Source organism: Acipenser ruthenus, chromosome 1 (genome assembly GCF_902713425.1).
Source record: "Acipenser ruthenus chromosome 1, fAciRut3.2 maternal haplotype, whole genome shotgun sequence".
Lineage (NCBI taxonomy): Eukaryota > Metazoa > Chordata > Actinopteri > Acipenseriformes > Acipenseridae > Acipenser > Acipenser ruthenus.
The window spans coordinates 77147853-77436210 of NC_081189.1; the positions used below are offsets into that span (position 1 = coordinate 77147853).

Genomic DNA, 288358 nt, shown 5'->3' on the forward strand with positions numbered 1-288358 from the left:
AGGTTGTACAGAATTATCTCCTTGTCTTCAAAAATATTAAACAAGTGACAAAGCTACATTCATTTAAAACATTAGAATTCAGCCTGGGTTTAGTCTGTTGTAAATCTGTAAACACTCAAATGTCATAAACATGGCTGGGTATTGTTCATGAACGACAGTATTGCTTCCAGAGCAAAATAAATACATATTAATGCCACCTTCCTGTATTTTTAAATGTTTTAAATGTATCACTAATTGGAAGTCTGAAAACAGTCGTACAATAATGGAAATCAGACTACATAGCTACAAACATGAATAACAGTGCTGTGCTATAAAATATGTGCTTTTTATTTGTTAATTAACAAAAGACAGTCACTCCTTCCTGCAGCTAATCCTCGAACACAATTTCCATAGATTGCCTTTTAAAAGGAGTAAAAACCAAAACAAACAGCAATTATGATGCAGCAGATAACTTATGGTTTTGGCATGTAATGTAGTGTTATATAATAAAGGAGTGTAAAAGATAGCGTTTTTTTAACTTTCATGCTGTTTGTTGGAATTTACACTGAACAGTATCCAATAGTCTGTAGACAACAGGGGCTTTTTTAACTCTAAACAATGGCATATTCTGTATATCACCGTACACACATTGTATTTAGTTATATTAATAAACCACTCTTGAGGGTCACCAGCCACATTATTTTAAAGTTAAAGGGCATCATTGTATTAAGATGTGCTGCTTTTTTTGTTTAGATAGACCCCAACATATCAGCACTGAAATACACAACCTGGTATTCTTTGGGATATTGGAAGATAATTTGTGACATTCTATTAAAAAAGTCACAAGAGATAAAACATCAGGGGCAGGATTTTCAAAAAACAGTGTTTTTGTATCGAACTCGTGCTATAGTAACGAGAGCTTTAGTCACAAGTGATTTTCAAACGAAATGTGTTAATTAAATCAATCCGTTAATGTTTTCAAATGGAGATGATGAGGCAGTTAATGAACGCATTTTTCGTTAAAAAGCTTAATTGTCGCAGGTCACATACATCACTTCCTGTCTCAACGACTTGATAAGGGGAGCTCGTTAATCAAAATGTATGTTAACAAGATCAAGACAAATGAATGGAAGCATAATTTGCTGTTATGGAAACTACTAGCGAGGGAGACGGCACTCCCACCAGAGCAGCCAAATAGAAATAAAAATAATGGGGATATCTATTTTGTGTATAATTTCTAAACTTAATTAAAATTGTGCATTTTGTCAGCAGAATGTACATTTATTTAGAACACTTCATCTATAAAATGCTGATCTACGTTTATCTGGTGTGTGGGTAAAAATTGGACAGCATGGATTAAAAATAAAATCAAATGAACCCCATTTGTCATTTATCTTCATTCAGGGGGATATTTTGCACAACTTACTATATACAACTCTTCTAATGTGTATTTTGCAATCTTTTTTTGGTTAAAAAGAAAACAGTACCATAAGCCATCTGTGTATATTGGTTGGAATTCATTTTCTTATGATGACGTCTACTTTTGTATGAATTTTAGTATGTACGACTGTAGGCTATATATAAATACACACATTTCAAGCGCCATTGGTATTTGTAGTTGTTAGTTATTATACATGTATACCATGTATGTAACACTTCATTATATATATATATATATATAAGTGGGTTCTACAGTTCCACAATTTAGTGTGTGTTTTGTTTATTTAAACTCGATGTTTATTGCTTAATGTATGTGGTAAGTTTTTTTTTTTTTAACAAATCATGTTGAAATCATGTTTTTAAAAAGTAATAGAAAGATATTTTGGCTGCTGTAAGATAAGTTGCTATTTTTTTATTAGGTCATCTGCATATCATCTGAGCCAGTGGCTTCATAGCAGGCCTTATTGACAAACACACTGAAACATCTGTGCTCAGTTTTGAAAGACATAAAATGTGCTAACAATACAGATTTGGGCCAAGTTAGTCCCTGGGACCCTGGCTTCTGTAATACCACATTCTGGAAAGAACATTGGCCAAAAACAGCCACTATTCCACTGAGCAAAAACATCCAAGGAAATGAGAAACTCCCGAGATGCTGGAGGTTCTGCTATATTAATAATGTTTTTCAGGAGATATTTACCATAAGCTGGTGAACACAGAGTAGATGCTTAATTTGTTTGATACTTTACCTGTTCCAGCTGTAACAAAGCACCTAAACCTAATGTGATGAATGAATGAAAACTGAAAACCTTGCAGAACATTTAAAATTGTATTTACTATTTAGAAAACATACACTGGATATAAAATAAGTACATAATGTTCTCTTTTCTATTTATTCAACCTCAAGACACTTTTTTTGTTGTTTTGCTTTCTAAATTCTGTGATCCAATTGTGAGATGGTACTATGTTTTGGGGTCAAGATTAATATTGTGAAGAAAAAATCTTAAAACTGTCCGTAATGCCGTTATTATGCATTGAATTCGATCAACAAGCTTGCAGGCTTTCTTGTTCTTTGTTTCAGGACGTACCCTTATTGCTTGGGAGTCTGGCTTACCTAACCTTGATTTAGTACCTCACTGTTGCTGGTAGAAATTAAGTTTACTCCAGTGATTTGTAGTAATGATTTCCTTTCATGGCATCAACATCAGGGCTTCAGACTGTCATGGTAAATAGAAGGAGCTGCTTCACTAGTTGACCTGATTAGGGGGTTTGCCGCTGCTGTACAGCCCAGTATTAATGTTGCCTCAGAAACTGACTGAAAAAAAAAAAAAAGTTGAAAAAAATGTAGTAGTTAGCACAAACCTGTGACAAACTAACTGTTCCCTAAGTTTTATTTACAGTGTATTCTTCACTGCAATTATTAAAAAAACACTATATATATATATATATATATATATATATATATATATATATATATATATATATATATATATATATAATTAAAATAATTCCTGAATGCAATTACTCTTCTTAAAAATATAGTAAAATATTTGCTGAAACAGGGACATCCTTAGTTTAACCCATTAAGTACCAAATACATTTGTTTTAAAAAACTATTTTGAGTTTCAACGTGCCTGTAATCAGACCAGTGAAATTCCACGTCAGCTAGGCTTCGGTTTATATTTTATATTAAGGTGACATAAAAGCATCTGAAGGTCTCTATCTGCAGAATTAACAGCTACATTTAGACTTGAGGACAATGGCACGTAATGGGTTAATGTGCATCCCAATAATACCTTTATTAGCTGGAATAAAAGAAACATTTCAGAAAATACAAAAAAAAGAATAATAGATAGTAATTTAGCTGAGATGGACACATTTTTAATGCCTGATGCCAAATTGTATCTTTAAAGTGGGGTTATGAATCTTAAAATGGACAGTAGAAGCTTATCGAGTTATGCTTCTTAAGAATATCTATCCTGGAAATTGTATTTAAAAACCAAACAGCCATAAACATGATGTATAGTTACAGTATATTCAAAGCAATAAAGAGAGAGAGATAACTAACATAGCAGAATTGTCCCTCATTGTACTTTCCAAAAGGAGGACAAGAGAGATTTGCAGCCGTACAAAATATGAGTCTCATGAATTATCAGATTATCTCCACATGAATCCAGCGGTGCATTTTATGTTAGTTACACAGTTCTGTCGTGTTTGCTTTCAGTTTGCACAGACTTATTTTTTGGTGTTGTTTTTTGACTCCGAAGAGTTAAACTGTTTCCATATGAGAGTTGGAGATGTAGCCTTTGGCAAGCTCTGGCGGGCCAGCTGCAGCAGCTAGCTACCTGTGTGTTCCAGTCCTTGTATATACTCGGTGACATCTGAACCATGCCCGATTGTGCCGATGAGACTCTTATGTCTTTGTTTGGGATATTAATTCCTGGCTTTTTGGGCCTCCCTTCATCTACACGGAGAGAGAGAGAGAGAGAGAAAGAGAGAGAGAAAGAGAGAGAGAGAGAGAGAGAGAGAGAGAGAGAGAGAGAGGACCACAGATTGAGTTGAACAATATACAACAGAAAAGAATGCAAATAAACCTTAGCCGGCATTGCCTTGCAAAGCAGTTAGACACCCACTTGCTGGACTTTTAAACTCTTGAGCACACAAAAGAACGATGTTGCCGTTTTCAACTATTCCCTAAAGTAAAGGAGAAAAAAAAGCTGATCCTTGTCATTATAGCTGTGAGGTTGGAATCATTGGTAGTACGAGAGCTGTTCCCATGATGCAGTCTGATAAGGATTGGCCTACATGTAGCACAGCATGCCACAGCTGATGTTTCCTTGATTAGGTGTCTTATCTTCCATTGAGCTGCATCTGATGAAGGCTGCTGACAGAGTAATGGCTGGGAAAGCATCGGACGGCTCCATAAAATGGCAGCTATGTTATGACATGTCAGCCAGAACCTGGTGGATGGTAAGTTGGCGTGAGAATTTATTTTTTTCTATTTTTTTCTTTTTCTTTTTTTTTTGGTATAAACTAACTCCTCCTTGGTTGCCGCAATGCATGTGTTATAAAGTTCAAGGGCAATCACTTTGTACAACTTCTCCTTACTCCGTTACCCCCCCCCCCCCCCTTCCCTGTATTAGAATGGGCTTTTGTTTTTTGAGACAGGACCCGGACCCTTCGTTTTGGGAGCCAGCGTGTTTATTGTCACTTCAGCTTTCACAACAAAATGCAAATGTTACAATGTGCCCCCCAAACTTGGCTTGTGTGAGAATATTCATAGGGTGGAAGCAATTTGAAAAAAGGAAAAGGGGGGCCAATGTGTGACTGTTGTGCCGGCTAATTGTGGCTGACTTAGTTTAAATAGTTTGCTAGAGTGATCCACTTCTTAATTTTACCAGTGAATAATTATTTTGCAAGTGTATTGTGACAGTTGGTTGCTACTTCTTAATTACGCACTTGTCCACCATGCTGGAATTAATTTCATGTTGTCTTCCGATAATGAATACAGTAAGTCAAGCAATCACTGATGAGTATGCTGCTTGACATGCTTAAATATAGTTAATGAGGCTATGCATATTCAGACTGTATTTCTTTGTTTAAACAACCAGGGCTTTTAATTCCACACTTATTGCTACAGTTGAATTTGAAAAAAAGTGTTTCCCTCAAAACAACTTTGTTTCTGTACCAGACAGCAACAGCAACCCTTTAAACTCAAGAGAAGCAAGTGCACTGGGAAATCATAACTACTGCAGCACTCACAAGTGATAGTTGAACATTTTCTGTGTATGCTAATTGTTGTTGTGTAGACAATGGCCTCTTGTTATGCTTTGCCTTGTCATGAATGAGGACCTTCTGCTGGCTGACATTCCATTATGAATATTAATTTAGTTCTTGGGTTTTTCAGTCTGGCAGTAGTTTTTTTTTCCATATCTTGCTCACTGTCTTTGCTTATTTGTCTGGATAATTATTATGCTTACTGCATGGTCTGTTTTTTTCACAATTAGCACAGTGTTTAGACAATAGGCACTTTATTCCTAGACAGTGAATTCAGAGAAACATCGGTGGACAGCGTGTCCTCTTACTCGGGCATTAGGCATCTTTTTGGTAACTGGTAAATGCCTTCCTACTTTATTTTTATTTATTTATTTCCCAAGAGCTGCAACAGTTTAAGGACTATTCTGAGGTATAGTTCAATTGAATTTCAGTGACACTGCACCTCATTGCAAATTTTATTTTATTCAACAATGTGTCTTTTTAAACGGGTTGAAGAGTTGTGATGGTCCTTTTTTTACCATGTAAGAAATAAAATTCTCATCAGGAATTCGTTTTAACTACTTATCTGTTGTTTGTCATCATAATACATTGTGAGATGGAAAAAAAAAAAAAGATTTTATGCTGGCTTGACATTATTGTATGTTTGCATTGATCTAAAAGAACACTTGCGAAGAAGTGCTTTATAATCTGGCGTTTCATAAATGTTCTCATTAATGTAAGGGTGCTTTTACATGTGGTTTACAAGTTATATTTGTTGTGTGTTTTGTTATATAATAATAGTAACCACCTGGATACTTTGAAAGGTAAGTCAAAGTTAAAAAGCTTAGTTTTAAAAATAAAAAAAGGACAGTTGTATTGATTTAGAAACTTCCAATTCATTCTCAGTTTTTTTAATGATATTTTTTATTTAGGCTTACCTTTTAAAATAATTTGTGGACAACATTGCACTTTTAAAAGTGTAAACTACGTAATACTGAACAGTGCGTTTTAGCAGTAAAATTAGATGTTTGTTATCAATCAACCACAAATTAAAATAATTATCCCAAACTCTGTACGTGTTAGCTACAGTAGCTGAATTAAATTAAAGTGTATCTTTAGAATATGGACTGAACTTTTCCCCAAAATGTCTTTAACATTTTGAGCAAAGTATTTGTTTTTCAGTGGCTTAACAGTCTGAGATAAATAGTTTGCTTATAATTTGACCCCTATGAAGGCTCTAGTGTATTTTAACTACAGTCAACATAAAATAAGTAAATGTACAATGAGTTTTCTTGTTTTTTTTAATCTGTAGTCTTTTTCTGTAATACCTTAAAATTAAAAATGTATTTTTAGTAAATCAAACAACATATTGCATGCAAATATACTCTGCATACTTGTGGGGACCCATTACCTTTCAGTTAAAGAGAAATGTATGAAGGGAAACATTAACCTTCAGCAAGTTATTTTAAAAGGAATCAAACAAATACATTGTCATCTGTTTCAAGTAAAAGTATAGTGAGAAACACATATGCCTTAATCGTGTGACTGAAAGCAAGATGTTAAACTGCATAAACTGTAAAATATTGATCCGCTACAGAGGGCTGTAATCTAGCCACTTTTTAATATATGCTGTAAGCTTCTATTGTAGCTCTGCTCTTGTGAGTGAAGGGAATCATCCAAGGTTTCTTATGTGTACGGTGTATTTGTTGTATAAAACATGTATTTTTTCTAGTAAAAACAATTGATAACTAACCAGTAGCATTTTTATAATCTGATACTGTAGCTAAAACAAAAAAATTAACTCAAGGTGTAATCAAGACTTTTGTTTCAGTTCAAGTAAATCTTTGACCTAAAAGATAGCTTGTGCGGTTAATTTCAAATGTAACTCAAATTTAGAAAATGTAAGTAACATTAATTGCTGCTTCGATTGATATTGAAGTTTGTTAGGGACTTCTCAAATCATAATTCCCCTGCATAATTACTGTGCTTTTTATAACAGTTGTCCAAGTATTATTATTATTATTATTATTATTATTATTATTATTATTATTATTGAAGTAAATACATAAGGTTATAAAAAAAAAATCCTATAGCTAATAATCTTTACAGTCTTTGTAAAAAATAAGTACTGTTATCTTTTGAATCCATGTCTTGTTTAGCCTGCAAGCTTAGCCTGTTAATGATCTTGATCCAAAATGTTTTTTTTCACTGCAGTGTTCTGTTTTGCAAAATATATTTGCAATTCTGCAGAGAGGATTAGGAGAAATACATACAACTGGTGAGATTTTTTTGGCAGCAACAGGAAGCTGCATGAAACAAGCGTATCTGGCTTTAACAGAAGCCCCCAGAAATGGTCTGCTTCAATAAACATGATTTTTTAACCATCAAATGAGACAAATTCCAAGTCAGCCTATAAACTTTTAAGATTTAAAAACGTTATACTGGTGCTAAAAAAATACATGTACTGTGTATATTGACAATAGAAACAAACCTATGTATAATCGTGACAATTTGGAGCTGAACTCTTAGCTAAACAAAAAAAAAACAACAACACATGTTTAGTATAAAACCACCATAGATGAGCTACAACACAGTGCTCCTCTGTCACTAGGTGACAGTCACACCCCTGTCAACTGGAAACACTGAAATCAGAGGTGATTTAACTATTTTTTGATGCTCTAAACTCTAAAATGTATTGCTCCACACAGTTAACCATGGAAGAATGGCACTATGAGGTGTTTGATATTGAATAATACAAGTGTCATTATGAAAAAAAACTAAAAACTGTAAGCCTTTTCAGGCAATACAAAGTGCTACTACCAAAATGCGGAGTACCTGCCCATTTCATGCATTAGATATGCTGTGATATGAACCTAAAAAACCTGAAACAGCTAGAATCTGTTGTTGGAATAAAAATACACCATACCAGTACCCTCTTACCAGTAACTTCCTTGCCAAACCTTTACACAAGCTCCTGTCATGTGCAATGATGAACCCCACAAATTGATTTACAATGAGCTTATTAATCCAAACCAAACATGTGGCTGAAGTGACAGATGTATCAATGCACTTATTGTAGTTTTATCCTTGCCCTACATTTTTTACAGACTAGATTAGTTCATGTAAGATTAAGTAAAACGATGCAAAATGATACCAAACCATTCAGGCAGAAAATGACAATGAAGGATAATTGCACTATTTTTACATTCTGTACCAGGAATTTGTGTTACAGTTACATTTGAAATGTGTTTTACATGGTTTATAGTTGTAGTACTTCATAACATATATATATATATATATATATGTGTGTGTGTTTTGAGTTTCTTTGTATTCAGAGCAAAATACAGGACCTGTATCTGAAAAGAAAATGCATACCAAAAAAGCTTTTTTTTAAAAAAATATTATGCACAGTTTCATGGTTTTTATTTTCATTTATTTTTGTCGGCTTTCGATGTTGAATAACACAACTGCTGATGCATGTACAGTTCTTGTTAATTGTTATTAGGAAGTTAATCTTTTTTGGTTTAAACAATTAAAAAAGTGTAGTATTTGATTAAATAATTAATATTTATAATTATTTTGGGGGGGTCTGTGCAATACTTACCTTAGAATGCATAATAAGGAGCATAGTGCATGTTACACTTTTTTAATTGAATATATTTTGTATTATAAAGGTACCAAATCTTTTCGAGTTGTCCATTGTGATCAGACACTTTGACCGATGATAAGTGCCACTGATGAAATAGCTCTTACCAAGAGGCCTGTCTAATTGCTGTCTTACATTTGCATGAAGGGGTTAAAGGAATTGGGACTCTTAAATGATGAGTACTTTGAAAAGGAACTAATTAAATTACTTGAAACATTAGACTTCAGCCTGACTGCCCAGCCCTCCTCAGTCTATTAAAGGGTATTCATGAAAAATGAAACCCCCTCAACGATGCTGGACTGCCTGGTCAGAGAGGGGAAACCATAATTTGTCTATAATCCCTGAAGCAAACAGTTGTTCATTAAGAAACAACTCTAATGCAATCTTGATTGTCAGGATTTTTCTTCTGTCTCAATTGTTAAGTACAGCTGGGAAGCTAATGTCAGTTTATGTACAAACCCCAAGCAATCTGGTGCTCAGACAACGTCATGCAGATTTAAATACATTTCAGTCTTAGATTAGCATAATGCTAACTAATTGTGAATAACATTAGCATTAAGTATGGCACTAATTCAGAGATTAATGGTTTTAAATTGTAAGAAATTAAGGTCAGACTGTGGTTGATGTTTAAAATCAGAAGGCATGTATTAACTTGTTTTTTATCAACATGTTACCATTCCCCCTAATAAAATGAGAAGCCAATTAGTGGTGGAGCAGCAGGATCAGAACATGTAATGACATTGATTTTTAATAAATACAATCCTATTTGCTAGCTACTGGATTTAAAAAAAAGTCTATAATTGTGTCCCATAAACAACAGAATAAAGCAATTATTTAAATAACTACTGCTAACTCAGTTTTGTTATGTATTCAGTTTAAAGATATTATTATCAGCAGTGGTATTTTTTATTAATAACAATAATTATAATGTTAAAATATATATATATATATATATATATTATTCTAACGTAAGCATGATATGTCATAAGGGATATAAAAGGGAAAGTATGACTTGTAATACTGATTTTTGAATTAGGTCAGTCATTGCATATGTCTCCTAGGTTTCAGCTTAATTTAAAAGATACTTAAATTAAATCTAAAACCAAAGCTATAATAACATAAGGTGAATTGAATTCACGACCAACTAAAGATCTGTCCTTGTAGTATTTTGTTAACTGTAAGAAAAACAAAGTCTGATAGACGTCTAATGACAGTGCTAGAAAAATACATCTGTTTTGGATTCTGTTATTGATGTATTATTAGCTAACTTTAATACCAGCAGTTTAACAAGCTATTTTTTTAAACTACCATCATGCTCATGTTTGTTACTGCATCTTATTGTTCTGGAATTGTGTTACAAACATAACTCCAATTTGTATAACTTTGCAGGATCCTGCAGAACATGTGGCAGATTAAATCTAAATTATGTGGTCGCTTTAGCTAAGGTGGGATAAATGTTGGTATTAAAACAAAAATTCAAAGTGCTTCTCTAACGCATTGCCTTGTAGGGGTTGTGTCAAATTAACGCAATATAAAAACACAAACATGCAAGCGTTTTTAAAGACAACTTTAAAGTTGCTCTTACGCAGCTCGCTTGAAGATTCACATTTAAAAAACAATTCAAAAATATATATATTAAATATAAAATGGGCACATTACATCATACCAAAGTACACCAAACTATAGACTATACAAGTGTAAAAATAAAGATTGATTTTTCTACTTTTTTATGGTCTGTAAGCAAGTTCCGTGATTTTTATTTCGTTTATAATCAAGTCTATTACGTAAATACATCCATGTCCAGTGGGTATTGTACATCTGCAGTAAATTACTGGTTTACATAATGGAGAATAAAATTGTAGTTAATACAATCCTTGAATTACAGGGTATAACTGGACAGACAGTAGTCCTAATTCACTCATATTGTAATATCATTTTTCAAAGAGTTAAAATAGTTTGTCATTTGTACCTTTTTTCTAGGTACAGTATTCGATTTAACAGTTTCTACTTCTATAAACCAGCACACTGTATTATCCGGCACATTTTTCTTGTCCCACGCGAGGCCAGGTTAAACAGGTTTTACTCTACACTATTGGATGCTGTAATTCGATAATTCTACACATGCTCCGCTGTTGAGTGACTGCGAGTAACATATTTTACAGTTTATAGGCTTCATACAGACATAATTAGCTGAGGTAGTATTTGTTAGTGTTTAGAGTTTATTTATTTCAAAATTTGAATGTTTTGACTACAGGCTATATTCTCATCTTCAGCCATTGTTTGAGTGCAGCAATAAAAAAAAGAATACTCTTTTCACACAAAACTTAACATAATATAGGAAAACTTTTTTTATTTTTATTTTGTGACTTTTTATGTTGCCTTTATGTTGCATTTAATACCTGGGTCTGCAACACAAACATAATGTTGCCTATGATATAATAGAATGTAATAGGAAAAAAAAAAACACATTACAACCTGCATAGCTCATTTCTTGGCATACATACATATTTTTTTTTATTAAAATCATGTATTACATTTTCGCTACCCTTCTTGTGACTACCAATTATTATGAATTCTAAAAGCAATCTAGCTTATAGCCCACCCACAACTGCAAAAAGGATTTGTATACTTCCACATGCGTCTAAATATGTAAATATCTAGGCGAGATGCATCAATTATTAAAATAGAAAATACATGTTTTTCCTTTCTGTTGTTTTCATGCTCTAACATGGGTGGTTGCGTGGTTCCAGACCCTTCTTTGTTTTGTCTGAGATTTGGTCTGATTCATGGAAATGGTAACTTCAATTCCCTCACGAAAGGTAAAACACCCCTGCATTATTTCTCTCCTCCACTTCAATTTCAGGATTTTTGCAGCTTCTCAGAATGTACATCGACCTTAGTTTTAGATTTCATCTACCACAAAGTTAACTAGCAACATATTATTTTTCAGAACCGGAAGTGGCATCTGTGTTCGTTTTCAAATGAAACTATGTTTTTAAAGATCACGTTGCCATTTAATATAATTTATAATCTGTTTTAAGTAGCCTAAAAAAAAAGAAAAATCTACAGTATACTTCTACTTAATTATTTATTTTTTCTTTCTTGAACTGTGCTTTGTCAGCATAGATGAATGAGGGGGCAATTAAATTAAACACTATAAAAAAAATACATAATTAAGCTACAAGAGATTTATACTGCATAAAATACATTTAAAATAAATACAATTCTGTGTAATGGTCTGCATATGAGTGCTAGAGATCATTGGGTACATTGCATTACATACAAATTCATGATTGATCCAGGATTGTAGAAATATTATTTAGAGACTGTTCACTGAAATGAAATTATTTACATACATTTTTTTTCTTATGAAATATGTTTTTTCTAATAAATATGGTAATAAGGTTTTGCGTTTTATCTAGTAATCAAATCGGAATTTGGTCTTTCGATTCATGAGTCTAAGATTCTTATCTTTGGGAGTCTGTACCTTCTACAGGTGCCATCAGATCATTGTTTGATTGGTTTATAACGGCCCTTTCATAGTTCTAAAAGAATAAATACACTTAAGCATTTCTGTTATGTAAAAACTAGTATCCACAATTTTTCTGTCTCAGGTGTTCTTCATAATTCAGAAATGAAAGGATTTACCTACAGGATTTTAGCAAATGTGAAGTCAGTAAAGTTCTATTCAGCTTGGTTGTTGAGGGCAGAGGGTCAACTCATTTCTTTAGCAGTGGAGCTTAGAAAATATCTGTGCTCAATAACTGTTTCACAATGCTTACCATTGTTTATTTGGGTCTTCAGAAAAAATGGGTGGTGGGGGTGGGGTGTTGGATACTCAGTCAAAAAGTATTTGAATGCAATGGGTAACTGTAAAATACAAAGCTCAGCAGTTTTAATAGCATTGCAGCATTGCCAAGCAGTAGAGGCGTAATCTATGTGTGTCTGACAATAAATACGTTTGTCATCATTTAGTATGCAGCAACTGTATTATTTAACTGAATCCATTTAGTTACTTCTTATTAGCTTTACATTATTACTGACCCCCCTTTTATTGGGCTGAGAATCTTTTGGTTTCTTACTTTTTTTTTTTTTTTTTTTACATTAATTCAGGATATAAATGCAAAAGTCTCAGATACAGTCCTGTACATAAAGTGAGGATTCCTGGTGCCATTTGGGTAGGTCACATGGTCTGATTGCTACTACATCACTGGTGTGCAACGCATGAAGCGATAAAGCCCTACAAGTTAGCCGGTTTAAAAGATTACAATGTGCACAGTAATCCATCCCTCTCTGTTCTTTACAATGCTTTCCTATGCTTTACATGCTTTCACTATGCGTTATTGCACTTTGCTATGCTGTTACTATGGTGCACTTTTCTAAGGGAGCTCCAGGAAGCAGCAGAAACTTTGCATTATGTAGTATTTGTAAAATGTGCAGATTTCCAACTAATGTATGATAATACAAGCAAAAAAACTAAAAATCTTCAACACAAGAAAAGAAAGACCAGTGATAATAGTCCTAATGCTAATAATATGTAATTGCTTTTAAAACTTTGCTTAGCGCTCCTCAAAGGATCTATATTTTATATATGTATAAACACTAATATATCTCCCTCAGCCCTGGGGCCACTGATGTGATCTTGACATTCATGATTCACTCCTGGATTTTCTCTGCATACAGACTGACTGTCTTAAATTAAAGTTAATAATTGGCCCTATTATGAAGCAAGTGCAAAGGCAAGCTAATATTTTCAGAGGGGGACAAAAACTATTGTAACATAAAGTAGCAACAATATATTGTGTTCCTACCTGTATCTAAAATGTTTTTTGCTTGTTTTTATACCGTAACATACTTGAATGATACAGGACAAATATAAATCACTTGGGCATTTCTTTCTGCTGTTTAGGAAAAACTTTCACTTATGAGTAATGAAACATTAGAGGCACCAAACGATGGGCAGCATGATTTTATGACTACACCCACACAGGGTCATGGAAGGTGCTATAGCTGACAACGCCTAAATGTGTCACTGCATGAGCTGGATGTAGGATTCAGTTGTAAAGACAACAATAAACAGGAAATGTTACATTTTCACATGGACATCTTTGAACCATGTCAAGTTGATTTGTATCCCTGTGGCAGGGCGGAAGCCTTGCCGGTAGAAGGTGTATGGGTGTGTGTGAAGAAAACATGTGGGAATGTGGCTGGGGCCATAATTTAATGATTAATGGTTAATGAAGTTCCAGCCACAGGTGTATAAGAGGTGTATAAGAGGTGGAATCACAAGTGTTAGTGAGGTTAATGTCGCTGTTGGTGAAAGTACGTGTTGCTGTGTTGCTGTTGCTAGACCTTGGCCCTTGTGCCTTTTGTTTTGTTAATGTGTTTTTGCTTGTTAACTGTATTGTTATTAAACGTGTGCAATAGCGCTTAAGCTGCAGCTTTCTTGTCTCTGAGCGGCCTGCCAGAGGGCCCAAGAAGGGGGAGCTGTCTCCAGCTACACATCGGGAGGGCAGCTGGGACACCTACCTCAGAGCCTGTGGGGGTGGGGGCTCTTCACGTTCAACTGCCCTCTCCAAGAGGAGGAGGAGGAGGTGCCAGCGTTGCTGCCAGCATTGCCACTGTCAGCATTGCCACTGCCGGAGTACCCTGCACCACTGCCAGCTGCACGTCTGGAGGGGCCAGCGTTGAGGCCAGCATTGCTGCTGTCAGCGTTGCCACTGCTGGAGTGGCCTGCACTGCCGACAGCATTGTCGCTGCCAGAGGGGCCAGCATTGCCCATGCCAGCATTGCCACTGCCAGTGTGGTCACTGCTGGAGTGCCTGCACCACTGCCAGCATGGCCACAGCAAGAGTGCCCTGCGCCACTTCCAGCATTGCCGCTGCTGCAGTGCCCCGCACCACTGCCAGCTACACATTTCGGAAGGGCTTGCGTTGCTGCTGCCAGAGTGCAAAGCGCCGCTGGCAGCATTTCCACTGCCAGCGGTACCACTGCCAGCATTGCCGCTAGCGGTATTTATGCTGCCAGCTTTGCCACTGCTGAAAGAGGGGCGAGGAGACTACCTCCACCGCCCAAAAGAATCCACATTGAGAAGGATGTACATGAGGGGAGGGGGTTGGTGTTTCAGGGGGAGGTGGCCGTTTGCGGCCAGGTGTACTGTGCACGGGGGTGGGTATGTGGCAGGCCCTGCCGGTATGAGGTGTGTGTGTGTGTGTGTGTGTGTGAGGAGAAAACACGTGGGAATGTGGCTGGGACATTAATTGAATGATTAATGGTTAATGAGGCTCCAGCCACAGGTGTATAAGAAGGAGAATCACGGGTGTTAGTGAGGTTAATGCAACACAACCCACGCCCTGTCATGTGTTATCCCCTACTTATAACATGTTCTAACCATGAATTGGCCAACATTTTGAATTCAGAAATACTAACATAATGAGGAGCACTGTAATTTTACAGCAAAACTGAAACAAGGAAAGCAGTGATGTTTGATGGGAAAAAAGCTTTTTGTGCAACACCAAAGAGGTAACAAAGGGTTTATTGACTAATAAAGTTAAGGCATGTGACCAGAGATCAGGTATCTGAGATTTTCTGTGCCTTTAGTAGGCAATGTACACTGATTTTATCAGGGAATTTTTGTTTAGACCAAATACTTTTGTCAGTGTACTACACAGGATGTAATTATCTTATCTTATATTTAGTAAAAATAGGGAGCAAATGCACTGTGTACAGTGCATGCTTATCTGTGTGTTTTTCATTATGAGCAGCTCCACAATCGGAATACGTTTCTTAATCATGAAATGAAAGACATGGCCAAGCAGATTGGATGTAAATAATATATGTTATGTGTAAACAGTCTATTTACAGCGCAAACAGCATAAGGAGTTGAAGAACAAGTACCAAAGAAATAATGGTTAAACTGACATCATTGTAAAAGAATAGGAAAAAAATATTTACAGAGCATTTACCACTTGGCTCAGTTAATATCACTGTTTTGTTTGAAAAGGAAAAGAAAATGTTGATGCTAAAAATCATGGAATAAATAATTTGTGAGGTTAATTTATTAAAGATTTTTTTCATTCACCAGAGTTCCTTGCTAATTCTGTTACAGTTGTTTTGTTTTTCAGACTTAGGATGATGGCTAATACAGTACTTTGTGAAAATGGCCTGTATCCCCTATTGTCTCTTAGGTGGTTAGGACTAAGTGAGACCTTATTATACAATATTAAAAAATGGATCAGAGATTTCCTTACCTGAATGGTCAATACAAGGTCTTTAAACTCTGCTAAAGGACCGCAAATGTTATCGTTCAAACTATGCTTAATTGCTGTTGCAAATCAATCTGCCGGAAAATACATAAATAAAGTATTCATGTATTTTACTTTTTTTTTTTTGCTTGATGAAAGAAAATCTCTGTTTTAGTACATAACACACCCTCTGAATGCTGTCTGTCAATGTAGACTGGACTGAAGTCTGCTTCCTCGCTATATCATTTAAATTTCAATCTATTTAAATTTAGTATAGCAAAGTTAAAAAATAAATAAATAAAATGAAAACGTGTTTGCTGTCAGTGGCAATACAGTAATTACAACAGAAACTTGTCTGTGGTTTGAATGACAAAGTGAATAATTCAAACAACTGGATGCAGTCTGATTGCTTTCAGCAATGTTATTTCAGCATATCACAGTAACAACACAGAACAGTGCTCTTTTCTCTAACAAAGCCAAGAAGGAGAACTTTGAATAAAGACTGCTTTGAATAAAGTTACTGAATAAATAGCATGATCAGCATTAACACATGTAGACCAGTAGATATTTTTAATTACAGTTTTTTTTTTTTGTATTATTATTATTTTTAAATACATTATAGGACTAAAATCAAATACTAAAATGTATAAAACGACATGAACCTGCACTCAAATACTAATTAAAATATAAAAAGTTACCTGGGCTTTTATCTATTTACATATTTTGCAAACGTTCACAAACCATGTTTGCTTTTTTATTTATGCTATTGGACATACTAAGGATGCGACATAGACCACCACTGAGATATTAAAGCCTGAAGCTACCAGAGTACACATGGAATTCTGAAAAAAACGCATATTGTGGAAAACATTTGTATTCATTAGCAACAAAAACTAGTGCTGCATAAAACAAACAAAAATAACTAACAGAAACACTGTAAATGTATTTTTTTTTAACATATCCATTTTCTAATAGCAATAGAACCCTCAGAGAGGGCTTTACCATCTGGTAAGGCCCTTCAAGTTATGTTAAATGCCCTCACCTTTGGCTTGGGACATTTAACAAAAGCATTTAAACTAGAAAGGAAGGGGGGAGAAATCAACAAAAAAACAGAAAGGAGACTACATCAAAACAAGGGCAACAACTCAGGTAAGACAGCCATTAAATGTATATATTTAAATGCTAGAAGTCTCAGAAACATAATGTTAGAACTTGAAGCTACTGCACTAACAAGTAACTACGATGTGATAGGTGTTCCAGAAACTTGGTTAATCCGAGAGTGATGGAGTATAATATAATATTAGTGGGTATACACTGTATAGGAAAGACAGGCAGGACAAAAGAGGCGGAGGGGTAGCGCTATACATCAAAAATAGTCTTGAAGCCCAGGTGTTAAATCTGGAAGAAAAAAAGAATGCAGAATCAATATGGGTCAGAATAATGGACAGAAATTCAAAGAGCATAATAATAGGGGCATGCTATAGACCGCCAAATTCAGACACTGAGCAAAATAATCTGTTATACAATGACATTAGAAATGCGTGCAGCAAAGGAGAAGCCATATTAATGGGGGATTTCAACTTCCCCCATATAAAATGAAAAAACCTGGTGGGGAGCACGACAGACGAAATTGAAATGGTGGAAATGACAAATGACTGCTTCCTAACGCAATTTATCAAGGCACCAACTAGAGGGGAGGCTTGCCGTGATTTAGTGTTTTCAAATAACGAAGACAGAATAGCTAAAACAGAGGTCAGAGAACCATTGGCAAACTCAGACCACAACATGGTCTCATTTGAAGTGCTTTTTAAAACCCAAAAGTAATGACTAAAGCTAAGGTTTACAATTTTAGAAAGGCAAACTATGAAGGTATGAAACAGGGACTAACAGAAGTAGATTGGAGTAAAATAGAGAAAACATCCATGGAAAAAGGATGGCTGTTTTATAAAAATTTAGTACTAGAGGCACAAAACAATTACATCCCAAAAGTAGACAAATCTAAATCTAAAACAAAATTGCCAAAATGGTTTAAATAACTTTAGCATAACAGAGGCAGAAGTGTAAAAGGGACTAGGAGCTCTTAAAATAAACAAATCCCCTGGGCCGGATGAGATCCTCTCAATAGCACTTAAAGAAATGAAAGAAGTTATTTACAAACCGCTAACCAAGATCATGCAACAGTCTCTTGTCACAGGGATTGTACCGACAAACTGGAAAATTGCAAGCATAATACCGATCCACAAAAAGGGAGACAAAACTAAACCAGGTAACTACAGACCATTAAGCCTGACTTCTCTTATATGTAAACTTATGGAAACTATAGTAAGAAAATTATTATATCTCAAACTCCAAAATGGAAAATTATGGTAACAGTATCCTGGGAGACAGTAAGCATGGTTTTAGGAAAGGGAGATCATGTCAAACTAACCTGCCTGATTTTTTTGAGGATGCAACATCGACAATGGGTAACTGCAAAGCATATGACATGTTTTATTTAGATTTCCAGAAAGCTTTTGACAAAGATCTGCATAAAATATTAATTTTCAAACTGAACGCAGTAGTGATTCAAGGAAATGCATGCACATGGATTAGGGAGTGGTTAACATGTAGAAAACAGAGAGTACTGATTAGACGATAAACCTCAAAATGGAGCGAGGTAACCAGGTGTACCACAGGGATCAGTATTAGGTCCTCTGCTCTTCCTAATCTACATTAATTACTTAGATTCTGGTATAGTAAGCAAACTTGTTAAATTTGCAGATGACACAAAAATAGGAGTGACAAATACGGTTGCAGTAGCAAAGGTCATTCAAAATGATCTAGACAGTATTCAGAACTGGGCAGACACATGGCAAATTACATTTAATATAGAAAAGTGTAAGGTACTGCAAGCAGGCAATAAAAATGTGCATTATAAATACCATATGGTAGATACTGAAATTGAAGAAGGAATCTATGAGGAGTTTATTTTGACTCAGAAATGTCTTCATCTGGACAATATGGGGAAGCTATAAAAAAGGCCAACAAGATGCTAGGATATATAGTGAAAAGTGTTGAATTTAAATCAAGGAAACTAATATTAAAACTTTACAATGCATTAGTAAGACCTCATCTAGAATATTGTGTTCAGTTCTGGTCACCTTGCTACAAAAAGGATATTGCTGCTCTAGAAAGAGTGCAAAGAAGAGCGACCAGAATTATTCCTGGTTTAAAAGGCATGTCATATGTGGACAGGTTTAAAGAATTGAATCTATTCAGTCTTGAACAAAGAAGACTATGTGACGATCTGATTCAAGCATTCAAAGGTATTGACAATGTCGATCCAAGGGACTTTTTTGACCTAAAAAAGAAACAAGGACCAGGGGTCACAAATGGAGATTGGATAAAGGGGCATTCAGAACAGAAAATAGGAGGCAACTCTTTATGCAGATAATTGTGAGGGTCTGGAACCAACTCCTCATTAATGTTGTTGAAGCTGACACCCGGGGATCCTTCAAGAAGCTGCTTGATGAGATCAATAAGCTACTAACAACCAAACGAGCAAGATGCACCAAATGGCTTCCTCTTGTTTGTAAACTCTTTAGGTTATATTGCTTTAGAATAGTAGTGCATTGCGAAAGGTAAGAAGAAGGATAGTAAATCAAGGTAAAAAACATGGTAAAGCCTAGTAAAGGTATAGCATCAGCACCATTGTTTTCCACATCAGCAAGAGTTTATTGTGAGGCTTTGATTTAACACAGCAAACCAGGAGAATGAATTTACAATAAAACTGACATTTTGGAGCAACTCAGGTAGTAAGAGGATGTGGTATGTAGGTTATATATTTTTTGTTGTTTTTATGTTTTTAAATACACACCTTTATGGCTTAACAGCCAATGTTATGACCTAAAAGTCAACTTTATGACTTAACATCCAAAGTTATGACCTATGAGCCAGAGAAGGTTGTAGGGAGTGTGGTATTATTCACTTATTTATATATATATATATACCGGTATTGGTTACATTGTATCAGGGCCAAAGCTGCCCTGTAACTAAGCAGTTGCTATAACCTAGTTTCCCCAATAACCTAGTTTCATACCCTCAGAACCATTATTTCCATTGCATCAACGAGTTTATAAGCTAAACTTATGTTGTTTACAACAAAATGTAGCGATAACAGGATGTTCTAATTCTATATTGAAAAGCACTTTTTTAAAACTCACCTCATTAGTGCCTGATTATAGATAAGTGAGCACAAACATACTTTGTTCTGTGAAGGGATTTTGGTACGGTATCATGCATGCCCAGCATTTATATCTTTAGTACTTTTTAAATTTTAGTTACAGCACACAAAAAACGATTTGAGACTCCAGTCTCTTTATTGTGTAAAGGCAGTCGAGATATTCTAATTACTCAGGGTGTGCCCATACTTTTAGTAAGAAATTTGAAGTTAGGTATCAATTAAATTGAATAATATGTGCTAATTACTTAACACAAAACAATACCACCCCTCGGCTTCCACAGTGTTATCTTGTGTTAGGGTTAAGGAAAGGTCACATTTACATGATGAATCAGTTGCATTTCCTACTTTTGCAACATATTTATATTGTCAGTTTGTGGCCTCCGTATGGCAGTACAGCTGTAAAAATGTAATTGCCCCGGATGAGAGGAAAATTCTCTTCAAGTTGACTTTTAATACACACTGCAGAAGTTATTGATTGGTACTCAATTGTTGAGGGAAGGGCACATTTCTTGTTTTTAAATCAACACATTAATAACTAGGTGTGTTTTGATCTATTTAATAGCTGCCGACAAATACTTCTTAAAGGTAACTACTCAGAAAATAACAGTATCAGCGCAACCCTGATAATTGCACATGGATGTTAGAGGTTAGAAATGCTTTTCAGTGCAGTTATTTTTATATAATGAAACACTTCAGTCTCATATGCAAATATTATATCATGAATGAACATTTTTCAAAATGACTGCAAGTACAAGAGGAGCAAATCTTGGGGAGGTGTTTTTGTAACCTTGGGGTGTGGGACTCCTCCCCCCTGTTCTGGACCCGTCAACTGGCTGCCAAACTCCCTATTTAAAACCTAGATCATACCCTTTTTCTCTCTCGCATGTCGTTTCCTCCTTCTTCCATTCCTCCTCCACTATGCTGCAATGGTCTCCCTCTGGGTGCAAGTGAAGCTCCACGAGGCAAAGGGGACCCTGGCCATTTCCTTTTCCATGCTCACTCTCTCCTTTTCACCCTTGCCAGTCTCCCCCTCCAGAGAAACCAAGCCTGTTTCCCAGCCGCGGAGCCAGCCACAGGGGCCTCTACTCCACCAAGGCAGCTCTCAGAGAGCCAGGGGGAGAACTCCATTTGTGATTGATGATACATGAACCATGTGGGATTGAGACAATTCTATCAAGGCAGATGTGTGTGCATGCAGAAGAAGCTGTGTCCAGTGCTGCCCACAGAATTTTTTATTTTGAGACAGGTGCACATGTTAGTGTTTCATAGAATTTTGTCCATGTGATTACTTACTGTGACAGAGATCGAATGATTTTTGGTGTTAGATCACCATGGTACTGAAGAAAGCAGTTTCTATTTTTACTGAGACAAAGATGGACTTCACATGACTTCACATGAGAGAATCCATCTGGACAAAGCTTACATCGCTACCTCTCTCCTTGCCATGTGAAGTGGTTACACCCAACCTTGCGCACATCTTCAGTGGGGGTGTAGCGTTGTCCCCTTTTTGGTTTTCCTTTTCCAGCACTTGTCAGTCTTGTAGCTACCTGTGCTTGAAAACATTCCAGGGGCATGCCTTTCCCTTGGCCCAGCTGCTGCTTCTGCCTCTGATACAGAAGCCCTGCGTTAACGACTGCCATGGTAATGCTTTGCTACCAAATGTACAAATACCACCTGCGGGACATGAGGGAGAATTTATACAGGGAGCAGAGCATGTCTAGCAGGTCAGTACCTCCCATGAATTTGTTTCACTATTGCTTGATTTTTCTCCAGGTGTAAACTTCCTGTGTAAGCCACGAGAAACTGATTCCCATAGCAACATATGAAAAGTCAGTCTAATTTCCCGCCATGTGGCAGCAGAGATGTTGCTAATAGTATACAATGGTTGTTTGAAGTTAAAAACGCTAAATAAAATTATGTTAGGAGTCTGTGAAATTGATGTAGCATATTTGCTATGCAGGGCATTATAATATGAAGCACATTTTTTGACAAACAATTGTCTATTAAGTTTCTTTTTAGCTATGGAAGAATATAACTTCATTAGTTGTCAGATTGGAAGATGTTCTGTCAAAGGAGCAGTAGAGGGTCAAACTAACAATTTTGCAAAAATAATGTATTTTTATGATTTAAATACATTGTGATATTCATGAAAGTGTTCTAGTCTGTCATTGGTTTCTTTAAACTAATTCAATAATTGTTGCCTGTTCTCCTTTGCTGCACGCATTTCTAATGTCATTGTATATCAGAGGGCTAAAAAGACGATAAAACAGCTGTTTAAATATATTGTGTATTTTAATTTTTCCTGCCGTTATGATTATTATATGAGTATTTTTTTTATTTCTGGTCACTTTTCTTCAGAAAATTGGATACGAAACCGAATGATGCAATTTCCGTTATTCAACAGTTCACTCATAATTGCGCATACTCAGTACAGCAATGTTTCAGCCGGGGTCAGGAGGGTGTGAATGGCAATTAAAAGCAGGGATCAGTCCACATCATCTGCCATTGCTAGTAGTATGGTTATAGCAGATAGGAGTTTATAACAGAGGCTTGCCTCTGAGGAAAAAAAAAACATCCTTGCCTCCTCTAAGGATCCTTCACTGGTATATAGCATGTATTGTGAGCAGGTATTGTAGCCCCGCTTCTGAGCGGGAAGGTGCAAAAGACCTACTTTGACCTTGAACTTGAGGCCGCCGGGGACTACAGCCTGCTGAAGGCAGATATACAGGCCAGGGCCAGAGTAACTTCAGCTGAACGAACATAACAATTCCGTAAGTGGAAATTCAAGGAAAGAAAAGCTCTGAGGTCACAGCTTTTTGAACTTATTCACAGCAAGATGATGGCTTCAACCAGAACAGAATAGTCCTACCTGAGTGGTAGTAATATTGGCAATGGATTACTTTCTGTGAAAGTTGCCCTCAAATTTGAGGAAATGGGTAGCCCAAGGCAATCCCAACAATGCTGATGAACTTATTGCTCTGGTGAAGAGACAGCTTATGGCAGTTGAGATTGTAAATGCATAATACTTTTCCCCTGCCCAGAATCCTTGGCGACCCCAGAGCCCGAAATGACTGAAACTACAGCAGTAACAATAAGACTGTGATGGGGCAAGGGGGCGTTGAAGTGGTTGGACCGTGAAGGGACCTTGGGTTAGGAAAGAAAAGGGGACCTTGATAATAAGGGTGTGAAAAACTGGTGGAATGTAAATAGACACTAGAATTTTGAAAAAAAGGCAGACATATTAGAATTTATCGCAATAAACATGACTGACAAGATTTATGTAAATGTTGACCTTTCGGGAAACCGAAGTGCACATGAGATATTGAATGAGTCTGAATCGGACACCACTTCTTCCTCAGCAACATACGCAGAATTCACCCCTTCCTCACCGACTACTCCACACAGCTCCTAGTTCAGGCCCTGGTACTGTCCTGACTTGACTACTGCAACTCCCTTCTGGCCGGCCTCCCTGCCTCTGCTATCCATCTGCTCCAGCTCATCCAAAACTCTGCTGCTCGCCTTCTCTTTTCCCTTCCTTGTTTCTCCCACGCTATACCGCTGCTCCGCTGTCTGCACTGGCTCCATATCGCTGCTCGCATCCAATAAAAACTCTTGTACTTGCCTATATGCTGTCTCAACTTTTCTGCTCCCTCCTATCTCCAGACCATCAGTTCTTCCTACACTCCCTCTTGCCCCTCTGTTCCTCCACCACAGGCAGATTAGCTGTACTTAAAGTAGTGAAAAAAAGCAAAAGTAAGTATTCAAATCAATTCAAAACTCGCCATCCTGATTGCTCTATTCCTTCTCCTTGAACTACAGCGTTTCCATATCCCATTTTGAGAATAAATAGTTAAAAAAAATATCTTAAACTTTCAGCTTTTTACGAAAGATTTGGGTCACTCTTAAAAGAGACTGGTGGTTAAATGGATGTTTTGTTGCCGTTGCTCCCGGTCTCTCCGTTCTTCTCCTCTGGTCGGTCTGCCTGCCTGCCTGCTGCCACTGGACCCACCCCCTACACAGCTGTGTGATCTGATGCAGAATATTTATAAATTCATCTTGACAATTCCTGCCTTTTTGAATGTGTCCAGGTATGATGGTATCATCTCCTCTGCTCTGAAGCTGTAGCACAAATCTGATATGGATGCCTCCTGTTACCACCCCGGATAACAAAGGACAATTAAAAAAAAAAAAAAAAAAGCCGTGTAGTGTTGCAGTTCTTGTGAGGAAGGGTCTGCATGAAGGCAGACTCATTTGTGCTGTGTCATGATGAAAATGGGCAGTAATATTTTAGTTTAAAATTTAATGAACAAACCAAGAATTACAAGAAGTTTAACAAATCAAATACATAACAACTGCACATTCAATGGCAATGTTCAATTCAACATCTATAAATTGCTTTTTTTTAATTCATGCGTTTTTTTTGTGTTTTTTTTTAAGTTACTGTAAATGGAACTATTTTTTTCTTAGCACACATGCACACCCTGTCGTGCCTTATTGCTTACTCAACCAGCTGCTGTACAACTAGTGAAATTACTTGACACTGAACACAATACTAAAGTAATATCAGATATGAAGTGCAAGTGTAACAGGCTGAAAAGTAAATCATTTAAATTAAATGATTTCTATCTTTAACCTGGTATGGTAGCAGAATGTGTTCTGTACATATGAGAACAGATGTGCACAACAGGTAAGAATGATATAATTGTTTAATTGTTTAATGGCCCCTTTAACAACCATTAATATCAAACTTTATTACGTTATTCATAAAAAAACTGGCTTTGGAAAAAAGCATTCTTAATAAAAGTTGTTTGTTCAAGCTTTTCAGTATTTGTAAACATTTGAATGTACATTATTTAAATGGTGTGGTACCATTGTTTGGATGATAAAGTTGCATAATGCTTGGTACAGTCACCTAATGAAAAACACCTCCTACGTTCATGCTCTGTACTGCTTCTCACAAGCTCTTTAGGGCATATTAGTAAGAAAAAGAAAGACTGGCGTTGTATAGGTTGTTGGAAGAACAATCATGCATTTGTACTGCAGAACAACTAATCCACTATATTGTTATTGGGATTTCACAACCCACACACTGGATACTTGAAAAGCCATGTCACATAAACTTCCTGAGATTTAGTTCATAAAATAAAAGCAAGTAGCTAGAAATATGTAAAAAGGCACTTTCACCAGGTTTTACCATGTTGACTGTTATTTAGAAAAACAGGTCTCATACGTTTTAGAAATCCAGGATCCAGAATTCCTGCTTGGGGAAAACTGGGAATTAATTTGAGAATAAACAACATTTAGTTTCAAGCTATTTAGAAAGAGCTGCTTACATTGTTGGATAGTTTAGGTTTCCAGAGGACTTTGGTAGTTTAAAGTTGTCTTTTTTTTTTTTTAACTTGGCCTGGATTTGTGTGTACACCATACAGTAGTTGAGGTTATTCTATAATAAACTAAGGCTTGAATTACATTTCCATTTTGGTATCTCTGTAAATATATCCAGATTTATAGTCCTACCAAATAACAGTTTCAGTGATGAATTGCATATTATAAAATACACTATTTTGAAGCTGTGCAATGCCTTTATCGCTGGGAAGGTGTGTCTAGATTTTGCTGTGCCATGTACCTATAATTTAAGCAAATAATGACTACCTAGTTAATATTGGTAAGAAGGAACTGCATCAATATTTACATAGTACTGTACATATGGTTGCCAGTCCCAGCTCAGCCACTGACTGCAAGCTGTGAACCGGTTTTGTATCAGATTGTCAAGTGATCCAGACTGGAGCACTTTAAAGGTACCACTGGCATCTTCCAGAGGAAAAGCAATCCAGGATAGACCCATAAACAAGACATTTAGAATGTACAAAAAGACAAGACTATGTATGGTTAAGTTACCCTGCTTATGATAACAACACATTTACTGTTATAGAGCACCCTTCATACAAGGACATACTAAAGCATTGTACAGTTTAACCCTAACTCCAAAACAGCTCTACAGTTTGAAAGGTTTAAAGTAGGTTTAAAGATTATTTTGGGCATAGATCAAACCCTCTTGCACCACTATACAATATACAATGAAGCCCGTTAAGTAAAGTCATTTTATTTGTACCATCCAGATCTTTGTTGCATGAAACGTAACACAACCAGTATGCAAGCACAAACCGATCTATTCACGCGCAGACATTGCTCCTGTCCAGTGAATTATAAATAACCATACTCTTTGAAAAAAGTTTTGAACTTAACAGTATAGTGTGTTGTTGTAGTGATGTTTGAACGGTAATAAAATGTGATCTTTCAAACAATGTTAACACTCCCTCTAGTGGCACGCTTCAATAGTGCGGTAGAGTGTGCAGCCAGTTTCACACAAGTTACTTAACTCAACAGTAAATAGCAGTAAGGCCTGGAAGCAGTACCGTATTATTTAAAACACTTTTTTTTCTTACTTATTTCTCTTAATTAGATATAGAAATCATGTTTTTCATGTGATGTCAGAGTGTCTAAGTACTAGTGTTTAGTACTACCATATACTGTACTACCAGCATTTATTTGTGTACCACAACGTTGACTTTTTGCATCTGTTCAAACACAAATGCAATATAACCCTCACCACCACTTGTGATCTAAGCTAGATTGGAGCCTATTCTGTGTTACAATTTAATAGGAAAGTATAATAACCTAAATGATATCTCTTTAATGTCAGCTAAGGGATTTAAAGCGTGTTAAGAATTAGTGCATTCACTCACTGTTTGCATGACATTTTTGTAAATTAAGGCCCTACAATTTTAGATTACACAACAATTTAGAGGGTGCCAAAACAACTTTTAAAAAATAATGTAGCAAACTCCAAATATTTAAAAATAAGATGATTTGTGTGGATTGGAGCTAAGTGGAGAACAATATCAACTTTATGGTCGAGCCTTGAGTCTTCCTGTTGAAGGTAGCATATGTCAGGAGTTGGTTGTCAGGTGGTTTATATCAGTCCCACAGAAGAAGGATTAGCCACAGGCAGTAATGAAACTACTGCCTTCTAGTGGAGGATTTAGGGCCATTACAGTGCAAAGAAAGAAAGGTGTATCTGATGCAATTCAATTCAAAACAATAGAAAGTTGGTGCAAATCTTTTTATCTATTATAAAAAAAAAGAAAAAAGAAAAAAGAACAAATCTGGTTGATTAGTTTGTCCTGGTATACATCCAGTGAATTCAGCATTCAACAATGTTAGTGCAAATCTGTTTATCTATTATAATAAAGACATGGTTGATTGGTTTGTCCTATTTCAAGTTTAATATATTTTTTTTTCACCAGTGGCAGTTTGATTGTTATAGTAAAAATGATATGATGCAATTTAAGTAAAAGCATTTGGAAAATATAGTCACTGCAGAATGTAGAATGCATGTAGTAAAAACGTTGACACCTCAGTCTCAAGTGTTATCACTAAAAATACAGTAGCCATGGTATAAATGTATGTGACGGATTGATGAGAAATAATTTATTACTGCAATGCCTGTAGTGTGATCTTTGTATGGCAGTAATTTTGATTTTGTGGCCACAGAGTTGCAGAATATTGAATATTAACTGGATTAAAATGAACAAATAAATACATTGTGGTGGATATCCTTCTTGTGTTTTATATAGAGCAATGTTTATTATTATTATTATTATTATTATTATTATTATTATTATTATTATTATTATTATTATTATTATTATTAATAAGGGGTTTTGGTGTCATTGTAAAATTATACGACAATGTGATTTCAGTGACATGCTTTGCCTGTCCTTTTCCATCTGCTTTAGTGCCAGTGGTCGGCATAACTTTTTGGGGTGTGGTGCATGTTAGCTTTAAGCAATTTAGAACTAACCAGGTAAGGGTAGGTTTATTTGAAGCATTGGTGCAGCTGATCCCATTACGAAAAGGGAACATCGATTAGCAAGTGGTGAAGGATTTTTTTTTTTTATATAATTATTATTATTTTATTATTTATTTCTTAACAGACAACCTTATCCAGGGCAACTTACAATTGTTACAAGATATCACATTATTTTTACATACAATTACCCATATATACAGTTGGATTTTTACTGGAGCAATCTTAGGTCAAGTATCTTGCTCAAGAGTACAGCAGCAGTGTCCCCCACCGGGGATTAAACCCTCAACCCTCCGGTCAAGAGTCCAGAGCCCTAACCACTACTCCACACTGCTGCCATGAAAATAAACATTAAACAAAAATATACAGATTTATAGAATATTTCATACAAATCTATTTTTCACAGCAGCAATACATTTCCAATATAAATCGTAAATAAGCTCCATATTGCAAATGGCTGAAGTATGTGTTCGAGAACTATTTCATGTTTATGAATATAACGAAACAGTGCAATCTCATATGCAAAAATATGTTCAATTGATGTAAATACTGCATTAACAAATGGTGCTACTGCAGTAAGAGCATTTTTTTTTCTTTTTCAGGATCCTTATTTGCGAGCAGCTTTTGTCTCTCACTTTTTCTTCTTTGGCAAGTGATAATAGAATTCCGTCAGTGTCAGCTCAAACTCCCTTTAAAATCACAACATGTTTGCATTTTATCGCATTTCCTCAAAATCGGGCCCATTGTGTTACTAATGAGTGTAATACTGTATAAATTCTAGTGACCTCATTTACATACTGCACTGTTAGGATAATATAATTTGAATACAATTTATAGACATTGCACACAGCACAGGTAAATGCAAATGTGTTTCACTAAATAAACAAACTCGTATGATAAGTATTAGAGCTTTTTAACAAAAAAAAATTCAAATATTTTCCTTACAAAAAATATCAAGAGAATTCAGGAGCATCACAGTCCATATCGATACAAGAAGAACAATTACAGTGTATTGCAAGCCCCAGTATATAGTAACTAAGTCTCAGTGAACTGTGTTCTTGGCTTTGTTTGGTGCCACACAAATTACATGTTGTTTTCAGGGCAGGGGAAAGCAGGGCCTGTATTGTTTCAGTCCCCCTATTGAAATAAGAGAATGTATGGTTAATAAATCCACAAATGTTCATACAATATCTACTGTACCTAATTTTGTCCGGCAACAGCAGCCCCAGTAACCTCCATGCAGTCTCTCTCCTAATCAGCCTTCCAGTGGTGTTGGCAATGGTAAGTGCTATGCAGTTTTAATTCAGAGAACTTTGCTGTTTTTGTCATGGTTTGACCAGCTTGCATTCTGATTCCTCCAAATACATCCTTTCATGTTTCCTTATATTGGTCAGTGAGTGTTAGTGATCATCAAATCTTTTAAATTGAGTATGGTAGGCTTTTATTTTTATTTTTCAGAAAATTATTATTTAAAAGAAAAAATGTATTTGCTCAGTTCCATGATATTGCCACCAGACATCACTTTGCAACACTATTCATGTGAGGTTTTATTAGTTTTTTCCATGAATGTGGTCTGGAGTTGGTTAAGACATAACTTACAATACCTTTTGGTTAAAAAAATAAATAAAATGCATAAATAGTACATGTAATGTTATAGTAAAAGGGCATTATTTTATAAGCATTTAACAAAAGAGGAGCAAAACTGAGACAAGAAAAACTATATATATATATATATATATATATATATATATATATATATATATATATATATATATATATATATATATATATATATACGTTTTCTGAGAAAAAAAAAAGTGCCATTTAATTGCCACTATTCATTTTAACCAAAGCATACAGACACATTTGTGCCTTGTTCACTGTCACCCAGTAGAGGGCATGCAATTTCACTCCATGGTCTACTCTACAATGAAGCAAAATCTTGTCTTTGGATTTTTTTCCAGTACAGTAGATCAGGCAGATATCACAAATTACTTTCTTTGCAAACAAGCACTTTACAGTTCAATGATAAGAACAAAATATGATACAAAAAAGTGATCAAATCCATTCACCAAGTTATTTGTGTTATACGTGAAAGTGCCAGAGTACACATGGATTGCATTTTCTGCTTATTTTCCACATTCCAAACCCTGCAGACCCACCGAGCTCTTACTTGCAACAGGCACAATCTTATCTGAAATATATTTTGTGGTTTGTGAACAGTTGATTAGTTTGCCTTTATCTCGATTTTGCTAATTGTTTGTAGAAAGCTTATAAAAGAAATATGAAATTTGCCTTTATTTTCTCAAATCACAGTAGTATGTATGCATATCAATAGTTAGTGTCACAATTGTATGTCTTTTAAAATGTTTGCTGATTGCTAACCTTGATGTGAATTTACAGTGTTTAAGGAAGATAAGTTATCTCTGTATACAGTTTAATGATGCCACAAGGTGCTACACCTGCAATAAAGAAAGCAACATTTGAATGTATTTAAATTTATTATACATGGGGAAATAGCTAGCTGATAATAACGAGTATGACCTCCTTGAGTTTGCATAACAGCTCAGCTCAACGATGGTAAGCTCCTGATGAGATGGTGTATGGTTTTCTGGTGAATGCATAGCCGGATGAGTTCTTCGGCTGTCTCAAGTTCTTCGTTTTTTGCTGGAACCTTAGATCATCAGCAATTCAGTAGATCTCAAGACTGGTCTCAGCTGGCATTGCTCATACTAGTTCACAATATAGTAAATGCAATACTTCATGTTCTGTAAACAAATATTGGCTCTCCGTTGATATACTGTAATGTTTACTAACAAGGAAGCGCAAGTCTGTATCCCAATTTTTTTCCATGACTATAACAAAAATATTGTTAAAACCGTTAAATAAGATCTAGCACCATGTTTTTTCTTCTTCTTCATCATACAGGAAAGCTATTGTGTGACGCTGAATGTTCCAAAACCCATTAAGCTGTTTTGTCAAACTGAAGTGTGTGAATTACAGAGGCACCCGGGCATTACTATTCGTTTTCGGCTGACGTTCCTTGAGAACTTGTCAGGGAGAACCAGACATGGTGATATACATATGTAGAGAAAGATGATTGCACTTCTGATTAAAATTGTTAAATGATTAGCAATTATTTGTGTGACTTGAAATACCAGGTGGGGGACACTGCTGCTGTACCCTTGAGCAAGGTACTTTACCTAGATTGCTCCAGTAAAAAACCCAGCTGTATAAATGGGTAATTGTATGTAAAGAAAATAATGTTATATCTGTATAATGTGTATAATGTGATATCTTCTAACAATTGTAAGTCGCCCTGGATAAGGGCGTCTGCTAAGAAATAATAATAATAATAATAATAATAATAATAATAATAATAATAATAATAATAATAATAATATTGTGAGTGGGAGGAGCCCGAACGTCCTACGCCTGAGTGGGAGGAGCCCGAACGTCCACAGCCCAAGAGGGGGGAGTCGGTGCGTCCACAGCCCAAAAGGGAGGAGTCGGTGCATCCACAGCCCAAAAGGGAGGAGTCGGTGCGTCCACAGCCCAAAAGGGAGGAGTCGGTGCGTCCACAGCCCAAAGGGAGGCAAGTCGGGGCTTCCACAGCTCTGGGACCCAAGCCACCAGCAGAGGGAAAATGCCTGCTGGTTCAGCCCCAAGAGCCGGAAGGGGAGGAGTTACAGGCCCAACCCCCTGAACATTTTTGGGGGAGAGAGGGGCAGGAGGCTGGTGTCCCCCAGCAGCCTCTATTCATGCTGCTGAAGGCAGCACGGCGTGCACCAGCCCAGCCGCCACAGCGGAGGGAGCCAGTGCCGCCAGGAGCAGAGGAGCTGCCTCTGCCTCCGCCACCTCCACCGGCAGGAACAGAGCAGCAGGAGCTGCCTCTGTCTCCGCCACCTCCACCGGAAGGAGCAGAGGAGCAGGAGCTGCCTCTGCCTCCGCCACCTCCACCGCTTCCTCCACTAGGAGCAGAGGAGCTGGAGCTGCCTCTGCCTCCACCACCACCAGGAGCAGAGGAGCTGGAGCTGCCTCTGCTTCCGCCACCGCCCGGAGCAGAGGAGCAGGAGCTGCCTCTGCTGCCCGTACCTCCACAGGGAGTACGGTGGCCGGAGCCCCAGAAAGGGGAGCTGCCGGCCACGAAGAACGGGGAGGTGGGGGGACCACCTGCCCCCGCAGCTTTTTCGCTGCAGGACGGGACCAGCATGCTGTCAGCCGTGCCACTACCGGCAGGGGAGCTGACAGCATTTCCAGACATGGGCCCACTGAAGCCTCCCTTCCCAGCCCGAGACTTTGGCCTGGACTGCTGGGTATTTAAGGGGGGAGGTGGCCGTTGAGGCCATGTGTGCTTTGCACAGGGGGGGGGGGGGGGTATATGTGGCAAAGTGCCCGCCCCTGTGTGCATTTGTGTGTTATGTGTTGTATGTTGCGTGTGTTAATATTGGTGTATAGTCATTGGTACACGGGATATAAACGGGTCTGTGTTTCACGTGTATTTAAAAAGTGTAGATTTGTATGTAGGCACGAGGAGGGCACAAATCACTTCACGTGCTGGTTAAATGTAATATGTGAGCACAGGGTTGCACAGAATTAATTCACTTGCTGGGATTCAAGTGAATAATTAATTAGTAATTGAATCCCAGCACAACAGTATAAATAGGCACATTTTTAGTCACTCGTGGTTGGGTGTTCGGAAGAGGAGAACGGGTGAGAGAGAGAGGAGTAAAGTAAATATAAAAGATCGTAAAGATAAGTGTTTGTTCTCACCGTGTTTGTTTGTCTGTCCGTGCACCGTTTGTTTAGTGTCAGTCGTTTTGTCTGTCTGTTTATTTTGGCGTCAAGTGCCGTGTCCTGTTTTGTATTCCGTTGTTTAAACCTTTTATTTTGTTATTAAACGCTGAGTGCAGCCATTGCACTCGGCTCATCATCACAACCACCGTGTCTGTGTTTGAATTCCTTTCTGGTCTGACGCAACCCACTCTGGCCGTCTTTGTGACAGGACCTAAATTGAATAATTTACTGATTAAGGAGAATGGGAAATGTCAATCAGCTGGGTTATTTGGGTGGAAGTTTAGCGAGAGACAGGAAGCGTATTATGAAGTGAAACAAAGAACAAATAAAGTATTTTGGATTACTGGTATACAGACTAGCCACCAGGTTATAGTTAGTTTCTTGCAAAGGGATAGTTAGTACTCCGAAGGAAGTTAGGTTTTTGTTTTGTTTATTTTTGTGAAGAAAAAAAATATACAGGCACTGTCCTGTTTTCATTTCAAGAGTTGTTGGAGTGCTTTATTTCTCACATATGACAAGGTTGGTGAAACCGTCCACATAAAACATTACAGACCAGTGTCCACTTCATCACAATATATATATATATATATATATATATATATATATATATATATATATCATCATCTTCAACCTTTTTCAATCCAATGCTGGATGAAGGTCTCCCCAAGATTCTTCCACAAAAGCCTGTCTGCTGCGTCCCTCATCCATGTTGCTCCGGCGTGTTTCCTAATTTCATCTTGCCATCTTCCTGGAGGTCTTCTTCTTGGTCGCTTTATATCTCTTGGGATCCAGTCTACTATCTCCTTGGTCCAGCGATGGTCTGTTCTTCTTGCTACATGTCCGGCCCACTGCCATTTAGGTTTTTTCGCTCGTATAATAACATTGCATACTTTTGTTTGTGCTCTTATCCATTCCTTCCTTTTCGTGTCTCTTCTTGTTATTCCCAGCACGCATCTTTCTATACTCCGTTGAGTCATTTGTAATTTTTGAGTCATTTTCACATCACTAAGTTTGCACTGGCAGCACACACTGGTCGAAAGCTTTCCTCTTGAGTCATAAGGGCAGTTTCCCTTTTAGAACCATGCTTAATCTTCCAAAAGCACTCCAGCCCATTTTTGCTCTTCTGTTGATTTCGCACATTTGGTTCTCCATTGCCGAAACTAACTGTCCAAAGTATACGTAGTTATTGACTTCTTCAATTGCCTGTGGAGTGGTATATTTATTGAACATGACTTAAGTCTTCTTCAGGTTCATTTTCAAACCCACTTTGATGCTAGCCTCGTGTAGTTCTTGTCTTCTTGTTTGTAATTCTTCTGGGCAGGTTGTAAATATGAGGATGTCGTCAGCTCATTGATCTTCAGCCCCTTATTTTCCCAATCCTGTGTTTGGAAAATGTCTTCTAAGGTATATTTATATACTATATCGATATTTGTGTCAACGGAATTGCTGCTCATTCACCTAACTGTACATTTGCTGGACTGGAAGTAAAGGATTTTACTACTTAAAAGAGAGACAGAAAGAGAAAAAAATGTTTTAAGGAAGAAACAAGACTTACCTTACAGTATGTGGGTCAAGTAAAACTAATGCTAAATTCTTCACCCCCACCAAACAATCATGCTGCCTTCAATTTTTTGCTGTAATACCAGTGAACTGGGCAGCCTTTAAGATGTTGTTGTTTTAATACCACATTCATTCTGCTTTAGCTAAACAGTGAACATTATTTAGATTTAATTCATCATACAAATGATTTAAGAATCTTTATTTATTTTTATTTATTTATTTATTTTTTAAAATGTAGTCGTCGTCAATTATTTTTATTATTTTTCTCCCAATTTAGAATGTCCAATTATTTTCAGGCTCAGCTCACTGCTACCACCCCTGCGCTGACTAGGGAGGGGCGAAGATGAACACACACTGTCCTCCGAAGCGTGTGCCGTCAGCCGACTGCTTCTTTTCACTCTGCAGGCTTACCATGCAGCCACCTCAGAGCTACAGTGTTGGAAGACAACGCAGCTCTGGGCAGCTTACAGGCAAGCCTGCAGGTGCCCGGCCAGACCACAGGGGATGCTGGTGCACGGTGAGCTGAGGACACCCTCGCCCGACCTAAGCCACCCCCACCCCCAGGGCGATGTTCAGCCAATTGTGTGCCGCCCCCTGGGAGCTCCCGTCCACAGTCGGCAATGGACTAGCCTGGACTCGAACTGACGACATCGAGGCTATTGGGCGCATCCTGCACTCCACGCAGAGTGCCTTTATTGGATGCGTCATTTGGGAGCCCCTTAACAATCTTTATGTTTAATAGTTTTTTTTTTTATTTTAAAGGTGATTTCACACATTATTGAGGATTTTAATGACCAATCTCAGATTAAGAATGGGTAGACTGATAATATTGTAACGGCGGGTCTCGAGGCGGGCTAGTGAGATGGGCGGGGCCGACACGCTGACTGCTTGTTAACAACCCAGAAGAGCGCACCCTGCGGGTCAGGGGGTGGTCAGCACGCTGGAGTGAACGGGAGAACTCAGCCTGTACTTTTCCATCCAACAAGGTTACCCGCGGTCAGGCTGGGGCCCCGCCCCTTTCATCTAGAGTATTCCGATCTGCAGACTGAGGCACCTGGCCTGGGGGAGTTCCATACAGCTGTCATTCTGGAACCTTGCAGCAGGGTGAGGTGTCCATTCTGGATTGGCTGGAACAGGCACCGCCTCCCTCCAGCTCTTCTATAAAAGAGCTGTATCCCGAGGGTCGAACTGAGAGGAGAACAGGGTGAAGAGAGAAAGAGCTAGAGAGAGAAAGAGCTAAAGAGAAGAGAAAGCCAACTTGTAGAAGCGTGAGCTGTGGCTGACAGCAGCTTTGTTAAAGCGATTATTAAGGCTAAAACAAATAAAAAGTTCAGCCTTGAAACCTTGTCTTGTCTGTATTTTATCAAACACCGCCACTATATGTTTGATAAAATACAGAAATTGCATGCAGTCATTCCTTATAATCCTTTTACAACATTAAGAAATACATTCAACAGTATACATCTTTATGAAACAATGTAATAACAATTACAGCTATCCTTTACAAAAACCTGCCATTTAATACTCGTCGGCTCTGTACCCAAAGGTAAAAGATCTTATATTGCTGCCTGTAATAAACATTTTGCTGTCTGGATGTACATGTGCACAATCTAATTTAACCTGGTTGCAAATAACCCTGGTTTTAGTTTATGGTGTGTGTATGGAGGTGCTTTAAGTGACACAAATAATAGCTAATCATTTCATGATTTTAATAATAATTGCAATCGTCTTTCTCCTCATACGTATATGACCATGTCTGGTTCTCCTTAAACGTCAGCCGAAAACAAATGGTAATGCCCGGGTACCTCTGTAACTCACACACTTCAGTTTGACAAAACAGATTAATGGGATTTGGAACATTCAGCGTCACACAATAGCTTTCCTGTATGATGATGAAGAAGAAAGAAACATGGTTCTAAATCTTATTTAATGGTTTTAACGACTTTGTTTATAGTCAACGAAAAACTGGGATATATGATGTGTACAATAATTTATTAACGAATTAATGTATATTAACCAATCATATAAAACCTTGGTACAGACACAGACACTGAACAAAACGATGTTTTAATTTGACTGCATTTGTTTAATAGCCCAATTCAGTTTTAGTAGAATTAAGCCAATGCCGGAAATTCCTTTAAGGATATGTTAAAATAACGTACCAACGCCCAGATTGGGAATGCTTCACCCTTGAATTTGAAATTGTAAAATGTTTCGCACTGGCACCAAAATCATGATTCCAAAACGTAAGGCTAAAACGAAAACATAATCTTTTATACAACAAGAAGAAACCTAGTCGATTTTAGTTTATTTTTCTACACACCCATTGCATAATCCACTCCGTTTCACCAGACTGCAGAATACGTGCTGTCTCAGCGTCTTGTATGGAAAAATTCATTTCAATAAACTTTTATTTTCCAAAGTTGATGCTGTTACTCTTTTGTTCGGCACTAGCAAGCACAAAAGCATCAACTAATCTCAGTGTTGTTATTTAAAAATAATACCAGCAATGTGGGCTTAGTTTTGTTATATTTGCTAAACGCACGGATTTATTTTCCCCGCATTAAGTTGCTTAAGGCAGAATGTATTTGAGGGTTTAATCAATATCAAAATCTAGGTAATGCCTAAATAAGCATTATACGGGTACTTTTTTTACTAGACATATAGGCGTCTCAAACATGTGCAAGAAACGTACTACCTTAAAATACAGCAGGTCTAGATGTAATTTTAATACACATTTAAAATGCATTTGTTTACCGCATACTGCGCATTTTGATGCACATTTTCAAAGGGATACGATCATAATAGCAAAATAATAATAAAAAAATCTGGCAGAATTCAAATCAGTTGAATAAGAAATAAATAAACACGCATCATACAGATAACTTACAATCAAAATAGTGTAACATCTCAGGCAACATTTAAGAAACGTACATCCGAATAATGCATTTTGCTAATGCGAATAGGTATAACAAATAGTCTACAACCCAAAATTAAATGTTAACTTGATATTGCTAGTTTTGAAAAGTTCCTATAAAACATAAATATGGGAATTCAGTGCTCGAATACAATAACACATAATTATACATTGTACACTAATCGTTGTTAAAGACAGCATGTCTTTCATGTTGATTTCTTTTAGAATAACGATTGTGTGGATATAGTTGGTGAAAGTGTTAACAGCTGGTAAATAGGGATGCAAGTAATAAATGCGTTTAACAATGAAATGTGTTGTATTTACAGCGAGAATATTGCGTTTGTTGTCGGCGTCTGAAGACTATAGGTGCAGCAAGTCATAGAATCTGTTTATGCTTGTGCTATTTTAAGCACAGTCGGTTGCACTCCTCTTAGGCGATGCATGTTAGTTAGAAACAAGGTTAACAGTGGCACGGAAGTTATATAGACAGTTGCAGCATCACACTTAGGAAAACGTTTCTTTTTTTTAATTATTATTATTATTATTATTATTATTATTATTATTATTATTATTATTATTATTAGTAGGCCTACAGATATTTGCCTATATAGCTAATTATTTGAATAACTGTAGAAACTGACAATGATACAAAAAAGGTAAATATCGTATTTAACACTATTCATAAACTGTGGCATATAATTGTAACATATAATATTGGAAACTTGTAAAAGGCCGACATCGAGCAAAGTAGGCTACTACAACCACTGAAATATATAAGTAACAATAGGTCTGTCCATTGATTGAGATTAAAGTAGTAGACAACATTACACATCATTTATTTTCAAAATACTGCTGTTTTTGTATCACTAATCAGGGTTTATTTTATTTGTGTGTTTTTAAACTTTAGCATTTCTAAGCATAGGCCTACTCAAAGTTTTAAAATAATATGGGAACATTTGCACTGTGGACCAACCAAGCACTGTTAATATTGCGATGATGATGATGATGATGATGATGATGATGATGATGATGATGATGATGATGATGATGATGATGATGATGATGATGATGATGATGATGATGATGATGATGATGATGATGATGATGATGATGATGATGATGATGATGATGATGAGGCTGTGTGGTCCAGTGGTTAAAGAAAAGGGCTTGTAACCAGGAGGTCCCTGGTTCAAATCCCACCTCAGCCACTGACTCATTGTGTGACCCTGAGCAAGTCACTTAACCTCCTTGTGCTCCGTCTTTCGGGTGAGACGTAATTGTAAGTGACTCTGCAGCTGATGCATAGTTCACACACTCTAGTCTCTGTAAGTCACCTTGGATAAAATAGTCTGCTAAATAAACAAATAATAATAATAATGTTCCTATAATAATAATAACATATATGTATAAAATGTCCAGAACAGTAGGCTTGCGCATTGAATTGCTGTTCTGGTCATTTTTGCGCATATTGTCATATAATTTATATATTTTTTATAGGTTTTAAATTACACGCCATGTCACCAAATTGTAAAACGGATCGCATTGTTAAAGGGTTAGGTAATTATCATGTAATTTTATTTTATAAAATAAAATAAAAAAAGAAAAGCTTATTATCCATGCAACGTGTATCGTTTCAAACACTACAGTATTTAAATTGTGTACAATGTATTTGTGTTACTCATTTGATAATGTGTCGCTCACAAAAAATATATATTAAATTAATGAAAGTAGGATTGTTGAATAAACAGGTGAACAATTAAGAATACTTCATAATTCTACTTTCATAACATCAACTATCAACCAAAGCTCGTTTGTATGACCCTACATGTGCAATTTTGCTAACTAGTAAACTGATTCTTTATTCACTATAGCCTGCATACATCTGCATTTAATTTACAGTTATGCTATGTACCATAGTATATATATTTTTTGTTCAATTAATTTTTCTGGGAATATTTTATACAGTAGGAGCACTTGAGTATAATTGATACAGCAAAACTCTCAAGTACTTGATCCTAAATAATAAATAGGGCGTATTAGTGTTTTATTTAAATCAGGTTTTAGTTGATTTTAAAGTAAGCAAATACAAAACTTACACATCCTGCAAATAAACAGAAACATGCTGTGGATATTACGTGTCAGTGATATCCTCACAGAGCGTTGGAATCCCTCAGCAAACCATTCCTGCACTGTGTCCTCGCGCTGGCCTTTTCGTGCCAGTCAGCTCTCTGGCAGTTCTACTGATAATGGAGAGAGTTCTGCCAGTGCCTCAGTAACTTAGTGCTGTTCAGACGTGGCTTCCAGACCATTCAAAAGATTTCCCCACATTACTCAGCAACACTGGCATTTACGTTCCTCCAATTTTACATTCCAAAAGTAGCAAGGTGTTTATAACTGCAGGAGACAATTGATATTATCTGAATTATTATCAAAACAGTATGATATAATTCAATTGTATGGGTTGTTTGTGGTGTACCTATTTCACTGTTTTTTTTTTTGTTTTTTTTTTATGCGTACCGTAATGCAGTGGCCTACTTTGAAGACAGCGAAACGTGTAAAGGTTAAAAATAAGAGCTGCAAATAAGTAATTATAAAATATAGGAATACAATGTTGTGGATAACACTGTCATATTGTTAAAAAAACAAAAAAGTGTGGTATTTGGTTATCTAATTTCAAGAGCTACAAATATACAAACAAAAATAGATAAATATAATTTAGATGTAATTGTCACATTGTTAAATGCAGTGCAAAAAAAAAATGACTTCAGACCTGTCTGGCGCTGCATGTTTCAACTGCACTTTTGATTGGCTAAGATGTTAATAAAATATGCCAATACACAACTGCGCCCACCAAACGGAAGTCAGAAGCTGCAGCACGGAGTGTTTATGGTCGCTTCAGCTCCATCCAATAGGAAAAGAGAGATTGAGTCCAAGTGCGCAGCTGTGTCTCCTGCAGGAGGGAGGGAGGAGAGAGAGAGAGAGAGAGAGAGAGAGAGAGAGAGAGAGAGAGAGAGAGAGAGAGAGAGAGAGAGAGAGAGAGAGAGAGAGAGAGAGAGAGAGAGAGAGAGAGAGAGAGAACAAACCAACCCTGTTCATAAACTCAGCCTCTTCTGGATCGCGTTCAACTGAACAGCCTAAACCTTCTCCAAAACTGTAACCGAAAGAGGAAGCAAGATTTAAAAAGAAGTGCTCGCTGCCTAGACTTTCACTTTGCCGCCTTTCTGCCAAGAATTCTCTTCCGGTGTTTGAAAAAAAAAAAAAAGACCACTTCTGGGAAAAAAGCCCTGAGAAAGCACAATTTGAACTTGAGAAATGTGAAGGCATCGGCTCTGTGTCTCAGATTCCAGGATCCCACTTTAATTCATGCAGTACAGTGCAATGGTATGTGACTATGGGATATAATGTACTACTAAAGCTTAAAATTGTGTTTAATTTATTTATATAATTTTTTTTCGACCCTGGTGTTGACGTGTTCAAAATTAGAATTTGTGATTGTTATAATTATTACTACACACTTGAAAGTGGTGTACATGGTGGATTGCTTATGATTGCTATTGGCAGTATTTCTGTGGTCACAGTAATAATATGTCACGAATCGGCGGTGGAGCTTCCATCCAAAAAAGTGCTGAACTTGGCACATTTCCTGCGTTAACTTTTTTTTTTTTTTTTTTTTTTTTTTTTTTTTTTTTGGCAAAGTCGCAATTCTGTAGCGAGGGCATGAATACACTTGCAAGTCATAGCCCTACTGTTTCCATTTTGTTCATTTCTCAGTTATTTTTCAACAGCATTGTACTGTCTTTAAAAAAAAAAATGTTTTCACCACCATTACCACTCATTTTTGATGGTCCATGTATTACCCACTATTTTTCATTTTGCCTAAAAAAACAAGTATATTAAATTATATTATTTAATATACATAATTCCACAGACATATGTTAATTGACTTTTCTATTTGTATCTTTATTGTAGTCAGGTTATGTTCACATTTATTTCATTATATTTTCTTGCTGCTATTTTCCAATGTCTTGTTTTGGACCATTCAAATGCAGAACAGATCCCATCCATAAAGTTGCGTTTCAGCGACGTCAGTGTGTGAACACTTGGCAACTTTCTCAGGTTGAGGGGGTGGGGAAGCCAGATTCGACTGACACGAGAAGCCGATGTGGCGTGATATGAATTATTATTAGTACAGTGAACAGGGTCATCTTCTCGTCCTCCTTTCAGGCCTGCCATTGAACTTTAGACGAGACAGGACCCATCTCCAAGTTTTACAGTACTGGAAGCAGTTTTTAAAAAGGCGCCAAAAATAACATAATTTCTGAGTTCAGACGTTTAAAAAAGAATCTCCAAAACAAAAAGCAATGTGTCCCCCATATTACGTGTTTCATAGATGACATACAGTACCACCGCTGCGTGAAAACATTGCATGCACCAAACAGCACGTTTTGAAATACCGGCAAGGATTTATTTATTTATTTTTTTTATTTATTAAATTTTATTGTGTATCCAGTCTGTGCAATTCTTGGCAACGAAACAGTGTTGGCAGTTTAGCAGATATTGTATGTCCTGTAAAAACTGTAATACCCGTCTCTATAAAACAAAGTGCATCCTTTGTATAAATCAGTGATTTAAAAGCTGTGGTTTGCAACACATTATCGTTTTTTTCACTCTTACTTTCAGCCTTGATGTGTTCCATCATAAAACTTCTAAATTTGTAGCAGAGGCATCTGTGTCATTTAAGAAGTCTAGAACAGTGCGTTTGCATGTGCTCTGTCCAGAAGGTATCAATTTCATCGGTTTTTTAAATGTTATTTTAAATGTAATTATATATGGGAAGCAGTAGCTTTAGACGCGGAAGCCTCGTTATATCTGGAACACTTTCGCTTGGAAATGATGTATGGTTTGTTTCTGTAACGGTAATGTTTATGAATGTATTTCAGGTAAAAAAGAAAAAGTAAAACATGTTTTTAATCAGTTTCTTAAAATGTTGTTTTTTTCTAGTAAAATTGGTTTAGTAACACTTTTTGTCGAGCCTTTATATTTTTTAATTGAACAAAAAGGTTTAGTGCCATACAGTTATTACGAAGTGTGTTATTCAACCAGTACTCCTCATATGTTGCTGTGTTGTGTGCTATATTTTCTTTTGCCCAGGCAACACCCCTCATCAATATATTTTAACGTTGGGTAATTTAGATCATCATTATAAATGCATTTTTTTTTTTAAAAAAGGCGACAGCAGTATTTTGTAGTTGCCGATTTTGAATGTGAACAACATCGTCACTAACCCACTAATGCCATTCATAGTTTTCTTCAATGTTGAAATTTGGTGATATTGTAGAATGTAACAACATTTGTGAACACATTTCGTTTTTAGAAACGAGCATCACAGTGAAACGTCAAATATTTTCACAAGTTTACTTCTGTTGTTAATGGTCTCTCAAGTTACCAAGTCAGAACTGTGTGTAGTCAACCAGAAGCTCGTTTAACATCATGCTTTTTTTTTTGCACCCGTTAAAATGTGATCACAACCATTTCAGTCATCAGCCTGCATCAATGTTTTTTTTTTTTTAAATCCAGAGTGAATACTGTTTTCAAATGTTATAAAGCTTCTTTAAACGTGTAAGAAATGTTAGGTTGCCATTGACTTAAGACCCAGCCAGAATCAGTTCGTGAATGCAGCCGACGTCAGAACGATAAAGAAAGAGCTGTAATTAGTTTTTCAAATGATACTGAGACGTGATGCGACAAGACTTTTTATGTAAAACTAATTATGCTTGCCCGTACCTCGGAAAAATAGAAGTAGGGTATTATAAAATGAGCGCTAGTTACGGTTCTATAAACGCTAATTCAGTCTTTCACGGTCATTGTGTGTATGTACACGTATGTAGGTATGTATGTATACATGTATGTATCCTGGTATGTGCGATATTACCATTACTTAATCTCCGGTTGTAAAAAGTAAGGTCCGAAGCCATCATGGTTACATTGAATCATCGTTCACCAAGTTTTGACTGCATACTGTATCATACCTGTTCAATTTGTGGCACCAGTTTGCACAACCGTAAATCAAGTCGTTTGAATAGGCATGCACATTTTGCACAGTATAGCCTACATCCCACGACCAGTAGTAGTTTATTATATTTGTGTAGGTTGGTTTAGTACTGCAATTAATTGTTACACATTCAGTTAAAAATAAATATGTACAGCAAGAACACGTTGAGCTAAACTACGTATATATATATATATATATATATATATATATATATATATATATATATATATACATACCGATATCAGTACTATATATATATATATATATATATATATATATATATATATATATATATATATATATATATATCTATCTATAGTAGCGATAGGTTAATGCAGGCAGGCGCATCACACCGGGCGAGGCAATCCACACACAGGTGGAGGGCCGGCGCGAACCCGTGACCTCTCACACTAAAACATAGCGCTGGTACCTCTGTACAAAGAAGCCGGCTCCTTTGCAAGGAGCGTATATCGGGCTTATGTCTTTCTGTGTGAGATTACATCACCTACCAGCCTTGCTGCTGCCTTCCCCCGTGCACGCTACACTCCCCCCTGATAGCCTCAAGTCTGCCCCGGACTTTCTCACCAGGCTACAGTCCGACGAGTGCGCACCGGTGTATCTTCATCCACTTCTGACACAAATGTAGTGAAACAGGTTAACGCAGGTAGGCGAGGCAATCCACACACAGGCGGAGGGCGGGCACGAACCCGGGACCTCTCAGACTAAAGCATAGTGCCGATACTGCTGTACAAAAGAGCCAAATAGCGAGTTTGCTTGCGCGTATGGAGGAGCGACACTTTTTGAGTTTTAACTTTTTGGGAGAGAGAGAGAATAAAAAGAACCTCTATTAAAACCAGCCCTGGTGTCCTGCCTTTTCAGCATCGCCGCTGGAAACCCAGCACACCGTCACTGTATTGTTGTCAGAAGTGGAGGCGAGGAAGGTACCCCGACATGTACTTGGAAGCTGGCAGGGGAGAGTGTAGAAATGCAAAACTAGACTCGCCCAAATAATTGGCATAGGCAAAACTAGATTGGCCCAGCATCGATGTTGAAGCTTTGGATGAAACTAGACTCAGCCAAATTAATGGTATGGGCGAACCAGATTCACCCAGCATCAATGTTGAAGTGTTTGGCAAAACTAGACTCGCCCAAATTAATGGCATGGGCGGACCAGATTCACCCAGCATCGATTTTGAAGCATTGGATGAAGCTAGACTCATCCAGGCTAGCCCTGAAATTCAGTGAAAACTGTTGAAAAAATGGGTTTCGCCCAGTCATCTTTTTCAAGTTCTGGGCCAATCTAGATTCGCCTGATTGCACACGGGCGAGTGCCAAAAAAAATGGTAACTTCGGGATTCGCCCAGAAGCCCTTGGCGAAACTAGATTCGCCAAACCAAAGGGTTTTGCCCTTAACATTATATATTTGTTACAATCGTGGTTTTAAATTAATAAAGATAAATTTTATTAAGAAAATAAGTGAGCAGGAGTAATCCTTTTGAAGAAAAATGACGAGAGTGCGACCATGAATGTCTCTACGAAAACTTTTTGGTAAGCCGTTTAAACTGGTAGTCTGGCTGAAAGAATTCTGAACTTTTGTTTTTCAGTAGAGACTTCACTTCTTGTTGCATATATATATATATATATTGGTCGCGCAAGGTACCAGCTGTCTGTATATTGGATGGATACGGACAGTTGGAGCCTTTTCACATATTCTAAATCACTGCGATGCCTCACACAATTTAAAGTATCGGACGGTAGCCATCTTGCTTTTACAGTTACAGATGTACAGCTATAACTATGAAACTGAGTGACCAATTACCTGCAAAAAATCCCAAAGTAGTAAGTTGACATGCCGATTAGGATGAAGAACAAGTAAATTAACTGTCACCCTAAAGTAATGTATTTTTAGTGGTTTGTAAACTCTACAGAAAAACACAAAAAGACACATCTGCACATTATCCACTCCTCTCAGACACATACCTTGGAAAATTACTGAAATCCGAGACTTTGTTGTATTTATTTGTATTCCTCCCGTCTGTTCAAATCTTCTGAAAGTCGCCAAAAGGCTTCTACAATCACAGTGTTTTAATGTGCCCCAAACAGGGCGAAACATGTCTGCAGTTGCTGTACTCTGACTTTTAAAATGCTGTGAATGTAGAATCCTTTTGGTGACTTTTACGCAATTTGATTTGCTCTTTTAATGCTTACATTTGCATATCCCAATTACCCATAATGAGAGAGATACTAGCTTTCGAGACCACACATGTTCCTTCATCTTATGGACCAGGGGCCTGTTTCCCAAAAGCCACCTTAACCGAAACCAGCATCGTGAAACCAACGTAAGTGCAACGTTGGCAAACTGTAGTGTTTCCCGAACACCAGCGTAACTCGAGTGATCTGCTGTGATCTTGACATGTTCGTGGAGGTTGTAATATGAAAGACCATCCAAGTCAAAACTGTTATTTAATACACATTCTCATCTGACTTTAGCACGTGTTGTAAGTTGTAACTCTAATTACTACGCATACTAATTTGGCCAATCAGATCGCTGAAAATGAAATGAGAACCAATGCATTAAAAGAAAATAGTATGTGTATAAATAATCCAATTAAAAGTCACCTTACATCTGCCATTCCCACCCTCCGTGGCTGTATATGGACTTGGCATTGGGCAATGTCTTCTCAAAGATGGATAGACCCGGACCCTCATTATCCGGCAGTTTCTGTGCCTTAGAGATCACTTTAATTCAGTGGTAACCCCACTGTAACTAATATGTCATTTTAAACAAGTGTTGAAAGATCTGATATTGCATCCGATATTAGCTATATTAACTCAATTTTTGAGTGTAAAACTGAAATACATATAATGATTGTGTACATTATTAATACAAACGGAACCGTGTCATGGTCAACATCTGTCTCAAGAAGTTGGCAGCACTCAGCAAATCTATATTGAGAAAATCTCTCGCCACCATGATTTGCAATGTTCTTTTTTCTTGATTTTTTAAAGGGTATTTCATGTCTGAAAGTAAAAAGATGTTATCCTGAAGGTGATTGGCTACTCTTGTAATTATCTGCATGACTGAAAATGACCAGCCCCTACATAGAAAATGCGTATTTAATTTACATGTATTTAGAAAGCATTTTTTTATGTATTCTGATTGGTCCAAATCAATACCTGTACTAAATATTTTAACGCGTACTAAATAACGCGTTTTTGACCTGGATGGCCTTCATTATTGTAATGCCCTTTGGGAATGTAAAAAGACAGAACTTAGAAAATGGTGCTTGTTGCTGTGAATGGTCAGCAATACCGCAGACGCCATCGTAGTCGGCTCCTTGGAATAAACTTTCACATTTGCGAAATCCTGTCAGGGGACCAGTGTTTGAAACATTTACTTTCATTGTAATTTCTTACCACTTGTTCTTTTTTTGTTTGATCCGTTACATTATTTTTATTTTACCGAATAATATATCCTTGTTTATTTGTACTTCATTAATTTAATATTTTGACCTCATTTTGTGTAACTCTGTTTTTTTTTTTTTTTTAACTTATTTTGCCTGCATTTTCAACCAGTCATGTATTTTTTGATTTACAAGAAAGCTATCATTTATATATAGTCTACTCCATAAACTAGTTTCAAATGTGTTTGCCAACAAAGCCCCGACGAACCTATTCAAAGCCTAACGATGCACCGAACATCACAAGCTGCACTTTCACGTGGGGTTTTGGGAATAGCCCGCCAAGAGGGAGTGGAAGCAGCCGCGCGTTCATCGTGACCACGATCGTGAGCTCCAAGCACTTCTGTTATTGGGAAACGATCCCCTGGACTATGGAAGGCCATCTGTGTCAAAAATGTGTGTGTTAGTACACGTTTCAAATACATTACTACGTGTAATACTGCAATACACTACGCGTTCTATTTTGCTGCCGTAGTACCTTAATGACAAGTTCTGGAAAGATAATCCCCTGTTTATAAGGAAAACACGTATTAATTTATTACAGGTCCTTAAGAAGTAGTGCTACTGAAGCAAGTTGTAGCGCTAGGGATTGATATAACGTTTTTATTTTAAGTTAGCTGATTGAAGGGTTAATGTGTTACTTGGTTTTTGTATTGGAATGTGCCTGGTGTGCTGTAGCCTACTACTGTACTTTGAAACCCAATATTTAACGAAGAGAAAAAAGACAAAAAAAAGTATATCAGATGCATTATACAATACAAAACTACACTTGTCTTGAGCTTGTAAAATTGCGACACTGTAAACTTAAGCAGTGTCAGGGCATTTTCCATTTCGTTTCCATACGAACCGGGGGTTGGGCTGAAGCTTTCCGCTCATAAAAATCATAACTAAAAAAAAAAAAAAAAAGAACCTGTTTTTTTTTTCTTTTAGCCTGTGGTTTCTGTAACAGCAGAGAAAGTGGGTTGGTGAACACTGAATGCGTTTGCAGCAGTAGGAGGAGTATGACTGTAATTAAATGGAAAAAAAAGAAATCTTGAGACCGAGTTGTAGGGAACGAGCAGTCTAAAGGTTGCAGCTGGTCGATTTCAAGTTTGGAAAGTAAATACAGTACTAGAACATTGGCGCCTTCTGCTTTTTTTTTCTTAACAGGTTTACAAAATCTTTTTGAATTTAAGACTGCTGCTATTTTATTTTCATATTTAGTATATTTCAAAGTATATCAGCTGAATCTTTTTGGATTTAACCATTTTGGGGACTTGTGTGAACTTCATTCAGCAGAGCGATCCTTAAACATTCAATTTAAATTTAAATGAGAAAGCAAGCTTCTCCCAACTTTTCTCTCGCTCTGAGATAAGATTTTTAATTTGAGTTTTTATGCGGCTGTAACCTCGATTGATCCAAGCGCTTTTGAACGTGAGGTGGAAAATGAATCGATAAAGTCACCCACCTGATGTTTTGACGGGGTGTTTTTTTGCAACCAGCCAGTTGTTGTTAAGCAACGACATGATGTATTCTCCTATTTGTCTAACGCAGGTATACATTTTACTGTATTCTTTTATTTATACATTTACTGATTGTAATGTATAACCACAGACATATTGCATGTTTGAAATGTGTCAATGTGAATTATATGCACAGTTTATATCAATATTACCTCTGACCATCTAATATGAGAAATGCAACTTAAGTTTTATGTCAGAGCATGTGTTTGTGTATGGTTTAAAATAGTCTAGGATTCTTTAGAGGCATGTATCATTTACCAGTAAGTGTGTACAACGATTATTTGAAAGGGGTATCATGGATTTCCACTTTTAAACATGTTTAAGTAGCATACTATCATTTCCCTCTGTATACAAACGTTTTAACGATTTAAAGACACACATTGGGTTTAACATTTGTATTCGTTTCCCTTACTTGTCAAAGTGTTCAATTTCCTTACATTTGTTAAACCAATGTTTTGTTCAAGTGATTGTATTAATGGATTACTAATGCTTTGCATTAATTTACTTAAATACATATGATGCAGGGGTTTATTGTAAAAAGGAATCCTAAAAATCTATTCAAATTACCATGAATGATTTTATTAGGAGTTTGATGTATTTGATGTGGTTGGTAAATATGGTTTGTCAAATTAATTCTACTGTAGTCCACAGTTTTGATGTTGTGCAATTCATAACTTTTGCTTTATGTGCATTATTTATAAAATTAGTAAATGTTATTAGGGCATACATGTTGACTTTATTAATAAACAGACTGGTCAGAAATATAATAGATAATTTTCATTTAAATTAAAAAAGCAATGTTTTCTTTTAAATTGAAAGGCTGTTGTTTAAAAGTACTCTTGTACTCAGGTTTTATCATTAACTAATCTTTCCAGACATTGTACCTTAATGAACCCGATATATAGTGCACATACACACAATGATGAAACAAAGGAAAATAGCTTTCAGAACAGTAAAGTCAAGTTTTGTGCACAGTGCATCGGAGGCGTCTTGTTTTTTATTTATTTATTTATTTTTAAATCCAAAGGACTACAATGAAACCACTGGAATGTTAAATGCTAAAGGGGAGGCATTCATAAATTGTGAATGAAGATGAAAACAATGATAAGCTTAAATCAGTGGTTGGACAGAGTCCTCTAGCTTTTTGGCTGACACATTTTTACTGTTTATATTTTGTTTGGCATGAGAAAGTGATTGACTGAGATATAGTTTATTTTGTGTTTAAGCAAAGCTTATGGCAGAAGACACACTGGTAAAAATAGGTTATCTAGAATCGTGCATTTTACTTTAGATTTACAAACATGTTGTTAATAAAATATTTACTTTGTGCTGGTGTGTTCACTTGCATAGGTATATGAGATATTAATTAAAGCTATGAGATATTAATAGTATTGGTATTGTTGAAAAAAACATTTAACAACTGTATTTCAAATCTAAAACATGAATCCTTATTTCACATTGCTTAGGAAGTACTGAGTCATTTACCGCCCCAATTGCAGTGGCTTTAAGAAGTTTAGCTTTACATAAATACACCAACAAAAAGAAAAAAAAAAAAAAACACTGTGATTTTTCAACAGGTAATTATAAAAGAATGCGACACTGAACTATTTAAAGCTTATTTTAAAATAAAAACATATCTCATTGCGTTCGTTAATTAGAAAGACTAAACTTGTGACATTTTTACTTATGAAGTTCTAACTGAAGCATGAGCCATAAGTTTGAACATTATTTTAAAGTTTAAATGATTTTGCCTAACCCTGGAATTTGCAAATGACTTTGAAAACACAGCTTTATTATTTCACTTTCGTATAGCAGTCATGGGCAAAAATAAAATGAAACCTGTGTTTCTATTTACACTGCAAAATAATGCTTTTATTATTCCTCCTGCTTGTAACATACAGTAGTTTATTTTAGACTTTATCATATTTGATCAGGGGGTTGTCTACATGGTAATGGAATTGTAAGCAATTATCTTTTGCTTTTCCTGTGTGCGGAAAATGGTCTCTTTCTGCAGCCTTATTCACTGGATTGCCGTTTTGTAAACAAAACCAAGTTAAAATATGTATGATTTCTTATATTAAAGTTTTTTGTTCTTTGTTATTACTGTTTATATTTCAAAAAATATCTTAAGCATAATACAAGTACTCAAAATCTAAAAGATAGAATAAAAACATGTATTTGTCTTTAACTAGCAATTTGAATCCCTTTGCCCTGTGTTGAGTTTTAATAAAACCTTACATGCCCGTAAGTAACACAGTTAGCTGTTAATAAATCTAACAATTTATTTTTTAAAAGTAAAAAAAAAAAAAAAAAAATCAGCATTCCAGTTCACTAATTTAGAAATGTTTGGATTATTTTTATTATTTATATATATATATATATATATATATATATATATATATATATATATATATATATATATATATATATATATATATTAGCTCAAAGAGCCAGCTATATATATATATATATATATATATATATATATATATATATATATATATATATATATATATATATATATATTAATAATTTTAGACTTTAGTACACATCACCAATTTAACACTGTTAAAAATGACTTATTTCATTTATATATTAACAGGAAGGGTGCACTTATTTAGTATTTTTTTTTTGTTAAGAAAAACAAATCTTAGGGAACATATCATAGGCTGTAGTTGCCCAATTTAGCAATGCCTACCTACACAAAGAACAAAAAGTGGTGTAACCCTTACAGTGGCCTACTTTATTTATCACTTATGTGACCCATAGTTTGTGATGAATTTTATATTTTTACAATTTCAAGGTTTGTGTTGCAAATGCACAAAACAAGGGCAAATGATTAAAGTGGAAAAGGAAATGTGTAAAATGTTAAGCATGCTTCAGTTTTAATACAGTAGTGTGCCGATATTGAGGGTTTCACTACCGGGACCCAACATGTAGGCTCTTGTCCCTGCAATTTATATACTACAATAAGATAAGCTAAGTAATAATAAATGGTGTGAACTCAGTTGAAACACTAACCCACAAATGGTTAAAATTAGACATCTTAGGGCGAAAAGCTAAATTGCACATACCACACTGGTGTTTTTAAGCTACTTATATCTTTCAGAAATTGGGATGTTACTGGACCTGGATAGTAAAAAGAATACGGCCATTAAACATGAAAGATTCAGTTACTGGAAAGCTGAAAAAATGCATGTTTTATACTGCAACAAGTCTAGTGGATTGTACAAGCCAATGTTTGGCGATGTACTTTTTAATGTCACCCCTACCACAGCATGCAAGACCACAAAGAATGCAAGATCTGCGCTAAGCTGCCATTTTCATTGTCCATCTTAGATTGATTTCAAGGGGGTTAGAATAATTGCCATGTTCTTGTGATCAGTTAACAAATTAACTGACACTATGTAACCTCAACTCCCAACTTAAACCTATAGGAAGAACTTATTTGTTTGTTAAGTCTAAACTTATATTCGCTTTTTACATTTTGTTTTTGTTATATTTAAAATTGCAGGAAAGGAAAGGTAGGTGCCATACTTATTGTGTTCCAAACCCTGTGCATTTTCTTTGCCCACACTCCCTTGCTAGACCCACGTTTCTCTAGTTACCAGAATAGTGCTGTTACTGTGCAGGAATGTAGGACGGTGTGATAACAGAAATGGATGAAGGTAGCTGGCGCATGCTCCATGTCCCACCAGCAATCTCTTGCTGAGAGCATGCTCCAAAAGCGGGAACTGTGTGGTATGACATAATGTGTATGCTTTGTGCGTCTGTGGCACTGACAGAAGAAATAAACTGTGGCATTCAATTGCTGTGTTGTTTAAAAGCATTTAAAACCGAATTTGCCCGGTTTTAACATCCTTTTTTGCGATGGTATAACAGAGCTGGCATCTGCAGTTTGGCTATATTATTATTATTGTATTATTATTGTGTTTAGTGTTAAAAAAGGGGATGCAGATTAGCAATAGTTTTTAAGGCTGCAGGAGCACTTGAAATAGAATGGTTTTAAATGGCAGTGCAATGTTATTACTGTGTTACCCTACAGGTTGAAGTCACTAATTTTACATTTTAAAATGTTACACATACGATTAACATCCCTTAACTATTTAAATATATGCAATTTGCTGCAGGACTTTGAGTTCCCTTTAGTAAAGGTGACGATGGGTTAATTACATAAGGGATCACTTCTGCTGAATGGCTGTTCCTGTTATTACCTTTTTTTATCTTGATATTTCTTCTTCCCAACTGCAGGATGAATTTCATCCGTTCATCGAGGCACTTCTTCCACACGTCCGTGCAATCGCCTACACTTGGTTTAACCTCCAGGCCCGAAAGCGCAAGTACTTCAAGAAGCACGAGAAGCGGATGTCAAAGGATGAGGAGAGAGCGGTCAAGGATGAGCTGCTCGGTGAAAAGCCTGAGATCAAACAGAAGTGGGCATCCAGGCTGCTCGCCAAGCTCCGCAAAGACATCCGCCAAGAGTACCGGGAGGATTTTGTGCTCAGTGTTACAGGGAAGAAGCATCCTTGCTGCGTGCTGTCCAACCCAGACCAGAAGGGAAAGATCAGGAGGATCGACTGTCTCAGACAGGCCGACAAAGTCTGGCGCCTTGATCTGGTCATGGTGATCCTTTTCAAGGGCATCCCTTTGGAAAGTACGGATGGAGAGAGGCTTGTGAAATCCCCACATTGTACCAATCCAGCACTTTGTGTCCAGCCACATCATATAACAGTATCGGTCAAGGAGCTGGACTTGTTTCTGGCATACTATGTCCAGGACCAAGGTAGGTGCACCAAGTAGACAGTGTAACTATGTGTACATGTATAACATGCATTTCTAGGCTCTGTACTGGACTCACCCCTGCACAGCCCCCTAGCGAGCCAATATTTTACAGTTGTTATTTAGTACATAGCAGGGATTCCCGTAAAAGCAAACTAGATTAATGGAGCCGGCGAAATCTGCCACTTCCTACTGGATGAACCGTTTTCTTCCAAATGTATTAATAACAGGTATGAGGCCAAAGTAAGACCTTGTGCAACAGAAGGGATCGTTTTATAGCTGAAGGCATTCTCATTTTGTACTTGCTGTAACAGGACATTTCATATAAACTGTACTCTTTAAAGTTTAAGAACTAGAACCAGTACTACAGTCGACAGGACACAATGCCAGCCCTGCAAAAAGGTTCGTTTTAAGATTTGAAATCCTCAGGGATTAAAAAAATTACACATGACAACAACGACAAAAATGCAAATTTAAATCCAGTGAATTTAATTAGTTTCATACATGTTCCCTAAATCTGAAAGACTTGTATTTGTTATTATTTTAGGGGACTGATTTATTTATTATTTTTGTTATTTATCTTTTTTTAAATGTATTTCTAGGACTGTTACATGCATTGACCTGAGCAGTTTCTACTAAGCTACTTTAGTTTTCATGTTCTCTGGAAACAAAGCGGAGTTCATCAAACTGCTCCTTTGTTCTTTTTAACTGTATCAAAAAGGAAAAGAGTAAAGGCCATGTCACATCTTGGCTTGCATCCCACTATTAAACTTTAATTTACTTTTACTTTCATTTATTTTTTATAATTTTTACCAAACCAAATAGTACATTATTTGATGTCTCCACACAGTTAAAGTTTATAAGGTTTAAATGGGTAAAGCATTATTAATGTATGCATATATATATCTTAAAAAGTGTACTGTTAAATTATAAACGGGGTACTGTTCCTCAGACTAACCCTAGGGTTCACATTTACTTGTCTATATCCTTGTCGTAGCTTCTAAAAAGTACCAAAATAAATAAAGATAATGATAAATTATGTTTTTCAATTATTCATCAAAAACTTCAAAAACACAATCTTAGGTTAGAAGATATAACTGCGAAGAAAGTACAATTTTTAATTTGGTGCCTCCATTAGTGTAATGAAATTAAACAATAGCATAGAATTATAGCTTTTGTTATTTGGTACTTTTTAAAAGCTATGATAGAGGCACCATTAATCCATTTTTAATCATAGGGTGAGCTGTTACCTTAAAATTGAACTGATTAAATCATAACAAAACACATCAGTGCGGAGTATGACAGGTAATATTTTTGCTTTTATGAAGAGTTAAATATTAATAATGAATTTAAGTTTGCATTACAGTCTATCCACTAAGTTTACTTTTAATGTAGTTATTCATCGGTTGATAAAGCTATATTTAAATAAAGCATGCCTTTTTATAAAAATCTGAACCACAGCTGTGTAAAGAGAACTGGACATCTTTAATTAACTGCTAAACAATGTGTGTTTTGTTCATGAAATTTAAAAGAAGTCAATCGAAAGACTAGACAGACAAATTGTTCAAAAGCAGGCCGCTTAATTAGTAAAATGGAGAGGCTGGCATTAATTAGTAGAATGGTTAGTTTGGCATTACTGTTTACTTTGAAGAATTGTGATCCTAGATTTGATCAGAAAGAAGACAATCTATTCAGTTTTTAATACTTGTTTTTAAATTTCTATTGAAAGATTCTGGAGGGACACCTTTTGCTTCAAAATTGAATGTGGTTGTCCCTTCAAATTTAGCAGATTTTAGTTTGTTTTATTAAAAATGCAGAAATATTGCACATTTTATAAAATGGTGAATAATGTCAATCACATTATGCTGTTTTGGTAAAATGTTTATTCCTTGTACAGTTTCACACAGAAGGTGAAATGCAGCATCATTTGATTTAGAGAAATATAATAAGCAGTCTATTAATAAAATGCAAGTATCTGTTCTATATATTAGATTATATTTCTAAAACTGATCTATTCTCTCTTTGAAAATTGTTCCCTATACTACTGGTGGGACTACTGGTGGGATAGTTTAGGACCTGATAATTGGTGAAAAACAAATTGTAATTTAAAACAATAATAATAATAATAATAATAATAATAATAATAATAATAATAATAAAAACATTGTGTAAGCAGGATTTCTATAGTAACTGTTATAACTTGTTTCAAAACCATTCTGCAGTTACAGACTGAATCGTGAACAATCTAACTAAAAAGGAAAGGCTGTGATCAGTACAGTGTGAGCCACCATTTTGGTATGTCAAGTGCCAGGAGAAAGCAGAAGGGATTGCAAAATGACAATAATGGTTGCCACTGGCACCAAGGTTGGCATCAGACCCTCTTTGTTTCATTGTAGGATGGTGCTGATTCGTTGGTTGGCATCCGCATTGCAGTCTGAATCTGTTTGATATATATATATATATATATATATATATATATATATATATATATATATATATATATATATATATCTTTGTACATGGAGCAATATCTTTCTGCTGGTCTTTAAAAATAAAAACACAGTGGGATGTTAATGTATTTAAATAGTGATCTGAAATTAAGGTAAGCGTAGACTGATTTTTTTTTTCCAGTATGTAGATGTGCTCATATGGACTGTGGAAACAGAGGGCCCCATTTTTTCTAATGAAACCTGACAGTGCTGCTGTTGTATATCCAAAAGGAATCTTTATTAACCCTTTTCAACTCAGAACTATGAAGTATTTAAAACGTGTATCCTAGTTCTCTTTTTTTTGTTCCATTCAAATTTTTTTTTTCCCAATTGTAATGTAAAACCATTCTCTTAAAAAAAATACTACTGTATATCCAAAGTTCCTGATGTTAACACAAGCTAATCTTCTGTTAACCCTGATAAGACATGGCTTACTGAGAAATGACATACTGTACTTGGCTTATGTACAATATAATAGGTATACAGTAGGTATTGCTGACAATTATAGTATCAGAACATATCAAAGCATGACTGCAAACGCCACATATTGTACATCCCCTTGCCTAATGTTAAAAATACAGCTTTGGTTTCTAACTGTGCAGCTAGATGTCATGTTGAGTCATTTTCATCCTATATAATTGTATACCGAGTGTATATAAAACATTGAAGTAGCAGCTTTATAGCTTAAATAGTGGCCTATTTTAATGTAGAAAAAAAATTCTACACTAAAATGACCACTTCACTGTGGGGGAGGGATGGGGGTCCCGAAAAAAAAGGAAAAAAAAAAAAAAGCTTGGCATTTGTGTGCTTGTGCCCGTCTCCTGACAAAGCAGGCACGCTGTGTAAACTCACTGAGTACCGCCATTTTGTTTGTCAAGTGCCAGGAGAGAAGCAGGGAAACCGCTTGATGCCAGTTATGGTTGTTAGTGGTACTGAGGTTGGCATCAGACCCTCTTTGTCTACTTGCAGCATGCCTTTGATTCGTTGGTTGGCATCCGCATTGCAGTGGGCACACAGGAATGTTTTTGACAGTCGCAGAAAGGGAGTTGCTGCACTTTGTTTGCTGCAGTAACAGAAAAATGCAAAAAACACTTCAGTTTTCTCGTTTTATTTTTCCCCCTTTTATATTATTATTTTTGAAACTGAAAATAAAAACTATTACTGGTATTGTGAGTTATGAATTAAAAAATAGTATATGTGTGTGTGTGTATATATATATATATATATATATATATATATATATATATATATATATATTATTTTAAAGAAAGACACTTAAACAAGACCAACACCCTTTATTTGATCTATTTGGAATTTACATCAGAAAAATAATACAGTGATCTGCCTATATATGTGTGTGTGTGTGTGCGTGTATGTGTGTGTGTATATATCTATATATTAACCAGTTTATACAAGCAAAAGGTTTAAAAAAATAAATACAAAGCTTTGTTAAAAAATATATCTTAAACATTTTTTCAATTACATCAAAACCTTTTATTATTTCCAGTTGGTACAATGGTTTCATTCTCTTAGCTTAGGCTTGCTGCCAGTGTTGAGATCCTATGGTGAAGTTTGAACAGCAGTGGTAACCCAGCTTGCAGGTTCTCTTAAATGTCGTGACTTAAAGATTCGAGCAGGAGGCTGGGAGGCAGGAGATACAGATCTGGAATCCCTGTTGAGCTCTACTTTGCATCTCCTTGGCATATCCCTTCACCTCTTTTTTGTGACCAGGCCCAATCCAGCTGTGAGGCCTGGTGCCTAAAAGCAGGACCCCACTGTTCCAGTCGGGTTGCTGGCAGGGTCTTGTTTTTGTGATTCACTGTCTAGGACAGAGGGCCTTGTTTTGGTATTTGTTCATATGATTATGGTGAATGTGCTCTACCAAAAAAATATTTTCTAATAATTATAATTAAGTATTTTTACATGCACCACACCCCACCAAAACACATTTGTCATTAAATATAGACTTATATGCATACACAAATTAAGTATTTTTTGTGTTTTTGAAGCCCTGGAAGGGGCCTGAGTGTAAAGCTTGAAGTGATAGTATGTTTTACCAAACTTCTCTGCCGGTTGATTGTACATTAAGTAATTAACAAAAACATTTTTTTTGTCTGCAGGGATTAAGCCTTCTATTAATTTCTACCTACACTATATCCTAGACTTTCTGCTTGTCAGCATGGTGATTTTATTTCACTTTTGTATCCCTTGCTGCTGCCAATGTCAGGTTAGAACCTGCAGAAAATGGTCACCCAAGACTTGGAGTCATTCGTTTTATACAAGGGCTGAATCTACCAGTAATTTTCAGCGCAGAAGCGTAAAAGGGATCCATGTCATTTGAAATGGGACTATTTTTAATCTTCAGGAAGTAAGAATTTCCTGGAAACAAATTTAAACTCTCAATTACTTAATTGATACACAGGCCAGGTAATGACCAATAGATGAACTCAATAGTTTAGCTTTTGAACCTGTTACCTAGATTATTGCTAAAATGAAAGCACACTTTTTAAAAGAATTATAAATCTCTGAAAAATATCTAACACATTTTTTTATACAAAAATAGTAGGAATTGAGATATAAAAAACAGTTCTAGACAGACAGTTCCGATGTGAACACACAAACACGGTGTGTTTACATTAAACCAGCTTTAATTTCTGAAAGAGCCAGGTGATTCAAGTCACTCACAGTCTGATCGAGTATCAACAATAACTCAGCATAGAGTTAGAATAACTCAAAATATAATAATAACAGTAATGAATCTCAATTATCATAAATAAAACATACAAATAAAATCAATAAATAATGAAAATATGCATAAAATACATGATAATGATTGACTGCATATACACAGCTGAAGTAACACTTAAGTCATGTTTTGTGAAATTAAATCGCTTCTCAAACTATAAGGATATTTGAAAAAAAAAAAAAAAAAACATTTTATAAGCACTACCGTTTCATACCCTATTGTTATTGTGTATGTCATATGGGCAGGAAATATAGCTGAACTTCTACACCAAAGTAATTAAGCCAACAAACCAGGGGAAATGAAATGTGTGCATAATAAAGCATTTATACTAGTCAACTTAATTATACATTCATGTTTATACAACGATAGAAGTAATTATTGATTAGTGCATAGACTGCTTAGTAAAAAGCAAAAACATTTCAGCGCTGTTCAGTTCGCAAAATGAAGCATTAAGAAGATTTTGTCTATTTCATCAGTAAGGTACTTTTGAATGTGCAGGACTGCCAAGTGATTCAGTCCTTCTTGGCTCATACGGTTTACAAGTAATTTTGAGGTCTGGTAGGCAGACTAATACCACACTACCATAATATTGAATACAAAAATAAAATACACAAACATAATATTGAATGCAAAGAAAGAGGACTCTGACACAATCGGTCCCTTTCTGGTTTCTGAGGTCTGTGAAAGGCTTACGCCAATGACTAGGGCCCAGAACTTTCACTTCTAACGAAGGTAAAATAACGCTGATTTTCCTGTTAAACTCATCTGATGTGAAGTGTTATTTGATAGGTACGCTGTTTCTTGCTTATTTTACTATTTTGAGGTGGAATTAAAAAAAAACAAAACATATTGTGCATAAAGATATTGTTCCCATCAAAAGATACATACAGTTCAGTGGCGGCTCATCATAAGAGGCCATGGAAGCTAAGCCTATGTGTAATTTTGTAAAAGTATAAAAAGTATATAATAATTTTATGCAGTTAACACATTTTTTTAAACAATCTTATTTTACAGCTTTACTTAAAATCAAAGGAAATACCATTTCTGCCATGGCAAATGTCTGACAAATAATATTTATTTTCTTCTTCCCACAGTATAGGCTGCCTCAGAGATTTTTAGAGCACACTAGTGCGGTAATTGAACAATGCTCCAAATGGCTGCAATGGTATAAATAGAACTTGCGTAAGTCATGAAATCTTGACAAAAAAAAAAAAAAAAAATATATATATATATATATATATATATATATATATATATATATATATATATATATATATATTTATTTATCAAGTGGGATAATTGGAATGCAGATTTTTTTTTTCTACAGGTCAGGACTCTGAATCAAATTTTATTGACCTGACATCTCAGGGACTCGGATGGATTACCTCTAATTTGTTCTGCCATGTTAAGAGCTGTGTTTTACGAGACCAGACTTAGCTTCTGGCCTTGGAGTCAGGACCCCTGCAAAGTGATGTGGTTTCTGTGTCGTGTGAAGTTTAATTGACCAAAGCTGATTTGTGAAAACACATCGATCGCTGGCCATACGCCGGCCGGGGCCTGGCTGGCTACCTGATGCCCCTTGACCCCCAGCTGTCTAGGTCAGGGAAACGACTGCCAGCCGCTTGACCTTTTCATTGTTAACTGTTGTCACAGTTTCCGCCAATTCTTCTGCGGTGATAGCTAAGAGGGTGGCCAATGTCTTGACTTTCTACCCCAGTGGAGTGCAAACGTCCCTCGGGAGCAATTGTGGCTTCTGTTTGATATGGTCTGGCTGGTGTCATTACTTTCTTTTGTTTGCTGACAGTAATGTGGACAAATTAGCGGGCCTCCCTGGAGTCGGGAGTGTTGGACGAGAATCCTCCTTAGGATTCATTTGCACTCTCTGCTCCTTTTGTAAAGTATCCAAAAATACTTCCAGCAAATTCACCATGCCTCCAGAGGCCTCTATTTTCTGATCCTTACACTTATTATCCTAATTGCATTTTGTTTACCATCGAAACGCCAAACTACTTGCATACACTTGAAAGCTGCACAACCCCCTTTACCCATTTGTTAGTTTTTGTGGATGCAAACTATAATTTTCAAGTGAAATTCAAACTTAAAAGCTATGAAAGTCATTTATGTCTAGGTGTGGTATTCCCCACATATTCTTTGTTGGTTCAGTATCTATGATCTAGCAATTATAAATGTAACTTCTGTGTAGATCTAAACAAGTCTTCGTGTTAACCCTAGTGATAACTTAATTAAGGACTACAGTACAAGCACAGTGATATAACATTTGTTTAATAAATTAGGACAAACTAAAATAATGTATGCACCTTGATTTTTCTTTTGTTATTATTATTATTATTTCATAAAATTAACATCATTGTAATACTATTATAACAGAAGTTGATTTGTTGATAGTGACCTACAATTGTTGTAAACTGTAAGTCGAATTGACTATCAAAAAGGACAGACCCTAGTGAAATGCCTGGGGCTTTGTGCACCTAGTTTTCCAGCTGGCTGCAACTGAGGCACAAGGAGGGGAAGTTACATGACCTCTAGGTCACACTAGAGGCCAGTAGCTAAGAAGGGATTCCATACCAGCCCGTATGAAGGCATGCTGTAGTTTTCAATAGTACTGGGAAAAATACTATAATATTGCTAATTAAAAAATATGATTTATCCAAAAAAAAAAGTTGGTCTAATGGTTGTTGTGTAATTTTCAGTGTTATCGTCAAGGTATCCAAGTTCCAAGATCTTTTATAAAACAGAACAGAACATTTCTGTGTTTTGACAATGGAAATAAACAATGAGCTGGTCAAGAAATACAGAGGTTTGTTCTGGCACCAAGTCACCATGCTGATGTTTGCTAGCTGGTTGAAGAATAACTGTGTACCGCAAGACCACATGCAAAGCAGAAATCGAAAAAATAGATTGGGTCAGCTGAATGCAGAGACATGTAAATTAACGCAATCTATATCAGTTTTTTTTTTTTCCAATTTGATTTCCTTTAACACTCCGGAGTTGGTTTACAGTGGTATGGCTTCTTATAAAGAGATGTATTGTGTCGAAGGCCATACAGCAGACATGGACATACACATTTGAAAACATTTACTAGAGTGCAGAACATTTTTATGTAATTGCTCAAAAGCTCAAGTTACAGCTCAAAAAACTTTGTATATTCAAATTGAGACCAGGTTCAGGGTTAAAGCCTCAGAGCAGGGTTGTATTTTGTATACAGTATTTTACAGAAATGCAGAATGTTACTGTATGCCCATAATTATTCATAGTCAAATACTGTATTTGAGAATGAAGTTTAGAGGTCCATAAACAACTGCTGATTCTTAATGCCAGGAATTTTGCAGAAAGATTTATTAAACAGATATGTGTTTGTATAGCCATATTTGTCTTTGGTGCAGTTTATAAAATACAGTTTATTTTATTTTATTTTTTCGGGTCAGAATGTATTATACAGTTCACCTACTTGTAGAAACCCAGTATTGTGTATTGCTGGTCATTAGTAAAGTAACTTGGTTGTGGTTAAACTAACATGGATTTTGAATTCTTGTTCCTAGTCCTCAGCTTTAACATACATCTTGCATTACTCTTGCAGTGTTCTCAACAGTTTAATGTATTTTCTTTCATGTACACTTTTGGGTTTTGAGCATTGGGTTTAATGTGTACAGTGGTGACAGGGTTTATTCTACCCCAGGGCACAGTAGTTGCATTCTGTATTGTGAACCAAACTGTCAGAGTTGTGCAAAATAGATCACTGCCTCCTTTCAGCTGTATTTGAGCATAAAAAAAAAAAAAAAAATCAGGGATCATCACAGGGTTCAAATAGGGAAGGGGATCCCACAGTTGACATACAAAAATGAAGTATATATATATATATATATCGGGATATTTTAATATTCAAATAGTTTTCCAGTGATTTTTTTTTTTTCTTTTTTTTTTTTATTGTAAAATCATATGGTTTCATTTTCCTAACTGATTGCTCAGTGTGCAAACTTCGGAAGTAAGTGCAGACTTATATGAACAAAAAAACAGAGTGAGTTATTTCTTGGTTCTGTGTGGTTATAATGCTTTTAATATTTTAACAGCAGGAAGTAGCAATTGTAAAGATTTCTGCCAGATATTCACATTTTGTTGTAAACATACAAATGTTGTACTATGCTGTAAATACAGAGAGTAAGACAGTTGAACAGTGCTTAAGTTAAAATATTGACTATGAATAGAACATTTAATGAATGAGTTACACTTTTTTGGTAGAATGTTGCTTTAAGAAATAATCTACTGTAAAGATCCTCGTTTATCAGTAAGCTTGGTACCTGGTAGTTGCATAACACTGTTCACAGTGAGGGTTGAACTACATGTCATTAGCAATGTATTTTGCAAAAGCAAATACCTTAAGGCTTAACGAGTCTGGTAACCTCTTTCCAGAGTTTGTCTGTCACATTAATCTCCATGAAAACCCTTCAGTTTTTGGACCTAAACTTGAGCATAGGCCACAGATAGTTGCAAAGCCTTAAAGCTGTTTTAGTCAGTTTTGCTCTAAAAAGTCTGCTTTGGCCAAGAACAGCAGTATAATAACAGTATTTTTTATGTGTTTTGTTTTTCAGAATGTTACACTTTGCTAAAACATATCTTTAAATTCAAACTTGATTCAAAGTATTCTGATATTGTTATCACAGCTAAAACATGTTCCTTGTGTACAGTACCTGTATACAAGTAATTGGAAACTTCAGTACAGCCCCACTGGATTATTGGATGTTGGAATCAAGTCTAGCAAGACCAAACTAACAGCTGTATATATAAGGCAAAGCTAAGAAAGAGAAGCATTTTTGCAGCCATGTTTGTACTGTAAAAGTGAAAAAGAGTAACACAAGAGTTCATCACTGGACACATGAATGTCTGCTGATGAGGAGAAGGTCCTGGCTGTTGCTGGGGAGACTCTGTCTAGGGCTCCCTCCCCCTGCAGGTATCACCCAAGTGTGGATCTCTTACTGAACAAGAGCCCATTTTGTTTCTCTTACAGCTTCTCCTGACCTGTGCAATAAATTCCCAGACAAGTGGAGAAAAAAAAAAAAAAAAAAACACCAGCTAGATCAGCTGCTTAAACTCTCTCTTAATTGTTTTAACTGTGGAGTACTACTATATACTGTTTTAATTGTGTGAGCGGCAAAGCAGTTCTGAAACTAGATTTTAAAGATGGAGATGGCTTTGTTTGCTGCATGGACTTTCCTGAAAACAAGGCTCCTCATTGTGTCTGTCCTGGTACTGTATGTGTGGTGACTTGTAAAACAATCTCTGTACCTCCTTCTTGCATAGTGCAATAAACATACAGTATGACAAAATTCAGATTCATAGGGCAGCCTTTATATATATATATATATATATATATATATATATATATATATATATATATATATATATATATATATATTAATTGTTTCTTTACACAGGCTGGTCGGGGCTACTGCCCGTCAACATTTTATTAATGGAGTCAGAGAACATGTTTGACATAATAGCTAAATTTGGTGTTTAATATTTCAGAACCTTTACTACCATGACTCGAAGTAATTTATGAATAGAAAAGGCACATTATATTTATTCATTGTGAGCCTCTGCACAGCTCTTTATAACATGTTTAACTTACCTAGTATCACAATTGATGATAAAATGCAAAGGAAACAATGGTAGGCCTGAGACTGTTCTGCCATGCTCCACACAATATGCATTATGTGCTCCTGTGCATTCAAGCAGAGAAAAGGTCATAAAGAAATTCCATGGTTTTATAGGCATGCAAATAAACTGCATTCCTTACGTAGCTGATGTCTGATCTACAACACTAATAGGTATTGTAGGTGGTGCATAAAAGCAGCCAGAATCTAATTCTTAATCAGACAGAAAACAGATCACTTTTATACTTAAATATTTTTTACTTCTTAACTTTATTTAAGAATATTACAGAATACATGTGAGTGTTTTTTTTTTAGGGCAATAGGTAATTTCATTCACATGAAGTGGAAGTGGACAGTTTTCTATAATAAATGTTTGAAATAATTCATGAAACAGAACAGAACAACAGTATGAAGAGGAGTCATTATACTGCAGTTAGTGCACTGAGTTTTCATCTCGGGAGGAGCACTATTACTTTTTATAAACTTTTCCACAATACTGATGCATATAACAGTAATCAAATCCATATTAATAATTTAGTGATATAAAAATAGTTTATAAAATACTTTTTTTTTTAAATATAGAAATAACTTAAGAAGAGTATTATCATTAGAAACAAAGTAGCCTTTTCAGCATGCATGAATGTGCCCTGTTGCTAGAGTGGGAAAGTGAAGCTTGTTGGAAAGGAATTTGCCCAGGGCACTGGGTCAGTGCCTCTCTTCTTCAACAAACGTTATTTAATTTCTCACAGCAGATGATGTATGTGGGCAACTAAGAAACCAGAAAAATGTTGATGTTATTCTAAAATGCACACTCAACTGGATGAATTACTGATCCCTTACAACATATAAGTGATTGTGGCAGCTACTGTACCTTATAGTTTCTTCTTGCTTTAAGAGTTAAGCCTTTAAGAGTTAAGCCTTGAAAAACCCAGAGCATGAGTAAAAATGGACATCCATTTTTAATTTGAAGTGCTTGTACATTAACTGAGCCAAATAAGTATAAACTTTATTCAGTCAATGACAGATGCATCATTTTAAAGCATGTTCATACTGCTAAGAGCACTCATTTTGGTTTCAAGGCCTGCCCAACTTTTAAATAACCTCATTATGAAAGCCTGGTGTTAAGGTCGTTTAGAAACACACATCACTTTAGGCTGTTATTTTCTGGTACTTGATATACTGTATATTACAGGTCTTACATTCATGCTGTTTCTCAACAGTATTTAACATAATGGTGTTCTGTTTTTTACCTGCCTTCTACACTTAGATCTTGATTTGGGACAGGTGAAGAAATAAGTAACCACATTGCTAATTGTAGGATCTGTCTCTTAAGTAGAATGCTGAAAGATTAAAAAACAGAAGGCTGGGTCCCTTGGGTGCCAGTGAAAGGGCCTTTAGAAAGACACACTGCTGTGCCTATACAAATATTCTCCTTTGGGACCTCTTCTTAATACAGAATCTGCTTGTGCAGGTGGCTCAGAGAGGAAAGGATTCACTGTCTTTATTCACCCACTCTGCTTTACATTAGTTTTGTAAAACACAAGTTATGTTACATATTGAAATACACCTGCGCTTAAAAATAAAAATAAATACACATGAAAAACCTAAAATAACATACAAATCAGGGATGTTTGATATGACAAATATGTGTTCTTGGAACATAACAAAAAAATCCTATAGGATTTTATTTTTTTCTGTATGCTGTTAGTTTTGGCTTTGTTTTAATGAAATAGACATACAGTATTAGTATTAAAAAGTATAACCAACTACCCAAATGTCTGTCTGTTTGTCTGTCTTTCCAATGTAAAACAAAAACTGCATCCTAAAGCATGTAGACCTATCATATGCCCTATACCCTAAAGCATACACAATATAAAGGACATTCCCACGCTTTCACTTTGCAGAACAGTCATTTGTAATAATGTTGATTAAAGACAATGAAAGGAAATGCTCTCATGAAATAAAATAAAGGGCTGGTTAATGAAATGCCTACTTATAAGTGTTCCCAGCCCTCATTATATAATTTGCAGTGCACGTTCTAACATGGAAATTGCTTGGTTTCCAAAGAGTAGTGTTGTGCTGATTGTACAACACACATGCATGCCTGCACTGTCCAGAACCGTGCAGTCTTCCTGAACACGTAGTCATAAACTGTCTGGAATTTATTTTGAGTTAAGATGAATTGAGCCTAATACTTGGTCTACCAATTTTAAGACTGTAAATGGGACTATTCCATATCTTTAGGACTTTAACCTACACGTACGTTATGTATTTTCTTAAGATCACTAATCTAACAATACAGATACAATGAATTGCTTTTCAGGTTTTGTGCCATATATTATTATTATTATTTATTTATTTATTTATTTATTTATTTATTTATTTCTTAGCAGATGCCCTTATCCAGGACGACTTACAGTCGTAAACAAAATATATATCTTGTTTTTAAGCCAGCATCACAGAAAAATAGAAGCATACATTGATCTTTGAAAAATATTGATCTTTGAAAAATAGAAGCATACATTGATATCCTGAGTGAATATATTGCCATGCATTTGTTTGGTTTGACGGTAATTGATTTTAAAGCATGGATATTTTGGATTTAATGAATGTCTGGTGTCTGTATTTAACTTCAGCAATAGTTGTTTATTACAGTGCATTCTACATTTTTCTCTTCTTTCGATGGCATAGTAACATCAGCAAAACCATGTCACCATGCCATAAGCAGGAAGACTCATTGTAAAAACTCACACTCAAGATAGAGAATAATTTCATTTAGCTCTCTGAAAAGAAGAACCAGAACAAAAACACCCATTGCAAACAAAATGTATGTTAAATGCAATATAATATGATTAAAGAGTTTGAGACACTTTTGAGTCATTTCTTTAACATTCTGATATAGATTTCTAAACGGTTTTACTTTCTTTGACAAAAAAAAAGGCAAAATTGACCTTACTCTGGCAAATTGAACTGTAAATAATGTAATATTTTTTTGTATGGCAAATGGTGTTGTTAAACATAGGCAGAGGTATATGTTAAAACAGTGGATAATGCAATGCCAGCTAATTCTAATGAGAAGAGAGAGTTGACCTGGTTTTACAGCTCTGATTGAAACCTCACATCTTAAATGCAGCAGGGGTTGTGTTTGTGGTATCTCCTCAGTACATGTATCAGCAATCAGCTCCAGGGCTGGAAACTTCTGTAGCTGTACAAAGAGTTAGTACAAAGAGTGGCTTTTCTGTTCCTTTCAGTCATGGTTTTGACATCTGACAGCTGCTGTAATGTTCTGATGAGCCAGCATGCCTGGAAATGTAATTACTTTTATTATTTTATTGTATTTGGGTTTCAAAGCTAGCTGTGATAAAATTGACATTTTCTCTGTGTGCTGAATAGCATTAGCAGGCCCAGCCTCTATGCCTGCTAACGTTACAGTGCACATGCACAACTGTGTATTCCTATAGAAATGTATAGTATGTGTGGAAGCATCTACGTGTGAGTAAAGTTTAAAACGGAAACCCCTTATCCAGATCTGAACTTTTCTGCATGGCACTGAAACATTTACAGTAAAGATAATGAGGACAGATCTTGAGACTTGATACAGTATGAGTGCATGTATACCTTATCAGTGTGATAGAAGCAGATCGGGGTCTATGAAAGTTTAGTATGTATTCTACAAATGTCTTTGTTACAGTTATACAACTGTACATGACAGCTACAGTAACAAAAAAAAATAAAAGGAATAGCTGCAATAAATGGCTTACCTTAAAAGAACAGTTTTTCAGATTAATAACATAGTCTTCTTGAGCAATAAAAGTTCTAACAGCATTCATATTTAAGTGTGTTCCTATGAAAGCTTAAACTGTTAGTCGTCCAACTTTTGTAGCAGAGAGGAATTTAGAGTAACATGTGTATCTTGTTAAAGGGTAGTTATGACAAATTGCAGCAGCTGTATAAACGAATCTTTCTAACTTTCACACATGGCACCCAATTAACAATGGACCACTGTCAGTAGTTAATCCACTTCTAACCACCCTTTCCTTCTAAAGGGGCCTGTAAGGTTTTTTTGAGATACATTTTGTTGGTAATTGCAGACTGTGAAGGAAACTTGAAAGCATGTATAGTTTTGTATTTATATTTCAGAAAAAAATAGAAGTTTTACAGATTTAAACTTCAAATGTGTTGTTTGTGCAAAGGGTTTTTAAAACTAATTGAATGTCTATGATTTTTGGCTGGTGAAACTGTTGCTCATTTGACTAATGCTGAACCAACTGCTGTCCAAAAGACTGAGAGCCCTTGTGCGATGTTTTTTGTTTAATTTATATTTAATTTTTTGTATACATTTAAATGTAGGTACCTTTCCCATCACCTCTTAGACTCCTTACTATACATTCAGCTGTCCAGGCAGATAGATTGGCCAAATGGGGTTAAACTTGCTCACAGTCGTGGGAAGTTGCTTGTCATTCCCAGTAGGCCCCCGATGATGAACTGCCATTTTCTCAGTATTCTGGGAACAACTGGTTTGGAAAAGTCATATGTTATAAAGTAATCCGTCGCACATCCGACTGCGATGGGCCCAGAGTAAGGGCGGATATGTTAAAAGGCAGATAAATGAATTCTGTTTTAAATACCATTATACACAGCTTTACACAATTATTGTTTTGAGATTCAGCTTTCATTAAGGAGCTCCCCTAAATCCCTTGTTTAGAAAGATGCACGGTATTAATGGTTGTGACAGAGTAGTCGTCTGCCATGTGGGTGCATGCATTCGCTGCTGAGTGACAGGCAGGAGATCGAGATGGAGGTTGAAGTTGATACACTCCGCAGGCGAACAGGATTGACACCAGCTGCAATGGTAGCGCATGGAGCACATACAGTTAGTGAACAAAAAAATGGAAACACCAATGTAAAGTCACTTAATTGGATGTTGGGCCACTATGATATCCCGCTCTGTGGAGTTCTCGGCGGACCGTTTTTGATGAAACTGGCTGCTTGCGCACCAGGTTGAAATTTGCAGTCAATTGATCTGCAGTTGCTTGCCTGTTTTGCCTTGCACTTTGAATTAATGCACGGATATCATGATCCTGGAGTATGCGCTTCCACCCACTGTTACCTTTGCTGATGATGTCTTTCCCTCGGAGTTCCATGCCGACATCACCTTAGACACCGTTGCTTGTGAAACATCAGCAAGTTGAGCTGTCTTGGTCACTGAAGCTCCTGCCAAACGTGCCCCAACAATCACCCGTCTTTCAAAGTCACTGAGGTCCCCTCTTGCAGCCATGCTAGCAGTTTGGAGTAGTAGGGCAGCAGTGTGGAATAGTGGTTAGGGCTCTGAACTCTTGACTGGAGGGTTGTGGGTTCAATCCCTGGTAGGGGACACTGCTGTTGTACCCTCGAGAAAGGTACTTTACCTAGATTGCTCCAGTAAAAACCCAACTGTATAAATGGGTAATTGTATGTAAAAAAAAAAATAATTGTATGTAAAAATAATGTGATATCTTGTAACAATTGTAAGTTGCCCTGGATAAGGGCATCTGCTAAGAAATAAATAATAATAATTATAGGCAACCAGGCCTGTCCAGCATTTTTATACATGACCCTAAGCATGCTGGGATGTTATTTGCTTAATTAACGCATGAGCCACACCGGTGTGGAAGCCCTTGCTTTCAATATACTTGGTGTCCCTTAATTACCTAGGTGTTTCCATTTTTTTGTTCACCACCTGTACAACAGAGTGTACGAAAACTTTGGTGGATCTACAATCTCTGAACTTATCGTCTCAGTTCAATAATAAACTAACGTTGCTGAAGAGACTGATCGTGGCGGATAAACGGTTAGGGCGGATACGTGATGGATTACTGTATTTCTCTTTAGCATGAGTGTACTACATCATTTTGTTGAATTCAGATTGATGAAAAATACTGTAGTCATTGCAGTACTGCACCATGAACATTTCTCAAAAAGAAAATGTACCACTCTATTTGTAATCTTTTACTGAGAGGGCCATATTATACTACAGTGTAACAAGAATATCAGTTCACTAAGAATAACACATGGCAGATTTTCTATTTATTATATAAATGATGAGTTTAAAAAATGTATTTAATTGTTGTTTTTGATGCCAAGGACAGGTCACTGTCATCAGCTGCCAAATAGTAAATACTTGTGCGTCTGCCTGATCCAGACATTCACAATAAAGAAGCTCATAATTTGGCAGAGCCACAGAAGCCACGTCTAGATGCCCTCTTCTAAAAAGAAATGTATTGATTAAAAAAATCTTCTGTTTAGTTAGAGTGCCTGGCAGAGACTTTGGAGGTTTTGCCAGCTAGCACGCACGTGAACCTTCATTTTGCAAATTGCATCCAAAAATAATTAACCACAGCTCCTCTGTTGTACAGCTCTGCCCATTCTAAACCCAATTTAACTGAATTTGTACATCAGATTGATCTGAACTCTCCAGCATTAATAATTTGATAACTGTTTCCCAGCTAAACCACAGGGCTATAAAGATAAAGAGGATCTGAACTAAACAAACTGCAGTGGCTGCACAGTCTAATTCTGTGCTGTTTATTCTACACCAATTATGGTTGTATAGAAACATGGTTATATTAATACAATTGAAATTAAATACTAAAATGCATATGTATATCAGTTTCTAGATATTTTCATCCAGGTTTTGTAGCAAAAAGTTATACTAGAAGATTGTAACATAGAATATATGAAGATATACTGCTACTGTATTGCACAGAAGAATCCTGCCGATCCCATCATGTTAACTAGTTGTGCAATATCTCCATTCAGGATGCTCAATCTCACTTCCTCCTCCCTCTCTTTCTGTAATGAAGCAAGGCTGTCTTTAAACATAAGACTGTTTTATTTACACCGTCACTCAAGCTTTTTTTTTTCCTTACTTGTATGAGAAGAATAATAATATCAAATGAATGTTTAAAATACCAAGCCCACTACATTTCCAGGTTTTGAAAGTTTACAAAACTTTTCATAAAAGGGTTAAGTTCAGGAGTTTTCATAACCCTTTGGATATCTGATTCAAGCATTCAGAATTCTAAAGGTATTGACAATGTCGACCCAGGGGACTTTTTCGACCTGAAAAAAGAAACAGGGACCAGGGGTCACAAATGGAGATTAGATAAAGGGGCATTCAGAACAGAAAATAGGAGGCACTTTTTTACACCGAGAATTGTGAGGGTCTGGAACCAGCTCCCCAGTAATGTTGTTGAAGCTGACACCCTGGGATCCTTCAAGAAGCTGTTTGATGAGATTCTGGGAACAATAAGCTACTAACAACCAAACGAGCAAGAAAGGCCGAATGGCCTCCTCTCGTTTGTAAACTTTCTTATGTTCTTATGTTGTTTAGTGCTGTCAAATGGTGGACTAAGATGACTAGTCTGTATGTCTGCAATGGTGAGAGTGTACAGACTACCATATGTATTTTTTTTACAGGATTAATCAAATCATGAAGAGTTATCTTTGCAAATCTCAAAGAGTTAGTGTAAACTAATCCTGTCTGCCCTAAAGAAAGTTTATATAATATGAAGAAGATACAGTGGCTGCAACAAAGCGTTTCTTGGCATCCATGCAGAGCTGTTTGCAAAACCACAGAGTGCTGAATCCAGACATATGGAGAGAATTAAACTTGGTTGAACCAATTGTTGTATGAAAAAGATTTGTTCTGAGGAGAACATCATCACTGTTTTTAAGTCTGGCACAGCTTGGGGAAAGTTTGCTGAGCTCCATTAGTGGATTCTGAGGCAAGATGGGAAGGGGAGTTACAATATTGCTAAGCATCGTCACCATCTTGTTAGATCAAGCATTCAAAAAAAAAAAAAAAACTAGACAGCACAGGGCAAGGCAGGAGGTAAGCAAAATACATTTAAGGCTTTTTCTTTAAACTACAAGGTTATATCATTTTTAAATAGGAAAGAAAATGCTACAGCAGTTCACTGTATTGATTTAACTAATACATTTACTCAGCCAACTTTGCAGTGTGCAGTGCACACCACATTGCTATGCCTCACTAGGTATTTACTGCCTGACCTTGACACTCTTTTAACAACCCGTAAACATAGAAATGTTCTACTAGGCTGTGCTGAAACTATTAATACAGTGCATGAAGGACATGCATGGAGGTAAGATGGCATATGTCCCAGATCCGGTAAACACACTTGACTGGTTTAATGAACTTCACGACAAGAGTCAAAAGTAATTAATTACGCACTAGCCTCCTGGCTGCTTATGCTTTAAGTGTATTGCAAGCAAGCTAGCCAGGGTGCAAATATGAAGGATGTGCAGTTCCCTATTTCAATTAAGGATTGCTGCCAAAATGAGTAAGTGCCAGTAAAACACCACATATTCACCTTGGAATAGACACTTATTTTGTTGTAATGCCCTTGGGTACTTGGCATACCATACTATCCACAACCATGTACAACAATTTATATTCTATAATATGCAAATACTTTAATTTACTTACATCAGTCATTTTAGGAAGCACAAAGAAATAGTTTGGACTGTTGATTCTTGCTGTTCATTTCAGCAGCATTGTCCTCATTGTCCTTTTCAGGGCAGTGTTTCTCAATTCAGCCACCATGGTGATTTTGTGTAGATATATCATATTCCCAGTAACCCCCCAGTAAACCCCCAGCAGCCCCTGAAACTCGGCCCTAAACATGGCGTATACATTTTTTTGTGACAAAACAGGCAGTAAAACAATAAAACATCACTAATAATAATAATAACAATAACACAACTTGTAAATTATTTGTTAATGATTAAGAAAATGTATAATTAATATTTAATATAAGAAAGACATTGATCAAATTAAAATACAAATTAAACTTTAAATGTGCTCTTTTCGTGCTCAATCCTGGAAAAGGAGCAGAATTCAGACAATGCAGTAGTAACATTCAATGCCAGCAGTGTATTTTTGGCACTTAAAACTCCACTGCCATTGGTGCTAGAAACACGGTTCAGTGCTTTTACTGTTTATTCCTCTCTGACAATCTTTCTGGATCAGAAGAGAGATTTTTGCTATTTTTCAAGCTTCAACCAAATTTAGCTGATTCCGTTTGCTCATTACTACCACTAAATAAACGTGTTAACCGATCACACGAGATTACATTCGAGTCCACCAAAGTCTTTCAAACCAATGGCACAGTGCGTAACGTGCATACGGTTGTGGGCACCAACTGTCATGTGAGTAGTCCAGACCTAATTAGAAACTATCAGCATCTACAGTTACTGAGAAAAAAAAAAATAAGCATGTCTACTGGTGCCAGAATTTTATGTTGTTGGCTCCATATGAGGTACCATGGCACTAGAATGTAGCGCCATAGTGCCAAATTTGCAGCCCTGAGTTAGGCTTGATGGAATGTTGTTCCTGGAGCAAGTTCTTACTCTAGTGGGTACAGTTTAAACACAGAAAGAAATATCACTTTGTTAAGTTTGGTGGGATAATAGGATATTCCTATTGATAGTTTTTGTTTAGCTGGCTATGAGCTTCAACTTATATAATGTAGTCATGATGGCCTGTCTGGTGGCATTTGAGTTCTGTAAAATGGGCACACTTTTTAATAAGATCCATAGTGGTATTAGGATGGCTTGCCCCTGAAGTTATAATGTCCCAGTTACAGTGTGTCCCAAGATATTCGATCTCTGTTTACTTGTTACAAATACAGATTTTACACCTCTGGTCACATTGTACTGAGTGAATTAAGCATAATCAAGAACCATTTCAAATATTTTGAAGTGAAGTACTGTGTTCAACTCTTTGCTAGGATAATTGCATTTCACAGATAATAATGATAATGGATCATCTGAGCCAAACACGCATAACCACCTGTACTGAGAAGGTACTCTCCAGGAAAAAATGTGTATTCTACAGTTGTTTTGATAATTGTAATTGTACTGATGGGCTGGTCCCATGCTGGTTCTTATTTCAGGATCACCATTTGCATTTCTGAAAACAAAAAAACAAAAACATGTTGTTGAAAGTAAGCGTAATGAATACACAGAAAACATTTCCAGCTGCTTGACGCCATTGTCATAATGATCAGATTTTATTAAAGTTTAAGTCTGAGAGTACCCTATATAGAAACAATGCCAATGTTTAAAACATTTTTTTTAAAAACATGATAGCCTGACACTTGGTCCCTGTACTCCATCCATAGCCATGAGCCATGAGATATTGCCAAATATAAATCTCTAAAGCTTTTTATATAGTATTTACTATGCTGTACATGTAACAGACATACAGATAAACATAACATGTCCTTTTGCTCTCTCAGTTATCTTTCTAAACAAAGCTCAAAATGGCAGCATATTGCCTGGTGCTTTTAGTACTGTTTGTCAAGCAAATTCTTTGATACAGTTGAGTGGAGGATTGTTCTCCTTGTACCTAGCCTATGGTTGTAGTGATGGCTTTGTAGTGTTATCTGTTCTGTATCATCACAGGTGACTGTCTGGTTCAGAGAAACTAATTGCAACAGCGTATCACATTATGCAGCGCTGTAGTTAACAACTTCAAGGGCGCCAACAGCCTGCAGCCGTGTCCCCTGGGAGTAGGACTTTTCCTGTCCAGTCCAGCTTCAGGAAGCTTGAACATTTGTGTTTTTAAGACCACATACCACTAAAAAGGAAGCAGGGGTGGAGATGTAGGCCTGGATTATAAGAATCCCTCCACTTTACACACTGGTGTTTAGTCTTTTGTTAGGATGTGTTTCAGAAGTGCCTCTAGTTTAAATACCACTGTAGTGTTATGTTTTATTATATATATATATATAGTATTTTATTTGTATTATTATTGGATTTTTTTTAAAATCCATTATACCCATACAATATATATATCATGTTTTTTAAAATTTCCCAAATAAGAATTTCTGTACTAAATAATTAAAATAATTATAACTTTTTGATATTATAAATCTCAATTATATGTTATATTGTGTGGTTAATTTAAATAAATGATATAATGCTGGTATTTATTACAAGTATATATTATAAATATAGTATTATCCTTATTCATTTATAAAGAATACAGTGATGATCACAGGAATCTATTACAGAAGGCTATCAATGAATTCCAACAGTGTAGCCTTTTTCACATTTAGGGAGGCATAGGAGCAGTTCATAAATAACTAGATACGTCTAATAGACAGTCAGGTTAATGAATACTCTTAACAGGGCTTCCTTTTCTTGGTGTTTTTTGTAGTTGCTCATATTGACACTCTACAGTCACTTCATTTTTTTTTTACATTTATTTTCTAATTCATAAATTTCCTTGATGCCAATGCATTTTTTAATTTGGCATGTGCAGTGTTTAGTTTGTCACTTTTATGTTGCCCATAGACCAACAAGAAGTAGTGATAAAACCAGCACACTGCATAAATTAGTAATTAACGGCCCCACAGTTAAAATAAAAACAAAGTGTCGATGCAGTTGTAATGAACTGGATCTATTAAAACAAATGAACATCCTTCTGATCATTGACTACTATTGGCAGCAATCATGCTGTTCTTAGAAGTATTTGAAAAACACTAAAAAAGTAAATCAAATAAACAAAAACTATAACAAATATCAATACATCATTAGATATATCATATATTGTGTGCCATCCTTTGAAATATTGTTTTTAATCACTTTTTTTCTTAAAATGCTGTCCATATATTTTCTTTTTGTAATATGGAATGTGTTTACTACACATTTCGGTTAGCAGTTGTAGACCACGTTTGCTAATATAAGTCAGACAAACATATATGAGAATGGAGTGAACAGTTTCAGAAATTAACTGCAAAGTAAATTCAAACCACAATGTGACAGAAAGATTACCAACCAAGGGGCTTTTGCTTTTTAAAAAACAAGTATATATTTGTGTGCAGTTTTAAAATATAATTATCACTACTTTATTGTGTGTGTATTGTGTCTTTAAATATCTTTCCCCATTATTCAGGCTAAAAGTTGACTCTACCCTACAGTATGTGATTGAACAGAATGAACTGTCACCTGCTAGTCAAGGAATGTTAATCCAGCAGCATTGATAATTGGATTTTATACACACTGTCTGTGAATATGAGGAAAACCGTAGGCTTTTTTGTTCTGCAGTCTGGGAAACTCAATGGAATCTGTCTTCTGTCCTTGTTTATATAATGAAGCTGTGACTTAATTTTTACATTGTATGCATGTTGTTTACATTGTATGCATGTTGTGTCGAGATGGAGTTTGTACCCAGTGTAAGGCTTTTCACCTTCAGATTGTGAAACAAGTGAAAAAAAAAGATAAACCAAAATATCAAATGCTTGACCAGATAATACAACCCCTCTAATTAGACACCTTTCCAGATGTGATTCAACAGGAAATATCCCAAAGTTGATGCTAACTAATCACCTGGTAAAGCAAGTCACAAGCACCAGCATTTTTATAATTGAAACTTACAGTATATGGTGGCTACAAACTGCAAAGTGTGTGTATATATATATATATATATATATATATATATATAAAAATAATTGTCACACTACATTAACTACAAATAGTGCTGAAAGATTAGCATTTGGCATTGGAGGTGATTAAAAGTTTTCTGCAGTACCCTGGATCCATTTATTCCACCTAAGAGACCTATGCTCAAATCCTGGATTTTGACTATGTGGTCTACTTTTGGGTGACATTGTGTTCTCTGCACTAAAAAAAAACAGGATGCATACATTAATCAAACAACATTTTGGTTAAAATAGGCATATATTTGTCAAATTCTATTTTTCTATGCTACATTTGACCCGAACATCCACACTAGTGGTTCGTCCAGCAGGTCCAGCAGGAATTCATGAAGCATGTTGTGAGCTATGTGCACATCAGTAGTTCATGTGGGAGATAGGAAAGACATTAGCAGATGCGCTTCAGAGGAATTCTGGGATATTGGTCAAACAAGTTGCACTTTTGGTGGTCTCTGCAATATGTTATATTTAGGTCAAATTTAAATGCCTACAGCATTGCAAAGTAGAACAGAAAAATGAGACATTACAGAACACACAAAGGAGAGAACTTGAGGGACAAAGAAGACAGTATTAACGCTGTATAAAATGAATGTGAAAAGAAATCACTTCTACATGCAGCAAATGAATACATTTTTTTCCCAACAGACTTCAGTAATGATTGACAATTGTCTGCCTCTGATTAACAACCTTCGCAGTTACATCTTAGTTTCCCTTTTTATACACATTTATTTTGCACAGGTCAGATGTGCATTTAGACCTGCAGACTGATTAAAAACAAATAGTAGAGAATGAAGGAAAAATGTAGTTATATAAGGGATTAAGCTATGCAATCAGGTTGCTGCTTTAGAGTGTTTAGAGATCTGAATCCTTCCAACACGCACAGCACTATATTTAGAGCCTGATACAGATTTACCGTATCTTTGGAAAATTACATTTCGATGTGTTATATGGGAAATGCCTGAAATACATTTTCTTGTTTATTTTTTTTATTAAAGTGCTGCAATAAAGAAAAAGAAAAAAAACATAATCTAGGGAACTCAAGGAGTTTCCTGAGCTTTGAGAAATCTGTTTAAAGACTACACACAGGCATTTGATTGATGTCCCATCTATAGTCCAGCTCAGCACCACAACATTGACCCTGCTGATCAGCTATGTCAATTGTGTATTGATGCTGTTATATATTTTGTTGTATGGGTTACTACTGCAAGTTAGTAATCCTAATGGTTGCGGTACAGTATAGTTAAATTTATTTACAAGAACATGTCCTTAACTTTCTTCCCCCCTCAATACCAGGGACAATTGTTTATATTACTATCAGAAATAGACTATGTCTGATTGAGCCATTCTTTGGATATGTTCTTACACAATAGCTCTATCACATTACCAGTAAAAATGGTTTCCTGTTTTACAGCAGGGGACTCATCACTATACAATGTGTCTTGGCAAGTTGTCCATTCACTAAAAAGTTATATTTTCTGTCTTGATCAGAAGGCACACTTGCCCTCCATTCTGTTTCCCTTACAGTAAGTTTATAATTTTTTTTACATCATCACAAACCTCCTGTCATATTTTCTTTTTTCTAATGACCTCAACGTCATAATTAATATAATTAATATAACAAGTAGATGGAGGTTATTAGGCTTGTGCTAATAGCATCGCAGCCTATGTTTTTTATCCCCTTTTTTCGACTACAGAGGCATTTCATTTTGTAGAATAAACAGTGCAGCACAAAAGCCTCTGTTAGATAACTGTTCGCGGGTTTGAAACGCAGCCAAGCAGGTGTTGTTTTTGGAGAAGGCCCAGGCGAGATTGGGCAAGGCAGATACTAGTTGAGGGGGAGAGGTTACAAACAAATCAGCCACATTCTCGGCAGCAGTGAGAGGGCAGTGAGGGGTTTCCTCCCATAAACCAACATGTGGTTAGCAAGTCTGATGCTCATTCCCAGTGATGCTCCCTCCCTCTGTAAAGCCTGCTTTACAAAACATTACATGTGTTTATATATATATATATATATATATATATATATATATATATATATATATATATATATATATATATACACACACACACACACACACATACATGTTTTAGTGGGGGATGGATTTTTGTTAAGACACGCTTTTTATATAAAACAGATGGTACACTGTAGCAAGCCAACAGACAGATACGGAAGTAGTATCACAGATAGATTAAAAAGAAGCACAAATAAGAAGGTTTAGAGTTCAGCCAACAGATCAGTGTGTGACCTTTAAGTTAAGCCCTGCGTCCATCAGTGAGATAAGTACAGAATTCTATCTACTGTAGTATTTACATCACTGCCTTTTGCATTAGGTTCTGTGTATAGTCCAATGTCAGAAACCTGGGATTTCATAATTTACAATTCAGCCACTCAACTCAGCTGAAAGGTTTTGTGTGTTTGGTTGAGATTAAAATGCTTAGAGTGTAGCCTGAAGTTGGAAAAACACTTGTCTGATGAGAGGTCATAAAACACCTGTGTAAATACTGATTTACAGTTCAGTTTCCTAGCAGATATATTCAGCTGTAATAAACTCTGAATGGGCAAGTAGGTACCATAGCTTCAAAACAAGGGAGTCAAAACGTGCCATTCCTTAAGGAAATTCTGTTATTTGAATTCCTTTCATTTTACTTAGGGCTTATTCTGTAGTGATTACCTAACCTATCCTTAAATTAGATGAGTGAGTTATAGGGCGGTTAAACACTTCATTTTCTTTTAAGTGGCCTTTAACCATAACCTCTTTATTTAAAACAGCACAGCCCAACTGCAAGCAGACATGATTCATAGCCTCTAAATCTCATCTGGAGCAAAGCCTAGTGCCTTCCTGATTTCTGGTTAGTTTTCAAGACAATAGCAACAAAAAAAAGCAAAATCCACTGTAGCACTTCCAGTATAAAAGAAGTTCAAATGCAATTGCTATATATTTTGTTATCTCTATAAAAATATGGTTGTGCATTTAAAAATGTAAAATTATTTAGCAACTACAGGTGGTTTAACCACACATATATCTTATCATTTTATCAGATTGCTGATGCATACTGTAATCTAGTCTAACATTTAGAAATAACACCATGTCTGTCCAATTTCTAGTTTGTCCATTTCTAGAATTGTGTACTTTGGTGATAGAAAAAAAAACATATTTTATAACATTGCTGTATTACTCATATTAGAAACCATGCAATACAGTGGAGTTAACTCTCAAGATATCTGTTTCTCTGGTGGTGAGAAAAAAAGGCCAACTGGGCAATGGATTTGCATAAGCCAGGTTGTGAAGGCATCTCTGGGGCAGATCCAGCAAGATGAAAGGTAAGCACTCCAAGCCAGTGGGGAAATCACCTGCATTGCTTGTTGGCTGCATTTCTCTGTCTAGTGAATTAAAAAGTAATGCTATCAGTTATCTGAGTCTCATAAATGTAAAATGCTGTCTTTTACCGTACAGTTATACAAATTGTTAAAGTTGAAGAAAAAAAAGCAGTATTAATCATTTAGAACCCAAGTACAGGATATAATAAAATAAACTAAATACAAATGTCAATATTATTAAATCCACCATATGACTTATTATTCATTAGAACACTATCATACACAAAATGGGCTGTCCCGTATTTTGATGTAATACTTTTGTTTGTGACATGTTTTTTAAATCTGCTGTATCTGACCAAAACAGTTGCAGTTCAGTGTATAAGGAGACTGTATACTGGACATGCTTGTATGTAATTGATTAATTGTTCCCCAGCCTTCAAGGCTGCAAGTTGACCCTGTTTCATTCATGGGAATGTGCAATTTTTAAAACAGTCAGGAAACATAATCCAGTACAAACAACAAAAAGCATGATAAACACAAATAAATTCCAATTAATTCACAATCAAAAAAACTTGATGATACAATACCATATGTCACAAAACAATACACACAAGGTATTTTAAATATTCAGGTTTCAAAGTTATCTTAGAAAGTGAACCTAAGGCATTACATCAGAATTACATAGTTATAATTTAAGGTCACATATTTCAAGATTGCTTCTTGTGGGGTACTGAAGGGTGTGGGTATTATTGCTTTTAAGTTATTCACACATGCATAATCAACATGTTCCCAAAATGTTTAGAGTGACAAGGGGGACCAGTACAGTATGCAAAAACTCCTCATAAAATGTTCGGTTCATGCAAATGTGTGATCTTTTGGTTATTTTTATGGGTTTAATTTGCATTTTATTTGAACTATATTCAAACATGAATGTCAAATGCCAATTCACGGGGCGGGAGCCAGGGCTGCGAGAGGAAGGGAGTTATTTTTTGCAACTTAGAGTTGGAGGCTTGGCCTCTAGACAAGGGAGAGAGAAAAGGTCGGGCTGGAATCCAACTATGAGAGACTTCCCTATGGCCTCCGGGCCCCTGAAAAGACGAGAGTCCTCTGACTTCACGGAGAGTCGTTATAGGCTCGGCCTCATGACTGGGTCCCAGTTAGCGACCGGGTTCGACTCTCAGAGGATGGAATGGCTCATGAAGCCTTGACGTAAGGAAGAAAAGAGAATCTGAAAGAACACAAATAATTGTTAGTTATGGGACTCGAGCACTAAGAGTAAGAGGGCCACGTCCCAGGAGGGTAAAGGAGGAAGGAAAACAGCCTTCTTTCTTGAGGCAAGCTATAGCGCATGAGCTGTGAAAGAATAGTGTGGCTGGTGGTCCCCTCTGACCACACAAAGAACCTGCAGAGTTAGTGGAAATCCAGGTCTGGGAAGTGAGACTCACTATCCCCCCAGACGGGACCGACACAGAGGTACGCGGCATATGAAAGAAGTGAGGAGAAGGAGGGAGGAGGATAGGAAAAAGCAAAACGCAAGAGAAAGCTGAGCTGTGACTGGGTTTAAATATGGAGTCAATGATGATAGACAGGTGAAATTAGTCAATAATGATAAGCAGGTGAAATTAGGAAGGGGTGAAGCCCTGGCTCATGCCCCCTGAACTCCACTAGAGTTAACATCAATGTGAAGCAGAATGCTACGAGTATTTATTTATTTAAATTGACTATAATATCGACTGCTTTTTTACAGTATGCATGCAGGTATAAAAATACCACAAATAATAAAAAAGATATTACTAAAACAATATTCTAACTAAAACTTTTTCCATTATACGTTTTGTTTCAAAGTTAATAACGGTGGATTTTTCTTCATTCATTTTTGTTACTGATATAATTTTGATTTCTTTGAACAGAAACTGCAGAACGTCCTGGTGAGATTATGAAACGGTAGATAAACACAGTTTTGTTTTAACACTGGACTAGACACTTTGAAAGTTTGAGGGATGTGTGAAACGTTAAAGACTCTTACAGTTTGGCTTGTTTTACAATTTGTGTCCAGACAAGTCAGGAAAAACAAAACAGAAAAAAAAAACTCTTTCAGTATAACCAGTTAAATGCTGTCTTCCTTTATTATTTATTTATTTTTGATCCCATTTGTTTGTAAGCTGTTTACAGAAACCCAATAGACTGGTTATTCTGGCCAGGAGGAATCACTCTTGCATCATGCGGCTGTATCTTGCAAAAAGAACCCTGCTGGAACTTGGCCTTTTGCAAACCCAAGGGGCTGGCACTGAACTCAGGGGTTGGCTTTCAGCCCCATTGAGTACACAGGCAATCAGTTGACTGCTAAGCTGGACAAGCTGCCCTAGTTTCCTTGACAAGAGCTGCCTCAGAGAATGATGGGTTGTCTGCCATTGCTGGGATTTGCAGTTAGTGGATTGCATTAACCCTTTGATTACCCTTCCACTTCCACTTATTATCTATGTGTTACAGTTTTTCGTGTTCTTAGGTTGTTTAAGGATGAGCTGTGGCAGAAAAGGATTTTATTTTAATCTATGAACTCATCCAAAGGATGTCAGACTTCCTCAATGTTTCTCTGGTGTATTATTTTCCCAGGTCAATGTCTGTTACTTCCTCCCGGCACACCTACTGTATTTAACAGTTGGAAAGTACCCGGTTGTCTTCCCTTTAGATATAAAGGCTCATGTTTTTTGTTTGCAGTTTTCCTGGTTAAAGGCTGTTTCACCCCAAGCCTATTACAACGTGCACTCTCTTATAATAATTTATTATATAGGCAGTATGTTGACGTAGGTGAAGTGTATTTTTAGGTCCAAGCAGTTGCTACAAAGCATGTCTTGACCTTTAGAGCCCCTCTGTGCATCCATCATTTCACTGCTGGTGTTTGGCAGGCTATATATCTTGTCTGAAGAGAAATTCATTCATTTGGCTATTAATTAAATTTGCTCAGCTGGCTCAACTCCATACTGTAATGAGATAAAAAAAAATGTTTTGTTATGTTTCATAAAACTTTGCAATGAAACTTAGCCTGGGCACCAATGCTCTTCTACATGGAAATGTAGAAAAAACAAAAGATTCATTGTAAAAAAAAAAATAGAAATTAAAAATAAATTTGCCTCAGCTTTAAAAAAAGAAACAGATCAGGTGATAATGTAATGCCCCAAGAGTCTTTTACTTTCTCAGACATGCATCCTATTGCATTCTTCGGATTGTAAAACTTTCATTGCAGTAGCTGCTTTTTGACAAAGCTGTTTTAAAAGTTTTCACTAAAATACAAAAAAAAAAAAAAAAAAAGTGTTACACTTTAGGGTTCATTGCATTTAAGCCTGTATTTATCTTTTATACCTTATAAAAGTCTTTTGATGTTTTCAAACAAGACCATTCAGGTCTGACAGCCCCAGGATTCAGGTTTTTTTATTTATTATTATTATTACTTTCTGTGGATTTTTTTTTTTTTTTCATTTTAATATAGTATGTTTTATCCTAGCAGCCTTAATTATTGATTTCTTGTTCAAAGATGGATAACATTTGCAGCATCCTTTTTCTTGTACCATTAGAGTATGGTATTACAGAGAGAAATGTTTTACAAAATAATTTGACTCATTTGTTGTAAACGCCCTGTATAGTGTAGGCTTTTATAACCGTACAAAACTAAATACAATCATTGTTGTACTGTCATTACCTCACAAAGCAGTTTTATCAAAGGAAACAAATAATAAAAAAATTAAAAAATTAAAAAACCACACAGATATAAGCCTTAAGTTATACAATCAACTTAAAATGACATAAACTGGTCTTTGTGAACAGAAGAAATATTCATCTCTGTAATTGCGCAGAGATTCAGTTGCATGGGAAACTCTGAGATGAAAGGGTGAGCTCTGATTTTGGTCTACCCATGACACGGAGATACAGTAGGCACTGGCTGTAGGGAAGCTCTTAGAGTGTACTGTGCAGCCGCCATGTCCCAAATGGAGCTCAAGCCATAACTAAATGTTGTTCTAAGGTGGACATTTCAATACTATGTCAGTGGAAGAATGTTAAGTAACTGTAAACATTTGTAAAGTATCTTCAGCAGTAGCTCAGGTTTACAGCTAGTTACGTAAAAATATAGAAAATTATGGAAAATGCAACCATTTCTTCTGATATTTTTATGTCAATTTGCCAGTTTACAATATTGTTCTGAAAGTTTACAGGCATTTACTAAAAAACAGTACATTATGGTTACACAGCTGCTTTTTTCTGTATTGTGAGGAATTCTTCTAACAGGCACTGGGGTAGAGCAGAGAAATACATCTCCTATCAGTACACTTGATACAAAAATCAATTAAGTGGAGATACTGTAAGTGGTTAGTTAATGTAGAGATCGGGCATTCCTCTAATAAATGTCTACTGCTTAATTTATAACCAAGTGAATTTTAAAGCATTCCTAATGTGTTTTATTCACAAAATGATTGTACATTTTACATATTATTTTTCAATGCTTTTGTTAATCATACACCCCTGCAAGATAAGGAATAAATTGGAGCAAATCTGGCACAAACATACATAATACTTATCTTCAATCAGCAAAATAAGGAATAAATGGGAGCAAATCTGGCACATAAATATAAATAATACTTCTCTTCAAACAGACATCTGTCATCTGCTCCAGCAGACAGTGTTTTCTTTCATTCTTGCCTGAAAGAGAGCTGGCATATGTATGGGGCATCTTTGTTTGTGCTTTGGGATGCCTAATCAGTTTTAATTAGATAATAAGTTAAAACCTGGCCTTCAGTGTAGAAGTTTGTGGGTGTAGGCATGCTTCTCAAGGAGTAAGGAACCTGAAATTATGAAAAGGCTTAGTGGTGATGGATTGAGGAGAGGACATGTAATAATATTTCATGAGGGCAGCAGGAACCCCAGATCATAGGCAGAGATCAGTACTCAGCTAGGACTAGATTTGTCCTTTTGTTGCATTCTATAGGTTTTCCTAAAGATCCCCAGTTTATATGAGAGGCATCAACAACTTACACATTGTCACAAAACAGTTTACTGTTAATAGTGTAAAAGGCGTTTCATAAATTAGAAGCACAGCTTTTCGAAGATACAGGGTTTCAGTAACTGTATATTTTAACTTTGAATCACAAAGAAAATGTAACGTTTTAAACTTGTGGAAGATTATTTTGAAGGTTAAAATATCAAACATAATAAATGGTAAGGAGTGTATTATAATGCTTTCTAATTCCATTCACATGAATCCCCATTACAGTATAATACTCATTTTTAATTTTTTAAAAAATATTTACTGTTTACCATTTAACCTTTTGATTTGTATTTTTTAAAACAATAGCAATATTGTTTCCATACATGATATATGCCTAAATACTAGTATTAGTGTGAATTACATAGTATAATAATGCATGTTTGTTAACAGTGATAAGCCTTCAGTATATAAGTGAATAATGATATATTTGTCAAAGAGGAACTGTGCCCTAATGTTCTGTCTCTTTAGTGAAACATGCATACCTGGAGTACAGTACACAACCATCTAATGCTGACATACTTTGATCAGTTGTCACGTGAGACACTGCCCAGCCATCAGCAAGTGTTGCCCATTACCACATGCCTGTCTACAGTCAATAAATTGAATCATTATATTCCTCTCCAGCACCGTCCACTCCCCCACCTCCACCAACTGTAGTTTTCTCTTTCATACCAAGATAACAAAAGCATAATATTTATGTTTACATAACTAGAAAGAAGTGTTGTGTTGAATACATAAAGTATTCTCTGATTCTTATATGAATTTCTAAGTTGTAAATCAGAGAAGTATAAAATACACTGTACCAGTATAAAATACACTGTACCAGTATAATATTCAGTCAGCTCATTTTTAAATACCATGTACAATGCAGTCAGTACTTTAATGCAAAGAATGGTGTTACTCACTTTTACCTTGTGAGGCCCAGACCAGCCCAGGTGGTTGTTTCTGTGCTAAAATGAGTATGCTTCCCTCTGCAACATCGTTGGCCCAAGAACAGTTTGTCATCTCTAGCACGCTTCAGTGATGGAGAAAGAGGCACTACGGTACAGGACAGTAGCTTAAATAGTCAACTGCTGATAAATACAAGAGCTGTGCATTGCAGTCCTCAGCTGTTTACATGTATCCCAGGTAACCATCTCATCTCATATCTCTGTTTTTATTATCTTGATTTTTTTTTGTGTGATAAGCATGTAATGGTAAGATTATTGTGCATTACGTCATTTTAAAAAACTATTTTGTAACAAATTGTTTGGCTGTTTACAGACTTTTTTCTAGCATGAGCATAATACTTTTCACAAAGGAATAAACACCAATACAGTTCTAAAACTAATAAGAAACAACTTTAGACTACTAAAACACCCCTGAATTAAATATGTGTATGTGGCTATGTTTACAGCAAAAATAGCACACTATGATTGATTGAAAAAAATCTACTTGATCCTGTCCTTTTTTTTATTATGACATGGGTTTCCAAGAAGCTTCTAAATGCCACACCAGTGGGTATCATTTTATGGTAATTAACCAGGGGCTATGCTAATACTTTGAATGTCACTCATTATAAGAACCATGAATTAGATGTGTATTGCATTAAAAAGGTTATAACTACTATAATTATAATAAGAGAAGAACCTTTTTATTAAAATACCTTTCAGCAATGGCTTTCAATGCTATGATCTTAAGGACCATAAGCTAAGGCTAGATTGAGCTACATGGAGAGTTCAGCTTGCTGCTGGGATTTCTGTGGTTTATCAGTGGCAGTCTGGAGGTGTGTATTTCTGGACTATATATTGTATTTGTAATTTATATGCATCAACAAAATGTACAGTATAAGCAGTATAAACAGATAACCCTGTTTTGAGATTATTCAGAGAAGTATGTGCTGAAATTCCCATGAATGTACTTTTGACAGTCATGGGGAAGCACTTATGTAGCTCTGTGCCCTTTCCGTGGTTGGCGTACTTTTTTGATACCGAGACTCATTGGTACTTGTGCTATTGATTCAAAAGTAGTGCAATAAGCATTTCTGTCTCACTAAGATGACGATTCATTTTGACCCATGGAATGATGTCCCTTGATCCAGGCTGACACTGGAATACTGGAATACACCCTTACTAGTCTCGAAAGGTGCAGTACAATGATGGTGTGATGACATCAGAAATCTAGAAAAAGAACCTTCCAGTCTGGGGTTCAACAGTGCTTGTAAATAAAACCTGTTTTTTTCATTTCTGGTTTGGTAACTGTATTGGTTGCATTTTACTTTACTGAAACAAATGATGATTTGGAGTAAAAAAACGTTCAGAATCTAGCCCTTGAATTTGCAGTACTTGTACGACCAACCTCACTTCTGAAAACCTGGATTACACTTGCCATTGAAGGATATTTCAAAGATGTCCCCCAAATTACAGAAACCTTCCCCAAAATGTACATGCAGACAGTTAATGTAAATTAAAATGAGGCTTTTTTTTGTTTTTGTTGCTCTGTGTGACTTGTTTGATTTAGCATAACATACCTTTTATGATAATGCATTTATACAGCACTTTCTGAATTAATTAGCATTGAAGAATTAAAATGTACTTCATACTTGTAGGTAAAGTAGGGTGCTCTTTCCACTGTGTTTCTCATTGTATTTAGTGGTGTGAATAAGGGGTCAGCCATTGACCTAGTGTTAAGATTTGCCTCTGTTTAGATCACTCAAGTAGAGAAACATACTGTACAACCTACTATAAGAGTTGACATGCTTTCCGTCAACTTCTGTTTCAACAATTCAGCTGCAGCTGCCAAGGCTAAACAATGTGATACTAAATTGTTTACTGTTTACACAGGCTGCTTTCTCAGTAAACTTCAATGCACTTTAATAAATGAAGGCGCATTAAATAGCATAAACAAAATGCTCTCAAACATCAGAGAAAATATTGATTGAAAGATATCAGATTTAGTTTAGAATGGTGCATATTACTTTGAAATTGTGATAATTTAATTTGTTTTTGATTCTCTAATGCTGCATGCAATCAGCCAGAGCACAAAACCAGAAATGTAATCCCTCACAAGCTGGTACTCATCCTCTGTTCAGTACTCAGCAACCTCAAGTGACATTTAGAATGCAAAAGTTCCATCCTGCCTTTCCTTTATTAAACTATGACTCACATCAGGCTTAAGACCAAAACCATGCAGTACACGTTCTGGAATACCAACAGTTCTTTTTTAAGGAGGGAAGGGTTAAAATCCTTTTAAAACATTTCCCATCTCTAAAGTTAATTTAGTAAGTGATAATCAAATAAAATATTAATAGGGCCCATTTTGTCGAAATGTCGCACATGTGTAAAACATTTACAGTTTATTTTTTATTTTTTTATTGTTGATTGAAGAAATTGAAGCATCAAAAACATAAAACAAACACTAGACAATGCATTTTAGTATTGTTCAGATTATGATCAGTACTCTGGACAAATGACTATTCTGCACAGCATCCAGTCTCAGATGGTTTGAATTAGCGAGAGTACTGTACAGTATTAAAATTAAACCTCATTGAAGCAGTGTCTGCCAAATGTTTGTAACATGATAGCCTGGTTTGATATTTTCTAACTATGCCCCTGATGAGTTTATTTTCTTTCAATATTCATTTTTGTTAGATTTGCTATAGAAACTGATCTGGAATCTTACATTGTTTTTGACAAAAGAAATGTTGGACTAAAGCATTTGTTACTGAAATTATTTCTACTCAGAGACCCTAGTCTGTATGTAGCTAATAATGTAGAGGTCTAAGTAAACCAGAAAAACAATCAAATTAGTGGATGTTGTTTAACCCTAATGGTCCGTCTTCCTGTACCAAGGTGCAGGTTAATAATGAAGACCAATACATAAAACTCCTTTGTAGTGCACTTGAATGCAAAGTAAAAGACACATAAGCTGTGAAAACTATTGAATGGGTTTGGTTGCTGAACTTTGCTAGATCAGGGCTGGGAGAAGGAGGTCCTTTGGATCCAGTTATTTTTTCCAACCAGGTACAACTCTTTGTTTAATTGAACATATCAAAACTGCTAGGGCAGCAGTGTGGAGTAGTGGTTAGGACTCTGGACTCTTGACCGTAGGGTCGTGGGTTCAATCCCTGATTGGGGACACTGCTGCTGTACCCTTGAGCAAGGTACTTTACCTAGATTGCTCCAGTAAAAACCCAACTGTATAAATGGGCAATTGTATGTAAAAATAATGTGTAAAAAATAATGTAATTGTATGTAAAAATAATGTGATATCATGTAACAATTGTAAGTCGCCCTGGATAAGGGCGTCTGCTAAGAAATTAATAATAATCCAGGTTCACAAGCAATTCATTTTTTTTTTTATATCAAACTTGAGTGGAATAGCCTTTAGGACTGGAATGGTCTACTCTTTTTGGGACTGGGTTGGGACACATCGGCATGGCAGTTTGAGGAAGCACAGCAGGTGACCTTTCTGTTCTGTGGATAGAATTAAAGACTTCAGTCTCCAGCATAGTTAATCTGGTTACCTTTCACAAGAGATGAACCAACTCCAGATTGTGCATACTGAAGTACTTTTGACTATATACATGCTATCAACTGTATTTTTTTTATTCCCTCACCATCTGTTTTTCCACTGAGATTAACAGTTTTCTTAACTCCTGCTATGTACGAATCTGGAGATTACTGTATATTTCCAGTTAATTAATGCAGTGTTATGTTTATCGTTTCCTTTTTCGAAATGCATGTGGAGAACACAAGTTGAAACAAGCTCTGATTTATTGGTCACATTACAAGGCAGCATTCAAATTCAGACATTTCCTACCTTTGTGTGCGAAAGAACTTCTTAACCATGGCGGATGTGAATGGTCAGCTGCTGGGCTTGAAGGAAGGAAGCACCGTGTCAAAGCAGCCCTGTTATCTGGACAAGTGGAATTCATTGTCATAGATTTCAGTGACCTTTATTTGATGTGCAAAAGGACTTACTGTACATTGATTGACACACAAGGGGCACTAACATATATATGATCTGCTGTTCTTAGTGTTTTAGTTAATCTGATAAGACTTTGAACACAAGTCTGTAAATGTGCCTAAAAGCTTGAGGGGGCCTCATTTTACAGCACAAACAGAACTTTGGGAAGTCTGGGTTGAGTACTTCTGTAAGTGAGACATGAGGAATGCAGTACTTTTTAACAATACTACAATGTGAACTTTATTAGCCTACAGCGGGAGGTTTGTGAGGTCTGTTCATAATAAATGCACTGTAGTTTAGACTCCAGGCCTTTTAAAAGGGCACATTTTTACTTTTTGAGGGCAGCTGATTACTGAGCAAGTTCATGCCGTTTCACCCTTCATTTTCTCCACACATCTACCCAGTACAGTATGTATACTACATCTGCTGTATACATACAGTATGTTTAGTACCACGTATGTCTGTCCATAAACATTATTTTTGGTATGTCAGTTTGCCATAGTGTCCATGATGAAAGACTGTGACAGAGAAAGAATGAATCTTTGTTATAAATCTCCCTCCTGACCTGTGAGGGCACTGTGTAAAAGGAACAGTGTGCCCCAGACTGGATGGTCTGACAATTTATTCCAAGGAAAGGTGGAAGTCGGCCATCTAGAAAGGGGGCGGAACCACAGTACACCAAGTCATCGCCCCAGACAGGAAGTGATGTAGCAATCGCGGATTGGAGGAAAAGCGATTGCACTCGCTAACCAAGGGGGCGTGGCTGAAGGTACAAAAGAGGATGTGGCCGAGCAAACTGCTCCTTTGTTATGGTTGCGAGAGAACCACTGAAGGAGTGTAAATAAAAGAACCGTGAGCGTTTATTGTTTGTTTGTTTTGTCGTTTCTAATTGTACTTGTTTGTTCTTGTTAGACAGCTAACACGTACCGGGAGCTGTCGCTAAAGGCCAGCACCAACCCGGACAGCACTGCACTACTGTTCACTAAATTATATTTCACCACTTGCACGTTAGCACTCACTCTGGACTTGTGATCATGTTTGTGTTCTGTGTGTGTTTATACTGTGTTTATTATTTTGGGACTGTAACCCGTGGTTTAAACATCACCTCTACTCCTCACAAACCACTTTGCCACAAAGACGTTCCATTAATTTCCATGCACCCTACATCTCCATTCCTGTGGTGATGCACAATCCTTTTGACATGTTTACCAATTTGCATGTTATTTTACAGCCCACCAGGATTTTTACCAGTCTTTACTATACTATATCTTACTGCAGTATGGTTGTTCTTTGGTGTACCGCAGTAAAAAAAAAATATTATAAGAATGAAATGGAGTATTCCAGCTGAGCTCTGCCAGGCTCAAGTGGCTTGAAAGAAGCCCCTAGCTGAAAAACTGGAATAGAACATTGATGCTGCCAAGCGAGGAAGGAGTGTTTATGTTGGTGCTAATGTAACGTATCTGCCATTTTCTGTGAGGGGAGGTTTTGATAACTATGAATTCTAAGAGCAAAGAATGCTTTCCTGAATTCCAGACCTGTGTGTGGGTGTGTGTGTGGATGGATGCCAAAGGCAAGATTCATTTGATCCAGTGGTGGGTCTTAGGTATTATTTCAATTCTCATTATGTGAGTTACAGTACTGGCAATGTGCTCAACTTTCCTTTGGGATGATGAGGGTGTTTGGCCATAACCAGATTCTTCTGCTGGTGCTTGTGGGAGGGATTCATATATCTTTTTTTTTCTTTCTGGAAAATGACAACTTACTAGAACAGAGGATCACAGATAGCTCCATGTGAAAATACACATCATTTTCAGAGACAGGGGCTGGATGACATTTTTTGAGTCCTAACCGGAAGAAAGTAATATTTGCAATTAGTTGTACTGCAAACATTTTATTGAGTACAGCAGCTACAGTAGCTGAATAGAAGTTACATCAGTGGTGAAAAAGGTAAATTGTATATTGTAATTTGACCGAAGGAGAATTACTACAGTACACGGTATTGATTTGACACAATTTACTAGGAATCATTAGTTATATAGTAGTAAAGCCAAATTGTAACCCTTAACATACTGCCTACAAGTATACACAGATTTCTGTTCTGTGAACCCGCCAGAGAGGAAATCAAACAGGCCTCAAGCTGGAATAACATCATAGGCAAAAACAAATTGTGTATTATGTACAGTAATTGCTTCTATTCGCAGCTCATATTTATTTATGCAATCACCAATAGATTACTGTATTTATTTTTGTAATAAATAAAAACAAATAGCTGATATTTTTGTTGTAATTAGTTGAAATGGACCCATAATGTTCTTAATGTCCAATAGAAAGTGTATTTGTTTTTGTAATGGCGTAGTGATAGTGGTTTAATAGCCCACAGGTGTCAATAAAATAACACTACACAGTAGCTGCATTCTGAGAGCTACTGAAAAATGTGTCAAAATGACAAGCCAGTTAATATAATATTTGTTGGGTTGGCAGATTTGTTTTTCAAATAGAATATACTGCAACACTCTTCCATAGTTAATAAACACATATTTTTTTACTTACGTTTTAAACGTGTAAATGAAATCTTTCAAAGACATTTTTGGAAGAAATGCAAACACATTTTGAGGGTGGTTCATATTTCAATTGTGTGACCATCGCTGAAAGTCTAGTTTCTCTAGAATCTTATCACCAGAATCTTTCTTAACTGTAACTGGTTGTGTTGCACAACCACTGTACTTTAGCAAACCTTATGAACCAGGCTTTACAGCATGCATGAATGAAGCAGAGAAGAACCACAATAACTTTTTACAATCCTTCATGGTGGCACACTTTCATATACTGTAGACTTTCATGTCAGTTTCTTACTTTTAAGCTGCCACCTGTTGTTGTAATATACAGTACAGTAATCCGTTGCGTATCTGACTGCGGTGGGACCAGAGTAAGGGCGGATATGTAAAAAGGCGAATAAATTAATCCTGTTTTAAATACTATTATATACAGCTGTAACAATGACTATATTCACACAATTACTGTTTTGAGATTCAGTTTTTATTAGGGAGCTTCCCTAAATCCCTTGTTTAGAGAGATACAGGGTATTAATGCTTGTGACAGGGTAGCCATCTGCCGTGTGGGTGCGTGCATTCACTGCTGAGTGACAGGCAGGAGATTGAGACGGAGGTTCAAGTTGATACGCCCTGCAGGCGAACAGGATTTATTTACATATCAACACACTGAACGATCACGTGACACTGCCAGCAATGGCAGAGCATGGAGCACATGCAACACACTGTACGAAAACTTTGGTGGGATCTACAATCCCTGAAATAATAAAGTAACGTTGCTCAAGAGATTGATCATGGCAGATAAACGGTTAGGGCGGATATGTGAAGGGCAGATACGTAGCAGATTACTATAATTCCTTTAGACTATAAAAAATAGAAAGAGGCATAAAGTACATCATTTGAGATTTGGGTGTGCTGCATTTTTGATTGGCTTAGGAAAGCTGGTTTTGTTTATATATTTGTTGCAAGAATTGTTTAACTAGGGACATAAAACATTTGGGATTGGGTTGGGGGTGGGGAGTTACTGAAGCTAAGGAATCAGTAACATACTTTGACTTTTCAGTCTTGCGGTGAATGAACATTTATTCAAGTTTCAACTATCTACAACTAGCTCAGTGAGAAAAAATGCTGTCAAACATAAAAAAAAAAATGATAAAAAAAATGATAAAAAATGTCTTGCTCTCTGGTGCTTTCAGAACTGGAGTATTGTTCATGTACACCATCCCTGCCTATGCCTTTCAGCATGGCCTCAGTCTTTGATAAAGTTAAAATGATATGCCTGGATGACTTGAAGGATGAACGAGCACAGGCTTATGGTTCAGAGGCCCCTGCATACAAATTTGTACAATTTTGTACATATACGTAACTTGTGTTGACATTGTTCTTGAGAATCAAGGAAGTGTAGGAAAGTGTAAAGAAAGGCATTGCTGGGGAACTCCATGAAAAAAATAAAAAATAAAACTCAGTCCGTTGTATTGTTACCTTATTCTGCATTTAAGAAAGGAACAGGCAGTCTTTGTTGTGGCATGTTGCTTGGTAAATCTTGCCTGTTTAATGTTTAAGGAGATTATGCAGGCATCTGTGATCTGTGTGGTGTTCTCACATTAAAATGTGTGCACACTGTACTCTAGTCATACAGTATATAATTAATGAACAAAATCATTTATACTGAAAATGATGAGTGAATTTTCCAGTTACTGTAGTGAATATTTCCTCTTAGAGCATACAGTTAGTTTTAATTTATATAGTTTGTCCCACATTGTGATAAGTGCAATTGAAAATGTTAACTTGGCTGATTTTACAGACAATGAAGCATCTTATAAAACAAACTCAATTTAGTTATGTTTGATAATCTAGGAACCGTTTGGTATAGCAGATTATAGGGTCTGATGCTCTAAATGCAAACATATATTCCAGTATATTATGACTAGATGGGGTTCTGTATATTATCTAAATAGAGACAATCCCTTGTCTTTCTCCAATTGTCAGTATTAGTGGAATTCTCAATGCCACTGTTTATCTAGTTTTATGTTATTTAGAAAGATGATCTGAAAGTAATGTAGTGGTTGCAGTCTGTGCATCTATTCATATAATCATAGCTTGGAAGTCAAACCACTAATCATTATTGCTGTAGCAGTACTGCATGTGAAAAGGCACAAGCAAAAAATGATTCTGTTGTTGGGGCAAAGCCAAAAATAACAGACACTGCAACAATCTTATATTGTAAATTAATTTAATAATAGTATTACTTGTTGTAGAAGCCCCCAGTATGACTGGAATTTAGTCTTATTTTTGACCTTGTAGCAGCATCTCATTTCACAAGTTCCGAAGTACAGTGTAGTGCTCATTGCTTTCTCTATAAACAGTTGCGGTTTTGTAGTTGTACGTGCAATTTATTTTCTTAAAGAAGGAAGACTCTTTAAACCGCAGTTGCAGTCTTAATCATCTACAAAAATGAACCCTCTGTTCTATATTATTATTTTGTTATTATTTATTTGGCAGACGCCTTTATACTGAATGTGATAATTCCCAGTGCGATGTATATAATTTTGTCAGGCCCTCAAGCATGTATCTGTGCTCTGTGGTGAGAAGCAGCAGCGGTCAGCAGTTCAAGCTAATAAAAAGCCAGTAAAATGTAACCCACCACCACTGCCTACTGAATATACTGCATACTGTTCAGCAAATTGAAGGCTTCTAGTAGCTGAACTACCCATCAGTTGGAAAACAGTTTAGATAAACCCTGCAGTTTTTTTATTATTATCAAAACACCAGCTTTTATCCATTAAGCTGGAACTACATGAACCACCTAGTGTTTTACTCCAGTTAATTCTCTAGTCGTCCAAAATGGTCCCATTTTGACTGTGTGCACAACCCCCCACACAACTCCCAGTGGTTCATCTTGGTTTGCTTTCTCTGTGCTTGTTTACTGTAACTGGTACTGCTGTGAGTGCATAGAGGAAGGAAGGATTTGGGGCATGGTAATATCAAACAGGATTTTTTAAGGCCAAGGTTAACATTGGTATCTGGAAAAGGAATCATCTGGAAAAACATGAAATTAAACTGTGGGATGGAAGTGCTTAATCAGCTGCTGTGAACAGCAAGTTAGTGAATACAACTGCTAAAAATCATTTTCTTAATCTAATCAAAAAACGGTATGCTCCGCAGGGTGAAAAGGCAATATAAAACCATCTTTGTTGAAAATCAAGCTCACATGGGACCATAGGAGCAGTTACAGCATTTAAGTTTGTATGTCTATAACACTGTTGGATAACCAGTTCTGAATAATGACACATATTTTATCATATTACCATTAACAAATCTGGTAATTCTATCTGCTTTGTTACACTTAAGGAAGTAATGGATTCAGGGATAATTGTACCTGACACCTTTTTGGCAATTGTTGATGTGTTGTTAAACAACATGTTTAAAAACAGATATTGGCTTTATTATTACCAAGAGTTGGTATTATTTTATCACCAGCTCTGATCCAAAACAATCCTCAGATGTGTCATAACAATATCTAGTAATTCTTTCAACATACTAATTAGGCTTTTAGTATAAAACTGAAAATATTTAAAAGTAAACCACACTGGGTTAACCCATCAGTTAACTTTTGCAGAGCTAGACAGGGCCCCACCCCACCCCACCCCCTCTTCCGTGAGCTTATGATCTACTGTTCATTTAGCCTCCAAAAGAATGCTGTCAGCACAGACTTGTGGGTAAATGATTTATTGCTCTTTGACAATCAGAAACATAAGGGACAAATCTTTCCTACTGCACTGTGGGAGATTCATTAAAGACACTATACATTCTGTTTTTAACATTTTTCATTAACCCTAAATAGCTTGAAGTGCATGCAGTGATTCTTCTCACACATGCGCAACACCATGTGTTTAATTGTTATGTATGTTTAACTGCTGGCTGTACATTCTGAATGAATGTTCCAATTGATAATGCAGATAACCCTCTTTAGATCTAATTGCTCTCCAGTGTAACTGTGCACATTTCAACCCCGTTTTCATAAGTCATTCAGTTGGTATACATATTTTGGGCAAGGTAACACACATAAAAACTCCCCATAACAGCTTTTTTTTTTTTTTTTTTTTTTTTTTTTTAATTCTGGAACATGAAGCCAAAGTTCAGTACAGTATTTAGTAGCCAGAACACATGAGCAGATCTGGCAGTGGTAAAATCTTGGAGCAGTCTTCTTGGAAAATTAAGAGGAAACTATATGTGCCTTTACACTTAGAATCTTTGCTGCTACAGGGAAATTCTTTAGGTTTTTTAAATTTTAGTCAGTTTCTTTAACATGTACTGGGTGTGAAGTGTCTATAGTTTATTCAGAGTGTCAAGCATTCATTATGAAAGAGTTTCTGCATATAAACTTTTGCTTCTAATAAAAATTTTTTGACATGATACGCTAGTAAAATGCATAATTTTGTTGTTGACGGCTCTGTTCTTCCTCAATAAAGAGATATAAGGAATCCCAACAGTGCTTAAAATTTGACACAGGGTTTTCCAGTTTTCATATAAAACCAAGCTTACCCTTTTTGTTTTAAACCTTTCACTCATAGACAGGATCAACTTACACCTCTTATGGTAGCTTACCATAAAATAAAACCTTTATACATTCCAAAAAAAGTATTCAACCCAAGCAATCCTCCTTGCTGCTAGGTTGCCAGTATATATTTACTGTACTGTACATATTATCTGATGTCTAAAATAAATTAAGCCCATTTATACAATGTGTATATATATTTATATATACAGTACTGTGCAAAAGTTTTAGGCAGGTATGAAAAAATGCTGTAAAGTAAGAATGCTTTCAAAAATAGACATGTTAATAGATTATATTTATCAATTAACTAAATGCAAAGTGAGTGAACAGAAGAAAAATCTAAATCAAATCCATATTTGGTGTGACCACCCTTTGCCTTCAAAACAGCATCAGTTCTTCTAGGTACACTTGCACAAAGTCAGGGATTTTGTAGGCATATAGTCAGGTGTATGATTAAACAATTATACCAAACAGGTGCTAATGATCATCAATTCAATATGTAGGTTGAAACACAATCATTAACTGAAACAGAAACAGCTGTGTAGGAGGAATAAAACTGGGTGAGGAACAGCCAAACTCAGCTAACAAGGTGAGGTTGCTGAAGACAGTTTACTGTCAAAAGTCATACACCATGGCAAGACTGAGCACAGCAACAAGACACAAAGTAGTTATACTGCATCAGCAAGGTCTCTCCCAGGCAGAAATTTCAAGGCAGACAGGGGTTTCCAGATGTGCTGTCCAAGCTCTTTTGAAGAAGCACAAAGAAACGGGCAACGTTGAGGACCGTAGACGCAGTGGTCGGCCAAGGAAACTTACTGCAGCAGATGAAAGACACATCATGCTTAGTTCCCTTCGCAATCGGAAGATGTCCAGCAGTGCTATCAGCTCAGAATTGGCAGAAAACAGTGGAACCCTGGTACACCCATCTACTGTCCGGAGAAGTCTGGTCAGAAGTGGCCTTCATGGAAGACTTGCGGCCAAAAAGCCATACCTCCGACGTGGAAACAAGGCCAAGCGACTCAATTATGCATGAAAACATAGGAACTGGGGTGCAGAAAAATGGCAGCAGGTGCTCTGGACTGATGAGTCAAAATTTGAAATATTTGGCTGTAGCAGAAGGCAGTTTGTTCGCCGAAGGGCTGGTCAGCGGTACACGAATGAGTGTCTGCAGGCAACAGTGAAGCATGGTGGAGGTTCCTTGCAAGTTTGGGGCTGCATTTCTGCAAATGGAGTTGGGGATTTGGTCAGAATTAATGGTCTCCTCAATGCTAAGAAGTACAGGCAGATACTTATCCATCATGCAATACCATCAGGGAGGCATCTGATTGGCCCCAAATTTATTCTGCAGCATGACAACGACCCCAAACATACAGTTAAAGTCATTAAGAACTATCTTCAGCGTAAAGAAGAACAAGGAGTCCTGGAAGTGATGGTATGGCCCCCACGGAGCCCTAATCTCAACATCATCGAGTCTGTCTGGGATTACATGAAGAGAGAGAAGCAACTGAGGCTGCCTAAATCCACAGAAGAACTGTGGTTAGTTCTCCAAGATGTTTGGGCCAACCTACCTGTCGAGTTCCTTCAAAAACTGTGTGCAAGTGTACCTAGAAGAATTGATGCTGTTTTGAAGGCAAAGGGTGGTCACACCAAATATTGATTTGATGTAGATTTTTCTTCTGTTCACTCACTTTGCATTTTGTTAATTGATAAATATAAACTATTAACATGTCTATTTTTGAAAGCATTCTTACTTTACAGCATTTTTTCACACCTGCCTAAAACTTTTGCACAGTACTGTGTATATATATATATATATATATATATATATATATATATATATATATATATATATATATATATATATATATATATATATATATATATATAATGTTTTTAACTTTCTGCAATTATTATTGAAAAAGATGTGCATTTTATGTTAACGGAAGTCAATAGCCACAATTCATCAGTTATTACTTAAAAGAAACTACAGTACAGTACAGTATTTAAAGGTAGACAAATGTTTTGGCTAGTGCCCTCAATTCTGTTTTATCTTATCATTTTTGATTCAGTGTTTTTGAAGATATAACCTAAATGAATTGGTGGGTTTACAATCAGGAGTTTTTTTACATAGCCTATGGGAAAGAGTTAAGAAAACAGCAACCAATTCTGATAACTTGACAACTGGCAAGAAAAGTGTGCAGATCTGTTTGTCTTACAATGAACTGCAGGGATGGTGAGAGAAATAAAGAAGCATTTTATTCCAAAATGACAGAGAGCTACAGTAAAGGTATGTTTATGGTGTGTTGCGCTAATGTTTTCCCCACAGCTTTTTTGATTGAGCGGCAGTGCTGCAAGACTGGAATACACACATTGATGATTCCATACCCTGCCTGCTGTTTCAGTTATAACTACAAAACTGACTGAGATAGACTTTTTCCAACTTGTGAGGAGTTAATGGACTGTTTTGGCTCCCTGACAAAATCTTTGAGAGACTTAATTAGTGTTTCTTGAGACTGGAGTACCATACAGTGTCATTTTATTGGTTATTCTCCTACATTGAATGGGAATATGCATGCATAATTAAATCTATATTCTACTCCTTTTCTGTAGACAATGGAGCTTGGAAGTTTGCCACCTTCAAAAATGGCTTCCTAAAAGAGCAACTGCCTCTAGTGCTCTGCACAGCTATCTTGTTTGAAATGATGTATCTGGAATTCTAGCACTGACTAAAATCTAGATGCCAGCTCTTTCCTGTTGTTACTTTACACTACATGTGGTATTTATGGAATTCCCACAAACTGTACAATATCAGACATTCATACAGCCTGTTGCATAAAATCAGCATTTTGCATAGTATGCAACAGTATTTTACATGCTGTAGGCTATACTATAAATATTATTTTAAACGCCACTACTTACTAAATTAGAAATTGAATTAGAAATTGTGATATGCATGAGCAGCATTGCATTGCCATAGACTTAGCTCTCAGTAGCTTTGAAGGCTTGACCCAAGGATGGCAAACAGGACAGTGGAGGGAATGGAAATGTTGATATTTATGGGGTGAATAATGACAGATTTTTTTGCAGCATGCGTTGTGCGTAACTGGGCAAAGTCTGTGTGCTTGTTGACCTGAATGAAAAGGCTGTTTCTTGCACTATTAAAACAGTCTTCTTTTCACCCTGTGGGGGGTTTTCAAGTAGACAGCATTGTTTAAAAAAAAAAAAAAAAAACACACTGTATAATGGGAGCAAGCAAACTGGCACCATTAGTATGCAGATCAACCCTCTCTGTGGAATACATGCAGAGACTGTCTACAAATGTTTTTGCACTCGCATTTTGTTAAATTTTGCATGCATTATTCAAAAGAGAAAAAGTTCTCATTGACTTTACCATGCTGTATGACGCTCTGCACAGTTATGAGTCAGATGTTACCAGCTTTATCATTTTCCCTAAATGCTGCTTCAGGCTCATACAAAGTTAAGATACACAGTTGCAGTGCACATTGAAATTATGATTTCATGAATAAAATTGAAAGAAAGAAAAAAACACCAACTGAAATTCTGAAACGAATTAGAGGCAATTTCCAACTAACAAGCCACAAAATTAAATGTGTGGGATGTTTATTTCTGGTTTGGTAACTTTATTGGGTTTGTTCATCCTGTCGCTAATGACAGTTGGAGTAAATAGTTTTGAGAATCTGGTTCAATTTGTGTATTTTTTCAAGAAAAAAGAAAATAGGCTTAGTAAGCAAAAGTCAAAAGTCCATTCTGTTATCTAAAATGTCTTCTATTAACTCATGAAAATGTCTTCTTGGAATCAGGTAAGTATCAAGAATATCCTTTTTTACAATATGCAGTTATGCATGTACCGTATCTACAATGCATGCCAGTCTCAAGCACAATATCCCCCTTCCGTATGGATTTGCTTGCATACTCCCACTCTACACCAGACACAGACTGTAATTGCACAGGCTTGTAAAAATGATTCTCCACACCACTCCTGAACACAGGCTGGTTTAATAGAAGCAAGCTGATCACTAATGTGGGCACAGCTGATTTACTTAAACTTGTCATAATTGGGTTATGGCCCTTCTCAGATAAAGGTCAACCAATAAATCATTAATAGTAGTTCACATAGGATTACTTTTATTTTAATTTCATGCCATATTCTGCAAGTTCAAACCAAAAGGAGTGATTCTGCCCTAATAAAAATAAGTACTTCTGGCATAACTTTAGATGATAACAGCCAGAGCAGAAGATGCATTCAGTCTTGTTACAACCCAGTGTACTGTAAGTTTGTTCCATAAGAGGAGGCATCCACATACAGTAAACAGTGAGCTGAAAAGTGGGTGGAGAAGACTGCCAGTTTAAATATTTACATGAACACAGCTGTATTGTTAAAACATTACGGCTCTAATGCTTTTTAATTATAAGATATTTCTGGAGTGCATTCCTCTATGAAGTTCATTCCCAATGCCAAGACATGTCTTGGCTCACAAACTGCACAGTTCTGGCAGCTAGGCTTATACATGTGCTCAGCACAGGCTGTATCTAAAATGGCTGCCAAGCTGCTCCTCCTGAAATGTCGACGGTGTGCGTCGTGTGTGTGTAGTGTAGAAGCCAAAAGGCAGGTTCCAAAGTATGTGATTGTTTTAAATGAGGCAAAAAAGAAAAAAACAAAAGTTGGTGTTCAAACCAGGCCAGGAGCTGGCAGAGCAGGATGTATTTTGTAATGTTTATAAAACTGCACCAAATGATAAGAGGAAAGGGAGTGAATACTGCAGAAGAAAAACACAAGAGAAGGCCTTTTCAGAGCAGGAATTAGGCATCAATTCAGATATCATTATAATAATTACATGAAAGGTATGATAATTATTTTAATAGTGTGATTATTTTAATGGAATGAAAGACATGCCTGTGTCCCTTAAGTCCAAATCTAGACATAAGGCTTGCATGAGAAATAGATGAGACCTTTTTCTCTCTTGGCACCTCAAGTGCTAAAACCATTGCTGTCTTGGACAAATGCCATGCAACTTGTGTTTATTAATTTACCTGGTTATCCCCAGTGTAAGAATCTCTTCCTGTCTAAAGGACTACATCTGACCATTTATACAAAGCTTCATATTATAATATTATATTAAGCTTACCCAACCAAGTAATAATTTACAGACTGTAAACAATATTAAAAAATTATATGATACCATCCACCAGTAAAAATACTAAAGCATTCTGTGGTAAAAACAGTGCTCGAAAATGCCACTCGTGTTTTATTTTTAATTTTTTATTCCGTAGTTATAGCAACTACATATGCACATCTTACTTTTTAAAATTGTATTTTTTTTAATTTTACCAGCAAACCAGTTAGTCACAATTGAAACCAAAAACCTCAACCTGCACAATTCAATTAAGAATTTCTTGAGGGTTACCTTGTAAAACAGAGAGGCTGGATTGGCCCCACAGCTGGTTAAACCAAGACCTGCACTGATCCATGTGGTTGAGTTGATCACATCTTAGTGTCTAATGAGATCAGATGGTCAGTGGAACCCTTACAGTACCACTACAATTACTGTTTTTTCAGCTAAGGCAATATTGTTGTTTATATGGTCTCAAGTTGGTGAAGAAGTTTTGGCATGAATGGTGACTGGAAACCAGTTTCGTTACTGTAATGTATTAGTACAGTGCGTTAATTTGCCATGTGCAGTGTTGCACAGTGGTCACATCCTTGTGCCTGCAGACAGTTATTTAACTACAATACAATCTACAGTGGAAACAAGATGCAGTATTCCCGCTGGGCTATGCTTATTAAATACTTCAAAAACAAGTTGCATATTAATATTAGAAAATCAATTAATTTCATATTGTATGACCTATAATTCCACCTGGCAGTGATGGCATAGACCGGTTGCAACAGTTTTATGCCCCTGTCATTGCTCCCTGAACAGCATGCCATGATAATGTGGTAAACCCACAGAAGAACTGTGTCTCCCTATTTCACTGAGCAGTGGTGAGAAACGCGGTAGACCTGCACGTTTGTGATGCCACTGTTTTGACAACAGTGTGCTCTGTACAGTGGGAGCACTCTGCCTGCCAACTCGCTGAGCTTCTGTACTGTTTCTGGTTTGGCAGCCGCCTGTCCACTGACCCTGTCTGCTAGTCAGCTGCCAAAAAGACGCAGCCTGCCTCCTGTCTTCTTTTTTGTCCTGGCCTTGGCGTAGGCCTTAATCGAATTGCCAGATGCCAAAAAAATAAATAAAAATAAAAATCATAACACAGTGGGAAATACCTACATTGTAGTACTATAATACAGGATGTCCAGACCAGGATATTTTAGATCATTCACATGTCACTAATGTTGATTGCTGAAACTGCTATTTTTAGTTTCCTATCAAATACATTTTGTCCCTGTTTAATATCTTATGTGTTTTCTGTATGATTCTCTTTTTTTTACCAGCAAAGATTATATATATAGAATATAAGTGAAGTGGGGAAGTGTGAGTCTTTTTAGAAGCAATTTTACTAGAATAGTTATTATGCACAGCAAATAATGCTCTAAACAGAAAAAACATGAAATGCCTGATAAGATATTAAGAAACTAGATGGAATAATTATACAGGTGTATAATTTACTTAAAATGAGGAAAGCATTTAGAATAATTTGAATCTATTTCTTAGTAACATCATTTTTATGATCTGTGTTATGAAACTTCAATTTGAAATGCAAGTTATACCAATACGTAGCCAAATACAGCTGAGAATTTTATTTGGCTGAACATAGTTTGGCAAAGGGAGAATGGTGTCACATTCTGGCTGCTAGTTAAACATGAGCTCAGATACACCTGAGCTGATCTTTTCAAAGCAAACAGTTAGCGTAGTTACAGCATTACTAATAATTAGGTTTGAACAACAGCCAGCCAGCCCCAAAAATGAAACACATGCATTTACTTCTGAACTGGTCCTGTTACATATTTATTTGCAATTGTGACCACTGCACTTAGAAGTAACTGCACAGATCCTTAGCATAATATATACCTTTTATACACATTTCTATTCTCATTGAGAAATATTTTTCTTCCCATTTCCTTGTTAAATGTGTGTGTGTGTGTGTATATATATATAGACTACTTGTTTGTTTTTTTATCAACTTCTTAAAGCACTGTTTTTTTGTATTCAGCCGATGAAGGACTTGTAGTCCGAAACGTCCTGATAATTGATTTGTAATCAATTATTCTACCTTTTTAAGTACCTGAAATATCCTTTTCTCTTTTTTTCTTTTATTGATCATTTTGTTACACAGCAGTTTTCCTTTTTCTCAAACATATATATATTATTATTTTTAATAAAAAGCAAATTATTTTTTGATGACCGAAAGGCTGGGGAGAAAGGACATTTTAGATGATAAACCTTGTAAAAATGCAACAAAAACTTTGAAAAATGCATAATGAAGTGCAAAGATATTCCTCCAGACTGTTCTGTTACTGACATGTTCAATTTGTGTTACATGCCGGTATGTCAGAATTTGCAGACTGTAAACACCCAAGCCATTCAGGATACAGACGGTGTATTCACTGTAATGGCACCGCTGATTTGTAGTGCCACATCTCAGGAAACCTTTCATGCAACATGAGTCTGGATGTGGTTGCAGGCCACAAAAGGGAAGTAAAATAAACTTCATTTGTGTCTATTAGTAGGTGTTAACCTGTAAAAATTACCAAACCAAAACAGTGTATATACAATACTATATGTGCGGTTATTTGCCCTCTAAATCTGAAAAAGTTTTGTGATTGTAAGCTGGTTGCACAGCCTCTGAATGAGTTTTAAAACAACATTCTACAATTGCAGAAAACAATGGATACCTGTTTCCCAGACTTGCAGCCAGTATCCAGGTGATCGATTTACTTTAAACCAACATTCAGAGACCAAAGAATTTAAGAGCTTGACACTTCCTGTAATTTTCCATTTTGCAGTGTTTTGAAGTGGAAAGGACATTTTTCAGACAGGAATAAAATGAAGTATGCCATTTCCTCTTTCTAGTGATTGGAAATTTACCTGTATGTAATTTGATCAGCAAGAAGTGTTTTCACTTAACCCTAAACCATACATTGGGGCTCTGATTTACATCCTTCATTTCTTCACACTATTCAGGTTTAAAAGTTGGGTTAAATCTTCAATTTAAAAAGCATATAAAAGGCTTATTTCACAGACCCCGATTTGCACTAATCATGAAATACATTACTTAAGGTTAAATAAGGTAGTTTGAGATTAGTGCTAATCAAAGTCTGTGAAACCAGGTGAAACTGTTACAGTCTTGAATAAATGGTCATTCATAAATTATTAATCAGCACCTCCCCTTCATTACAGTGAATTATGAAAAGAAAACCAGTTCAGCTTGGATTAGATTAGAATATTTAACTGTATTCTGTGGCTAACCATTATAGTGGATGACACCTTGTCACAGGAGTGTGACATTATTTGCCATAAAAGATCAGCAAGTTGCAGTTTTAACACAAACTGAGTGTAACAAAGGATAGTGGACTATCAGAATGGTGGCCTGACACATCAGTGTGCTATTGAGTGTTCAGTGATCAAGTGGGGGGTCGGAATACCATCACATACATAGTGAGGTTATGCTTTCGAAGAGAGCACAACAGGAAGGTTCTGCTTCTATTTTGGAAGTGCTTGTGTTTTATATGTTCATGATTTATAATTAAAATAAGTATATTTAAGTTGGTATATCCTGCCTGCAGAGAGGTACGCTATAAATACTGTAATGCAAAGAGTTAATGATTTTTTCTTAACGTACCGTATGGTGTAGTTCCCTCCCTTCTTTGTCATTTTTGAGTACATGCCAAGAACATTCTGTTTTGCAGTACGGAGACCACTAGTTTTTATGAAAAAAAAGTAAATCCCACCAATTTTTTTTTTTTTAAAACAGACATTGCATGAGTTCTATATATGAAACACAGTGGTGTTTTTCATTGTTAAAAGGGGCTATCTGAGTTCACTGTCTGATAATGTTGTGTGTATTTTAAATGCTGCTAGGAATGTCTTAAAAGGTTGAATCTTTCTTCAGCTAAATATGGCTTGTGAGAACTAGCTGAAAGTGTTCTCTGGGAAATTCCTTGCAGTGTCACAGACAAGAACAGCAAGCACATTGGTTACTTAAGTGCTTTATAATGGTATGCTCTTGCAAAGAAACAAGAAAGTCCCTTTGTGTATTTTGTGCTGCACCCTTATTTGCTAGACAAATTTGAAAACACTTAATATCTGAGTGCAGGAGTATACAGTATACAGAAAGTCATTTCACATTGCCTGCTGTATGATGTTTTTGCATTGCATTAAAATCCTGTCTGACCTGTTGTATTCATTTGGTGAGATCACCTGCACTAAAAAAGAAACTAGTGGCATGGTTCACAGATAAAATGAAAAGGAATCTAATCAGTATCAGAAAGGTAACTTCAGGTAACTTCACTAAGGAAACCAAGATGTTTTTGGTACCAGTCTTCTAGCCTCTGGTGTGGCACTTACCTACACAATTTTATTTTCCAAAAAACAGTGCTTTGGTGTACCCCTTAAGCTATTTTGCTTTACATGTTTAATTCCAGTCATAATATAGGTTTACTGCAGTCAAGCTCTCTCTCTGTCTTCCCATTATGTCGATGCGCAAATACAGGTTTACAGTTTTAATCTGTGTACTAAGAAGGTATACATTTTTAGCAGCACATTTTATACTGAGTATTTTTTTTTTCTTTTTTTTTTTTTCTTTTTTTTTTTTTAATTTGCAGACTCCCAGCAGTCAGGAAGTCCAAGTAACAATGAACCTGGAAAGAATCCTCCAGGTAGGTACAAATCACAGAATATTTACATATTTTCTTTAAAGGAGAACAAAGACACTGTGCAATACAAGTACAGGAAGTTAAACACCAAAGGTGTTGATTTTCCATTAGCTCTCCAGTTCACTAAGCCACTGTAAGCACTGTTTCACAACCATTCCTTTTGTAACAAATGTATATGTGCTACACAAGCATACATTATGTACTGTACAGTAGTGTGAAAACCCATTAAAAGCCCCCAAATTGGTTTTGTTTTTAGTCATAGTAGAATACATACATCAAGTGCTGCAGCAGTTTTCATGTTGTGTTGTGTTGTGTTAGGCTGGTATTTGAATGGTCATATAGTACTAGGGTGTATAGAAAATTCAGTTTAGACTCACTGTTTCATAGAAGTATTCTCAAAGTTTGCATGATGGTATATGTATATTTTTAATTTATACATGCTTCTTCAGTTTGATTCTTGATTGAAATCCCTCTTATAGAAATACAATGTATTGCCACCAGGTAATGCCAACCTGAGTCAGACAATCCCAAGGACTCTGTGGTTGTGCTTGGCTGTAAAACCAGGTTCCCTGAGGTCTCAATCCAGACCATTACACAGAGTCAGACTACAACATCCTACTAAATTTCTTCTTCCAATCAAAGCATTGTTATTTTGAAAAGAGCTGTGGTTAACACATTGCATTATGACTTCATCATTACAGCATTCAGATAAAAGTAACTTAAGGAAATGATTTGCATAAGCATTGGCATAAACATTTATATATATATATATATATATATATATGGGTGGGTCGCATAATCTCTAACACCTGATGAAGACACGTATTGTTGAACCGTGTTGTGTTTTGTGTTTTTAATAATAAATAATTGTTTTTTAGATGTAAAGCATTGCCACTTGCTTTTACTCTCTTCAATATCAAATCCAAAATGAATTAAGGATACAACTGAGCCATCCTGAGTGTGCAACCCACCCAGTCTCTGGACTTTGGTTTGTCTTTTACTCAACATGGTTGATGACTAAACAGAGACTATATTCTTTTATATTCTGTGCCATTTTTTTGGGTTAGCACCTATATGAAAGATTTGTGAACTTGGGCTGTGTACGAATTACTTTTTCACTATATATATATATATATATATATATATATATATATATATATATATATATATATATATATATATACACAGTCACCTCCAAAATTATTGGCACCCTTGATAAAGATGAGCAAAAAAGACTGTATAAAATAAATAATTAAATAATACCAGTACTGAGCTATATTGTAATTTTCCAACATGTGGAATATATTTGACTTTATTAATGATTCAATGGAATCAACCAAAATTACACATTTCTCAAAATATAAATTTGTTTCCAAAAAAAATGAAGTGTCACAATTATTGGCACCCTTGTTTTCAGTACTTTGTGCACCCTCCCCTTGCAAGGATAACGGCACTGAGTCTTTTTCTATAATGTTTAATGAGATTGGAGAACACATTGGAGGGATCTTAGACCATTCCTCCAAACAGAATCTTTCCAGATCCTTGATATCCTTCGGTCTGCGCTTATGGACTGCCCTCTTCAATTGAAACCACAGGTTTTCAATGGGGTTCAAGTCCGGAGACTGAGATGGCCATTGCAAAATGTTGATTTTGTGGTCAATTAACCATTTCTTTGTGGATTTTGATGTGTGCTTGGGGTCATTGTCTTGCTGGAAGATCCACTTGCGACCAAGTTTCAGCCTCCTGACAGAGGCAACCAGGTTTCTGGCTAAAATGTCCTGGTACTGGGTAGAGTTCATGATGCTGTTGACCTTAACAAGGGCCCCAGGACCAGTGGAAGCAAAACAGCCCCATAACATCAAAGATCCACCACCATATTTTACAGTAGGTATGAGGTTCTTTTCTGCACACGCATCCTTCTTTCAACGCCAAACCCACTGCTGGTGTGCGTGGCCAAAGAGCTCTATTTCGTTTCATCTGACCATAGCGCCCGGTTCCAATCAAAGTGCCAATGCCGTTTAGCAAACTCCAGGCGCTTACGTTCGTTGCTCTCAATAAAGGCTTTTTTTCTGGCAACCCTTCCAAATAGCCTATTGGCATGGAGGTGGCGTCTAATTGTAGATTTGGAGACTTGGTAACCCCAAGATGCAACCAAGTTCTGTAATTCTCCAACTGTGGCCCTTGGATTTCCCTTTGCCTCCCGAACCATCTGCCTCACTGTGCGTGGGGGCAAGATACACTTGCATCCTCTACCAGGCAAGTTTACCACTGTTCCATTGGTTTTGAACTTCTTAATTATTGCCCTAATAGTGGTAAGTGGTATATTTTGTTTTTTACCTAGTGTTTTGTACCCATTGCCTGATTTATGAAGGTCATCAACCATTTGTCTCTTTTCATTTGTGAGTTCTTTGCCCATGGTGATGGATGACAAATGGATTTCATATGCGTGTTACCTAATTTTTATACCCCAGTGAAACAGGAAGCCATGGAAGGCCACAATACAGTTCCTTAAGACTGAAATGAACTTAAAGAAGTAGAATGTTAATTTAATTTTGTTTGATTTTATTTATAAGAATCTTTAGGGGTGCCAATAATTCTGACACCTATCTTTTTGAGAAAACATTTTATTACTTGTTAATAAAAAAACTTATGGTTTTCCCATATTTTTGAGCATAAAATATAGCTCATTACCTGTGTTGTTTATTTTATACAGCGTTTTTTGCTCATCTTTATCAAGGGTGCCAATAATTTTGGAGATGACTGTATATATATATATATATATATATATATATATATATATATATATATATATATATATATATATATATATATATATATATATATATACATATATATATATATATATACAGTGGTTTGCCGTTTTCACATTTTGTTGGCATCTGAGCGTACTCCACGACGCTTTCAAATTAGAATTTACATGTATAATCTACACAAACTGCTCCACATTGATAAAGTTAAAAAATGCATATAGAATATAAATAAGTAAGATTTACAGAGAAAAACAGATTAATCTCAGTTGCATAAGTATTCAACCCCTTTGCTACTGCAGCCCTAAATCAACTCAGGTGCAAATAATTTGTTTGAAAGGTCACAAAATTAGTGAAATGGTTTCAGCCTGTGTGTGCCCAAAGTGGTTTAACTTGTAGATAATTTCCCTCAGGTATATAAAGACTTTAAAGCTGCAACTCACTTAGTGATCCAACAAAGCAACCATGAAGACCAAGGAGCTTTCGAAACAAGTCAGGGATAAAGTGGTAGAAAGGCACCGAGCAGGAGGGTACATGAAAATTTCAATGACACTGATTATCTCTCTCAGCACAAGTGAAGTCCATCATTAAGAAGTGGAAGATGCATCATACCACACAGATACTACCCAGATCAGGTCACCCTCCCAAACAGCAGCTGGGCAAGCAGGAAACTGGTTTGGGATGTCACTCTGATGCAAAGTTCTGTGTCTGAGATGGTAGTCAGTGTTCACACATTAACAATAAGCCGGTCCCTACACAAAGCTGACCTGTATGGACAGGTGGCCATTACTCAAATGCGTATGGAGTTTGCGAAAAAGCATGTACTAGATGATACTGCAGACATGGTCAGACAAGACAAAAATTGAACTTTTCTGTCTAAAGAATTATGTCTGGCGCAAGCCCAACAATCACCCAGTCAGCACTATCCCAACTGTCAAGCATGGTGGTGGCAACATCATGTTATGGGGATGCTTCTATTCAGCAGGAACTGGGAAGCTTATCAGGATAGAGAGGAGAATGGATGGTGCAAACTACAGGCGAATCCTTGAGGAAAACCTGTTTGAGTCATCCAAGACTCTGAAACTGGGGAGGAAATTCACATTTCAGCAGGACAATGACCCGAAGCTCAAAGCCAAGGAGTGGTTGAACAAGAAGAGTATTCATGTTCTTGAGTGGCCCAGTCAAAGTCCTGACCTGAATCCAATCAAAAATTTATGGCGAGACTTGAAGATTACAGTCCATCGACGATTCCTAACAATTCCTGTGAAGAATGGGCAGAAATGTCACCATCCTACTGTGCAAAGCTAGTAGAGACCTATTCAAAAAGACTCATAGCAGTAATTGCTGCAAAAGGTGCTTCTACTAAGTACTGACTTAAGGGTCTGAATACTTATACAACTAGTAAATTTCATTTTGTACATTTTCTTTGCAAGTTTTACTGACATTTAACCTCATCCTTATTTAACAGTGTTCAGTTTAACCACTACAGCTTTGAATAAAAAAGTTTGTTTGAAAAACTGTACATACATTATTTGTAATTCAACAAAATGTTACATTATTGGTAGGGGGTGAATACTTCTGCAAACCACTGTATGTATATATATATATATATATATATATATATATATATATATATATATATATATATATATATATATATATTAGCTCATATATATACAGTCCCTATAGAAAGTCTACACCCCCTTTCAACATTTTCACCTTTTGTTGCCTTATAGCCTGGAATTAAAATGCATTAAAATAGTTTTTTTTTAATTTATCTACACATCCTACCCCACAACTTCCGAGTGTCAAAAATACTCTAGAAATAAGTAGAAAATTAATTAAAAATAAAAACTGAAATAGCTTGGTTGGATAAGTGTCCACCCCCCTTGTAATAGCAATCCTAAATTAGCTCAGGTGTAACCAATCGCCTTCAAAATCACACACCAAGTTAAGTGGCCTCCACCTGTGTTAAATTGTAGTGATTCACATGATTTCAGGATAAATTCAGCAGTTCCTATAGGTTCCCTCTGCTGGATAGTGCATGTCAAAGCAAAGACTCAACCATGAGCACCAAGGCTCTTTGAAAATAACTCCGGGACAAAGTTGTTGAAAGGCACAGATCAGGGGATGGGTATAAAAAAATATCAAAGGCCTTGAATATCCCTTGGAGAACGGTCAAGACGATTATTAAGAAGTGGAAGGTGTATGGCACCAACAAGACCCTGCCTAGATCAGGCCGTCCCTCCAAACTGGATGTCCGAGCAAGAAGGAGACTGATCAGAGAGGCTACCAAGAGGCCAATGGCAACTTTGCAAGAGCTACAGGATTTTATTGCCAAGACTGGTCAAAGTGCGCATGTGACAACAATATCCAAAGAAGGAAGCCATTACTCAAGAAAGCCCAACTTGAATCCCATTTGAAGTAAAAACACAGGAGATTCTGTAGCCATGTGACAAAAAGTTTTGTGGTCTGACAAAACTAAAATGGAACTTTTTGGGCTAAATGCAAAGCGTTATATTTTGCGCAAACCCAACACAGCGCATCGGCAATAGTTAAATCTATTTTTGCTCCTATGATGAGGTTTTAACCATTCACAGTATTTATTTATTTTTATAAATATATATTAGAGCGCGCTATATATATATATATATATATATATATATATATATATATATATTGCCATTATTTATCTGTAGACCTTTTTACATTTTTATTTTTAAACCAAAACCTTTGTTATTTGTAAATACCAGTATAGAAGTGGCACTAGCTAGTATGCTGTTTCTTTAGCTATCTGCTTCACCTTACAGCTTAAAATGCAGCATAAGCACCAACAGCCTATGGCAAATTAGGTTAGTCTACCAGTTTTGTAGAAGTGTGCAGTTTGTTCCTGGGGAAGTTATTGTATCATCCTAAAATATACATTACTGACCTGCCAAAAAATAAAACATTTTCGAAAAGTTCCCTTGTTTGTCTGTGATATTTTCTAGTACTAAAAAAATAGACATTTGTGAAATTACATGTTTTACTGGAACTACTATATATGCATTTACCTGCTTTGTTTGTTTTGGTTTACTGTAGTTTGACTCCAAACCTCAGTAAACTGTTGTTTTAGCCATGCATACATGTCTGCATACATGTACTGTACAGTGTAACACCTAATTTATTCTTGGTCTCATGAGCCGCAAATGAAATACATTACACAACCCCATTTACCATTATCAGTAGCATTCTAACCTTTAAACAGCAGGAATAAAAAATGAGTCATGCAGGTGATAGGATTAGGGTTTTACAGGATAGAAAGCTCAAGATGGATTATTTTTACTTGATGAAGTTCATATTTGTTCTATTAATAAGCCAGTGTTTTGTGCAGGACCTGTGTGTGACACCTGTCAAGCAGTATGATATCTCTGATTTTGGACTTTGATTTGAACAGGAAATAAAATAATTATTTGTCTTTGTGGTCAAACCAAGATCATTGTTATAATGTATAAATAGATTACAATCAGATAAAGGACTGATCTCCTGTGAACTGTAGTAAGTGATTAACATGCACTTTAGAACATTTGGCTAAGCTGGAGTTACCACTACTGTTAAACCAAAACCAAATAATCAGAAAACTAATGTAAGGGCTCACCGTTTTCTACTAGTTTTGTAAAATGAAACTATAAAAAGAAAAAATATTTAGGAAAGATAATACCTATTGGGCATCAGACTTTGGACAATTGTGAGAGGGAACTAACTCTAGCAAGCAAGTTTGCACGGATCTATGTACTTCATTGTAGTGACACACCCAGGAAATGAGTATGGTAAAAAAAAAAAAAAAAATAGAATATATATATATATATATATATATATATATATATCAGTAACTTTTGTGTTCTAAATGTGTTTTGTTTACATTACATTATAAAGTGGTATATCACTAAATAAACAGATTAAAGCATCTACTCTTATTTTTCCAAGAATTTGCATTAAACCGATTTAGTCCCATTTTAAACGAACAAAACCTGGGATGAAAATAATTTGAATGGAAGCATAGCCATGCTTTATAAGCTTTATAAGCGTCTATTAATGTTCATAGAACAACGTGCTACAACAAAGCATTCTGCCTCATAGCCTTTGGCTATTAATGAAACTGTTTGCCTTTTAATTATGAAGGCCTACCAGTGATGTGCACCTGAAAGTTTGGAGTACAGTGTCTGGCAACCTGCCTACAACAAAACAATGGCAGTAGGGTTACCATGAACATTCTGGGCTTAGAAATGGATATATTTCTGGGAACGATTTCAATGTAAAAAAAGACTGTGAGTGTGCCATTTTGAGGAAAAGCTAATGTTAAATAGTTTATCAAGCAGCTGAGCTTGTAATTATTACAAATTATTTGATGTCTTGTATATTCCTGAACAAATGCTTTCTTTTTTTTCTGTGTCTAATATGTCAAGAATGAAAATAATCTGAATGTATTTTAGTTGTACCTCTTGAGCAGGTCTATGAATATTGCTGCCCGGACTGAGCTTGATTACGCTAGTGAGAGGTGGAACAAAGTGAATGTTAGCAAAGTGTTAATGTCATTCAACTGATACATACAGTATATACAAAATATCTGTATAAAAACATTGGTATGCCAACTATTATAACCCATTTCAGAATTGCTAAATTTATCAGGCACATTTATAGAGCTTCACATGGTATATATAAGTAACTGTTCTAATTATATTGTTATGTTTTCTTTCCTTATAAAGCACACAATTTTATAATACTCCAAACTAGTATCCTTTGTAATGCTATAAAACATAACAATATAGCAGTGTGGAGTAGTGGTTAGGGCTTTGGACTCTTGACCGGAGGGTTGTGGGTTCAATCCCCAGTGGGGGACACTGCTGTTGTACCCTTGAGCAAGGTACTTTACCTAGATTGCTCCAGTAAAAACCCAACTGTATAAATGGGTAATTGTATGTAAAATAATGTGATATCTGTATAATGTGAAATAATGTGATATCTTGTAACAATTGTAAGTCGCCCTGGATAAGGGCGTCTGCTAAGAAATAAATAATAATAAATAATAATATACTGTGCAGAAGGAAAACAGGAAATAAAACAGGAAAGTCTTGTCTTTTAGGCATAACTTGATTATTCTTTTTTAAATTCTTTTTTTTTTCAGTTTACCTTGAGGACAGTTTTATCAAATCAGGAGTCTTCAGTGTTTCAGAGCTAGTGCGAGTTTCCAGAAGTAAGTAAAGCATTTTTCTTTCATACACCATGATCTTGATTGATTAGAATTAATTGGGGTATTTTTATTGGTCTAAACGGCTGCAGATTTTATTGTATTCAGTAACGCTAATAGGGGGGGGGGGGGGGGGGGGGGGGTTAATAAATCACCCCTCATGGGAAAACACTGTAGGATTTAGGGAAAAAGGACAGTAGCATTTACATCTGCCACAGTTTAGAGCCTTAAAATAGACCCCACTTTGTTGCCACACCATGTTCATGACTTCTCATTGTTAAATCAAGTACTTTGATACATGTCCAAACTGACAGTTTCACCAAATCTGTTACATAAGGGTTTGCAGTGTTCCTTACTTAACCACTCCAAGTGTGGCACTGCTTTAAACACTGCACAGCCAACACAAGTACACAAGCTGTTAAATATTTAAAACAATCTGAAAAAAAAAATCAGATTTCAGGTAATACATAGCTTATCACTATCGCTTTAAGTATTGTTGCATAGTTCTTGTTTAATTTCAACCAATGAAGACTGCATATTAAAAGAAATTTCATTAAACTACAGCATTTTTTTATTTATTATTATTATAAAGAACAATTTTCACATAATTCTATGCTGATTTTATTTCTTTGACACAATGGATCAGCACTATCACTGTTATAGGATAAATGTTTCAAAGGATAGCTCTCTCAGTAGAAACCCTCATGAAAAGTTCTAATCAGTAAAGGATGAATTAAGTTTTTTTTGTAGAACAAGGCATTTGCTTTGTGGTATATAGGCAGAATGATGAAATAGAAAGATATTTTTGTCATATATCAAATATCCTGTTGGGGAGTATTTGTGCAGTTAATTCGGATTGGAAAGTGGTCTCTGTTAACTAGGATTGGATAGTGGTCTCTCTTAATTGGGATTGGATAGTGGTCATGTCCCATGGCTTTTCATGCTGTATGCCCATTCAGGTAGTATAGACATAACTAGTTTTAAAACATCTCTCCAAGGAAATGTAGGACAAAGTCACATGGGGTTTTCCATTAATCAAAAGAAGGGATTACATCATCACTTTGGTTTCTGTTTCCTGATTTTTCAACTATTGTAAAAGTTCATATTGAAGTGATAATAATAAAAAAGAAACACTAACCCCATTCAACAGTGCCTACCATCCCTTATAAAAGTTTATCATGGTAAATTGGCAGTGACTTTGCAGTTTTGCCTTGCTTTTCCCATGGTCATTCTATGTCTTTACCATAGTTTACCATGCTTTTTAATTTGGTTCCATACCTCTCTGGGCTTTACAATGTTTACATATGCTTTACCATGCTTTTGGTATTCTTTATTAGACATTCTATGGTTTTACTATGGTAAACCCTTAGAAGGGATTACATGCTTTAATTATAATACTTTCAAAGTTACTGTATTATATTTTAACATATACAGTAGGTACCCAATGTTTTTTTTTTTTTTTTTTTTTTATAGTACTGGTACCTTTCATTGTTTATGTATTTGTGCTGGCCCTGAGGGCACAAAGTAAATAAACTAAACATGACAGACCGGATAAACCTAAAATGTGCAATATGATATACTGATATTTGTTACAGATGTAACGACTGAAGCCCACAGGCTGGTGTACTGTGTTTTCTGGGTAGCAGGTTTAATTGAATGTGTGTTACTTCCAGTTGCCACTTCTTTGGTACAGCAGATTAATTCTGTATTTGTTTAATAACATTGGTAAACCTCAAGGCACAACAGATGCCACTATGCTAAAACTTTCATCACTTTCACGAAAACCACCTCTTTTATAAGATATCACTTGAGAGGGTTTAAAAGGAGTTCCTTAAAACATATGAAAAGTACTTTCTTTGTTTTTTGAAGTTGTTGAAAGACTTAACAGCACACACTCCTGTTGTTAAGGTCAAATGCTGTTTACAAAACAACTTTTCAATATCACACCTCCTTTAACAGACGCAGAACAACTGGGCCAACTTCCTATGCAAAATGATTTACTGATTTACATAGCCGGAACAGCTATACATATATATCCAGTTTGCAGGCATTAGGAAAATATTACTTATTTTGTCTGAACCTGCCATATTTTTCTACTGATACTGTAGTAGTTTTTGTGCATATTTTAAGATTTGCTTTTCTGCAGATTACAGATTTCTTGCTTCCAGTATACACCTGTAATGATCAGGTGATCAATTACTAAAACATTTTTAATTCAGGTTGTTCCATTTGTCAAAGCTGTCAGCTATTTCAGCTTGTTGGCTCATTATAAAACAGTAATTAAAACCCTTATGAACCTGTGTGATTCCTTTTTTTTACAGTGCCCATCACCCAGGGAACCGGGGTGAATTTCTCAGTCGGTGAGCTCCAGAGTCAGCCGTACTACCATGACTTGAACTCGGGTTTAGGCCTGCACAGATCGCTGTCCTCTCCACCCGGCAGGTGAGTTAGTTCCACTACTGGCTGTAGGAGTGTAATACAAATATATGTATCAGCCTTGTGTTTAAGGTATATTGTGCTTCATTTACTGAGCACCAATGCAATGTTTGTAACTAAACCCAATAAAGCTCTCTGCAACATTTAATCTTTTTCACATTTCAAACTCTTTTCATACAATGTTTTCATTTGGAAATAAAATTCAAATCTATTTTATTAATTCTATTAAGAATTTCAATAATTTGTGTAAGAAGTTATTTACCCAAGTTAGTAGGCTAAATATTATTTCCAGTGAAGTCTTGCTGTCTCCCAGTCATTTTGCTCTATTCAGGCCAGATTAGCTTGCAAACACAGGGACTGGTTTGTTATTTCTTTATGCACTTATTCAAATTACAATATTAATGACAAGATGCTCACTGAGACTTAATGAGTAAGTAGCGGGGTTCTGAAAAATATAGCGTTATATGTCCCCATGTGTTGTTACAACTGTTTAAATAATGTATGTGTAATTTTTCTTTTCAGTGTTAACATCATGGCAACTTTTTACACTTATCTTTAAAGTCTGTTTCAAAACTCTTTTTAAAATGTCCGCTCTAGTGCACTGTAGTTTGAGATCAGTCCTCTAAATCACTGCAGGAAGAGAGATTAAAAAAAAAAAAAAAAGTGCCTGGATTTTCTGTTCCGTACCACATAAAAATTCTAAAAGTTATAGACAATGTTGACCCAGGGAACTTTTTTGACCTGAAAAAAGAAACAAGGACCAGGGGTCACAAATGGAGATTAGATAAAGGGGCATTCAGAACAGAAAATAGGAGGCACTTTTTTACACAGAGAATTGTGAGGGTCTGGAACCAACTCCCCAATAATGTTGTTGAAGCTGACACCCTGGGATCCTTCAAGAAGCTGCTTGATGAGATTCTGGGATCAATAAGCTACTGACAACCAAACGAGCAAGATAGGCTGAATGGCCTCCTCTCGTTTGTAAACTTTCTTATGTTCTTATGTTATTGCTGTGTTAACTGTTTGATAATGTGGGCAATAATCCTTACACTATCAGTGCACTAGAGCAGCCATTTTGAAAAGAGCTTTGAAACAGACTTTAAAGTTGTAAGTGTAAAAAGTTGTCAGGATGTTAACAATGAAAAGAAAAATGACAGGTACATTTTTTAATCAGTTGTAGCAACACATGGGGACGTGTAACGCTGTATTTTTCAGAACATTGCTACTTACTCTTTAAGGTCTAGTTTCCAGCAAGATCCTGCTGCGGCGGATTTAAAAGTGTCTTTGCAGTGTTGTATTGCAAGTAATGTTAGAGCCCTTGCTGAGTAACTTGCTGTTTTCTGGTCATCTCAACAGCAAACGGCCTAAGACAATCCCCATAGAGGACAGCATGGAGACAAGCCCATCTGGAGACTTTTACTCTTCTCCCAGTTCACCAGCAAGTGGCAGCAGGACATGGCATGAAAGAGATCAAGGTGAGATTTATACATCAAAAACCTGTGCCGTAGATGAGTACATTGCTGGATGTGTCCTAGGTATCAGCTCCTAGAATTGTGGACTGGTCTCATGGGATGCACTAAATATGTCTTATTCTGTTTCCCTTCAGGTAATGCCATAAAAGCTACTTTTACTTTGAAATTTCAAAATAGCTCCACACTATATCCAATACCTATATATATATATATATATATATATATATATATATATATATATATATATATATATATATATATATATATATATATATAAATCACAAAATAATCCAAAAGACAGACTTCCTTTTGACTTTTATAACTAAGAGTTAGCCACTGTGTGTTTTTGGCAGTATTAAAAAAAATCTAACAGACAAAAAACACTTGTCTGCAGGGAAAGGAAAGAGGGAGCACCTCTCACAGCAGGGGTGTGTCTGTTTGGGACAAGCAGAAACAAGTGTCCATTAGTCATACATCATTAGTCACACAAGGGCTGATGTAAGGATATGTGCAAAGTGATTTGCAGCTGCAAAACACCCATAATGCGGCAAATATCTGCGTTTTGCACGCACAAACCATGTTTAGCGGCCACCAAAAATGTGGCGTATGTAAAGAATGGTTCTGGAATACTAAGCGGGTGCAAACGTTATATAGGAGGCTGTGTGGTCCAGTGGTTAAAGAAAGGGGCTTATAACCAGGAGGTCCTCGGTTCAAATCCCACCTCAGCCACTGACTCATTGTGTGACCCTGAGCAAGTCACTTAAGCTCCTTGTGCTCCGTCTTTCAGGTGAGACATAGTTGTAAGTGACTCTGCAGCTGATGCATAGTTCACACACCCTAGTCTCTGTAAGTCGCCTTGGATAAAGGCGTCTGCTAAATAAACAAATAATAATAATAATAATAAGGATTTTGCCTTGCACTTGGGCAATTGCTGACCATCCAAAAATTTTGCACCTCCTCTTACAAGGTGCAAACCATTGTAGAAGCGAGTAACTAAGAGCTGTATAAAACCACACACCTTTAGAGACCTGTCATTCGCCTCAGGATGGCTGCTGTGGTACACTTCCTGATGCGGCGACGCTTGGCTCTTGTAGAGAACAGGCAGGAAAACTTTCAGAGGAGAAGGGCAAGACGAAGAAGACCCCACATACTCAAACCCAGGGTCACTTTGTTTGGGATGCTGGAGGATGCGGTGGTATGGCGTTATTGTGTCACTCAGCAGGTCATCCTAGACCTAATAGTTGAATTTCTCCTTTTCGTCACCTGGTTGACTGTCGTCCTGGTAACACCGACAGCATTGACTTTCTCCACTATAGAAGACCAGACGGCCTCTTTTGGTAGCATTACTGATATTGGTTGAGGCTTTTCAAAATAACTCAATTTCATGCTGACCTCAGCTGTAAGGATTCTCAGGTCCTCCTAAGAAAACATTTATTTTCTTTTCTGTGTGCCAAGAGGACTTTGCTACCCATCCTTTGACATATTTTTTTGTTTGGCTTGATTTTCGTGCTCCACAAATCTGCTGGTGCTAAATAGCCCGATGCACAGGTGGCGCTCATTGTGACCCTCATTAACATGATTGCAGCTCATTATTTGTGCGTGTTTACTAATTTGCATTGCTCCTTAAGCATACATAGGCCACAGTGCAAAATAATTGCCTGGTCGCTAGGCAATTTGGATTTTGCAGCCACAATTGTTTGCAATACACCTATCGTTATGTCAGCCCCACAGTGTCACCATGCAGGTTTTCCAAATAATACCGAACAGAATAATTTATCATACTGCACAGAATTAGCTTGCATATCTAAGTGTGACTGGAAATTTTCATACTGGACAACCTGTTTAACTTCAGACTGCCTTATTAGCTAATATTTAATAGCCCTCAAATTTGCTTCCAATTGTAATAAGATATGTGTTCAAAAAGCTGCAATGATCTACCTGGGCTGGCAAAAATAGCTGTGGTTAAAACTGAAAACATTATACAGTATAAAGATAGAAAGATATATAAGCCCCTTTCACACTGGCAGTCCAACCTGGGTCCAGACCTGGGTTCTGGCTATCCGGGTCACAATCCCTCATAGTGTGACACCACGTACCTCGGTTGACCTGGGTCCCAGCGACCCACCTCAGGATGTGGGTCGATACGCTTTGATCCGTGTCGAGTGAGACAAACTGCATGACGGCCACAAACAGCTACGCCTGCGTGAAGGTTTCACTTCTGCAAGGAATATTTTTAATGATTCTATTTAGCCATATTTTTGTTGCTTGAGACACACCATGATCAGACTGCAGCAGGGATGAAGAAACATTTGCTTTAATCAACATTTGGACCGATGGTTCAATCCAGAGAAACTTGAATAGAAGCGTCCGTAACAAGCTGCTTCCGGGGCATTGATACGCGTATTGTTTACTTGTGTCTGTCACCCAGGTTCTGACCCGGGTAGAGCATGCCAGTGTGAAAGGGGTATTTTACAACAAATATATAGAAAACATAACTGATACTCAAACAAAACATTTTTGGTTAGGTCTTGTGTAGGGTAACACACAAAGGGGTAGGTGTACTAAGATGGGCCAGTCACAGCGCAAACATACCGCAATTTGCATTTTCGTTGCGACACTTAGCAAAGTATACATTTTGTCTTATGTACTAAGAGAAAATATGTTACTATAAAGAACCACAATATACTAATTTAAGTATTTGTTGTGTCTTCTTAGCAAGATCTCTATTGCGACAGTCTTACAGAAGGATACTTAATTTTCATTAATATGAATTTCAAAGGCCTAGCAACAAATTTTGCATTATACCACTAATTCGTATTATTAGTAGTAGCCTATAAAGCCAAATGTATACTGTCTGTTTTTATTTAAGTTAGTCAGGGGTGTAGTGATAAATTGTGCACAATTACAAACCACCTGCATATTAACACTAGAACCGCCAGATTTTCGAACTACCTAGAGCCACGCAGGTCACTTTGACCCATACATTTGTAAACTGCTTCATTATGAAAATGAAAGACATACTATCGGATACAACTGAAAAGTTTTATTCATGAGCACCATATCTAACATTTGCATCGCAGAAACGACGTATTTAAATGGAAAATTAAACATAAAAGGCTTTATTTTTAAAATGAGTGCATATACAGCAGAAACAGTGAAAAAATATAATACAGACTACAAACAGTTAAAAAAATATAATAAAATATACATTTCAAAAGAAACGGGTACGTACATATACCGGTGTACAGGTGTAAACGTGTACATGTACACACAAAACTATAAAACCGAAATCATAACACTACTTCCAGTATGACGGCTGTAATGTACTCTATGGAGGAGCGTATACGTCTGCCAGCTGACTGTGCCTGCATCCAGGAGCTGTGTTGTAAACACAGACGCAGTTTCATTGAACACTATTGTGTAAAAACGTGTAAACTGGTACATACAAACGTGTAAAACCAAAATGTTTTTTTTTTCTAAAAGTAAAATAAAAAAAGAATATATAACATATGTTTCATATTAGGCGCATACAGTGCCTTGAAAAAGTATTTGCCCCCTGTCTGATTTTCTGCATTTTTGCACATTTTTCACATTGTATTTGGTGAGTTTTTTTTGTGGGTTGTAGTAGTATATAGGGGAGTCTGAGAGAAAAAATGACACCAAAGTTTGGTGCTTCTTTCATTTGTTTGGTGTGCAAGGTAATCAAACATGCAATCTTCAGGTGTGAAAAAGTTATTGCCCCCTGTAGTTAACTCAACCCAATTAAAGGGATAATTAGGGTCAGCTGTTTGAGTACTTTGGTTAACAACCAGACCAGCCCTGCCCAATATAAATCTGACTAACTTTGGCCCTTACCATCAGAGTGAAGTTGTCAGCACACAGGTTCTAGAGGCACATCATGCCACGAACAAAAGAAATTCCTGAAGACCTCCGGAAAAAAGTTGTTGATGCCTATCTGGAAAGGGTTACAAAGCCATTTCTAAGGCTCTGGGGCGCCACCGAACCACAGTCAGAGCCATATTGTCCAAATGGAGAAAGTTTGGGACAGTAGTGAATCTTCCCAGGAGTGGCCGTCCTGCCAAAATCTCTCCAAGAGCAAGGCGTAAAATCGTCCAGGAAGTCACAAAGAACCCTAGAACAACATCCAGGGATCTGCAGGCCTCTCTCGCCTTGGCTAAGGTCAGTGTTCATAACTCCACCATCAGAAAGACACTGGACAAAAATGGGATTCATGTCAGAGTAGCAAGGCGGAAACCATTGCTCACTAAGAAGAACATGAATGCTCGTCTCAAGTTTGCCAAAAAGCACCTGGATGATCCTCAAGAGTTCTGAAACAATGTTCTATGGACACATGGGCCGACATGGGCCCCATTATGTCTGGCGAAAACCAAACACTGCATTCCACAGTAAGAACCTCATACCAACGGTCAAGCATGGTGGTGGTAGTGTCATGGTTTGGGGATGCTTTGCTGCATCAGGACCTGGACGCCTTGCCATCATTGAAGGAACCATGAATTCTGCTCTGTATCAGAGAATTCTACAGGAGCATGTCAGGCCATCTGTCCGTGAGCTGAAGCTGAAGCGCAGCTGGGTCATGCAGCAAGACAATGATCTGAAACACACAAGCAAGTCTACATCAGAATGGTTGAAGAACAAGAAATTTAAAGTTTTGGAATGGCCTAGTCAAAGTCCAGACCTAAACCCCGTTGAGATGTTGTGGCAGGACCTGAAATGAGCAGTTCATGCTTGACAACCCACAAATGTCACTGAGTTGAAGCAGTTCTGCATGGAGGAGTGGGCCAAACGGCACTGTGAGAGACTAATCAATAACTACAGGAAGAGTTTGGTTGCAGTTATTGCTGCTAAAGGTGGAGTAACCAGTTATTGAGTCTAAAGAGGCGTTTACTTTTTCACACGGGGGAATTGGGTGTTGCATAACTTTCTTTAATAAATAAATGAAATATGTATCAAATGTTTGTGTTATTTGTTCACTCAGGGTCTCTTTTATCTAATATTAGGTTTTGGTTGAAGATCTGATAACATTCCGTGTCAAAAATATGCAAAAATGCAGAAAATCAGACAGGGGGCAAATACTTTTTCACGGCACTGTAAGTTGTTATCCTACTTGTCATTTCAGTTTGCTGTATTCATCTGAGTGCAGCTTTCCGTATTCCAATCAAAATGGCTACTTTCACGATTAAATATTTCCTTCTGATATATTCCCAGTTGCATTTGTGGAATAAAACAAAGGATTGTTGTCTCCCAGGTACATTGAGAAATAAAGCAACTAGGCTTTCACTGAGTTGGCATCTTGACAAATCCACAATCATAGCAATCTCTGTCTCGTAGTCAATCTACAAACAAAGAAAGGATTGAAATAATAAAAAAACACATGTGCTAGGAGGAGGAGGCATGTATTGTTTGCTGCATTTCCAAAAAAATAGAATATCTTACATTATATTTAAAAAAACACGTATTGTAATGCATGGGTCACTTTGACCCCACGTGGCGGTTCTAGGTAGAACTGTTTATAACTTTATCATTTTTGCGATTCTGGCTATCAAACGCCGTCAGGATATTTAATTCATATTTTTTGTCAAAGTCAAAAACGGACATACACATATGATTTACAATGGAAGAGTAATTAACATTTTAAATGCAAAATGAGTCAAACTGACCTGCATGGCAGTTCTAGTGTTAATAGAATAGGTGTGTTTCCTATTCCTATGCAGATGTTCAGAATGAGCTGGAGGGGTTAGCGACACGTGTGCAGTCTATTGCTCCCAACACGTTGGGGAAACCAGAAATGTCATAGAAATGTGTTTTCAAGGCTTGCAAGTACACCCTGCTTTAAGGGAAAAATAGGCATTTGGCTGTTCACCTTAAAAATGCATTGAGCATAACTGGCAATGCACAAGGAAAAGCGAACTGGGAAATGCCAGCAACAATTGCGACTGTTTAAAACATGCTTTCAAAAGTTCTAACAAATTGATGCAATTGTAAGTGTCTCAATTGCCTGCAGCTTTCATACATCTCATTGTAAAGTTTGAGAACCCTCATTTGCACTACCTCCGCCCCCTTTTTGCGACTTTATGCAGGAATGCCCATAATTACATATTCATCTTCGCTTGAACCGCAAACAGAAACTACTGTCGCAAAGCATTCCCTAAAAAGTCGCTAACAGCATTGCGCTTGTTTAGTACATTTCACCCAAGACGTCCGACTCGTTTGCAGCTGGTTCGTGACTATTGCGACAGACGCAACACTTTAGTGCACCTACCTCAAAGTTTCTGTCTCTGGTTGGATCTCCTTGTTTGCAGTGTTGAACTTTAACCACTGGTCCACACTGCTGGAAACAGAAGTGTCTTTTAAAAAGACTACCTCAAGCACAATGAGACTAGCAGATCAAATTGGTCCTGTGCTTTTTTGTTGATTTTAATGCGATTTATGACTAATATTTGACCGAAACAAGACTTCATTTGTGACCTGAAGTTGCTCTGAGTCCCTCTGTTGGCAAAGTCCATTTGAACAGTCATGCCTGTTTACTTATGTCTTTGAGGCATGATAAATTAAAAGGGACTGCTGATAAGCCAGCATTTACTTTTTCAATATATAAACTTGAAACGCTAAGCACTGTAAGAACCTTTGTACTGATACAGCCTTGGTACTTTAAACACACTAAATTATAGTGTCTTTGAGTCTGAACTAAAGAAGAGTGCTGTCATTAATCTTGCTTACTGTTTTTGAAACCATCATACTCATAAACTTTTGTTTTTCTTAACTCATCTTTCAGTAACTGGCATGGCTTATTTCTGTTTCATAACTCTCATTCTTTTTTACCTCACTTAACCTCGCTGTCTTTGTATGTATTTTGTATGTTGCAGTACTTGAGGTAACACTAGAAAAGTTTAACTTCAACATGCAAATCAGCTTAAGTATTGTTTTGAACAAGTAGTAAAAAATATTTATTAACTTGTATATGGAGTGTTTTACCATTTCTTTGGCACATTTGAATATGAAGGAGTAGATACAGAGTTTTTCCATTTTTGCTACGTTATAGATAGAGTGCACCAACAAAGCCTTTCTAAGGACTGTCCAAAGCTGGTTCATACATGTGGTAATTGAATATGTTAATGCTTGCTAAAATTAATGCCATTAATTATTAATCACTGCTTACCTCAGCACAGCATAAGAAGGACTGCAAATATCATATGGAAAACCATAATGAATAATAAGTCCTTAAAAATCCTGATATTTTAAATATACTAGATTTAAACATTATCATTGTTTATGTTAACTTGTTGCTTTTTGTTTTACAGTTATTATCTTATGGTACAATATTCATGTTTTGTTAATATTGCTATTAAATATAGAAATCTTTATCCACATTGTCAGAAGTTGCTATAAGATTTTACAGATACGAGGGGGTAAATAACACTGATGTGCTGTATGTTTGTAAGATGAATAGAAATGTAACCTGATGAAGGAGGGCAATTTAAACAGAGTGGGTGGTTTGTTTTTATTTTATTTATACCAGGCACAACTAAATATTTTGGGTATGACTAGACCAGAGGCGTTGAGAGATGAAAAACAGTTCTGCACATTTGCTTGTACTGTATACAGTTATCCAGAAAGTTAACTGTGTACCTATATCCAAATTGAATACAAACAGGCAAAACAAAAAGTTGGGCATACTTTTGGCACACACACAGGTGATATTTGTAAACATACCCCGTAATGTTGACTGTCTGATATAGGTTCAGCATATAATTCAATGTGGACTTCAGAAAAAAAAAGTGTAAAAAAGTATAAAATATAAAAAATATATATATATAAAAAACTAAATTTATAACAATAATAACACTGAAACAAAGAACATATACAGTAATTGATAAAATAATGTCATTTAATACAGCAAGACTTGGTTGCCCAGTGGGTTTGTGTATTGCCTTTCACCCCAAGGTATGGTTTATAATCCTCAGGTCACAAGTTACATATGCCTAATGAGTAACATTTAAAAAAAATGATTGGTCAGAAATAGGTTAGAGAGGTTTTCGACCTAACAATGCACAACATAGTGCACATGTGATACAGTAAGCGGCTGGTTGTAGTTGATATTGTTTTCTATGATGAAGCACTTATTTAGATATCATAAACATGTTGTTATAACAAACTTTTCCAGAAACCTTCTAAAGGGTTAAACAGAACAACATACATAATTGGGAAAGAATGAACAGGTGTGTGAGACAAACAGGTGTTAAGGTGGATGTTTGAACTTGTCCTGCTTGAGTAGACTTCACTGAAGTCTAACAGGTGGCTAGCCAGTTGGTGGGTCATGTGACATTTATCCAGAGAGCATCAAGGGGGGGTGGGTACTTTGATAGGGAAATTGCTGTAATGCATGTCTCATTAATGTTTCCTACGGTTCTGCCGAAATCTACAACAGTTTTAATTATGGGCTGACTGAAGCATGTTTCCTGGTGTGTCTCCCAATGATTTCTAGCTGTAATAGTGGAACTGTTGCCATGGGCAGACAGGAATAGATTCACAGCCATTTTAATAGGAACACAACGTTCTGGAAAGTCTTGGCCAAGAAGCATATGCACATTTTTTCCTGCTGTTTGTTTTTTTGAAAGTCAGTGAACTACTGTAATATGCATGTATTATTGCTTCTACAAAATGCAATAGTGCATGAGAAATGTATTTTTAAAATGAAATCCATATGAGAAAATAGCAGCGGGACATGAGCTCTGCCAACATTTCTTTGCAATTCAACTCCCCTAAGGTGAAAAATACAGTGCACCTGTGAAGGAAAATGCACTTAAACAATTACTTGAAACTGTAGTCATATTTAAATACCACTTTACCCAAAGAAAAGGCCTTTTATATGATTTTTCCTTTTTTTTTTATCATCCCTTACCTTTTTTTAAAGCAACCAGCAGTAACCTTCCCAGTATTCCATTTTTGGCACTGTGATACAAAGCTTACAGAGTGAACTGTTCTGATAACCAACCACCGTTTGCAATAAAGAAAATATCAGTTTTCAGAATCTTTAAAGTTTTCATAAATATGCTGGCATTTATAGCAAACAAACTTAGTTTTTTTCTTTTCACATGAAACACATACAAACATTTGATTATCTGGTTGTTCTGATTTTATTTTACTGGATTTGGCTTTCAGAAAATAATTCTTTAGAAACAATAATCCAATGTGGTTTAAAAACAAACTAATCTATGTTTTATATGTACTGTAAAAAAAATCATTACAGCTGTTGCATGATTTAATAAATTACCCCGTTGGGATGTAATCTAAACACTGTTGATACTTTCTAAACTATTATTTCCTTTTCTTCTTGAAGCTAAACAGGGTTGCTGGAGGACGGCATGCTTCTTTACCAAAACCTTGTCAAACACTGCATATAGCAAAAACCAAAAGTTTTTAAAAGCTAAATTCCTTTGAACTAGTAAAATCTACCAATAGAAAACAGTTTTGCCAAGAAAAACATAATTTTCCTTTTAGAACGTTTAAATCGAGATGTGTTTAGCCAACTTTGTTCCAAGAGGCCCACACAGGGTATGAACTTGATTTTCGAAAACAGCAGGAACCTTAGAGACCCACAGAGGGAACTTTCCCAACCTTCTGCTGCAAAAAAAAGCAATGAAATGATGAGGTTTTTATTTAAGTCAATTTTCTTGACAAAAAAACAGATCCCCCCCTCCCAAAAAAAGGAATTGTCTGCCATTTTAGAGAAGTCTATATAAATTATTTGGCAAACCACAACCTCTCAAGACATTAGCTTATGCTTTTTTTCCTTCTTTTTCTTAAGACATTTCACTAAGTATGGAGATTATGGTATTTTACTCAAAAAGAGATGTGACTCATGTTTCCAATCTACCAGTTTTTTTTACATTAATTGTTGTTAGTTACTATCACATTTCCTTGACCCATTGTCCCATTCTTAACATGAGTGTATTTACATTTTATCTGTCGCAGTAAGTTCTTGCAATTAGAAAAAAAAAAGAAAACTGATATTTTTGTGATGCCTCAGTGAAGATGGTTTACATCATGATTACTCTGTGATTGTGGTATTTATGGGAAAAGACTGTCAACCTATGAAAAAAAAAAAAAAAAACATTAACACAAAGCCTTGTGACACACAGATATATGCTCAGGAATGACTTGCGTAGATCATTAGGTCTCATGATGTATTTATCATCTGATAATGTTGAAAATGTTTTTGCTTTAATGTAGACAGCACGCAGATCTTCGAAAAAATCACTCGATTTATAGTAAAGCTTTTTCTGTGTTTGATTTTTCTGCCCTTTGTTTTTACTGCACCAGCATCATTGAATGATTTGTTAAATCTCAATCAGCAGCTCCATGAAATGAAGGCCCATCTGTGAATTGTTCTTGTTTTAAATAGTGTAGGCAATTCTGTGTTTACACAAGTTTTAAGCAAGTCGTCACCTGCATGAATGTTGCAATAAGTGTTCAACATCCAGTTTTACAAGTTATCTTGGGATCATCACCTAACTTTGGGTTTGCTTCGAAAATGTTAGCATTGGTGAATTCTGAAATCAATTTCCAGTGTTTCTGGTTTGGTAGTTACAATATGAATTAATCCCAGACAGGATTTAAAAAAAAAAAAAAAGAAAAAGAAACAACATTGTGCTGAAGTTTTTGTATTTTGTTTCTCCAGGAGATATGTCTTCTCCCTCAATGAAGAAGCCAGAGAAGCCATTGTTTAGCCCCACATCCCCCCAGGATTCCTCTTCAAGACTGAGCACTTTCCCTCAGCACCATCACCCGGGAATCACTGGAGTCGGACACAGTGGTAGGCATTGGCCAAAAATACAACAGTGGTGATCAATGTGGGATTCAGGCTTCCAGTACATATATTGATTATCTTGGCTTGCAGCACTGACATTGTTTTGAGATCAGCAGATCTGCTATAATTGTTAAATTGAATGAAACCCCCCACCCCCACCCCCCTCCCCCAGCTGCATCATCCGCTAACCTTACCAAAGACACAATATTGATTTTGTGTAAATTGTACTGTATAATAAATGTACCACTGTTACCCAGCAGGTTACAGTATATATACAATATAGTCACCCATTACATTCCCTCAGAGAAGCCATGCAGTAGAGTCTGTGGACTGGTGTTAACCTTTAACAGTGGTATGAAAACAGCTTTACTTAAATTCTGTATACAGGTCTAGGAAAGATTACTCAAAACTGAAGGCCAGTAAAGTAAGATTTACATATTCCCATTTTAATATTACCCATTATTTATTCTTTATTCTTTATTCTGTTACAGTAGTACTTAAATGTGCAAGATGTTTAGTGATCAACAGCAGCACACTTTCTTTTTTTAATTCCTTCTAGTTATCTCAACAAGAAGCCCACCTCCGCCATCACCGTTGCAGTTTTCAGCACCTTCTATTCTCCCTCCTGCCCCGACCACCTACTTCTCTCACCCCACAATAAGATACCCACCACACCTGAACCCTCAGGATACCCTGAAAAATTATGTACCATCTTACGACCCGTCCAACCCACAAACCAGCCAGGTAAGGAACAGGGACGAACTTCTAATTTGGGCGCAGACATCACATTGTGATATTGAGATGAAGTACCTGAAATCCCTTATAAAAGTTTCCCAGTATTTTTGCATGGTAATTTTGCAGTTTTCAAATGCTTTTCCCATGGTTATAGTATGCATTTTACTATAGTTTATGATGTTTCGCCAAACTGTTCTGAGCTTTAAAATGCTTACCTATGCTCGACCATGCTTTTAAGTTGCTTTATTACACTTTACTATGTTTTTACTATGGTAAACTTTTATAAGGGATATGTCTGCTATTAATGTGTAAAATGTCAGTATGTGAGGAAATCAACATAAGTCATTAGGATTTAAGGCATAGCTCAAACTGTAATTGTCTGGCTGTCTCCAAGTAACCCTCATCCAGCTGTAAAGGGTATTTGAATAGAACACGCATCTCTAGATGCCTTCAGGATCATGAAGAATGCTGCATTTGATTGCTTATAAGGGCCTGCTTTAAATTACTTTGCAATGTCCTAGATTTAAGTAGCAAGGCCATATGCTAAGTAAGGCATTTCTCTACTTTGGCAAGGGCTTGATGATTCCGTGGCCTAATCTAATGTTGGGTCAATAAAGCCTTCTGCTGTCAAAGCTGTGTCTGATTGGTACGGATAGAGCTCCTATTCTTAACTTGGTTTGGTCCCCTAACTTTCATTAGCACTTTCATATAGTAGCTGAAAGAAACTGCAGTCTCAGCAAGGAAACATATCAATGCTGTACAAAAGCATAGTAATGATAACCAGGCTAATTCATGATCAGAAAGCTTCATGTAAAACCACCCTGGATTATTTTAGAAGTGTTGCATTTAGTTAATTAAAGAAAACATTTCAATGTATTTATCTTGCCTGTTGAATAATGTAAACCCTTTAATATTCAGTACATGGCCCATTTCAGTGTTTTTAAGGTCCATAATAGGTTGTTTTTTTTCCCAGTGGTTTTCATAAACCACAAGATTGAACAACATATATTTTACAGATTGAGGACAACTAGTAAAATGAGTGTATTGCACAGTATTATTTCAGTACATCGTGCACGTTAGAGAGGGTTCACAGTTCTCTGTAGGGTTAACACATACAGTGTAATAAAAATTCATTTGTTGGTATTTTTTTTTCTTTCTAATTTTGTATAGTTATTTTCGAGGTGATTCCCATACTAGCATGTTTTAGTTTTCTATGTTGACATATTTGGCTTTTTCTGGGGTTCCAAGGAGAGAGAGAAGTGAGTGTTCCTTTTTAGAAAAAGCTGTGGGAAAGAGAGTATTGTTGTGGTATCAAAACCAGTGATTCAGAAGGCAGGGTTACCACAAAGCACAAAGAAAGCACCATGTAATCATTATGTAGGTTATTGTTAGATATAAATTATAGTCTAGCTGTTAAAAATTGGAAACTGTATGTGGTGCAAGTTGAGGAAAAATGTTTTAAATTAGAAACATTGGCTTTCTCTGGAGCAACATGATATTTTGTTTAAAATACAGCCGAATTGAAGTGGAAGTCTTTGCAGTTGGAACTGACTTTAACACAAATACAAATCTAAAGATCTGAGCTAAACGTTATTAGAATTGATTAACTGTTTGTTTCCTTTTGTTGCAGTCTCAGCAATATTTTTTTTTTAATTTGCGCCCTGTTTATGTAATTCAAGTGTACAATAGTAATGGCTTTTAATCAAATAAAGCTAATTACATGAATTCACTGAGCAAATTCTTACTTAGTTTACAACAGTACATTACCCATGTTTCAAAGAAGTTATTGCAGTTATTGAAGTTATTGCTTTATTGTGGACAATTTCATCATTCCAGTGGGATCAAGGGCAACTTTGGACATGCCTTTTCTTGTAACCTGCCTGAAACATAATGACATCATTGATAAAAAAAAAGAACACAATATATGCAGTTTAATCTTGTGTAAGATTATAGAATGAATTAAAGAAAAGTGAGTTCTTATAAGGCAAGCCTGCTCGAAAAAAAACTAGGTCTCCTAGTACTCCTAAAACATCACTTACAGGATTGTTTAAAAAAGAATGTTCTGAAACAACAGCACCAAATAGTATATTAGTTTTACAGATACAGCTGGGTCTGCCCCTTCTGTGGTGCAGGAACACCATCAGTAGAATGATGCTTCCTTCGGTGTGGACTTGGACCAATGCAATCATGGACCAAAGAAGAGTGAATGATAGATTTTCTGAAATAGCCAGCCAGTAGTGCTTATCAGAACCATACTGAGTGATCAAAGTAAGAACTAGAAGGCAATGCCACCTGCAGCCGATGAAATCGTTTGTAAGGTTTGTTCAGAAGAGTAGAGGCAGCCGTTGAAACAAAAGGCAGATCAGTCCTATATTAAAAACATACTTTCCATTTAATAAAGTACAACATTTATATCCCAATTTATATGGTTTCTTTTATAATTTAAAAAAGACATCCACCAAAAAACAGGGATGGTCATCAAGTGAAATTTTAAGTTTGATGAATTTAGTGTTGTAAAACCTTAAATAAACCCTGACTGTTTCTTGGAAATAAACCAAGCTGTTTTGTAGAAAAACAGCTATAGTTTGAACAGAAAAACAGCTTCTGCTAATTGAAGTTTTGCGGTAGGAATGGGAGCGAGAAAATGAAGAAAGTGAGGAAAACAACTATTGTAAGCCCAGTTTTAGTAGCGTGTCATTAACTAACTAAATTTGGCACATTATGTCAATTTTATCCACAAATTAAATGTGCTGTACTGTTTGCTACATAGTACAACAGCTGTACTTCTCTATAATTTATGATATGTAATTTTGAGGTTTTTTTTAATTGTTACCAAAAAAGGCTATAAAGGAACAGTATGTAACCCAACAGCCAACAAGTGCATTACCTATCCAAAACCAATGGGAGAAATTAGAAAACAAATCATAAAGAAAACCAAGACACGTGCAATTGATGTCAACAATACTTGTAATGGTGTCGATCCAAGCCCTTCTCCTCATTGTTTGGTTAAATGTCCATTTCTTTATTTTCCGTGCTTATTTGAAGACTTAAAAATATCGACTCATTTGTAAATGATCTGCAGATAATGAACGTCAGGATGTAGGAACTTGTATGTTATTGTTATAGACATATATATTTTTTCATATTGTTTTGATTAAGCATGAAAAGGGTTCATTTTTTTCTATTTTCCATGGTTCCATTTCCACGTCCTATATTATGTTCTCTTTCTTACTCAAATGTAAAAGCTATTTAGAAAAAAAAATCAACAGAATGAAATTATGTCCTTTAAAATGAGCTCAATGCAGCAGTTACAGTACTTTATGATTTAATTCATTTATACTGGGAAAGACTTGGCAAGTAACATGTCTTGGTCTTGTGGACAGATGCCAAAATGTTTTTATGCTTGCTTTAACACAGATTATATTACAGACTAATTAAACATTCTATTCACATTAGGGAATCCAGTGGATACAATTCTTGTTAAAGACCTCTTTGAGATTTGAACCCTGAAAATGTATGGCTAACATTGCTTAAAGTATCGATGTCAGCGAATGTTCTCTTTTTCTTTAACTTCTCTTCTATTGTCACTTCTAATTTGGCTACCAGGTGGCATTTGGTCTATACACTTTAACAGATGTGCACACTGTTAAAGACATTCTAAAAAATATCATTTTAGTAACTGCCTTGTTTGGTATATATTCTAATACACTCCAAGTAGAACAACTGTTCAATTAAACCAACTTTACACTGTTATAGAAAATGACATTGCCTTTGCAATTTATCTGATGTGCACTGGTTTATGTGATCGAAATTAAGGAATTGTATTTGTAATTGTATGAAGCTTTTGTTTTAACCCTTTACTGCCCAGGTTATGTTTCCATACCTACTTAGTGCATATTACAAATATATTGGACACTGGGCAGCAAAGGGTTAAAGCCTCATTATTTTTTTCATTTATTTTTTAAATAATACCACTGAGGTAATATAAATTCTGTCCCCCGAATAAATGTAAATCAAACATCTGTTTGCAAAACATTTTAAAACAGCTTGGTCTTTCTTATTGATTTAAAGGACGGCAATATTTAAATCTGCTTAGATCAACTGAATTCACCCCTTAGCAGTTTTATATGCACTGAACAGTAATATTTTGCTGTTTTATTTTACTTATATATTTTTGAAATGCATGGTGTTAATGGTTGCTTGTTTTTTTTTTCCTCAACACCTTTGTGTTTTCTGTTTTTACAGCCTAGCAGTGGTCAAGTTGTGGGGAAAGTGCCAGGCCATTTCACCCAGGTGTTGGCACCGTCTCCACACCATGGCTCAGTGCGACCCGTCACCTTGTCCATGCCAGACACTAAACCCATCACTACATCGACAGAAGGTGAGGCAGCTTCACCCACCACAGCCAGTAAGTACTACTGCCTGACCACCAGGAACTCAGCTGTTCCTTATATAGAGTACTAGAGGTCCTGTTCTTCATTCGCTTTCAGCCTTACAAAACAAAAAGGCCATAGACATTTTATGGAAGTGGAAATCTCTTCTTTTTGCACAGAAAAGATGCATTAGTCAAACCTCACTATCATTTTGAACTATTTTTTTTCCCTATCATTTACTCTTAAAAGCATGTCCTGTCACTCATAAGGATCATCAAACCAATTCCAGGGAACTTTAATCAAATATGTCTGCTACTCTGTTTTTTTAAACAAAGGACCGTTTTTTATTTAGAATAGTTGAAGAGACTCCACTATATCCATGACCAAAAAGTGTTACTGCTTGATATGACCACCATTCACTGTTGAGACACTGTATTAAAACAGCAGCGTTTTGACAGGGACTCACAACACAGGGCAGATGGTATCCTTTGATTTGGTTTGGAATTTTTTTTTTGTATTTTTCTCTTTCTGCTGAGGGTGTTAAACCTTTGATCACTTTTACTTTCTGTCCAAGATTGAACATCTTTATAAAACATTTCATTTAATGTATGTAAGTCAGACACATCACCTTAGAAAACGTAGTTCATGCAGGTGTTATAAAGCAAAACAGGAGTCTTTGCCTTGGGATATTTATTCCAAACACGTTTAATACTGCATATGACACCATCGTCATAAATTAAAATGCATCAAGATTAAATTTGTCCCAACATGTACAAAAATCTCATAGATATGTAATTTGCATTCAGTTTACAAAGCAATAAAAACAGGGATTTGTTAGTGATTGGCTTATTTGAACAATACATGACACATTCAAAGTCATTTTCTGAGAACTTCTCAAATCCTTTATACAAAGTCTGCCCACATTTTATGAATGATTACGTATGCATTTTGAAGTTCAGCACTGCTTTAAGAAGCCCTTTTGTAAAAGTAACTTTTAAAGGTTATACATTAGATCCACTGAAGGATTCCTACTGCAATTCTTAGCCCAGTTTCTCCCTGTTTACAACATGCTTTCTATGATATCTTTATTCTAAATATAGTCCCGGACGTTTATGTCTTCAAGAAAAATAATAATTTGGCTTGATTTTTAAACTTGTTTGCAAATGTAAAGCTCCTAGAAATTAGGCAATGTTTTATAGTGTATATTTTAGATGTGTTTTCTAAACTGACTACTTGTTTTATGCTGTACTAGCCTACACAGCCCCAGGCACACCCACTTCAAACAGGTTCGTGGGACTGAGCTCAAGGGACCCAGCCTTCTTACACCAGCAACAGGTGAGCATGCAGCTCTTTCCTTTCATATGTATTATCCCAACAGTGTGCAACTTCACTCTAAACTACAGTTTAAGTTACATGCAAAGGAACAGCTCTTCCCCATTATTACTGGTACCTGCATACCTTTAGTTTCAGTGACAGCTGTGGTCACAAAGCCTTATGTTTAATGAATACCTCTGCAAGTCTTCCATCCCAAGGGATCTTAGCTTTTTATTAACCAATGCATCTTCAGTAAATTAGCCTTCACTAAGGTCTAATAGTTTGACCAGAGTGCATAATTTTAGATGACGTTACAAGCACTCTTAACAATACTTAAAGATAAGCAAGCAGTGATTTAACAACCTTTGCTGGGTTTTCTGAGGCACTCACCTGCTGGGTTAACCATTCCTCCTAATCTGCAACATATGATGCCGCCACAGTTTTGACACATCCACCTGATCTGCCAGTGGCACCAGAGAATCTGTTTTTATGAGTAGACAAGTCTTTATGCATTTGAACGATCTCAGCTGTAGCTTTTGAGATAAAACTGATTATATGCATGTTTTTTTAGGCTGGGTGATTATTTAGCAACAAGTGCAATGGCAAAGGCACACTTTCTGAATGTAATACAATCTTTTAAACAATCTACAGGATACATCCGCATGAAACACATTAGTTGCATTAAACATTAGTTGCAGGTAGGAGAAGGTTCTTTCTACTTTTATACCATACATGTTTTATTTCTTTTAAGGAACATTGCTTTTTTCCTTTGCACTTGCTGCTAAATAGTATTTTAAGTGAAAATTGATCAAGCTAAAATGCAGTATAGAGCTCTTCACTTGGGATTCAATAGCATGCCTTGTATACAGAGGTGATTACAGTATATTATATCTAGTGTTATTTCATGTCTTTAACGGTGTAGTTAACTGTGAGCTGGTCGCAAGGACCTTTTTAAAAACTTTTTTATTAACGATGTGTTTGCCTTTAGAAAATTGCATTCCAAATACAATTATGTGAGGTCAGAGAAAAGTAGAAAACAGAAGATCATATGTTATGCTACTCCTAATATTTTAGAAGCTATAACAACAACTATTATATAAAATGGAGATCAAAGGATATTACACACTTAATTTATCTGAATCTGTTTTGAACAAGTGCCAGCAAAGAAACCTTAACTTTTTGGTTTTCCAGTTTGTCTTGTTGTTTTGCATAAGCATAAGCATTAGTTTTGAATATCTCAAGTTTCTCATATGGAACTTGGTAATGTGTTGTATAGCCCCGGGTTGTGTAGTGTAAAAGGGCCACAAAGCGTGCAGTGTTGTGCAAAATAAACAAAAAGTCATGTTTATAAATAATGACGGCTGATGAAGTCGCAGTTTTTTGTTTTTTTTTCAGTGAGTACTAATTGATTACATCTGCACATGGCTGTGTAAATACAAAATAATAATTGGTGTTTTTTCAGTCCCATCCTACCACAATATAATTATAAGCGCTGTTTATTTATTGTACTACATGAAGTAAGTAGAGTATGGTAAAATGTGTAGAAATACTGATTCTTAGATGTTTCAGTTGCATGTGGATATTTTATATTGGTATGTCTGTAGATTTTAAATTCTAAAAAGAAAGACCCCACTGAAGACAACAGAACTGTGGTAGATGCTATAGAGCAGGTTTGCAAGATTTATGATGGTGGTATCAAGATATGATGATGTTAATAGCACTAAAAAAGACTCCAGTAACTTTTGAATGTATTTGTTTATGAAATGTATAATATGTTTAATGCCTTTATCAATAATAATATTATTATTGATGGTGCAATAAGAACTTAGCACACATAATCCCTACATAATCAGAAATCATATATATATATATATATAGGTGATGACCTCAGGTGCTAATTTGTAATATTTCATTTTCACCAGTCAATTGATAACGAACTTCTTTCTCCCCATCTGAAGAAGGCTAATTAATACTTTAAATTAGCTATTATATCTTGTAAATCCCTTTGTGTCAAGTTTAATTGCTGAAAAAATCAGTTTTGAATGTCACCAGCTTGTGTTTTAAAAATATCAAGCTTGCCAAGAAATTGTAAAAGGAAAGCTTGTTTGTGAAGTGCTTAGCTATAAAATATACTTTCACCACAAAGTAGGCTCAAACTGTACTGGATATATCAAATTAAATGGTACTTATCTATCCTTTACCGACAATATAACATAAGCATAGACAGGCGTCTTTCTTTGTATACGTATGTCTTACATGTAGAGAATGGCTCATCTAACTGTGATGAAACATAGTTATAAGTTAGCACTGTTTGCCACAACAGTCAGGATGTCGGACAGATCTTGGGTGTAAATCATGATCGTGATCTGTTTTTTCATGATAATGACACGTCTTATTTCAGAAGTACAGTCATGGTTTCAAACATGTAGTCTCTTAGGATATTTATTATACATTTGTACATACAGGAGGTTTCAGAATGCCAAATTAAAAATAATAGCACTGTCTGTGCCAAATACATTACACATTAAACACAATCAGACAGTTCTGACCTTTATTTGCCTAAATTGGAGTAAATCTGCAGATTTACTCCAACCTTTTGTGTTCCTCTAAAAAAAAAACTTTCAATTTCTTTTTTATTTATATCTCTATATAAATATGATTGATTTAGTGTGCTTTGTTTTTTATAAAAGCTTATGAGAAAGGAAATTCCCCAAGGGAGAGGTGCTTACTTAAAAAAAAACAAAAAAAAAAAAACAGAAGACTGGATGAAAAAGCAGGACATTTACTAAATGTAAAAAGACCATTAATCATTTTTATATTAGTCAAGAGTTTCTTGGAATTAGAAAGCATGATTTGCCCAATGGGGAGGTTACTTAAACATTGTTTGTATGCTTTTATATAGAGTGACTGGGAGGAATAAATAATGTCACCAATACGTTCTTTCCTTTATTGTTACAGTGTTCTTAAGATTTATTTCCCCAGGTTATGAGATGTATTGACATGTTCATTCTTACACTGGTGCTGAGTGCCTTTTGTTCATTAAGGGGGATAAAGTATGGTGTGTATGAATTACGGTTTGGTTGAAAGCTTTAGATGCAAAAAAGAAACTTTTTATTATTAAGTACAGCTTGGTAAAGTATAAGCTTAACACAGACAAAAAAATGTAAAACGGCCACACTATGGCCCAAATTAAGACCTTCTTTGACTCTTCCTGTTTATATGACTCCTCATTGATCTAACCTAAGAGTTTTTAATAGTCTACAGAGTTCAGTAAGACCTGAACATCTATGCCAATTCATATCACTAAGATTAAACCAGATAAAATTAAGTTTTAAAGGATGGTAAAACTAAGTGTGCCTGTACCATTTAATACAAATAATGCAAAATGTATTCATCTGCAATCTGAAGTGTAAAGTGAGGAATGGTTAAAGTAACTTCTTAAAGAGCTTTAATACTAAACAAGAAGGCGTGATTCAATCCTGAATTGAAACTCCGGATCAACTATACTGTGGAGCGATGCACATAGTAGCTAGCACAAGCTCTGCAGAACATACACAGGAAACGGAATAGAGTTGTTAACATGAGCTGTGAGCTGTGACATATGCTGGTACAGTATGTAGACTTATTTTAGCCTCTTCATATCATTATAACTAAAATAAAATACGGGGTACACATTTCTTTGGTTTAATAAACTTCATATACAGTCTATCCTCAAATTAATGGCGCCCTTGAATAAACACTGCACTCAGTTACCAGATTTGTAATGGATGCCACCCTCGAATAAACACTGGACTCAACAATAAACAAGTAAACATGACACAGATTTTACCATATTGGATTAATGTTATTCAAAAGAAAAACGGTAAAAGTTTACAAACTCACCAAGTCAAACACAACTTCTTCTGTATCATTGTCTTCCTCTTCACTTTCCTCGTCTCAGTGGATAGTTAGATTCTCTTAGTTTGCGTCACCTTCAGGAGTACCGGTATTAATGTGAAGAAGCAATTCCCGTGCACATTCTGCTGCTTCTCCTCGCTTTGTGCAATGGATGATATCTGGATCGAATATTTCCTTCCAATAAATGCCATCATGAAAAAAGGTCGCCGCCCTTGAAAACTGTACTTACAATAAACGCTGCCCTTGGTTCATGCTACAAGCTACATGTCTTTTAGGCAATTTAAAATAAATGCTGCAGGGTTAATTTGAGTATATATATATATATATATATATATATATATATATATATATACATATACAGTATGCCCCAGAAATATCTCTGGTGTATAAAAAATATGTAACTTTATTGTAGTGGAAAAGAAAGGCATGGAAGAAATTAAGGAAAAAGTTACAGTTGTGAATATGAGAGGGTTTAGCAGATGTCCAAAGTTCTCAAAAACAAGACTGATTATAATAAAGCTGGACTTTGTATAGGCAGTGGAGTTTGGATAGTAAAAAAACACTAGGCAGCATGTTCCAGTGAAGGCATCTGCTAAGCTTTCTAAACCAAGTCAACTGAGACTTGGAAGTACAGTACTATAATGAAAGCTCATCAGCTGTCTTTGTGGTATGTTTATCTTCCAGCCTTGGTAATCCTTCTTTTTAGAAAGCAGATACATGCCAGTCTTTGAAATGATTAAATATTATTTGCTTTTATGTTAACGAGTGATTGATAATCTGCTTACTGCATACATTTGTAGTATCCAATCTTTGATTAAAATGTCTGGCATAGAAAGAATGGGTGTACCATACTACCTCAAAATATGGCTCCAAACAGAATGAAGCAGATGGCAAATTCATTAAAAACATAGAGCAAATTGCCATTTTGTCTCATCTGTTACAAGTGGTACTTTCAATCTTTTTTTTTAAGAGAAACAGGCTTTTGTGTGAAGAAAGTCTTGGCTTGGTAAGAGTGTATCTGTGGTTTTACAATATGAACATGGCAACATGTGTGAGCTGGCATTGGGCTGTAGACTGAGTAACTGCAGAACCTTTTGAAACTTCTGGCAGCAAATAACACAACAGTATGAACTCTGCACACTCCATTTACTGCGGTCTGTGTATTTGGGCGTGAGGCTGTGTAATGATGCTTGCCACTAAATCCCATAAAGGGGCACACATTACAAACTGGTGCTCTTTGCATCTCTTATAGAGGAAATGGATAGACTGATATTAATTCCAAAGAGTTGATCTATATACATGAAATATAAAAAGCCCTAATTTTTTTTTTTTTATAAATCCAAAGAGCGGCTTTCTAGTATGAAAACTTTTTTGTAATTTTTACTAAATTAACCAAATAGTAAGGATATTTTAAAGCCCTTAAATTAGACTTTGGCGTTTACTTTACCCAATTTTCTTTTGCCAGTTACTCTTAAAACATAAAAAGCTTTGAAAATACCACTACTTGTCTTCTGCTTTACAATAATAACTATAATAAAATAAAAAAAAAACTACATTTAAAAAAAAGTGCATTGTGTAAAATTGTCCCATAGATGTAAGTGGATATCCGGTTATCTGGAGCTGAAGCATTGCATTATGTTTCTGTGGAGAGTTCCATCTTTTAGTTGAAGGCTAAGGATGTGCTTTGTATAGTAGTCTAATTTGCTTTCTGTACAAAAGTACTGAATAGTCATTGTTTTAATTACCGTACTACCCTTTTGAAAAACTTTAAAACCCATGAGGGGATCTGGATAGTTGATAGACTGAAAGGAACATAAATAGACGCTTGACAGTCCAGTCAGGAAGTAGGCTCTCAGCACGGGCTGTTCTTATTGTGTCTCATGTCGTAACCGGCAGCTTGATGTGAATGCAAATCACATGACTACCACAAAGGTATGTAAATGGACAAGAGGTCACCATTCACATGTTCTAGCTGCTGAGGAGATGCAATTAGAGGAAGTTTCAGTCAAAACATTGACAGTATACAAATGTTGGAATGCACTGGCTTTTTCCTGTAATGCACCCCCCCCCCCACACTATTCCTTATCCAAACAAAATAAACCTAGGACACAGTATTTATTTAATTAAATATCTTTCTAACTTTTGAGAACTAGTAAACACATTTAATATTTTTTTACGAGGACCCTTTTGTTCAGTTTGACATACATAGCATACATTAGAAGTATTATTATTATTATTATTTATTTCTTATCTGACGCCCTTATCCAGGGCGACTTACAATTGTAACAAGATATCACATTATTTTTACATACAATTACCCATTTATACAGTTGGGTTTTTACTGGAGCAATCTAGGTAAAGTACCTTGCTCAAGGGTACAACAGCAGTGTCCCCCACTTGGGATTGAACCCACGACCCTCCGGTCAAGAGTCCAGAGCCCTAACCACTACTCCACACTGCTGCCCCGATTTAATATGACCAATTTATGCAATAGTAATACTGTAAGGTGATAGTTAATAGTATCTGAGAAACCAGAGTTAATTTGAATAGTCACTAAGGTTATATGTATTCACTGTACCACATGAAAATGTACTGTACCAATAAAACATTTGCAATCCTTCGAATATTTTACGATCTGTGGCTCAGATTGTGTAGTTCCCAGGAAAGTGCTTCATGACAGGCATAGTTGTACTGTGTAACAGTAATTTATTAATGCACATTGCAAAATATAAACCTCATTGAGCTTACTGACTAAATCAGACTTTAGTCTTGAAGTTAACCCTGTTGTCATAACCCCGTTGTCACTTGCAGTGATAAATATGAGTTCTGTTTTATTTTATTCTTTTCTGCATTCACATACCCCTGCTGTACAGCTGTGCCTAAATAGTTCCTCTGAAGTACTGAAAAGCTGGACAACTGTTAGAAAAGTTGTTTCCTGTTTTCTCAAAACAATCTAAAGATTCTGAGCTGGAACAGTGTTTGTTCACAGCTGATCAGATAGCCAATAAAACAACTTCAGCTGAGAACTCTGCAGTGCAGCAAACTATTTCCTATTTCAAACTGTGACTGGTGTTCCTTCCTTTTGTTATTTTGCCTCTTTTTCCAATCCACATGAACTACAGTAATTTTTTATGAGACCAGTTTTTAGTTAATGCTGCACTGAAAGAATGTAACTGTATTCAGCTCCAATACAAACATATATTCCCAGTAGTAGTCTGGTGAAGACTGGATGATAGCATACTGGACTGTTCTTTATAAACAGTTTCCCTGCAAGGAGTTCTTCTTTCCCCTCTTGGTTTAACTACAGCTGGGATCTGCCAATGGCAGAAATGAGTTCGCTCTGGAGTTGAAAATAATACGTGCAAAAACGCTGATCTAAGCTTCATCCCAGATTTTGTAATGGACTATATTTGCTCATAGTCCGTAGGTGTTTCTCACCTCTGTTTTGAGTGCGATGATGTGGTTCAATCCTTTTGTACATTTTGTTCATTTGAACAGTTTCTGGTTTCAGATGTTGATTTTTGAATACAGTGGGCAGCCAGCATTTCTTTTTGTTTATATTTTTATTTCAGTGTGTTGTTTTGCATTGCTATATTGTAGCACTATATATAAAATAAAACATCAACACAAAAGAGCCTGATCTAAATAAGGCCACCATTTAACCCTTCGTCAGCGGCAATAATAGAAGGCGGAAAGGGGTGCAAATGCACTCCACATACAGAAACACGGTTAACTTATCAATTTAAAGCAAAAAACAACACAAAACGGGTTTATATTATTATTTCATCGAATCTTATTTGAATAAACGTTGTTTGGAAGTCTTAAGCCATTAAACAGGAGCTGTGATTGAAATATGTGAAACATTCGTATTTTTTGCAACCCTCAAAAGGGGGATAGGCGTGAAAGACACCCCAAAAATTTACCATGACAAGAATTAGGCTACTCGTGCTTCCCTGGATGGACAAGGACAGGCTTAGTATCAAAATAAAGGTAATCAGTAATCATTTAATCACATAGATATCCTGGTATCTTCAAAGAGTTTACATGCTGGGGTGCATTTGCATGCCTTGCTGCTGATGAAGGGTTCAATATTAAAAAAAGTAAAAAACAATTGAAATTAGCAAACCAGGCTCACACACACTGCTAAAGAGGTTATTTGGAACACAATCCCCTTCTTTTAGTGCAGGGGTGTCCAATCCCAGTGCTGGAGGGCTATGCCACTCCAGGTTTAACAGCTACAATGAGATCATTAACTACTTCAGTGTCTGGATGGAGGTTTAATTTGTTCAATTAAACAACTTAGAACAAGACCAGGAGTGGAAGGGCCAGCTTTGGACACCCCAGTATTTAGACTGCCACCATTTTAGAACAAGAAAATCTATGCTATTGTCTCTTTTTTGCTGAAATAAATAGACCACTGGTTGGAAAAAGATACATAACTTGCCCCCCTGGGGGTAAAGAATCTTTTTTAACCACTAACTCCATCTTGGAACAAAGCCAACCCCCTGCTTTGCGTGATTGTAGTCCATAAGTTTAACTACAGGGTTTAACTGACTGCCACCACACTCCGGGGTCGGTCCAGTAAAAATAAAAGTGACGCTTTATGATGATATTCAATCAAACTTCCAAACATAGGTGGACATGTCGCAGTTACACCACTGCAGAAACAAACTGGGCACAAGGGGTTGCTAAAAATCAATACGCTTTTTTTTTCTTTTCAAAAAGGGCCTTTGTGTAGTTTGATTGAATGTCACCATAGCACAGGGAGAGATTTCAACCCCTAAGATGCATTAAGATCTGTTAAGTAACTGTGCCAGGCTAAAAGTCAGAGATACACTTAATTTCTTTAAACATAAAATATAAATAATACATATTTTCCATAAATCTGCTTACCCTGGGTCAGCTGTTAAACAAACAGCTGTATAGAGTTACAGGAACATTTCAGAGGAAAAGTGGACACATGATTCATAGTTGGGAGGATTTCTCATGGTTGCAAACAGATCCTTGCCATGAAGCTGCAGTGCCTTTTGAAATATTGATGCAAATAATAAGATTAACAAGATAGTCAGCATCCTTTGATGTAAGGCTGTGGCAGCACTTTGGATGACATTTAGTATTCTAACAGAACTAATACATGATTTTTCACAAGATGCATGTGTACAGTTACAAAAAAAGCATGATTTTAACAATGACATAGGCAGAAACAAATAGCCTTGAATGATTTATTTTAATGTGACTGTTGTGCACTAACATTTATTTTGTTTCAGGTGAGTTAATAATTACTAATGTGAATGCATGCTCCATATAATATACATTATTTTAAATTTTAACAATACAAATCAGTGTGATGTAATTGAATTATAGTAATGTTAATGTAAATTGCAAAACTATCTTTACATGAACCATAATAAGAATTTTGTATGAAACAAAACAATTCATTTGCATGCTTGATTTAGAAAAAAAAAAAAGTATAGTTCTGCTCGACCCATATCTGACTGCTAGGTTTCAATTGACAGCTGAGGATTTGTGACTGGACCATGAATTCAAACGGCAGGCATTTATACCCCAGTGCCAGTGAGGATACATTGGGAATTACTTGGCAAAGGTAACATTTTAATTATTTCCAAATCTCTGCTACATATATAAATTACACGCTATATCTGCTTTGGCTGGCCCCAATTGGATGTATTTCAAAAATGTACCCAATATGTATAATATCATCTGAATATGCACTTAACCCTGTTTACAAAGTTCACCAGAGTATTACAATCATGGTGGTCCACTATGAAAGATGCTATATAAAATAAAGATTGATTGATTGATTGATTGATTCATGTAAATATGTTTTTAGTCATACTGATGATGTCAAATGCAGTCTCTAGCATCTGTGCTGAGGATTAGGTTTGCCAATTCCACCTTTCATGTTGATACTTGTAATGTTTTCTTCTTCACCTTTTCTTTTTACTGTTGTTATAATTTCTATAACCATTTTGCAACCTGTTTGTTTGTTTGACATTTTGTCATCATTAATGTCAACAATATACATTATAAGACAAAAATAACAACCAATAGATTTCTTTTTTCTATTTTTTTCTTTTTTAAATCACTTGCATGCAAACATCTGTTTTTGTCTTGATTCTGGTTCCTGAAAAAATAAATAGTCATTTTTTTTTTTTTTTTTTTTTTATTTTGCAAATAGCATTGACAAGATGAAGATGGAGTAGCTTTCACATTTCTATGGAAAAAGGCCTCTAATTTCAATGTTATTTCAATATAAAAAAAAAAAATCTGCTGCATATTAAAAAGAAAAAAAAAAACATTAGTTAAAATGATGGCAGGCTCAACTGAATTATGATTTAATAATACATATGATCAAACTGATACTATCTTGTGTAGGGGATAATTTTCATCTGAGAATATACTTTTTTCTCATGATTGAGATTTTCTTATTGCTATGTGTGGCAACACAGGTGCACAGAAAGGTCCTGGTGGTTAGGTAATGGCAAAATTGTGATGCCCCACTGTATTTAAACAGCTGCAACAGGCTGACAATCAATCCGCCACCATTTTAGATCAAGAAAATCTATGCCATTGTCTCTTTTCTTTTTGCTGAAACAAATAGACCACTGGTTAGAAAAAGATACATAAATTCCACCCCTGGGGGTAAAGAATCTTTTTTAACCACTAACTCCATCATGGAACAAAGCCAACCCCCTGCTTTGCGTGATTGTAGTCCATAACGTTAACTACAGGGTTTAACTGACTGCCACCACACTCCGGGGTCGGTCCAGTCAAAACAAAAGTTAGGTAATGGCAAAATTGTGATGCCCCACTGCATTTAAACAGCTGCAAAATAGGCTGACAATCAGTCTTGACAGTTATCTGTAAATATGTCTTTGTTACTCTTTATTATTTGGATGTGGTTGGTCAACTTCTCACCTTATCTGCTGATCTTGGTTTTGGGAATTAAACTGCATTATTCATTGAAAAGGGGAATTGGCTTTGCTTAAAAGAATACCAGGTCACTATGAGTTAACCTGTGCTGTTTTTTCCCTTCTCTGTTATGTTTAAACTTTGATTTAATGTCAACCAAGAAGAAGGCCTCATACTTATGTTACTGAAAGGAAAGCATACATAAAACATCTGTTTGAGGCCCACGCCAGTGAAGAAATCAGGACTTTATGCAATAAAAGTGAAATTAATCATGCTTATTTTATTGCACCGTGAGTCTTTCTTTTGAGATAGTTTGGTTAGTTGTCTGATTATTACTGTGTGAGGCACCATTGCTGGAGCAAATAATATTGTTCTCAATTCTTAGATTAGCAAGTTAAATGGCAATCAAAACTTACTTTTGAACAAAATATGGAACAAAACAATGAACATTTTTACACTCTCAGCTGCCCTTTTCTGAACAAGGTTTGGTTGTCTAACATCTATTTAAAGCTTTGAAGGAACAGAAATACTTTATTTCTAAAGATCAACCCAGAGTCCACTTGGTTTGGATTGGAACATAGAAGCCATTCAATTAAGAGAGATGTGAAATGTCATTGCATAGTCCAAGCTTTATTAAAGGTTAAAAGCTGGAGACTTGAAGCTGCATGTATATATGGATGAGACTACATGAACGTTCATATAGTACTATGACTGTTGTAACTGTAAAAAAATAAAATAAAAATAATAATAATAATGTGTATTGTGTATCAGATTCCAGGCCCCAAAAAAGTTAATCGTATTACATGTAAGTTGAATGCAATTTCTATAAAGTTTAAATTACTATAAGTTTAACTTGCTTTTCTATCTACCTGTTTATTTCTTTAAATGTTTAAGACCTGCTGTAAGTATTTCAGAGACTGGGGATATTCAGCAGCAATCCTAAAACTGCTCTTCAACAGTTAACATTCTCTTTTATTTTTCAATAAGAAAATCTTGGCAAAAGTACCAGGTCAGCATTTCCTGCCTTCAGTTTGTTATCTTGACATATAAACGTGCTGTACAGCAGCTGGTCTTGCAGGATTCCTAGGGAGAGGTTTATTCTCATAGTGCTGAGTTTCTTTTGCAGCCTGTAGCATAAGCTACTGATCTTTTTTTTTTTTTTTTTTCAAAGTAAAAAGCGAGCTCCTTTTTTGTACCTCACCTCCTAGTGCTGTTGCTTTCTGGGGGTAAAGTAAAAAAAAACTGAAAAGTAAATGGTTTAACATTTTTCAGAAATAAAGCAGTGCCTTTTACCTTTTCTCATTGAAGTTAAATGTCCTGTTAGAATAAACAATAGGTTACAGTTTCAATAGCAGATCAGTGAATAATATACATACTTTCCACAATCAAGCATTCACTTCTTTCCTTTGAATTTAAGTATAAAAGTAACATGTAGACCTGACTTTAATGTGCACTTTACTATGAAGCTGGAAATCATTCCTTGTTTCTGTAACTTTCAACATGTTAGACAATTGAGCATCCCTTGGCAGTCCTTTTTTAGCCAAAACTTGAACTAATCTGTTGTAAACTAACCAGGCTAATGTAATACACTTGGATATTCCTTCCACTTAAATGGGGTGTAGATGCAGACATGATAAAAAAACTAATTTCTGAACATACTTATTTATTTATAGCACATTTGTGGAAATATTAGTCGAAAGTGGAGCTATAGTTTCTTTGATATGTTAATAAAATTAAACATTTTCCTTGTTCTCATCTAGTCAAGTGTCTTGTGAGCTCTTCCTTAGACCTTAATTGAATTACAGCCAGACTTGCATGCTGCCATTCTACAGGAAAAAGGTCAGCAATCCATTAAGATGCCATTAGATAATGCAATTTGGAACTTAATCCCTAAATTAACCATGCTGCATACTCGAGACATGCTTGTGAGAGTGTGGGGGTGGGGTGGGGTGGGGTGGGGTGGGGGTGGGGGTGGGGGGGGGGGGGGGGGGGTTGTTTGAATCGATAAGGGAGTCGAAGTGTGAAGAAGGTTGTTTGTTTTCTCTGTAGTGGTGGTCACGTCTCAAGCCGTCTGGTAACCCAGGGAAACCAGACATGATGTAATGCCAGATTGAACTTGAACTTTAGGACTTAGAAAAAGGGAAACAATGGACCCCATCAATCAATAAAGTCAATTTTCCTCACGATTATGTTGGGATACTTTTAAGCTAACTTTAAAGAAAGAGGCAGTATGGAACAAAAAGGAGGGATGATCCACAGACAAGATCCCAAAGTAAAGAAACAACCTATTTTTCTCTCCTGAGCTCACTATCTGAGCAACCCTGCAGATTCCAGCAGGATTAGGGAAGTTCCCGCTCTGCACTAAAGTGTTTGCCTGCTCTGTATGCTCTTTGTTCGGTTAGGTAGGAAAAACGTAATCTCTCATTTCCTGTCAGATGATTTCTGGCTGGCCAGAGAGAGAGAGAGCAAAAGAGTGTGGGGGCGGGGGGGGGGGGGGGAGAAGCACTGCCCAGAAATTTGCTGCACATATCCCTTGTTTTAACCACGTTGGGACTGCATTCAACCAAATTAACTTTTTTCTTTTTTGTTCTTTTTTTCTGGTTTCTCTGAGTGTTATGGACTTGTTTCCTATAAACTTGGGATTTTGCCTTGACCCTCCAGAAACTATGCATTTACACATGCTGTTTTTAAAGGTTTTATATAACACCACATAAAAGGTAATTTGTAGAGAGGAATACTACATTTAGGACCCCTGTGCGCCACCACTGCTTAGGCTTGTTGTGAGAGAATAAAGTCGGTGTTCCACATCCTAACTTCTGCGTTCCAGTCCAAAGGGTGCATAGTTTAACCCTCTATGTCTAAGAAAAATATAGCAACTGCAGAACATGGGATGCAATAGTAGTCAAGTCAGTTTCTTTTCACTACTTTTCCATTTTTAAATAAACCTCTCTCTTGAAACAAAGTCCGTTTTGTTTCTGTTAGACCCAGCTGACAGAATATTGAGCATGCACTATAATGACGGAGCTGAAAGAAGTGATTGTGCTACACAGGTATTGAAGCTGGGAGGATCTTGCCTGCCTAATTATTCAACACATATGTCCTAGAAAAGCAACTAAACAACACAGTGCTTGTCTGGGGGTATATTTGTGTTGAACCGCAGCGTTGATTAACAATTACAGTCTTGTCTTACATTTGCATTAGATGAATAAGACAAAGCAGTTGACCATTATTGATTAAAAATGGGGTGCAAACACTGACTTTAAATCTGAAAACAGGCTTTTCTAAGATAATTTACATAGGAGACAGCGTATCATCCCACAGTGAAGTTCTTTGTCCTGCTTCACATTTTGCTGGCTCTAAATCTCATCAAGCACTTTGTTGTCTGACTTAAAGAGCGGAGAATTTTGGGGAGAGAACATATACAGAGCAGCAGAAGCGCTAAATAAATTTAAAGTCATGTTGGCTTAAAAGCAAAAACAATCTTTTCAATCCAGTTTTAAACAGAAGCTCAACATTCTAGTATACTATAAGGAAGTTGGATCCATACAGTAATCCTTTCGTCCTTTTTATATTTATTTATGCATTTATTTTTGTCTTTCGCTTACATGCCAGGCATACAGTATGTTAAGAGTATTATCTAAGTATGGATTATATGTTGGTTTTTTTTATACGTTTATACAAAAAATACTATGTATTCTTATAATTACATTTTGTAGGTTAGAACTTGGAACTGTAATTCATCAAGTGTGTAGATCAGACCACTTTTTTACACCTTCTGTCAGGCACCAGAGAATGCTGATAGGATTTATTTTTTTCTTTTACACTTTTCAAGACTGTGATATCAGCTGGGGAATAGAATAGATACTTTTAACCTTAAGAAAGGAGGTGAAATCTGCTGCCTGCTTTGGTGAATGGTTCGGTTTATTTTTCCTTGCAATGCTTTAAAAGCAATTTAAAATAAATCATTTTTATACATGGTTTTGTATGAACGGGATTCACAATAGCTAGAGGTTATTTGCATTCCTTATAGCAAACGCTTTATCAAAAGTAAGTTTATTTTCATTAAAAAGTTGGCAGTAAAGTATACTTAATAGAATCAATCTGGTAAGGATTATTTTGAAAATATTAGCTAACTCAGGAATGTGCAAACATAATTTAATATTTAGGAACATAAGTCTGTAAGATAATTAAAATGTTCTGTTCATCTAAAGTACAGCTTGTATTTATAAAACCTGCTGAATTTGAAATAAAAGGCTATCCGCTTAATTCATTATTGATTGATTGTTCTTTTAAAAAATATACAGGCTAAGCTTTCCCCATTTGTTCATTGTTAAAAGAAGTAAACTTTTATAAAGACATGACACACCAGCTGAAATAATCTGTGCTTTAAAATCCATATATTCTTATTCTTTGCATAGGCAACCATATTTCTGGTCCTGTTTTTATTGTAATGGAAATATTTTGTTTCTTTGGTGTTTTTAATTGGGGAGATACAGTATAAAGATTTTTCAAGTACAACATTTGAATTAAACTGCTGTTTCCTAGTACCTTATCATTTATAATGTAGGTCATTATTAGAAATCAACCAATCAAAATTCCAGTAGGCCTTCATCTTATGTTGTTTTTATAAGTTTAATGATTTGACCAAACTGTATGTGTACTGCACACAGTTAGTACAACATACATAAAGATGTTTTGGTCTATTACAGAAAATTATATTCCAGCATGGAAAGGCATTAGGGTGCAATTATAAAGGTCTCGTCTGTAGCACCAAGACAAAAGACTTCAGGACTGTAGTAAAAATGTTAGAACTACCCTAATTGACCTTTCTTTTGTTGAACTATAATGATGTATCTGCTGTCTCTCTGTGGTTTTGGCTCTTTTATTCATTCTAAAACAGCTTGTTAAGTTCATGGTTGCTCATTTCTAGTGGTAAACCACAAATTGCATCTTGAGAACACAGGTTTTTATTTATGATTTTTTTTTATTTTGTATTTAATTTATTAGTGCCCTTTCACATTTAAGTTTGGCTTGCTGAACCACATAGCTATTTCTCCATTGTTACATTAAGCAACGGTGAACACAAAGAGGTACTGTTGGGAAATCAAGAGTACTGTAAGATTAGGATGTGGTGATCCAATAATACTGCTTTGCAGAGTATATGTGGTTTAGAAATAACCAACTCTGTTGCCATTGATAACTCCCTTATTTCCAAACTACTTGGCACATTTATTTAACAGGGGTGGTGTGGTGGAGCCTAGATATACTTATCATTGTATTATTTGTATAATTAGCTCCTGTTGTTCTAAGTGAATTATAATGTAACATAAAGGTATTTATTGTGCAGTTTGAAGAGAATTAAAGAAAGATTCTGTATAATGTCTTCACCATTTCAGTTCCTATATTTTCCCCTTTATTGTTTTGCAGTCCTGGTACCTGGGCGAGCTTAGTTCCATTCCAAGTGTCGAACGGGACTCCGATTCTGCCAACAAGTGTCCAGAATTACAGCATAAACATCATTGGTGAACCCTTCCTTCAAGCAGAAACAAGTAACTGAAGGCAAAGAAGAATAGAAGCAGAGCCAGCAGAACTGAGAATAGTAAAAACACTACAGACCAGGAAGCAGCACTCACCGAATCTCCATTTTCTCAATAAGGGGGCATTGAAAAAATACTAAACGGTTGTTTAATGCACTCTGATACTGAGACAGCTCTTGCCAGCTAGCCTTTGTAAAAAAAAAAAAAAATTTTAAAAAGGTAAATGTTGTATATTCAGTACAACTTTAGATGCCTTAATGTTTGCATGATAAGCTAGTTTCTATTAATCGTTTTTTCTTCTTTTATGAGCTTTTGGGAGAACTAGTCCTGGTTTTGAGTGGGTTTAAATCATAAAAAAGGCTGACAAGCAACTGAATTGTCGTTTATTTTCAAATTAAATAGGCTGTCACCTGAAGAGGCCCATGAATCAAAACATTAGCTACATTTCCATAGCAACAAAGTTGAAAATCAGATGCTTTTCTTCAGTTTGCCACAGTTCTGTCGAAGTTAACCTTTAACCTGTAATCTTTTTGGTATCATTCTTACATTTAGATTAAGGTTAAAGGCTAATACCTACACTAAAAAGTTTACTAATACAATATACCTAATTAAAGGTAACGATAATTGCCCCTTGCATGGATTTAGATATTTCCATAACAAAATTTAAAGCATATGAGGCAAGTGCAATTTTAAATGTAATACTGAAGGGAAACTATAGAAGTCGAGCAGCCCTAAGACTCTAAATTGAGGGAAATAAAATGTTCGGGATATTTTTTTTTTTTTTTTTTTTTTTTTTACTTAAACAATTTAGATTTGTATCCTTAATTTACAAGGGGGAAATTATTTTAAAAAAATGTAGACACAACTGTGCGTGATAGGCAGTGTACACAAATCATAAATACGAACGAAACAGCACTTATATTTTTATGAGCCGTTCCCTCCCCTGGAGGCAGTCTTTATTTATTATGAATTTAAAAATGGAGTGTGAAAAACACATATTGTGTATAAATGGCTTATGACTCTAGCATCACAGAAGCAGAAAAAGAAGATGTGTTTGGCTGTTAGCTTATGAAGCTACGGTTTACAAAATTATATATATATATATATATATATATATATATATATATATATATATATATATATATATATATAAAGAATGCAGGTTGCTCAAGTTAAAAAATAAAAATAAAATAGAATTCTGCACTCAATGCAAACACTTGCCTGACATAAAGGGTGCTGAATAGTTGCATGGTGCTTATTGAACACTCGTGATTCAGTAGATCCCTTTGGTCACAAACACTAGCAGTGTGCATGGCAGTTACTTTGCCTCTGCATCTCAAAACAAGATATATATAAAATAATCTTTCCAATAATCTTAATTTGCACGAAAATCTATAGTCCACATTACGTGCCTTGCCTTTGAATATAACAGAGACATCACTACACTTGTTTTTTGCTGCATTTATTACCATTTTAAAAATTAACATTTTTATGATAAAAAAAATAATAATAATAATATTTTGTACTCTGGATGAAATTGTGTCATCATTGATTTTTAACTACATTTACTACTTTATCTCTCATTTATAATGCATATCATGGCTGTGTATAGTTGCCGTTTAAAAGTTTATAATCAACCAGCATTATTTTCAGAATTTTTGGTGTTTTTTTCCTAATAACCTTTCATTTTTTCTTCCATCTTCAAATTACTATTTTGGGGGTTTTCAGATTTATAAGAATTATGCAATACCAAGTTTTGCCTATGTACGTAGTGCTTATAGCTGTATTGATTATCATAAGCTAGTATGGAGATAGAGAATATTGTATGCGTTTATTTTGGTGGTGTTGTTGTATTTTTTTTTTTTGATTGGCCAAAGTGGGTACTGCTTTCTATGCAGTGTTATAAGGTCTTTTTTGTGTACTAAGAGATAGACATGGGGTGTTGTTTCTTTTTTATACTGGGAGGGGAGGGGAGGTAAGTGATTCTAATTGTTTTGTTTTTTTTAAACTTTGCAGCATAGCTGTGAGGTATGCACCCTTGGCCTAATACTGGCTGCAAAGTCACTGATCTGTCTACTGTGACAAACTGGTTCCTTCTTTTAACTTCCCACCTGGGGTGCAAGCATGATTCCTGGAAGAAGCTCATTTTCATAGGAGAGCAGGCTTGACTTGAGTACAGTAATCAACCAATCAAATCAGAGAAGCTTGTTCAGCATTAGAATTGTTTATCTAAGTTTATATTCAGGAAAATGTATTATAAATGCAGTATATGGTGTTTGAGCTGACGCACCCATGCCCTGTGCAGGGGGAAAGAAATGTTCAAATTTCATTTAAAAAACAAACAAACAAAAGTTGTGGAGAGATTATTGAGTGATGGAAAACAATACTGGTTTGTTTTCCAAAGATGATGTTTCAAAACGTAATCTTCCCTCCTTATAACCTATTATGTAAACTTATAACCTCATTTTAAACACCTACAATATATGCAACATGGCTTCCTTAGCAACTGCCTTAATAAACCAAGTGACTTTTCATAAATTTTCTACAATCACAAATGCACTAATGTGCATGCTGAATGCATGTGAGAACCCTTGAATAATGAAGTTAAACAATACATCAATTACAGTTTAATCTATTCTGTACCAGTCTAATCGACAAAATTGTGAAATCTGAATAAAAAAAAAATGTCTGTATATTTCCAGAATTTTAAGCAGTTCCGAAATAATTATTTCAATTATTATTTCATTTAGATTCAGGGTGTTTAATTGGTTATTAAGTAAGAAGTATAATGAATACAGCCTGTAATGGAAGCATGTGAAAAAGATCCTGACAGTGTTGTTTGCGGGCGCCATTGCTGACTTGTTAATGGGATGCATAGGTGCACACGGCATTACATATTACTGCATCTTAAAATGATCACTTCAACAAAAGTTAATATAACACCTTACTACCTGGCATGTGGGTTTACATCTTAACTTTCTAAACCGTGTTTGCACTCTATAGCAGCAGCAGCAGTTTACAAATGATATGCATGCGATTGTGCCCATAAAGGTAATAACAACTGAAGTGGCTATACATACTATATCCGGCCCTTCCAAAAGGCAGTAACATTTGGAACTCAAGTCATGCCTCGTCTCTCCTACTTCACCAAGATGCTTATTCTCAAACCGAGCCACCCCGTTCTATGTGCACTGTTCAGCCTTTATTAACTTAAGTGCTTTGCGGCCTCTGAGCCCCCTGGCGATCCCCTAGTGTGACAGGAATGTGTAAGGCTTGTTTAGGGAAACAAAAGCAGTGAAGGAGACTGTACATAAAGAAAAATAAATAAATCATGGCAACAATTATTATTGCAATAGTTCTGGGGGTATTATTCAATCTGGCAGCTCCGTGAAATATATATGAAAGCCTGTGAAGCTGCATGATATGAGAGAATCAAGGGTCTCTCCAATGCATCGCCTTGTCTGCCTTGTAGACAGTAATTTGTACACTGTATAGTTTGTTTATTTTATTTTATTTTATTTTTTTAAGGCTTTCTCTTTTTTTTTTATTAACTTACCCTGTTTTATAAAGGTAGCTTTTTTAAACATTCTAAAGGATATGTGTGTTATTTCCATTTTTTAAAGAAGAGAAATAAACTATTGCTCTTATGGAGACTGGACTTGAGTTAAAACTCTCCAGTTTACATTAATTTATATATTAAAAATGACTGTCCATTTAGCATTTGTCCTACATATTCCAATACTTAAAAAGTACTGGTAACATATCCTTTACAAAATTGTAAATTGTGAAAAGTTTTATGAAGGTTATTTTGTTGTATTTAGTGTTGATGAATTTGGATTTTGGAAACATTTAATAATGTTGGCAGTAACACTGTCATTTTTTATTAGTATGGCCTTAGCAAGAGTTCTTGTGATTTTTTTTTTTTACTGGTATGGGAATTACAGCATATGAAATGGCAGACAAAGATTTTAAAAACACCTTGTCACCTTGATGTGAAAAACACTTTTATGAGATTTAGTGTTGCTCCATCTCTGGACATTTGTTAAGGTGACACCAGAACTAGTTCTGTCCATGTACTGAAATTGGAAAACATTGTGTAAAACTATGAAGGCTGCAGAATGGGATCATATTATACAGTGTACAGTAATTTTAAACATGATAAAAGGACAATGCAATGTTGCTGGCAGTTAGGCCCTAAGCATGATTACCACATACAGTTTACATGTTTCTGTCACGGTCGTTTGAAAGAAAATAAAAAATAAATATAAGCAAAGGTATACAAATGTATCAAAACATTACAACAGCGTGCTTCCTGGATCCTTTTCATTGTCATTGAGAATTCCTGAATGTGCAGGCTAAGCAAATTAACAGTGAAAAAAGCCTAAAGTTGCATGTTAGTACTCCATTTATGTATTGAAGGAGTTCAAAGAAAACTGCCTTCATATTTGCACTTTCTGCTAGTTCCCCTATTCCACTTAGTTCCACAACAATTGTGTAGGTGTGTACAGTTAACAGTTGGTACCTAAATTACGTACATCACTAGAAGATGGATGATAGCCTGGACCACTGATATTGCCCTTTGACCTTTTAGGGTCACTATATTCAAATGCCATGGTAGCTCCTTATACTGTTTCTATACCACAGCACACAATGTTACAAGAGAAGATGGAAATGGTCAATTTTTACATTTGTTGTTGTAGTTTGTTCTACAATGGTTGTAGGTTTTCTTTTTTTTAAGCGCTGAATAGTTTCAAATGTCTGGGAATATTGCACACGTATGAGATAACAATTTTAACAGCAGTAAACAAAAATTGCATCAGTGACACTGACTTTTTACATTAGAATACAAACAAACCCAGCTGTACTAGATACATTGCTCTGACTATTGTTGTCCAAACCAAGAACGTTGGGACTATTGGTATGCAAGGAGGCACAGTGACATTTCCAGGATAATTCTTGAATTTTTACAGAATGTGTTTTAAAACTGTGCTACAGGGACTGGTGTGACACATGTATTTACTAATTGAATTTTAAGAGGTGTGTTCTATTTAAATGTGTTGTTTTTGGAGGGCATTGATTACTGTGTGAACTAACATCAGGTTATGTAAACAAGAATGAAACAAAAACCAGCAAATGTTTTACCAAAAGGAAAAAAAAAACCAGTCAAATAAGCAGTGCCTGTTCAAGTTCACAGTCTCTGTGGAGTTCACTTGTAAAAAAAATAAAACCCTCTTCTTGATAGAATTATTGTCAAAAACTTCTACATACAGATTGTGAGCGAAGGCTCTTCCCAGGCCTTTTTTCATTACGGTTTGTGCTTCATTCACATGAAACTTCTAGTCAGCTGGGATGGAGTGGCCCCTGTCTCTTGTAAGATCTTGATATTTCTCTTGAGAAAAAAAAAAAAAAAAAAAAAAAAAAATTTTAGGGCAGTGTGTTTCAATGCTACATTTAGTACAACAGTAGATGACAAGTAGACAGTTTAAACATGCTTAGTAGCTACACCGCAGGGTTGTTCCATTTTGGATCTTGTGGCACTTTTACACCCCTTGGCTAAAAATATTTTTAATTTTCAAAACTGAAATACAAGAACAAAATCAAGGTCCCTGTCATAACAGGCAAGTATAGACACAAGCCTTTGTAGCTGGCTGTATGTAATGTATCATAATCTAGTTGCCTAAATGTATTATTTTTTTCTGTTTCTGTAACTCAGGCCTCTGTTGACAGGAGCAGGAGAGGGAGGGGCTGATGGTTTAAAAACATGTTTTGGTGTTCTTCTTTTTAAGGGACTTATTTCCTGTCTGCTGTGTAGCAGAAGGGACTGTCTTTGGGCTTGTTGCAAATGGTACAGGGGCTAAAACTGCCACAAGATTAAAATCAGTGTAAATAAAGCTTGACTTATTGTGATTGTTACTGTTATATCCAGCCTATACTGCTAGCAGCTGCTCATACTGCAGTCAATTACTGGAAGTGGATATATTTCCTATGCAAAACTGTTTAAACAATAAAATGAGCTATGCTACAAAACACTGTTGCTTCTTGAGTCTTTGATCCACAGCTCACCACCATCTACCCTCTGCTACCCTTTGTAACATTATGATGGTGTCAACTGCAGCCATTCACTCATTTTCGGATGAGATGTAAAACCGAGGTCCTATTGTAAGTGATTTTGCAGCAGCAGTTGTGATGCATAGTTCACCCCCTAGTCTCTGTAAGTCACTTTGGATACAAGCATTTGCTAAATGACTAAATAATAAGAAGAAGAATTTTGATGAAATAAAAAAGCAAGACTTATTGGAGCATTATTTAATACATTGGAATATATGGACTTCATTGGAAAAAATAAGATGTCATTGGTGTCAGATTCTGCAAAAGCCATGTTATATTGTTTCACGTGTATTCTGTAGAACATGTACTAGATACATAATTCATGAATCAACAAACAAGGATTCCAGCTTGAGGCCTTGTGCACATATGAGATCAGTTTAAAGCAATTTTGACAATGAGAATAAGGCATTGAACCAGGACTCACATATTTAACTTAAAAATCCCACCTCTGTTCTTAATCCAAGTTTCGATATGCTTTATACCCAATGTATTTTCCTTATGCCAGAAAAATGTTTGTTAACCAAACTGGAAAAAAAATAGTTGGAGGTAGTTATCTATTGAGTTGATATAAATTGGCCCATAAAAAGCATGCTAAAACTTAGTCTAAAAATGAAAAGTATCTAAAGCTGTTCATGCATTATGAAAAAACAAATACAGTATAGTTTAATTAGAAAAAAAGCAAACAGCAGTCCCGGAGCACAAAATGAATTAATCTGACTGCAAAACAAAAACAATATGTGACTATGCTGATATAAAATTACCCAATGTAGCATGGTTATCATTACACCGTTTATCAAAATTGGCCAGTTAAGTAAACATCTGGCTTCAATAGCACCAGAGCCGGGTTTTGGCTGTTCTCATGTCCTACATATTTTCATCAGAGCCTGCTGTCAATGATTTGATGAAGTTAAATAGGCTGCAATTCACCCTACTATGTTTCACAGGAAAAATAAAGACAAATTTGTGATTTTTAAGTACACATGGAGACAAATCTCAACAATTCAGGCTATGGCCTTTTAACCGGGAAACTTGTGGTGGAGTCTATCAGCATTCTCTTCCTGGCAGGCCATTAAAAAAGCAAATCTTTGTTTTTAAAAAGTCAGATTTGATTAAACTATGGTTATTATGGCTATATTATAATTGCACATGTTGCACAAGGAAGGTATTTGGATCTCCTGCTGAAACTTCAGTTTATGTGCATGCTTTCACTGTGCTTTACTACATGTGTGCTTTGGAAGAAGATAATGGGGTGCACAATCTGAATGATATGTAATTCATAATGACTACCCTCTTCAGCAAACAGCTGTTGTTTATAAACCACCGGAGGAACAAGTACATCAGGACTGAAAAATCTAGATATAATTATGGATGGATGGCCCCTGAATTCAACAGATCTACTCCTTAAGGATTATGCTTTCTGCGAGAATCTAAGGGTAATTTTGTAAACTGCTTCTCTTAGGGAATACAAGAAGACATTATTTTATTATTATTATTATTATTATTATTATTATTATTATTATTATTATTATTATTATTATTATTATTATTATTTAAAAACATATTACAATAACTGTCATGAATGCTGAATCTGCCTACTACCAGCCACAATTACCTCAGATCATGATGTGTTTTATATTTCATTAAGCAGTATACTTTATTGTCCAGAAAATGTTGGCTGAGTATGAGCTAGTTCCTGAGGTAACAAACAAGCGAGGCCAGTCACTAAAGTGGTTAGAGTTAAGGCCTAAGAGTCAGGAGAGCCTGAGTTAAAATACCATCAGTAAAACAAATTATCCTCACAACGAGGTAGTTGAGCATTTTTCTTTTATAAACCAACACAAGTTGTTGGCATCAGTCAACTCTTGTCATATCATGGTACTCTATCAAGATACTATTGCACAATACAAATGAATGGCTTCAGAAATGTCCTGGCATGCAGGAGTTAGAATGGTGTACAGTAGCATCTCCAAAAGAGTCAGACCTTCTCAGCCATAGCCTTAGGCGTAAACAAAAAAGAAGGGTCTTGGTTGTTAATCAGATGAACCGGCTTTCACAGCTCCCTTTCCCATGTCTGCGGAGAAGTATCATGACTGGATGACTGCGTTCACTGTTCTGTTCCTCTATGTCTCTGGCCCATGCAGCTGGGTGGCGGGGGGGATCAGTCGCACTACATGCTGAGCCTCAGTAAGCTTCTTCTGAAGGTGCCCGTCTTCTCTCCAATAGGATGTGTGGGATTAAGCAGCTAACTGCAGTTCCCATGGAGTTTCTTTTAACCAAGTCAGATTTACATATCATGCAGACAAGGAAGCACTTTGCTAACCTACCCAATGTACACATTGGATCCTTCATAACACAAAACGGACACCATGTACAGAGAGGGAAGTGTTTTTTTTTAACTGGTATAAAACTAGCCAGAAACGTTTTTTTTTTTATTATTATTCTATGAAAACTAGCCTGGGCACTTCATAATAGGGCCTTTTTTGTTAGTTGCTGTCAGAAAGTTATAATATGTGAATAGTTATAATGTATGTGAATTGATGGCAAGTATACCAATAGTGGTATAAATCTTCTCAAATACTATTTTAAATGGACAGTCACACTGCTGGACTCATCTGAACTTTGCAGGGGTTTTTGAAAGATCTGTAGAATTGTGGTACAATAAATGGCTGCTGGGACAACAATTAGCACATACACAACCACCACTTTCTGGACAATAAAGTATAAGTCTTAAGGAGCTATGGTATTAACTGTTTGGGTGCATGGAGCCAGAAGCAGCCCTGAAACATCTCTGTTTACACACTGCCACATATTCTAATTGTATATTATATATTATAACATTTTTAACCATCTTTCTTGTCACCAAGAAGCAATTTAAAGCTAAAGGGGAAGTGATTTCATCCATATTATAGTATGTCATTACTTAACAGTGAGATGTGCTGGAGGTGTGTTTCATGGACGAGTTGGAGGACTATGATGTTTGCAAGCTGTTGGTGTGGTTCCAGTAATGAAAGAATCCTTATAGAAGTTTATTGCATTGTACAGCAGTAATAGCACAGAAAAGTAAAAAAGTAGTATAGCAAAAGCATGGTAAACTATAAGAGAAAAGTTGCATGGAGACTGAATGGCTGGGTTTACATGCAAATGAAAATCGACTCTACAGTCTTGACTCTGTGACGTTGTCACGCAAAATAGCAAAAGAAAGTCCTTTTGGTCAGCTTGACTTTAAGGGCAGGGTCAATCGCTTTCTCAAGATAAAAATATGTGTAGAAATCCATGTAAACTGGAGCAGGAATCGTACTTGTGGCTCACAAGGTTTCAGCAGTCAAGATCCCGTTCTTCTGACTTAATCTCACGTAATCTCCAGCAGAAAGGCCGTACAAAACATAGACACCCCCAACACACACACACACACACACACACACACACAAATATAAATTCTAAGTAGTAAAACTTGTAGAAATTATATTTTATATAATTGTGTGTGTGTGTGTGTGTGTGTGTGTGTGTTGGAAAGGTAACCAGACAAACAAGTAGCTAATGCGTGGCATAATTCAGAATGTGCAGCAACATGTGAATTCATGTATCTTAAAATGTTTTTATCTTCATGGCAACGCATGCAAGCTCTCCTCACGATATTAAAAGTTGTTCTTTCCCTAATTAGTATGCAGACAGGGACATTTAAATATCCCCTCCCCTAAATCACTATGACTGCAGTAATTTGCATTGTCACGGCCCAATTTGTTGTCTTAAATAATAATTACATGGGAACGCAATTCTTGAGAAGTACGGCCAAAACATTGTGAGGAAAACTGTCAGGACTTGTCCATGTAAACACCGTCAATAGGTGTGGTAGTTACCTTAATAAGGAAACATTTATAAGCAACTTGCATATTTAGCATACCGGAACCTTTCAAAAAGATATCAACTTTGAGTGTAGTGATTTGTTGTACAAGAATGCAATGTATAGTTATGTACATGTCACATAAATGAGAGGAATATTCTCTGGTCTGCTGCATTAGTAAAAAAAAAAAAAAAAAAAGGCCTTCTAAGGTTTTTCTTTTCATTTTTTGACTCTTTCATTCATGACATTAATGTGCACCTTAAAACATCTTTACTGTACATTACACAGTGTGGGGTGCTGCCTAGCTGCCAAATTTCTATCATGACTTTGATTTATGATACATGATACATTCTTGAGCCCCAGTGGGGACCATTTAGCTGAAATATGAGACAGGAGAGGCCTACTATGGATTCTAAACTCTGATGACAAGTTTCTGTTTGGACTTCAAGGGGTAAATATATGTTTTGTGAAACAGAGCATACTTACAGCACTTAGACTGAATAGTGCTTTTTGAAGACTTGACTGCGGAGAATAAAAGGAAACATTTTTAACATTGGCTCAATGCTTGAAATGCCATTCTTAAGTGTCTCCGGACCTCCAATAATAATAATCATAATCATAATAATCATAATCATAATCATAATCATAATAATAATAATAATAATAATAATAATAATAATCAAATTGTGCAGGAAAAATCTGGATGCATGAAAATAGCAAATTCCTTTTTACAAGGAAATATTTCACCAATGCTTGAGCTGTCCATCAGATTTACAATGTGACTTGTCAAAAAAAGACAGGCCTTTACCCAGTTGTCCTGAAACCCTTCAAATGGCCACAAAGGCTTCTTTTGTATTTGAGAAAATCCTTTTTTCATCAGATCAAAAGAAGTACATGAGTACATGGCATGGGTATCTGGTGGATTAACAAAAAATCTGATTTTTTTTTTAAAAAGAAACGTATAAAAGAATACAAAAAAAAGAATATAAAATCACATGCAGGTGTCAGGAAACTACCCAAGACCTGAGACAGACACTCCCTTTATTTAGTTACAGCACAATTATGCAACTGGGGGAGGTTGTAATTGAACCCTCAACCTTGTATTTCTTAACTGAGCGTGCTAACAATGTAGACCAAATGAGTGCCTTTTTTAATCCAGGAAATAATCAGGCTTCTTAGAGGGTTTTTAGTGGAGCAATCTAGGTAAAGTACCTTGCTCAAGGGTACAGCAGCAATGTCCTCCACCGGGGATTGAACCCACAACCCTCCGGTCAAAAGTCCAGAGCCCTAACCACTACTCCACACTGCTGCCCACGCAAAGTTGCTGAACCCCTGCTGAACCCCTGATCTCTAATGGAAGTTCCACAGTTTTGGGGCATAGCAACAGAAAGTCCTGTCACCCATAGAGCACAGGCGAGCAGAAGGGACACACAACAGTCTAAGATTGGTGGAGCGGAGGTTGCGAGTGGCTGTGTAAAAGGTTAAAATATCTGAAAAATAAAGTGGAGCCAGCTCATGGAGAGCCTTGTAGGTCAAGAGAAGGATTTTAAAATCCACTCGAAACCTAACAGGCAGCCAATGCAAGGCCTCCAACACAGGTGTAATGTGATCCCTAGAGCTGACCTACACAGAATTCTAGCTGCAGAATTTTGAACATATTGCAATTTGTTGAGAATGCTATTAGAGACACCAGTGAGCAGGGCGTTACAATAATCAATCCAACGCATGAACCAATTTTTCATCCACAGATACAGAGAGCATAGGTTGAAGCCTAGCTATATTTCTGAGGTGAAAAAATGAAACCTTGACAGTGATCAACACATGCAGTTCAAAGGTTAACCCAGGATCAAAAATCACACCCAATTTTTTAATTTTAGATCTGAACTCAAGCACGGTACCATCAACTGACAAATTTACAGCATTGGTTTTACGTAGCTGATGGGAAGTACCTTACAGCATAACTTCAGTCTTATTACAATTTAGGTGTAAAACATTTTGCGACATTCAACTTTTTATATCAGAGGCAGCAGCATCAATATCAGGTTTAGAATGAATATAGATTGTTATCTATACTTACTTAATAGTATTTTTTTAAATGTCTTACCATTTTTAGTTAAAATCGTGGGTTACGTGGTTATGCGGCACATACTGACAAACTTGCGCACAGCTTTAAACCCTCACACATTGTGTTTTTTCTGTTTTTGGCTTGTGGTGTAGATACAAAGAACAGTAAAATGGCTAATAAGTCATTCATTCTGGTGCAGACTTGAGGTGAATATACAGGGCCCCCTTGCTGTCTCGGGGCCTCTTGCAATTGCATGGTTGCATGTGCTTAAAACCGCTACTGACTCTACTGTATTATGAAACTTCTGAAGACATGCCCCAAACGACACCCTGTTATAGCAAAAATCTCTTGATTAAACATTCAGTCATCTCTTAACTGACAGCACCATTTGCAGAATTTGCTTGAATGTTGCCATAAAAGTGAGAAATATGGTGAATCATCACATGGCAAACCAAAAAAAGGTAATGTATCTATAAAATCATTCTGACAGAGTGTTGACCCAACCTGCTCCTCTGGGCTTTTAAGACCAATTAAATATACAGTATATGTGTGGAAAGTTCCATAAGAACAGGTCATCATAATCTACTGTACTGTGTGTTCTCTCCCGCCTTTAAACAATATATTGAACCAAATGTGTAACATTGGTATGATAGCCAAAGGGATACAAAACCTTCCTGGTATAGGCCACTGGGTTGATAAGCTTCTTATCCATCAATCTCCTTTCACTGCTTCATAATAAAAAAAAAAATATGCTAATTTAATAGCAGTATATCAAGAATTAAATAAAGCATGATCAGTGAAAGATCCAGTATCATAGTTGAACTTTAACAGTTGTGTACGTGCATTCCTTATCAACTGTAGTAAGTATTAAGTATTAAGAGATGTGTTTTCAAGACCCTTGGTCCTGAACAAAGTTGAGAAAGGATAAATATAGGCAAAATTAAACATAAAAGATAATGTCTAGTCAACACATATGCTAGTCAAAGTAACAGTTATTATCATTTTGTAGTACTAGTCATAGTAATCTAATATACTAATAATATAATACTGTTTTATCTTTGCTGTCACAATATACAAAAATATAGCTTTAGGGATGTTTTTTTCAGAGATATTTTAATATTTAAGTCTTTTTTCTTATTATAAAAGTAACATTACCAAAACATAAAGAATGAAAGAATGAAAGAATGAATAAATAGCCTACACAAAATTCGTTCAGAATGACTTGGCTACTGGTTCAGAACAGGGCATGAGATGACAACTAAACACTGGTTCTGACCTCAGCTCACAACCAGAACAGTCTTGGTAGTCAACAAGGTGCAAAAGCAGGAGGAGAGGATGAGGTGCATAAAGGCCATTTCCCAGGCCAAGCAGGGAGAATGGATGAGATGGGAGAGTGTGGAACAACGCAAGATTGGCTGGCAAGACCTATGGTCAATGGAACAGAGCAGGATCAGATTCCTCATCAGGTCAACATATGATGACCTGACAGAACCTAAACCTCTAGGTAGGAGAGGATCCCTCATGTCCTTTGTGTTCATCACCTGCAACATTAAGGCAGATTTTGACAGGATGTAAGGTGGCTCTCCGCCCAGGAGAGCAACCACCAAGAAAAGGTGTTAAAACTAATCCTCACCCAGGACAACTGGAAGCTGCTAGAGACTGGAAAATGCTGGCAGATGTTGGTCAACGGCTTATTTTTCCACCTGAGATTGCCACCACTAACCTTCGACCAGATATTGTCTTGTGGTCTGGATCAACACACCTTGTTCACTTGGTAGAGTTAACAGTGCCATTGGAGGATGCTGTAGATGAGGCGTATGAGAGGAAGAAACTGCGGTATGCTCAACTAGCCACTGAAGCGGAACAGCGAGGATGGAGAGTCCGGGTTTACCCAGTGGAAGTGGGTTGTCGAGGATTTGTGGCACACTCTACAACCCGGTTTCTCAGAGACGTCGGATTCAGTGGCCAAGAGTTGCGTCGCACAGTGAAGAACTTATCTGAAGCAGCAGAGAGGAGCAGCAACTGGCTGTGGTTGAGACGGAAAGATTCTGGCTGGGGATCTCAAGCACAATAGAAAGAAAGAAACGCTGCTGTACGGGTAAGTAAGCTGGGCTGAGTTGAGTGGGGGACAGAGGGGGGTGATGCTGGGAAACCAGAATCACAGTCGAGCCCTCTTGAGGTGTTGTGGGCTAGTCGACGAAACACAGAGGATGGAAGGTGCCCACTTGAAGACCCCAGAGATGTACCCTACTTAGCTCAATCCAGACGGTTGTCATGCTGATGCGCTGGGGAGACCGCACTGTGGTTGATCCACAGAGCCAGCATAGCAGCCGTTCTGTGTGCTGATGCGCTAAGGAGACAATAAGCTGATCCCTGGAGCCAGCATTACACTTCAGCCATCAACACCAGACAGGATATACATCATCATATGGAAGGAAACGCAAATGGATGGAGACACAGATGGATCACATTAGTTTACTGTAAAGCTACGTCTTAGTTGGTGCTTATCTTGGCGAGAGCCGAGTTCAAATCAGCATAAAGTTTTAACATCTACTCTCGTGTCATGGAAATCATTATTGTATACAGGTACCATTGCAGTAGGCATTTTACGCAAATTTTAAACAGATAGGTCGATAGGTGACGCCAGGCAGATCATATCCTAGCAACCTAAGATTTTGATTGTTATTACATGAGAGTGATTTTGGACTCTGCTTCCACCCAGAACAAATGATATAGTAATGGTGGGGCCTTCAGCACTTTTCCTCCACCAGGTAACATGGATTCTCTATTGGCCTGGTGTTGATGGCTGAAATGAAATGCTGGCTCCAGGGATCAGCCTATTTGTAGCCTCCCTGGAACATCAACATGGCAAACTTCTGGAATGGGCTGGGTGGGGCACTTTGCAGCAGTCATCAGGTGGGCACCTCTCATCTTTGGTGTTTCGTCAACTAGCCCACAACACATCGGAAGGCTCGACAGTGATGCTGGCATCCCAGTACCACTCCCCTCCACCTTCACTCAACCCAACCACTCATTCCTTTTTACTGATGTCATCTTCCTCCATCCCTTGCCTTAGCCATCAATTCCAATTCATTGATGTTAACTTCACCCATCACCTCTCTTTTGACTGGCCCAACTGGCCTCTTTCCTCCTCAACCATAGCCATTTGCTTCTCTCTGCCTCCTCAGATAGAGCCTTCACTATACACCGCAACTCCTGTCTGCTGAATCCAGTGAGAAGCCGGTTCACAGAGTGCGAAACGAATCCCAGACAACCCACCTCTACTGAATAAAACCGGACTCTTCATCCACTAATGTTCCACCTCAGCAGCTAACTCAGCATAACAAAGTATTTTCCTTTCATATGCCTCATCCATGGAATCATCCCATGACACTGTTAGCTCCACCAGGAGAACAAGGCGTGCTACGACTGACAACAGGACAATGTCAGGTCAAAGGGTAGCCTTGAGTGGGAAAATAAGGTGCTGTCTGCATTCTCCAATCTCTAGCAGTCTCCCAGGCAAATATTAGTTCTAATAACCTTTCCTGTTGGTTGCTCTCCTGGATGGAGGAATGTTGTTCTCTGTGTCCCAGCTATTGCTGATATTGGCAGCGAGCTGTTGATTTTAATGTTCTTCCAGTGCTAATGCCAAGCGTCGTAGTATCTGGCCATGATGCCAAGGGAAGCGACTCGTGCTCAGAGCCACCTTACATTCTGTAAGAATGTGCTTCAGGGTAGCCGGTGGTGAACAAAAAGGACATGCAGGGTTCTTCCCAACCGTTCAGCAATCTAGGAAGAACATCATATGTGGACCTGATGAGGAAGATGATCCTCCTCTGTTCCGTTGTCCACAGGTCTCTTATTTAAGGTATGGTAAAGTCAATTAATGCTAATTGTGGTCTGTGAAGCCTTCCGAAAGAACATTATGAAATTAATAATAAACAACTTCAGTGTACTAAGCAGCCTGTGGGCTTTAATATTTTCCTTAAAGAAACATTGATGTAGAAGCATATATATATATATATATATATATATATATATATATATATATATATATATATATATATATATATATACAGTGCCTTGCAAAAATATCCAGACCCCTGACCAATTCTCTCATATTACTGAATTACAAATGGTACATTGAAATTTCGTTCTGTTTGATATTTTATTTTAAAACACTGAAACTCAAAATCAATTATTGTAATGTGACATTGGTTTTATGTTGGGAAATATTTTTAAGAAAAATAAAAAACTGAAATATCTTGCTTGCATAAGTATTCAACCCCTGTGCTGTGGAAGCCCCCAGTTTACACCGATGAAAGAAATTGCCCTAATGAGGACACAATTACCTTACCATTGGCCTCCACCTGTGAACCATTAAAGTTGCTGTCACATTTTCTGGATAAAAATCACACCACCCAGGCACTGCCAAGAAAAGGCCGTCCCTCAAAATTCAGCGCTCAGACAAGAAGGAGACTTGTGAGAGAAGCCACAGAGAGGCCAACAATCACTTTGAAGGAGCTACAGAGTTCAGTGGCTGGGAGTGGAGTAATGGTGCACCAGTCAACCATATCAAGAGCTCTGCATAACACTGGCCTGTATGGGAGGGTGGCAAGAAAGAAGCTGTTACTCAAAAAGTACCATCTGAAAGCACGTCTGGAGTTTACCAGAAAGCATGAGAGTGACCCAGCTGCAATGTGGGAAAAGGTTTTGTGGTCAGATGAGATCAAGACAGAGCTTTTTGGCCAAAACTCAGAGCGCTATGTGTGGCGCAAACCTAACACTGCCCATGCCTCAAGACACACCATCCCTACAGTGAAGTATGGTGATGGCAGCATCATGCTGTGGGGATGCTTCTCATCAGCAGGGACTGGGCATCTTGTTAAAATTGAAGGAAGAATGGATGGAGCAAAATACAGGGAAATACTGCAAGAGAACCTGCTTCAGTCTGCTAAAAAACTGAAGCTTGGGAGGAAATTCACCTTCCAGCAGGACAATGATCCCAAGCAAAAGGCCAAAGCAACATTGGAGTGGCTCAAGAACAAAAAGGTGAATGTCCTACAGTGGCCCAGTCAAAGTCCTGATCTCAATCCCATTGAGAATCTGTGGCACTATTTGAAAATTGCGGTCCACAAGCGTCGTCCAACCAACCTGAACAACCTGGAGCAAATCTGCCAAGAAGAATGGGCCAAAATCACTCCAACACTGTGTGCAAAGCTGGTACATACTTACCCCAAAAGACTTAAAGCTGCTATTGCAGCGAAAGGTGGCACTACCAAATATTAATGTGTGGGGGTTGAATTATGCAAGCAAGATATTTCCGTTTTTTATTTTTCTTAAAAATATTTCCCAACATAAAACTAATGTCACCTTACAATAATTGATTTTGAGTTTCAGTGTCTTAAAATAAAATATCAAACAGAACGAAATTTCAATGTACCATTTGTAATTCAGTAATATGAGAGAATTGGTCAGAGGTCTGAATACTTTTGCAAGGCACTATATATATATATATATATATATATATATATATATATATATATATATATATATAATGCTTAAAATGTTTTTTTTTATTTTTTAAAAGGAGCATTTCTGGATTGTACAGTATATGGTCATGCACATTTTACGCTTTGAACTTTCAACTGTTGTTGGTCACACCTGCTGTATGCTAAATTGTAAAGAAATATGTGGTACCAAAAGAGTATCACCTGTCTCTAAGTAAACTAAAAGCCAGGTAGAGACAGCTATAAAGAAAAATAAATATATAAAATATCAATACTGGAGCAAAATAAATTAGAACCACTCAGAGAGATTGAAAACACAACTAATCAAAATGCTACAGCTGGACTGAATCCACAGTACAGTATGTGAGGTAATGACCTGACCAAATATGTTTCTACCCGATAATGTCAAACCCCATCTGCTCACATTCAGTTTTTTTTAAAGGACAAGAAGACAATTGTTAGTGCTGGATATACCTTTGCACATTTGTACTTCTCAGCTGTTTTATTAATGGCCTCATCTGTTAGGAGAGTGCTTTCTGACACAGGTTTGTATTGTGTTCATAAACCCCTCTGTCTGTTTCCTATTGGTTCCACATGTGTTTGTATTTGTTCTCGGCAGACACAGATTCCTGGAAGAAAATGAACCACTGCAGATCGATTGCAATATAAGTCATGCAGAAGAAACAGTAAAATATTTATTTTCAACATATATTAACCCTGTGACTTCAAGTCTTATTTGAGTTTCCTTTTATTGTACATTCTCTGAACCAACCAAAATTGCAAAAATGGGCAAAAATGGTACAACAACATGAAGTAGTGGAATCCCTTTCAAATACAAATACTGTATTTAAATTAAAAAAAAAAAAGTTTATTATATTTATTAGACATAATCAAAAATAATTTGGAATCTGGTTCACTAGAGTTCATAGTTGACATGATTAGCAGCAGTGTGGAGTAGTGGTTAGGGCTCTGGACTCTTGACAACAGGGTTGTGAGTTCAATCCCATGTGGGGAACACTGCTACTGTACCCTTGAGCAAGGTACTTTACCTAGATTGCTCCAGTAAACCCAACTGTATAAATGAGTAATCGTATGTAAAAATAATGTGATGTCTTATAACAATTGTAAGTCGGCCTGGATAAGGGTGTCTGCTAATAAATAAATATTAAACAAATGTATTATTAACTTTTATTTAACTTGTTTTGAAAAATAATTACTTAATTAAGTATTTTATTGGGACATTGTTTTATAAAAGGAAGAAACTTTTATGTGCATGTTGCCAGCTACTGAAAAAAAAAAACCAAGTTGGTCAATAAAAACATACATGCTGTAAACACTTTCCTAAATATTGAAAAGACATTCCTAACAATAAAGATTTACCAGGATCTAGACTCTTTACTATATTACCTTTTACTAAGACAACAAGGAGGGCAGATAATTATGTCTGTGCTGTTGGATAAATTAGTGTTTATTGTAACCTTTTCCAATACAGTCGCTTGGACTGTATGACTAATTAGATTACCTAAACTGCCTTTATCACACTTCTTTCTGGTGTTGTTTCTGTTTCTCAGGCTGTCGATTTCAGGTTAGCACTTAACACTTAAGTTTTTTATTTATTTATTTATTTATTTATTTATTTAACACAATATGTATTTTATTTTATACCTAATACATATGCCACATTTCTGGCTGAAAACACAATAGGTTCTGGTTTGTTTCGGTTGTAAATTAATCACAACTTTGGTAAATATCTAGTACAAATCCTTAACTAAACTGTACTGGAATTAATCCAATGTAAAATGCCTTTTTATTTTCTTATGATACATGATAAAAAATGTATAGACTTCATGTCCTGATTCTATGAGTTTCCAAAGCTGCCACTTTAAAATATATATTTTCCTTGGCAATTTCTTGGCTTTCTGTAAGCTTGGCACCCTTAAGGGTGACCAACAGCTTCACTGACTTGACCCAGCAAGTAGCTTTTTACCCTTTGTGATTTTTCAAACAGTGCAGCGAATCTATAAACAAAACATGACTTCTTGCAAACCCCTATGTTAAATGTATGAACTGTTTATTTCTGGTTTGGAAACATTATTGGGTTTGTTTAAACTGCCGAAACATATTTTGTATATGTATCAATGCTTTCTTCAATATAAACTGATGTTCCATGGAATCTAGATCATACAGATGTAATGTCCATTAGGGTGACCATATTCCTGGGATGTCCTTCCCTCTATATAAAGGAAATAAAATAACATCAGGGTCCTTATAAAAAAACTTACAGAGTGCTTGTGGCTAAGAATAATAATTATATTACCATACATTGCTCTCTAAGCACTGCTGCTGTCTGTGTTTCTTTTTGAGTGATGATCATATTTCATCTTTCCAACAAATTATATAAAAATACAATTTAAACTCGATATCCTTGATTACCTCATCAGCAACATTGAAAACAATGTCCAGCAAGAATACAATTAAATGTGATGGATACCATTCTGTAGAACTATAACCGTCTCAATACTAAAAACAATGCATTCAAAGGTGATGATTTCATTATGGATGTATCATTTTCTAATTCCTCTTTCCAATACAGTGTTTATTTTCCATGTGCCTATCTCTTACAAGGGACAAAGATCATGTGCTTTCCATTAAGATTGTTCAATCATATCTCACTCAATACTTGTTTTGAATGACAGCAGAAATAGTTTGGAATGGATATGGATCCCAGCTAATTTTTTTTTTTTTTTAACTCCATAAACTTAAAAAAGTACAATGGAAAGATTAAGAGAAATGCAATTCAGTAACTTCCCTGGTGTTTCCTAGTATTTGGCTCTGTTAAATAAGCTCACACCTTTCAACAAGCAAAGCCACAGTCTGAATAAGCATTAGAATATTTATTTAAAAGAATAATGGGATAGGTGTGGCCCAGGATCCTGTCTTTTGGCCCGAAAGGAGCCGTTCTCCTTTGATGAGACCTCAGAAAGGAAGATGCAGCTGCAAAGGAGGCAGAGGGGAGGAAGTCGAGAGAAACTTCAGAACTGAATGAAAGAGGGAAGTTCCAGCTTTAAGCAATTGGGGTAAACCTATGAGAGAAAGAAAAGGGGTTTACAGAATACATGCAAGCCTTTACAAAGACATGTAATTCATCTTAGAAAATGACACATCTCGGCCCATCTTGCTCGTTTGGTTGTTAGTTGCTTATTGATCCCAGAATCTCGAAGGATCCCAGGGTGTCAGCTTCAGCAACATTACTGGGGAGTTGGTTCCAGACTCCCACAATTCTCTGTGTAAAAAAGTGCCTCCTATTTTCTGTTCTGAATGCCCCTTTATCTAATCTCCATTTGTGACCCCTGGTCCTTGTTTCTTTTTTCAGGTCAAAAAATGTCCCTTGTGTCAACATTGTCAATACCTTTTAGAATTTTGAATGCTTGAATCTGATCGCAGCGTAATCTTCTTTGTTCAAGACTGAATGTATTCAATTCATTTAGCCTGTTTGCATATGACATGCCTTTTAAACCTGGAATAATTCTGGTTGATCTTCTTTGCACTCTTTCTAGAGCAGCAATATCATTTTTTTGCGCATGCATAACTTTTGAGTTAGCAAAAAATAAACCATGCATGCGCGAAGAAAATTTTTAATAATTTGCTAAATAATTTTTTCGGTTCCAAAAAGAGGCACTCCTTGTCAATGAGTACTATCTGCCTGCTGGGTATGGTGTTTAAACACGCAGCCGTTTTTTTGCAATTCTGTAACTTAAACTACCGCACAGATTTTCATGAAACTTCAACAAAAAAATTCTCCGCCACACGAACACGGAGCATATGAACTGTCGTCATGGCCAAGAAAACATACCCTTCAAAATCGAGTTTAAACAAGGCTCTGCCAGCTGCTCTTACCTACAACAGCGCTATTGCGCCATTATAATAAGAATGGAGCAACATCCATCTAAGAAAGTGTAAAATCTATTGACACTTTTCTATAAACATGCAATCCACAGCTGACCACGTTCAGACTCCTATGTATCATAGTTTTTGTGTCATCAGTTTTGTAAAACTCCTTTTGTTAGCATGCATTATTTAAAAAATGGCCGCCAAAACGTTATTGTACTAATGGTACTGTACTACAATACAATATGTAAAAAACGGAAGTAATTCGATCCCCAATCACCTGATGCTCACACGATTTTTCACTCGATAACTGACATTTATTGCTCACAGTATACTTTACTGATTTCCATTACACGAGAGTAGATGTTAAAACTTCATGCTGATTTGAACTCGGCTCTCGCCAAGATAAGCACCAACTAAGACGTAGCTTTACAGTAAACTAATGTGATCCATATGCATCTCCATCCATTTACGTTTCCTTCCATATGATGATGTAGATATCCTTCTGTCTGGTGTTAATGGCTGAAGTGTAATGCTGGCTCCAGGGATCAGCTTATTTTGCCTCCCTGGCGCATCAGCACACACAACGGCTGCGATGCTGGCTCCGGGGATCAACCAAAGTGCGGCCTCCCCAGCGCATCAGCATGACAACCGTCTGGATTGAGCTAAGTAGGGTACATCTCTGGGGTTTTCAAGTGGGCACCTTCCATCCTCAGTGTTTCGTCGACTAGCCCACGACACCTCAAGAGGGCTCGACGGTGATTCTGGCGTCCCAGAATCACCCCCCTCCGTCCCCCACTCAACTCAGCCCAGCTTACTTACCTGTCCCCAGCCAGAATCTTTCCGTTCTCGTATTACAGTACTTGAGGTTTTTTTTACTATTACCTTGTGGCAAAGTGGTTTGCAGTGAGCATGTGTAGAGGTGATGCAGTGCTCAGTAATAACAGGCACAAGAGAGTTCACAGACACACACAAACACAACATGGTCACAAGTCCAGAGTGAGTGCTCTTAGTGAAAGTGGTGACTTACAAGTTTAACCCTTTGTGGTCCATTTATTCAGCGTGCGTCAGGTCTAATTTATTTTCACACGAGTTGTTTATTTGACACGCGTTGTTTAAAAGTAATTTTATTCACAGTAAAACAGGTTTAAAAGGCACTGCATATCAGTACTGTCAGTATATCAGTACTGTATCTCCAGCCCTGCCCCACTCCTTGTTCGCTGTAGTTATCACATATATCTCTTCATAGTAGTGCATACTGATAAATCATCTCCTGATCACTCAATTTATCACCAAACTCCTCAATAATGCGATCCGAGTCATTATTTTATTACTATAACATCTCAAAAAGCTCTGCAAATGTCCGCGATTTTCTTTCAGCGTTGGATGCGAAAGCAGCTATCTTGTTTGTTTATGTCTGTGTTATGTCTGTGGTGAATGGACTAGGCGTATTGCTCAGATCCGCCTCAGTTTTTTTTTTTTCGTCTTCTCTCGGCTTCTATCGGCCTCTCTTGGCCATTGAAAGCTTTTATCATTTTTTTCTGGAGAAAAAATGACTAGGGACCTGTGTATGACGCCTTGGATTTCTACGTTTATAATTACGATGAATCTATGCATTACAATTACTTATTAAGTGCTCTAAAGAATGTGGAGGTAGCAATTAATCCAACAGCATGTCAGTAATCTTCCAAAAAAGAAAAGGGGGGAGGGGCTCATATATTGATTCAGTGGTCCTGAGAATTTCTAATATTGAATTCATATCGCTTCCCAACACTTTTTTTGACTAAGTTCTAATATAGCCTTCCACTTTTACTTAGAATGGTACGTATGGGTGACCACTATTCTGCTAATGGAAAGTTATATTTCTTCTGGAGAGTACAGCTCATTTTGTTTTGAAGATTTGTTTGCTAAATGTGGACCTTTATAAGCAATCACATTCAAACCCATCAGCAATCACACTGCATGTGGATTTGCAAAAATGTCCAGCTTACACACATCTCTGCAATGCTATTTAGAATGGCTCATGTTTTTAAAATAGCTAATGTGATTTGTTGGCTCCAGATCAACAATGTGAAAATTAGAATCTGGCAATGGTCCTTCTGTAGAAAAATCAACTAGGTACATTGCCTTACAAGCCATGCATAGCTGATGAGGAGCTAGCACATCAGACAGGTGCTGTGTCAAATTCAACCTTCACACCTGCAACACATTAACAACTGCAGTTATGCTAATGATGGCCAGGTTAGTGGCCTAGCCAGGATTTTGTTATTGGGATGGGGAAGGTAATAATTTATAGAAATGTTTCTGTAAGTAAAAATTAACTACACTCCAAACTGGCAATTAACTCTGAATCACCCTATTAAGAACCGTGATATTTCACCTCAAAATCAAGTTTAGAACATACAAATTAAATAACAGAAAGAATAACCTAATTTACCTGATGTTTAGATCCCCAAGCCCATCCTCCTGTTTTTCATTGCAAACTTGTCGAGTACTTATTGTCTCTGTTTACAACAGCCATTTAAATCATGATTCACAGGGGACTAAAAACCAGGTGTCCTCAAAAGTTGATCAAAAGCACAGGACGTCTAGTAACCTCCAAGACGTGGATTAGTTTTTATCAACAAAAGTCGGTAAATCCCAAATGAAACGCGATATTGTGGACAGAGAAGCCACTTTTGTGCATGATTCGTAAACAATAAACTGGGTTTTTAACTAATTTCGTTGTACCTTCTTTTCCAAAAGCTACAATAACCATTTCGTCCTTTGGGTGATATGTATTTCCATACATATCTTCAAATACACTATTAAAAGCATTGTCACCAATCATGTTTTGTATTTTCGCCCATCCCTAATTTGGTTATGACCTATCGTTGTGTTTTACTGAACTGTATAATCTCAGGACAGATCGTATCAATTTTAATATTATATTATCATTTCAATCAGGGCAATCTTGCGTTAAATAACCACCTTTATTATAATAAAAAATCTTACAGATTTCCAAAAAAATTCAACTCAAACAATGGTAGAATACAAATAAAAATAGTCGGAGCACAGCCTCATCCCTTGAAGCATCCCGGTGCCGCCTGCTAAAAAACAAACAATAAAATAATAAATCTACAACGTGTTAATCCCAGCGAACAAAAAATATTAGGCAAATGAGCATTGTATACTCCCCCCCCCCCCCCCTCAAAGGTATAGAGAGGCTGAGAGATTCACAGAGAATCCCTATTCACTCATAATTGGTGTGCTGTGTTTATCCCGGTGAAAAAAAAAACAAAAACAAAAAACAAACAAAAAAAATTCTAAATTTTAATATATGTAAATACATATATAATTGTGGCCACCTGTGAAAAATATAAAAAAATAAATAGTTAACAACCCCCCCCCCCCAAAAAAAATAAAAAATAAAAATAAAATAATGATAGCACTTAATGTAATATCTACTTGTGTGACTGAAGGCAACAGAGGGAAGAAAAAGGAAACCTAAAAGGAAAAAATCTCCAGGGGCCCTAGACCTTCAGCCGCCTCCCCTCCAGGCATAAAAAAATAGCATAATTATACATAATGGGTGGCATCATATAGCAGAATGCAGTTTGTTTTGTTTTTCTTTCAATATATACAAAGGATATGGTAGGGTTGGATCCTGGAATAAAGTCCTTCTTTAGGATGTTGGTTCCAGATGTTGTTGGGCAACAAGAATGTCTTTAATATTGTTCCTTATGTAGATCTCATAAGCCCCCGAAGACCACCGATTTTTTATGACATGCGCAGGAATATTTCGCTGAGCAGCTGTGTTGCAACTCCAGTCCTGATGGAATGGCACAAATAGTTAGAGAAGAAAGGCTGCCTTTTTGGATATCTTGGAGTCTTGCAGAAACCAGGACCTGGAGACTGCTGGGTTCTGCATAATTAAAAACAGTAGGTCCAGAGGTGTGGATCAGGGTCTGGAGGTCAGATATCTCAGCATGGAAGCATGGGGACAGAAAAAAACAGAATTAGTGTGAGCAATGTGAACAGTTTCTCTTTCCCTTAATGTATCAGATTTACTTTAAAATAGAAAACACCCCCTGAACTGGGAGCATAAAAGGGCAAATGCAACCCACACGACACTCTATGTGCTCCAAATGCATAGAACATGTCACCCGAGATCGAAGTTCAAGATGCACACGAACTGCAGCAAAACACCTCTACAGGCAGCTAGAAGCAGAATGAGCAATTAATACGATTAGTACAATATTTTTATGTGCTTTAAAATGTGTGGAATACATGACCTGAGATTGAAGTTTAAGGTCTCCGATGCAAGGGTCCGATAATGGATCAAGGAACAGGTTTTGGTGGGGATTTTGCCATGCTGGAGGAAACCACAGTAGTAGAGATGACGTAGTTTCTAGAAGGACATCCTTGAATGCGGAGAAGCATCCGGAGCGCAGAGTGTTGACAGAACTCCAGGACTCCTTTGTGATGGGTGGCTTGGAAGATGATTAGAGTAGATCTTCAGACATCCTGCAGTGACATTTGTATCCTGAATGTTGGAGCAGCTCCTTGAATATCCCGCCAGTGCCATGTGTCAGGAAGACACACCACCCGCACCATTCTCCTATCCTGTGAGGTTGTGAGATAACAGGTTGAACCAAGTGACGCACACCTAAAGTCTTGACCGGCGTCAGTCAAGTTCAGCCCACTCTCCGCCCCGAGACAACACCACGTGCGAGCTCAATTGCCAGCGCTGAGAAGGCGCTAACTAGTGGGAAGCAGCAATCCGCCCCCCCTTAGAGAACTAGGAATTAATCCCAACAACAATCCAGACAAATCAAAGTCAATCCAGATGTATCATTAACCAATGAGGTGATGCTTATTTAAAATGTGATCTATGCTTATATAAAAGCGAGATAAAAGGCACATTTCAAGAGGACGAGCAAGTGCAGCAATGACAGAGACGACATGACTAATCAAACGTCACACGGCAGCCGAGACAGATAGTGCAGACACCCACAGGGCCTGAAGCAGACACAATTCACGGTGGATCCAATTATTGAAATATGCTAAACCACTTAAATACATTGATTAAATGCACGGATTTAGTCTAAATTGGACCACATCCGTAACAATAATAACAAAAAAACACTTCATATTAATTTATACAGACATTCACATTACCTGCCCCTCACGTGGCAAATATATGAATCCCATCTTGTACAACAACGTTCCTCACAAACTACCAATATGCACAACGTTGACTTTATTTTGACTCCCAAAAATACCACAACACATTGCACAGCTACAATTTCTCAGACAAACAAATGCCCTCCAAAACGAGCTACAACATGCCACATTTCTGCATTTTCTAACAATCTCAGTTCCCACAGGCAGGGGTTTCTCACAAGAGGATATGGGACGCAAACCCGGGACCTATTGCACTAAAGCATAGCGCCGATATCGCTGTACAAAAGAGCCAGCTCCAACCACCCTCCTGCAGCCCCAGTGCGGCCCAAGGGAACTCAGCCCTTCCCAGGGCCACTTCGCCAGCCTGCCTGGCGCTGCCAACCGCTGTCACGTCGGCCCTGGGAAATGCGGATGCCCGACGCCATCAACGCCGCCAAGGCCAACAGCCCCCCTGTGGTATGAGTATTACCTGCGCGGGAGAGTGTCAGAGAGAGTCGAAGGTTCGAATACTGATGGAACCGAGCAGTCAGAACCAGTGCGAAACAGCGAGTGCGTCTAGGCCTGTGAGAGACTTAGGATTGAAGCTGGGGAACGAAGTGTAGTGAGAGCCTGGGAGAGACCTTAGGAAGTGAGTGTGGGGTCAGCGAGTGAAGAAAGGAGTTAGGGGGTTTTATTGTTTTTGTGGCGTGGTCTTACAAGCAGCGTTTGGAAAGACTACATTTGTAAAGTATGAATGTTATGCTGAGATTCTATGATACTTTACCAACTGTGAACAATGTATTTTCTTTTTCTGAAATTCTGATGTGCTTGATATTAATTTTTCTGAAATCCTGATGTGTGTGATATTTCTTTTTCTGAAATCCTGATGTGCTTGATATTAATTTTTCTGAAATCCTGATGTGTGTGATATTTCTTTTTCTGAAATCCTGATGTGCTTGATATTAATTTTTCTGAAATCCTGATGTGTGTGATATTTCTTTTTCTGAAATCCTGATGTGTGTGATATTTCTTTTTCTGAAATCCTGATGTGCGTGATGTGCTCTCGCATTTGGCTACGTTCCATGGCAGGGATGCTCCTGACCGCGCATTGGATATGCATCACGGGTTTTTGCACAAGCAAGGTGTCGCAGTCCTGAATTTTATTATGCAATTCAAGGAGAAATAACAATATTACTACATTATATGTTCCTACCTTGTGGATTGTTGAGATGAGAGTTACTGGAACGAACAACGTTTGGCGATGGAGTGACTGGGATGAAAGGATTGCTGCAAAATTAAACATTGCTTGCAAGATGGTGTGGCAGGCTAGTTGCAGTGATGACGTCAAACCAGAACGAATCATACACAGAGGCAGTAGTGATGAGTGAATCTGAGACGCGGCAGCACTCAGTGCGTTTAATAAACAAACAAAAGGTTTTAAACAGAAAACAGGACACGGCACTTGAGACCAAAATAAATAGACAAACAAAACGGATTATCACTAAACAAACTGGACGAACAGACAAACAAACACGGTGAGTCTAAACACTTATTATTTACTTTATTTTACTTTCTCCTCTCCACACCTGTTCTCCACTCACCGAACACACAACCCTGAGTGAGTAAAACGTGCATCTATATATACTGTTGTGCCGGGATTCAATTACTACTTAATTATGCACTTGAATCCCAGCACGTGAACTAATTATGTGCAACCTCGTGCTCACATATTAAATACTTTAAATGCACGTGAAGTGAAGTGCAATCCCTGTGCCTAAATACAATTATACATTTTAAATAACTCGTGCTGCCCATTTATATCCTGTGTACCAACTACAATACACCAACATTAACACACGCAACATACAACATAAAACACAAATGCACACGGGGCGGGGCACATTGCCACAGATGGATATGTTTTTTTAGACGATTCCTGTCAGGACGTTTCCTCCCAAATCCTGGACTGGTCTACGCTTGGAGAGTTCAATCCATAATGTGAAGGTAAGGGACAATGTTGATACGACCAGTGGGGGTATGCAACCAAACAAACGACAAGCGGTAAATTTAAAGGCACGGCAAGACTGAGTTTGCGAAATAGGTTTATATACCTATAGGTTAATTGGAACGTGTTGGTAATAGGCTTGTAGATTGACCAATGAATGTACCAGGCACTTGTACTATAGATTTCCTGCTTGAAAACCTTGCAAGCTTTATATTATTCTGAAGGCTGGTATTTCTTTGAGGCGAATACCCTGGAAATGCTATATCAATTGTAACATAACACTGACACGGTCGATTCGCACAGGAGTAAAAAGGGGGTTCAAACCCCTAAAACCACCCCCCTAGCTACGCCACTGGGCCAGTTTGCCTTCCAACCCCAAATCAAGTTATTGACCTACTGTTTGTTTATTGGTGGTGTTTGAATGTACTTTATTGTATTTTGCATCAAATAGGATTTAGTTTGTTAAATCAGAAATGAAAATGTTTTTTTGAGATTGAAGTGTGAGAGGAGAGGTTGTTTTTTCTATTATGGAGTTTTACGCCACTGATAGTGTTTCATTAACATCATGTTTTGATTGCTCTATATTATGAAGAAATGAGTTCACGGAATCATGGAATTGGTATACAGTCTAATTAAAATATTCAGTAGTTAAAAAGAGGTTAAATATTAAAATTGACATGTTTTTCTCCACTAAGTACTTTATTTTTCACATGGTTTTGACCAAGTTCTCTTCCATAAAATATATAAATGTCTTCAACTTCCCTTTCCATTGATACCACTATGTAACACAATTTTTGTTCCTGGGTAGTAAGTGTTATTTCCTAATTGCTTATGCCTCAAAAGTATAGAAAGTGGCTATTATTCCCCACAAACTTTGCTTTTGTGACCAGGACAGTGATATTTTGAAATTTACCTATTTCCAATAAGAAAACGGGCGAATTAGTGTCTTTTCGTTCACATAAAGTCAGAAAAAAACAACATATGAATCCAAATTAACATGTATTTATACTAAAGTAATACAAAAATGACTACAAAAGATTTAGAAGTGAGTAGTTTTTCGAGATTTACGATTATACTGTAAATCACTTTCACGAATCAGCCCCCAAATGTAGTCTCCCATCATGTTCTTGTTATACTGTCCTTCATTGACAGCTCATCCAGGAGCCTCAAAGCCGTGCTGCTCCATAATGGTAACAAGTACCCGTCTCTTCCCCTGGCTCACTCGGTGCACCTCAAAGAGGATTACAACAGCATCAAGACCTTGCTGGAAGCCTTGAAGTATGATGAGTACGGCTGAGACCCCCGGAAGGTGCTGATGCCACCACTGCACATCAAATTGGCCCTTATGAAACAATTTGTCAGAGCTCTAGATAAGGAGTCGGCAGCCTTCAAGTACCTTCAAGACTTCTTCCCTAAGCTGTCTGAGGCAAAGGTCAAAGCCGGTGTCTTCGTCGGACCACAGATAAAGAAGATCCTGGAGTGCAATGAATTCCCTAAGAAGCTCACTAGTAAGGAGAAAGCGGCTTGGAACAGCTTTGTCGCAGTGGTTCGGGGCTTCCTGGGCAATCACAAGGCCGAAAACTATGTGGAGCTGGTTGAGACTCTGGTGAAGAACTACGGCACAATGGGCTGTAGGATGTCCCTCAAAGTCCATATCCTTGATGCTCATCTTGATAAATTCAAGGAGAACATGGGAGCGTACTCGGAGGAGCAAGGCGAGCGCTTCCACCAGGATATACTGGACTTTGAACGCCGCTACCAAGGACAGTATTATTATTATTATTATTATTATTTATTTCTTAGCAGACACCCTTATCCAGGGCGACTTACAATCGCAAGCAAATACAAATGCATTCAAGTGTTACAATATAAGTCATACAATAAGAACAAGAAATACAATAATTCTCAAGTGTGACAAACCACAATTCAATAATACAGCAGATAATAGTGAAAGTTACATCAGGATATGATTAGATTAAATAGTGATAGTTACATCAGTTTCAGCAGATCGCAGTGTGATTCTTGCCGAGCGGAGCACAGAGGAGAGCCAGGGATGGGGAGGGGAGGGGCGAGCAGGTCGGGAGGTGAGGGGACAGAGGGAGTCGAGGGAGGAGGTGAGTGAGGAGAAGAGGGTGAGAGAGAGCAGAGTCTACGTAGAGTTGTGAAAAGGAGTCGATAGGAGGGAGGTGAGAGAGAGCAGTGGAGGCAAGGACAGAGGGGGAGAGAGAGCGGAGGTTACGGCGAGAGGTGACAGTGGGGGTAGGAGGAGCAGGGAGATGGGGGAGAGACAGAGAAAAAGAGATGAAATAGTGATCAGAGAGGTCCAGGGGGGTGACAGAGAGGTTGGAGGGGCAGCAGGCCCTGGAGAAGGTGAGGTCCAGTTGACGGCCAGCTTTGTGGGTAGGAGGGGACGGAGAGAGACAGAAGTCGAAGGAGTGAAGGAGAGGGAGGAATCCAGCAGAGTGGCTGGGGTTGGAGAGATGGATGTTGAAGTCACCCAACAGGACAGTCGGGGTAGACAGAGAGGGGAGGGAGGAGAGTAGATAGTCGAGTTCATCCAGAAAGTGAGTGAGAGGCCCAGGGGGGCGGTACAGAACAATGAGCAGGAGTTGACAGGGAGAGGTTAGTTGGACTGCATGAAATTCAAAGGTAGTGACAGAGAGGGAGGTGAGATCGGAGGGGACAGAAAAGAGTAAGGAGGGAGAGAGGAGAAGACCCGTCCCACCTCCCCGTCCGGTGAGACGCGGGGTATGGGACAGGACGTAGAGAGAGGACAGGGCAGCAGGAGTAACAGTGTTATCAGGGGACAGCCAGGTTTCAGTGAGAGCAAGGAAATCGAGCGAGAGGTGGGAGGCAAAGGCAGAGATGAAATCAGCTTTGTTAGCAGAAGAGTGACAGTTCCAGAGTGCACCAGAGAGTGTGCGGGAGGGGGGGAGAGGCAGAGAAATGAGGTTAGAGGGGTTGGAGGAGCAGCAGCGGAGGGAGGGCAGAGGACGAGGATGGGAGGACAGAACAGGGATGTGAGAGACAGTCATAGCAGGACAAGCAAGACAAAAGGCACAGTAGGAGCAGTGGGGAGGAGGCTACAGACCTGACTAGTAGATGGCTTCTTCCAGAGCGCTGTTAGGTGTGGATCTATTCGACCAGTGTCTTAGCGCAGGCCTCCCCTCGCTGGACTCCCACAGCTAGACTCCCGGCTCTTTTGTTGAGGCTCTTCTGTTGGCTGGCGCTTCTTGCTGGCGCTAAAATAAGCTGCTTGAATAAATGTTGTTACACCTGCTTGGCAGAAGAACCAACTAAACTGTGTGGAAACCAATCAAATAGCAAAATCAACTGCTAATCAATTTAGCCACTCACCTGGTACTAATCACACACAAACTCAGCCAATTCAAACACCACCTTACAATGTCACCAAATGTAGTAGTTACAATTACAAAAAGCAGGAACTTATCTATCTGCCTCTCTCCCTGGTTACCAGTAGACTGTATAACGAGAACATGATGGGAGACTACATTTGGGGGCTGATTCGTGAAAGTGATTTACAGTATAATCGTAAATCTCGAAACACTACTCACTTCTAAATCTTTTGTAGTCATTTTTGTATTACTTTAGTATAAATACATGTTAATTTGGATTCATATGTTGTTTTTTTCTGACTTTATGTGAACGAAAAGACACAAATTCGCCCGTTTTCTCATTGGAAATAGGTAAATTTCAAAATATCACTGTCCTGGTCACAAAAGCAAAGTTTGTGGGGAATAATAGCCATTTTCTATTTTCTATACTTTTGAGGCATAAGCAATTAGGAAATAACACTTACTACCCAGGAACCAAAAAAAAAAAAAAATGTGTTACACGGTGTACTAGATACTCATTGTAATATGCAAAGTCACCTGTCTGGTTACTTAACAAGGTTCTTCCTTATTGTTAATGTGCACCTGCACGCACAGCTCTTCTGTCATACAACAGACTCTTACTTAAAACGCAGTGTGTACCTGAACTTTAACTGCTGTACACTTATACTAAACATTATTTGAATGTATTTCACCTTATTTTTTAATTCACAGGTTATCTAATAAAATAAGTTTGCAGTAATGTATGCTATTCATGTTTTGATGCAAAACCAGCAACCGCTCTCAAGATAAATGATCACAATTATCACATTCAAATAGTAATTATGCTGTAACATAAATAGACAGCAAAACAAAAAACTTAAAATATGCACCTTTATTTGTTAAACTTGCACAAAATGGTAGACATTCAAAAAGGTTTACAGTCTACCTAATATTGGTCTTTTATGGCTCTAGTTTCTAGTTTTTACATTAGTGTCTGTGAAGTACTGGAACGAGGAGCTACTTTACTGATATCAGAAGGTAACTTGCTCTCAAAGGTGTCCACGTTTCTGTGTTAAAGGTTGGGAGATTAGTTCATCAGATTGCCAGCAAATAAGTATCATGATAATTACCTTTGTTTGCCAGTAACAAAGGCTGTGCATGACACTGCATGTATAAAATCATGGCAAAGATATGCTCTGAGTAGTTTTGTATAAAGTGCCAGGGTGTGCCAGGCTTGCAAAATCCTGAAATGCCAGGGGAAAGAAACAACTTAAAAGGAACAATAAGCCTCCTAAAGCTGGAATGCACTGTCAGTTTTACCAAGTATATGTTCTCTAATAAAATCCTTTTACCAGCTTCCCATACTATCAATTGAATTAAACTAACATTATTTTGAAAATGTTCCAAAATTTTCAGTTCCAGTGGTTTGATTTCATATGCAAAACAAATCAAAACTATAGAAGCAATGGGGTGTTCTAATAAATCTGCAAACTACTGTACATTGTAGGAACAATTCAATAATTGATAATTTAATGTTTATCTGGGTTGATTAGTTCTCTTACTAACAATATTTAATTGATGTGTTACAAAGATCGAGGACTTACTATGAACACACATTCATGCGCAGACACAAGGAATGGTTAATCAATAGTAGTATTTTATTAAGTACACAAATAATAAACAGAAATCAGAAAAAAAGTCATAAAGTAAATCTCTTGGTCTCTAAGCACAAACACAATTCAAAAAGCTCTCACTACACTGGCTAGCAGGTAATTAAAATATGACACACTGCCTGTCTCCTCACACACAAACAGCAGTGTGGTAGGGTGTGGGAAGACACAAGACAGACACAAAGTTCAAATATGAAACGCCGGCACAGATGCCCAGATTTATTAGGGTGAGCTTGGTTGGCAGATGTTTTGTTATAGTTCGGGGCACTCTACCAACAATGGTATTGTGCCCGGTCTTCATACAACACACACAGGTGTGTAATCCAAAGGAACAATAAGTGAAAAGGCGAAAGGAAAAAGGAAAACAAAATACTTTAAGGAAAAACTACAAAATAAAGTGTGCAGGTTTTTTACCGCGGCTTGTTGCTCCCTCTAGTGGTGGGAGCCCCGAGGAACAGGCACTGTTCTGCACCCTCTCATACACTGTGGGACGGCTCAGTCCCGCTAAACTCACTAACTAATAACAAACAGTCTCACAGTAAATAAACCCATGTGGCTTGCTTGCACCCCGGGTCTGTAAGCCTCGCGCTAAATTGCCACTCCGTCTCTCCGAGTCGCTGCTCCAGAGCCTCTGACTTTTCAGGATTCGGCCGTGAAGTCACGCTCCACTATGTTTCCTTTTTATTAATTCATTCACCCCGTGTAGTCCCCCCCCCCCCCCCCCCCCCCAGCCAATGACAGAACGTCACCCGATTTCCTCACAGCTGAGTCCTGTCAACAAAACATTGCCTGACAGCGTGGGAATACTCAGAGAATACAAACCCCCCTATAGGCTCCCGCATGCACTTGACGGTCAGTCCAAATCCCTCCCCTCTCACAAGCAGCTTCAACAGCAAGCAGGCTGTGATATAGCTAGTACCTTGCTCACACACACACACACATGCCCACATTCGAACACCGCCTCAACTGAGATGATGCAGAATCTTAGAAAATATCGCATTAAGCTAATTAATGGTATATAGATTAAGTATATGGCAAGTTTACTTTTAAAGAAATTCTTCATACAACAATATGAGGTAGATTACTTATAGTTACTTCATCAAGTACAACTAAAAGTTATTTCACATGCAAAATGTGCATACTAAATAATTAACAGTTCAATTCTATGTGAATGTGTTATAATTAATTAATTTAGTTCCATGAAAGGAAAATGCAACTGGAATTATACTCAACAGTTCCTTGAAGCTTAGACTTTTGGTCCGCTGTTTTGGAAACTCAATCTGTTGAAGTGTCCAGTACAAAAAGCTCTCCTCTCACAACAAAGTCTTCAATCCCACTTTGGATCAAACTCGGCAAAAATTCTCGATAGAATCAACAAACAGCTGCAACAAAGTCTTCAGTCCTCGGTATTAGGATCCACAACAGTGCCCGTCCACTCTGTCCTCTTCGCTGAATCTTTTAGCTACACAGGTAGCAGGGCACAGTTTCTTTTGGATACTGTGGTTTTAGGTGTACAGCAGACCTAGACTGGTTTGTCTGATAAGTCTCTGTAAGTTTTACGACAGTCCTCCAGCCGGGCCTCAGTCTCGTTGCTTGTGGTCGTTGACTCGCTTGCTTCCTCTTCTTGGGTCCATTTTCAGGCAGAGTCCTGGAGTTGCAGCTTTGCTTAGCAGAGTAATAGAATAAGGGGAGGCACACAGGAGGACAAATCGATTGCATAAACTCTTATAGTGCTTTGTTCGTGTACTGGCTTACAGATTTTCACATACCCATACGACAGTTAATCAAGAATAATCACACAGACTTGGTTATTCAAAGTTTAACAAATCAGAGTATATATTTATTCCTTCATTTTATTAAATGCTTAAATGAATCGAGTGATCGCAGATCTACTTCAAATCCTAGCTTATAGACAGTACAGGCAGTCTGGCGTATTTGCAAGCTAACAGTATTAATAATATATAAAGAAATATGATTACATTATGCACCTCAGGCAGTCTAAGGCACCCATTTACACTACTGCATGCAATATAACAACATCTCTAAATCTAATAATAATCCTATCCTATAGCATCATGCTTCAATATAGGTGAGATTCAAGATCATGCTTACCCTCCGCAAAGAAGAATGTCTTAAAATATAAAACAGAACAAAGAAAGGGCAGTCGTCCAAACCAGAGGCTCTGAATACAACACCAGCAGTCAGCTTCACAAAAAAGTCTTCAAAAGATGGACCAGACACACTGTGTTACCATACTGGTTTGATAACTAACTGTAATTTTGCTCCCATATTTATAGGACTTTTTCTCTTCCTTTGTGTGTCAGAAGGCTTAATTAAGCCTAAAGCATCTTGTTTGTTTGACAGCCTTTATATCTAAAATTAATAATATACGTTTTGGTACTAGGCTATCTCCCACTTTTCTAAGATAAGGAAATATGAGGTTGTCTTTAAAACTAATAATATATGTTCCTGTACCATAGAGTTCCACTGACTTGTTTACGATAAACATTATAAAAGTGAAGGGCCCTTAAGTTAGAACACCTGTTCTGTCATGAAGTTTCACCTCGGTTGTTAAAACATATTTTTCTGGTACCATGAGAATCCTAGTACTTTTACAGATAAGAATAAAATGCCTACCTATCTTTGAGTTAAAGCACCTGTTATGTCAGTAAGTTCGGTCTTATTTTACCATGACAATTCTAGTACTCCCACAAGATAAAAATTCAAAGCGAGAGGCCCCTTGTCCTAAGTTGCAACTGCTGATAAGAAACTTAGATGCATGGGCATTCCTTGAGGCTCCATCAAGGCTATTGAATTAGGCCAGTGTTTTTATAGTTCACTGAGTCTCTCATTTAGGCTAACACAGATTACTGCAATAATAATAATAATAATTCAGAATTAACCAATACCTTATTATTTGTTTATTTAGTAGACGCCTTTATCCAAGGTGACTTACAGAGACTAGGGTGTGTGAACAATGCATCAGCTGCAGAGTCACTTACAATTACGTCTCACCCAAAAGACGGAGCACAAGGAGGTTAAGTGACTTGCTCAGGGTCACACAATGAGTCAGTGGCTGAGGTGGGATTTGAACCGGGGACCTCCTGATTACAAGTCCTTTTCTTTAACCACTGGACCACAAGAGAGAAGGGCTTTGAGGGTCACTTGTGACACAGTACAGCATGAATTAAAGCAAAAAGAAAGTATATTTGTCAGTGCTGTATAGGCCATGCTTGGCAGTATCTGAAAAATTTAGCAAGCCCATTTTTGTTTGAAATATAATGCTGTGAACTGTAAATATACAGGTATATCTAGGCTTGCTTTTGTGTTCCAACATTATTTACTGTGAAATACTCAACGTTTGCTGGACTAGTTTTTTGTAAGCGATTTACTGTAAAAGATTTCTACTTATACATGTACGTATATTAAATTGCCATTAAAAAGATAATGCTAGTTATTTCACGTTCCTGCCATTTCAAATTGGTGTTTATTAAATAAGAACATTAAACAGTGTATGACTTTTTAATTACCTTTTTAAGGCATTATAATATCAATTAAGGCATTATAACTACATTTCTGGGATTTGTCATGTTTTGGACCGAAACTGAGCAGCATCTTACCATGATTTAGGTAGGGCCTTAATTATTTTCAATATTAACTCATGAATTGTGTTTGGTGGGAACACTAAATAACACTGAGGAAGCCTTGCCCCCCCTCCCCCAATCATAAAAAGCTTGCACTGCCACTGATCACAACTCCCCAAGCAAACCAAAACGTTTGTATTTGGGTTAATAGTCAATACAATATTATAATTTGATAATAATTATAAATTAATCATCTTATCGATGTTGGTATGTAGAGTGTTCATGGATGCACATTCACTTAATGCCTCTCAAGCCCAGTGTTGAAAAATGATCAGGATTTCCCCACTTAGAGGTATAAAACTGTAAGATATTTGGAGGCGAGTGGTGTGGGTGATGAAGGAATGTCCAAACAGTTCAAGTGCAGTTCAAAACGTCCGTGTTTATTAAATGTAAACTAATAATAATCCACCCCTATACCAGCAATGGTAAGGGGGAAGTATACACAGCAGGTTTCAGTACCAAACAATAATTCATAATACTACAGTTCTTCACAATACTCCCAAACATTCACATTTGTGTATGAGAAAAGTGCTCTGATTGTTCTGGTGCTGCGTTGTGCTATGCAGTGCTGTGGTGTGCTGTACAGTGGTCGTAGTGCTCTGGGTCTTTATGCTGGCTCCGTGGCTGCAGCTACTTTGCCTCTAGTCCTCTGTAATACAGACACATAAAACAAAAAAAAAACAGCACTCAGGCGTCCTCTTTGTACTTCCAAACTCCTCCCTGTGGTCAGCCCAGCGTCACAGTCTATCCAATTGCTGCATGCCCTGCAGCTGACCACAATGGATTTGTTTAGTAATCTTGCAGCTACACGCTCTCCCCAAAATGTCTGACTTGAGGTTGCCACCTACCGTCGTCAGCCCATCTATGGGAAAGTGTACTACCCATCTTACACAGTGCCCTTTCTAGTCAGGAGAGAGATGTGCAGCTCAGATTCCTAGTCTCTCTCTGTCACAATATTAATACTGCAATATTTACTTTTTACCTATTTAGAAATATGCTTGGGTCTCACAGCGGTGGTTACTATAACATGTTTCTTTCAAAAGTGGACTTTTGAGACATATAAATAATGGAAATGAATAACAGATATGATTTATGAATTATTTTATTAGCTACTATTTTTTTCAATTTAAAAACAATAGTGTTAACAGCAAGGTTATCAAGTATAGTTTAAACAGTACATGTTATGTAAAGGAGTTTTTTTCCACAGAATAAAAGATTCAAAGCTCCTTTAAGGAACATATGGATACCATTTTCCACATCAATTATTATTAATGTCCTCCCCAGACCTATTGAGGTTTAATCACAAGTGGAATTTGAACATTGCATTCTGTAGGAGTAGAGTACAGTAAGAACATAGTCCTCCACAGAGGCCTTTAAAGTCTTAGATTGCCATGGTGATAACTATAACTTCAGTGCTGCTGCCACATTCCATACAAGGGAAATCTAGAAGTAAGAACACTGAGGCTTTTTTGCAGCTGATAAAATCAGTTACATTGGGAATTCAAATTAGGATTCACTGCTTTGTGTCTCCAGGGTGCTTTTGTGGAAAAAAAATATTGGTGTGGCTATAAAGAGGTATTGTTGTGGGGGGTGAAAAAAAATCATAACACAAAACAGCAAGGGGTTCAATTTTTGTTCACAGTGAGATGGTGTTGTTAAAATAGAGCAGCCTCAAGAGCTAATCATATGATGTTGATCCCACAAATCTTGTGAATACTGGGTAACTGGACCTCAATGAACTCAATCTGAGGCTTTTCCAAAGAAAACAGAATATGCTTTGCCAGCTGGTACCCCAAGCAATACCTTTGAAGGAGGTTTGGTTTGTTCAGTGACACCGACACTATCTATATGTACTATACTGGTCATTTCAATTCTTAAGAGTTTTATTTTTAGTTTCAGTGTAGTGCACTCAAAAAGTTTATTTGTCATCCTTACCATAACACCATGACAATACTTATAGAGAAATAAAAATAGAAGAAAGAACACATTTACATTATTTTACAAAATGCTAGTCTAAAAAGAGTTTTTAATCTTGATTTAAAAATATGAAGTGACTCTGCATCTCAAATAGATGATAGTTTATTCCACAATCTGGGAGCATTGTAAGCTCTTTCTCCTTTCCTTTTTGGACAGAAGACCAGATCAGCTGACTTTAAAGCACTTTTAGTTATATAGGGACTATATGAATCCTAAATTTGATTTAACAGTAATTCATTCCAGGTTTCTATTTTTAAATACCTTTATGGTCCAATAAGAAGGAATTAAAAACAACAAACCTAAAACCATTATAATAGAAAGTGGAAATGTTGCTCACCTATCAATGTATTGGCACTCACATTCATATCTATAGTCAGAAAGTGCATAGGTAAGTAGTCTTTCACAAAACATGTAGTAGATTGTATTTTCAGGGGTCCACATTTTTGCTGGAAGGTGGTATTTATAAACAGTACAATGGATACAGTGTGTCACAATAAAACAATATGTCACATTAAAATAATTTTTCCTCATTATCCTCTGCGAAGGGGATTTAGTGGAGGCGGTTGTATGTACAACATCATACTTCACAGATTTCTCCATGTATCTGGAGAACGTACCTGTGGTGGGGCTAAAGCCCAAAATGTAAATAGTGTGCATATATATATATATATATATATATATATATATATATACACACTGTATATAGGGTTGACAGGGAGGGGATTGAAATCCTCCCTGCCAGAATGCATGTGGGAATGTGGCTAGGGCCTTAATTGAATAATTGATGATGAATTAGGCTCCAGCCACATGGGATATAAAAGGAGAAACCCTCTGTTTGGGGGGAGAGTTTTTAGAAAGGAGTTAGGTGAGTCTTGTTGTGTGCTTTGTATTTTTGTTTTGGTCTGCCCAGCCAGACATAAGTAATATTTTGTTTTGTGTGAACATTTTTTTGGCCCTTGTGCTAGTTGCTTTGTTCCTGTGTTTGTTTTGTTTATTTTGTTAATAAACGTGCATCAACAGCACTCTAACTGCAGGTCCTAGCCTCTGAGTCTCATTCTTGATGCTGTCCAATTGTCTGTCTGTCTGTTCATCCATTCATCTCTGTCACATTTACATTTTTGCATATATATATATATATATATATATATGGATAAACGCTTAGCAAAATATCATGAAACTTTGCAATTCTTATTATATCATGTTCTGTTCATACTATTGCTATATGTCACATTTTCATCATGACAGATCTAGTTTTTGATTATTTAAATAACAAATATGAATGCTACTGACATACTTGTTTTGAATGTGCAATTCACTATTCATGTTATTGCAAGCATTGCTTTACTAAATACGATGGCTGATTTTTTTTATGCAATGCTGTTTTGAAAACTGTAAGCTCCTGTTCATTGAAGCTTACCAAAGTGCTGATTGCTACTGTATTTATTTCAATTTTTCAAAATGCAAAACTAGCTGGTGTGAGATGGCAGGGAGGGGGTTAAAACCTCTCTGCAGAAAATACATGTGCGGAATGCACATTTGTCTTGTTTAATTGTTTTGTTAATTGTTTTGTTTAATTGTTTTGTTTAATTGTTTTATTGTTTAATCAGTACCTGCACCTGACTATTATTGAAAATTAGAGCCAGGTGCAGAGTTTAAAAGGAGAGCAGTCAGACCGCTCTGGGCGACTGCTGAAGAGGGCAGAAGCCCGACTGTGCTGGTGTGTGGGTACAGCCGTAATTTAAAAAATGAAAAAGGTAGAGTGAAGCCTTTTTGTTGTGTGTGTGTGCTGTTTTGTTTGTTTTTATACAGGTAAACAGCTTAGCTGTCCTGTTTTAGTTTAGGTTCCTGTTTTGTTTTAGTTAGTGCTCAAAGAGAGCTAGGTGTTTGTTTTGTTTATTTTGTTTTTGTGTTTTCATTAAAAATTGCGCAACCGCGCTTAAAAATCCATTTCTGTGTGTTGGGTCGGTGTTTTTAAAGGGGCAACGAACCGAAGTGAGGGTGATTCTTTTACACTGGATAAATAAAAATCATAAAGGAGCTCACTATTCTGGTGTTTAAGATATGTTTATAATACAACCATGCCAATAATTCCAATCATAACCATAGTTCTATTTAGTTCTCCAGATAACCAAACATTACAGACTAATGTCCGTGAATGCCAAAATAAGAATACTGTACTGTGCCATACAGGTACCAAGTACATAATATCTTGTGTATGGATATCATCCCATCCACAGAACATATGGCAGTTCTAAAGTAGGTCTGTCAGGTCTGACCCTTTTGTACATGTTTTGCTTTGGAGTTATTGGCTTGGGAACTGTGAGGTAACCACTTCACAACCAGCATCTGCCACTTACAGTAGTTTGCCAATGATAACAAGTACTTATAGCAGTCCCAAACCTGCGTTCATATAATATTAATTTGTTGGTATAGTGAATTAAATTGGAACTAATGAAGAAAGAAAAAAAAAAAACACTACTTGACTCTATGCTTGACTCTAAGTAGAATATATATAATGAAATCACGTTTCCTTTTTTGGCACAATTAGCATTTTATTCTCTGGGATTTTCTACTCAAATGTTCTTTTGTTCTCCACTCCATTTTTTTTCTCCAGTGATTAATAATAAAGATTTCAGTTCTTGCATATGGAATACGTTTCTGAGGTCATGGCACCACAACTCCTTAAAGAAGTTTCAGTTACACAAAATGTTAGAGTAGGAAAAATGTATTTATTGACATCTCATATGTTCATCATTGAAGTATAAAGCTTGTTTCAAAATATTCCCAGAGCCCAGTTTGAAAGCTGGGCCTGGCTTTGTCCCAGCTATCCCTTATGCAAAGACACATCAAAGCTCTTTTTTTCATTTGCACTGCCTTTTGCATAACCCCTGACTTTCTTAAACATCATATACAGTGCTTTCAGTATTTTTGACAGGTGATTATTTGCCCCCCATTTTAACCCTCTAATTGTGGTTGGTGTTTCCTGCCAAACAGCTTGCTGCTCTTACCAGTCCACCCCTAGAGTATTCTTTATTTTTCCCAAACAAACTCCATTCTGGTTTCCTCAACTTTTCAATCTATGTTAACAAATGTATGCACTATTGACAGTCTGAAACAAAAAGCTACATGCCTCTATGGAAGCATGTTTGCATGTGGGAGCTGAGTAGTGAAGCAATTCAAAATAGCATACTAAAAATGTCATCACAATATATACTAATGTAAAAGTAAATAACACAATACATATAATGGAATTTAAATTCAGAATGGCATTAATGCCTAATCAAAATAAATACATTAAGTGAACACTGGCTCAGTTTTATTTGTTGCCCTCAAATCAGATTACTTATATAGGAGTGGTTGGGCTAAATAGCTTCATGACTGCCAAATCTAAACAGCTTGGCTGGGTGTGTGCATAACTGTGGTTGAAATTTCACCTTTTTGCTTAGCAAGACTAAAGGTTTGCCAAGATCTGCAATTGAATGGAATGTATGGTTGTGGCAAAGTGGTTAACAGTGTGCAGGTGCAGGAATGCAGCAGTGATCAATGAACAGACAGACAACGATAATCCAGGTGCAATGATATTTTATTTGTAAATCCAATGGTCTCATGACACAAATACAGCAAACAATAACAATGCTAACAGGCAATGCAGCGGTGTGTATTGCTCTGTTTTAATCCACGGGTTAGTTCTGAAATAATAACAGTCCCGTTCCTAAACACCCACACGTAACACAAAACACAAACACAAGTCCACAGTGAGTGCTATAGTGCTCGTGATGTAAATACAGTTATTCTTGAACAAGGAGCAGTGTTGTCCAGGTTTAGTGCTGACCTTTAGTGACAGCTCCAGATCGTGTTAGCCATCTAATAACAACAAGCAAACAGTTTTAGACACGACAAAAACAAACAAAACACTCACGTTTAACCATAACAAGGAACAGATCACTTTGCTATGCCCCCTTTTGTACCATCAGTCATGATCCCTTGGTTAACTAGTGCAACCACTCCTACAATCCGCGGCTGCCATGTCGTTTCCCTTCCGGGTCGATGATTTAGTGTATCGTAGCTCCACCACCTTTCTAGATGACCGACTTCCGTATAACCCTGGGAACAAATTGTTTGGCCATCAAGTCCAGGACACTCCGTTACCTTTGCACTGCACCCTCACAGGTCGGGAGGTAGATTTATCACCAAGAATCATTCTGTCTCTGTTACATTGGTTCATAAGTGGTAACATACTAGGAAGAATAAACTATGTTTTGATAGACTTACAAAGGTCAGTAGACCTCATCAAGGGCCAGCATTTTGTTTGGGTGGGGGATTTTTCCAGATGGGTAAAAATTTATAAAAATGTTTCTGTAAGTAAAAATGAACTACATTCCACACTTGCAATTAACTCAAAAGCATCCTATTAAGAACCGTGATGTTTCACCTCACAATCCCATTTATCACTACTATACAGTTACTATGCAGTCAAACATACAAATGAAATAACAGAAAGAATAGCCTACCTTACCTGATGTTTAGATCCCCAAGTCCATCCTCCTGTTTTTCATTGCAAACATGTCGAGTACTTATAGGTCTCAGTTTCAAAACAGCTGTTTGAAGTATGATTCACACAGGACTAAAAACCAAGGGCTATACTTATCAATTGTGCGTAAAAACATTACTTAGATTATTTGTACTCACAGAGTTTAGAATGTTCGCACGCACAATTAAATTTTGATTTATCAATCTTGCGTAAGGCACTCATATGCACATTTCAAAGTAGTACGTGTTAGTAAATCTCAATGTCACGAAAATTATTCGCACGTGGAAATTTGCATTTGAAATGCCCCTGTATAGCCTTATATGGTAAATGCAGCTGTCTGTCATGACTCAGTTTTCTCCATTAGTGCTCACTCTGCTGTTTTGACGAATAAATTAATTGTGGGTTCCGCCTCTCCATTTAGCCACAGCATTTAGTAGATGTAGTCGGGCATTACATATAACCTACACATTAATTGAGTGGTACTGTCTCCTGTTCACAAAATTAAATGAATTCAGTGTTGGTGCTTTAATTACTATTTGGGTGCAGTCTATAGCACCAATGGTATTGGGCAACTCAGCAATTAAATGAAAACCCCTTTTATTTCATAAGAACAAAAGAAAGTTTACAAATGAGGGGAGGCCATTCGGCCCGTCTTGCTCGTTTGGTTGTTAGTAGCTTATTGATCCCAGAATGTCATCAAGCAGCTTCTTGAAGGATCCCAGGGTGTCAGCTTCAACAACATTACCCTCACAATTCTCTGTGTAAAAAAATGCCTCGTATTTTCTGTTCTGAATGCCCCTTTATGTAATCTCCATTTGTGACCCCTGGTCCTTGTTTCTTTTTTCAGGTCGAAAACGTCCCTTGGGTCAACATTGACAATACCTTTTAAAATGTTGAATGCTTGAATCAGATCACTGCGTAGCCTTCTTTGTTCAAGACTGAATAGATTCAATTCTTTTAGCCTCCATATGACATGCAGCAGTCTCTTGACACAGGGGTTGTACCGACAGACTGGAGAATTGCAAATGTAATACCGATCCACAAAAAGGAAGAAAAAAAACCGAACCAGTTAACTACAGACCAATAAGCCTGACTTCTATTTTATGTAAACTTATGGAAACTATAATAAGATCCAAAATGGAAAAGTACCTATATGGTAACAGTATTCTGGGAGACAGTCAGCATGGTTTTAGGAAAGGGAGATCATGTCTAACTAACCTGCTTGAATTATTTGAGGATGCAACATCGACAATGGATAATTGCAAAGCATGTGACATGGTTTATTTAGATTTCCAGAAAGCTTTTTACAAAGTCCTGCATAAAAGACGAATACTCAAACTGAACGCAGTAGGGATTCAAAGAAATGCATGCACATGGATTAGGGAGTGGTTAACATGTAGAAAACAGAAAGTACCGATTATAGGAGAAACCTCAAAATGGAACGAGATAACCAGTGGAGTACCACAGGGATCAGTTTTAGGTCCTCTGCTATTCCTAATCTACATTAATGATTTAGATTCTGGTATAGTAAGAAAACTTGTTACATTTGCAGACGACACAAAACTAGGAGGAGTGGCAAACACTGTTGCAGCAGCAAAGGTCATTCAAAATGATCTAGACAGCATTCAGAACTGGGCAGACACATGGCAAATGACATTTAATAGAGAAAAGTGTAAGGTACTGCATGCAGGCAATAAAAATGTGCATTATAAATATCATATGGGAGATACTAAAATTGAAGAAGGAATCTATGAAAAAGACCTAGGAGTTTATGTTGATTCAGAAATGTCTACATCTAGACAATGTGGGGAAGCTATAAAAAAGGTCAACAAAATGCTCGGATATATTTTGAAAAGTGTTGAATTTAAAAATGTAATGTTAAAACTTTACAATACATTAGTAAGACCTCACCTAGAATATTGTGTTCAGTTCTGGTCACCTCGTTACAAAAAGGATATTGCTCCTGTAGAAAGAGTGCAAAGAAGAGCGACCAGAATTATCCCGGGTTTAAAAGGCATGTCGTATGCTGACTGGCTAAAAGAATTGAATCTATTCAGTCTTGAACAAAGAATACGCAGTGATCTGATTCAAGTATTCAGAATTCTAAAAGGTATTGACAATGTCGACCCAGGGGACTTTTTCGACCTGAAAAAAGAAACAAGAACCAGGGGTCACAAATGGAGATTAGATAAAGTGGCATTCAGAACAGAAAATAGGAGGCACTTTTTTACACGGAGAATTGTGAGGGTCTGGAACCAACTCCCCAGTAATGTTGTTGAAGCTGCCACCCTGGTATCCTTCAAGCTGCTTGACGAGATTCTGGGATCAATAAGCTACTAACAACCAAATGAGCAAGATGGGCCAAATGGCCTCCTCTTGTTTGTAAACTTTCTTATGTTCTTATGTTCTTTTAAGACTCATGTGACATGAGCAAGCCGTATCACACTTATCACCAGCAGCCAAATAGCTACCCTGACAAAATCCCTTAGAATCCAGTGGAATCCTATTCTCAACTTTTTTTTTTTTAAAAGGGTCTGTAGGTTGCAAGGTAATAAAATAAAAATATGTGTCTCACTTTCCAAATTAAAGTATTGGACTAGACCAATCTCATAAAGCCTGCCAAATTTTAAGTGTCTAACATAAACCTGTGTTGCTAAGGACATAACAAATGTACATAGAAAATTGTTGCTTTACTTTATTCATGAATTTCTCAGAATTAGGATTTCTCTTATGCAAGACTTTAAAATGTTGTAACTTTGTCATTTTTAAAGATATTTTAATAAATTTGATGTCATTTGAAAGAGCAGAATCTGTGGAATACAAAACTCGTTTTTTGTCATGGGGTCATATGTGACTGAGTTTGTATGGGAACAGATCACATATGTGGTGATTTTTAGTCCCATGCAAATCAGGCTTTAGATTGCACATAGTTACTGGTACACCTGGTGGCCCCTGCTGGAAACACTGGTACTTGAGATGAAAAGGTTGAAAACCACTGGTTTAAAGGCAGTAGGACAAATTAAAAAATCAATGAGTTATTTTTGAGTTATTTTTTTCCTTTTCCTGTAATGCTAGTATTAGCTGAGGCCATAATTTCTATATTAATCTTCGACTTTGATGTCTCATCGCACGTCGGTTTGAAGTGCACATGCGTTGTCCAATCAAAGGAGTTGAAGGCTGAATTTGGTGTAAAAAAAAAAAATGACAGGACTGCCCAATCACAACTAGATGTGTTTGACTGATTTCTTCTTTTTAAATTTGTGTGCTTAGGCGGGCAGCGAAGCAAAGAGCTCACGGGTCAGAGCTTACATTGTTTGGGACAGGGGGTTTACAGTGTCGCAGGTGGCTTCCATTTTTCCATCAATATGAACTGTATGATTGTCAGAGGGTGCAAAATAATAACAAGGTGAATTTTAAATCCTTGTAAAAGCCACTAGGAGCCTCATTTGCAAAAAGCATTCTGGATCTTCCCTAAAGAAGTTTGTTAGCGTTTTAGAGGAAGAGCAAATTGTTCTCAGACCAACACTATTTCTAAAAGTTATGGGAATGTATTACAGACCTGGTAACGTTTATACAGATTACCCCACATCGGATATGAGGAAAGTTCATTGCTATGTTACTTATATATATATATGCAGCAAAACGAGATCTAATTAATCCCAATACTTTTGGAATTCACAATTTTATTACAGATTAGATACATTTACTACCAATCTGGAAGATCCTTTCCTCAGCATTACCACATGGTAGAAGACTGCAGAGCAATGATAAAGAATGTCTAACTTTTAAAAAACAAACAACAATAAAGGTACAGTTTACTGGTTTTCTATCCCCTGAGTATTGGGCATTATATTGCTAGTTGACCTTCTCTGATCAGGATTAATTAATTAATTGATTAAAGGGGAAGGAAAACGGCGGGACTTTGTGCCTTAAAAAGTGTAGTTATTGATTAGTCTCGCACAGTGCCGTGGAGGAATTTTGGCCCACTCCATGCAGAACTGCTTCAACTCAGTGACATTTGTGGGTTTTCAAGCATGAACTGCTCGTTTCAGGTCCTGCCACAACATCTCAATGGGGTTTAGGTCTGGACTTTGACTCGGCCATTCCAAAACTTTTTTTGTTCTTCAACCATTCTGATGTAGACTTGCTTGTGTGTTTCGGATCATTGTCTTGCTGCATAACCCAGCTGCGCTTCAGCTTCAGCTCAAGGATGGATGGCCTGACATGCTCCTGTAGAATTCTCTGATACAGAGCAGAATTCATGGTTCCTTCAATGATGGCAAGGCGTCCAGGTCCTGATGCAGCAAAGCATCCCCAAACCATGACACTACCACCACCATGCTTGACCGTTGGTATGAGGTTCTTACTCTGGAATGCAGTGTTTGGTTTTCGCCAGCCATAACGGGGCCCATGTCGGCCAAAAAGTTCCACTTTTGACTCATCTGTCCATAGAACATTGTTCCAGAACTCTTGAGGATCATCCAGGTGCTTTTTGGCAAACTTGAGACTAGCATTCATGTTCTTCTTAGTGAGCAATGGTTTCCGCCTTGCTACTCTGCCATGAATCCCATTTTTGTCCAGTGTCTTTCTGATGGTGGAGTTATGAACACTGACCTTAGCCGAGGCGAAAGAGGCCTGCAGTTCCCTGGATGTTCTAGGGTTCTTTGTGACTTCCTGGACGATTTTACGCCTTGCTCTTGGAGAGATTTTGGCAGGACGGCCACTCCTGGGAAGATTCACTACTGTCCCAAACTTTCTCCATTTGGACAATATGGCTCTGACTGTGGTTCGGTGGTGCCCCAGAGCCTTAGAAATGGCTTTGTAACCCTTTCCAGACTGATAGGCATCAACAACTTTTTTCCGGAGGTCTTCAGGAATTTCTTTTGTTCGTGGCATGATGTGCCTCTAGAACCTGTGTGCTGACAACTTCACTCTGATGGTAAGGGCCAAAGTTAGTCAGATTTATATTGGGCAGGGCTGGTCTGGTTATTAACCAAAGTACTCAAACAGCTGACCCTAATTATCCCTTTAATTGGGTTGAGTTAACTAGGGGGGGCAATAACTTTTTCACACCTGAAGATTACATGTTTTATTACCTTGCACACCAAACAAATGAAAGAAGCACCAAACTTTGGTGTCATTTCTTCTCTCAGACTCCCTTTATACACTACTACAACTCACAAAAAAATCTGACCAAATACAATGTGAAAAATGTGCAAAAATGCAGAAAATCAGACAGGGGGCAAATACTTTTTCACAGCACTGTATGTTGAAGGTACCTGTGTATGTTACTATTACAATTTTAGTGATATCTTGATCATTTCTAATCCAAATGTAGCAGGGTCATTTTTTTCATGGTGACCCATTTTTGGACTGTCCTTATCTCTTTATTGGTTGATCAAATGTTATATCATCAGAATTGCTCATCCAACTTTGATGACGCATGATATATACAGCACATTTGTTTTAGGAAGTTGTTTTGATATTCTAATCTATTCTACAAGCTGTAAACTTATTCAGTACGTTTACAGGACAAAGCTGAATCAGAAAATTGATTTTCTTAAAATGTCACTTTTCTGTGTTTACATGATTAACGATAGAAAATCTAATTAGAATTCAACTGTATACATGGATTGAAGTTTTCGGAAAATGCAGGATATTTTCGCATACAAAGTAGCCTAAGTATGATTTGAACAGACCAGACATTTCTGCTATAGAACGGAGACGAATCCAATAACTCAAGTGCTTTATCGAAGTGTCAGGTCTTAAATTCAAAGATTACTATCCTATGCCTCTATTCAGATTCCTCAAAATGTGCAATCAGCCTTTCAAACAGCTCTTCCTGTTCTATATTGCCAGTTTGTTTTGCAGACATTATTTTAAATTCTTATGTCATTTTAAAGCTGGAAAACATTCGCTGTTTCAATATGGGCTATTAATAAATACATACGGACTTTAACAAATGTATTACTTTACAAATGCATGCATGCAGACTGACTACAGATTATTATTATTTTCTCTGTTTTCTAAAACCATGCGCAGAATGAAGGTCAAAGTCTGCACATGTGCAGTACACTATCGGAATAAGTTTTCAGAAAAGTGTGTTTACATGACATACCATTTTCTATCTTTCGGTTGGAGTCCAGAACAATAATAAAAAAAAAAATTATTTGGCAACACTACATGTTTCAGCAGTAAAAGCACCCAGAAAGTGAAACCCAATATTTAAAAATAGATATTTTCCAGGTTGAAAAAAAAAGAATAATTAATACTAATATGTACTACTGATATAATGTAATTAATATTTCACATTGCCTTTACAACTGAAAAAGTACTGTATATTACTTTATTAAGTTTTAGCATACCCTTTACCTCTATTAATATAATATTCATTTCTTAGATTTGTTTGGTGGTTTTGGGGTGAAGGCTAACTTTCTGCTAAGAAATAACTTAGAAATTCCTAATTGCCTAATTTAAACAGCTGTATAGCCCAGTGCTTCCTTTATCATAAACATCACAGATTTTACACATGAGGACTATACCTACTGTATAATTTGTGGGAGATAGGAACCCAGGAAGTAGAAAAGGGGTGATGTCTAAAACACAGGACTCTATGCACCTTATATATATATATATATATATATATATATATATATATATATATATATATATATATATATATATATCTCTAGGGAGTCTAGGGAACCTCCCCCCACCCCCCCACCAAAAAAAAGGGAAATATGAGGAGCCATTTGGTGCATTCGAAATCTATCTCAAGACTTAATTATACATGTTAGATAAAGACTTTATTCAAAGATCATTTTCTCTGTATTATAAAGACATGGATTGAAGTTATTGATACAAAAGACGGTTTGGAAATGTGTCTACAGCCATTATAAGGCAGAACAAAAAGGCTAGACAAGACTGTGAAGTTAAACCAAATGGATGGATTTCAACAACAGTTTGGGGATTTTTATTACAATGCAATGCAAAACTTGGATTGTAAACAACGTTAACTGCTGCCTTCCTTTTTTGAATTTAGCCTGTTGAAGTAACTTTACCTTTTGGTATATGCTATAGCCTCAAGAGACAAATATATCTATGTTTAGATACAGGAACAGATGGTGTTAAGTTTCTGAATTTTAAAATGACAATTTGAGTTTATCTTGGTAAAAGCATAGCACTGTGTATTTTATCGTATAAAAGTTTGGGGTAATACGGAGTTATGTAAAATTATGGAAAAGCAATGTAAAATGCTGTAGATCCCTCTCCAAAAGCTGAAGCAAACATTGAATTCTGTATGATTACATACCAGGACTGCAACCTCTCGTACTATACTAATGTTGGGATTTTGTGCTTCCTCGTGGACCTGTGCTATTCATTCTAGGTCTGCACTAGACAAGGTAAACAGTAAATTCATTTTTAAAAACAGCTAGTGGTGCAGGGTGAGAGATGCTGGCATAAGAATGTGAAATGTAAACTTCCTACATAACAGGGACAACTCGCTTGTAGCTGGGTTTCTTGAGAGCGAGAGAGTAAGACCTATCAAGAACGCAGAAGGATATGATCCTAAAAATATACAGCAATAGGAACACTTTCAGGGGGAAGGGGGCTGATGGTAATGACGGAAATATATCCCTCAGGATGCTTGATGATAAAAACAGGAAGACACAAGAAAAGCTGCTTCACTTGAGTTTTGGACCGGAAAATGGCGTAGAGGAGGATAGCGAAACAGATTTCCCATTTGAGAACCAAATCTAATCTTAAGGCAGTATTTTTATTTCTGATGCTGTGGTAATCACTGGTGTTGAAAGAGCGCTGATGGAACCGAAATCTACCAAAGCCTTGAAAGACATGCATTTGTATGCTCCTTAAAATGATAAAACGCCAATCATTCAATCAATTCGGCAAACAAAATAAATACCAATGTAGACAGTGCTGCAAGGCATTTGCTGTTTAATGCTGTGGTTAAAGTTTAGTGTGGCAGCTAGACGGTTGAAAGAACACAGGCGTCTGCTGGATAAACAAATAAGAATAATAATAATAATAACACAGTCCCCTAGCATAGTTGTAAAACAAAGACATACATTTATTGCGGAATATGGTGTAAACATCTTATTATCATGCACCTTTTTGTGGAAGGCCTACTGCAGGGGTGTTTTTTTTTTTAAATTTCAGACTTTTCAGCTTTTGTAATAGTGGCACGCTTTTTATTTTCTCTCCATACCTACTGTTAGATCCATGTGTTTTTGTAAGAAGAAGTAGACCAAGTTTATCCAATTGTTTTCATCTGTAGCTAGACACACCATGGATGCTTAGTTTTTAACAGAGAAGCTGCTCTGCAGACACAAAAATGTGCTCACTTGTCCTGTAAGTGCCTGTCATGCTGGAAGCATGATTCAGATGCCCTGCTCGAAAGAACATTTTCCTTTTTCCTGTGAAAAAAAATTAAAACCAAAGCACACCAAAAAACTCCACCTTGGCGTTTTTGACAGAAATGTGCCAGTTTTCTTTGTAGGTGGTCGTTTTTAACGCTGAACTCCCCCTGACCTTACAAGTAGATGGAAGAACTTACACTTAGAGTTTAAGTCATTAGTTATCTGATGCGGTTGCCAAGATTAAGGCCTCTCTCATGTGTAATGTAAACTTGCTTTTTTTTTTTTATTTCAGATACCTTTTTTTAATTTTCATTCCCTCACCACTTCTTGTAGTTTCAGGCCATGTGAGCATGATGAATTGCAGTCTAACGCAAACCAGTGTTAGCGTTAGAAAGTAACTAATTATATATTCCCCATCATAATACATTTAATTGCCAATTAAAATATATATTCATTTGTCATTTGGAGAGGCTCACAGCTACAATGTCACCTTTTTGTCCTATAAATTTGAAACAAAAAAAAAAATAAATTAATAAATTAAATATAAACATTTTCTTGTCATTATGTGTTATAATAAACAATTTCACAGTGCTTTGTAGCCAGCTACGGCATTGGGGTTTTAGTCCCAAAATTATTAAATAGACACACGTTGATATATATATATATATATATATATATATATATATATATATATATATATATATATATATATATATATATATATTACATATGGAGTCCTCTCCATAGAACAAATGCCAGTTGAGCCAGTATTAAAAAGCAATACGTTTTTATTACAGATAGAGTATTACAATTCTTATTGGGCAGTCCACCATACAATACTTGAGGGTGTATGGAGATAGGCAAAACCAGTGCAATTATAACCGTTTGCTCGAGTACTGAGGCAGATCAGTTTCCACTGCTCAACCCAAAACAAACAACAAAAGAAAGAAAAACAGCAACTCCAAAAATAAATAAAACAAAAGAAACGCAACTAATCCAGTGAGTTAATATTCAAACGAAAATTCAATAATAAACAAAACAATTCAAATAACAAACATGCATTTACACTCACAATTAGTGCTGTTTCAAATAGAAATAAAAATAAACAGTTGAAACTAAGCTACAACAGCACTGTATAGCTGCAGGGTAAAACTAACAGTTTAGATTCAACAGCACTTCTCTAACAATATATACATATATATGATTTAGCAGCAAAAAGTGTAATTTAGCAGCCAGAAAATACATCAGTAACTATAGTATGATTTAGCAGCAACAATATAAATTGGCAATAGTACACATTAATAACTATTGTACGATTTAGCACCAATAATATAAGCAAAAGTATAGCAGCAATAATATAAATTTGCATCAATCTTAATTAACAATACTAGTTGCCGTGCAGAAGCAATCTCAAACTATAGTAGACATGACTTTAATTACCCGCCCCCTCAAGGATACCTCATAAACAAATATATATATAAAAATAACCTCCTAAAGTAATACACATTTAAAACAAGCGTGCCAGTATAGCATGAGAAACTGCACCCCATGAGATACTGCGGGCCTTCAGCGCCGTTGACAGTGCCACGCATGCGCACGTTATGCGACGTACAGAGGATTCACGTTTGCATAGCTATACCTATGAGAAACTGCGTCCCATGCAATTGTGCACCCCTACTTTATTATATTAATATTCACATTTAGCTGTTAATGTTTAATAAACTATGTTGTTTTTATTAATAAATAGGTTGTTCCGCTCCCTGTTTTTTCACACTGTTAGTAATGCGAACAATTCACGTGATTTCCATGGCAGCCAAATTCACGTGATTTCCATTCCACGTTGGAATTTATTTGGGAGGGGGAGGGGGGGTGTTGATGTTGTTGTTGCTGTTGTTTTAAAGATGCAATTTAACGGTTGAGTAATCATTCTCTGTGTTTGTTTACTTTTTTACAACAGATCTTTAACGCGAACTGGATGTTTGACAAAACAAATTTAAACTTTTAAAAAAAGAAGACAATTGTTAAAAGCAAACAATATACGTAAAATAATAATACTAATATATCATTACCTATTCAGTATGATTTAAATAAAGCATCAGGTTTACTAGTGTTGCCAGCGATTACATTTAAAAAAAATGAAATAAAATAAAGCATCTCTGCCTCTATTTATGATGAAAAAACCTTGGGTTAACTGCAGCATGCCAGATTTTTGTCCACTTGATAGGTGAATTGCAACACCCTTAAAGTGATATTGTGCACCACAGGATACACCCTCCTTAGTACACTCTCTTAGTCATACTGTATGTCTTTGTTTGAACACAAACTGGGCATTGGATCCCACAAGATACATTCCATTTAGTATCCATGCAAAATCTCTAGCATCTGCTTCTCAGTTATCTACTCATCAGGCCTGATTGAAAACTTTCATGGCTGTTTCCGGTCCATGTGGGGACAGCAGAGGAGAAGTTTACATTTTTTTACATATTTTTTCACATGATAAAAGTGCAATACATTTCAGAGTCTATTTTTAAGTAATCAGTAGAGTGGGTCATATTAAAGCCAATAAAAAATATGCTTATTTATTTAGTTTACATCAAGTTTAATTGTACATATCTCCAGGGATACACCGCATGTAAAAGACCAGAAGGTAAACCACGGTGTGGTATGAAAAATGCCATGTGCAGCTGTGCATTGTAACTGGTACCAAGCCACGTAACTGCTTCAGAAACTTCCACTTACAATAAAATTGTAAAATTATATTGATGCATTTTGCATTACAAATTGAAAGTGTTGATGATGTAAATAATAAAAACAGACTGATATCTAAAGTAAAGAAGCAAAAAAATTTTTAAAAAAAAAAACTTGTGAAAAAAGCAGGATTTTGACTTAGTATGGCTTTGTCTGTTTCAGAAATGTGTTATTTTAAAGTTAACATTTCTTATTTAAAGATCTTTTTTTTAATATATGAAAAGCTGGGATGCATTTTAGGGCAATGTGCACTGAAGGACATAATTAATAACTTGTAAAAATTAATATATGTTCACAAAAAACTTGAAATATGTTCATTTGTGATCTGTATATACAATAAATACAATTCAAACATTTTCCCTATGCATAACCCGGTTTAATTGAGTTTTAAATCTGGAAACGAATCTTCAAATAGACGGGACAAAACGTTAGGTGACTTTACCACACATGCGCACGTTATGTGACGTTCAGGGGATTCACTTTTGCATAGCTATACCTATGAGAAACTGTGTCCGATGCATGAGAAAGACGACCACCAATGACATTACGTATGGGATAATGTATACCAGAGCCGTTGCGAGGGAGAAGGATCGGCAGCATATGAGGGACGCGCAAGCACTGTCTAACCCAGAGGTTAGCAGTGTGAACTTACACTCTCAAGGACCCTTGTACCTACAGAAGGCAAGGCAGGGTCTACAACATTAAGACAGTAGAACCTGGAGAAAGTATGCGGCGTAGCCCAGCTACCCACAGTACAAATATCAGACATCGAGGCACCTCTGAAGAGGGCCCAAGATGTAGCCAACCCTCTAGTGGAGTGTGCAGCTACGCTACCCTACCTAGGGTCCGTGTCCCGTGACAGACAAAGAGCTGGTCAGATTGACGCAGAGCTTTTGTCCTATGCACGTAGCATCTCAATGCCCGCACTGGGAAGAGGAAATTTAATCTCTCACCCTCCGTTGAAGCAAACGGAGGTGGATGGAAGGACTCCAATTCCACAGACTGATTAATGTGGAAGGCTTTGATCACCTTGGGGAGGAAAGCAGGGTTGGTGCGCAGAGACGCCCTGCTGCCATCCTCCCAAATACGCATGCAGGAGCTGTGCACAGACAGTGCCTGCAGCTCACTGACCCGCTTAGTGGAGGTGAAACCCCAGAGGCCACTATGGAGAGCGTGTCCTCTTGCGCCAGCTGATACGCCTCTTCCCATCCACCCTGAACTCCCCTGGGGGTTGGGCAGAGGGGGTAGGGCAACTGGGGCTCCAACAGGGCCTGGGCCATCGTTGCCGGTTTGGCCAGGAGCTCTAGGACCTGGGCCATCTGGGCCTTGAGGTCCACAATGTCCCTTGCCTGCTTGGAACACTTCACCCTTCTCGCTTGTGGCGATGGGGAGCCACTGCGGGCGGCCTGCGCATTGGGGATGCCTAGCAGGGGGTCTTTGCACAGTCCGGCCATAGAGGATGCGGAGCTTGCCCTCATGGCCCTCTCCAAGCGACCTTCTTTCATCCAGGGCTGGAAAGCCTCTCAGATGTTACAGTCCACGTCCCTCTCGAGGGCCAAGGTGGCATGCTGAACACCCAAGCACCGCGCACAGAGGGTATGCTTGTTATCTTGCGGGATATTGGCGTTGCAGGCTATGCAGGGGTGGAACCCTGACTTGCCTGACATGGGCCTGGTGTTTTGCATAGGCCGTGCATTAAACACCACTTGCACTGTGCTCAGGCACTGGCTAAGTGCGAACGCTATGCACTTATCCATTAGCGCTGTAGCAGAGAGTACCTAACACCGTGCACCGTGTACCGTGCCGCACCATATGCCGGTGCAGTGGTGTAGTACCAAGCACCGTGTGCACCGTGAGCTGTTGCGCTAGGTCTGAGGCAGTGGCCAAGCACCGTGTTCACCGTGGGCACTGTGCGCACCGAGTACCGTGCACTATGTGCACTGCATACCCGCACTAGCGTTGTAGCAGTGGGCACCAAGCACCATATGCACCGTGCACCGTGTGCACCGTACGTACCAAGCACCGCTTACCAAGAGTACTATGTGCACTGAGATACCTAAGTATCAAGGGCTATGCGTGCGCTGCGGTACCGAAGCACCTGGGGGTCCGCTAGGCAAATGTGCCTACCCTAACCGTGTGGTCACACACACCTGGTCAGCGTGTAGCGTGTACCAGGGGGACACAAGGCCGAAGCCGCGTTGGGTGAGTTGAAGCAGACAGCAAAACACGGTAGAAAGATAGTATAGAGGAGAGCACACTGTTTGTTTACAAGGCCCGACTCACCGAGGTGGGCGGGCCTTCACAGCCGGCAGGATCTACTCGACAGCAGGGATGCAGCAAGGCCTAGCCCCATGGAGGAGAGTTCGGCTGGAAGTCACTTAACAGCAGGGATAAGACAAGGCCAAGCCCCGTGTAGGAACTGTGTACTCTTCAGAAAGAAAGACAGCCACTCGAACCACTCAAAAAATAGTGAAAAATAAATAAAAAACGATATTAAATTGAAAGACAGTTGCCAATCACTTGTACCAATCACAGCACAGAAATGACATGTGTACCAATTTTTTAGTGTTCTAAAAAAATGACAAGAGCTACGTATTTACTATGTTGGTGTAGTCATTTTACATTTGTGGCTTGTCATGGCAATGTACTCGCTTGTAATCACTTCTTATGCACGTAATTAGCACAGTAGCCAATAACCTTTGGTGTATCATCGACGAGAGATTTACTTCTGCGCTGCAAGCATTCATTTGCTCAGTGCAGCCTCTCATTGAGGTTTGGCATTCGTTATTTTACGTGGCATGGTCCTGTCCCGGACAGGGATCTTGTTTATTATCAAGTATAATACATCTGTTAATAATTGTTATCTCTCAGTCTCCTGCTTTACTGTCAGGTTCATCACAATCTATTATTACTATTATTACTGGTATTATTTTATTTTGTAAAGCGCCGGGGGCGTTTTACAATATTTGCCAGAAGCCCCGTCGACTATTGAGACCCAGTGTTTATTATGTAACAGCACTAACATCTTCAAATACTTCAGATACAATCACAGAGAAGCCACAACCATACAACCTTACAGCATTAACATAACTAAATTGCAATATTCCAGCAACATCGTTAAAAGGTTGTGTCAGTGGGTATTAAGTAACAGTTTTAAGTAACACAATGCCACTGTATTATACACCCCCAAAGTATAAAGCAAAAGTAAACAAGGATATGCAAATCGTTTGAAAATGAATAAGCAGAAGAACAGATCTGCATTGAAAAACTGAATTGCACCTACCACTGTTAATAAAAACAATAGAATCCACTAAAAAGACCATATCCAGTGTAACGCACATTGTATTATTATTCATAACTCGCCATTTACAAAAGACCCGCGATTAATGGAAGTTTTACGGTGACAGAAATAAAAAGGGAAAAAAAATCAATAAAATAAAATAAAACAACATACTACAGGAAAAGTAAAGGCATATAAAAACACTGTACAAACAGAAGTTAAACCATTGGAAAGGCACGTTTAAAAAGTATGTTTTGTAACAGCTTTTAAAAATATTCAAAGGCTCAGATTCCCTGATAACTTTTGGAAGAGCATGGAAAATGGATCATTTAGTACACATACTATTTTCTTTAAATTCATTGGCTCTGATTTAATTTCTAAAGAAATGATTGGCTCAAATTTGTACGTGTAGTAAAAATAATATGTGTAGTTAACAAAATAGAATGTGTAGTGTATGGCAGTACTACACGTTGTAATTTATTTGAAACGTGTACTAACAGCACACATTTTTTACCCAGATGGCTTCCACATAAATATTACTATGCTTTTTTTTTTTTTACCGAGGCCCGTGCCTCGGGTGCCTTAGCTGGCTGCGGCCTTGAACACTCACTAAATATTACTTTACGCTGACTCACAATGTGCTTGTCCCTAAAACTGAACTCGGCTACACCTTATGAAGTATATTAAGTACTACATGTACACAAAATATTCACATTTTTATTTTTTATGCATGCAGAAATAATAATAAAAAAAACACATAAATTTCACACAAATATAAACATCTACAACGGAAAGATGTGCACTCACCGTAATCATGTACCATATTCTATTTTCCTTTTCTTATGTCAGATCTGGACATGCATTGCATCAAAACAAAGGGATGAATTACTATTTAATACGTTAATAGTACATAATACGTTATTGAGATATTTTGATTTTAAACACGAGAAGTTTCATTTGCACATTTCTGTTAATAAAGGAAGGGGATGCAGGATATCATACTCTGTTGTTCAATGATATGTTTTTTTCACGTGACTGTACAGGCCCACACTATCTCAGGACATGCAGTTTCTCATGCTACACCGGCCGTGCACAAACTAAAATACATACAACACACATACAGTACAGAGATAAACCTGGCAGCACTGATAGAACGGAACTGAGAGCGCAGGCAGAGACTGAGAAAATACCAAATGCAATCCGCCATGTACTCTTCCTAACCAAAAGTAAAATGTCCAAACAAGGGTGCCGGCTCACCACCTCTTTATCACAAACACTATCTTGTACAGGTGCCGATATCAGTGAGTGCCGCTTCTAAGTTTTGCTTTCTTTAGAAGTATACTAATCACTCTCGTCCGCTCTCAGCTTCCCACAAGTTCCATCAGTCCGCCCAGTTACAGAATAGCAGCTTTAGAACAACAGCTTGCCCCTGCCATTTTCTCTCCATATCCCCTTTTTAAAAGGGAGATGAATCAGTCAATCACAAACAGGTCAGGAAGGTGAGATCATCTTGTGCAGGTAATTGGCCGCTGCATGCATGGGGGAGGGGGATTGTGGGGGAAGAGATAGTAAAATTATTAGGCTGACAGCATCAAGCATGAAATGGGAGGGAAATATAATACATAAAGCAAAATATAAAAACAAACAATATAATAATAAATAAACACACGTGTTACATGTTTCACATCTTTTTCTTCCCATTGTTTCTCCTGAGGGCTGTATACAGCACTACCAGTCGCCTAACCAGCCATCGTATTGATTATCATCAGTTTCTCAGGAGATTTATTACCAGCATCCAGCCTGAGCTTTCCTCCTACCTTTTTGTAACTACACCCACGCAGAATACCCCTTCCTGCATTCTTCTGCTTGAGACACGGCTGCATTTCAGTATATCTCCCACGTGGTTCTTCAGAATTCTAACCACACAATTCTCAGACCAGAAAGGACATTGCCACACAGTGCAGCTTGGTTCTATTTTTAACCACTAAACGACACAACAATCAGTAGTGTTCATTAAATGTGCTACAGTTCAAAGGGTGGGTGAGTGGTTGGATGGGAGAGGGTATGGAGGTTTGATGAACACTAGATTCTTAATGCCATTGCTTGAATATTGTGCAGGTTTCAATTTTTGCAGGAATTCCCCTGTGTATCCAAACATCATACCAATGACCAGTTTATCAGTTTGGGGGCTGCTGTGCTGTTGGATGTGCTATCTTTAATACAAGATGTTAAAACCAAGGTCCTGTCTGTTCCCCCTGTGTACATAGAATATCTCATGGACCTTTTCAAATGAAAAGCAGGGGTCCTAACTCTGTTATCCGGACTAAATCTCACGCCTGCTGGAAGCTAATGTGTGGTTTCAACTTCCTTGTCAGTGATATCATATTAACACACATTCAGTGTATGTTAAAAAATTGTATGTGGTCTGGGGATTCGCCTCTGTTCTTTACAAATCATTTCCAACTGCTCAATACACGATGATTGTCTTTTTTGCAGCAAGCTCTTCAACTATATCCAGAAATGCTTGATTAGATTATGGGTTGTGGAATAAGAAACTTGATGTTTCCATCCTGGTTTTAAAAAATGTAATCAAGATCACCATTTATTGCTCACTATTCAGGGGAATAACTTTGAAACAAATATGTGACAGAGCGAGGCTGGGCATGAACAGGTGACCTTGCACACTGCAAGCAAGTGTCTTAACCACCATGCTAAAGTGCAAGGCTGGTCTGCATCTGTGGTTATAGAGCTGTTAACCCTATCTCATCTTACTGACGGGACAGAATCCATAATAACATCTACCTTGCCTGTTATATCTAACTATCAATTTTCTGTATCTGGCATTTAAATCTCCCTACTTAATTCACACATTGCGTTCTTTATCTCTTTAGTCTTGGCTGAATGTCAAGTGTAACTGATTTCTATGATGCACAAGATGATGCATTTCAATCATGAGAACAGAAATCAAAACACAGTTCCAGATAATCTCCTCAGAGCTGTGTAGTGTTTATAACCACTATTGTTTCACAACCTGCCTTCTTTCTATTCCCCAACCTTTACGATCCCCACAGGAAAAGGGAAGCAGTTAAAGCCCTCTTCTGAGACCACTGAAACTCCTGGTAAAATCTTAATTCCTTATCGTATGTGATATCATATCCCACTACCAATAATTATCTGGAACATTTTCTGATTTCAACATTGTTTGGGGAAAGGAAAAGGGGATGCCACATCTTAAATGTAGCCATATGTTGTTTGCAGGGTCCTCTGAACAGCAATGTTCCACGTTTGCCAGATTACGTTGCGTTCTGTAATATAAATTTCCCAAGTGTAGCTTGAAGGGCTTGTTCTGTGCTGTTGCGTATGGCGTTAATACTACTGCTGAAGGGAAACTTCAGTGGGGAGTGGACTGCCTGCAAAGGGGCCCTTAATTAATCCATGTGTGGGAGGGTTTAGGACTGATTACCATTGGTGGCTGGGCCGTGACATTGGTCCAAAAGGGGCTGGTTAGGAGAGGATATATAGGAATGAAAAGTATTGAACTAGGGATTGATTTAACTCTGCTCTGAAACTGCGACATACAGGCTTCTAGCTGTGAACTAGGCCTGTGCTCAGGCTGTGAACTTTCTTGCTGATGACTCCAATACAAGTGCCTCTAAACAGCATCGCTCTCTGCCTTATTTTTTTATTTTTGTTTTTCTCTTCTTGTTCTTGAATTCTTATTAATGAAGCCCTACTGTATGTATTAATTTGTTTCCAGTACAGGGAGTAAAACAGCATTTTCAGAGAAAGTTTGTGCTTATAATTAAGATCAAGTTAGATGAAATACACCTCCATGACCTCAATTTACCTAAAAAGTTAAATGCCTCCAGGCATTTGAAGGATATATTTCCAATAATGTAGATGCCAAATCGTTTTTATTGGGTACCACAAATTACTTCCAGCTACCTTGTTGTTTTAAGAGAACTATGAACTAATATAATTAAAAACAAACAAAAAGTATACTTTATTTGTACCTGGAGACTGTTGTTCTGGCTGTAAAGTTAAACTTTTAGAATTATGTGACATCCTTGATTGGTACTGGTGTATTATCATTTTGTCAGTTGATTATTTCCAGATTTATTGGGCAGTACAGTGTATCTGATTAAAATAATATATCAGTTGCCAAACTTAATATTCTGCTTTAAATTCACCAGCATTCTTTTTCTTTTCTGTAGATATAAAGTTAATTGGTTCCAGTATCTGACACTGGAATGCTGGCTATAACATATAATAATGATCAAATAAGAATAGTCCCAAATGCAGACTGGTTATCATTACTTTGTTTAACCTGTTGCTTTCTATTGAACTGCTGCAACAAAAACTGTATATGTCTTCTGCCTTTGAAATAACAGCTGTTAAAAAAGTAGCATGAAGGCCAAGTGTGGCACAGGCTCTCTTTGCAGCCTGCTTGCTAAATCAGATTTATCAGTGGGTTTTTCATGTCGTCATTATGGTATGGTGTAACAGGGGCATTCTATTACTGTGTGGGTATCCTCCGAGAAACGACAGAGACACAGAGGGTTTGACCTTAAATGCCGCACAGGCGTCCAGGTTTTACTAAGTACAAGGTAGTTGTTACAGTTGCAGTGCTGGTGGCCACCACTAGGGTACCAGCAATGGTAGCCCTAGTGAGGAAGAAGATATACTGTATATACACACACACACAGGTACATGAATATATATATATATATAGACAAAAAATAGAAAATAAAAGGTGGCCAAGCTCACGCAGTGCGCTACTCTCGTTATACAGGGAGATCCCAGTTAAACACACAGTGATTGTGTTGTAGCTCACCCTGGTTCCACACACAGTGGTGAGGGTTCTTCTCCTTACTGCCAGGCTTGTTCAAAGCACAAAAGAAAGAACATCACAAAACAAATAACAAACAAAGAACCAAGAGATTTAGCCTCCCTGCCCTGCCATATCCCAAATTAAACATTTTCATTTAGAAATCAAACAAACCATATTTATAATGAAACAAAAACATATTATTTATCGGAGCAGGCCTTAGCCATGCCACATATGGTTTGGAGGATGTAAACATGTCCCTACCAAACTTACATTTGAAAATAACAACTCTCTGTTTACAATAACACATTCACATAGGGGTTTTCCAAATAAACCATGTTTTCCTTTTAATTTATTATTGAGTTATGAACCTTAAATGACTGTTATTCCAAAAGCAATGGAGTGGACTTGACATGGATACTACTACCCTAAAATGCAAAATGCAAGAATACAAATGGTTGCCTTTATTATATGATGACAAAAACAGTACTGTCTGTTATATCTCTTAAAAGATGATCTACACTATGGTATACCTCGAATCACCCACTGTGAAACACAAACGTGAAGTACGTTATTGTGACAGGGCTGAGGCCTGCCCCTGTAAGTGAATGTATTTTTGGTGGTGGTTTATAAAGAATGATTGTTAAAAGTATGTGCTAGATTTGGCAGGGCTGGGAGGTTAGACTGCCCTCCTTGCCTAATTGAAACTTCATGTGCAGCCAGGTGTTAATTGAATAATTGATTATCAATTAACTCTGGCCACATGCTTATGTTCTGTGCTGTGTTTACAAGCTGAAAGCTTTATGACCAGGGATCCTAGTTTTCTGCAATAAAAAAAAAAATTCTGATAAAAAAAGTAAAATCTGCGTTATTTCGCAATTAAATTAAAACGCTAAAATGAAGTCCCCCCCATTCACATTATAAGATACACAAACAGTACTATTGAATAACTACATAATATAGTATTTATTGGTATTTATTGGTACACTTTTAAAGTCTGAGGAAGTTATAAGCTCACCAGTGCCATCAGTCAATAATATAAACAAACTTACTATTTTACTTTAAACATTACAAATACTTCTGTGTAGTAATAATACAAAACTACAAATAGTATTCATATTAGTTTATCTCCGAGTTAGTCTTTATCATCTGGATGGCTACTGCCAAGCTCATTGACCCGATCTTTACAGGTGATTTTTCGGCATCTTTAAACAGCTTATTCAGTAGTAACAATGCACTGGATACTGAAGTAAACAGCAGCTATGCACCTCATTCAACCTTGACCTCTGTACACCAGAAGCAGTTTTATTGAACAAGTATTTTACATAAATTTAAAGCAAAATTGCCTATGTTGATGATTATATATGATAAGTGCATTGATTTGGTTATCAAACTAACAAAAAAAGCCTTGCATGTTTTTTGCCCCGCCCCAAGTGTAAAACTAAAAAATCAGTGTTTGCACAATAAATTACGTTTATTTAAATAAATTAAATTAGATTTATTTTGCAAGTAGGGCATTCCATACTACAGTGGAAAAAACTTGTCAGTCAACAACCAGCAACTCCATCATCCAGGTGACTAATTTAGAAGTAGGAAAAGCCCACCATTCAAAGAGAGTTCAAAATATTGTATAATACTATAATCTATTTTAGGAGTGTAACAGACTTTTGCCTTAATATGTTCAGATCCCATGAATATTATAAAATGGTTTGTGTAACTCCAAACCATCGTGGAATGGGTCTGAACGTTTCTAGCATATTACCTCTTTAATTATTAAGCCATTAGGTTGCTGAAGTAATAAAACAATAAGGTGGTTGCATTCCTGTAGGATGATGTGCAAATTGAGAATCTACAGACAGCTAACTATCGTTAGTGTATATTGCAAAAACTTTCCAATATTTACCCCACAAGGCCAATGAGACTGCTGATTACCTCCTTGATCACCAGATCAGGAAGCTGTCATTGGTTACTTGCTTTGTTTCCTGATTAAACAAAATTTCATCAATTTACTATTGATCGACTGATTTGAGTATGGAGAGCCAGGAGAGAATGAGTTGGTCAATTCGATATCGTTGCATATGAATGTTTTGGATGGACTCCGTTATTAATTATTACAATTATTAGTTTATTTGGCAGATTTATCCAAGGTGACTTACATGTGTTACAGGGCAAAAACAATATTTAAATACAATAAGTGCAAATACTACTAGAATACAATATGAGATATCAATTTAGGATTAAGACAATTTGTATCTAAGATGACATGATAGTAGTGGAATAGTGCAAAGATAGTGCATCAGCTGAGCATCCAGTAACATGGTGCTTAGGTCAGCTAAGTCCAGTGCATTGTAGGAGTGATAGATCAAGAGATCTACAAGTGCAGTCTAAACAGGTGGGTCTTGAGGAGGTGGCAGGTGGCAGTGAGAGCCTTATGCTCACACAGATCTTATTGTGCTTCCAGTTCTAAGGTACATAGACACAGTCTACGACCATTTAGGAAGTCCTTTGTTGGTTAGAAGCATACCCTGTCGATGTAGATATTGCATCAACTCCAGAGAAGCCATATTTGATACTGAGACATTCATATGGACCATTTTTATGCTGCATGAAAATTGATCTCCAGAGACCAAGCCTTTAAGCATTTTGATTTCCATTGGTCTAGTGTTCAGCTGCTGGTTTATATAGTGGTTAAGGGACTAACTGGTTATCACTTACCTCATTTATCCCTCGATCTCATTCTGCACAAATTTTCTGATAAGCGTGGTCGACAGCAAATTTGTTAATAAATTATTAGCTGCCGAACATGCAATCGCACAGGCTATAGTTTGGCAGAGACGAGAAGCAAACATCGTCCTTGCGAACTACATTTAACTAAAATAAACACAAATACATTAAACAATAACAATAATAATACAAATAAATACAGGCGGGGTGTACCCCGTCACAGGGAGGAACATACATTGTGAGCTATAAATGCTATTATAGAGCAGTGGTGTCAAAAGTTCCTGGAGGGCCGCAGTGTCTTCTGGCTTTCCTTCCACCCTAGCTCTCAGTGAGCTCTCGATTGATTCATTGGACACATTTAACACTTCTCTGCAGGCCTTATAATGGGGTAGATGTAAGTATAGGCGCAGTGCAAATAATTGCGGATGCAAAATTCAAATTGCATTGTGGCCAGGCAATTATTTTGCACTGCACCTTAAGAGCAATGCAAAATACTCAATACACACAAATAATGATCCGCAATTACGATAATGAGTGTAGCGTCAGAGTGGGTCATAATATCATTCTGTGTATGAAATTAACAGAATTGAAATATACAGAGGGGGATTTTAAGCCATTCTTAGTTCATTCTTCCTTTCTGTATTATTTTATTTTAGTTGTTGCACATTTAATTTTCCCTTTATTTAGTTTTATTTAGTTTTATTATTTTGTTTTATTTCTGTTCCTTTGTATTCACTAGAAATGTGGTCTAGTCTGATTATTCCGATAGAGGTTGGGTTCTACATGACTTGAATTCAAACAAGGTATTTTATTATTATAATTTAAACTAGTCCAAATACAAATATACCTTGCACATTATATGAGGATCTCAATGAGCGCATCGGTCTATTTGGCGGCCACACTTGCAGAGTTAGGAGTACAGAGACAGTAGTCGCTGTTTGACATTTGTGACAATTATGTCAGAGGAAGGGCAGCAAAGTCCTCTTGGCGCACGAAAAAGAAAAGAAAAGTTTTCCGAGAAGGAGCTGAGAGTCCTTACGGCTGAGGTCACTCAGCTTGAAACTGAGTTGTTTGCAAAAGCCTCAGCCAACATCAGTTATGCTAGTACCCTTACAAAATGATATCTATTGGCCTGCCCTTTTCAGCATGACATCCAGAAATTTGCCTAGCACTGGACAAGGTGGATTGGGCTATCCCTCCAGACATTCCAACTGTGGTCTGAAAGGCTAAGTAGTGCAGAGAACACAGCACTTTCACATGCGCAGGGATAGCGGTCCCTAGATTGATGCTGGCTCATCCCTCAATTCAGATATTGGTCGAGGATAACCTGTGGAGTCAGACGATAACTATTTAGCACTGCATCCTCCGGCATCCCAAACAAAGTGACCCTGGGATTGAATATGCAGGGTCGTCTTCATCTTGCCCTTCTCTGAACGTGTTCTTGCCTCTCCTCAACAAGAGCCAAGTGTCGCTGCATCAGGAAGTGTACCACAGCAGCCATCCTGAAGCCAATGACTCTGTAGGTGTGTGCTTTTATACAGCTCTCAGTTACTCGCTTCTACAGTGGTTTGCTTATATAAGAAATGTTTTTGGAGGGACAGCAATTGTATAAGTGCAAGGAAAAAATCCTTACATCACATTATAATGTTTGAGCCGGCTTAATATCCAGATCACAACCAATTCCATGCTCTTTTCTTCATTTGAATGCATTTCAATATAATTGTAATGGATGAATGATGGCAAAGTGCAAATTTGTGCATCCTCCACATTTTTAGTGGCTGGTAAAATCAGACTTTACAGCGACTAAACACAATTTATGGCAGCATTATGGGGGTTTTGAACCTGCAAATCACTTTGCACGTATCCTTACATCTACCCCAATGTTTCATAGGTAGTGCACCTTGATTTCCATTACTTGAGAGTAGGTGTTAAAACTTCATGCTGATATTGGACTCAGCTCTCGCCAAGATAAGCACCAACTAAGACATAGTTTCTTTTACTGTAAACTAACGTGATTCATCTGTGTTTCCTTCCATCTGTTGATGTAGATATCCTTCTGCCTGGTGTTGATGGCTGAAGTGTAATGCTGACTCCAGGGATCAGCCTATTTTGCCTCCCTGTCGCATCAGCACACACAATGGCTGCAATGCTGGCTCTAGGGATCAACCACTGTGCGGCCTCCCTAGCACATCAGGATGACAACTGTCTGGACTTAGCTGAGTGGGGTACTTCTCTGGGGTCTTCAAGTGGGCACCTTCCATCCTTGGTGTTTCGTCGATTAGCCCATGACACCTTAAGAGGGCTCGACAGTGATTCTTCCTTTACATCAACGTTGCTTTCTTTCTATGATGCTTGAGGTCCCCAACCAGAATCTTTCATCTCAACCACAGCCAGTTGCTGCTCCTCTCTGCTGCTTCAGATAACTTCTTCACTATGTGTCGCAACTCTTGACCACTGAATCCAATGTCTCTGAGAAACCAGGTTGTGGAGTGTGCCACAGATCCTTGACAGCCGACCTCCACTGGGTAAACCTGGACTCTCCATCCTCGCTGTTCCACTTCAGCAGCCAGTTGAGCATACCAAAGTTCCTTCCTTTCATACGCCTCATCCACAACATCCTCCCATGGCACTGTTAACTCTACCAGGTGAACAAGGCATGCTGATCCAGACCACAAGACAATATCAGGTCGAAGGTTAGTGGTGGCAATCTCAGGTGGGAAAATAAGCTATTGTCCAACATCTGCCAGCATTTTCCAGTCTCTAGCAGCTTCCAGTTGTCCTAGAATCAAGTATTTTTTTTTTAATAATCACCTGTAAAAGACCATGAAAATATGAAATCTGTCCAATTGAACAAATTAGATTAATTATGTTAATTGAGAACTTAAGTTGGAATGAAAACCAGAAGACCCTGCGGCACTCGAGGGCTGGAGTTTGACGCCCGTGCTGTTGAGCTTAATACTCAATGAAGCGTAGCAGCGAAGGAAATTCCAACCTCTTAGAGTGGTGTAAAGATGGTTTTGGAAACAAGGTTGCAATAATCCTGGCATATTTGTTCTTCTTTTATTATTTTCTTTTCACACATAAATGTAATAAAATTACATTTCATCTGGTTTAATGAAAAGGGTGAATTAACCAGTATTATGGATACAGCAAAAATGCAAGACACTTTTATAAACATTTTATCGAAATTCCCATCTTAAAACCTACTTTATATTAAACATGGATTCTCTCTCAGACAAATAGCTCCCAAACTTTGGTTTCAATGTTTCAATGGGGTAGCAGTGTGGAGTAGTGGTTAGGGCTCTGGACTCTTGACCGGAGGGTCGTGGGTTCAATCCCAGGTGGGGACACTGCTGCTGTATCCTTGAGCAAGGTACTTTACCTAGATTGCTCCAGTAAAAACCCAACTGTATAAATGGGTAATTGTATGTAAAAATAATGTGATATCTTGTAACAATTGTAGGTCGTCCTGCATAAGGGTGTCTGCTAAGAAATAAATAATAATAATGTAAGGCAGCACCATAAGAAGCTTCATCAAGGTAAGACTGTTGGTTAAATAATGTATGGGTTATTTTCTAATCAGTTAGAATCTGGGCTATTACTTTCCAACATATTTTAAATACACAAGGTACTCTCTTTGAATTCCAATGGGAGGGCCAGGATCATTTATTTTCCAAACTGGTATAAATGCTGCATCCATGGTAACAACAGTTTATTGAGACTTCATTGTGTCCATGGTATCCAGATAATTCATTAATAGAATTGTTAGGAACCAACCATTATGTTATTATTATTATTATTATTATTATTAATAATAATAATAATAATAATAATAATAATAATAATAATAATAATAATAATAATAATAACACAAAATACAAATTACCTTTTTAAAACTTGGACCTTCATAATACCGGGTTGGTCTTTTGACCCTCCTACTGTTTTTTTTTTTGGTTCTGTACATTTTACCAACAGTTTTTCTATGCATACTGTACAACTATGTATGCAATTTTGTGTGTGTGTGTTTTCATGATTTAGATTTAAACAGAAAAGCCATGACTGTTAGATTATGTCTTTATCTTTACTCCTATGTGTATGTATATTAAATTATATAATTCAATAACAAAGAATACTCTAGTTGTTTTATCTTAATGTACCATTCCATGTTATATCTTTAGGGCAGCAGTGTGGAGTAGTGGTTAGGACTCTGGACTCTTGACCGGAGGGTTGTGGGTTCAATCCCTAGTGGGGGACACTGCTGCTGTACCCTTGAGCAACTACTTTACCTAGATTGCTCCAGTAAAAATCCAACTGTATAAATGGGTGATTGTATGTAAAATAATGTGATATCTGTATAATGTGAAATAATGTATAATGTGATATCTTGTAACAATTGTAAGTCACCCTGGATAAGGGCGTCTGCTAAGAAATAAATAATAATAATAATAATAATAATAATAATAATAATAATAATAATAATAATAATAATAATAATAATAATAAACAAAAGTAGAAAAATCTCTATGGGTGTACATCAGTGTCATTTCTGCAATATTACTCAGATGCAACTGGCACACATGCTATGCAAAACACCCTCCATACCCAAGCATTTAGTAGACATATCCTCATACACTCTTCTTTTATTCAAAATAATGTCTTTTTAAAATGTCACTGGCTTTACATTTACAGGATTTCACAGAACACCCTACATCTCCATTGTAAGCGAATCATACCCTAATCCATCTTTGCTGAATTTTACTAACATATAAGAAATTAGCAGTATGCCTCGTAGTTGAGCTTCATATGGCATATGGTTCAGACAGTCTTCATATGTAAAGGTGTATCTGGCGATAAAGAAATACATAGGAGGCAGTGTGGTCCAGTGGTTAAAGTCCAGGGCTTGTAACTAGAAGGTCACCAGTTCAAATCACACCTCTGCCACTGACTGACTCACTGTGTGACCCTGAGCAAGTCACTTAACTTCCTTGTGCTCCATCCTGCAGATGAGATGTTAAATCAATGTCCTATTGTAAGTGACTCTGCATATAATGCACAGTTCACAGCCTACCTCTGTAAAGCGATTTGTGATGGTGGTCCACTATGAAAGGCACTATATACAAATATTACATCATTATTATATATTTAAATATGGTTCTTCCGTATGGGAACTTACAAGAGGCCATCTTATTAATGTGTTCTGTTTCTAGATCTTAACTGGTTACCATTCATTATAAAACAAATGCAATTTAAGCCTGTCTTTAACTATTAGGAACTGGCAGTTTTCATTTCAGATAAAAACATGGTCATGGTCATTTACTTCTTATATTACAAGTAATATGAACTAGGGTTGTGCAGATACTCAGAGTAATTGCCTTTACCGTGTTGTTGTCGGTATAAAATAAAACCAAAACAAGCCTTTTGAAATTGTGTAGATTTCACAACAAAAAGCTACCTTTCTCATGTTTGTCCTCATCTATACAAATGAGTACCAATCAATAGCAATGAACTTCTGCATTGAGTGATTTAAAAGCCTTTTGGAAGGAAATGTTCCTTTCACTTGGTGAGCTAAACATTTTTACTGTTGTACTGCCAGGTGGTGCCATAAACTTACACAAAACATGTTGTGAAACAAAAAAAATACCACTGATTTTTTGTGTGTACATCTGACCTTTCTTTATCCCCTAGCTTACAGAGTAAGTGGAGGCTTGATGGTCCAGTGGTTAAAGAAAAGGGGCTTGATACTAGGAGGTTCTCAGTTCAAATCCCAGCTCAGCCACTGCCCCACTATGAGCAAGTCATTTGACCTCCTTGTGGTCTGTCCTTCAGATGAGATGTAAAACCAAGGTCCTATTGTAAGTGCCTCTGCAGAAGCAGTTGTTGATGCATAGTTCAATCCCTAGTCTCTGTAAGTTGCTTTGGATAAAAGTGTCTGCTAATTGACTAATTAATAATAACAATAAAGTAGCAGGGCTCCAAAAAATATAGCGAAATAATGTCCCCACGTGTTGCTACAAATGTTTAAATAACGTACCTGTAATTTTTTATTTTACTGTTAACATCTTGACAACTTTTTACACTTACAATTTAAAGTCTGTTTTAACAGTCTTTTCAAAATGGCTGCTGGGGGAGTGACAAGGGTGTGGTTTCAACTGAAAGACTGCTGTGATTGGATACAAACTGAGAGGCTGCGAGCTTGCAGTGATTGGGGGCAGAGTTTTGAAGCATGGAATAACAAGGCGGCGAGAGAGTAGACAGAACATCTAACAAGACAGGGAGAATATATAATTATACAAATACTAGTTCATTTTTACCTCAGAATCTTTAAGAGACCATTATCTACTGCTGTGTCTATTGTGAGATGCATTTGTTTGTCGAGTATAACCAGAGGTTAAACCTTAACATGGATTTTAGTTATATTCTATATTAAACCACATTGTCATATTGTTATTGATTGGTAATATGTTTAGACAAGGGTAAATGATGGTACGCTTTGTTTTGTGGTCTGTAATTGACACATTCTAAGCTTTTTTCCACATGCCTAACAACTAAAAACATTTTTAAGGGAATTACACAGTAAATCTGAGTATCCACACAGCCCTAATATGAACCCTTATGGCACCACATAGTCCCTCATGTGCAACTTAGCAGGTAATTGTAAGACTAAGGTGGTGGGATCTTCGCCTGTAAGGAAGTGAGTTTATAGCAGAGTGGCAGTGATTTATTTTACTCACTTGCCTCGAAGTGATACAGTTTAAAAATGAAAAAAGATAGCACACCAAAATATACCTGTAAGGAGGTTGTTAGGTTAATGAGAGATATCCCTTCATACCATTCATCCATCTACTCGTGCAAGTTCCAGCCTGATTAGCATGGTTGATTCTGCCTCAGTAGTTCCACTTTAGTAAAAGATGCAGAAACCTGGGGGAGCCACGATAAAAAGGGTTACAAATAAAATGTGTTTTTGCTTTTTGCCAATATTCCATGTACCATCGTGTGAAACAACATTCGATATTCTTACTAACTTTCTCTCCCCAGCATTCCATGCACAACATGATTGGTTACAATGTCACTACTTTATTATGGTTAAAAATAATTTATCATATGTTGGTATGTTATGCTCTTCCTGTTACTGGATAAGGGCATCTGCTAAGAAATAAATAAATAAATAAATAAATAAATAAATAAATAATACTCTGATTGGCCCTCATTTTTGTCTTTTGTATGGGGAAAACATTTTTAAAAATTTTTAGTTAACAGACAAGGATGAAGAGGATGTCTGGGTGTATAAAATAATGATTAAGGTAGGCTATATTCTTAAATGACTCACCAGATTGAGAGCAGTATTGGCAGCAAATTTAGCTTTGCAGGGTTGTTTTTTTTTGGCCTTCTACCTTCTGGGAATTCAGCCTAAACCAAGCTGTCTGAGTTTTTATGAGGGCTGTGAAACATTATGTGTGAGAATTTATTTATTTATCCCGCACAGTCCAACCTTAAGCAAGTGGAGTTCTTTGGCGGCACAATGTGTGTCTCACACTGCTGCAAGACTGGCTTACCTGTGAGAAGAAATGAAGGGGACTTCCTTCTACACCACACAGTGATCCAGATGGACTATATTAGGGTACAGAAATATGAATTTGCAACGCAGGGTGATATTTAATCTCCCTGAAATCCTGTTATACCCTAGTATTTGATTTATTTGTATTAACTTTTACTTTAATTGTATACATTAAGTATAACATATGTAAAGAAAATTAAATATATATGAAAACAGGTGGAGGTAATCATTTAAATACCCATTTTAGTCAGCTTATTAATTTTAGTGGGGCCCTCATTGATTTCAGCTATTTATTTCATTTGTTTTTCAATAGGCTTTTGTAGAAACCACATAATATCATTTTAAGGTAAGTTTCAACTGAGTTAGGACCATTCCCCATACTATGCTTGCCAGCAGTTCCTCTTACTAATGTGCTTCATAATTACATGCACAAGTGAAGCTAGAATTAAAATGACATGTTTGTCCTACTAAACCAGCGTTCTTCAGTTGATGGGATTTGGCCCATGAGAGCCTTCCGTTTGGCCCGTTGGATGTCAGCTGCAGTGCTGCCAACTGGGCTGTTTTTCCACAAAATGTGGCTGTTTTTAATTATGTTTTGTGAGAAAATCACTTTAATTTATGGGGTTTTAATGTGAAACAACTGAATAGGCTTTTAAATCGTCCACGTCTTTACTTTCTCATTAAACACTAAAACGAGAGCACAACATTTTAAGAAATGACTATGCAAGTGTGTCCTGCATTTATTCTTTTTTAAATTATAGATGAATCGCTTATTAAAATGTTGCACCCTTGTTTGCATGCAGTTTCTTCATTCTGCACGCACCAAAACACGTACATTAAACCAATTTTACTACTAAATGGCTAGCAGGGATCAATCGAATTCTTAAAGGGGAAGAAAACGCCAGGGAAAAACAGAAAAACAACAATCCTAAATATAATAATAATATTCAAGTTATATTTACTAAGCCCTAAAAAGGAAATATTTAATATATTAGAAAGCCACTTGTTCACAGTTAATACATAAAATGACCACTTAAAACTAGCGTTTCTAGTGGGAAATCACACAGCCATTTCCACCGTGGAGATCGACAAAGACATTGTAAGTGACACAAACTGCACCTATTTCACATCCAGCTACACAGAACTTAGAGCACAGCAGTGATAAATTCAGTCCTGGGGCCATGCTTTTTAATTTTAAATGTTTTTTATGGTTTCTTTTGGGAAGAAGTAGGCAGGTTTTTGTAAAAGTAGTTCATTACAAATTCTAGTGATCAGTAAACAGACAGATAATTATAATCCAGGTGCAATGTTGTTTAACGGTTGTATTTTGTAATCCAAATGCCTGATGGCGAACAACAGTAAATAATAACAATGTCAATGAGAAGCAATACAGCGGCATGTATTCCTTATTTGTAATCCGCGGGTTGGCCCCTAAATAATAACAGTCCCGTTTTAATTCACCCACATGTAACACATACACAAACACAAACACCAGTCCACAGTGCGTGTGCTAGTGCTTGTGGTGAAAATACAGTACTTTAGTGCAAACAAAGTGCAGTGTTGTGCAGGTTTGTGCTGGCCTTTAGCGACAGCTCCTGGATCATGTTTAGCCGACTAAATAAACACAAACAGTATTATTCCGACATGACAATAAACAAACAAAACACTCACGATTTTCTCCTCACAAAACACAGGTCCTTCCAGGTTGTTCTCTAACCAAAATGAAGGAACAGATTACGTTGCTTCGTCCCCTATTTATACCGTCACACATGACCCCTTGGTAAACGATTGCAGCCACTCCTCCAAATCCGCCCCTTTCTAAATAACGACTTCCTTTTAACCCTAGGAATGAAGTGTCAGGCCAAACAGTCCAGGGTAATCTGTTCCCATTACTTAGCGCCCTCACATATATTTCTGTTACATATCCCACCGCTCAGAGTGGAGCGAGCTGAAGGAACACTCGGCTGAATCTACCTTTCCCATTAGTCCCCCCTCCCGGGAAAAATAATCCGCATTTTGGTGGTCTTTCCCCGCACGGTGTACCATGTGGTACATGAAGGGCTACAATGCCAGATACCACCAAGTTATCCGGGCATTGCTGTCCTTCATTGTGCTTAACCACTTGAGTGGGGCGTGGTCTGTGACAAGATCAAATGAATGTCCCAGCAGGTAGTATCATAAAGAATGAGTAGCCCATTTAATGGCCAAACACTCCTTTTCGACCACGGAGTAGTTGTGCTCCCGAGGGAGCATCTTTTTTACTCATATACAATATCGGGTGTTCTACTCCGTCAACCTTTTGGGACAAGACCGCACCCAAACTCACATCAGACGCATTGGTGTGAAGGATTAATCTCTTGGTGAAATCAGGTGTGATGAGAGTGGGGGCCTGGCATAGGCTTCACTTAATAATATCAAACGCCCCCTGACACTCTACTGACCATTCAATTACATTTGGTGCACTCTTTTTGGTGAGGTCGACTAAAGGGTTAACCACTGTGGCATTCTCAGGGATAAAGCTGCGGTAATAACCGGCTAATCCAAATAGCGACCCCACCTGAGTCTTGGTTTTGGGCATCGCCGCATCTACCAAAGCATGGATTTTGGTGACAACGGGTTTTACCCTTCCATTCCCCATTAAAAATCCCAAATACTGAGTCTCTGTTTTGGCAAACGTGCATTTTCCCAAGTTAGCTGTCAGTCGGGCTACCCTTAGAGACTGAAAGATGGCTGTAACCCTAGCCATATGCTGTTGCCAGGTGGAGCTGTAAATAACCACATCATCAATATACGCTGCTGCATATTCATGATGTGGCCGTAAAACCTGGTCCATCAGTCTTTGAAAGGCAGCAGGCGCACCATGTAGCCCAAACGGCATGGTTAATGGTTGTATTTTGTAATCCAAATGCCTGATGGCGAACAACAGTAAATAATAACAATGTCAATGAGAAGCAATATAGCGGCGTGTATTGTGTATTTGTAATCCACGGGTTGTCCCCGAAATAATAACAGTCCCGTTTTAATTCACCCACACGTAACACATGCACAAACACAAACACCAGTCCACAGTGCATGTGCTAGTGCTTGTGGTGAAAATACAGTACTTTAGTGCAAACAAAGTGTAGTGCTGTCCAGGTTTGCGCTGGCCTTTAGCGACAGCTCGTGGATCGTATTTAGCCTTCTAAATAATCACAAACAGTATTATTCTGACACGACACGACAATAAACAAACAACACACTCACGATTTTCTCCACACAAAACACAGATCCTTCCGGGTTGTTCTCTAACCAAAACAAAGGAACGTATTATGTCGCTTCGTCCCCTATTTATACCGTCACACATGACCCCTTGGTAAACGATTGCAGCTGCTCCTCCAATCCGCGGCTGCGACATCATTTCCCACCCGGGTCGATGAGTTAATGCACCGAAGCTGTGCCCCCTTTCTAAATGACCGAGGCCAAACAGTCCAGGGTACTCTGTTCCCATTACTTAGCGCCCTCACAGGTCGGAAGGTAGATTTACCACCAAGAATCATTGTCTTTCTGTCACACCCCTAACAAGCAATATTTATTGACAACCCGCCATAATACAGGAACAAATGATCACTGCACTTTATCTGGTAATAACCCTTCTCCTTCCTTGTTTACAACACTCTGTATGTAAGCTACCTTCAATCAATAAACTTTAATTTAGTACACACTCGGTATGCACATTCATTCCCATTCGCGTCAGTACACTCCCTAACCTAACGTTGAATATTTTTTTTTACAGTTTACTATTATTATTATTATTTCACTTCTTCAGATAATGACTCCTCTCCTGTAGCTTCTCTTTCCTGAAGGTTGCTGTTTAAATGCTTGCTGTTCACCCTGGTCCCCTTCTGACACTGAAGATTATTTGAATGTATTTTATGCATGCCCACGCAAAGTGGGGTGTAGCCCCCTCAATTTTTGGTTCTGCCCCCCCTTCCACCTCATCATGGAAAGTCTGGCACCGCTGTGATGGCAAATCTGCCTCGCCCCTGCCACTCATTGACATGCTTTCATTACTTGCATGCTTGTTGCGCAGTCATTTTTAGAAAAAAAAGACGATGCAAGCGTGTGTTAAAATTTCAGACAAAAAGGAATTTAGATGTCCATTTTAATTTAATATTTTTAATAAAATTAAGATTACTAGCATGCAGTTTTAATAGCATTACAGTGATAAATATTTGCTTTGTATTATTAAATGGCCATCATAAATCGTAACCCCCCCATACGCACATCATGAGCGCCCTGTGGCACGCCAAGATTCAGACATTGCCTTATCTGACCCTCCAGTGAATGTAATTGAATAACCCTGTACTAAACTATTTTTTCTTGTTATTATTTTCTTAATATTATTATAAAAGGGGATATTACTGCCCAAAAAAAGTCAAACCACAACATGTTACTGGATTACCCAGTGCAGCCAAAGCCAAAGCTAGCATCTGTAACACAATTGCAGTAGGCCTCTTGTGCTGGCATGGGCCCTGCAACCACAAAAAGCTGCTCTTGCCTCAGCTGGCTTGGTGGTTTGGCACTGATTGTGACCATCAGATCTTCTTTCCCCTCAGGTGGTATGGCAAAGCTACTGGAACACCCATGCAAGATGCCTCCTTAACCACAGAGAGCTCTGGCAGCACTCCCGTACATTATTAATATGTCCTTGATTTAATTACATGTAAAGCACTGTATGAGTAAAGGATTTAGTTTCTGCAAAGCCGTAATTTGCATTATATGGGAGTGATTCATCAAATAGGATTTTTTGATGAGCTGGTGCATATAAAAGGTTTTTATGCTTTCCAATAGAAGGATTATATATATATATATATATATATATATATATATATATATACACACACACACACACACACACACACAGTGGTAGAGAAAAGTGTATTATCATTATACATGTGTCTATGTATATATTATATATACATTATATATACACACACACACATACACACACACACACACACACACACACACACAAGCGATGGAAATAACACTCCTATTACTATTGCATACCAGTTTCACCCATACCAGGTTTTACAACATGCTTGATTAGACCCAGTGTGAACAAGTTTAGGTTTGTCATTAAACTTATACTACTAAAACCAAGAATGGATCAAACTGCTATGCAATGAGAGTCTTATTTCCATCCCTGATACATATTTATAAGATGTCATGGTCAATGTTCATCCTGGCTCGGTACTTTGTTTTCATCGATTTCATGGCTGGAAATCCGGTTTCGCATGAGTAGGTTACACTGAATGGGACAGAAGAAGCTGCGCTGTATTCATCAGAGAACTCACACCAAAATGTCACTGAACTTGGTTCTGAGGGAGCTGTCTGATGAAATGTCAATGAGCTCTTCTAAGAGCTTTGATGAGTGTCCTGCCAACAAACATATACCATAAAACAACACAATAGCATGTGTGGTACTGTCTTCATAATTTTAGGAGTCATAAGCAAAAGACATTCAACCGAACATGTACGGATCCTTAATCAGGATCAAAACATTTACATGAAGCCCTAAACAATTTACAGAGATCATGTTTAAAACATTTAAAAAAGAGACTATCAAATGTACTCCTTATATCATAATTAAAAGAGTTTAAAGTTTTTGGAAGCCGATAGGCAAAGGACATTTTACCCAAACATGTGCCAACCCTTGGAACGCTAATTATAGTTGGTATCATACCTATTAACCAGAGCAGTTAAATAACAAGGCAACAATCCTTTAAGAAACTTAAACACAAAACAGTACCAATGATAAAGTCTTCGGTCTGTAAGTGAAAGCCAGCCTATTTTTACATACATGTCACAATGATGAGTCAAGGTGGGACATTCTTATACAAATCTCCAGCATGAATTGTAAAACACTTCTAGTTTATGTAAGGACTGAGTAAATGTAATCACCATAATCAAGGACAGGTAGAATAGTAGTAGTCACCAATTTTAATTTGCTAGACTGAGAAAAGATCTTCCTATTTCTAAAAAGGAAGCCTAACTTAGGTCTTACCTTTGAAATCAGTTTGTCAATATGATGACTAAATGTAAGATGCTTATCAATCCATATGCCTAAGTATTTATAATAAGGAACTTTCTTTATTATCTCACCTTTCAGTCCAACAATAGTCAAAGAAGGATTTTTATACTGCTTCCGTTGTGAGTTCAGGAAAGTAAGTATGACATTTGTTGAGTAGACCAGACAGATGCACTGCCAGCTGCGGTTTGATTACGTTAAAGTCAATGTTTTCCTGAATGAAAGAATGTAAGAGCTTAAACATATGAGTGTTCCCCCCACAGACACTAACTTTCCGGAATTGTAGTTTCCTTTTGAATGTGTCAATTCTTTCACGCTGGGCAATAAAATGAGTGCTCCCACCTTGCATAGTTTTATTCAGCTTATTCATTTCACCCACCTTGTCCAGCACACGATCAACACGGGGGACACAGTGCTGATGAAGATGCGACTCTGCTGGGTGCCACTGGCTCACTAGCCTGAGGTGGCTCACTAGCCTTGCGGGGAATGCTGGAGGTGGGACTATTGGAGCCTTCCGAGAGCCCCTGGACGGCCCCGGTAGTCATGGTGCCTAAGAAGACCAGAGAGTTGAGGTTCTGCATTGAGTACTGGCAGTTGAACGGGGTGACTCGGAAGGATTCGTACCCTCTTCCCCGCATAGATGAGTCCCTGGACCTGGTGGCCGGGTCATCATGGTTCTCATCTTTGGACGGGTGATGGCCGGGTGATGCCGTTTGGACTCTGCAATGCTCTGGCCACGTTTGAGTGGTTGATGGAGCGAGCCCTAGCCGGTATCCCCCAACGGCACTGTCTGGTCTACCTGGACAACCTGCTGGTGCATGGTCCCAGTTTCAAAAAAGCCCTTGCATCCCTCCAAAAGGTGCTGCAATGCCTGGAGGCAGCGGGACTAAAGCTCAACCCGGATAAGTGTCGCTTCATAAGAAAGGAGGTCACCTTCCTCGGACACCGAGTTGGGGGTCAAGGCATCCATATGGAGGCAGACAAGATCAGTGCCATGCAGGATTGGCCCACTCCCGCCAACCATTGACTGGTGAGGGTGTTTCTGGGGTTGGCCTCATATTACCGTCAATTGGTGGCCAACTTTGCAGACAAGGCAGCCCCCTTGAACTGTCTCCTGAGGAAGGACAAGGTGTTTCTGTGGGGCCCTGACTGCCAGACGGCCTTCACTGAGTTAAAGGAGGCCTTGACTTGCACCCCAGTGCTCTCCCCACCTGATCCTGGGTTGCCATTCTTGCTGGACACTGACACAAGCAACCTGGCGATTGGGGCAGTCCTCTCCCAACAGGGACCGGAGAGGGAGTGGGTGCTGGCCTACTACAGTTGGGGCCTAACTAAACCAGAGACACGGTACTGCGTCACTCGTCGGGAGCTGCTAGCCTTGGTGGCAGGGGTGCTCCAGTTCCGCCATTACCTGTGCGGCCTCCCTTTCACCGTCTGCACCGACCACACAGCCCTTCAGTGGTTACTGACCTTCTGGGAGCCGGAGGGTCAGGTTGCTTGGTGGATCGAGCAACTACAGCCATTTAATTTCACCGTGCAACACTGAGCAGGGATCCGTCACACCAACGCGGATGACCTGTCCCGGCGGCCATGTCCGGAGGAAGGCTGTGACCACTACCAGAGGAAGGAGGACCGGGAGCAGGAGCTGGAGGGGATCCGGAACCTCATAGCAGCCCCCCAAACTGGGTAGCACCACCCCGCTGGTTGCTTGCAGGCAGTTGACCACTACCGAAGCATCAGAGTGGCGACAGCTGCAGAAGCGGGACCCCGACCTCCTCCCTGTTCTGGAGTGGGTGAAGCGGCAGCAGCGTCCATCCTGGGAAGTCATTGCCCGGCTGTCTCCGGTTGTGAAGGGACTCTGGGCACAGTGGTCAGAAAAGCTGCTGGCAGGTGGTGGTGCCCAGGGACCTTCAGGACACTGTGTTGAAGGCACATCATGGCACCCCTGGAATGGGCCACTTTGGAGTCACCAAAACCTTGCGGCGACTTCGGCGGGGCTTTTACTGGGGGCAATGCCTCTGTGATGTGGTGGACTACTGCCACCGCTGCCCGAGGCATATGTCCTGCCAAACCAGGAAGTGGAGACCGTGGCAGACTAAAATAACAAATAATTGCTATACGTGCTGGCTTTCAACCAGCAGGATACTTGTTTGTCTGTTCCTCCAGTCTGTTTTGTCTGTCTATGTTGGTTTGGCCATTGTGCCCTTTATTAGTGTTTTGCTTTGTTCAGCCTTTTTATTTTCTGTTTATTAATAATAAAAGCACTGCAGCGCATTCATTACACCAATCTGCTGTGGATGCCCATTCCTTTCAACCCCACTACTGTGTGTTGTTCATGGTCTGATGTCACCACTACAGCCAGCGTGTTCACAGTGTTGTAGTTACAAAGATACAAGTTATGTTTAGAATGTAATAAACACTTTAGATTAATGGGCTATTATATTTAATAATGCATTTCTGCTTGAGTGTATAAAATAGTCTGACCAAAGATGCTGGATACAGAATCCCAATGAATCTATACAAGACATGCACATAGGCTATGTAGGCTACACAACTCCATATAGGGAGCAAACTGCAGTCTCTTTTTCAGTTTTATACAGGACATCAGCTGTATAATAATTAATAGACATTTTAATAGAATACAATGGCACAATTCATAACCAGTCTTCTAGCTATATATCACAAATGTCGAATTTCATTCTGGGCCACCACAATTTAAAATATCATCCACTCAGGATTCAGCACAGCTTCTTAATAGTGATCCCATGAACAATACTACTATTCAAATAAGTTCATGAACTATACATCCACATTGTCATCAGTGGGGCTATTTACAGCATCATGGACCCTTTACAAGATGATAAAAGTGGTTTCATTTTGTTTTTCATTTTTAATAATATTTTGTCAAACAGGACGTGAATCTATGAAGTTTTCAAATTATTTTTAAATAGTTTAACCAAAATCAACTCAGATCTTGTACAGGATGCATTTCCTGTCTGTGTACCCAAAACTATAATATACTTTACAGAAAACTCTGAGTGTGTGTTTTTTTTTTCTTTTTAACAAAACCAGATTTTATTAATTTGTTCAGTTTCATTCCTCAGTAGATTTATGACCCACGGTATATAATTAAAAATACCAAAACAATTGTTATTATTGTAGCGATCTTGGTTCCCGCAGGCAGGCGCATCACACAGGGCGAGGCAATTCACATATAGGCGGAGGGCGGGTCTGAACCCGGGACCTCTCGCACTAAAGCATAGCGCTGATACCACTGTACAAAAGCCCATATATCGGGCTTATGTCTTTGTGTGTGATTACGTCACCTTCCAGCCCTACTGCTGCCTTCCCCCGTACACGCTACATTATGTTGAAAAATATATTTCAGTAATATATATAGCTAGGCTTGCTACTTTTCGATATTAATCGGTAAAGCTCGTTAAACGTCGAATTCCCAAAAAATGAGAGTTTGACTGAAAAAAATTTATATAGGATAAATGTCAGTAAAACCACTCACTATTTTTTATTTTCGTACCAAAAATAACTATTTAGAAATCATCTGTAGTTTGTTTAGTTTTTATACTTACTGTCTGTCCCGTCTCCGTAACACTCTGAATGGCTAGGGGTTGCTGTCAATCATCTCAGTGATTATTTGTAGTATAGTTTCACTGTCACTGTCATTTCATCGAGTTCTGACAGATCTCGTTGACTGAAGCAGCGCCAGAATGCTCTCATTCGTTTAAATGACTGTCAATCTTTAAGACCTGTACCGACAGTGCACTTTCATTTGCCAGCTCAAGTGCCTGTCATTCGAAGCGCCTACTTTTGAAATTAGTGTGTTAAGGTGTAGGTAGGCTTTTGCTAGGTATACGGTGACAGTTACTAGTTTGATTGGAAAATGGGGTGCAAAAGGAAAACACTTAATGAGTATTGTGCACAATCCCCTGACCGACGTCTCTGAGTGGGCCTGTCTGCCTTACCTTCCAGTGACTCCAGCTGTGCTGAAGAATAAGTGCAAGTTCTGTTCAGCTATCTAATGTTTTGTTCTGTGCATATTATTTTTACTCGTAAATTTATGCTATAAATGTCTGTGTACTACACTTTTATATGCTGCGTTTTCTACAGGTTTATTTGAGGCCATTTTTTAATTTGTGTAGAATCTCTATCTTTACAAGGTATAGCTCTGCTGTGACCAAACGTTATTTCAATTAGAATGTTGGTAACCATGGTTGTGTTGCATGTTGAATATGATAAAGGTGCTTCGCTAAATGAGATGTTTCTCAATGGCATAAAAAGTTGTTTTGGTTTTTTTCTGATATGTTTATAGCAGGGGTGTCCAATCATGGTCCTGGAGGGCCAGTTCAAGGTTCAACAGGTAACATTATATAATTAAACACTTCAGTGTCTAGATGGAGGTTTAATTGTCTCAATTCAACAATCTAGAACAGCGTTGTAACAGAGACCAGGAGTGAAAGGGCCAACTTTTGACACCCCTGGTTTAAAAGGTCAACTATAATTTTTTACTCCATTCTACTATGTGTCATAAAGAACTGGTTTAAAAAACCTGAATACTATAGCCTGTCAGTTGTCAATGAACATGTTGTGAATCACATCTATGTATTTTTTAATAGGACCCATTGCAAAAAAGCAATGACAGAAGAAATAAAATAAATGTCTAATCTGTATTTTGTGCGCATCTACATTTAATAACTAATACATGTCATGGACTCAGAAAGACTGGCTAATTGCCAATGCAATTTGAAAGCATCAGACACAGTAGTTTGGAGCAAGAAAGATTTGTTTCATGTTTAATGAACATACATTTGTTGCTTGCTTTTCTGGAAAGGAGAATCCGCCCCTAACCAACATGTCATCACCAAACGCCATAAAGGCTCCGTGTGGCTTTCATTCATGTCGTTTCTTTTGTTTTGGCCTCTCAGTCACGCGCGGTGAGGCTGAAACGGGAGATGACTGTCTTACAGCCTGGAAGAAGGGCTACCCTCAGCCATGGATTCCCTGTGGTTTCCGGCCACCATCAAAAAATTAAAAATATCATAAAACTTCAAATAATTGCCGGGTCTCAAATAATTGCCTGTCTCCAATGCGGACCGGGTCTGCTGGCAAATATTGTAAATAAACACTGGGTCTCTATTAAACACCGGGTCTCTGTCATTGCCATTGAAGCTCAGGAAGATGAGGAGGAGCTTGAGTGTAATGAATTGCTAATAAGTGACAGCGATGAAAGTGTCTCTCAGGAGTAATAAATAATAATAATAGAAAACGTAATTTAAGGTAGGCCTACATGTAACGCATATTTGTTTAATGCAGTTATTACGTTATTAAAAGTTTCGATAATTTTAAGCGTGCTGAAGGAGATTAAACAGTAAATTATTTTTGATAATAATACTTTTATTGTTCATTTTTACAAACATTTTAGAAGTTTGTATAATAATAATAATAATAATAATAATAATAATAATAATAATAATTATTATTATTATTATTATTATTATTATTATTATTATTATTATTATTATTATTATTATTATTGTGCTGTAAGTGTAGCCTACATACCTGTGTTCTAATATCTACAGGGCTGTCTTTTAGTGGATTTAACTAATATTATTATTATTATTATTATTATTATTATTATTATTATTATTATTATTATTATTATTATTATTAACAATGGTAGATCTAATTCCGTTTATAAATACAAATTCGTACTTCTGCTTGTTCATTTTCCAGCGTTTTGCATACCGTATCCTTGTTAACCAGTGCATGTAAAAATACTTTCACTTATACTTGAGGGTGTACAATACAATGTAATTTTGTATTAAAACAAAACTGTTACTTTGTTCCCACTGACACACCGCCTTTTAACAAAGGTTCTGGATTGTTTAAATTGAGTTATGATGTTGCTACAAGGTTGTGTGTTAGCAGCTTCTCAATGACCACATGAAGCATGTGAAGCTAAAGATCTAATATAAACGTCGGTCTCATTTAAACGCCAGAGGCATTTAATTGAAGTGGTAAGGCTGGAGAGGCTGGGCTCTTTCCCTCAGTGCAGTCATGCTCTGGGGGGTGGACCGTGTCTCAGCTGCTTCACTTTCATTCATCTTTTTCCTGAGTGCCACTTCCTATCTGCGGCACTAGGATGCATGATATCGTTCGTGTTTCCTAGCCGGCCTCACGCAGGTAGCTGTCAAGCACCCACAGACAAGGTCTCCGGCCAAATTTATCATTCATCATTAAATCGTCTGTTCAATTGCAAATCAATAAATCATCACATTGTGGATTCTCCATTCTGAATTAGAACATAAGAACAGAATAAAGTTTACAAACGAGAGGAGGCCATTCAGCCCATCTTGCTCGTTTGGTTGTTAGTAGCTTATTGATCCCAGAATCTCATCAAGCAGCTTCTTGAAGGATCCCAGGGTGTCAGCTTCAACAACATTACTGGGGAGTTGGTTCCAGACCCTCACAATTCTCTGTGTAAAAAAGTGCCTCCTATTTTCTGTTCTGAATGCCCCTTTATCTAATCTCGATTTGTGACCCCTGGTCCTTGTTTCTTTTTTCAGGTCAAAAAAGTCCACAGGGTCGACATTGTCAATACCTTTTAGGATTTTGAATGCTTGAATCAGATCACCATGTAATCTATAAATATTAAATAATTCAACTTCTATTAGGGCATCCTGGATTCTCATTTTTTTCGAAATGTGGAAAAACACTTGCAGTACCACTGGTGCCATGCAGGGCCTGTGCATGACAAAGCACCTTGGCACATCTGACCGTTCAAATCTGTAATACGTTAGTTTCGTATGCACTTTGAAGAGCAGCATCCCCTGAAAATGATAACTAATTACTTTGATACAATTGTCAGCCAGAATAAAAGAAAGGAGAAAACTAGAAACCCTTTACACCAGATATGCAGGGGCATTTCAAAGCAGCCATGTGTGATAAAGCGATAATAGTTTCTGGTTTCACAGTGTACAAGTCCCAGTATGACAGAGTGAAGGCTGTAGCATTCGTAGAAGTTGATACAGCCACATTCCAGATTAAATTAAACAGGATCTGTTTCTGAAATGTAGGTCCTGTTGAAATTAAATGCATCAACTGTCTGTGAAAAGGGAGTGTCCTCATATCTGAAAGAGTTTTACCTGTCTAGCAGCTTAACAAGGAACAATGCTCTTACCATATGGAATTACAATGGATTTGTGCTCAAATAAAATTTTAGTCTTAGTGTATCCTCTTTTGAACCAGACATGCTCATTCACGACCCAAATCTGCATTGCTCAAAGTAGTACGAGATCCCCCCTCCCTCCCTTATACATGAGGTGAGCTTCCATATGGAGGCGGACTTCCATCTGCAGCAGAAGGTGTTTCTAATGAGACTTGATTGCCAGCACCACCTGCCACTAATTTGGAGCACCCTTCAAGGTATAATCATTGGTTAGTTTTACTGGCGTACGAGAGAATCTGAACCTGGGGAATTCATTAAAGAGTATGGAATCTGTGATGAATGCTGTTATCTGTCTATGGATTGTAGTGTGTGGCGTTCAAATGTTTATGTTGATTGTAGTGTGGTGTTCAGAAGTAAAAAAAAAAAAAAAAAGGTTTTCGGACAAAAAAATGTTTGACAAATCCGACATCTCTTTGTTTTGACTGGCACAGTGTATACTGAAAGGATACTGTCATTAAATGTCTGCCTAGTAATGTCACATTTAAAAGTATTGTATTAAAGCACCATGTGTAAGCATAGGCAAGATATATACATGATAATGGAAAGTATAAGTAAATACATTAGTATATACATTTACAAATGCATGACAAATGCATGAAATCATTCGGTTTGTCAATGTTTTTTTTTTTTATTCCTGGACTTCAGAAATCATGTTATATTGTAACTTTTCAACTCTGTTGACACCACTTGCTTCATAGCAACCAATTACACCTTTGGTTCAGGGAATCATAGTCTTAGGAAGCAGTGATGATTATGTCTAGATATTCATACATGTTGGACAAGCCTAGGGCAAGAGTGAGAATGGATAAGGGATCTAATTCTGTAACAAATCACAGAAAATATCAACACTGGACAATACACAGTGGTTACCATTCAGACATTGTGCCAGGGGGCTACGTGATCAAACACACTATTAAGGGCATTGTGTATTTTTTTGACAAGTACAATTGTTTCCATTAAATTTTGCACTATAACAGCACATACATATTCTTCCTAGTTTGTATGTGCTTTAAGTGTGTCAGTTAACACAGATGCACACTTCATAACAGCTCCCTAAAATCTATCAGAGCATTTTCTAAATCTGATCTAGTTGACTTTGTTGTGTTTCAGAATTTTTCAAAGGGAGTTTTTAGGGAACTTTTACATTTTATTTTGACTTGGGGGGGAAAAAAATTAAGTGGTGCAGAAATTGCACTGGAGCAAAAGGTCGGAGTAATTATAGCCATAATTCTTATAACTTACATTCTGCAGTAATGAAATGAACCAAACAGCATCCTGTGATGCTAACATGATAAAAGCATATATGAAATAATTTCCAGCAGCCTACATTCTGTAATTTGTTATGTCATGAGCAGACTGGAGGGGAGTGTACAGATACAAAGCAGATCTGCCATATGAGCTTGTGTAAGAGTCTGATTGATTTACACTGCCCTCTATTGACTAATGTAAGTACTGCAGACGCTTCTCAACAAAACATTTTACAAAGACCTTTACCTGGTCAAGGACAAAAACTACAAAATGTGACTTGATCCACCAGATCTTCTGTGAAGGGGAGTGGGCAGTCTTCTACTTGTAAACCAAACTAAACTACAGGATAAATAATGTAAACTAAATAATACACTATGATTCAGACTGCATATGAAAAAATACAATTTTTTAGATAAATTAACAATATTATTTTCAAAATAATACCTTACCTGAATTCTCCTCCCCTGTTTAACTCATCATATTGGGCTATATTCATAACGCATGTTTATCTTTTAGACGCATGTAAACATTTTTGCTGTGCTTAAATCCTGTGGTTATTTTTAATCACTTATTCATAAAGCATGTTTGCATAACTGCACGCGCAAAATGTTAGATGTGGCTAACCAAATACAATAGAATTTATTCACGGGACAGGAGCAAAGGCTACGTAGAGGGTAGCTTGGGAATTTAAATAGGAGAGAAGTGCTTGTGACCTAGAAAATAGGACAGGGTTTCTCCTTGGCTGCCCTCATGGAGGTGAGACCGAAACAATTGGCCAAGGCTGTGAAGCAAGCTTAACTTTTTTTATTGTATTATTTATTTCTTAGCAGAGGCCCTTATTCAGGGCGACTTATAATTGTTACAAAATCACAGTACAAAGTATCACATTACAAAATATCACACTGTAAAGTATCACATTTCAGAATATCAAATTACAGATAAGAGCAGTTGTAAAGTACAATAAAATCAGTAGCAAAATATCAAAATCAAATAAGAGCAAAAAATAGAGAATAGAGTAAATAATTACATGTAAGAGCGTGTTCGACTAAGAGCAGTTAACTTATAATAAAACTATTTGCTTATACAAGTAAAATCCAGTATGCGCACGTAGTAAATATGATGAATGGATGAGAATGATTTCAAATAAGAGCAATTACAAAAAACATGAGTACGGATACCTATAAGAGTACAGTCAAATGCAAGATAGAGAAAGTAGTTATAATTAAGAGCAGAAGTAGAATATGGCAAGGTATGGAGCAGTTCAGTGCAAGTACAAGCTGATGCAAGTGCTGGTACAATTGGGTGCCATGTAGTCCAGTATAGTCGAGAGTTGTGAGGTTTACAGATGCTGTCTGAACAGGTGTGTCTTGAGAAGGCGCTAGAAGGTGGTCAGGGACTGAGCAGTCCGGATATCAGTGGGTAGGTCGTTCCACCACTGAGGGGCAAGGGTGGAGAAGGAGCAGGCTCTGGAAGAAGGGGTGCGGTACAGCTTTCCAAGGGGAAATTAAATCAGATAGCAGATGAATCGAAAGGATGAAGAGAAGTTCAGAGTTGTCCCCAGCATTTAAGGGTTGCCTATGCTGAGGGAGGTCAGCGCGGCCAGGCTTCCAAGGCTCAGTAGTGAGCTTCAATTCCCTTGTGGGGAGACTGGAACACTGAAAAAAAGAAAAAAAACATGCTCCCCACGTCACTAATGCAAAGAAGAAGAAATAGAAAAGAAATGGAGGTTAGAGATTTTTTTATGGGGAAACCAAGACTAGTCTCACTGCTCATGGAGAGAACAAACACCCCAACCCCCCCCCCCCCCACGGGAGGAAACCTCTGGTGGTCCCCACTACCGGAATACTATCAATATTTTGTTGGGCCAAATGGGATTCCATGACTTGATCATCGAAAGGGGAGAAACAACCTCAGCTGAGGATTGTGATAAAGGTGAAAGAGAATATCAATAGTAATGGGGAGACGGGAGGGAGAAGGAGGAGGGGAACTCTTTGTCATCCCCCAAAGGAGATGGCTAACAGCGGAGATGGACGAGAAATATAGAATAGCAATAGTGGTATTAACTGACAGCTAGGTAAATTTTGAGAGTTTCCATGGAGAGGTGTAGATTATCTTTTGTGCGCACAGGGAAAGATAGAATTAAATCGCGGTTAAAGGGTGAAGGCGGATTCGATTTTGCTTGCAGCGGCCATGTAATCTTGAGCAGAAGCGAGAACATTGCAAAGGGATGAATTTAGTTGAATATCAGACCACTGAACTGAGGAACAGGCAGAGGGAAATGATAAGCTGAGGGAACAAGGCGTCTGAACCTAGAGACCTGAAATTTTCCTAGTGGCAACACCAATAGGGTTGATTCAGAATTATGGGAGTAGAAACAATAAGGAGGGCTGATTGTCATTAAGGAGGCTCTGTGGTCCGGTGGTTAAGAAAAGGGCTTGTAAACAGGAGGTCCCAGTTCAAATCCCAGCTCACTCACTAACTCACTGTGTGACCTTGAGCAAGTCAGTTAACCTCTTTGTACTCAGTCTTTCGGGTGAGACGTTGTTGTAAGTGACTCTGCAGCTGATGCCGTTCACACACCCTAGTCTCTGTAAATCATCTTGGATTAAGGCGTCTGCTAAGTAAACTAATAATAATAATAGATGAAAGCGGGCAGATGTAACAGCACTGTATGACTGAGCAGAAGGAAGAATCAAAATTATTGCATGTAAGTTGAATTTCATTACATTTCCATTCAACACCATTTTTACATTTTACTTTTGCATTTCAGCAGTGTCAATCAAACTGAACTGGTTGGGCGTTTACCCTTTACACTTCTGGCTAATCCAACAGTGTACAGTTGCAATCAATTACACTTGACTGCAAGCATAGCATACTTAAATCTGCATTGCAAGAACATAGCTAACCAGTGCCTATCTCACATTTAGACACAATCAGCTTATGTGTCTTAAAATGGTGTTTGAAATTGTTTTTCTGAACACTGGTTGAAGCCCTTTTAGCCAGACATGCTTAACACGTCTAAAGTTAAATGCCTGGTATTTTTTTTTTTATATCTTGGCGCTTGATCACTTTTTAAGTTTGTGCAATGAGTCCTGGGTACTAAATGTGCATAATACATTCTGTACCTCAAGCCGGTAGCAATCACTGGCTGAATTAGACTCACTTTTTAGTTTCCTGCAGCTGTGAAATGTAAAAATAATGGCTTGTCACATAGGGTATATTGGCTTGAGACTGTCTAAATTCCTGAGAATTAAATTAGATTGAACAAGTCGGTTTGGTCACAGTTCAACTACCACAGAGGTTTCAGGAACAAAAGATGTGTTTCCTACGCAGTCTTCCAGTTTTTTCTATACTGCAACGGGATTTTGTGTGCAGTCAGAACATGCGAAAAGCTAGAACAAGAACAGGCAAGCACAGATTTCACATATTTGATTTGCTATTTCAACCGGATATGCTGTAACTTTCTTACTGTCCATTGTTTCATGTCCAATAAGATAACACATGTTTTCAGGCCAATACTTACAGGATTAAAGCGGGGAGCGGATACTAAAATGATGCTCTATGTCGGTCCATGCGTTTGTCTTTCACACTCCAAAACTTACAAAGTAAGGAAGGAAGTTCTGGAGGTCATTGTCACACAAGTAGACTAAAGCATTTACAAGGATTGTGGAAAACCTTATACATATATTGGACAGGAGCAGGGGTGTCATTTGCTATGGGGCAGTTGCCCCTCCCAGACCTTGGTTTGCTCCCCCCCCCCCCCACCAGACTTTTCATAGGTCTATATGCTCTATCATGTCTTCCACTCCTGCAGTGACGATGCAATCTGCTCCTTTGTTTTGGTTACAAGCGAACGGACCGAAAAAGTATAACTGTGATTGCTGTATTTTGTTGTTATTATTATTATTATTATTATTATTATTATTATTATTATTATTATTATTATTATTTATTTTATTACAGATGCCCTTATCCAGGGCGACTTACAATTGCAAGCAAATACAAATACATTCAAGTGTTACAATATAAGTTGTGTGTCTAATCTATTTATTTAGAATTACTAGATGACTAAACACCCAGGTGCTGTCACTGTCAAGCCAGCTTTAAGCCTGATTCACAACTACTGCACCAGTCAGTATTCACTGTGTATTCACCACCAGCACGGAAGCACCACGAAAGGACACAGAGCTGTGCCGGGACATTGCCTTTGTTTATTATTATTTCGGTACTGAAACCCAGTATTATTTCGCTGAGCAAAGTACACATTGGTGTAATAGTTGCCAACGCTATTATTGAACGGTGTTATTATTAGACCACTGCATCACCTCTACACCTGCGAACTACTAACCACTTTGCCACAACCTGTCATACAGTAAGAGAAATAAGTCGCCAAAGTAAGATAAAAATGTCCTTCTCCTTTTTCTCCCAACATATTTTTTTTTCAGACCCCAGGCACTTTTATCCACGCATATATATATTACAGGACATCCAAGTTTAATGACAATTAACTTGCTTTGTCAACATGGAAATACTGTAGGTACATTGATGATGTCTTATTACTATGGTCGGGATCAAAGACTTGATCATTTTGTGGATTATATAAATTCTGCAAATAGTCATTTAAAATTGAAATATGAATCTGATCTAAATAGAATACATTTTTTAGACTTAGAAATATCTATTCAATAAACCAATGGATCGGAATTTGTTACTTGTAAAAAGTCAACATCCTCGCTCACTGATAAGAAATATAAAGAAAGGTAAATTCTTACGGGCAAGAAGGAACTGTAGCACAAAGTCACAATTTGAAATTAAATCTTAAGAAATGCACTCCAAAATTTATTACCCGAGGATATGATGACTGTATTCTTAAAGAAACAATGTACAAAGCTTAAAAAGAAAGTTAAAAACACGAAAAGTGATCTAACTACGTGTCTAACGATATAAAGGGAATATTTTTCAAACATTGACAGGTACAAAAAAGTGATCATTCCTTGAATTCGATAACAGATAAACTGCGCCATACTGCTTTTAAACATGCAAAAAGACAAATTGGTTCATTTATTTATTCCAAAAGTGGACAAAGCAATTACATGGTTATCTAATCAACCAGATGGTAATTTTAAATATGGCGATTGTGTCCACTGCTCAAATACTGCAAATACTAAAACTATTAATCACCCATGATCAGGTAAAAAGATAAAAATTCAAGGTTTCATTAACTGTAATACTTCAGGAGTAATTTATATGTTAACTTGTCCATGCAGACTAGTTTACATAGGTCAAACAAAAAGAACCTTAAAAATAAGGGTCTCTGAACATAAAGCAGCAATTAGGAATCAAAATCAAGAATATGCACTAGCAAAACATTTGGTCACGGATCATCTCCACACTCATTATGCTGAATGAATTATTATATTTATTAAAAAAAAATAATTACACTTTCATTTATGTGGCAGATTGCTGCTGAACATATGTAGCACCCGGGAGGAGCACTCGTTCTTTCTGATCGGGGTGGGATCAGTCAGGCAGAATATATATAGCAGATTGTTAAGTATCTGGAATGTGAATTGAATGCATTGGTTGCTAGATTACTATTTCTAGTATTCGGATAAAGGTGTTAAATGATAGTGAGTACCGGGTGCATTTAATAGATCTAAGAGTCCCACTTTCAATACGCTCTGATGAAAACAACATGTCGAAACGTGTCAGCGTACCTGTTTTTACCTTGTTTTAATAAATAAAGTATGAATAATTGAGAGGCACGTTTGGGATATAGACTTTTATTTAGAAGGAGTTGCGGCCTTTTCTCTTCGGCAGTGGCAACATCTAAGAAGTGTTTCCTATTTAACTTTTCCTGGAACGAAGCACCTTGTGTCTGATTAAATGGAATGAAACATGTCTGTAGTGCCAGCATCTATATTTTCTACTATATATATATATATATATATATATATATATATATATATATATATATATATATGTACTGATGCACAAAAGAAACGCAACACTCAGGTCTAATGGATTTAATCAAATAAAGGGAACAGAATACCCTGGACTAAATGGCACGACAGTTTATTCCCAGGGTTAGGTGGAAGTCGGCCATCTAGAAAGGGGGCAAAGCTACGTTATACAAACTCAATGACCCGGACGGGAAACGTGGCGTGGCATCCGCGGATTGGAGGAGCAGATGCGCTTGTTGACCAAGGGGTCATTGGGGACGTTATAAAAAGGAGACGTAGTGATGTGATCTGTTCCTTTGTGAATGGTTATACTAAAGGACCAGAAGGAGAACGTGTATTGTGAAACGTGAGGGATTTGTTTGTTTTTGTTTGTTGTTAATAATACTGATTGTAATTATTTGGACGGCTAACACGATACGGAGCTGTTGCCAAAGGCCAGCATTAAACCTGGATCAACAACACAGCACTTTTGTTTAACACTAAAGAAATGTATTCACCACGAGCACTAGAGCATGCACTGTGGACTGGTGTTTGTGTTTGTGTATGTGTTACGTATGGGTGAACTAAAAACGGGACTGTTATTATTTTGCGGCCAACCCGCGGATTACAAATAAGCAATACACGCCGCTGTATTGCTTCAATACCATTGTTATTTACTGTTGTTTCATCAGGCCATTGGATTAAAAAAAAAAAAACATTAAACAGCATTGCACCTAGATTATAATTGTCTGTTTATTGATCACCTGCATCTGCACACTACCATTTTGCTACAGTGACACACTGTCAAAATGAAAACACTACAAAGTTAGTAGCGGGCATGACCTCCCTGAGCATTAACACAATCCTGGCAGTGTTGATGCATAGACCTGATCAGCCTCTGGATAGACTGCTGTGGGATGTTCTGCCACTCTTCCTGTGCAGCTGCAGCCAGCTGGCGAAGGTTGGCTGGACGTGGTTGTCTTTACACGATTACGCAGATGGATCAGTCAGATGTGACAGTCCTGGACCGGTGTGGTGACCCTCTGCCTTCCAGGACGTGGCCTGTCCCTCATAGAGCCGGCTTCCTGGTTTCTCTGGCTGATTGTTGAAGCAGAACATCTCATTCTCTGGGCAACTTCTCTCAAAGACAGGCGCCTTTAGTCATGCCGATAGCAATCAGGTGATCTTCATTACTCAAGCAGGACATGGTCGTATCTTTTGCTGTTCTTGCGTTAATTAAAATTATGTCTTTTCCAATGGCTATTTAGACAGATTATTAATGAACTCATTTTGGCAATTTTAACTCAACACAAATAACAAACACTGAGCACTTTTTATGAAGTCAAATGAACATTATGTATGTGCCCAATGAGCTACTGATGTAGAACTTAGACTGTTGCATTTTCATTGTGCATCAGTATCTATCTATCTACATAAATATATATATATATATATATATATATATATATATATATATATATATATATATATATATATATATATATATATATATGTATATATATATATATATATATATATATATATATATATATATATATATATATGTATAAAATTGTTATCTTCATCATCTTCAGGCTTTTTCAATCCAGTGCTGGATGAAGGCCTCCCCAAAATTCTTTCACAAAAGCCTGTCTGCTGCGTCCCTCATCCATGTTGCTCCGGCGTGTTTCCTAATTTCATCTTGCCATCTTCCTGGAGGTCTTCTTCTTGGTCGCTTTATATCTCTTGGGATCCAGTCTATTATCTCCTTGGTCCAGTGATGGTCAGTTCTTCTTGCTACATGTCCGGCCCACTGCCATTTCAGTTTTTTCACTCTTATAATAACATTGCATACTTTTGTTTGTGCTCTTATCCATTCCTTCCTTTTCCTGTCTCTTCTTGTTATTCCCAGCATGCATCTTTCCATACTCATTTTTGCACTGAGGGTTCAGGTTTCGCATCCGTAAGTTGGCACTGGCAGCACGCATTGGTCGAAGACTTTCCTCTTGAGGTATAAGAGTAGTTTCCCTTTCAGAACCATGTTTAATCTTCCAAAGGCACATCAGCCCATTTTTGCTTTTTTGTTGATTTCGCACATTAGGTTCTAACTGTCCTAAGTATATGTAATTATTGACTTCAAGCTTTATCACATTGACTTCAATTGCCTGTTGAGTGGTATATTTATTGAACATGACTTGAGTCGTCTTCAGGTTCATTTTCAAACTCGCTTTGATGCTAGCCTTGTGCAGTTCTAGTATTCTTGGGCACGTTGTAAATATGAGGATGTTATCAGCAAATCGTAGGTGATTCAAGTAGGCTCCATTGATCTTCAGCCCCTTATTTTCCCAATCCAGTGTTTTGAAAATGTCTTCTAGGGTGGCCATGAAGAGCTTTGGGGAAATTGTATCTCCTTGAAAAATTCCTTTTTTAATCTTGATTTTGTTGCTGTTTTTATGAAGTCTTACTGTGGATGCTGCATTGTAGTATATGGTGCTGATCAAGTCTGTATGTTTTCTCAATTCCTTGTTTTTTTCAGAGAGCTTAATACAGATCTTGTGTAAACAGTCAAAGGCTTTTTCATAGTCGATGGATCCCAGGCAAAGTGGTAGTTCGTACTCGCTGCTGGTTTGAATCACTTGCCGTACAATATATATATACTTTTGATAACTTGCCGTTTTTTCACATTTCTAATGTGTTTTTGTTTCAGATTATTTATACATCTATGCTCTAAAGAAAAGGTACCATAGATCTGAAAACAAGATTTAGGCTCATGTGCGTTTTCGGATTTCAATTTATTTTTACCCTATTTCGATTTTAGATTCTTTTAATTTCTTTAAATTCCGATTTTCTTTGAATTTTTTTTTTTAATATAAGTATAATTTATTTTAAGACTAAGAACAACGTTGGCAAAGCATAGCACGCTATCCAGTTAATTACTGTAGATGCGTAGGATCAAATATTATAATTACCGTTTGAACCACTGCAGGACCTGTATAGGCAACTATCACTATAAAATGGAAAGAAAAAGCAAAGGCAATCCTGAAACGCGTTTGCGGTAAGTTAATTGATTTAAACTTTTCTGTAAAGCATTTTTGATTTTTGGGATCTGTTTTGCAGGTTTCTATACAAAAGCCATTATCTAAATATATGTTTTCATTGATTGCATATATATTTTTCAACATAATATTATTAAGGTTGTATTTTTTTCGCATTACAATACCTTTGCTTGCTACAATATCTCAATAATATAGCACCACTGTGACCAACATACACTGCCAACATGAAAACGTTGCTATATAGCCTACTGTAACTGTTGCTTATGTGCATTTGAAAAAACAAAACAAAACATTATTAATTAGATTAACCTACTTGTTTCAGATTCGGTACAATAACATACTTGTATAGTATAATATAAGTTGTCTTTGTGTCTAGTGTGGGTGTTCATAGTAACAACTATCACAGTGCAAACCTATTGACATAACAATGTTTTAATCAGATTTTTTCCATGGACCCTGTTAATAAAGTTTTGTTTTTGCAGGGGCTGGGTTGCACAAGTAACTGCCAGGTGTGGAAAAAGATTGTTAAGGCTATTGTTCTGTTCTGTAAGTGACACACCAACAGTGCTGCACTAGGTTTTTGTTATGGGTGTCATCATCATCAGTGCTTTGTGCAATTACCAGCATAACGCTGGACTAAATCTTCATCCTTTGATAACATTCTTAACAATGCTATGTGGTCAATAAGATCCTTGCAGATTTTTATAATCCCATTTTACCGTTTAATCTTCCTTGATTTTTTTTAAAGTCCCACTCCTAGGCTACCGTTCTGTGACATGTCTCCAGTCCATCTGTTTTCTGTTCCCCAGGCAAACTGCATTGCTTAACGCTGCTTGCTGCCTTTGATATTCTCCCCAGTATCCATGACTCCTTTGATTTCAGATTCATTAATGAGCCCTCTTTCTCTCTGAGTAGTTGCTTAAAGTGAGGGGTGTGGGAAAAAAAAGTGAAAGAGTGTGAATGAGCACATAATGCTGTTATCTCAATGACCTCCAACCCTCTGGTGTATATTTCCACAGGCATTTTGTAGTATTCATCTTTGGATTTTTAGCAGCCTTGTAGTTTAAGCTATGTTAATACGACCTTGTGATCTTACATTAGGGTTTTATTAATTAATGCCAAACTCAGATTCAAATATGAATTCTGGGAATTTTAGACTTTTTCACAAAATGTAATATTGTTGAATAAAAAGAAAAAAAGTTGTCCTGATAAAGTAGCATGGTATTACAAGGGATAGCTAATGGCTATCAGTTAATAATAATATTGTGCTATCATTGTAGTGCCACTGCATTGCCACTGAAGGTAATTCTTTAAGGGCTTTGCCATCTTTTTGGCACCTTTTATCAGCACTTAAAAATTCATTACACACACAAAAAAAGTGTGACAGCTGTTTTGCCACAGGGTGCTGCTAATAGGCATTGGGCATTTTTTTTAAATCTGTGGATACTCATGTAAATAAAAGAATGCAGTATTCTCTGGCCTGTTCTAGCTATCTGTATAGTTAATACCTAGGAAGCATTGGGAAATACATAGAAATAGATCGACAGGAGGTATCCGAATGGGAGAAAATCCCAGTATGTTCAATGGTAAAAAGAACAAAGCCAGATGGTACAAACTGGCATCTTTAGGAATCATGTAGCATAAGGCAATAGGCACTGTGCAAACGATTTAGGGGCCAGCACTTGGTGGTGTGTTCTCCTCAGAGACATTTCTTCCACCTCTTTGAACAAGAGTAGCTTCTTTCAAACATTGAGTGATTTTGTTTCAACTATTTGAGGCGCTACTTTCCCTTAACTCTGAACATATGCTTTTATAGACTATGAACATAAGTAATAATCTGTCCAGTTGAAATATAATATAGCAGTCTGTTGATGTTTGAGGTTTATACTGGATTTTCCAATATGTATTAATATTGCTGTTTTCACATTATTAACATTTAACATCTCCATGTGCAATTTGACCTTACTAGAAATTCTTTATTTAAAATATGTTGTAAACACAATTCAGTCTCATGCACAGGAGCATTTTGGCATTCTCATTATTTTGCAGACTGAACCCAGACTTCCTTGCGAGAGTTCCCTTGCATCTCTGTACACAGTTCAAGCCATGTGTACACTGCTGTACCACTTTCCATTTTGTTTAGTAGAATGTCCTTGCTGTATATGTTATTATCTGTGCTGAATGAAAAGCAAGTTACACTAAATGATAAAATGCACATGTTCATTTGTATTCTTACTGTGTTTTTACTGTGTGATTAGATGCAATTAAGAGACACTTATAAAGTATTAGCCCCTTTTTTTATAATCATAATTACTGTTTTCATTTTGATCACTGTCAACATCTTCACTGTCACCAAGAGAAAGATCACCATTATTAACAAATCATTGAAACTACAGTATAAAACGGTGCTGGGAAAACACTGACATATGTGGCTAGTGTAACAGAATGCTGTCACTTGGGTGATATACTGTACAAAAAAATCATAATTTGTTTATCTTATGTTATGATGTGTTGGCCTACATTCCTTAACACGCAGATCTTTTTCGTTTTTATTTTTTTTGAAACAGGAATAAAAAAGGATTTGCTAACAAAACACAGGAAAGAGCAGCTAAATTATTGTTCTGAGTAGTTACTTGCAAATGTTATTCTGTTAAAATGTATTCCAAACTTCACATTTTAGGTAAAGTAAATGTCTCGTATAAGCTTTGACATCATTTTTTTGGATGTCACAACATATTACTATAAATCCTACATTGCATTTTTTGTGATACTTTAATGGTATGGCTTACATTGTTTGTTTTTTTTATGATGGAATAGAAGTCACTATTCATGCTATCTGTTAAAGAATCAGAGGAAAACTCTGTAAGAGGGAGAAAAGGGGAAGAGGGAAAACTGCTGGAAGCTGAACCAATCCCCAGCTGCATCAACATGGCAGAGAGATGAGAAAAGAATGGCTTTTCTGATGAAAAACAAAACAAAAAAGTATTTATATTGCTGTAAATACCAGCTGCAACAACTAAAGAGATATACAGAAAGTCTAATTGTGCCACTTGTGAGGCAAAAACAAGTCTCTTCTGGGAGCACAGGCAGTGTAGAGAGACCTGCTCTTTAACCTTTTCAAGGGCACAAGTGGAACAAGTTTAAAGGGCCAAGGACTGACTGCCGTCTGAGCCCCATCTGATGGGAAATTAACTTGAGATGGGGGCTGCTTAAATTGCAAGGCCTGCCAATTAGCAGGCGTTGCTGAGGTGATAGCCCGAGGATTAGCTGGAATGCTAGGGAAGCATAGCACTCTTTCAAGACCCACTGGATGAAGCAGAAGGGATGGCTTTCTCTCTCTCCCTCTCCCTCTCAACCCTCTCTTTATTATTCACCAGACTTGTCACAGGGATTAGACAGACGGGTTGCCTAGCGACAGCACAGAGGAGGTCCCTGGCACACCTGCACCAAATGAGACACCCAACCCGAACTTGTCAAGTCCTGGAGGCATTCTGCTGTGGGAAAAAAAAAGACATAATGCTCGCTCAGTCTGCCAGTGAAGCTGGCTGTAAAAGTGCTGTTTGTCCTCTTTGACTTAAAGGCAGCAGCTCTCCCTGTGAAAACAGACTTTTATGAGATCTGTAATTAGTGTTCACCCACTAATATTCGATAGTACAGCGTGTTCTGGGTCATGGAAAATCATCTCATTAGTGCAACATATTGTTCCTCCAGTTTATTCTCATATCATTCCTTAACATGTCATTCTATATTAATCATGTAGGTAGAGATCAGTATATATATATAGTTGTGCTTGATGGGTAGGGCTATATTCAGTAAATTAAAAACATCCTTACATCCTGTTAGCATTCTTGCACACACCCTTTAGACGAGTCAGCTTGTAATACCAAAGTATTTATGAGCAGCAGGAATTAAAGAAAGGGCAAATAAACTCAGGACTATTGCAATGTTAAAGGTACATTTAAATAGGGAATCTTCCAACTAAAACAATAACCTCGGAAACCCTGCTCGACAACCTGAAGATGTATCTTGGCTAGGCACATTTGCTGCCACAAAGGCTTACACAGCTGTGGAATATAGTGCAGTTATTTGCAATTTACAGACAGAGGCAGGAAAGCACATTTTGTTTTTAAATATCTGGCCTAATTTGTGAGAGAAAAACTTGCACAACAGATACATATGTATTGTTTTTTTTTTAGACGTTATGCCATACCGGTACATTCCAATTGTGAAATTTAAATAAATAATGTGTATGTGAGCTTTGTTGATTCTGTAAAATGGTTGTGAATTTGATATTGTAAGTTTGTTTGCTCTTCAGCTATACTACACTATATAGCTCCAAAGGGATGCTAAATTCTATTGCTGGGCTTGGACATTTGTATCAAGCACACCTAGATTATAACATTTTGAAAAATAATCAGAGGAGACAACAGGTAAACAATCTGAAAAAAGATGACCACGTTCTCCTTTACAACTGATCTGAATTGAGAATTTATACCATTCTGATTAATACATTTGCATTTATTATTATTATTATTATTATTATTATTATTATTATTATTATTATTATTATTATTAATAACAACAAAAGACTATTATTTCTGAGTTAACACAAGCTCTCGTTGGTATTTTATGTCACTTATATTTGAGATTTTTTCCATGGTATGGTTGGTGTTATAGGATAATAAAGTATATACAGTAATCCGCCGCGTATCCTACTGCAGTGGGACCAGAGTAAAGGCGGATATGTAAAAAGTTGGATGAATGAATCCTGTTTTAAATACCATTATACACAGCTGTAACAATTACTATATTCACACAATTATTGTTTTGAGATTCAGCTTTTATTAGAGAGCTCCCCTGAATCCCTTGTTTAGAAATATATAGGGTATTAATGCTTGTGACAGAGTAGCCGTCTGCCGTGTGGGTGCGTGCATTCGCTGCTGAGTGACAGGCAGGTGATCGAGACGGAGGTTGAAGTCGATACACCCCACAGGCAAACAGGATTTGTTTACATATCAAGTCAACACACTGAACAGCTCATGTGACACTAGCAGCAATGGTAGCGCACGGAACACATACAACACAGTGTACGAAAACTTTGGTGGGATCTACAATCTCTGAACTTATCTTCTCTGTTCAATAATAAACTAACGTTGCTGAAGAGATTGATCATGGCAGATATGTGACATATAAATAAAAAAATTAAAAAAACAGAAACTGAGTAGTGTATTAAATATAATTTAAATGCCAGTTTACATTAACTAACTTTTGATTTATTGTGTGTTCATATACCTGTCATTAATTTTTCAAAAGTGAATCTTTCATTGAGAAAAAAATGTGATAATGTCTTTGTAACAGGGCGAGCAGCCCTGTACATTGTTTATTTTTAGATCGGGGTCTCCCCCTCCGCCCCTGTGCAGAGTATTGTTTTTGTTTATTATGATTTATTGTATTAATATTGTATTTATGTCGGCGAGCGCCGTATGTTTTATTGTATTGTATTTATGACGGCGTAGCGCCGTGTTATTGTTTTGTTTATTTTTAAAACGTGTCCTGGCAGAGGCGAGATCGGTGCTGATCAGCTCAACGCCGGGCATGCATAACAGCTCGATTGGTTGCCAAAGAACCCGTCTCCTGTTCCGTGTCCCAGCTACACACATCCACGCAAGAACCAGTGACAGGGCTCTCCCTGTCACAATCCATAATAGGCCAGTTTCACAAAGATTTACCTTATGAGTTATTAAAAAGCAGTTTTTAAAAGTCTATTTTGATTTATTAAAGTGAATATGGTTCTCTATAATCGTTTCAGAAATAGCAAGCTTTAATCAGCTTTGTGATAGGTCCCCAAGATATTGGGAGGACAATACATTTGAAACATTTTTCTTTTTATAATATAACTACACTTAATTATCTTCTTTGGATTGCAGTACCTGCTTAGTGCATATTCATCAACTTTTTAAGTATAAGGCTATACTCAACGATGCCTAGTTATGAAAAACCAAGTCTCCTCCACTAACACGTCACAGTAAACAAACTTTGAGTAACTGTCGAGCAGGTTATGATACATTCAAATCACAGCAAATTGCACCAATGTGGTGCACCAGCGTAAAGTTAATCTGACCAAAATTGTGAATATTATGAGTTCTATTCATGCGGGTTGTAAAAAATGGCATTATACGGCTTCTTAGTGAAGAGAGAAAAGGAGGTCCTGAAGGCAAACACTATGCTTTGGAATGTCTTGGCACACCTCCAGATCGCTAATGAAGTAGTCAGCACTAGTCAGCACGTCACAGCGGGCCAGGGAAACAGTGCTGGCTCACGCACATTGCTATTCTGAGAAATCCAGTCTCTGCTGCCACTGCTGCTTTCCAGGAGCATGAGGTGAAAGTCAGCTTTTAACAGGGGAGTTCATTAATGCAGCCTGCTGATGCTGTGAAGATTTCACACAGATTATCCAGCTATTTATTCAGATGGTGCACCACAGTACAGGGACTAAGCCGCCTCTCACATGTTGAGTTTCGGTGGGCTTCTGCTGCTAGCAGCACCTGTGTCCCAGCTGTGGAACTGATAGGATAACCCTGGTCCCATACTTTCCTTTACATGGCACATTTCCATGGTTATTATGAAATTTATCACAATTTAAATTTCTACTTAGCTGTGCTTTTTCCATGGCATACTATGGGATTTCTACTTTTTTCACAATCAACATTCGACATATTGCCTATGTACATAACACAAAAAATAGAGAGGTGTGGTGCAAATAACCTGACCTTTCTATCACTGATGGATTAAAAAAGAAAAGACCTCACATGACTGCCTACATATATAGTACAGTATTACAAACACGCACAATTATAATAGTATAATACAGTTCTCAATCTGTGGTCTCTTCAGGTGGTCCGTGGAAAGGTTACGTAATTACGAAAAGGAAGCGGCAGCATAGTTTATAGATCCCATTGCAAACCCAAAATTTGAGACCTTAAAAACCCAGATACAGAAGCAGGAAGAAAATGCATACATGGAGAATATCTCCAAGTTAAAAAAAGAAAAGGTCTAAACTCTATGTCATATATAGTTTTGGAGTGTCTAAAATGTATTATTTACTAGGGAGTTGCACACACGTACACTCAACACAGCAGCTTGTAAAGTAAAGGATACACACAACAGGGCGCGTGTTGTGTTGCATTAACATACAGCTGTAGTTGGGTTCAACCAACAAAGCCATATGTTAATGCAACACAACACATGCCCTGGAGTGGTATCCTGGTTATAAAACAGATACAAAAAAAAATAGTTTTATTTTAAAAAAATAATAATAATAATAATTACATATCCTTTTGCTTTGGAGAATAAATAGGTCATCAAACAAGGTTCTATTTGTTAAGAACATTAAACAGGAGGTTTTCAACGTTTCCATTTATTGTAATTAATTCAAATGAATGAAGCCTCCGTGCTGGTCTCAACCGCTCCGTAAACAGAGCTGACATAACCCACAATGTTAGCCTGGTTAGTGACGAAACATTTAAAAATGCCAATCATTCTAGCCACTTGTCTACTGCCATGCCTCCGAAAAGATCAAATGTGACAAAAGGAATGTCACTCATTTTTAAAAATTTTAAAAGACCTCTCACAAGAATGTGTATTTATTGTGAGTTTAATAAGTTGTGTATTGATAATGTATTTATTCTTAGTATTATAGTGATTTTTTTATGTGCTTATTTTTCAGTCAGCTATACTGTTTATTGTGTGGTCCGCTGAGGTCAAAAAAAAAAAAGAAAATTAAGGTGGTCCACGAACAAAAAAGTTTGAGAACAACTGGTATAATATATTAGTTAATATACTTATGGTAACAAGAGGTACCTCTTATTATCTCTATTAAACGTACAACTGTATGTTTAAAATGTGAAGAAATGTAAATAAGTGAGGCAGGACTTATGTACCCTGTAAGAAACAGGTGTGTGTTCAAGGTCAGATGATGGGGCTTGTCTTCATTAAGTATTAGAACAATGGTCTGCTGCAGAGGTGCTGAGAACAGAAACAGGATAGCAGCAACATAGCTCCACAGAACCAACAACAGCTGCGAAAATACATCTTTGTATATATCAGTTCTGAACAACACAACGGATTTGAAGAAAGTGTGGTCACTGCGTTTCTATTATATTTTCATTTGATATTTTATTGAAACATATTTTGTCTTGATTATACCATGTGTTGTTATTTATTTCTTTTTGCACCCATTCCATTTATTACAAGATGTTTCTTAATGGTACTATTTGGGCCAAAGGGTCCCTAATACAATTGCCTATTTGCACCTCTTTTCATGATGCCTATCTGCACATTACTTGTCTGCTTTTCAACCTATCTGAACCTTATTTCTTTTAAATAGAACTATCCTTGGGTTACATTATGTTTAATACCAAATTAGGATGCCATTCAAACCTTGCTGCTATAATTTGTTCTGTATCTGTTCTACATTTTGTATTTGGTAACTTAGTTCAACAGGTAGAGAAAGATTGAACCACTAAATTCTTGGAATTAAATTGTTGTTTCCTGTCAGAACTTATTTAAGCCTTATTTTTTATCAGATACTGTATGTATTAGCATGCTACTACATACATCGCATTTACCTAAATCTGTTACCATATAATACCACCATTTTACCAAATCCAAAGCAAAGAAAAGACTAGAGAAACTGCTGACTTAACAGGCATTACTGTATGGACTCTTTTGTTTTATTATGTTTATGGGACAAAGTTACAGGGCCTATCAAAAGCCGTAATCATGCAACTTTAATACAGTTTCCATTCAATACCTGGGGTGCAAACCACTGACAATAAAGAGGAATAACAGCACAGATAACAAAGTTACTGGCTTCTATAATGCTGGTCTTTGAAAGACGTGGTGGGGGTATAAAGTAGAAATTGAATAGAAAACATGGTTAATAATACAATTAAAAAAAGACTAGCCCTTGGCGAGAGCTCTGTGATTGTAATGTGTTCTAAGATACACATTTGGTAATGTATCTACCCATCTTTTTAATATGCTTTTAGTTCCAAGCAGATAGCAGCTGCTTAATATTAATGCTGAAATGGGCCTAATGGGTTCCAAATGTTGACATGCTAGTTGAGACCTCGACAGTTTACAGTTCAAAACAGCATGAACTGAGTTATTGGCAAGAGTTCGAAACTAAATTAGATGGTTTTATGCCTTTCGTTAGTGAAAAACCTCTTATAACAAGATCTAGATCTGGTGCCTACCTGCAGTAGCCACAGTGGAATCCTTTGGGGTAGATAATAATATTGTTGGCAATATTGCTTCACCTACCAGTAGTACTTTGCAACTATTTAATAAAAAATAAAACAATGATACAAAGGGGTGACTTGTTAAGAAAGGTTCAGTGTTAAAAAGGTTTTTTTGTCCTCTACCATTTTCAGTTTGATAAATTCCATATTCTTTAACTCATGAGTTACTCGAAGGAGGTTTGTTAACTGTTTTTAAGGAACATTTTTGTGAATATAGCCCGATATTACAGTACAAGGGTCATTAGTATCTCAGTTACGGCAATGTTCATTCATTTTAATTACCGGTAGCCTGCTAAATACACAGAACATCATAATCTTAAAACCCATAACCCTAGCCCTAACCCTAAATCCAACTTGCATATCTGCAAGACTGTGAAAGCCTATTCCACTATCAATAAACAAAGTGTAAAATAAAAGAAAATGCATCAAAAATATAAAAAAATAAATTGCAAAATCAAGACAAACAATGGTGGTGAGCTTAATCCATTAGAACTCAAGTGAAAATAACATAATTCTGTAAGTGCAAAAGTACAGAATATGTAAACACAAAGCAAAAGTAGAGGCTTTCAACTTCATGCATGTGTACATAATATTCTTATTAGTACTGAAAGAGATATAAAATGACCACAGTTTCATTTGGCATGGAGAAAAGGGGTCAAGAACAGAACAAGTTTATAAACAAATGCTAGAAAAATAACCAGGGTTATACTTGTCAGCATTCGGTGTAATTAATTGGCATCTCAGCCCATTGCATTAGTTGGAATGACAAACCACAAACCATGCGGTTCAAAGATGAATATCTTACCATTCAACTAAAGATCAAGCACAGTAGTGGCTAGGTAAGTACATGTCTTATGTCACTATTATTAACTCATCAGCGGCTTGGAGGAGATCCATTACAGATCCCAGCACTAAACATCCAACAAATAGCTTCCTCTCCACAATGCTGGTAGAAGATCAGAGGGGTCTCCAAATAAACAAATGTGAACTTACATTTACCGATTTACAAACAAACCACAATGTAGAACTCTTGATCTGCTCATCAACTGCTTATTTAGCAGACGCTTTTATCCAAGGCGATTTACAGAGACTAGGGTGCAGAGTCACTTACAATTACGTCTCACCCGAAAGACGGAGCACAAGGAGGTTAAGTGACTTACTCAGGGTCACACAATGAGTTAGTGGCTGACGTGGGATTTGAACCGGGGACCTCCTGGTTACAAGCCCTTTTCTTTAACCACTGGACCACACAGCCTCCTACTTTAGAATGTACCTGTAATTTAAAACATTTCCAGAACTCATGCATGCTCACAATACAAGCATATTTATATGGCCATAGTACTACAGAAGCTTTTATAGTTATACTTATAATCACAGCTAGGTCAACTGAAGTCTTGGCAGCCTCACTGCACAAGCTGAGGCTAAGAACTCTCCCACTGATAGTAGCAGCTCAGCTGTCTAACCACTGAGCCACTGTACTTGATTTGTTTGCTTACAACATTTCTGAGTAGTAACATCAGGGTCATTCAGTTATTTAGAAACATTCATCAAATGCTCTGAGATCTCAGGTTCAGCTACCATACGGACTTTCCTCCCAGGGTACCTGTCCTTGTGATGATTTGACCTCCCTTTTGTGGTACTTTGGCATGGTAATCATTTTATAGACACGCTTTTTTAAAGACATGCTTTGAAAAAAAAGGCGATGTTCCTTAAAATTTGATGTAAATTAAATATATTTTCTTTGGATGAAGAAAGAATACATATTTTAGAACTTACTGTATAGGAATGTACTGTACAGTACATTTTTATCTATTTGTATATACCTTGCACTAATATAGATGGCTTTTTCTATATTGTGCAACTTTTGTCTCAAGAATGTAAACAAACATTCAAACATGTATGCAAGATGGTCTCCTTTCAGACAACAGTAATACATGAAAGGCTGAAGTAAACACTGGAAATATGACCCAGAACGTCTAACAGGTTCATAATGACAGATATCAGAATCCACATTAGTTTAGGGCTGTATCTGGACAAAATAAGAATACCTACTGTTGCAGAGGCAATAGTAACAAAAGAACAAATGAAAAGAAGGATATAGTGTACTCATGCGTGTAAGGTTTCATTTACCGACAAGAGCAGCTTGGGGATATATTAATAAACAAATACACTGCACCTGTGGTGAGGGAGCGCCTAGCAAGTTCCCACAGAGTCTTGGATTCCTTTGTGTTCTTGAAAAATGTTCATGAAGTAAAGAAAGATTAGAGAGGGACTATTATATGGCTGGTTTCACAGACCTAGATTAGCACTAATCTTGGTTTACCTTACTTAAATTAACATTGGGTAGTCCAGGACTAGTACTAATCAGGGTCAGTGAAACCAGCCAATCGTCTTACTGACCACATGAACTTTCCTGGAGCATTCTACATTCAATGCATTGCAAGTTTTGCACAGTTGTTACCCTTCCTATAGCAGTGTATTTCAGTTCTTTCAGAATAAGTGCAAAGGTTTTTTTTACAGGTAACTGCAATACGAGGCACATTTTTTGGTTTAAATGCTGTACAGACACTGAGGTCTATTCTATTGAAACAGATCGGTTTAAACACTGCTACAATTTAGATATTTAAAATAGGGCCCTTTGTGTAACAAGGTTACAGTATACAAAGCAGGATATCTAACAGTGCATGTGAGTCTCTGCTATTTAGGTCAATCAAACAGACCATACAGTTCACAAAGATAACAATTATACCATGTTTGAATATTGGCAGGTAAACACCATATTCCATTAATTGTATGCTTTTTTATATATATATATATCACCAGTACAAATAATAGACTGAAATAATAGCGTATTTGATGCTATTTACTGGAATGAAACTAGCCATAATCCTCTTCATGTCTGTTGGATGCAGTTTTAGATAGGAAGTCTATTCAGTAACAAAAACTTTGTTAAAATAATGTTAAGGTTGCAGTTCAAAATCACAAAAGTCGGCACGCAAACCTTAACTCGCCCCTATTATGTCTATGCGTCACATCAGATATGATGTCATACATGACATCAGTAATGACATCAGCAATAACATGAATGTTGGCATATCTAATCAATCACAGGACAAATGCTCTACCAAGACTGACCAGAAGAACATTACACTAGGAAACAATTTGTCTACCAACGTAGACACAATCATAGACAGATCAAGACACTTACATTGCGCTCACTGTCACTCGGGTCACTCTTTGCACTATTGTCTATAGACGTGATATAGTTGTTGCGTAATTACTGCTGTTACTTTCAATGCAAAACTAGGTGCACTTGCCACTAAGCACATACTGAACTGCAATATGGCATTGCCACATTTATCCAAGACCATTGGTTTCCAAAATGCATTTCAATATGTGTCTTACTTAGTAAAAGGATAGATTTTTTTTCTAGAACAGTGCCATGGAAAATGAGGCCCAAACTATGCTGTTTTGTCACCTTATTGTCATATGAGTTCCTAAGAACAGCTGACTGCACAATATTCTGCAGACCAACAAACACACCCAGGTAATGTCCTTCTGGGCTGTCTTGGTGGAGCATCTGTCATGTGATTGGTCATTGCTGATGTCATTACTGATGTCATGTATGACATCATATCTGATGTGACGCATAGGTTAAGGTTGAGTGCTTTAATGTCCCATTTCCCGACTTTTGTGATTTTGAACTGCAACCTTAACGTTATTTTAACAAGGTTTTTGTTACTGAATTTCCATAGTTTTTTTTTTTACCTGAATCTACTACAGTATCAATCAAGTCCTACACATGTGGAAGGAAATATGTTGTACAGCAACCCATGAAGTGGAGACCACACAAAAAATTCAACCAGCCTGGTATAATGCAGGTGAAACAGGACTGTTCTAAGAGATCTAAGTAACACACTGCATCCCAACATTTTTTTTTGTTTTTCACCCAGGGTCAGGGACATAAAAATGTGAGATCAGCTACTGAAATGTGTCAACTGGCTTATTACAGTCTTTATGAAAAAATCTGTCCCTATGCACATGACTTTATTATACACTACAGCAATCCAGTAATGAGACCAGCTTTGTTTTTGTATGTAAAATGTTCTAACTGCAAAAACATGCTAGTTATCATCTATTAGTGAAACATATATAATACTCCATACAGCATACCGCGTACACAGTATCATGAACATGAGACATAAATGTAGCCTATAAATATTACAACTGAGTGCAAATGTTAGACTTATTTAAGCATTTGAACCCGATGGAGCGCTATTTGAATATGGATCCGTTAAAAAATGAAAAAATGAATGAAACCATAGAGTAGCCTAGTTTGCTATAGTATTTACTAAATTTAAGTGATTCTATAAATCTAGTGTTAAACTGCAAGAACAATTTGACTGTGATTCTGCATCTAGAATATGTCTAGCTTAAGTCCAGTATTATTTTTTTATTGTTAATGAGGAAATTGATAAAAAAAAAAATACATATAAAAATACATATAAAAATACGCTGGGTCCTGACTACAGTATTTGCGCGAAACAAGCATGACTGTACAGTAGTGTTTCAAATGGTTTTGTATATTTGGCATTTCCGTGTTTTTGTTTTATGACGGCTAAATGAGATATATATTTTTTAAATTCTACATTCCATGTTATTTACACTATAGTATCAAAGTGCATAGCTATTTGTTTGACGTTAGAAATAAACAAAAATTATTTTTGTTTATTTTCTGGGGATGTCCATTGAAATAAAAATGTAAATGAAACATCAGGCTTTATTTTATAACATTTGTTGCCATGGTAAACTACAGTAAACTGAGACAATAGTTGCCCATTGTATCTGTAAGACATTAATGGGGTGGGGTTAATAAATTTGATTATATTTTTTCATAACAAAAGGATATTTATTTATCCATGTATTTGTTTTGTTTTTTGTTAACCAAAATATCTGTCCTACTTATGGGATGTGGTTGGTTGATTTGCTGAGATATGTTACCTTAATAATAATGTAGTGTTTGTATACTTTAATGGAGGGAAATCCTGGAAGCGTTTGTTTGTTTGGCCAGTGATACATTTCAGGATTTGGTATTACAAGAAAGCTTATTCTGCTTATTTTGAAAATAAAATAGAATAAAACTGGAAGTGCTGTAAAATGTATTTCTGGCACTGATTTAAAGTGACCAGACTTTGTTTTAATACTCATTGGTCATTCACTTTTTTTATTGAGCAATCTACTGTATCTGTGATAGACTTTTGTGGTGGGTTGTCTGCCATAGTGATTTTGTTTGGTAATGATTAACAAGGGTCTTCTCTCCTGCAGACCTGTCAAGCCTAATCTCCAGCGCTCCCCCTTTTAAAAAGAAAAATCACTGCCCTGCACAATACTTTTACAGTTCACGAAAATGACATTAAAACTTGAGACAATTAATCCGTAACTACTATCCACCAAAAAAAAAAAAAATTAATTAAGTACTATCCACGGATCCAATCATGATGCAATTAATACAAAGTAAGATTACTGGTTCTCTATTAATAGCTTGACATGAACTGAACTTCTTGTTTAGAATTAAAGGCATTTTAGTTTGAGACTGAATAGATATTTGATTTATTAAGCATTTTAGTACAGCACCTTATAATGTTAAAACGTTAACCCAATTCACCTGTTGCTATTTAATTTGTTCAGTTTCAATTTTCTTTTAAAAAAGCATAGCTCTCACAATGTACAAAATGAAACATGTTTCAAACTATCTAATTTTAACTTTCTGTTTTTCTTGAGATGTTAAACGTTTATTTTTAAATGTAGAACAGTTACAAGGGGGACTACAACAAAGCTCATAGTAAAATAATTGCTAAGAGTGAAACATAATGTGTACTTCAATGTGTACTTTATAGTAGGACTTATACAATCAGAACATTTTTTGAATAAATTCTGCACAGGCATTCATTGGTTTACTCATCCAAGCATAAACCAAGTACTTGCTATGGCAATATTGTTTAGAAAATGAATATGATTTTGTTGCTTATTTAGTTTTTCTATGGATGGTTAATTTCAAATGACTGATCCACTCGGAGACCAAGACCCTCTTACTACATATCATAACAGCTTTGCTCTGAATAGCTTGTTAACATTTGGCATTCAATACATTCAAATGACATAATTCTAACTTTAAGAAAATGTCACCGGAATACAAAAATATGTATTTGAAAATAGGAAAATTATACACAGTTAATGTAGTAGGCTGCAAAGATGACTGCAGGGTGTTTATGCACCTGCTATCGCAGCTGTTTGGGGGTTTGATGTGCATTGCCATGGAAGAGTAGAGAACCATTTGTCCCAGGATAACTGTGTCCAGTACTGGAAATGGGTGTTACTGCTCACACATGTGTATTAGAACTCATAGAAAACACAGACTTTGAGATACATGTTTTATGTGGCTTGTAAGCTGTTCAGGTTTAACGTGGTGATAAAATAAAATGTATTTTAATAAATCATTTCCATTGATTTTATCTTAATTCCCAGAGCTATTTAAGTTCCCCAAATATTAACATTCATTAATATGCTGAATTAGTAAGTTATCGAGCCGGAAATTCTTGGTTCACAATCCAAAATCACAACCTCATGAGTCATCTTGCTACCTGTATCTATTGGAAAAGAGTTACTGACATTTTAAAGGAGGCTTAATCATGAGCACGAAATTAAAGCAGAATTGGACACAAAATTCAATATACATATTGCATTATCTATAATATACAGGACTGGTAAATCAAGGGGTTTCAGTGACTCACACAGAGATACAACTGATTATCAACTTTTTTGAACTAAAGGAGAACAGATACACATTTGTACCCAAAGCTAGGTTTAACATATATTTTATAACAGCAGTTAGCAGACCTCAGAACAGCATTATTTACATAGTGGTGCTTAATTACACCCCATCGCTGTCACCCACCAAGCAAATCACAGCCAAGGGGGTAGCATCACCAACAGAGATCCCCAAAAGTAGGGACATACAGTAGGTCTATTTCTGCCCAGAAATAATTTCCCATAATCACTAGCAGCTCAACATTTGCATATCATCATTAGCTTATACATATCTACAGTCTTAAAAGTAGGTCAAATTAACAAAGCATGGAAGTACATCATTCAACCGTGGTTTGTGCCTGTCACAATGCTGAACAATAGCCCTATCAGTCATGCATTAAACAACCTAAATCACGATCATGGCAAATTAAATCAAAATCACCAAAGGTAATGTAAGTGAATAAATACATTATATGTGTAACTGTTGTGTTTTATTAATGTTTGTTATATACAGTTTATACTTTGAATACGACATTTTAATGTTGCAGAATGTTTCTTATGTGGTTCACCAAATTTGATAATGACTGCATGTTACAAACGTACAGTACAAAAACGGTGTAGGAGAACAATGGAGATGACAGATGTGCCAACATTTTTGGACTACAGCTTTTTGGTGGATCCACCATTCCTAATGCTTTTAATTTGGGCTCGCTTTACTACTTGATCGCTACTGTTTAAGCTTCAAGTAGCATACTGTAGTGTGTTGGATATAATGGTTACTGTACTTAAGGAGGGATACTTCAGGATAAACCATAGGATGACCGTAAGACTTTTCTTGGTAAGACCTTTAAAAATATAACTTTTAATTATATTGTAAAATAAAAACAGGATTTTTTTTGTTGTGTGTTTTTTTTTTTTTGAGGAATGGAGAAGAATGACCAGGAGATGGACGTCTGCCTCACCTGCCTAAAAAGTGAAGAATGGTGCTTTGCCATTGGCAAGGTTGGGCACATATCACCTGACCAACCCCCTCCATGGCAGGAGGTGGAACTGCTGGTCCCGAAGAGGAAGAAGGGAAGGAGCGGGGTTCCAAGAGGAAGGCAAGGAAGCAGGTGTCAGCTCCAGAGCTGACGAAGGAGGAGCCAGAGTGCTCAGCACTCATAAAGGGGGGTGGGATACAAGGGTCCAATGCCCTTGGGGGAAATCTTGGAATGGCTGATGGACCCTGAGAAGCACCCCATGGAGAAGTTTGTCACAATTTCTATTCTCAATAGTAATGGCAAATGTCAGACGAAAAATAAAACACAAAAAATAAATGATAAACTATACAATAAAATAAAGTAGCACTACAGTGCTTATTATTAACGTCAACTTATTATTTATTTTTTTCACCTGTAATTTTAAATCAGCAAATCAGTTATTTTTTTGTTGTTGTTACATTAGGATGGGAAACCAGTGAATACATACATTCACACTGAATACATCACTTATTTTCATAACAACTGATGTGTTGGCATGTAACCCTTAGTTCAGGGCCATTGCATTGCCATTGTATCAATGGATCACAACTGCAAAATAGTTATGGGCTATCTCTTGCACTCCATCCGATCCAACATAGGTTCTGTACAGTACATTTGTGCAACTTAATACTTTATTGTATACGGTGAAAAAATTGTTAAATATTAAAATCAATACATTGTTCAAGAATAAGGAAAGCTTTGGATGAATTTCTCTATGGGATAAAAACTCTCATTGTACTTCTTGCACAAAAAAAATGATGGCATATTAAACAAGTTAGTCCATTATAAATCTCCTTGTGCTTCGCTCATATGTAATAGTCATGGTTCAACCGTACACGTTAAGAAGTTTCTATGGGTTCTTTATGTGGAGTTGGTAAAAACCAGACCAAATTCTGGATCTCAAGCAGAGCTTACATAAATTACCTGCAGTTGTCTTTTAACCTTGGTGACTGTTGATAGACTGTCCTTGAGTTTCATTATTAACTTCAATAATTCATTCAAGCTGAAGTTTATATATACTTTCAAGTCTATGAGATTGTGTAGCACTAAAGCAAGTGCTACACAATCAATATCACATACCAGTCTGTTTATCTACAGCTTATTTTTCTTCATCCATTAAAAATAAACTCAAAATTGAAAGTGATACATTTTAGAGATGAAGGATACAACTGTTGTATTACGCATATTGCTGGCAGCATTTTACAGACGTGCTCAAATTTGTTGGTACCCTTACAGCTCGTTGAAATAATGCTTCATTCCTCCTGAAAAGTGATGAAATTAAAAGCTATTTTATCATGTATACTTGCATGCCTTTGGTATGTCATAGAATAAAACAAAGAAGCTGTGAAAAGAGATGAATTATTGCTTATTCTACAAAGATATTCTAAAATGGCCTGGACACATTTGTTGTTATCCCTTAGAAAAGATAATAAATAATTGGATTATAGTGATATTTCAAACTAATTAGTTTCTTTAATTAGTATCACACATGTCTCCAATCTTGTAATCAGTCATTCAGCCTATTTAAATGGAGAAAAGTAGTCATTGTGCTGTTTGGTATCATTGTGTGCACCATACTGAACATGGACCAGAGAAAGCAAAGGAGAGAGTTGTCTGAGGAGATCAGAAAGAAAATAATAGACAAGCATGGTAAAGGTAAAGGCTACAAGACCATCTCCAAGCAGCTTGATGTTCCTGTGACAACAGTTGCAAATATTATTAAGAAGTTTAAGGTCCATGGAACTGTAGCCAACCTCCCTGGGCGCGGCCGCAAGAGTAAAATCGACCCCAGATTGAACAGAAGGATAGTGCGAATGGTAGAAAAAGAACAAAGGATAACTGCCAAAGAGATACAAGCTGAATTCCAAGGTGAAGGTACGTCAGTTTCTGATCGCACCATCCGTCACTTTTTGAGCGAAAGTGGGTTCCATGGAAGAAGACCCAGGAGGACTCCACTTTTGAAATAAAAACATAAAAAAGCCAGACTGGAATTTGCTAAAATGCATATTGACAAGCCACAATCCTTCTGGGAGAATGTCCTTTGGACAGATGAGTCAAAACTGGAGCTTTTTGGCAAGTCACATCAGCTCTATGTTCACAGTCGAAAAAATGAAGCTTTCAAAGAAAAGAACACCATACCTACAGTGAAACATGGGGGAGGCTCGGTTATGTTTTGGGGCTGCTTTGCTGCGCCTGGCACAGGGTGCCTTGAATCTGTGCAGGGCACAATGAAATCTCAACACTATCAAGGCATTCTGGAGCGAAACGTACTGCCCAGTGTCAGAAAGCTCTGTCTCAGTCGCAGGTCATGGGTCCTCCAACAGGATAATGACCCAAAACACACAGCTAAAAGCACCCAAGAATGGATAAGAACAAAACATTGGACTATTCTGAAGTGGCCTTCTATGAGTCCTGATCTGAATCCTATCGAACATCTATGGAAAGAGCTGAAACTTGCAGTCTGGAGAAGGCACCCATCAAACCTGAGACAGCTGGAGCAGTTTGCTCAGGAAGAGTGGGCCAAACTACCTGTTAACAGGTGCAGAAGTCTCATTGAGAGCTACAGAAAACGTTTGATTGCAGTGATTGCCTCTAAAGGTTGTGCAACAAAATATTAGGTTAGCAGTCCCATCATTTTTGTCCATGCCATTTTCATTTGTTTCATTATTTACAATATTATGTTGAATAAAAAATCAAAAGCAAAGTCTGATTTCTATTAAATATGGAATAAACAATGGTGGATGCCAATTACTTTTGTCAGTTTAAAGTTATTTCAGAGAAAATTGTGCATTCTTCATTTTTTGTGGAGGGGTACCAACAAATTTGAGCACGTCTGTAAGTCAGCTAATAAATGGACATACTGAAATAAACAAAAATGTATGGCATGCAAATTATAATCTACTAGTGGACGTAAATGTATATTGCCAAGATAAGTATGTTATTGCATTGTGAGAATCACTAATGCTGCACCTGGTTTAAGGCAGTGATGAATTCAGGGTCAGGACCCCAGGGTCAAAGCTGAGTTCAAGGCAGAGAGCCTCTAAGTGGAGCTAAACATCAAGAACTTTAATAAGACCAAATTGACTTTTAGGTTCAGAACTTAGTTGCCCTTTACAACAGGAATCCAGAAATCAGTGAAACAGAGGCTGTCTGCAACATATAGGTCCTGTCTTTTTTCATTAACCAATTTAACTCAAGCTAACTGAGACATTTTGGATTCCTGGACAGGTGGTGCCAGACCCACTGCTGAAATGGTATTCTGAAGACATGTCTTGTGCTGTTATAGAGACCCTGCCCCATGCCACGGGTCGGCATAAATTTCCAGGCGTGGTATCATTAACATATTCGCCTAAGCGATTCTGATGAAAGTGCAGTGGGGTCCCAAACAGACAGTTGAGAACCAGGTTTATTTAGTGGCGCAATCAGGAACTTGAACAATTGAACACACTATAAAAAGTAAAGTCGTCCTAAGTACCAACTCTGTGCGTCTGGACTTACATAGAAAGAGGAAATCAAAGAAAGAAAAGAAAATAAAGAACCTAAGATGAAAAAATTACAAAAAGTAAGAAACTAACAATATTATTCGTAAATTAATAATTAACATATGTATTTTAAACAATCCTTTATTTGCAGATACAATGGAGTATTATTTTCATGGCAATTATTACAAGTGAAAATCTTTACGTACAGTATATGGAGAGCAGCATAACAGGAGCGCCACTTCTGTATCTGTGTGTGTATGTCTGTCATTTCTTTCCCTGGTTGTTGCAAGTGCTGTGTGTGTGTGCATGCATCATGTGCAACTGTAAACAAGTTAACTACTGTGTTAACTTGACACAGTGTATTTGCTATGTGATTGAAATAAGTCACTACTATAGTCAGTCCTGAAACAAGATAACGGTTTGGTTGCCTGAAAACTACGAGCATACTTGGTTTGAAACATTATAACGAATTAGAAAATGGATCATAGATTTCCTTTAACCTGATTGGTCAATACGAGGGTTTAAATTAAATCTCTGATAAAGGACCTCAAATGTTTTCATATTGCGATTCATAATTTTTTTTTATCAGAGAATACTGACGACTGTCACAAAGCACTTTATGAATGGGTAAACAGTCGTTCAAGAGTGAAGATACGCCTCTTTTTGATGACATCATCGGCATTATTAATGTTAAGGGCACATCCTGTACTCCACGTGGAGCGCCTTTACTGGTTGCGCTACTCGGGATCCCCCAGAGATATGTTCTTATGTGAGTATCTATTTATATTAAACATTTTCCTTCATATAAAGCTACAGATTTTTTTTTATTATTATTTAAAAATAGGCAGTGGTAATCACGGGTATGTCAAACTGTATAACAGAGCAAGTGTAGTAATAGAAAAATAGTCTGCGGAGGCTGTCCTCAGTTTAGACTTGACTGTAGAAAGCATTCAATAACTCCCAAGTTGTCGACAGCATTTTGCTGTCGTTCACTCTTATGAATAGCAGGTTGACACTCAGGACTGATGAAAATGTATGCTATGAGCTAAAAACATGCCGTCATAGACGAAAATCGTTGGGGCTTAACAACGCATCTGAATGATCTCTTATGAATAGCAACTGCCGTTAAATAGGCGGCTATGGACGAAATCCGATCATGTACTCCTGTTTTCTCATTTCGACAAGCGTTAACCCTTTATGAATAGATCCCTCAATGACGAGTTGAAAATAAACAACTGCACGCAGTCTAATTAGTTTCAGCAACTTTTCACAGTAACAACACAGGCACATCGCTCTCTTCTAAAGCCAGGAGAAGGCTTTGACTTTATGAACACACACTGTGAACAAGTTACTGAACAAACAGCACAATCAGGATTAACACTACACTACTACAGATAAGTAGATTGTTTTTAATTACTAAAACCTTTTATTGTATTTATTTCGCTATTAAATGTTAGGACCTAACGGTATCTTAAATACTGAAACGTACACAAATACACAAACATGTACTCAAATCCAAATAAAAATGAATCGGCTGCTACTTCTGGTAACAGTTCAAGGAGGGTAGTAAGTATTTTACACTTTACATGCAGTGATGTCAATGCCATGAAATAATGTGTATAATTATTATAAACACAATAAATGATTGCCCTACGTGCCTCTACCTCTTCTATTAATATAGCAATCTCCTGTGTTGTGAAGCGTGGTTTACGTATTCTCTCGACGACAGACCTACCACTTGCTGTTCTGACTTGCGATAGTTGTTCTTGCTCTCTGCTATATGCGGACTTGCAGACCACTTATTTGAATCCTGGCACATACACATCAACTGTGATGAAATACATGTAACAACAACCATCTCAAAGTAATGGCTAATCAGTAAAAGGCTAGACTAAAAAGATTTGCAGACTCTTGTCTAATGTGAGCCTCAAAGTTTAGCTCTTGGTCAAAAGTGCCTCCAAGATTTAAAACTATTGTCCATCAGTAGTTACATCAAAAGGCAAGATTCTGACAAAAGATGCCAAGAGCCAATTAACAAGGTCTCAGTTTCCTGGGAATATAGATGGTAAACATACTGTAAATGGACCACTGGTGAACGTTACAGGCAGCGCTCCAGATAAAGTTTTGGGTCTGGGAGTAACTTACCCTCTAATTTTAACACTGAGAAAGTAAAATGTATTTTCAGGGGTAAAATGCAACATTACCTTGAAGTCATGAGTAATCTCGATAAATACTGTACAATCTTTAATGGTAATGGGGTAGGTATTAAAAAAGAGCCTTCCATTTTAACTGCAATGTTACTTTGAACTACTGTACAACAACCACATGAGTGTTCTAAAGGTTCTTTATCGGCTCAGCACATTTTTTTTGAGGTATCACACTGACTGCAAATTCATTAAGTTACTTATATTTTAACATTAAATTCTTAAACTCAGTGAACATGTTAAAACTTCAATATAAAGCTATACATAAATGCATTAGTAAGTTATAAAACAGTTTGTTTAATATTTTAGGCACCATTTTTTAGCGGTTGCCTCTGACAATGGTTCCAGTTGGATTTGTAGCTGGACTGGGGTGTTTATCCTTCAACTGTAGCTTGCTGGCAATTTTTCTTATTCTTACTCTGTTTGACTGAAAAGATAACAGGGCTAGCCAAAGATTGGATGTTTGTTGGGTAGATTTTTTTTGTTTACAGTTTCCTAGTAACTGAAGACATTATATTCTGGGAGATGCAGTTGTTAGTGGACCTTTTAGGGGAGGCAGACAACTTGTGCAGCAAAATTGCTATGCATATTTTTACGCATTAAATTTAAGTTTAGTGCGTATTTCTGATCTTTTTATGTGTAAAAACGGCAGGTATGCAGCTTATCTGGACTGCTGGCTGGATGAAAACTTATAGATGGCAACATGGCACACCCTTTCTATGAGAAAAGATTTAAACAAAGTAAGTGTTGTTCGCTGCAAAATAATTAAATGGCTGCCATAATTAAATGCAGCACTGCTGTCATTATAGAGGACAAATATGTTCTCTATGGAGCTAGGTTTGTAGGGAGGTGTGACAGAGATCAAATGATTATTGGTGTTAGATCTCCCTCTCGACCTGTGAGGGCACGGTGTAAGAGGAACAGAGTACCCTTAATTAAATGGCACGACAATTTATTCCGTAGGGTAGGTGGAAGTCAGTCATTTAGGAAAAAGACGGAGCTACGGTATCCAAACTCAATGACCCAGACACTAAACAGCGTGGCATCTGAAGATTGGATGAGCGGATGCGCTCGTTAACTTAGGGGTCATGAGCGAGGATATAAATAGGGGACATAGCGTACGTGATCTGTTCCTTGGTAAATGGTTAGAGACAATATACAAGAAGCCTGTGTTGCTGTATCGTGAACCGTGAGTTTTGTCTTGTGTTTGTTAGTGTTTGTTAACTGTCATCTGTTTTTTAATAGACTACCAGTTGCACGATCCGGAGCTGTAGCGAAAGCCAGCATAAAGCCGGACATCACTTTCACCCCTGCATTCATGGAGAACTGTAATACACCACTTGCACTTATTCACTATCACTAGGAACTGTGTTTGTGTTTTGTGTTTAGTGTTGGTGTGTAAAACTGGACTTTTTGGTTACGGGTCAAACCCGGGGATTTACAAATACCGAGTGATACACGCCGCTGTATCACTCCAACATTATTATTTACAGGTGTTTGCTATAAAGCTCTGGACATTGTTAATTAAATCAATAAACACCCTTGCACCTGGAAATCATTGTCTGTCTGTTTTATATCTGCTCTGCACTGCACTCACCTGTATTCACTTACCACTTTGCCACAGGAGGTCTGCCATCTTACAATATGACAGTGTCCTTTCAACTAGATACAACTTAAATACCTGGATCTGAGTATTGTATACATGAAAAACATGGTTATTTTAAGCTAAATGCAAGGATTCTGCATCTTCTGAAATTTCTCTTGATAAGCTGATGAGTTTGGCTAACACCCAAGTTATTACTGATTTTGCAAAACATGGATCTCCATCAGGCTTGGTATCAAAACTATGTAAATATAATTGGTTCTGGCACAGCTATTCAGACAGATTTGGAGCAATAATTCCATATGGAGTCCACCTGCGGATCAATCCCATTTGCTGAGTGTTGGGTAGACAATTGAAACTGATTGATCTTTTGTTACCATAGAAACAGCGGAAGTTGGAAGAGATTCTGGCAGTTGTGGGCTTTATATCTGCAGAGGATACTGCAATGTTGCCAAAATAACGAATCACCAAAAAGCATCAAAGTGTCTAATATTTCAAAGATAGAGCAACAGACGGTTTCCCATGTGTTGTAGGTACATTTAGGCTTCTGAAAAATAGGGGAAAAAAGCAATTTAACCTTCTGATGCCAGTTAAGTACTCTTGTCTTAAACTTTTTCTTCTGCAAAGAAAAATCCAAGTGCTAAGTTAATCACTTCCCCATGTGGCCTCTGCTGACATCTCTTCACTTTCTATTAACCTCCTGAAGATCATACTATACGGTTTGGAACAACTGTGTTTTGACTCTTTGGAAAATCTGATAAAAATCTGCCTAAAATGACTTCACTGTTTTTGCTGCTTTTTTTTGTTTTGTTTTTTTAGATGTAACCCCAAATGAAAAATTACATTGATGCTGCCAAATATTTTATTTGAACTTGATGGATGATTTTTACTTAGTGGAGCCACAGTGTATTTGGCAGTAATGCACAGTAGTGTAATGTGGTGTGTTTTTTTTTTTAATTTGTTCATATGAGACATTACAATACAACGTTTTAATGCTAATACTTCAGAATTTCAATTCAAATCAATTTACAAAAAAAATAAAAATAAATGCCATTGCACATTGAAGTTCTTTAAATAGCTTTGACAATTTCTATTCAATTCCATTTTCTAAGGAAAACTAGATAAATGGCATGTCAATGATAGCTGTACGAACAACAAGATACCTATATTCAGTAGGTGGGGCAGAGCGTTCCTAACACCTGCCGCTAATCTAGCAATTAGCTGCAGCTGGTGTGGATCATTATTACGGCAGCATATAAAGTCTTGCTTTCAGCAGGGGCAAAATTACAAGCTCGTGGTTGGCAGTGTCTGGATCTCTCCCCTTCATTACTAGAAGGTAAGCAGGCATGTTGTTGACAATAAACCTTCCCAGTGTGAACGTATTTTGTTTTATTTTGTTTTAATTGTATGTTTTTAATGTTTGCTGGTTACAGGATGAAGCAGGTTACTTGTGGCCAACTTGCCTAAATGATTCGTCCTGAAGGTAGCCGGTTCGAGCAGCTCAAGGAGAGAGTCCTGACCGGGGTGCCTGGTGTATCTCAATGACCTGCTGGAACTCGCTTCATACTACAGGAGGTTTGTGCAGGGTTTTGCCACCATTGCTGCCCCCCTGCACAGCCTCCTGAAGAAGGGGAAGCCTTTTGTATGGACCTCCGAGCGCCAGGAGGCATTCAATGCGTTGAAGAGTGCCCTGTGTCAGTCCCCCATGCTGGTGTCCCCCTGACATCCAGCTCTTTCCTGCTGGACACTGACGCCAGTGATTGGAGGGGTTGGAGCTGTCCTGTCGCAGGCTTGACCCAATGGTGAGAGGGTGGCCGCCTACTACATCTGGACCTTCAACAAAGCAGAGTGCAGGTATTGTGTCACCAGGCGGGAGCTGCTGGCGGTGGTGGAGGTGGTTCGCCACTTCTGTCATTACCTCTGCGGGCTTCCCTTTACTGTCCGGATTGACCACGCTGCCATCCAGTGGTTGATGACCTTCTGGGAGCCAGAGGGACGGGTTGCCCACTGGATTGAGCAGTTCCAGGCTTTCCAGTACACAGTGAAACATCGTCCAGTGAACAGGCTTGGCAATGCAGATGCCCTGTCCTGCCGGCCCTGTTCCAAGGAGGACTGCACCCACTGCCACAAACGGGAAGAGATAGAGGCAAAGCTGACCAACCGGGGAGAGGTACAGTATCGGGTGGTGGTGCTGGTAGAGAGGGCAGAGTGGGGAGCCCAGCAGGAACAAGCCGCAGGCCCCCATGGGAGGAGATGGCCCACCTGTCTGCAGCCACCAAGGGCTCTGGTCCCAGTGGACCGGACTGGCCATTCGAGATGGGGTCTTGCAGTGCTGATGGAAAGAACCAGCAACTGGAGAGGCGAGGTGGCAGGCGGCCATCTGACACCCCCAGAGCGCCCCAGGGTCCAGAGTATGCCGTTGGATTGGACCGTGTGAGATCCTAGAGCGTGTCGGAGAGGTGGTTTACCAGGTCCAGCTGCCACCTTGAGGTCGGAAGGTGGTACTTCATCATGACCACCTGGCCCCCTACCTGGGTCGAGAGCCAGATCCCCTGGAAACAGCGGCCCCTGCCGGCCATCCTCAGTCACCCCGCCCATCTCTACTCCTCCTCATAGCTCTCGGGCTTAGGGCTCCCTTGGCATGGACATTGCAGGACAGACCGTCCGTGCCCGCAGAGACAGCACCATGTTCCGGGTTCCGTCCGAGACTTTGCGTTCCCCTGGGGGACGAGGGACTAAGGGGGGGGGGCTTTGTAGCGACCCGGTCAGTTCAGGTCGGCAGGACTTTTGTTTTGTGTCATTTGCTTGTCTTATTTCATCTGGTCCTGTACTTTCACGTTATCTGTATTGTTCCGGGGAGGGACCATACCACTAGTTACGGTAGTGTGTGTGCGTGTGCGTGTGTGTGTATGTAAGCCGCTATTGGGTGTGGACCATGTCATCAAGAGCCCTTGCTGCGCCCCCCCCCCCCCAATGAGAGTAGTGGTCTGTTCTCTCTGATAGAGAGCTGGTGCCTGTGTGTGGAATAGAGCGAGCAAGAAAGTGGATTTATTGTTTTTTGTGGTGTGGTCCTGACCCAAACACGGACCCTGTTTAACTTAACAAAGTAGTTTTGTTAGCACCTGAATCCCATCTCCATCTCCTGCTTTGAGCCTCAAGACCAGGGGTAATTTGATTCATCCACAAGTTACCCCTGGCTCTGGAACAGGTCTACCTGAAACTTCAGGTTCATCAAACTGAAAATAGGAAAGTCTTTGGTATTTGTTTTAGTCCTGATCTCAATATCAGGTAGAGGCATCTTCCCATCTTTGTATGAATGCTTGTAATTGGTTACAGAGCAATATGTTCTGCACAGTACAGCAGACCCTGAGCTATATACACCAGAAGCTCTTGAACTGCCCAAAACTTCTGTTTCTCTTAAAAACTACCTCCAGCGTAAGACTTTTTAAAAAAAATTCTGCCTGACTCTGTATAAGTCCCCTGAGGTGGCAACAGAGAAATATTGTGGTTTTCAAATGAGCATGCCTTGTAGGTTTCATAATGCAATGGCCATCATCCAATGGCTGACTACCAGCAGCTGCACTGCTATTTGCTGTTTGCTCCGCTCTGCAGCACCTGGAAGACCCGGGGCAAATGAATTATTGAACTGAAACTGACTCTCAGTTGCATAAAAGATTAAAATATCATTATAACGCTTCAAGGCTTTAATTACTGGGACAAGATCCCAGGCATCATTGTTTTAACCATACAAATCTTTTCAGTGTAATTGTAATACTTCTTTTATAAATGCTTGTATTTGTCTGTCTGTCATTTACAGCTTTTGTGTCTGAAAACTAGTGTTCTTAATAAAACAGCAAAGATGCTGTAAATGTTTACTCATATATTGTCAATTTATCAATTTATTATTCTTTATTATCTACCAAATATATCACACTGCCTTAGAAGATGAAGGTACATTACCTGAATCAGGATGAAACAAAAAAGCTAATATGAATATGAATTGCTAAAGCCCAGTAGCTGTCTTACTCAAGCAACCCATACTGCCTGTGTGATGTGGTATCAGTAGGAAGTTATAATTATCCCTCCCCACCCTCGCTCACAGTCTCATTCCAAAATGCTTGGTAGGCCTTCAAGTACGGCTGGCCTCTAACTAGGCACCTATTGGTAGGGCCTGGATAATGTCACAGGATATTTCACAAAACAAATAGCTTTAAGGGATCCACTTAAACTGATCTAAATACTAATTAACACTTTACCAATTAGCTAATGAGTAATTATGGCCATAGAAATCAAGGTGATTAAATGATAAGCTTACTTTCGGTTTTAGGAAATATTGTCTGTGACAGATAGCTTACCATACATTAGTACCCACCTGGTTACAGTATATACACTGATGGCACGATGCACCCAGGTGTCTGTAAGATATGTCGTACTGCACACCCTGTCGTGGGTTATTGCTTACATAACCTACAGCTTATCTGCTGTTATTTACAAAACTGTTTCACAAACATTGCAACATTTGAAGTGCAAATTGGTTTATATTATATGTTTTTTTGTCCCATAGTATTGCAACTTGTACCAAGGAGGCAGTGCTGTCCAGTGGTTTAAGAAACAGCCTTGTAACCAGGAGGTCCCCGGTTCAAATCCCAACTCACTCACTGACTCACTGTGTGACCCTTAGCAAGTCACTTAACTTCCTTGTGCTCCGTCTTTCGGGTGAGATGTTATTGTAAGTGTCTCTGCAGCTGATGTATAGTTCAAAGGCATCTGCTAAATCAAAAGTTAAAATGAATCATAAAAGTATGTTCTGGAAAGTGTCAGTACTCTTCTCTACAATAATGTTTCCCCAAAAATGATAGTTAACATGTTTGGGGCAGTTTTCATCATTTCAGGAAATGAACAATACACTAAAACAGAGGTGTTAAAATGGGCTCCCCATTGTACAATCCTGATCAATGGGGATTTAACCTCCACTTTATTCAACCAGATAATTTGACCCTGACCAAAAACTTTTTAATAAATTAAATAATAATACTAATGATAAAAATTAAAACATAACTATCCAAGGATGCTTAAATGAAATACCATAATGTAATTCAGTAGAACTGAGTGGTTATGAAATAGATAACTTTTTTTCTGACTTAACATCAGGTATATTAAATCCCAGGCAGAGTTTTCAGCACATAGATTAATTTAGGACTGTAGACAACAATAAGTTGACTTATGGAGGGATTTTTTATGAATCTATTTAATCTTTAAATGGGTGTAGCTAATAAAGTAGTTTCATAAATAGTCGTGCACTTCCATTTGCTGTCAGGTCTTAAATGGGCATTTTTAAAAGAAACACATTAAATAGCAATCATTTTAAAACATGGTATCGTGTACATAACTATGTAAAACAAATCTATGTTTGCAATCATTGCTTATAGGTGGTTGTTCCCTGGTAAATTCATCGAGAGAGTGAAATTATTTCCACTGCTGCTGAGGTTAAATGACTTACTGTAGGAAGTGGTGGTAATCGACTTTCTGAGAGTAAGGCAAGGACACTGAGACCTTTCTTTAACCTAGTGTTGTACCATATGATGTCTCTTTTTAAACTGCACATTTGAGACCTATGCAGCGAAAATAAAAATACATGACAGGCATGGTGTAGGTGCTTATTTTGCTAGCTACAGCCACTTTAACCGGGTCCTCAACCAACATCTAGTCTTCTGAACCACCACAACAATCTGACATGTAGCAAACCACCAACTCTGAACCACATACATCAGTGCTGGCCATTGAAGGAATTCACCTTGGGACAAAAGGATTATTATTTCAACAAAGTGTGTATGTGGTAAAACAAATGTGTTGAAGATGCTTTCAAGTCAGAGACACATAATCTCGATTCTAACAGAAGCTTACCTTCAATAATGTCAAAATTGCAACCATCTATCTATCTATCTATCTATCTATCTATCTATATATATATATATATATATATATATATATATATATATATATATATTCTGGTGACTATTCTCTTGGAGTTGCTTTTCATTGAAATGTTCTGCCAATATAACCATTCATTCCTTGTCCCTATGATATTAATTGAACTGTATAGATGGCATAGAGTGTGCTGCCAAAGAATGAGCGCACCCCTGTGGTCATCAATAGAATCTTGTTGGGACACCTCCTGCAGCTACAACAGCTTGGACACACTTGGGCTTTGAGTTTAAAATGTGTTGCAAGGTCCCTTGGGTACCGAGTACCATTAATCTTACAAAGCCGTAAAGAGAATCTGCAGTGTTGCAGGTTGGGGTCGTCTTGCCTGGAGACGACGGTCAAGTTTATCCCATAAGGCCTCATTTGGATGAAGATCAGACGATTTGGCAGGCCAAGGCTAGTCTTACCTGATGCAATTCTGAGGGGGGTGGGTATTACCAAGATGACAATGACCCTATCCATTGATCTAGAGAGGACTGGAACTGACTTTTGAAGAGCACAGTTGAGGATTCACACTGCCTTTCACCTGCCCACTTCCTAGAACAGGTGTGGCTTAATGTACAATATACATTGAAATGGCTACCTCCACTTTCCCCAGTGATGATTCCTGTTATATAGAGATGAATCCTGCCGGGCTCTCCTTTTCTGTTCTGTTTTTTTTTGGTTTTTTTGTCCGATCTTTCTTTGCCAACAGTCTACTGTACAGAATTATTAAAAGCTTTTTTTTTTTTTTTTAAAGTGACATAGTTTACATGCAAAAATAGAAATAAGCCTCACCTTTTTGTCACGCTATTTTGGTAGTGCCTTTTGGGTAAATTGGGTTTACATGTAGTTTTCTTGTAGAGACAGAAATTGTCCTTCCAAATGCATATTAATATTAAAATATGTGAGGGCATATTAAAAGTTTTTGTCTGTGTTCCAATTTGGCCAGTTTGGTGACTACTGATATTGTGCAGCTTTATTAACTGGGTTTACAAGAAGCTTTTTAGTTTGCGTTGAAGAACCACAAATGCAGCCTGCCTCATTTGGCCATGAAAACAAATAATTAAATAAGCTAAGGAAACAAAACAAAACCCCAGACATATTGTTACACAGATCCCAACACCCACCCCCCCCCACCCCCCCCACCCCCCCCCCAAAAAAAAAAAAAAAAAAAATTAGATCATAAGAGAAAGCTTTGCACTCTCCACACATTATTTGCTATAGACGTACATATATAATATATACAAGGTTTCCTACAGGAGGGTAGCTTCAGCAATTTTAATCTATATGGTAGTCTACGAACAGAGCTATACAGCACTTTACTTTAGATTAATGATATAAAAATGTCCAGTCAAAATACTGATAGTAAATCCACAATAGGTTACCCTGCTCGTCCACATTCCCCACTACATAATATTCTTATAATAATAATAATAATAATAATAATAATAATAATAATAATAATAATAATAATAATAATAATAAATAACGGAATCCAAATTCCACGGGGACTGTGCAAGGTTTTATTTATTGTTATTGGGGATCTATACGAGTTTAACAAATTCCTCAATAGATGCAAATCCATCCAGGCATTTTTTTAACTTTTTTTAACTTTGTTCTTTTAAGCCCTATATTTGTCATTATGAACGAATTTGTGGAACCAACCAATCTTTTAAATTAATGTTTTCATTCTTCTGAAACAAATTTTGCTCTATGAATTAGGTTTAAGAGATTTTACTTAAACTCTATACACGGTTGCTAAAGCCTTATGCTAAGGTCGGTAGCCCACAGCAATAATACAGGAGACCACTGAATTCCCAGCTATGCTAATTTAATACATTTTGGTGTCAGATAAAAAAAATACTGGTCTCGAAACCCCTCGTTATTTTGTTTCTATTTGGTCAAAGAAGCTTGCCAGTATTACTTTTTGCAGATCCCAATTGTTAATAAAAACTTCTTTGGTACTGCCATTAGTTACTGTAAAGAGTTGTCTGAGGTTACGTCATAAACTATATCTTCACTATATCTTAAAAAAAAAATAGATTTTTGGTCAATTTGTGCTGTTTTTTAGCGTGAGAAGGCAATTTTCCCACCATTTTAAGCAGTACCATGTTTTGGTCACGCACTTCCTATAGCGTTAGGAATGTTCATGGTATGTGCTACATGACATTCTCATGGCAGTGGAAAGAGAATTTGGAGTTTTTAAACTGCATGTAAACCACAGCAGTGTTTGCTCAATAAATGTTTATTGTAACCTTAGTGCAATTCGGGGGGGCAGGAGTTAGGACTCCTACCCCATTCTGTCCCGCCAATAATATCTGCCAACCTCCATATTTAAATCCCAAGTCATGCCCTTGTTCTCTGTCTTCTGTTTCCACCATCCTCCCCTCCTCCTCCACTACACCTTCCTCCTCCACTGTGCTGCTCCACCTCTGCAACCCTCTCCCTCTGGATGAAAGTGAAACTCACTTCCCAACCTTAGAGGTCCAGACGCGCTGGTCTCATCCTCCACCAGGAAGGTTCTCTGCAAGCCAGAGTGGACCCCTTCTAGGTTCCCCTTGGGGGAAGTAACGGTTGCTTCCCAGCCATGGAGACCGATCGGTTTGGTCTCACCTCCATAATGGCGGCTCTCCGCAAGCCAAGGAGAAACCCTGTACTCCTTCCTAAGTCACAAAGAACTTCTCTCCTATTCTCAATTGCTGAGGTTCTTCCTCCACACAGTCCTTCAATCCTTGCTCCTGTCCCGTGAAGTTTCTTTACTTTATTCATGACGTGTGAGGTTTATTTTTCAGTGCCTCTTAAATACATTTTCTTCAATGGCATGTCTGAGTAGAAAGCTTAGTGGCAAGGTTCTGAAGAGTTTATTAAGCAGAACAAGGATCCTGGAGAATTTGGTGACAATAACAAAAGATTGTATCATTTTTATCTTGACTAAAACTACACATAAATACCATTGCTTATTTAATGTATGTCTATAAATGTTCTTAAGGAGCCATACATCTTATTCAATGACCCTTCTAGCCTACTTCCTGGAATCCATTCTGGATCTGCAAATAAACACCAGCCCCAGGCTATGGTTAACCCCTTACAACCAACACAGTGGTTAAGCCAGCCATACTGTTTTGTAGTTACACTAACTTTACTATTTAGCAGGTTTCACATAGAAACATAATTAATCTTGGATACCAATGGCTGCTCACCTAGTAAAAATAATTACTACACAAATGAATGAATAACAGCCATTATAACTAGATATTGCTGTAATATTATTTTCAAAGACAATTTCAATTGTCTTTAAAGGAAATATGAAATCTGGATTCATGCACAGCCCTAACAGCACACACAACCTTCTAAAATAAAAATACAAATGAAGTTTGTCCAGGAAAAACTGATGGTCCACAATCTCATTTTCTTTAGATTACTTTCTGCTTCTTATTAAAAAACAAATAGAACTTTCTGAAAACAGAATTGTTTGTGGGTTATCGAGTTTTTTTTTTTTACCACATACAAAATAGTACTTGTACCAATATTGAGCAAAATGAGGGGGATGTGAAATTTAGAGGACACCCCTCAATTTCATGGTTGTAGGATATCCCAAAATGTTATTTATTTATTTTTGTAAAATAATGATTTATTATTATTTATTTATTTATTTATTTATTTATTTATTTATTTATTTATGTCTTAGCAGACGCCCTTATCCAGGGCAATTTACAGTCGTAAACAAAAATATATTTCAAGAATCACAGTACAAGTATTAATACAATTAAGAGCAAGATAAAATACAATTACTTAGTTCTAGTAAGTACAAGTAGTTGACAAAATACGATTCAATAACGGAGCAGATAACAGTGCAGGTGATAGTTACATCAGGATATAATTAAATACAAAATACTACAGATTAAATAACACTTGTGACAGATTACAGTACTCTAAAGTACAGGATTAAATGCAGTAAAATAGGGAGCAGATAAGAGCAAGTAAAGCGCTAAGTAAATTTCCCATGGATGTATTGTTATTGCATGGAAATAATAATGTATATTGCCGTAAATTACCAGTTGCACTATAACCTGGAATACTGTATTTAACAAATCGACAAACTTTCAAGTTTCAGATTAACAAAGTACTGAGTGTTATTTTATTTAGGTCAGCTGAAGAGAAATGTAATTTATTGAGTGCTGTTTTATTTTAGTTAGCTGAAGAAAAAGTACAATATAGCTGTTCATTTTCTGATACCGATTGGAACAAATACGTTAAATAAAAAGACAAATCTGCTTACTTGCAACTAAGATGATACGATAAACTTGTAATACTGCTGTGAAAGGAAAGCACAGATAAGCAGATGTTGTAAGTTGCAGTCTTTTTTTACAGTGGTACCAATAAGTATTATTAACCCCTATATTCATTTCAGTTTTATCTTCTGAATCCATTTCTGTCGAGTTGAAGAGGTTGGTGAAAAGAATAGTACTGAGCAGTTGAAACATTTCTGTTGAGAAGAATGGCAAAGATATTCTTCAGATGTGTGCAGAAATTGTATATATGGTCTAAAAGCTGTAATACACCTACAGTCATATCAAATTTGAAAAAAGAATAATGTTCATACTTGTGATATGGGACTTTTCTTTAGTACCGGTAATGTAAAAAATATGTACAGTATTGATGTGAAAACTAATGAAGTATTTAATCACAAAAAAGGCTCATCCACTTTTAGATGAGACAGGCAAATGTTTTCCGCTCACAATAAAGTCCAACAGCCCCCTCTAGTGTAGGTATATTATTTTTTCAGTTTAGTCAATTTCCCCCCCCCCCCCCCCCCCGAGAATACTGTACAAGATACTTCATGTTTGTTTACTTGTCTGTATACTTTGTCTCCAAAAAGCAACACTGAGAAATATAAAAACATCCATTTATGTAACTGAAGTTCCAATTAATGTACACATCTTGTAATCAAACTGATCCATTAGTTACTTTACTGGCAGCAGAAGAATGAAACATACTTGGATCCTGGTTTTGGCCACATTGTATTTATACTATGTGTATATATATATATATATATATATATATATATATATATATATATATATATATATATATATATATAGTGCTCCCTCTTTATAAGGCGGCCCGTTATACTGCGGAACAGGTTATAAGGCAGTATGGTTCCCATTTGCCCCATAAGGCCATTACACTAACACTAGTATTCTATTCTATATATAATGAAAAAATAAATTGTTGAATTTCAGTAGTGTATCTCAGTAGCTCTGTATGAGTTTGTGTGTGTGTGTGTGTCTGTTTAAATGTATTGTATTAATATACCGTGAATATTTTTCCAGTACATCTATAATTAAAGCACATTTAGAGAAGAATATAAGGGCTTTTTATTTTCATATGTTGTCTTAAAAGATATTTGACTTGTCTGGTTGTCTTAAAATATATTCAACACTAAGCACTATTAAAAGGTTTTCGGATAAAATGGTATAGATTTTTATGAAAATAATAAATCAAAAGACACCAGTATTGTTTCTCCTTAAACAAAAGATGTAATTATGAACAACCTTTTTTTAGTCAAAAGAACAAATGATAGGGAATGCAATTGAAGGTCAGAGTTTGTCAATATCAGTGTTTATTTATGCCTTTACAACCTATAAATTACTATAAATGGAAAAATCCTATGACAACTGTTTACATTACATTTGATAGAAGATCTTGTAAGCTCCCATACTTAAAACGAAACTGACTGGTCATTGATTGATCAGAAACAAAGGGTATGATTTAGTAAGCTGACCAATGAAGGTGCTGACCAATGAAGAAAAAGTGAGAGTCAAATGCCGCTAGCAAATCAACTGACATTCCATTTAAGAAAAAAATAGCCCTAACGATTGCCTTGATGAAGTTTCTCTTTATTGCCATGGCACCATTTGTTAAGGAGCCAGTATCATGCACATATGTAGTTACAATACCTGTAAGATGTATTGGACCTTGCTGTGCTGTTCCCTATCTTCCCAGATCACCCGAGTTGTCATCTCACGCCCTTTCATGCCCATCTCATGCTCTGTCATTCCAGGATCTTGCGCAAGATATTTATTGTTACTGTATTAATCGAAAAAAAAGACTTACAAACACATTTGAATTATTAACATATTGTAGCTCTGAGCTGTGGGGTTTCCAAGATATAATGCGACATCGACAAGTTGCGGTTCAAAGCAGTCGTAAACCGCTGTATTTATTATTTTCAATTTTTAGCGAACAGTGGCCCTCACTCCTTTCTTCTCACTCTCAGTCTCAACCTCTCTCTCTCTCAACTCTCCCACCAACCGGTCCCATTTTTTGGGGGAATTTTGCAAGGTCCCAGCTAGGGGCTGTCCAGCTTCGGGCAGCGTCCTTTCCTTCTCTTGGACCCGTAGACCCAAACGAGCTGTCCGTCTTGAAAATGCCTCCCCATCCCGCACATGAGCGAGCCTGGGGTGCAGGCGGTGGACTCCTGTACGGCAGTATGGTAAGCCAGCAGAATAAGGTGCAGCTGGAGGTCCCAGTCCTTCTGGTCCTGGTTGGTGGTGATGGTGAGTTGGGCAGCATGTGTCCTATTGAACCACTTCACCAGACCATCAATTTGGTGGTGGAGGGGGGTGGTGCAGGTTTTCTTCAGCCCCAAGCAGTGGCAGACGTCCGCGAGCACCCTGGAATCAAAGTTCCGGCCCTGGTCAGAGTGCAGCTCCTGGGGTACCGCGAACCAGACAAAGAATCCTTAAATCAGGACATCTGCGATTGTGCCAGCCTCTTGGTTAGGCAGAGCGTGCACTCGTCGCACCTCCGACAGTGATCCTCCACATCTCGGTGACAGTGGTCCCAGTAGTAAGACTGTTGCAGGCGCAGCAGGGTTTTCTTCACTCCAAAGTGTCCCGTTCTGTGAACCCCATGCACAGCCCCCAATACAGTAGTGTGTAGTGTCTTGGGACCACCAGCTGCCACCATTCCTCCCAAGGCTGGTTCGACCCAGCGTCACTGCAGTACTTTTTCTGTTACTACCAGGCCATCCCATTGTGATCACAGCCCCTTGATGGCTGGTAAGAATTCATTCAGAAAAACCAACAAGTAGGCTGGTCTTTCTGAAATGGGAAAACGAGATAACGGCCAAACATATTCAATTATTTAGAATACAATACTTATTGAAGCATTGTGCGAAATAGGCTGGGACCATATTTTGAAGTGAAACAACAGTATATTATTTTTAAAAATGTTCATTATATAATACAAAAGAGAGCACTGCATTAACTTCAAGCTATAATTTGAATGTGTATTTAAAATGTGTTAAAGCCTGTGATGCAGGTTACAACCACTTTTTTGATGGCTCAGTGGAATCTGGTCTAATCCATTAATAAAAATAGTTGACAAAACTTCAACTCATCTTCTGTTCTGGTCTCTCATGCTCCCATGTTGCAGCTACGTTCTTCAGTGGTCTGCAGAGTAATCTGGTCTGTACCTGAAAGCCGTATTTGTTTTAAAAAATGGAATCTGTATAACAAGATACTGTACCAGCTTATCTCAAAAACAAATTCAGTCAGGACAATCTTGCGTTAAATAACCAACTTTATTATAATACAAGATCTTACAAATTTCCAAAATCATTGAACCCAATGGTTGAAGAAAAATAATAGCAGGAGCATCCTGGTGCCGTCTGCTAAAAAAAAACAATAAAATAATAATCTATGAGATGTGTTCATCCCGATGAACATATTAGGCAGAGAAGCATTGTATACTCCCCGTCCCCCTCCGGACAAGGCTGGGAGTGAGGTGGTGGTGGCGGTGGTGGTGGTTGGGGAGGAGGTGGTAATTCGAAAGCATGGCAGGACTGAGTTTGCAAGATAGGTTTATATACCTTATAGGTTGATGGGAACTTGCTGGTAATTAGCTTGTAGATTCACCAATGAATTTACTAGGCACTTATATTAATGATACTATCGTTTCGGCCTGAAAACCTTGCAAGCTTAATATTAACTACTAAAACTGTACAATCTCATGTTATGTCTGACTAATAATAATGTGATGTATTTACATAATACATTTTAAAAAAATATTCACATCAAACTACTTTTGTCAATTATATGTAATGGTAATCTGCTATATTACTGTGTATCATGCAAAAAGAATCTGAAAATTACACAGGACACTTCAAAAGCAGAATTCGATATTTGAAGTTTAGCTCCTAAGGCTCTTGCTCTGATTGCTAACATGAAACATAAAAAAGAAAGAAAAAATATAGCGCTGTTATGTATTTGACCTTACCTTGAGTATATAATCCTAATGACTTGTTCTCCCAGCAGGGAATATTACTGAAGTCTTTGATGGGTTTGCAGACAGATAATACTTTCTTTGTTATCTGTGTAAATATATATATATATATATATATATATATATATATATATATATATATATATATATATATGATGTTCTAAACTTGCTAACTTGCTTGTATACTGTTTTAATTGATGTACTTGTTGCTGCTACTGTATGTGTTCCCCAGGATACATGTCAGTGAATACATAAATACAAACATACAACCAAAGCAATACCTCTATATATCAAGGCGGTATCACTAGAAAAGCTGACTAGAAAATTAAGGGAAAAAAAACATAAAAAAACAAATATAGATATACTGTAGTAAATTGGTTTAAAATTACTGATATGACTACTGAATTGATATAAGTAGTGTTTATTTGCAGTGTACTTAAAATGATCTAATTTATATTGCTATTAGAAAAAGTTATTTGTTTATGATTTTATTTTAAGT

The 288358-nt window shown here is 37.1% G+C and overlaps 1 protein-coding gene across 13 annotated transcripts; it reads left to right on the forward strand.

The window, feature by feature from the left end:
- Window positions 1-4210: 4210 nt before the first annotated feature.
- Window positions 4211-158422, forward strand: LOC117420856 (nuclear factor 1 B-type). Of its 13 annotated transcripts, none has more exons than XM_059030081.1 (12): window positions 4211-4389; window positions 52698-53229; window positions 106825-106878; window positions 114808-114876; window positions 117192-117312; window positions 118663-118781; window positions 129481-129612; window positions 130166-130350; window positions 134587-134722; window positions 135967-136049; window positions 145442-145530; window positions 152286-158422. In XM_059030081.1, the coding sequence occupies exons 1-12, from the start codon at window positions 4294-4296 to the stop codon at window positions 152413-152415; spliced, it is 1746 nt and encodes a 581-aa protein (XP_058886064.1). In that variant the 5' UTR covers window positions 4211-4293; the 3' UTR covers window positions 152416-158422. The 13 variants fall into 13 exon arrangements, with proteins under 13 accessions (XP_058886064.1, XP_058886051.1, XP_058886059.1 ...); XM_059030068.1 differs by having other exon boundaries at window positions 4218-4389; window positions 134587-134749; XM_059030076.1 differs by having other exon boundaries at window positions 4219-4389; window positions 129478-129612.
- Window positions 158423-288358: the final 129936 nt, after the last annotated feature.

Excerpts from the sequence above, each read along its gene's own strand:
- LOC117420856 (XM_059030062.1), top strand. The coding sequence starts at position 4,294 with ATGAAGGCTGCTGACAGAGTAATGGCTGGGAAAGCATCGGACGGCTCC. Across the intron at positions 117,313-118,662 it reads CTGTCCTCTCCACCCGGCAG|CAAACGGCCTAAGACAATCC; the intron begins GTGAGTTAGTTC and ends TCATCTCAACAG. Across the intron at positions 136,050-145,441 it reads CCTTCTTACACCAGCAACAG|CTGAGGATTTGTGACTGGAC; the intron begins GTGAGCATGCAG and ends TTCAATTGACAG.